At 40.4% G+C, this 288,358-nt stretch overlaps 4 protein-coding genes and 1 long non-coding RNA gene across 6 annotated transcripts; 2 read left to right on the top strand and 3 right to left on the bottom strand.

Annotated features, from left to right (window-relative positions):
• Positions 1-49,700: 49,700 nt before the first annotated feature.
• On the bottom strand, positions 49,701-129,212 carry mst1r (macrophage stimulating 1 receptor). The gene is made up of 21 exons (XM_062970108.1): positions 129,145-129,212; positions 123,802-125,113; positions 99,589-99,777; positions 98,168-98,293; positions 95,486-95,656; positions 93,785-93,963; positions 89,476-89,650; positions 87,524-87,669; positions 86,389-86,550; positions 85,792-85,885; positions 84,722-84,949; positions 76,341-76,487; positions 73,881-74,034; positions 72,836-72,928; positions 71,655-71,855; positions 59,826-59,906; positions 58,520-58,701; positions 54,234-54,343; positions 53,122-53,287; positions 52,302-52,438; positions 49,701-50,360 (listed from the first exon to the last, which is right to left on the bottom strand). The coding sequence occupies exons 2-21, from the start codon at positions 125,002-125,004 to the stop codon at positions 50,132-50,134; spliced, it is 4,173 nt and encodes a 1,390-aa protein (XP_062826178.1). The 5' UTR covers positions 125,005-125,113; positions 129,145-129,212; the 3' UTR covers positions 49,701-50,131.
• A 17,355-nt stretch (positions 129,213-146,567) lies between these two features.
• mon1a (MON1 homolog A, secretory trafficking associated) lies at positions 146,568-162,358 on the bottom strand. The gene is made up of 6 exons (XM_003217554.3): positions 162,121-162,358; positions 154,838-154,983; positions 152,192-152,659; positions 149,066-149,831; positions 148,091-148,238; positions 146,568-147,224 (listed from the first exon to the last, which is right to left on the bottom strand). Exons 2-6 carry the CDS (start codon positions 154,962-154,964, stop codon positions 147,084-147,086), a joined length of 1,650 nt encoding a protein of 549 aa, XP_003217602.2. The 5' UTR covers positions 154,965-154,983; positions 162,121-162,358; the 3' UTR covers positions 146,568-147,083.
• Positions 162,359-171,541: 9,183 nt separating this feature from the next.
• On the top strand, positions 171,542-246,451 carry rbm6 (RNA binding motif protein 6). 2 transcript variants are annotated; one of them, XR_010002668.1, is made up of 22 exons: positions 171,542-171,678; positions 183,162-183,257; positions 184,421-185,741; positions 186,148-186,237; positions 186,917-186,986; positions 196,552-196,625; positions 230,912-230,986; positions 233,762-233,822; positions 234,784-235,077; positions 235,288-235,448; positions 237,013-237,110; positions 237,678-237,714; positions 238,531-238,588; positions 238,845-238,936; positions 239,024-239,179; positions 240,504-240,593; positions 240,927-241,214; positions 242,542-242,616; positions 243,187-243,284; positions 244,091-244,217; positions 244,939-245,023; positions 246,190-246,326. XR_010002668.1 is itself a non-coding variant. In XM_003217610.4 (21 exons), exons 2-21 carry the CDS (start codon positions 183,214-183,216, stop codon positions 246,313-246,315), a joined length of 3,435 nt encoding a protein of 1,144 aa, XP_003217658.2. In that variant the 5' UTR covers positions 171,542-171,678; positions 183,162-183,213; the 3' UTR covers positions 246,316-246,451. The 2 variants fall into 2 exon arrangements, 1 of the variants encoding a protein (XP_003217658.2); XM_003217610.4 differs by lacking the exon at positions 244,939-245,023 and having other exon boundaries at positions 246,190-246,451.
• On the bottom strand, positions 244,374-251,317 carry LOC134296099 (uncharacterized). Its single transcript, XR_010002669.1, has 2 exons — positions 250,296-251,317; positions 244,374-244,471 (listed from the first exon to the last, which is right to left on the bottom strand). It is a non-coding gene; the product is annotated as an uncharacterized LOC134296099 (long non-coding RNA).
• Positions 251,295-272,077, top strand: rbm5 (RNA binding motif protein 5). The gene is made up of 25 exons (XM_003217611.4): positions 251,295-251,449; positions 252,512-252,570; positions 254,520-254,730; positions 255,182-255,343; positions 256,694-256,763; positions 257,216-257,289; positions 259,324-259,407; positions 260,766-260,826; positions 260,964-261,029; positions 261,746-261,906; positions 262,286-262,383; positions 262,662-262,749; positions 262,884-262,961; positions 263,200-263,263; positions 263,722-263,810; positions 264,024-264,102; positions 264,530-264,621; positions 265,112-265,273; positions 266,435-266,581; positions 267,365-267,436; positions 268,836-269,015; positions 269,336-269,410; positions 269,586-269,683; positions 269,771-269,900; positions 271,474-272,077. Exons 2-25 carry the CDS (start codon positions 252,554-252,556, stop codon positions 271,597-271,599), a joined length of 2,484 nt encoding a protein of 827 aa, XP_003217659.1. The 5' UTR covers positions 251,295-251,449; positions 252,512-252,553; the 3' UTR covers positions 271,600-272,077.
• The last annotated feature ends 16,281 nt before the right edge of the window (positions 272,078-288,358 follow it).

Raw genomic sequence — 288,358 nt, 5'->3', positions numbered from 1 at the left:
ACATAAAAGATAATTAATAATGAAACACCATGAAAGCCATGGGTTACTTCTTTGGACACTTGGATGCTTTTTATTAAAGCACTTTTAGGAAAGATGAGGCTCATATTCTAATCTTCCTAATTCCACATCTGTAATAGAACATTAAGACTAGGGCATGTTGGCTCACAGAGTGATTGTGTCTATGAATTATTCTACCAAATTAACTAGTTGTCTGTGCTTACTCCAAAGCAGTGATTCCTGAACTATAGAGCTCCAGATGTTTTGGACTTCAACTTCCAGAAATCTCAGCCACTTTGCCCAATGATCAGGAATTCTGGGAACTGAAGTTGAAAACATTTGGAAGATCAGACTTTGGGAGACACTGTTAGAAAATAGCAAAGCAATATCACATAATTCAGGGATGAAAACTGTGGTCCCTCTGACTAATCCCTAGCATTCCTCACTATTTACTTATGCTGGCTAGGGGACTGTAAAGAACGGCATCTAGAGAGTTAGACAATTTCCACTCTGATCTAATCTGACCGAGCAAGAGACAAGCTGTCTTTCTGCCTCTTCTTTCCCTCTCTCCAGAATCCTTACTAATTTCAAGCAGCTAGTATTTCATAGCTGCCCCCTCCTGAGTCCAGTGCCCGCCTCATATGCGCACACAGCAATGGCCCAGGTGGAAATCAGGTTCTAACAAGGAGCTTCCTGTGGCTATTCTTTTAAAACAAGACATCAAACATTGTTATTCTTGGCCTTCACTTCCCTGGGTTTTTATCTCCACTATATCTCACCTAATTTAGGAGAACTGCTGTGTTGGAGGCGGGAGAGATTTCTTTGGAATCCAAATTTGCTTCTGAATTGGTTCAGACTTGCTGCGTTGCTTCACTACACTTGCAGTGTACACAAGGCCAATGAATAAGATAAACATTCAGTTTTACCTTTCTTGCTCATGACTGAAAATGCATATTTCCATATTGAGATATGGTCTGGAGAAAATATATGCCATAACTGAGTAGTAGAGTACATATTGGGCATGCATAGTAGCTTCCATGACTAAGAATCCACTCCGGGGTTTATTCTGAAGATTAGAGGACCTATCCCTGTGTCCAAAGTACTTCATCTTTGCCTCTAATATCCTTCCCTCCAGTGAGCAGCTGGGCATTATTTCCTGGAGAATTGACTGGTTGGATCTTCTTGCAGTCCAAGGGACTCTCGGAATTTTCCTCCAACATCACAGTTCAAAAGCATCTATCTTCCTTTGCTCAGCCTTCCTTATGGTCCAGCTCTCACATCCATAGGTTACTACAGGGAATATCATTGTTTTAACTATGTAGACCTTCATTGCCAGTGTGATGTCTCTGCTCTTCACTATTTTATCGAGGTTGGTCATTGCTCTCTGCCCAAGAAGTAAACGTCTTCTGATTTCCTGGCTGCAGTCTGCATCTGCAGTGGTCTTCGTGCCTAGAAATACAAAGTCTGTCACTGCCTCCATGTTTTCTCCTTCTATTTGCCAGTTATCAGGGAAATAGGCGGTCTATAAATAAAGTTATTGCTGCTGCTGCTGCTGCTGCTGCTGCTGCTGTTGTTGTTGTTGTTGTTGTTGTTGTTGTTGTTGTTGTTGCTGTTTCCAGTTGCTATATCAGGCAGCAGGAGCAACTCTGTGCTGGGGGAGGTAATTGCTTCATTGACTCAAATTAATGGCAACCTGTGGCCTTCCAGATTTTGCTGAACTACAGTTCCCATAATTTCTAAGCACTGGTTAGCGTCTGGAGGACCACAGGCTGAAGGACTTTCCAGGAAGCAGAGCAAATTTCTCTTCAGACCATACTACTCATTAAGCACTGGTTTGGGGACACTTCTTTGCAGTAGAGTACAGGAACCTGTCCTAAATGGAGCCAATTTATTTACCCAATCTAGCCCCATATTGCTTGCTTTGACTGGCAACAAAATAGGCAGGAATATCTCCTACCTGATTTTTGCTGCCTGATGTCTTTAATGGGAGATTTCAGCTGTTGGGCTTTCTCTGTACAAGAGTGTATCCTTCTTTCCCAATGAGTTATGCCCCCCCCCCCAAATATGAATATAGCAACTGCTAGGTAACTTTGCTGACATGTTTTGGTACAGGGCTCTCCTAAGATTGATGGGCCCTGGGGTTGCCTGTTTAATAGTGTTGAATTCTAATCTGTGGCTCATCCCCATGTTGAATGCATGGGTTAAATCCAGAGACACTTCTGATATGATTTGACACCGACACCCGGCAGCCCTAGCTGGCATAGACAATAATTAGAGAAGGGGGAAGCCAGGCTCCATCAACATTTGGAGGGCTTCAAGTTCCCCTTGCCTATGTTAAATTTGCTCTTTATTTGCCCAGAGCTGGTTCATTGTGGTATCCTTTATGTCTCAGACATTTCCTTCCTTGGTGAAAACTCTAGCTTTCTCCTTTCTCCAGCAGAGTTATCTAGATGGGCAGTAATACTCTTTCAAGATGTTTCAAAAAGAAATACCAGAAATATGTACACCGAAATCCTACATCAAGGAAGCAAAGTGACACTCATGCTGTTAGTGATTTATGCATAAATCACTAACAGCCTGCTAACTATCCATGTACTTGTGCAAAACTTTGTGGCCATTCAGCAATGTCATCCATGTAAAATGCTACAGTTTTTCTAGACATTTTCCTATAGAGGGTCCAACCCTGAGTTGGATAGACACAATCCAGTTTGTCTCCTACATGATTTCTGGCGGACTTTTTAGGCAGCAATGATGAACTTATTCAGACTGTAGAAAGGAACTTTTTTTTTGCCAATGATTCTATATGCATACTTACCATGGGGAAAACACTATTGAATGTAATGGGACTTACTTCCGAGTAGACATATAGTTAAATGGCATTCTCTCCGCTCATGTTTCTTTTCCAATCTTGGTGGAATTGAAAAAAAGGTAGATGTGGAACTCAGAAATCCACTTGGAGTTCTTTAGAGATGCTGGGTCACCATTCTTGAATCCTGAATGGTGTTACTTTATGTTACATTGCTGAATGGTCACAGAAATTCATTCAACATACTAGAGCCTTAATGTTCCAAATCTTGGTTTATTCATCTAATTTTTCCTTTAGGCATTTTCAGTACTTAGCAAATGTGAAGCCCTCTGAGGGGCAAATTAAAAGAGCAAGTATGCCCAGCAGGTACCCCTCACTCCCAAGCAAACTTTGCTTTTCTGTCAGAGTGCTTCTTAGTCAAAGATCACCTCTCTAATTCCTCTTGCATTAGGACACAATTTTAAAAAGAACGGATTCAGACATTTTGAAATGACTATGAGTTAGTTTGAGTCAAAGAAATGAATTGGAAATAAAGCCTATAGGAATGTTTCATGTAAGGTCTGATGAGACAGTCTTGCTGACCACAGTCTTTACCACAATTCCTGAGCATGTCAGTGCTGCCTGTACAAGGATTAAGCCCGATGCTGCTTACACTGCTTTCTCAGTCCAAAATCATATGTACATTTAGGTTCAATAGTAAGACATAGCAGGATGGATATTCAGGCTACAAAAAGGTTAAAATAATGTAAAATAGAACTTAAAACTTATCTCATGGGAAAAGAGTAGCGTTTGGGAAGCTTACTCTCTGGGACTGTCATTCCCAGAATATTTAGCCATCAGGGAATCCTGGAAGCAGTAGTCCAAAAGGTAACATTTTCAAGCTCAAGGAAATAGAAGGTGGCAAAGTAAACAGAATGAGATTGGAGGGGGAGGGGGCATCACAAAATCAAGGGGTCATTAGAGGGAATGTGGATTCTGTTCAGTTAACATGTTCCTCCTCCTAAGAAAGTACATGCCTTGACAATGAGACTTATAAACTAATGTTTATCTGCTAATGATCAATTGCAAGAAACAGAAAGAACCTGCTAGATACAAATTGCATAAGTGAAGAACCTTGTGCATGATAGTAAACAGATGTCTTCCACCACTTGAAGGAACAGCTTTACTAAATGCCTGCAAAGAATATTGATTAGTTTGATCTTGAGATCAAGGTTATTCCATTATAAAGGTCCATCTCATATTTTTACTGAGAATTTAATAAGTTCAGTTTGTTTTGTAGGATGTTATAAATTTCTTAGCTGACTTTCAAATCTGTAATCTTCCCAGTAGTATTAGTAACAGAAGTAGTAACAATTAAGAAAGCCAAGGTCTAAGTCTGCAAGACCCGCACAGAACAATTGGCTCTCATTCATGGGGTTAACATAAGTCAAAGTTGACTTAAAGACAGTTCACAAGAAATAAAAGAAACACTATGAAATGATACCAGTTATAATAAAATATGTTTAGGGCTACAGGCAAAGTAACTGTAACCCCCTTTTTTTTTTACTGGGAACACAATTCTGGGGACATAGGAGTAACTCAGGGAGATCCACGACTTTTTCACATTGGCTGCTGGAATTGTCATGAATCGTGGTGAATCAGGTGGTGCCTGGTGGGGAGCATTGGGAACCCACTGCCCCACACTCCACATTGTCTGATTTATCCCAAACCCCATTCTGTGGAAGGAAGCGTCCACTGTCCAACTTCCCCCTGTTGATCCCTATTCAACACAAGAAGCCTCTTGTGTTGCCATCCTTTCTATTTACGCCAAGGAGCCCTGCCAGAAATAGCTCTACATTGTTAGATGGGAACCGGCAGGCTCCATGGGGCAAAAGGAGAGGAACCAGTGAATCCTGCCAATTTTATACTTGTTTGATGAGGTTGAAAGTCTCAGATTCTCTCCCCCCCCCCCCCCCAACACACACACATACCAAGCCCAGTCCAGCTGCCATTGAGATTTCTGCGGAAATCTTCTTCCGAACTCAGACCTTCCAGACACATGAAGGGGCAAAAGGCACATACCAAGGGTGTGGCAGTAGGAAGGAAGAGAGGAAACTACTATTTAGTCACATTTTCCTTGCCCTACAGCTTCACCTATGCCTGTGTAATGGGAAATTACTGTCAGTAAAATTGGGATTAGTGGGGTGGCAGGGAATCAGATTTGCAGAGAATGTACACCCTACCAGGTTAGCAGAGCTTTGGGTGGAATAGAGTATTCAAGATCCAAGCACTATGTCTGTGGGCACCTTGCCCATAGAATTACTTCCAAACAGAATTTAATAGGAGATATTTTGGTTTAGAGGGGCCCCTGGTGGCATAGTGTGTTAAAGCTGCTGAACTTGTGGACCAAAAGGTCCCAGGTTCAAATCCCGGGAGTGGAATGAGTGCCCGCTGTTAACCCCAGCTCCTGCCAATCTAGCAGTTCGAAAACATGCAAATGTGAGTAGATCAATAGGTACCGCTCCGGTGGCAAGGTAACGGCACTCCAGGCAGTCATGCCGGCCACATGGCCTTGGAGGTGTCTATGGACAACGCTGGCTCTTCGGCTTAGAAATGAAGATGAGCACCAACCCCCAGAGTCGGTCACGACTGGACTTAATGTCAAGGGAAACCTTTACCTTTACTATTTTGGTTTAGATGTTTACAGAGCTAGGGAAAGTCACTTTTTAGACAACTATTCTCAAAATCCCTACCCCCAAGCCATCAAGGCCAGACCCGTCTTGCTGCAGCATTCAAGGTAGCCTTAAAAAAAGAAACTTTTCCAAATTGTCTTCCAGTTATTTAGAAAACACCTTCTTGCATTCCAGGGCATTAGGCTGTAGTTGGTTTGGCAATAGGGATGTCCAGACCAGCTGTCATACAATATGTTTAGTTTGACTTTGTTGACATTTTTGTAGCTACAGTCCTGGGATCTGCTGATTAGATGCTTCTTGCAGTGAGAAGTGGGATTCAATTGCTTCTATATATCCAATTATATGGGGTTATATCTCTGGGGTGAAAATTCTTACCTCTGAGGTGTGCCAGATTCAACTCATCCCTGTGGAAGTTGGTGACTCAGTGGGATGGTGACTATGTTCTGAATTTCAGTCTGAACTTCTAACATTTCTCTCAGATCTAAAAGCAGGGTGAGATGGGAACTCTACCCAGGCCGATCCTACATATCTAACCTTTGGGAGTCCCATTACTCATGTTTGCCCTTTGATGCCAGGATCCCTCTCTGGATCTAGTGATCAGGCTTCAAGATGAGCTTTATACTGGACATGTGACTGCACTGATTATTGGGTTCTGTGTGGCAAAGCATGGCCAGTTCTTTCTTTTAGTTCTTACCAATATGTGCCAATTTTTATGTGTTGAAAATGCTGGAGGATGTGAAGCTTTGAAAGCCTAGCAACAGTTAGATACAATTATAGAAAATAAAACCAGAAAGGATTTCTTTATTTCTTTATTTACCTTATTTATATCCTGCCTTTCTCTACCCCAAGGGGGACTCAAGGCAGCTTAAAAACAACACATACAGTGCCTTAAGACATAAAGCATAAATATAAAATTGAATTTAAAAATTAGTACATCATAGCATAATTAAAATACTTTTCAATGTTAAAACACATTATCCAAAAACAAGGTCTAATTAACTCCCTTCTCTTTTAGTTTTCCTGTCCATGGAACCATGCTCAGTATTTTCTTAAACTTCCTGAAGTCAGCTCTCCTAAAGTCTAGAATGCATGTTTGACTTCTCTTAGTCTCACCCTTCCTTTGTATCACAAACTCCAGGAGCACATGGTCACTCTCACTTAAGGGTCCCACCACTTCCACTGCACTGACCAGATCTTCCGTGTTGGTTAGGATCAGATCCAGAATACCTGATACCCTTGTTGTCTCTTCTACCTTCTGCACAATAAAATTGCAAGGCAAGTGAGGAATTTGTTGGACTATGTACTCTTGGCAATGTTTTGTTTTCCAACAAATATCAGAGTAGTTGAAATTCTCCATACTGCTATATCTCTTATTTCTGCATGTTTGGTCATCTGGTAAAAAAAAAAAGGCTCCATCTAGTTCTTCTTGTTTGGCTTGGAGGTATGTAGTAAACCCAACCACATATTTTCAATCCTTGTTCCCTTAATTCTTATTCAGATGCTTTCAACCAGGTTTCCAGGATTGAAGTCTTGCATCTCTTCACAGGTGTTAATATTTTTGACATATAATGCTACTCCACCCCCTCGCCTGTTTGGTCTATTTCCCTGAAATAGGTTATATACCTCCATTGCTACATTCCAATTATAGGATTCATCCTACCAGGTTTCAGTTATGCCTATTACATTGTATCTGTTTTGCCATGCTAAGAGTTTCAGCTCATCTTGTTTATTTCCCATGCTCTGAACACAGGACATCTAAGACATCTAAGACCATGGGATATTCCCCTTAGGTGTTTGTTTGAGATTATTGTCCCCTCGCTGTTTGGTATTTGTTGTGTTTGTCCAACCTTCTCTTTAGCCTTTGTCTGTTCACTCCAGGCCTTGATAAACTACTGTTCCCAAGGATAATGTCACCCTCCCAACATTCTTCACAATTGGCTATACTGCATGGGGATTCTAAAAATTGCAATCAAACATGTCATTCAATGTTAGGTAAAGGTAAAGGTTTCCCCTGCCGTTAAGTCCAGTCGTGTCCAACTCTAGGGGTTGGTGCTCATCTCCATTTCTAAGCCGAAGAGCCGGCGTTGTCCATGCAGTCATGTGGCCGGCATGACTGCATGGAGCGCCGTTACCTTCCCGCCGGAGCGGTACCTATTGATCTACTCACATTTGCATGTTTTCAAACTGCTAGGTTGGCAGGAGCTGGGGCTAACAGCAGGCGCTCATTCCGCTCCCGGGATTGGAACCTGGGACCTTTTGGTCCACAAGTTCAGCAGCTCAGCGCTTTAACACACTGTGCTACCAGGGGCCCCCATTCAATGTTAGACCATGCAAAATATAATAAACCAAGAACTGCTGTGTGGCTAGAATCAACCTCAAATATTGCACATGTGAGTGACATGGGTCTATAGCAGTGGTTGTCAACCTGTGGATCCCCAGGTGTTTTGGCCTACCACTCCCAGAAATCCCAGCCAGTTTACCAGCTGTTAGGATTTCTGGAAGTTGAAGGCCAAAACATTTGGGGACCCACAGGTTGAGAACCACTAGTCTAGAGGAATGGGTATAATTTTCATGCAAGCTTGAACCTCAGCTTTGCTCATCTCACTCTGCCTTTCAGATTTTACAAAATGCAGGGACCCGGATCTGTAAAACCATTATCCCACTAAACTCATTAACTTTCTCTTGTCATGGCTGCAATGAATAATGCAATAGGCCTCTTATGAAAAATGCACACTGAGAACTTTACAATTAAAAAGCTATAAGTGTTTAAAAGCTTCAGAATGGGCAAGAGTGGTCACCCTCCATCAATATTCCAGCCCCATTATATGAGTTATGTAAAGGTTTTGGTTTGCAAAACGGTCCTATTTCCGATCCTTGACGTTGTCACACCAATTATGAGCAAGGCTGTATCACAAAGAAACATCTGTCAGCATTTATCTGGGATGAGAACAAAAGTCAAAGCTAGACAACAACACAACCTGCTCTTGACATTAGGGTGCCAACAGCTGGCATAACAGATCCCATCCACATCCCTAATTTCTAGCAATGCTGGTTGGATAATTCTTAAAGTTACCTTAAAACATAGCTTTCCTAAGTTCTGTTTCCATGTGTGCGATGGTGGCTCCAATGCCATTTTTTGTTTTTCTATGCCTTCGGGTCCTTTTGACTCTATGGTGGACCTCTCATTGAATGGTGAATCCACATCCGATTTATCCAACATTTTAAAAATGTAACTATCAAAGGTGTTGAACTCTATCCCAAAAAGAGATTTATCCCCTTTATAGTTTGAACTAAAATTTGAGGCATACTCACTGGCCTTCTGACATATGCTTGTGTGTGTGTCTGTGTGTGCATGTGCATTGAGAGCACACTTACAGGCATATGCATATGTATGGGTGGGATATCATCTCCTATTACAGAATAGAAACGACATGAAAGTTTTATTTTATGCTTTTTTCCCAGCTTGTTCTTCAGACAACAAAGCCCCGAAAGCAGCCTGCAAATGTCAGAAATGAGTCAGCCACTGCTTACAGTTGCAAAGACACCCTGGAAGAGGGCTGGAGAGAAGGGAGGAGGAAAACAGCAGCTCCTGGAACTTCTTGGTTCTAAGGTTCAGCAGGTAATATGCTCAGCAGGCTGTTTCTAGATGTACGATGGTGGGGCTGCCAAGTGTTTGCTCTTTCTCATGTGGCTGCAGGAATTGCAGTTGGCAGCAGGAGGGAAGGAGGCTTCCAGCTGGAGCTGAATCCAGGCACCATGGGGGGCAACTGAGTGCCCCTTCTCCCTCTGATAGCCCCAACAATGGCATTCAAGCCTTTAAAGGCCAGATTCTGGAGGAGGAGGTAGGGGAGGTGCTGAAATACTATAGAGATGCAGAAAAGCTTTTCTTTTCTTTCTTTTTTCCCTTTTTTTGATCTGCACTTTTTCAGAGTGCAAATACTCTGGAATGGAGAATGCCGTTCCTTTGGTTGCATCTAAAGTGGTCTGGAAGCACGTGTGTGTGTGTGTGTGTGTGTGTGTGTGTGTGTGTGTGTGTATGTGTGTAGAAGTAGTGGAGACCTGGATCAGCTATGTATTTTAATCCACACCCATATTATTTTGGAGAAAACATGTAAAGATCATGTAGTCCAGGCTGCTGCAAGAAATCCACAACTAGACCATCCCTGACAGGTAACCATCTAACTTCTCTTTAGGAAAGAAAAGTCAGCCACATACCAAGATAATCTGTTTTCCTGTTGAACCAGGAACCTTTTCCTTATATATAGCTGAAACCAAATTTACACACACACACACATTCCTCTGCTGTTTTTTTTTTTTAAACAAATACCTAGAACAATGGTGAGCAACACAAAATTATGGGATTATGGAGAGGATCATAGTAGGGAACATTCTGCTTGAGCTGAAGGCATGGGAAATGAAATTTGAATAGATAGTCTCTTTTTTAAAAGCAGTCTTATGTATTGTATAGTGTCTCACAGATGGTAGCATTTCTCACAAATGTTCCACAAAGTGCTGAAAAGCTACGTTGCTCTGCTAAATCTGTGTAAGTGTCACATCCATTAAAATCTGAAATGGGCCTGCATTAAAACCTGCCTCATGTCCATCGCTCTTCAGCTCCATTTCCTTTCTCTGGCATTTTTGCTAGACATTCTACATAAAAGAGAGGTATGAGAAACTAGAAAAAGGATTTGATAGCTCGCACCAGCTCAGGCTGCCATTGCCAGCTGAGAGTGGGCTTGGACCAACACCTTCTGAATCACTTCCTTTGTTTTCCCCAGGCTCATTCCCCAAACCTACTCAGCATCCTGCCAGCTCCATCCTCCAACCTCACCAAAGCTTCCTAGACTGCAGTCCTTCCAAATCACACTCTGTATTTGTTCTCAGTGGTGAGGGAATGCTTGCCTGATTGTTATGTTCTTCCTGTTTGTGTACGTAGTATCTTGAGTCTGCAAAACTCAGAGCTCATCAGGAGGTGCTCAGTAAGGACCTAATCAGACAGGCCGGGGGAAAGTTGGGGAAAGTGGAGGGAACCATTCTCCGTTCCCTACTATCTTTTCCTACCTTCCGAAGTGGCCTCTCATCCCATATAATTTCCAATCGTTTTTCATTGTTTCCCCATTTCTTTCTCATGTTCTCCTTCCCATGTTTCAAAGGCACTCTGGGCTCTGTTTCCCTATGCTGCTGAAATGGAGCCTCATGGAGTCCCACCAGAAGTTGCCTTTCATGATGTGAGGGACTCGCAGGACTCTGTTTTGGCAGCATGAAGAAACAGGGACAAGACATAGAGAAGACTGTATCTGATGAGACCATAAGTCTCTTGTGTATGGACACCTGTGCTCTCTCTGCAGGTTTTCAGTGGTAGAAAAATTCCTAACATGACCAGTTTGCCAGTGCAGGCAATGGGAAAGCAGGTGCTTCATGAATTCAACTCCCTTCTGTATAGGTGCCCGTCCCACCGATCTCAAGAACTATCCCTTAATGTAGAATGTTGTAGAGCTTTAAAAAATGACCTGTGAAGACAACAGATGTGGGGAAAGATGACATGGCCCCAGTAAGAATGTTGTCCTTCCAAATTAAATCTTTTTCCAGTCCCCCAAATTCTAGTTTTGTCAGAAGTGAATTTCTGAAAATCACTGGTACCTAGAACATTTATACTTGTTGGATTCAAATCCCCTTGGTCATTTTGCTGGCACCATTTCTTTGGATGTCTATGATGCATTTTAAATGTGCTCAGCTGAAGTTGTAAGTTGCTACAATGCTAGAAAATTGGGAGCTGAAGGAATATTTCATTGTGGGTAGAATTCTTATGTGGTGGAATGTCCCCATTTTGTCTCCTTTCCCCCACACCTACACCCCGTTGGAGGCTACAAATCCCAGAATCCTCAGCTAATCAAAATATCAACCATGCTGGCTGGAATATTCTGGTAGTAGTAGTCCAAAAAACTGACTTTGTGGAGGTGTAGTCTATAGAATGAAAATGACTTTGGAAAAGATATCATTATGTACCAGCAGCTCTCAGAAGGTGCCTCAGAAATATTCCAAGCTCTTTTCTTGTATTTTCAGCTTTAGAATACTGCCTTCATGGTTTAAAACAATGAAAGCAACAATAGATATTTAAATTGCAACATGGTGACTATATTCTACCCTGTTTGCTCAGTAAAAAATGCTGAATTTCACGTGTTTGGGCTAATGACTGCAGAAACTGTCAGAAATCATTTTTACATGTTTGGATTGAAATTAACTTGCATTGTTAAAATTATGCTCTAAATGAAATAACTTTATATATCTGAACATTCTGGTAATGCTTACAGTTACACCCATCTCTGTGGTGGGCCTTTAAAGTTTACAATGACAACCCTTTTCATCTACTTAATTGTACTCTCCCCCTTCCTGCCCCAGCACAACAACATTTTTGGCACAGAACCCTCTGTTTTGCTTTTGGCAGAGATTGTAACCCACTATTGGAGAGCAGACTGTCTGGAGCTGTCTGCTGAGCAGTTATTAATGCCAGGTATTGATCTGCAGTTTCAGAAAAGGACTACGTTAGCCAGGACTGGAAGAAAAAGAAACCACCAGATCAAATGGCTAAAAAAGTCCAGATTAATGCCTCCCTCATTATGGACAACACTTTTCTTGTAAAGAAGCCTTGGCTCACAAGGTTTAGTCATATGTCTTCCACTGCCATGTAGAAATCTTTTGAATGAAAGACCATAATCCCAAGAGTCAAAGATTAACAGAATTGTGAAGGGTCCAAGTCCCTGACAGTACAAGCATTTATATTTAAAGCATCCCTGATGGGTAGACACTAAACCTCTATTTGGAAAGAAAAAGAAAGAAATTTCCCCATTTTCTGAGATAGTTCATTTCACTGTCAAACAGTTCTCACTGTCAAGAGGGACTCCCTAATGTTTCTCCTTGTAATTTGAACCTGTAATCTAGAGCAGCAGAAAATAAACACACTCCATCATCCCTGTGATAGAATCATAGAATCATAGAATAGTAGAGTTGGAAGAGACCACATGGGCCATCTAGTCCAACCCCCTGCTAAGAAGCAGGAAATCGCATTCAAAGCACCCCCGACAGATGGCCATCCAGCCTCTGCTTAAAAGCCTCCAAGGAAGGAGCCTCCACCACGGCCCCGGGGAGAGAGTTCCACTGTCGAACAGCTCTCACAGTGAGGAAGTTCTTCCTGATGTTCAGGTGGAATCTTCTTTCCTGTAGTTTGAAGCCATTGTTCCGTGTCCTAGTCTGCAGGGCAGCAGAAAACAAGCTTGCTCCCTCCTCCCTATGACTTCCCCTCACATATTTGTACATGGCTATCATGTCTCCTCTCAGCCTTCTCTTCTGCAGGCTAAACATGCCCAGCTCTTTAAGCCGCTCCTCATAGGGCTTGTTCTCCAGACCCTTAATCATTTTAGTCGCCCTCCTCTGGACGCTTTCCAGCTTGTCAACATCTCCCTTCAACTGTGGTGCCCAAAATTGGACACAGTATTCCAGGTGTGGTCTGACCAAGGCAGAATAGAGGGGGAGCATAACTTCCCTGGATCTAGACGCTATTCCCCTATTGATGCAGGCCAGAATCCCATTGGCTTTTTTAGCAGCCGCATCACATTGTTGGCTCATGTTTAACTTGTTGTCCACGAGGACTCCAAGGTCTTTTTCGCACACACTGCTGTCAAGCCAGGCGTCCCCCTTTCTGTATCTTTGATTTCCATTTTTTCTGCCGAAGTGAAGTATCTTGCATTTGTCCCTGTTGAACTTCATTTTGTTAGTTTTGGCCCATCTCTCTAGTCTGTCAAGATCGTTTTGAATTCTGCTCCTGTCTTCTGGAGTGTTAGCTATCCCTCCCAGTTTTGTGTCGTCTGCAAACTTGATGATCGTGCCTTCTAACCCTTTGTCTAAGTCGTTAATAAAGATGTTGAACAGAACCGGGCCCAGGACGGAGCCCTGCGGCACTCCACTTGTCACTTCTTTCCATGATGAAGACGACGCATTGGTGAGCACTCTTTGGGTTCGTTCGCTTAGCCAATTACAGATCCACCTAACCGTAGTTTTGTCTAGCCCACATTTTACTAGTTTGTTTGCCAGAAGGTCGTGGGGGACTTTGTCGAAGGCCTTACTGAAATCCAGGTACGCTACATCCACAGCATTCCCTGTATCGACCCAACTCGTAACTCTATCGAAAAAAGAGATCAGATTAGTCTGGCATGACTTGTTTTTGGTAAATCCGTGTTGACTATTAGCAATGACCGCATTTGTTTCTAAGTGTTCGCAGACCACTTCCTTAATGATCTTTTCCAGAATTTTGCCTGGTATTGATGTGAGGCTGACCGGACGGTAATTGTTTGGGTCGTTCTTTTTTCCCTTCTTGAAGATAGGGACCACATTCGCCCTCCTCCAATCTGCTGGGACTTCTCTCGTTCTCCAAGAACTCTCGAAGATAATTGCCAGTGGTTCTGAAATAACTTCCGCTAGTTCCTTCAGTACTCTTGGGTGTAGCTGATCTGGCCCTGGGGACTTGAATTCGTTTAGAGAGGCCAAGTGTTCCTGGACAACTTGTTTCCCTATTTGGGGTTGGATTTCCCCCAATCCTTCGTCCATTCCGTGTTGCTGAGGTTGAAGATGGCTTTCTTTTTCTGAGAAGACTGAGGCAAAGAAGGCATTAAGTAGTTCTGCCTTTTCCCTGTCCCCTGTCGCCATCACCCCATCTTCTCCTTGCAATGGCCCTATCGCCTCCTTTTTCTTCCTTTTTCTACCAACGTAAGCAAAAAAGCCTTTTTTGTTGTTTTTTATGTCCCTGGCAAGCCTGAGCTCATTTTGCGCTTTAGCCTTGCGAACCTTTTCCCTACAGGTGTTGGCTATACGTTTGAATTCTTCTTTGGTGACTTCTCCCCTTTTCCACTTCTTGTGCATGTCACTTTTGAGCTTTAGCTCAGTTAGAAGTTCTTTGGACATCCATTCTGGCTTCTTTGCACTTGTCTTATTTTTCTTCTTTGTTGGCACTGTTTGCATTTGCGCCTTGAGTATTTCACTTTTGAAAAACTCCCATCCATCCTTAACTCCCTTGTTTTTTAATATCGGCGTCCATGGAATGCCGCTCAGTAATTCCTTCATTTTTTGGAAGTCAGCTCTCTTAAAGTCCAGAAAGCGTGTTTGACTTGTCTTAGTTTCAGCATTCCTTTGTATTGCAAACTGCAGGAGCACATGGTCACTTGCCCCTAAGGATCCAACCACTTCAACTGTATTGATCAGGTCTTCCACATTTGTTAAGATTAGATCAAGAGTTGCTGATCCCCTTGTTGCCTCTTCTACCTTCTGGACCATAAAATTATCTGCAAGGCAAGTGAGGAATTTGTTGGACTTTGTACTCTTGGCTGAGTTTGTTTTCCAGCAGATATCGGGATAATTGAAATCGCCCATGACTACTATATCTCTTCTTTGTGCCTGTTTGGTCAGCTGTTGACAGAAGGCTTCATCAAGTCCTTCGTCCTGACTCGGAGGTCTGTAGTAGACACCCACGACAAGATCTTTTTGAGTCCCGGTTCCCTTGATTCTTATCCAGATGCTTTCAAGCTGGTTTCCCGGATTACAGTCTTGCATTTCTTCTGCAACGTAACTGTTTTTGACATATAAAGCTACTCCCCCTCCTCTCCCCTTTGTTCTATTTCTGTGAAAGAGGTTATAGCCCTCAATGGTTAAATTCCAGTGATGGGAGTCATCCCACCAGGTTTCAGTGATGCCTATGACATCGTATGTGTGGTGCTGTGCTAGGAGTTGGAGTTCGTCTTGCTTATTTCCCATGCTCTGAGCATTAGTGTAAAGACATGTAAGCCCCTGTGACCTCCCCTCGAACTGTTTATTTGGGATTATTGTGCTCTCTGTACTTGGTCCTTGCTGTGTTTGTGCAGCCCTCCGTTTAGCCTTTCGGCGGTTCCCTGTGGTCGTGGGTAATATAGTGTTCGCCAGGCTGTTGTTCCCCTCCCCCAGTGGATCTAGTTTAAAGTGCGCCTGATGAGGTTTGTGAGTCTGTGTGCAAAAAGATGATTGTAGTTCATTGTTGGCTTTGACCTATGAGGACCCTAAGAATGAAAGACTTCCAAAACCCTTAACATCCATGCTGATTTCCTACAGATTCAGGGCTGTGGTTTTCTTGATTGAATCCATGTATCTGGAAGGCAGTCTCTCTATTCTTCTACCGCCTTCTTCTTTATTTACCCCTTTTCAATGAGTCATGTCTTCGAATTGTACATCCGAAGTATGTAGCCTCAGTTTAATCCATTGATTTACTCGGGGACCCATTTGCCTTTTTTGCTTCTCTTTTAACAATGTAGTAATGCTCAAAGTGCTGGTTTCTGATGATTGCCTGAAATTTGTCTCCTTCGTTAGCAAGACAAGCCTGTGGAAACCTTGCACTGCATTTCAACTAGGGTAAATGAGGCACTGCCTTTGGAAACTGGAGAAAGAGGTTTGTACTTCTCTTTGGAGGAACCCATAGGTGAAAGCACAAGGGAGAAGAACAATGACAGCTCTCCACTCCACCACTGTGCTTCCCCTCTTGTATCATCTTTACCCTCAGGCTAGTTCCCAGGCAAACCACCCTTTAAGAACACAGCTAAGGTTGTTCCATGATGTATTTATCATAAGCAAAATGCTGTTCACTGAGGCTACAGATGCAGTTTCTCCAAAGAGTGATAGAGAAGGAACTTGTCCAACTGACTCTTTGCGATAGATCTTCATTAATTACTGCAGTATCGTTAAAAACACAGGCAGACACTATATGGGAGAAATATTAAGTTTGAAAATAAAAGTTTTTTTATATTTCTTTGATTACATATTTTATATATAGTACTAGCTTGGGAACCCGGCGGTGCCTGGGTCATTTGAGAAAGGCATTGTTTGCCTGTGTTCCAAGTGTAGTCTAGATTAAGTGTCAGCTGGATTCTGTGGGTGCGGGTGAACTACAACTTCCATATGAAAGTCCCATCGCCCATGGTCTATCTCTCTCCGCACCAGGATGTAGATTAGGTCATGGGTGGTCTATGTGTCAAGTTTGGTACTGATTCGTCATTGGTGGGAGTTGCAGTGCTCTGAGGAAGTGAGTCAAGGTACTTCAAGTCCCATTATCCTTGGTCTCTCCTCCCCCAAACTGCACCAGGATGTAAAGTGGGTCATGGGTGCTCTATGTGTCAAGTTTGATACTGATTCATCATTGGTGGGAATTGCAGTGCTCTGAGGAAGCGAGTGAAGGTACTGCAAGTCCTTCACTCACTTCCATGGACCTCCTCCATGGTCCATCCTCTTCCAAACTGCACTAGGATGTAGAATGAGTCATGGGGGCTCTGTGTGCCAAGTTTGGTCTTGATCAGTAATTGGTGGGGTTCGCAGTACTCTCAGGAAGTCAGTGAAGATATTGCAAGTCCCATCATCCATAGTCCAAACTCTTCCAAACTGCATTGGGATGTAGAGTTGGTCATGAGGGCTCTGTGTGCCAAGTTTGGGCTTGATCAGTCATTGGTGGGGGTCGCAATGGTCTCTGGAAGGGAGTGAAGGTATTTCAATTCCTATCATCGTCCTCCAAACTGTACCAGGTATAGAGTGGGCCATGGGTGCTCTGGGTGCCAAGCTGCCACATACACACATGTAAACATTCACTTTTATTATATACTAGCTTGGGGACCCGGCAATGCTCGGGTTATTTGAAAAAGGCATTATTTGTCTTTGAATATTACCGTATTTCCCCGAAAATAAGACAGTGTCTTATATTAATTTTTTCTCCCAAAGATGTGCTAGGTCTTATTTTTAGGGGATGTCTTATTTTTCCATGAAGAAGAATTCACATTTATTGTTGAACAAAAAATGAACATTTATTATATACTGTACAGTACTTGTCATCACAAACCAGCATAACCAGACAAACTGTGAATCATATCAAGAATTTCTTGTTACTACCAATATTTCCATGTACAACAATCTATGGTACGTGCATTTACCGATCCTGCATGCTCTGGTGTTCTGTTCGATGGGCATGCTTCAAAACAAAAACTTTGCTAGGTCTTACTTTCGGGGGAGGCCTTATATTTAGCAATTCAGCAAACCTCTACTAGGTCTTATTTTCTGGGGATGTCTTATTTTAGGGGAAACAGGGTATGTATTCTGTTTGGAGTGGGTGAACTACAATTCCCAGAATCATGGGTCAATCCTCCCCAAACCCTGCAGTATTCAAAGTTAGCCATTTTGGGTCTGTGTACCAAGTGTGGTCCAGATCTGTCGTTGGCTGGTCATCGCCTGGCTGCAGTGCCATCTGAATGGGGGTGAACTACTACAACTCCCAGATTCCCAGGGCAATTGTCCCGAAACATCTGTCAGTATCTACAGTAGGCTATGCTGAGTCTGTGTGCCAAGTGTGGTCCAGATCCGTCGTTCAGTGGTCTTTGGATACAGGTGAACTACAACTCCCAAAATCAAGGCCCATTCCCACAAACCCCTGTAGTATGTTCAGTTGGTCACGGGGCTTTTCTGTGCGAAGTTATGTCCTGGTCCATTGTCGGTGGGGGTCACTGTTTCTCTGAATGCAGGTGAATTATATGTCCCTTTTTCCCAAACTTGTCCACTATGTTATGCAGATAGATTTGAAAGGGAAGGGCAGTAGGTGGGGTCATGTAAATTTCACACCAATGGAGAAACCTGGGGTGTCTGCATAAGGAAGAATACAATAGCCCTTCTGCTGAGAGTAGTGGAGATTGAAAACTGGCTGAGTTATAAATATGAAGTTACCAGAGCTTATGTGTGGATACGTTACTTCAAGCACTATTGTTTTCAGAGTCAACTTGCTCACTGGGGGGATTCCAGACATTGTAACATTTCCAAATTCTGCATTCTACTAATGATTGAAAAGAACTGGGACATGGGGCATTCTAAATGTTGTTGGACTCCAGGTCATATGTGTTTCTGGAAGACAGGGTCCTGTGTGGTCCCTGAAGTCCCCCAAAATAGTTCTGAATGCTGAAAAACATTATTTGGGTTCCCCCCCGCCCCCTAATGGCTGTTTCTGGGGTGTCCACTTGAAATACCCTTGTAAATAATTGGAAAATATCAAGAATTGATTTCTAGTTAGCCCAAGCATTGTTTCCAGTAGCCACTGGGAGCAATGGTTGCAGCTTTCCAGGCACCTAGCAGAGCCAAGTAGGGCAACCAACATACCAACCTCTGAGTTCATGCCTGCTCCTGCTTTATATACCATTTACGCATTGGGTTCTGGGATGAAATTTGTCAAGTTCTTCTCCCTGCCCCTGCAAGCTTTCATAACTCTAAATAGAGCATGTAGTTTATGAACTGGAAAAGAACCTCATTCTTTTCCATTGTCAGTAAACTGCCAAAATATTTTTAGGTATCATGGATGAATAATCAAGAAAACAATGACCATGACTTTCTCATTTATAATCATTTCACATAGCTAATTAAAAAGCATTAAACACTGACACACAACCCACTAAATCTGAAGTTGCCATTTTTAAAAATAAATTAAGGTTAATAAGTATATGTCTGAACATTCAATAGGGACATTTATTTTTCTCAAAAAATTGGACAAGTTTAAATTCATGATATAGCACCCTTGCCCGACTGGGTTCACTGTTCTACAATGCCCTTTCACATTCATGGGCATACATGCTTTTAAGAGCTCTTTGTTATTATCATTGTTGCTCTCATGTGCCTTCAAGACTTTTCTAACTTATGGAGGAAAAGTTTATCAAAGGGTTTTCTAAGACTGAAAGTATGACTTGCCCAAAATCACCCAGTGGGTTTCCATGGCCAAGTGGGGATTTGAACCTAATCAACACTCAAATTAGTATGCCTTCTTTTGGCTTCCTTAAGAGCTCTAGAACTCCCTAAGAGCTCTCATACGCCTTCCCAAGTCCCCTCAACTAGAAAAATTGTTTGTCTGCAAAGATAAAATGTGAGAAAAAGAGAACAATCTTCCATCATATAGACTTAAGTCGTATCTTCCACTTCACCAGTTCCACATGATTAGACCAATGAACTCTAGAAAGCTTAAGACCTATTATTTAAATTCAGAAAAAGCTGCATGGGACCTTTAATCTGTGGGAAGCTCCCAGCCATTAGAGTCTGTCGTCTTCTCAGGACAAATTAGCTGTGAGGACTGCTTGCCACCCTAGATTGCCTTCTCTGTCACATATGTTTTACTCATACACTGGTCACCAATCATGCCTGGGCTATCAGCTTCTTTCTTCTACATTTTCTCCCTGGTTGTTCTGATAGTAATGGCTCCTGAAGGGGATATTTAATCATATCTGAGTCCTTCTCTCCCCCCCCCCCCCGCCCAAAGTGACTTGGCTTTGTCCCCAACCAAGAGAAACTTATACTACTCACTTCCTCATATGCAGCACCATGCTTGGCCTCTCATCACTGGAGATGTAGCTGTATCACTTCCACAACAGCTGAGCAGGGGAAGATCAGCTTTATCTTGAGACATCAACCTCCATCTTGGTGCCCATGGTAGGCTCAAACAGAGTGCTCTCATAGCTTCTTCAGCAGCATCCATGATAGTGATGAGCTCAACATGACAGGGGTGTGGTTACAGAGCTCTCTATGGATGCAAAAATCTGTGGATGCTTAAGTCCCATTATATACAATGGCACAGTAAAATGGCATGTGAGACTATGTGTGTGTGTGTGTGTGTGTGTGTGTGTGTGTGTGTGTGTTGACGAGAGCTTAAGTGCTGGAAAGAATTTGAGTATCTCAAATGATGGCTATAGCAGCTTCTGCCTGCACATCAGTTTAGTGTTTAACATGAAGCAGACTCCAGGTTTAGTTTCTGTATTTTTTATCTTAGTATTTGTAGTGAGTCTGGTTGAATCAGTGGTTATGGAAAATCAGCTATATAATGTCTCTGACCAGCCACATGAACCCAGGTGCTGATTACATTGAAGTTAGTGGCTATAAAATGCCCTTTAAGACATCTATATGTATTCCTAATCCTTCCCCGTGCCCTGTGCCCTGTGCCCTGTGAGCCCTTTCCATGCATACAAGCACATGTCTTTCTGTGGACATATGCATGTATGCATGGAAAAGGCTCAGATCAGTGTTCAGAGCCAATGTGATCCATAGTGCTTAGAGAAAAATGCTTTGCAGAAAGGCATTTCTATAGATGGAGTCAACAATATATATCCTACAGGCATGTGACAAGAATTGTCAGTTTTGTCTTACAGATATGGGTTGACCACAACTTGTGAGAGAACATAAATCCAATTGGAAGAGGCAGAGCATCTTTTTGATCTCTTATCTGATTATTCCTATAGTATATGTATATGTATATATATAGCTCTAGAGGAAGGGAATAAAATCTTGGAACTGTTGCTGGGAATTGCCAAAGAATTGTCTTTGATAGCATACATGTTGTTTGCTATTTCCCACTCCCATACTAGAGCTTTAGATATTGTTATATGATGTCTATTTTTATATTGTTTTCTTGCCTTGTCGGCATTTTTGAAAACAATGATCAGTTGTAAGTCTTTCCGGAGCATGGAAGAGATAAAAACTGGGGGGGGGGGCACTCAATGGAATGCTTGGGGGGAGCAGGTTTTCCTTTCAGGACCATGGACAAAGCTTATGGGGCTCAGCTGCTTTTCTCTGCCAGTTCTGAGGCTCAAAGAGAGCTGTTTGGATCTCTCAGGCCTTGACCCCTGAGCTTGAGAAATGGGGAAAGGGAGGGGAGAGCATTTCTTTCCCTTTGAAAATGCCTGATCAACCCCCCCTGAGGGATTTTATTTCTCTCTTTTGCTATCAGAATAGCAGAGTGTTCTTTCTGCTTCTGTCTACTCAATAGCACCAACTTCAGTTATCCTTTTGTCCATATTTTGACAGATGTGGGCCCTCACAATTTTTGTGTTATAGTATTTTCTTATTATGCTGAGTCCTTTCTTTGGTCAAATCACCACTGATGATTAAATGTTAGTCATTAAAACCCTGGTTCCTTGCTCAGCTTGTTTTCCACTCCTACGCTCCACCCACATCTGCCATGAGTGAAAAGTATGCTGCGTTCAGCCAGTACTCTTTCCTCTTCTTCCATATTTTCTCTCCATGCTCCTTGACTCACAACTGTCATGAACTGTTGGAAGTTAGCTTGCCTAGCCTCTCATTTTCTAGATTTAGGGAAGGGATAAGGCTTGTTTAAATGGTCACCATCATCTTCAGTGTTCCCTTACAGCTCCCTTTGGCATTCAGCAAGTGCACAGGTGGCATATCCACTTTGCTTATATCAGAACTGTGATTTCCCCCTGGTTTTCCTTCAACCTCTTTCACATCCATTCAGCATTTCATTATAGATGTAATCCTACTTTTGTAATTCAACAATGATTTATGCCAGCTTTGGGAATTTATTACATCTATGAAGCCATGTAGAAACATACAATAGGCAAAAGAAGAGCTTGAAAAGTAAAACCAGATAATACCAGGTGGGAATGTGTGTGAATCTAGGAGAAATAATAATTGTAGTTTCATCTCTGTGTGTATGTGTGCATGTTTTGTTAGTATTATTTTGACACAAATGTAACCTGAAAAACCGTTCATGTTGGCATCACAATTACTGTGAAAGCTTGTGTTACCTATACTCCTTACAGGAGGCTACCCACTGGTTATTGGGGTCCCTTGTATGTAACTTAGACAGCTGGCTTTGCAGAATGAATAACGATGGAAGCATACCACAAAATACAAAATGAGGAACACATGTTTTCAAAATACCCTCCAGAAAAGTGTGCTGTGAAATGCAAAATGCCTCCAAAGAAATGCAGGTTTTAAAAAATGCATGCTGAGAAAATACACATAAATAAATACACAAATTGAAAAATAGATGTTTGCAAAATGCGTATTGAGAAATACTAAGTGGAAAGTACAAAATGTATGCTGAGAAATTGACATTTCAAGACAATCTAGTGTAAGGCGGGAGGGGGGGCACTCTTCAGAATTAAGAATTGAAACAGGACCAAGAAAGGAGCCAAGATATGTATACCTAACGTGAGATTGGAGTTGCCTTTCCATGTCCAAAGGCATATTACACTGCCAGCTGAACCGTTTTGAAAATGGGGCAGGGGCCTGGTGAATTGACACCAAGCTTTATTCCAGACTATACAGGAATGATTTAAGGTGCTAAAACCTATCCTTTAAATTGGGTCAACATCTTGGATAGATCCTTGAACATCTGGAAGAGGTTTATTCTAAGTTTCTTTTCATTCTGGAGTTGGATGCTAAGCACAATGATAGATTTCTGATAATCCCATTTGAGTCATGTGGCAATGCCATCCTGGTTCAAATGGTTGGATCTTTGCCTGATTCCCCAATTAAATTGGATTGGGTGTGCACACTGAAATCATGATGTGTCTCATTTTGAAGAAAAAAAATAAGGCGAGGTAGCTTACCACATGTGCCATACTTCCATTTGCTGACACTTTTTCTGACACTTGTGTAAATTAAAGGGTTTACCATGTAGCCTCTGGATGGCAGGAAGTTTGAGCCCATCTATTGTTGACTAAGCTGACCTCTGCTGCTCATAACAAAGGTAAACAGAAGTGGCTCCTACAAAAGGGAGAACATTCCTTAGCTAGATGGAGCCCAAGAATTGTGCAGAGCTTGGGAAAGTTACTTTGGTGACTACAAGTCCCAGAATTCTCCAGGCAGTCATGACCATGTTGGCAGGGGGGTTACAAGAATGATGTCCCAAATAATAATGATAAAACAAAAACAACTTTACTAAGATTGGAAGTTGTCCCTACTAGAGCAACAGCTGAAAAAGCACCAGATCATTGGATCAGGCAGTGAGATAACCAATTCAGATCATTGACATCCAAGATTAATTTGTGTAATTAAAACTGAGAGACAGCTATTATAAAGTTGAGGGGTGTGCAGTGCTGGGGTGGTGGACAGGAAAGAGAGAAGATGGCATGGTGGCTGTGTTCTGTAATTACAACGTGGGGATGATTTCTCCAAGGACTAAAAATTAAAATCCACCTCTCATTTGGAGCTGCCGCACACAGATCAGTTGCATCTTCAGTACACAACTTCTGTCTCTCCCTTATGTTTGAAAGCCTTGTTGCAATGTACTGCTATTTGGAGTCATGGGTTTTCCAGTTGCTTCATTGTGTTGCTGGATGTCTGTCACCCTCTGATCTGATCTGAAAGCAGCTGCTTTTGTTACTGATCAGTGGTACAGTATGTCACGTAGATTAGCCTGGGCAGAAGTTTGGGAAAGAACTATTTTTAAATATGCAATTGGTATAAAGTTGCCATTGCTGGGTAACTGGGATGGTGACTGGTGATGGGAGCTGGGGGTTGAATTGATATTTGAATCAGCCTAGCTTGAGAAACTGAGAGAATGGCCCATGAGAAAGCATTTAGTTAACAACTGGATCTACAGTGTGCTTTCTATTCCATTCTTAATCTCATAAAAGAAAGACTCTGCCTCTCATAAGGAAAATATGAGCAAGAAAGACTAAAGAATACAAAAAGTAGGCACAGAGATTCCTAGATATAAGGAAGGAATGACACACAGGCAGACTTCATTGCATATTATACAAGACGAAATCATTTAGCACTTTGAAACCCCCGTGGATTGTTTGCACTTGTTATCTTTCTGAGTGTGGATGATTCTGGCAGAGCTTAGAAACATTTTTTTTGGATGACAACTCCCCAAATTCCACAGCAGCATGGCTTTGGGCTTACTGGCCAGTAGACTCTGCAGAAGTAACCTTTCTAACCTCTGGATTCTGGAATCATGCTATCTGGATGTGTCTTCCCACTTCCAGGAACACTAGGAAATTCAAGGACCAGTCTCCATAGCAGTGCTGGGACTACAACTCCCATAATTCCTGCCAACTGGTCATTGGGAAAGGTTGTATTACAGGAACTATTTCCTTGTGAGGACTCAGCATCAGAGATGTATGGCACTGTGAACCACATTTCTAAACTAGGTAAGGAGACATGGAGAAGCACTGAAACATTCAGTGTTATCCGCAACAGGGAATTGACTTTTCCAAACCCTTTAAGTTCTTGACATTACTATTTATTGAAGGAGTAAACAAATTAATACCCCCTTACTCCCAGTACTGAATACAAAGCTGCTTATAACAAATGAAGACAAAGTACAGCTAAGAATTTTATCAGTACCATTTTTTTTAACAATTCTGTTTGAAAGCACAAAGTTAAGATAAAGATAAAAGCCCAGCACACCTTATTAGAAGACTCTTCTGTTACATGAGTTTAAGAGTCAGAGGCCTGCCTAAATAAAGAGTGCATTGCCTCCCAGCAAAAAGAGAGTAGTGGGGGGCCAACCAAACCTTCTGTGGGAGGGAGTTCCTCCAACACTTCCCCCAATGAGCTGCAAAATGAAAACTTTTTTCACATCAGTTACTTCAGCCATACCCAAACACATCCCTTGATCCCTGTGCTCTCAGCTGCCAGCCTGAAGACAAGTTTCAGGTCTCTTAAATGCAAGCCCCTACATAGCTTAAGGTAAAGGTAAAGGTTTCCCCCTGACATTCAGTCTAGTTGTGTCTGACTCTGGGGGTTGGTGCTCATCTCCATTTCTAAGCTGAAGAGCCAGCATTGTCCGTAGACACCTCCAAGGTCATGTGGCTGGCATGACTGCATGGAGCGCCATTACCTTCCTGCTGGAGCGGTACCTATTGATCTACTCACATTTGCATGTTTTAGAACTGCTAGATTGGCAGAAGCTGGTGCTAACAGTTGGAGCTCACCTCGCTACCTGGATAGACAACATAGTAGCACTTCTCCAGATTTCTGGAGAAGCCAAAAATTCAAGCAGTGCAGCCTTCCAGGTTTCCAAGTGTACCCACCTCTGCCTTAAACCTTGTGCCAAAATTTGCCAGTGGTTTAGCAATATTTTTTCCAAATTGCTTCTGAGGGGCTGCCCAATTTCATGTCCATAGTTAATAGTAATGTTGGCTTCTTTCTAAAGGCTAAAGTTTGGAGTTGTGGCAACTGAGCAATACTTGCTTTCAGGACATTCCTGCTTTTTAGAGTTCGAGGTTTGTACTTCAGCCATTGGTTGCAAGGTCGAGAGTCTGAGGGCAAAAATGCCAAATCCAGGATGGAATGGAGAAGCTCTGTGAAGAAAACCTGTCATTTGGTTTAAATCAAATTCAAAACTATATCTCTGATAATTCATAAAGAAGTGTTTCCTGTGTTCCTCTTTTTATGGGGTGAAGTGCAAGCAGCCACTCAACTGAGCAGGGATTTGAACCTAAGCCTCTGTTGTTCAAATCATACATTATCATTATAGAACACTGCCCTATCAGTGAGCATTGGCTCATGTTTGAGGACTCTTACACATTATATAACTATAACAATTTGACACCACTTTAACCACCATCCTATGGAATCCTAGGATCAGTAGTTTGGTGAGGTAGTTGGTCCAAAGATCGGCAGCCAGGTTACTAACTGGAGCACCGTTCAGGGAGAGAACTATTCTCATGCTGCAGCAGCTCCACTGGCTGCCGGTCTGTTTCTGGGCTAAACACAGAGTGCTAGTTCTTACCTTTAAAGCTCTAAATGGCTCAGGTCCAGATTATTTGATGAACCTCATCTTCCACTATGGACCAACTCAGACACTGTGGTCATCGGAGGAGGCCCTGCTCTCAGTCCCACCCCTGTCCCAAGCACGACTGGTGGGAACGAGAGAAAAGGCTTTCTCTGTGGCTGCCTCCCACCATTGGAACTCTTTTCCTAAGGAGTTAAAGATGGCCCCTTCCTCCCCGCCTTCAAGAAACAGCTGAAGACATAACTTTGCTGATTGGCTTACGACGAGGAGGAGGAGGAAGAGATGGTAATACTACCATTATACCTCAGATTAATAGTTACCATCCATATCCATTCCTTGTTCACCCCACCAGCTCAATAGACATCTTGAGCAATGATCAATCTATTTACCCCCAAGGAACTGGGAATGCTTCTGTTTTATGTTTGATGTTTTGTTTTATGTCTGATATAACATGTTGTGTTTTTGATTTAATTTTAGTTGTTAAGACATAATTTGTTTTTATATGTTGGATTGTCAATTATTATGGGTTTATTGTTGATGTGTTCGGGCATTGAATGTTTGCCTTTTGTGTTTGGAATCCACCCTGAGTCCATCCGGAGAGACAGGGCGGAATAAAAAAAGGTCTATTGTTATTTATTATTAGTTAGAATTCTGTGCCAGAGAGCTCTAGTAGCTCCCCATCCTATAAATCCCAGAATTCCACATGATGCTTTCATGGTAGTTAAAAGTGGGATCAAATTGCTATAACTGTGCATTATGAAAGAGACTTGAGATAGTGTGTGAACAATTTCTCTCCTCTTATGAAGGAATTATGCTTGTGTAGGCTCCAGTGACCAAACTTTTATGGATTCTGATCTAAATCACCTATTCACGCAGTTTGAGCCTTTCCCCATCTGGCACAGAAGGTGCTCCAAGGAATGCATTTACCAGAACAGGAAACAATGGCCTAGGCCCTCAAAAATGGAAGCTTGGAGAGCACCATTATTTTTACCTCTCGCCCTTCTGCTTTATGAGTTAACAGCAGTGGGTCTCTTCATAAAATCTGAGTCAGCCACTTGAACTTGAAAATGGAGTTACGAAGAATGCTTTCATTCTCTACTGTAGAGAGAGGGAGAAGATTAGGTGAAAAGAGAGCTCTTGTGGGGAATAAAAGAAGGCAAATTTGTAGGTGCTTTCTTTCAACTCTCATGATGCCCAACTGTGCTGGGAGATAATTCCAAAACTTGGTGTCACAACAGATGATTGCATTAAGAATTTTATACATTTTTTGATGGAATTAATACATTGGTGAGTCTGAAGCATCCATCTGCAGAGGTGGCTCATTGTGTGTCTTCATGATACCCTAATCTTGCCTCCTTTAAATCAATGTCCACTGGGAGGGAGGATACTACCAGAAAGGGCAGGATAAGGATCAAGGCAGTGCTGAATGCCTTCTTATTCTTCCTGGATTAAGTAAGCATAACAGCACCAAAATTGAACAGATACACAGGAATATCAGTGCAGATACACAGGAATATCTCCCTCTTTCATTCTGAGGGAAAATAAGCAGTCTGCCAGGCACAGTATTGCTAATGCAGACTCTTTTTTTTCAACTTCAACTTTTTTCCAACTTTTGCTAGCACCTCTGCTCTACTTTAGGCAGTGGCATGATCAACACATTTACTACCAAAGTTTGCTGCTCCAAAAGTGTCATTTAATATGTTTGGACAGTCACAAACACTGAGACACAACTGCTTACTGGGACATTTGCCTTTGTACCTGCATACTAATTATTTTCTTGGCTCCAGATTACTATTTGCCAAACGATTACTCTTTTTTCAAAGTTTAATTATCAGATTTCACATGAAGCATGCAGATCAAGTATGTAAAGGGACCATTTAAGTCTGAGCACAGGATTAGTGTGTAATTGGAACAATAAACAACCGTCCATAGCTGCAAAAGTTATTTTGAACTCCTAGAATCCCTAATCATTGGTCTCTCTGCTTGGGGATCATTGGAGTTGTAGTATAAACAGTATACTTCTGAGTCCAGGCTCTCTTGTGTCCTCTACATTCATACCAAAATTATCGAGAGAATATTTTTCTTTAAGGCACACAGAAACAGCTGGTCTCTTAGCGACATTATAGATGTACGAGTCTAAGGCTAATTCTGCAGTAGCAACTTTAAACAATTTCAACCATTTTCCACTGTCCAACATAGCAGATGTTTCTTGACTTCATTTGCCTTGACAGGAGGCTTCAGTTCAAGCCCATAAGGCTGCCCCTCACTTCCCCATCCCCTGATCAAAATGCTATGTGCCTGCAGCCTTTCTTCCTGATCATGTCAGATAAACCTATGAGCCTTTTTGTAGATGAAATTCTTCCTTGTAAGGAGGAGAGCAGGGATACTTCTTCACTCAGAGAAAGTCTATAGGATTCATTGCCATAAAATGTGGGGATGACTATTTGCTTAGATGACTTTAGAACAGTGGCAGCAGGTGGTTTTAGTACCAATGGGTCATGTTGGAATCCACCCTGAGTCCCTTTGGGGAGATAGGTCAGTGTACAAATAAAGTTTATTATTGTTATTTCTCAGTATTTAAGCAGCTACTTGGGGCGCTAAGCCCCATTCCTAAAATAAATTCAGCACCTTGGAGAGGTCCTTTGATATAAGGATTATACACTGTATAAGACAGGCTTGGGCAAACTTCGGCCCTCCAGGTGTTTTGGACTTCAACTCCCACAATTCCTAACAGCCGGTAGGCTGTTAGGAATTGTGGGAATTGGAGTCCAAAACACCTGGAGGGCCAAAGTTTGCCCATACCTGATATAAGGAAAGCTCCATAGACAAATAGATCCAGGGAGGAGGAGGAGGAGGAGGAGGAGTGTGTCTAGTCATTGACCAAGCGATCTATGCAAACATTCCTTGTGCAAAACTAGTTTGAAACTGATGACCTCAGGGGGAAAAAACACTGAAAGGTTATTGCTTGTGGACTTCTAATCAGCATGATTCCACTTTTACTGGAATGGCCCTGCCCTATGGCATCTTGGGATTTGCAGTTTTGGATTCTTAGTCAGAGAACTCTAGGGCTTCACCAAGCTACAAAACTCAGGATCCCATTGGGTGCAGCCACAGGAATTAAAGTGGAATCCTAGTGCTATGATTATATTGTTTTAAAGGCGTCCTGATCAAAACATGCTGAGGCTCTAAGCTGTGTCAAATTTTAGAGACATTAGCAAAGCAAATGTGACTTGCTCTAACAGTCATGTAAAATTAGATTTTTTTGTGTCTACACGCCCCATATAATTTGAGGCTCTGATTCATAGTGTACTTAGTTGAAATGTAAATCTGGCACTGGGTACAGCTGCAGGCTAGCATAGAGCTCTTGCTCTACTAAAATGTTGCTCCTCAGGGTCCAAGTTTATCATGGATTATCATTGATGTCGGAGGAGTTTTTTCTCCTTTTACTTGCCATATTGTGAGGGACGGGGAGGTTGGAATGGAGGAGGGGGGTATTTAAGGGCTGGACCATCCACACTTCTCATCCTGGTCCTGATCTGAGGGTCAGATATAGATAATAAAAATATAAGGCCTCTTAAACTCCACAATACATATTTAATGTAATAGTATTTGTTTAAAGCTGACTAGACTTTGGCTGCCTTTGAGTAGGATCAGCATGGGTGAAGGATGAGTAAAAAAATGGCATGGCCAACACACCATCACGGATTTCAATAAAGCAGAGAAGCAACCATTTGGATACTCAGGAAAGTACCTCGTATTACTTTGAGATCTTGCAGATAACCCAACCCCAGAGACTAGGCCAGGAGTCGGACTTTCTAGTCTTGAAATGGGTCAGTGGACACATCTAGAACTGTCATTCTCCAGTGGCTCTTGGACCTACAATGAAGAAGTTCGGAGTAGCTAATATATTATCCTGCATCATTGGGATATGTGGCCTCAGAAGACAAACCAAGCACATTTATCCATTACTAAGCAGAACCTTAAAAAGGATGGCCAGTGCAATGCATTTTCCCCATCTGGTACACAGCCTGACTAAGATATCAAAAGATATATAACAGTAAATTAAAGCTTTCAGTGTTCAGACTCTAATGTGCTGGATAGATAATAGATAGATAGACAGATCAATTGATCGATCGATTGATCGATCAATCGATAGATAGATAAAGGTAAAGGTTTCCCCCTGACGTTAAGTCCAGTCTTGACCGACTCTGACCGGTGCTCATCTTGACTGGTGCTCATCTCCATTTCTAAGCTGAAGAGCTGGCGTTGTCTGTAGACACCTCCAAGGTCATGTGGCCAGCATGACTGCATGGAGTGCAGTTACCTTCCCGCCGGAGCAGTATCTATTGATCTACTCACATTTGCATGTTTTTGAACTGCTAGGTTGACAGGAGCTGGGGTTAACAGCGGGCACTCATTCCACTCCCGGGATTTGAACCTGGGACCTTTTGGTCCGCAAGTTCAGCAGCTCAGCGCTTTAACACACTGTGCCAGATAGATAGATAGATAGATAGATAGATAGATAGATAGATAGATAGATAGATATTCCCAGAAAGCATTATTCTCAGTTTTCCTGGACAAATTCCCACACTTAACATCCAAGTAACGTAATGTTAATACTAGGGATGTCAGATGCATGTGCCAATAGAAGATGCATGGCACCGTCTTCAAGCTGATGGCTGTGCTGAGCATTTTGGATGATCCGAAGAAGAGAGTTTTTCCTTTACCTGCCACTTCCTTCACTTCAGCTCTCTCACACACATTCTGCTTTATGATTATTCTTGATTTTGCCTTGCAGCGAAAGACAGAGATTTGTCATAGTAATGGCTAAAATTAATGCACCATTGATTTGGAATCTGTCATCCATATGAAAGTAATTGTTTCCACTGGGTTTATTGTTTCTATTGGCAAATTCCCATCTTAAAATTATGTTCCATTACAAGAGTGCAGATGGTACAAGAGAGCAAGTTGTACAGCCTAAGGTCCACATGGGAACTGTTTCAGTGTCCAGTGTGATCATTGGCTGACTCCCTGGCTCCTCCAAAGGCCCCAGCTCTCCCTAATTCTTTTGTCCAAAAAATTTCTGGTAAAAATTGCATTTTAGGTTTACGACATTTGTTTGTTATTAACTGTTGTCAAATCAACTGAATTATAGTAACCCTGTGAAGAAGAGACCTCCAGGTCACCCTGTCCTCAATTGTCCTGCTCAGATTCTGCAGACTCAGGACTATGGCATCTCTGATTGTGTCTATCCACCTGGAACAGAGTCTTCCTCTTCTTTTACAGTCCTTTATCTTAACAAGCATTATTGTTTTTATTAGTAATCATGTCTTCTCATGTTATTTCCAAAGCATTGTTGTCTTAATTTAATCATCTTGGCTTCTAGGAAGAATTCACACTGATTTGATCTTGTTGTTGTGTGTCTTCAAGTCATTTCTGATTTATTACAACCCTATGGCAACCCAATTATTTATTTTGCTAAGATTTGTTCAGAAGGGGTATCCCTTTGCCTTCCTCTGAGGGTGGCAGAATGTGACTTGCCCAAGGTCACACAGTGGGATTCCATGGCTGAACGGGAATTCAAACCCTGCTCTCTAGAGTCCACTGTCTCTCACTGAATGTTTTGACTCAAGTCCAGTTACATCTTTGCCACAGTGCTACTTGTAGTTGTCCTCTGCTGCAGCGCACTAGCTTGCTGAGTGCCTTCTTCCGTGGGCATGACATCTTCTCACACTATCTCTTGTTCCATTTTGGATGGTCTCATCATAGGGTTTTCATGGGAAAAGATATTCAAAAGGAGGTTTACCAATGTTCCCTTCCACACCATCCTAACAAGTATTACTTATGGTGCCACTGCCATTGTCTCTAAGAGATCCTCTGCCAGTGTCACCTCCAACTGCTTTTGCTGCCAGGTTACTGTTTGTCATATCATTTCTGCCTCCCCAACAAAGGTCCCTACTAGTGACACTGCTACCATCAGCCTAGCCTCTTGCCCATTGGTTCTCAACCTTATGTTGTGGGGATCCCCCCCCCCAACCATAACATTATTTTTGTTGCAAATTCAAAACTGTGAATTTGCATCTGTTATGAATTATAATGTAAATATCTAATATGCAGGATGAATTTTCATTCACTGGACCAAATTTGGCACAAATACCCGATACACCCACATTTGAATACTGGTAGGTTTGGGAGGGGGGGATTGGTTTTGTCATTTGGGAGTTGCTGGGATTTATAGTTAACCTATAGTTAACCCAACTACTGCTGGGATTTATAGTTAACCCCTTGAACCCCATCAATGATAGAATTGGCCAAATTGGGCTTTTGGTGGGAGGATTCGCCGTCTGTTTCCATAAAGGAAAATAAGGACAGGCAAAGAGATATTTAGCCTTCTCTGCCAAAGGGGTTCCTAAGACCATCAGAAATATTTGTTTTCTGATGGTCTTTGGTGACCCCTCTGACACCCCTTTGTGACCCCCCCAGGGGTCCCAACCTCCAGGTTGAGAAACACTGCTCTTGCCTCACAACAGCAAATAATCTCCCCACCATGGAAGGTAAAATTGTAAAATATTGTTTTGGGGGCTCTCCATCCCAAAATTACTACTGCACCCCAGCACTGATCTGAGAGATAACCAGAAGTTATGATACATTATTCTTCAGTCACTCCAAATGGCAGCCCTCTGAAGTTCTGGAAGAGCTGAGAATGAGGCTATGAAGTGCTATGGGTTCTTGATCACAGCCACCCCTACTCTATACATTAAGGACAGTGCTTCCCAAAATGGAAGCAGTCTATTATAGTGCTCTCCTGCACCACAGGATGGACAAGTCTTGCCATCCCAGTCAGAAAATAAATTATGGTGCAAGGCAGCTCCAACTTGTAGGCTGCCCCAGAAAGCCAATGCTTCTGTGCAGTCATCCTAGATGCCTACATTTTCCTCTATTAACCTCTACTTAGCAGCAGGAAGGAGCAGCAGTTAATTGCAGCTCTACTTCCTCTTTTCACATAGCTGCCTTACCGCCTTTTGTTTTTGCATTTGCTTCAAAATGAACAGTTGCAGCACTGTAGTGTTGTTTTTCCAGTTCCCTGGGCAGTGACAGCAGCTTCATAGAACAAATCCAGTTAGCACAACACCATGGGCGATAGGCGTGTTTCTCCCTTCTTCTGTTCTATGTGCCTGCTTGTTTAAAGCCTCACAGTCCTCTTCCAAGTGTGTAATCAGTAATTTCTGTATTTCTTTCCTCCTTAATGAGATTATTAAAACAAGTTGCAGCTCACTGCCAGCAAAAGAACTGCCTTCCCTTTAGCACAAAAAACAAAACAAAACAAAACAAAAAAACGCCACAGCCTTCAGTTCAAGTGAAAACCCTTTCTACCACCAAGTCTCTGTCCAAATCGATTTCCAAGGAAGCTTTGCCAATTCCACTCCTGCTTCTATTCTGTCCTCACAGCAGAAAGTCATTAGAAAGCAGAAATCTTGGCTTAACATTTTTATATTATCTCTCTGAAATTTGAGATCTGGATCTCTTATCTTGCCTATAGAACCTACATGAGAAATAGATTTCACTATACATTTGGATGTTTTAACCTACTCCCATTAGCAACAATTGAGTTCCTCCTCCCTATTCCAGGCATCCTTCATGCAAGTGAGAACCGTGGTTGGAAATGGGTTGCAAGAGCCCACAAATGCACTGCTAAGGCAAAGAAAGACCTTTGTTCTATTGCTGGTCCTGGCTTCAATAGATAAATTCAATTAATGGGACCAATTTACACATTGAAGTAGCTGTTCAGCAACTGAGAAATTGCCAGTGGTTTCAGGCATACCTAAATGCCAGTGCACACCTGTACATGAACATGCGCGCACGCACACACACACACACACAGATGAACATCCACCTGGTTAGCATGGATGCAAAAGGAAGTGTGAAAATGATGTGCTGAGCCTCAGCAACTTCATATGGCAAAAGAAATCAGGGAAAATACGTGTGTGCATAAACATGGACATAACCTTTGATTAAAACATGGTAATATGCTTGATTCAGTTAATTAGCCCAGTGCTTTCCTAGCTGTGTACCTCTTTATCGTCTGCTCCATTTGGTAGTAGACTCAGAGGGTTTTGAAATGTCAAGCTTAGCCATTCTGGATGTGTATTCACATCATTTACAATCTGCAGCATGTTATGTCTGTGACAAATTTCCTCCCCCAGTTAGCCATCATGGAAATCTTCCATGGATAAGTACCAGGATCCCAGTCAGTTTCTTGGCTGCCTTCTTCCCCATTCCTGGTTCCAAATGGATGGGAGTACATTTGTCTGAATGCTAGGACTGATGTCTCAAATAGAACGTGCATGTCCATGTGAACCTGAGCTTGAGAAGCCATCTTAATCTGGGATGGGTGGGAGGCAGATGTTGTTGGATTGTAATGCCTATCAACCTCTGTGCTGTTTAGTGCTGATGCATACGGCAGCCCAACAACATCTGCAAGGCTACAGAGTACTCAACCGCTCTCTAGAGTCTGAAGGGTTGTGTCCATATTTTCCTGGGATTAAATCCTACTGAGGTCTGTTGGCCTTAAATTATGGTGAGACATCTTTAGGATTCCATTTTAAAGCTGCAGTTGATGGCTGCTATGATACTGGAGCAGGGAAACCAGGTTTTAGACTGAACTTTAAAGGGCTATTCCTGGTGCTTGGGTTCCACAGTTTCTTTAGAGAATGGACTAAAACTTGGATTAGACTTGCCAGCCCAACATGGGAACTGGCTGCTAGTGCCTGCATGTGTACTTTAGAAGAGATTAAGATTCTAAAAGCCTGTAGTCTCAGAGGTAATTATAGCAGCCCATCCCTCCTCTGACCTATTTTGCAATGTTATACCTGCAATAGCAATAGTGAAAACTGACTTTGGATTACAACTCCCAGGATCCACCACCATGCCTGGCCACCTTGACTAGGGATGTTGGAAATTAGTCCAAAAACAAACTTTTCAAGTGCTATGTATTTGTTTATCAAAGAGGTGGTGTATGTTGTAAAGTAACATGGCCGTGCATCCTGTCCAAAACTGACTACATGCTCTTAAGGCAACTCAGTTTGCAATGGGTTCACATCCCTCATTTTGACAAAGTAGGAAAGGATTTTTTCCAACACAGGTTTTCCCATTATAACTGCTGCTATTGTGAAATTGGTCAAAACTATAGATGATGGCTGGTGCCTCTTAGCTCATGCAGAGAACATGTCCTTGAAGCATTCAGAATATAGACAGTATGCAGAGTATGCAGAAAATGGATAGCAAAAGAAATGAATAAGGATCTGTGGAAGAAACTGTGCCTGAACCACATCTGCAGCCAGTTCAGTGTGAAGTTGTCTAAGTCCACAAAGATGTTAGTCACAGAATTAGAGAAAGAGGCTGTCACTTTAGGTAGGTAAAGAATGAACGATAGGCTTCTGATAATAACCCAAGTGCTCTGACAGACATCAAAGAAACTCTGAGGCCTAGTACAGTTGGATTAACAGAATCCCTAGGTGTCAACTAATCCATTCCCTTGATTGTGCAGGATTCTACAAGATATCAAACTCTGTTTAAGGGAAGTAAAAAAATGTGCTACCTAGGTAAGGTAAAGGTAAAGGTAGAGGTTTCCCCCTGACATTAAATCTAGTCGGGGTTGGTGCTCATCTCCATTACTAAGCCGAAGAGCCGGTGTTGCCTGTAGACACCTCCTAGGCCATGTGGCCAGCATGATTGCATGGAGCGCCATTACCTTCCCACCGGAGCGGTACCTATTGATCTACTCACATTGCATGTTTTCAAACTGCTAAGTTGGCAGAAGCTGGGGCTAACAGCAGGTGCTCACCCCACTCCCCAGATTCGAACCTGCGACCTTTCGGTCCGCAAGTTCAGCAGCTCAGCGCTTTAACACGCTTTAACATGCTGCGCCACCTAGAGGCTTCTCAAAATGGGAATGGCTCAGGTCTGATTAGAATAATTCCTGTGCTTCTTACAGATGATAGAATACGCTTTCCATAGTGCTTGGTGACAGCAGTGCAGGCTATATATGGATTTTAATTAATTATATTGCCATGTTTAATCGAATCTAATGCTCATATTTTTTACCAAATGACGTCAAAATTGGGGTGCGCATTAGATTCATGTCATACAGTACTGTTAGTGCTGAGCCAAAGTGCTTCAGGAATTGCACCTGGAGCTCCTCTCTGAGGAATGTCGTCTCTAATTAAATGGCCAGGGCCCAATGCCATGCAATCCTGGGATTTGTAGTTTGGTGAGGCACCAGCATTCTTTGGCAGAGAAGGCTCAAAAACCTTGTCAAACTACAGCCCCCAGGATTCCATAGCATTGAACCAAGGCAATTAAAGTGGATTCATTCTACAGCAGAGATGCACCAAAGCTTTTCTTTTCCATCGCTGGAAGCTTTGGTGTTCTAACAGAATTGTTTATAATGAAAGAATTCTAAGCAGTCAGAAACTTTTATTGGTCAAATTACAAAGAGTATACTTTTGGCCACTGTGCAGCAAATACTTTTTTTGTTTTTTTTGTTTTCAAGGTTTTGAAAATTGAAGTGTGCATTAGATTCAATGGTGCATTAGATTAGAGTAAATACGGGTAGTTAAAGCCAAAGTCTGCTGAGGTGCCTAGGGTTCCCACTGTAGTGATGCCAAATTTCAGGTTTCTAGTCTTTATGGTTTTGGAACTAACGTACAGAGAAACATGCACACATAAATCTATTATTATAAAAACAGTAGTACAGGAAGTTCCTGAGTTACAAACATCTGACTTACAAATGACTGATAGTTACAAACATGGGTGAGACAACAGGAAGTGAGAGAAATCTACCCCTTGGAAGGGAAATTCACCCCTAAAAGAGTTATCATGGGGAAAATGCGTCTCCACTGAAGTTTTATCACCAATCCTTGTTTCCACACATTTTTTTTCCAAAATCCAATGATCGAAGGGACTAAAGTGAGATCAAATCTTCTGAACAGGGGCACAGACAGCAAACTAACACCACACATTTATTAGCCCTTCCCTGTGCTATCCAAAGCTAAACAATATATTTGGAGTTACACTTAAAAATGTACTTGTTCCAACTTGCATAGAAATTCAATTTAAGAACAAACCTACAGAACCTATCTTGTTCGTAACTTGGGGACTGCCTGTATACTGAAATTCTTCTCCTAATTTCACTGTTCTGGTTGCGGACTGTGAAGTTGAGGGGCGAGTTGATTTTGAACTTCCTGCCAGCAGCATTTGCATCTCTGGCTGCTACTCCATGTGTTCTCCTCTAGGCTTTCTACTCCAAAAATACTGAGAGTAAGACATTGATTATTACATCTTCTGTGAAGGAAGCATCAGAAAAAAGTGGTGCAAAATAATGGGGAGCATGTATGCCCCTCTGGCAGAAATGCATGCGCGCACGCACACAATGGGGTTACAGTTTCTGAATCCCACCTCCCAAACCCAAGGAATGAGTTGATAAAACCTCTGAAGACATATTTATGTATATGTATATATAACCTCAAGTTGCTTGTCAACTTATGGTGACTCAGTGAAGTTCACAGGATTTTTAAAGGCAAGGAATACTAAGAGATGGTTTTGCCAGTTTCTTCCTCTGGACTGTAATCCATGGCACCTGGTATTGCTTGGCAGTCTCCCATTTTAGGACCTCATTATATTGGCCACCAGAATAATCACAGATTGTGGCAAATCCAGCAGTGCCCATCAGGGGATGTGGGGAACCCATCACCTCACGCCCCGCATTGCCCAACTTACCCGAAACCCCATCCCACAGCGGGATATGTCCACAGCCCAGCTTCCTCCCATTGCTGCTGCTGAAACTCCGGTTCCACTGTAGTTTAGCCACAGAGACACCCTGGATGTAACCGTACATCATGGGATGGAAGCCAGAGGGCTCTGTGGCTAAATTACAGTGGAATCAGCATATGCCATTGAAAAAAGCCCCATCTGATGAGGTCGTTAGTAGCAATCAAGGCTCACCCAGCTTAGCTTGTCTGAGAATTAACCTCACTAAACTCAAGAATTATTTCTGCATAGATATGTATGGAATTGTACTATACATGTGCCACAAACACAGGTATACATATAAGTTTATGGGATTGTATTATACTGTATAAACCATTAGATGTCACCGGATATCTGGTCCTGTCTTCAGAGAATTGCATCTTTGAGACAGGACCTATCAGTGCAACCTCCTCAGCAAGGAGATCAGCTGATTGATTGCAAAGGGTCTAACTGAGCACTCTTACCAATCCTGTCATGAGGAAGGTCAGCTGGAGATCCTTGGACCAGCCAAGGCTGGAACAGGGTTGAGCAAGTCAATAGTCCCTTCATGGTTGTCAATTTGTTTTTCAAAATTTTGGGCCCTCTTGGTGTACCTGAGCTCCAGTTGATCCAATGAAGACATGCAAGGGTGAAGACAGGAACAAAAAAAATTATTTGCTGATAGCCAAAGTGGATGCCAGATTACAAAGTGTAATCCCAAATCTGACATGCTTCACAGTCACAAGCATGGACATTTATAGACATTTCACAGATACTGTATTTGGAAAAGCGGAAAACAGGGATGCTTGGTGCGGTTTCAGGATCTACAATCCCATTGGTTAAAGGAATCATCTTTTCCTGGACACTGATTGGCTGAAAGTTTAATGCCCTGTGAATCTTGGCTGTTGATTGGTGGAGAGATTTGGGGGGGAATTTCAATAAAGTGCTATTGGCTGAATCTGAAGCTGTTTGCCACCTGGTACATCCACTCTCTCTGCAGAAGGAGGGTTGGGAAAGGATTGCAGGTTGTGCCATGTGGGCAATGATACTTAATGGACTTATGCCTTGGGATATCAGTCTAGTAGCAATCTATGATTAGGGACCAATGGGTCTTAATGGGTCTGACGGTTGGGACAAAAGGGTGAGAAGGTGGATTGGTGAGTTTATGGGTGCTGCCAGGCAGGGGGTCTTTGTGAGATAAGGAGATTGGTTGATGGTCGATCCCTGTTTATTGTGAAAGGAACAAGTCGAGAATGTGTGGAGTTTGGAGAACTTAGGGGAAGAATGGTCTTTCTCAGTTTTCCAGGAATTTAAGAGTGCAGCCAGGGGACCTCTCCAGATCATCCACTTGAACCCCAATTGGGGTTCCATTTGCTGTGGGGTTTTTTTATAACACTTATATAAAATGGCAAAAGCATAGCTTGCTTTTTGGATTTTTAAAAAAATATTTACAATCTGTAAATAGTGGAAGCCATGGCTGTACAATCCATGGATATGGAGGACCAAGTGTATGTGCTTTGTAGTAATTACAGTCTTTGTCTCCTTATAGGAAAGATATTTGTAATTTGTTATCCTATGTTCCTGTAGTTACAAGAGAATGCAGATTTCCTTGTTGGTGAATTTAAAATTGGGGTGCTGACCTCTCCAGGGGGCTCTGATCCCACATGAGGAGATGTGCTACAGGATTTAGAAACTGCCAACCGTGCTCAGATATTTTTATCTCTCTTTTTCAGATGCTCTGTATTTCTATTTAAGCATTTCTAGTTTATAGTTATAAGAGTTCAGGCATCTCTTCTTGAGATTAAAACATTGCCGTCTCAGGCATAATGCGGGCACTCAAATGCTTCAGTATATATCCAAATCCTGTTTTATGACATCGTGAAAACCACCCAAATGTGTGTTACTGACACATCGTATTTCATTTCCAGAACCTCACTCCCTTGTTGCTTTGAAAGATCAGTTTGAATAATGTCTTTTCATCTTGTTCCTGGGTTAACCAGGCAATGACTCATAGGTTACCTGGCAACTTCTCCTGGAGGCTAGTGAACTTTGCATGATGCCAAGGCTAGTTTCGGAGTGTATGAATAATAAAATGACCATTGAATCCTCACTCCCTTTCTCTCCCACTCTGCCACCCCATGAAATGACAAGTATGTTTTAATCAAAACATTTGAAAAGAAGCAATTCACTGCAGTTTTTCCTTTTGTACCGTGTTCTCTTTCAGCTCTGTTGGTACCTATCAGCTCACTGTTACCGTGGTGACTAAGACCCTACAACCTTGATTTCTTGCTAAGTACCTCAGCACTGATCGCTAAATTTTACCATCATTTTACATGTGAACACTGCCGTCTTTCGAAATGTATGAGCTGACATCAGCTGCGCAGTGGGAGCTCAAATTCCTGTGGGTATTTCTGAAATGCAAGGCTACTGTTGGTCTGCTTCTTAGATGTTGACCAAAATGAGTTGTTTTATTCCAGGTGGAAACAAGCTGCGGTACCTTCCCACCAAGAACATATACATTTTGGCCTCAAGGGCTGCTTTGCTACATTTTCTATTTGTGTAGCCGGTGTACTGCAATATTTTCTCTCTGTAATTTTCAAAAGTATCTCCCCAGGTTTCTGCAAACTTTCATCCAGTAGCATGAAATAAACAAAAATATCTGCTGAGATCCATAAACAGGAGAAAGGTGTTTCGTGCTAAGGACAATGTTGCATTCAAACCCAGGAAGAGTAAGGAAATAAGTGATGCTGGACTTAACAAAGCCCACAGTTTAAATAATCCAACATCTGCACATATAATCTGCATACCTTTCAATATATTGGGAAGTAACAGCCTGTAATGAAAGGACCAAGGCAGTGACATTTCCGACCCATCCTCTATTTGGATATCAGCCAGCATGACAACGCCTTAAGAAACAGCTTTCTAAGATCCACAGAGATACTCGCAGGAACACCTCAGCAAGCGGAAGTCCAAAAGTGGCAGGCTAAAACCCAGGACCTCAAGCCATGGCTGATACTGGCTGAGAAACTCCCCCTTGGGCACATAGAAGACTGGAACTTGGAAGGCTCTGAACAGACTGTGCTCTGGCACCATGAGATGCAGAACAAATTTTAGGAAATGGGGCTGCAAAGTGGAGTCCATGACATGCGAATATGGAGAAGAGCAAACCCCAGACCACTTACTGCAATGCAGCCTGAACCCTGCCACATGCACAATGGAGGACCTTCTCACAGTGACACCAGAGGCACTCCAAATGGCCAGCTTCTGGTCAAAGGAAATATAGTATAATGCCAAGTTTTTAACTTTATTATAGTGTTTTAAATACATGATAACTGTATCGTCAATTCACTTCTGACACGATAAATAAATAAATATATCATAGATGAAAACTGGGGCACACATGGTTGGGACATGTCAGAATGTGATCAAAAGAATGTGACCAGAGAAGAACATGAAGAATTACTGTTTTAAGGAGAGAAAACCTAGAATTCATGTTCTGAATCGAGGAAAGCATGAATAAAAAACAAACAAACTTAAATGAACCTGTTGTGAAGCTCTCCTCTCCCCCTGCCAAGATAATGGAGTACAAAGCACTTCTTTGCACTTTGAACTCAGTTTGCAGCAACTGAAGTAAGCCAAGGACAAAAGAGTAAAGTGGGATGAGGGGAGACAAACTGGAACAGTTTCAAATTGGCTGTGAAAATGGGACAGCAGAGGGCTAACTGGGACCATCCCAGCCAAACTGGGACGGTTGGAGGGTATGAATCTGTGGACTGACACATTATAAAACAGAAGGCCATATTAACTTTTTGACACTCTGGCATAATGACTGGAAGCAAATGTCTGAACTGCTCCTAGATTTTCTCATCCCCGTACGCTGTGTTGAGGGAGGCTGTTCCTATTCTCTTGGCCAAAAAGTCTGAATGGGTGAGTCAAGCATGCCCAAGCAGGTTCAGGTCTCTGCCTCCAGGGCTTCCAGCCATAAGCACTTGGTAAAGGGAAGAAACCATAAGTACTTGGTAAAAGGAAGCTTTCTTCACTCTTCCAGTATCTTAGGCTTAGAATTTTTTGGCCTAGAAGAAGACAAGCATATGAGGATTCCTGGAATGGTTGTCTAAAACAGTAACTACTCTCATCTCTGTTGAGATTGTTCAGCTAAGGGTCATCATTGCCCATGCCTTCTCTCCCACCCCGCCACCCCCGCCCCAAATTCCAGTTGCCTACTAGTTGTGCTCAGTTTAACTCAGATTTTGCTTGCACAGGGATGACCCTAATAAATGTCTATCTTCCCAATCTATTTTAATGTAAAATATGTGACAATTGACTCTTAAAACCAAAAACCAATGATAGTAGGGAGATAGTAAATGTCACTGTGATTGCAGAGTCACTAGTAAATGTTATACTGTAATATCTGCTGAGTGATATCAGGATCAGACCTTTATTTCCTTACCAGCTCTGTCCCTTATTAGCTGAACTCCAATGTGGCAGGTTGTAGATCTCCACTATACTTTTTATCTCTCCTCCAGCCTGAGGCCAAATGCATTACTCCAGCAATGGTGGAAGAGAGCTATAGGAGTTGGAAAACTGTACAGCTATTGAAAAGTGTGCTGAGGTAGACTTGCTTGAAGTAAAAAACTATATATGCTCATTCATACGTATAATGAATGAGAATATATAAGCACAATGATAGACCCTATGATAAAAGAAAGGGGTGGGACTCCAGCATCATATATATGTCTGTTGTTGAACTATACGTCCCAGCATTCCTTCTCATTGCTTATGTTGGCTAAATCTAGTGGGAGTGGCCATCCCACAATATCTAGAGAAGTACAATTCCTGTACCTGGACTTTGGAAGTAAACAGTTACTCTTACCAAACATAGCTTCTTTAGAAAGTGGCCATTTTCAAATTTGTCTTGCAAAGTTCCAACCTATTGCTTCCGTTGACTTGAGTTTGTGCTACAGATTGTAATAAACAAAGAAATGCCGCTACCGTCAGCAAGGTTTGGGTTGAAGTATGAGACTATTCTGTCAAATTACTCTGAGTTCCAGGCATGTTTCCATCAATAACATTATAATCATACTAAACAGTATCCTGGGTCCATGTTTTCACTCTCTATTCTGACAGCTAGAGGCAAAATTTGAAGAGCCATCTTTTGGAAATGGAAATTCCATCCATATCTCAGAGATGACTGAAATCCTATAGCAATTCCAGAAGGTTCCAGTAAAGAAAGGCCTTTTAAAACCTGATCAGAAAGTACTTTTCTGAAAACATTTGGTACATTTATAGCAACATGTCATATTTGGGTTTGTACTTCCTTTCCCAGTGTGGACTATGCTGTCTTCCATAAATTCTGTGGTTTCTTCTCAGAGTGCCAGCTGAACCAGTGCGTCAACATCCTCCTTCCAGTTAACATGCCTGAGCCTCAAAGGTAGAATAGCCTTTTGGGCTGATAATAATAATAATAATAATAATAATAATAATAATAATAATAATAATAATAATAACAACTTTATTTGTATATCCCACCCCATCTCCCCAGAGGGACTCGGAGCGGCTTACATGGGGCCATGCCCGACAACAATACAATAACAGCAATAAAACAATAAAACAAGATCGGCAATAAAACAATGTCGCATCAATAAAAACATAACATCAATAGAGAAGTTCTCTTAGAGAACTTCAGGGACCTTCCACAATCTTCCTATATACCTGGCTTCTCTGCAGGTGTCATTTTTCCTATTGTTCCTCAGTAGGGTTAATGTAAGAGGGTATCTGCTAGGGCCCACACTTTGCTTGCCTTCTACCACCATTCCCTTTAGCATCATTCCTATACTTCGCCAGTACCCCTTTTAGTACTTACATCTCCTGGTAGCAGGGGAAGGAAGCAGTCTATGCATTTCTGCAGTTGCCAAACAGTCAACTGGACTGCCAGCTGAATTCTCCTCCAACCCTAATTATAAAATAGTGGTTTTCCCCACATGTCACTTAAGCAGGCTTTCAAATGGTGCAAACCGAGGGGCATGGATATCCTCTACAGAACTGCTCTCTGTGGATTTGTGTGACAGTGGTGCTCCCAGCACCACTACCTAGATGGCTAGCTCTCTTGGGCCAGCCCTGTGTGCCTTAACAGCAAAAGAGAAAGCCTCCTAGCCCTGGTTGCACTTAACAGACAGATGCTGAGCAGGGAAGAGGCAGCATTTAAGGTTCTTATTAGCAATAAGCTTGAGTTAGTCAAGCTGAAGAAGCAGGAACATAAGGAACGATTTACTGCTGTTAGAAAGCTTTTAAATAGGGTGTTAGTGCTTTGAGAAGTGTCTGCTGGCTTCCTGTAAACTAGAGCAGCAACTAACTACGAACAGTCAGTCAAACTCTATTGGGGAGAAGCTGGGTGGGGGAAGAAATTGTCGCTAGATTTAAATGCAGCCTCTGAGAGAGGAGGGGAAGATTAGACATTTGATGTGGTGCCAAGACCTACTTCAGGAGACTGATGGTCATCTATGAATAAATAATGACCTCTTTCCAGCTACAGTGACACAATGTGTGGAGTTCACAACAGGATTATTATCTCTGCACTTCTAAAGTCTGGACTGAGCTGGAAAGAGGCCACTTCAAGACAGCTTTTCAAACATTCTGTGGGAAATTAACTTTAAGACATGGACTTATCAACACCATTCCTCACCCCTCCACCACAACCTCCACAGACAAGCACAAGGGATGCTTCTTTTTTGGAAATCTTCTATGTACTTGACAGAGAGAGAAAAAAGAGGAAATGTGCAACCTTCCTGTGATAAAGAAGGATGAATTCATGTGATATTAAGGGAATATGACACAAGAGTATTTAGGTCGTCATACCTTCAGGGAGTGTTCTTAGGGTGGCAGGGTGAGGGAGTACTAGTGTGGCATCATTTCCTGGTCCAGAACCAATGTACATTCATAGTAGTGTATCCAGATGGTACAACAAACACAATAAGGGTCTGAGGATGAAGCTGCATAAGAGCACAGAGATAACACCGGGAACACTATTTTGATCTTTCACTGAAGGCATAAGTGGGATGTAAAAGGAAGACCCCAGACTGTCCAAGGTGGAGCCCAAGCATTCCAAGTCCAGAAGTGCTCCATACAGGCCCTGGGTGTGGCCACACACACCATCCCAAACCCATGAGAGCAGTGGGTGGGAGTTTTGTCAATTCAGCTGGGTTGAGACCACATTGGCCCTGCTGGACTTTCAATTTATCATTCTCCCAAACAGCCACAGAGCTCTCCCCCCCCCCCCCCCCAAATCTTCCTGGCCATTGTGATACATTGCCAATTGTCACTAGTTTAGGAAAGGAGAGTTATATCATAGCGTATTCAAGACTAATTTATAGATTTTATTCATCTCATGGTGGAAGGCAGTAACATACAGTATACCCATATTCTTGCTTGGTGAGTAGCTCAAGGGATCCCCAAGCTAAAGCCTGTGGGCCAAATGTGGCCCTCCGAGGTCAATTACCCAGCCCCCGCCCTAAACAGACTTAGGGTTGCCCTGTGTCTGAAAGGACTTGACAGCACACAACAGCAACCCTAATTAACTTTGACTATCTCATCAGGCAAAAGCAGGCCCATACTTCACATTGAAATACTGGTAAGTTTATGCTGGTTAAAACTGTTCATTTTATTTCATATATTTTTGTCCTACAAATAAGGTATGTTTAGTGTGCTTAGGAATTCATTTGTGTTTATTCAAACTATAGTCCATCCCCCCAACACTCTGAAGGACTCCGAACCAGCCCTCTGCTTAAAATTTTTTAGGATTCCTGGTTTAACCCCTTTCTTTACACATGCAGTATCTTTAATCTTACTAATAAATGCGAATCTGGTTTCCAGATAGGCAGAATTCATTGGTTTACATCTTAGGACTAATAGAGTAGCTGCTTGACAGATCTACATCAATTTCTTTGATTGTTCATAGCCAATGTCATGGTTTGTTTTATTATGTATTCGATTACTCTTTGATCCCACCCCACAAAAATCTAACCACTTAAAAACTCATGGCATTAATTTTGTTCTCTATCAGTGTATTTTAGGACATGGATTGAAATCCATGAATGCACCCATTAAAATAAAGTCTCAAATATGTTGCTAAACTCCTTTTCTTTCCATTTTTCTTTTTATAGTTATCTAAAGAGAGATAGTTTTATAGTTATCTAAAGAGAGAATTACCAGCACATACTTGTGATTACTCTGCATATCAAACATTAGTTAGGCAGCAGTGGAAAAAAGTAGCTATTCCTTGGGTTTGTTCAATTTTGTGTGGTTTTCTTCCTCCAGCTCCATTCTTCCTGCACTTCTAATACATGTTTTAATATTTATCTTTTATAGAAATACATTTAATATGCGTATTTATAGAATCTTTACAGTTTTTATGTGTTTTAACTATGTTGTAACCTCAGGCCACGAGGAGAGGGGTAAGAAATAATAATAATAATCATCATCATCATCATCATCATCATCATCATCATCATCTTCAGTACTTTTAGTGGAGCCCCCCAGTGGCATAGCCTTGTGACTTGAAGGTTGGGTTGCTGACCTGAAGGCTGCCAGGTTCAAATCCAACCCGGGGAGAGCGCGGATGAGCTCCCTCTATCAGCTCCAGCTCCATGCGGAGACATGAGAGAAGCCTCCCATAAGGATGGTAAAAACATCAAAAACAAAAAACATCCAGGCATCCCCTGGGCAACGTCCTTGCAGACGGCCAATTCTGTCACACCAGAAGCGACTTGCAGTTTCTCAAGTCGCTCCTGACACGAAAAAAAAATACTTTTAGTAATTCAGAAAGAGGAATCTTGGGCTCCAAAGATAATGTCTTCCACCTGAACACCCTTTTCTCCAAAATCCACTAGGAAAGGCAGAAAGGACTTTGCACCTCCATAGCAGAAGTGTTTATTTTCCATGTTTCAGGACTGATTTCGGGCTGACTTTACTGTTAGGTAGAGTAAGGTAGCCACTTGAGGCAACAGATTTCAGATGTCATGAAAGGGCAGCAGATTATTAAGATACACACACACACACACACACTTTTGCTGGCAGGACTGTGGAGAGGTGTCTGTGGAATTTCCCTCCACACATGCCAATCATGCTACACATGGTTGGCTTTAAGTACTATCCCCCCTCGATTTGAGTGTATGGCTGAGATACCATTGCCATTCCATGTCCTATGCAAAAAGTCTTGATCTGGCCATAACCTGAGCTGTCCTGGCTTTACAAATAAAAGGCAAAAGCACAAGGGAGATGTGGAAGCATCAACAAGAAAGAATTTCTCAAATGAATTGAGAATTTGATACAGAGACAATTTTTCTTGCAATGGGGCCTCATCCATCTGTTCTCTCTAGGGCACTTCCTTGAATTCCTCCATCATTGCTTCTGAAAAATGTATCACATAGTTCTGCACCGTAGCCAAGGATTTTTTTTTCTTTTTGGAAACAAGGCAATTTTAAAAAAACATTTTGCCACATTAAATGTTAGGAAGACAGAATCTGCATGCTCCTACTGTGGTGACCAAGCCCTATGGTAGAACAGATTGATTCAATTCTGGCCCTGGGAATGAATAGAGATAATTTAGCTCAAACACACTTTGATGTTCAAATATGTTTTCATTTTATTTTGTCCCTTTTCACATCACTTCTGATTTTTTAAAATATTCATAGCAGTAGTGTGCTAGTGGGTGATATCATGGGCTCATTCATACTATGCAACTGTAGCACTATGGCTCCACTTTAACTGCTGTGGCTTCATTCTGTGACATTCAGAATGTAGTTTAGGGAGGCACTAGAAGGCCTTTGAACCAGGTGGTTTTGTTTGGTTTATTGCTTGTTTTTACTTTTCTATGTTGTTATTTACATATTTTTTGAATTGTAATAGGGTTTTATCACTTTATATTTGTACACTGTGTATGTTATTTTTATGGATGAATTGAGATTTTTATTAGTTCAGATGCCTTAGAGAACTTTGTGAGCTGACTCAACAAAGGTCTTAAGTTTCCCTGCTTACAAATATTGTTAGGCTGCAATTCCCATCATTCACAATTAGTATGGTAAGTGGTGGGAGCCAATAAAATTGTAATTCAACATTACCTAAAGGACAAAAGTCTACGCAGGCTTAGAGACATTTATGGCAAAAGAAAAATGCTGGAGAGTACAATGCTGCTGACCATGCTGGGAAGGGGAAAAGACGGATCATTTTGGCTAACTGCATCTAATATTTGTTGCTGTTATTTATTTCCATTCTGTTCTATTAAGCCATTCTCAATGTTAGGATCAGGACCAGGTATAAGTTTCATGATGAGATTCTTAACATTCTTTATTTAAAATATTATCTCTCTTCCACTAAAATAGGGAGTCATTATGGTTAACAACATCAACTGAAATTCTGCATTGACAGTGGTAGCTAGGATGTGCTTTGTTGTTGCAGGTACTCCTGAGAATGTGCTCCATGAAAACATTTTCCTCCTAAACCAGGCAGCACTCCAGTTGCAGGTCCAAGGTGCTGCAGATGAAGCATTAGGAAAAATGGCAGCACTACTCTGCTCCTTCAAGGGATTTGAGACAGGGAGTTAAAAAGACCTCATCCCTAGGTCCTGTTTTTTCAGTATGTCCTGCAAATGGGATAGTGCTACAGTCATAGTTTCCCAATGCTATAATCTACTGTGCCTTGGAAATCTTTCACTTGGGGCACTGCCTGGCTTAAGAGGAAGGTTTGGGGGGGGGGGCATGTTTGTTTGTTAGTGACCACATATGTGAATCCAAGACCTACTGGGTGGTAAGTCAGGCTTTTGATTGCATAAATATTGAACACAATGACAGTTCCCCTCCCAAAAGTAAATTTTGTTTCTAAAATCAAATCAAATTAATTAATAAAAGACACAGCATCCCCAGGTAGGTGGACCAACTTCTAGAGACAACCTAGTCTCTCTTGTCGGAGTGTTTAAGAGCCTGGAATGAAGAAAGTAATTTATTATGTTCCCAGATATAGCTCTTCAGGAGGAGTATTAAACATTTACAAATTTGTATGGGAAAGTGCAATCTTTCAAACAGAGACACTTCCCAAGCAATCTAGCATAAAACTGGAAGAGACTATCTCAAATCTCATCCAATTTGGTGTCCAGGTTGGTGTGTTTAAGTCCATTTACTAATATAGTATTCAGCAGAAGTAACTTTAGCTCATCTAAAGCCTGCCTTTATCAACAAGACTACTCGGGATTTCTGAAATTGGAGACACTTTGAGGGTAGTCAACACCTTGTTGCATTCCCTTTTCCATGTCTCCCTTTTCCTTCTTACATTATAATGGCTGTTTCCTATTTATTTACAGCATTTACAGCATTTATATTCCACCCTTCTCACCCCGAAGGGGACTCAGGGCAGATCACATTACACATATAGGCAAACATTCAATGCCTTTTAACATAGAACAAAGACAAACATAGGCTCCGAGCGGTCTCGAACTCATGACCTCCTGGTCAGAGTGATTCATTGCAGTTAGTTGCAGCTGGCTTGCTCTCCCTCCTGCGCCACAGCCCGGGCCTATCTTAGTTTAACTTTCTGCCTCTTTTTGGAAAACATCAGTCCTGTCAGCAAGTCATAACAAAATAAAAACTGTACTTTTTTTAAAAAAATCACTTAAAACAGGTAATGCTGTGTACAATAGAGGATGACAGCCATATCTTCCCTCCATCTTTCCAATAAGTGGGGTGGCCTTTGTTCTTATTCATTCTTGAAGTCATTCCTCCAAACGTTTGGTCCCTCTCCCTGGCAATCTTTTGTGATTCGCTCCAAATGTGATGAGGCTACAAAGGAGTCCGCTGTACAAAAAAGTATGTGATACGAGCAGTACATTAATCCATTTATTCTGTTATATACAGATTCAACCACAGGCTGAGACATTAAATTATTTTATAAAACCAAGGTCAGCACACAAACTGCCATGTGTTCTGAATATGTCTCTTTCTCTAAAGATCGAGGGGACCTGCCCCACCTTTTACAGGAGGGATGGGCTTATCTCTGCTTTTTCTCGATTCCCAGCCCACATCCTTAGTCCAAGTAAAGTGAAGACTATGAAGAAATAAATGTCACAGAAGGGCTCTGAGTCCCTGATCACAGTTTCATTCAGAATGTAGGTGAGATTAGAAAGGCAACTTTAAGGTCTGACCAGAGTTAGAGTCAAGAAGACACTTGAGTCTCAGGAGGAAGCCACATGTAGCATGTGCCTCCACAATGTTATGCTCCACTCAGTAATGTGCTTCCTGGGAAGAGACTCCTCACTCAGGCAACTGCTATGTCCTCTTCTTCGCTCAACCCACTGGAATCCAGTTCACAGCTGATTAAAGGGGGGAAAGGATGGCCTTGATCAAGGTTGACATAGGTGACATTGAGGTTGATGTAATGGTCTCCCTTTAGGCAGGCTAGAATGTGTTCCACTTCTTCAATCAAGATAGTGAAGGTTGGCCGCTCCTCGGGACTTGGGGTCCAGCAATTCAGCATTATGCTGTAGCTACACAGAACAAAGAAATAGTTGCATTAGAAAAATATAAGGAAGGACAGGGAGAATATCAGTCCATAAATTCTAGCACCAGATATTAAAGATGGTGCAGTATTTTGGCATTCCCTAGCCAGTTAGATGTAGTGGTTTGAGTGTTGGACTATGACTCTGGAGGCCAAGGTTCGAACTCCCATTCAGCCATGGAAATCCACTGGGTTACCATTTCTAGACTTGGAGAAAGGCAATGGCAACCCCCTTTGAACAAATCATGCCAAGAAAACCCTGTGATGATTTGATTTTAGGGTTGACATAAGCTGAAAATGACTTCTTGGACATTTCCAGGTTAACTAATGGAATAATCTCTTTCCAAGTGCTATGCATCTCTGTTTTTGTCCCCACCCCCCATTTTCATTTTCCTAAACTCCCTGACCCACAGGCAATTGTCAATTTTTATATACCTTTTGCATGGTGTTTCCAAGGTTTTTTAAAATGCAAGTATATCAAATGGGCTTGACAAAGGAGAACAAAAACACAGGGCCTTTATACACTTCACAGTTATAGCATTAATACCAATCTAATTAACGTGTTTCCACCCAATGGAATTCTGTGATATTCATTTTAGGGAGGGTCATTGAGAATTCTCAAAGATCTCTAGTGCTTCCTCAAACCAGGAATGCCAGGTTTCCATTTGAGGTGGCTTTCAGAGTTGAAGGGAAAAGATAGAACTATAATTGGGTAGTGGGGGGTTGGACTAGATGGCCCTTGAGGTCTCTTCCAACTCTACTATTCTATGATTCTATGAAAGGGTTCAGTATTTGGAACAGATCATAGAGTATTTGGAAAAACAGCCCAAATAACTGATGTGAAAGACTGTAATATGGAATGCAAGGAGAGTAACAAAGAATTCAGCCCAGTTAGTCATAAAAAATCCAAGAAATGCTGTGCCTGACTCTATAGTGCATTTTTGTGGGCTTTAAAGGGAGAAGGGCCCTTCCAGACAGGCCCTATATCCCAGGATCTGATCCCAGGTATTCTTTTATCCCAGATTATCTGGCAATGCAGACTCATATAATCCAGTTTAAAGCAGAAAACCTGGGATCAGATATAGGGCCTGCCTAGAAGGACCCTAAAGAAATGGACTCCATTCATTTTAACAAAATGTCTAGGCTTTTTTAGTTAACATATGTTTACAGGTAATTTACTCTTTCTCTTGCCAACACTTAATCATCGGTTAGATAAAACCCATCAAATCAAACCAAACCTTGAGACCAAAATTTCCAGAGGGACCTTATCTAGAGGATCTTGTCAACTGGTGACCACAATCGCCACCTCCCTATGCAAGTGCAACCTTCAGACTTTATATGGCCTCCAAGGTTGTTTAGGAGTCCTCTGCATCCCCCTAAATGTCTAAAAAGTGGAGCTTTTCCAAAAAAAAAAAAAAAAGCCCACTGTACCCACTGTGAAGAATGAGGACATCCGAAGCAAAAAGTAAAACAATCTTAAAGAAGTAATGGCTGCAGAAAAGCCTGAACAAACAAGGCTAATGACAAGGCTAATGAATTTTTAAAAACCAGAGTAATCTGCTGTGTCTTCCATATTTTCATTTTCTAAATTCACCTATATATTCGCTGTCTCTCATTTGTTGCCTTTCATCTTTCATGTTATGCTTTTTCTGAATCAGTAGTCTGCATTCTGCTCTTTTAAAAAAGTCTCTGATTTGTGGGTATCTTGCATATACACAGTTAAAGATCAAATGTAGATCCTCACATCTTTCAGGCATGTGACACAGGAAACTTGCCTGTATAATCTATTTTTTCCTGACAAACTCTTATCTCCTCTTTGGGGGAGACCAGCTGGAGCCCATTACAACATTGCTATCACTCCATGTGGCTCAAAGAGCTAAGTAGCCCATCCTTTCCTAAAACAACATTTTGAAGGGTCATATATACTCACAGAGAATCTGGACAGTATTCAGGCTGGGGCAACCTCCTTCCTTTCAACAAGTAGAGGGTCATGTCATATGGATCAACTTCAGGGTAGGGAGACGCCCCTCGTGTCATCAGCTCCCACATAAGGACCCCAAAAGACCACTGGGAAGAAAAGCAGAATGCACTGTTGGAAAACATGTACAGCAGAGTCACTGGTGACAATCAGCTCCACAAATGGGGTGCAAACTGGGTAAGCATAGTCAAAATAAGAGCCTGAAACAACTGGATTGTCCATTCTCCAACTTCCAACAAGCAATTGCATCCCCTCTGGAACAGATTGTGATGGATTTTTCCCATATGTTTTGCCTTTTAAAACTAGAAATCAAATAGCAAAACTTCTGATTCCCCCCCCCCCCATTCTACTTCAACCCATTTCTCTCTTGTAAATCTTTTAAACTGAGAGTAAAATTTTATTTGCTTGTTTTTGCTCTTAATATGAGGGCAGATACCCTTTTTCCTAAATGAGTGCCAGCCCAGTTCCTAGAAAACTCAAGAAAATGTAACTGGTGCTTCCTGATGGCTCTTCCTTTCACCCTGCTATAGAGCAGAGGTTGAAGAATGTGTGGCTCTTAAACTGTTATGGGATTGCAGATCTTATGAGCCCTAGCAAGCATAGCTAATGGTGAGGGATCATGCAAGTTGCAGTTCTCTGTATCTGGACACCCACAGATTTCCTCATCCCTGTTATAGAGATTACACAAGCAGAATGGAAAATGCTATCCAAAAGCTTCTAGCTGCTTGTTTCCCATATTCATGCACCACCCATTGCCTTTGCTTGGACTTACTACATCAGATTTTGTGGTAAACTTTTGGGTCTGCAAGCTCTCCAGAGCCATCCACTTCACAGGGAGCTTTGCTCGGCGATGTTGCTTGATGCTGTAATATTCCTTATCAAAAACATCTCTGGCTAGGCCAAAGTCTGCCACCTTTACTGTGTAGGTCTCGTCCAGCCTGGAAAGCACAGGGAAGAAAGGGATGGATGTTAGGAGAAACATAGCGGCCATATGTACTACATTCCTTTTGAGATGAAAGCCTCATTTAGCATTTCAAACTGTTGTAGAAAAACTTGCTTACAGAAATTCAAGGCCCACAAATACTTAGTGGTTTTTCATATAGCTTCTGGAAGAGATACTTCCATAATGTGTTAACCGCAGGAGAAACTTGAGTATGGAACTATCATTGCAAGAAGTCTTTCTTCACCTAATTAATACAAATGTACAGCGCTGGGGGTCATACTATGTGTTACATTAAATACATAGGATGTAACTAGCTAAAGATTGCCTTAGTTTTAATCTAAAGTAAGCATTTGTGGCCTTGATCCAAATCAAAACCTGCATGTGCAAGTAGGTGAAGTTTATTTTTTCTATAAACTAATTTCTACTTTAAAATGTTTTTCTCAATCAATTGACAACAATGCTTGGTAAAGTGGGAGACAGCAGGAAGAGAGAGAGACCATGTTACAGATGAATTGATTCCACCAAGTTAGTCACAGACCTGAGTTAGCAAGGTCTGAGCAGTGCTGTTGACTATGGACTTCATGCCATTTAACAGCAACATGAAGTTCAGACCAGTGGCTATGCATCAGGTGAGAAGTTTAACTGGCTAATACTGATATTAGACTTGCTAGGGAAGTATGGATGGGCTTTGCAAACAGATCAGAGTTTTTAACCAAGGTTAAGTGCAAGAGGAAAAAGAGAAAGGCCAAGTGACACCACAGAGGGAGTTCAGTATGAAAAAGAATCTTGTGTCACCTTTGAGATTTACGGAGAGAAATAAGTTGGCAACATAAGGTTTTGTAGACTAAGTGTACTGAAATACTGGAACTAAATCTCACACAGAGATGCATGCCTACCTCCACACACCACAGAGTTCTGTGAACACACACAATAATACTTACATACAATTTCTAGCAGCAAGGTCTCTGTGTACAAACTTATTCTGGGCCAAATATTCCATTCCTTGAGCTACTTGCAGTCCAAAGCCTATTAAATCCTTCACAGTAGGGTTCTGGAGGTTAAAAAAAGTAAATGCTTAGGAAAAATAAAACAAGTTCTCCATCTGACTCAGAAGTTTATTCTCCTTGCAAGGTCTTGAGCCACTCCTCTGTAGCTGTGTCAAGTCAGCACAAATGAAGCTGATTTCAAAGCTGCTTAATACAAGACAAACCTTCAACCCAGATCTCATGTTCAGACACAAAACTGAGTATACTGTATCCTTATGCAAAGAGATACTGTAGCACCTTAGAGATTGAGAGAATGAGCTTGGTTATATAAGGGCTTATCTACATAGCCAAGCAACCCATACTCACAGTGAATGGACTGCTGGCAGTCTTCATGATGCACAGAGGCTTCCTGTGGGTACCCCAGGGTATTTTTTTAGCTTTGCTTTAGGCAAACTTAGGGAATAATGCACATTTTGCTTGAAACTCTAGACTATCACAGGGCTTCGGGGCAGTCTAGACAGCTAAATTAGGTCCAGTTTGGCCCAAACCCAGTTCAAATGCACACAGTTGTCATCACCCCTTATCTGTTCTGAGTGATGCAGGAAAAAGGGAATGGTTCATACCCATGTTGCCACTGCTCCTTACTGGTCACTGAGTTATTTCGGAGAACTTGGCTCTCACAGTCTCATCTCTGATGCCAGAATAGGATGCATGCGCAACCAGCAAAGAGCTTCATGCTGGTTGTATGAGTGCCCCATTGATATCAGTAGAGGTCACTGCAGCAGCCAGGTGCTTGGATGGAGCTCTGTGGGCAGCTAGAACCAGCAGTGACAACTGGACAGCCCAGTAGGGCTGATGCAGTTCCAGCTCATCTGGATAATGACCACGTACTGGATCAGAGGCTAACTTGTTCAGTGTAGATGACTCCTAAGTTTATGTCTCTAGATTCATGGCTTGAAGTGCTCCAGAAAAGACCTTTATAATCAGATTGTGTATGTGAATAGCCAGAGAAATGCAAAACCTGTGGCTATGGTCATTCAGGGACAAGTATATGCTGTAGGTATACTCTCCTTCATGGTGAACACATTAATCTATAAATATAAACATGCTGCACGATCTTTTCCCCAATTATTGAGTTCCTCCTGCTGAGGGCATGTGGGAAAGCAGACACTTACTCATAACCTAACTAGGTATGCATATAAAGCCATATACAGCATTGATGCCCATGTAGGAATTCAGTCTTGTGTGAAGCTTCCCTTTCACAGTTCCAGTCATGTCTTATATATATATGTATGGCTGTACAGCCACCTAGTGGGTAGATGTTCTCACTGCCTATCTGTCCATGTTGTCTCACATGTTTCTCCAGCAACATTTATACAAGGTGTACATTCAGGAGATGCTGAAAGCATAGGGGGGCCTTGCTACTATTTCATTACATCTTCAAAAAGTCACATGCTTCTCTGCAGTGGGTGTAAAGGAAAGATGAAAATAACCTCCATGTTACATCCCTCCCCCACTGTAAACATTTTTTAAAACTTGGCATGAGAATTTGGAGCAATTAATTGACTATGAAAGGTGCAAGCAAGGAAGGAGTTTTGTTGCTTATCACTTATGACATTACAGAATGCATTCAAATAGTGCCTGAGATATGTACAAAATGGCATTCCACCCTGTGTTTTTAACAGCGATGAATGAGCTGTCTGAGTGTGAACGGCAGAGTGGGGTTGATGAAGAAATCTTCCTTTTACCAAGGTGCAACTACTATAAACATGTTCCACTCCTAAAACTGCAGCTAACGTGAGGCAAAGCATATGGATGTCAAAGTAAACATTGTTCATTAAGTGCTTTTCTGTGAAAGTTTCCCTCTGTGCCTCTATCCCAGAAGCCTTGATAAGTGACTACACGCTGGAAAAAATTTCAAGCCTTGGCTTAGATTCACATTGAAATTCCAGTCACTGCATATAATCATTCATTAGAAGAGGTCATTGCCTGAGGATTCGCTTTCAAATTCTTTGAGACGGCAGCAAGACATTGCAAAGACTACAGACTCAGACAAGATGGCAGTGGTATGAAGTGTCCGTATCAATCTCATCTTAAAACCTTTCTTAGGAATAAGTTGTACACGCCAAAGGACATGTTGTATATTTTGCAACATTCCACATATTCTAGAATTACAGAAAATACTCCCAGTAAGAAATTTCCAGGAAACAATGCTATGTGCATGCACAATGAAATAGACACATTCAGTTCTTGCATCTCTGATTGTCTACATGAAGATTTCGTGCCATGGCCTGCATAAACATGCTGTGCCTTTAAATTACAATACTATAGGGCAGCAAGGATAGCTCTTAAAACAAAAAGTATCAAGATCCTGATGGTCAGTTTCAGATAGCCATACAACCCAGAAAATCAAGACAGATAATCCACAAAATCTGCTTTGAACTGGGTTATTTGAGTCCACACTGCCATATAATCCTGTTCAATGTGGATTTTATACAGCTCTGTGGAAGGGGCCTTGGTTAGAGATGCAGAACTCTATCTCTTCAGATTATTTTGGCCTTTAACTCCCAGCAGCCCCAGTTAGCATATCCTATGATAATGGATTATGCAACATACCTAGGCCTGCCAAAGCAGCTCAAGGCAGAGGCCCAATTTTTCCACCTGCAAAGACTCATGTCTCCCCATATTTACTTCTTCCTCAAAGTTTTCAAGATATATTTGAAAACTACTGAACCTAATGGGAGAATTATCTCCCCTCAAAACTGGTATCTAGTTTTGTTGTTCATATTCATATACAATACACAAACATGTTTAAGTCAACTCTCAGACAACACCTAAACATCAGAAGAAGCTCTGTTGACTATCTGCCTCATCACACTAGAGCAGTGGTTCTCAACCTGTGAATCCCCAGGTGTTTTGGCCTACAACTCTCAGAAATCCCAGCCAGTTTACCAGCTGTTAGGATTTCTGGGAGTTGAAGGCCAAAACATCTGGGGACCCACAGGTTGAGAACCACTGCACTAGAGCATGAATCCACTTTAAATCTGGTTTCTGCCTCCTGCAGAATTCTGGGGTTTGTAGTTTGATGAGGACCAGGACCTGTCTGGCTGAGCTGTTTAAAAACCCCTCCCTAAAGTAGATTGAAAGTGGATTCAAGCTCTAGTGTGATGAGGTCCTATGACAGAATGAAAATGATCAGCTAGGCCTGGGGGATTAAAGTTAAAGAAAACTACAAAGCTGCAAGAACCAGAGGTCCTCCTGAGTATATGAGATAAGAGTTCTGTGTGAGTGAGGGCAAAAGGCTGCACAACATCTTTCTGAACAGCCACAAAAGTATTGATTTTTCTTCATCCACCACTATGCCACTGATCTGATCTTTGCAAACAGCTATGCTGCATATGCTGAAAGGAGGAGAGCCAGCCACTTTAAAGTGACCCTAGTGAAGTTTTATGCTTGCACTGCTAAAGTGTTTATTCCGCACTGAACAGGATGGGAGGGAGATGAAACTGAGTTGTGTGCCTCGGTGGCAGCAGATGCATCAGCCACCAGCTCACATTCCTATTTCTTAAGAAACATTGGAGTCAGCAAAAACACCCCCCCCCCCCCCAAAAAAAAAAAAGTACCCACACACAAACCAACTTCTGCTGTTGGGGCCCTGGAGCTTCCACACCCTGCTGCTGCAGCAGAAACTGCTGCAAATAAGATAGTTTGTATGTATGAAATGCTTGGAAGAAGCCAGCAAAAATGCTTTAGCTAGCAGATCTTGCTTCCTGCAGGACGGAGTTCATCACTTTTTTTGCCCTCCACACCCAGAAAAAAAGCTTCACTGCCTATCACAGAGTCACAAACACAGAGCAAGAGAGCTGTGCATACTGATTAAACAAAAATGCTGTAATATGTGTGAGTATACCACGGTGAGTAACAAAGCCAAAGAAAAACCAGACCATAACTGAAAATGAGGAAAGAAACATAAATAATCTATTTTCTGTACCCAGTACTAGAGAAAATATGATCCTCCAGATGTAAATGAATTGCAGTTCCCATCCACCTTTACCCAGGGGTGAGGCATGATGTGAATACCATCTGGAGGACTTGAGCTTGCAAAATCTCTGCTGCTATTCAGAGAAGAGGTGGACCAAAGATAGGTTTGGGTTCAGGAAGTCACTTGATTGACACAGAGACAATTGCCATTTAGAGGCATGAGCCCTAAATGTTGATCTGAGATGGAAGGCAATACTCACCCTTTCCCCAGAACGGATAAAATGTCGCAGATCTCCATGCTTCATATATGGCAGCACCACGCGAGGGAGTCCTTCCCTAGGAAGGGAAATCCCAATGAGATGGAGGACATGGGGGTGATGGAAACTTTTCATCAGAATCCCCTCTTTCAAAAACTCTTCCACTTCATCCAAATCAGTGATGCCTGGGGTGGAGGATCAGAAAAGAGACAGTGTAAAGACACTGAAAAACATACCATATTCTTGCCACCTCACAAGTGCCAAACCACCATAAAACTATTAGGAAGTTGTTACTGGAATGTACAAGGATTCAATGAAGCACAGAGGCATTAACATGAAACCTTGATATTGGAAATAGCTTATTGGAAGTTCTCATAAGACAGACAAGAAGGAAAATCCTAATCCCAAAACCCTAAAGAAGTCATGGACTACCACAGTTAGAAAACAGAGATGCAGAGATGGATCAAGTTGGTACCTGTGTGTCTCTTCTTTCTAAACCCCAAGCAATGCTTGGTTCCTAACAGGAAAGCATGCCAGTCAACAAAGGGATCTCACTCAAAGACTGCAAAGCCCCGAGGAAAGCCCGTATGGGCTTATGTCTCACTTCAGATGAATAAGATACAAGAACATATCTACTTTTTCTATCTATCTCTATTCTGACTTTCTCCAGGGCAAGACCAAAGGCTATTTACAAGGGCAGTTAATTGAAAATATTTACAATAAAAAATTAAGAACAATTAAAATAATTCCATTATATGCTTTCCATAACTGGCACTGGTCAGCATTCTAGCCACAGCATTTTGAACATGCCAAAGTTTGGAAAATCCAAAATGAACCCGATGTAGAATGTGTTACATTAGTCCAAATGGGATGCAATCAGCAGAAAGATTTGGTGTCTTAATGAATGGCATGGCTGGTGCACAAGCTTTATTATTATTAATATATTCCTTTATTTATACCCCACTTTATCTCCCCAAAGAGGACTTGAAGTGGTTTGACATAAAAGCATTAATATACAATTTAAAATATACAAATATACAAACATTAAAACAGAATTAAACACAAAGAGCATTAAAAAATCACAGTTAAAAACTATGCAAATGCACTGATGAAACCTGGGCATCCTGGGCCTGAGCTGACTCCAGAAGGAAGCTCAAACTGGGAGCCTGAGATCCAGCCCAGGGGGAGTCCTGCTCCCTGATCCACCTTTCGGCTGACTAGCAGTACCTCTGTCTTGTCTGGATTAACTATCAATCTAAATTTGGACATTATATATACACAAATAAATAAATAGATGAAGGTTACTCACGGTTGAGAGATTTAACAGCACAGCGTATCTCTCTCCAAGATGAATCTATGTATGTTCCATGATAAACACGTCCAAAATGCCCTGGGTAGGGACAGAAATAACAAGCTTTTTCTACACACATGTGCGAGTATGGAAATCAGCACATGCTGCACAATTTACTCCCTTGAGCTTTTGCAACAAGTTGCAATTGAGAGGCTTTGAATGCAGCATGATGAGAGAGAGATACTCAGCATTTCATTCTGGAAGTATTTTGGCATAAAAAGTAGTAATATTGTAAAGGGAATAAAGCCCGAGTGTCAAGTTTACCAGGCCAACAACCATTTTAAATGCTATTATATTTGAACAGATATGTCTGAAGGGCAGTTTAATGTAACTACAAAGCCTGTACTTTCAGCTCTTCAAACAAGAGTCGGTCTAATAAAGCTTCATTTCTTTTTCTGCTTTCCTTCCTTCTGCAGGAACAAAATGGCAACTCCAAACCATCATCAAGGTAATAATTAGCAGGCCCCATATTATGTGTTTGTTTATTAGTTACCTGCAGGAAGAACATAAAAGCTGGTGCAAACATTATAAGAAACCTTTCCTTCCTGTTTTTCTCTCCTGCCTTTGACATGGTTGGTTTGAATGTATAGGGATTTTTTTTAAAAAAAACTAAGGAACTTTGATATACCCATGTACGACTTCAGCAAACAATACACTTATGATAGAGACAATGAAGACATATCCCTTCTCTCAAAAGTTCTGGTCTTTTGTAAAATCACACATATTCTGGATCCTCACAGCAACTAAACAAGCTGGAATTCCAGGTTTTAATCCTGCCACATTATGCTCCCACTCAAGACATTATTATTATTATTATTATTATTATTATTATTATTATTATTATTATTATTATTATTATTATTGATGTTGTTGTTGCTGCTGTTATTATTATTGATATTTATATTGCTTTTTCTCTGTAAGAAGACTCACATTTAAAATTGTAACAATATATGAATCAAACCCTAACACATATAAACATTAAAATAAATTTAAACATAGAAATATTAAGAATATATAGTAAAAACCAATAAAACCATTAAACAAATCTATTAAACTACACAAAACACAGCACTCTATGTGCAACAATCACTGCCAATATAAAAAATTCTATGGAACTAAGATATTACATAGAACCAGGCAATTGGTTCCTGCCTGGAATTTGGGCACCACAATTTAAGGGAAATAGTGGTAGGCTGGAATATGTCAGTAGGCTGGAGCTTTGAGGAGAAGGGCGACTAAAATGATCAAGGGTCTGGAGAACAAGCCCTATGAGGAGTGAGTTAAAGATCTGGGCATGTTTAGCCTGCAGAAGAGAAGGCTGAGAGGAGACATGATAGCCATGTATAAATATGTGAGGAGAAGTCATAGGGAGGAGGGAGCAAGCTTGTTTTCTGCTGCCCTGGAGACTAGGACACGGAACAATGGCTTCAAACTACAGGAAAGGAGATTCCACCTGAACATTAGGAAGCACTTCCTCACTGTGAGGGCTGTTCGGCAGTGGAACTCTCTGCCCCAGAGTATGGTGGAAGCTCCTTCTTTGGAGCCTTTTAAACAGAGGCTGGATGGCCATCTGTCGGGGGTGCTTTGAATGCAATTTTCTTGCTTCTTGGCAGGGGCTTGGACTGTTACGGTTATATGGCAGCATAAAAAGGCAAGGAGAGATCTGAAAATAGTACAGAAATAATCAGGAAGCGAAGAAATTGCACTATCAGGGTTATTTTAATATCATCAAGGTACACAAAAAAATTGCACTGAGAAAGTGGTTTCTGGGAAAGGGGTACAATATGCTCTCTATTCTGAAACAATGTGATATTTATGCTTTTTACATAAAAGGAAAGGCTAGGGTACTGGTATATTAAAATTTGGTATGAGCCAGAATAGCTGCTGCAACTGCATTGTTCTATTGTATTTGAAAGGTTAAGGGAATGAGAAATCATAAAAGGGAAAGAATTCTGTGTTCCCTTGTATGACAGAGTAATGAAGAGATAAGCAATACCACATAATGGTGTAGTTAGGAGATACATGGTGAACAATTTTTGCTGTTTCAATAATTCAAAGTCAGATATTTAGATAGACTAAATATTAAGTACTAGTAGAGTCTCTGTTAAAAAACTATTTCAGATACACTGTGATAGATTTGTTCTTTATTTAATTCTTCCTCAGCTGCTAGGAGAATAAGAGGAAATGATAAAATTCCAGAAAGCAGAGATGGCATTCACCCAGGGATGCAACTGTTCCTTTACCTCCAGCATATTTCCCCCTAAATTGTCAACACCAGCACTCAGTAGCTGGCATCCTATTCACAGTACATACAAATGTATCCGTATTTACTCAAGTCTAGTGTGCCATCAGTTTTTGGTTGATGCAGAGCTGCAATGATTAAAACCCTTAGAGTCTTGGCTCTTTCATGGCCTTCCTGTAGCTCCTGGGAAGTAGAGAGGATCAAAGGAGTCAGGTGTTCCTCTGATCCAGCCCCAGTCTCCACCAGCCATGGAATGGTCATTCGGGAGGACCATTGCCACAAAACCATGAGAGCGGTGAGTGGGAAACTGTAGTGGAGTTCCACTTGTGGAATTCTTACACTGTGCTGGGCAACATGGGGATTTGGCCTCCAAGTGGCAATAAACAAGTACTGCCCCTCTAAAAACGTCTGATCTCACGGGGTTTTCAACATTTAGACAGCTTTAAAATGTTCTTGTTCACTAGCTATAACTAAATCTTCAGCTAGAGGTATTTATCCTGCTGACACAGAGATAAAAATGTTGTGGCTGATAGGAGAAATAATACCAAAAGAAATCCTTTTGAGAGGCTTAAGAAAGGAATGGTTTATTTTAAGGAAAGCCAGCTGGAACTGACTCTAGTGTGGATTGCTCCAAAAGGCACTAGAATGAAGACAAAGAGCTGTCCTCCTTTATTTATCCATTTTCAGGATACAGACAAAGAACATACAGTAGAATCTCGCTTATCCAACCTTTGCTTATCCAACATTCTGTATTATCCAACGCAATCTGCCTTTCAATAGTCAATGTTTTTGCAGTCAATGTTTTCAATACATTGTGATGTTTTGGTGCTAAATTCGTAAATACAGTAATTACTTCATAACATTACCATGTATTGAACTGCTTTTTCTGTCAATTTGTTGTAAAACATGATGTTTTGGTGCTTAATTTGTAAAATCATAACGTAATTTGACGTTTAGTAGGCTTTTCCTTAATCCCTTCTTATTATCCAACATTTTTGCTTATCCAACGTTCTGCTGGCCCATTTATGTTGGATAAGTGAGACTCTATTGTACTTCTACATATGTATCATCATCACTACATCACTTTACATGTCATAAAAAGCTCATTTTACCTTTTCTACATACATGGGGCATATACATGCATGTCTCAGCATTTTCCTATCTGAGGCACTCTGAAAGCAGCTTGCAGCAAGTTAGAGATAACTAGGGTTCAGCTACAGAGATCAATCAAGGGGTCTATTTTGACCTGTTAGGGGAGAGAAGTCCTCTCTCCTCCCATTAGCCATATCAGAGACCTTTTCACACTGAAATGTATAGATAACGGGCCGTCCTTCTCCTCCCTGTTCTTCAGCTTGTGCATCCCTAAGAATCTAACACAGAGAGAGACTGATTTTTCTATATTTCAGGGCTTCTAATGGGCATATATATGTGTGAATATCTATATTTTCCAATTCCCTATCAAAAGCTGTTAAATGACAGTGCAGTCCACAAACAATGCATTTTTGAAAAAAAGGGAGCTTCTTTGAGAGATGTGGTGATGCTGATCCAAAGCAATTTATTAACATTAATATGCCACTAAGAGTAAATAAGATGTTTCTATTGTTAATGAAGTATTCTTTATCAAAGAAAAGTCTATGGAATTCAAGTTATTGACATAAGTTGACAGGCGACCAAAAGTCACACACACACCCATTCGTTGTTAAACAAAGAATTAGAACAAATGTAATCACACTGTGGAGACACTGTGTTCAATTCACTGATAGAAATGTTGATAATAAAATTATGTACAAATTCCACAGTATGTTCCAAAGCTAACTACTACTAATCTTTGCCATTTGAATGGATGCAGAAAACAAAGAAACAGTGTCCAGTACTCTTAACCTTTTGTTAGATACACTCACCATACTTTAATGGTTAGAATGTAGACATGAGGGAAGAACTGCACAATGTTTTTTCTTATTAAAACCAGCTAACTGGGACCTGGTAATAATTTCCAAAGATAAAACATGCTTTTGCTGCCTTGAGTCCCCTCGGGTGAGAAAGGTGGGGTAAAAATGTTGTAAATAAATTTTGTACAGCAGAACAGAAAACAATTTATTCTGCATCTATTCAAAACAAATCAAGCAGATAAAAAGAAGAAACAATTTTAAACCACAAAATTATGACTGCTGATAGATCTTTTGAGACACCTAAATGAATTACCAAGGTTTCCATTTTCGGATAGGAGTAGACAAACAGAAGTTGTTGTATTATAAGGTTACTGAGTGTGACCCGTATCAATTTTTAATCTTCTACAGTATTGTGGCTGCTTTGAACAAACTAGGGAGCCCCATCTCCCTAGTTTGTGGATTAACCCATTTGGTAATTAATGTCCCTCCTTATACCCCTTGGTTTTCTCAAATTTCTCCTTCCTCCCTCCAGCTAGAATCAGCATTAAACCTGAGGTGTTGAAAGTAAGTTAAGGAGCATTATGTTTCAACAAAGTGCCAACAATCACCTATCATGCCTAGAACCTGAATGCTCAAAACATCCCAAACTGGCTCCTTTGTGTATCTAAAAAAGGCCTACGGATATGAACTATAAATTTCCCATTCAACATTCAACTCAGTCACAAGCCCACCAGTTGGCTTTTGGAAGTTATTACCTTCTAGTCCTAATTTCACAAGACTCATTATCCAGAGAAGAGAAGGATATCACATACAAATTATCATTAGAATAGAACAGAGAGAATTTCAACACACTCCATGTTTAAACCTCAGTCTGTGATCACTACAATCCTGCTCAAGGAACTATTTGGCTCCTGGAGAAATACATCTTGGACTAAACAAGATAAGTGCTAATTCACTCAGGCTAGTATTATTGCTCCTGCTCACATTCTTTTCCAACCTTGTGCTTATTCACAAAAATCAAGTAAAAAAACTTCCAACATCTTCTCACTGTTCTTCTCAAACAAAGAGGCCATGGGGAATTCCACTGAGCAGAGCTACTGTCACGACCCAGGCTGCAGAGCACCAATAACCATACACAGAGGCCAGAATCTATCTAATATCTTTATTAAGGAAATATATAAAGTTAATAAAAGCAAGTGTATGAAATAGTCCAGAAGTAGACCTTTCAGGAAAGGTCAAAATTAGTCCAAAGAAACAATGTCCAATATGAAATATTAAGGTCCAAAGTTGTAATCCAATAACCGAAACACTCACTTTGCCAGGCAAAGTGAGGGGAGATGACAATGTCCTTTAGTCCATGAAACTTGAGCGAGGCTAGGGAGTAACTTGAACAAGGCTTGATACAAGGCAACAAGGAACGAGGAGCAAGAACAAGATCCGTGGAATTACTTGGCAAAATCCGGAAAACAAGGCAAGGCTGAGTCCTGGAAAACAAGACAAGGTCCGTGGAGGTAAACAAGGCTGGAAACGGGAACTAAGGCTTGGAAACGGGAGCGAAGGCTTGGAATCAGGAACAAGGCTTGAAACAGGAACGAGGCTTGGAAACGGAGCGCGCTGTCCACACACAACTTACTCCAGTAGCTGACGAATTGACTCCGCAAGGTCCCTTTGTGGGCAAAACACCTAAATAGGGTCTAGTTTTCCCACCAAAGAGCAGTTCTCTGGGGAACCAGAAACGAAAGCTAAACTCTGAGTCCAGATGCATGACTCCTTAAAGTTTCCCATGGAAAGCAGGCTTAATCAGCTGAATTCTTAGCAGCTATCCTAGCACTCCTGCGAGACGCTGCTTGAACTCCCCTCTGTTGTTTACAAAACTCGTGGCGAGAAAACACAGGAGATTTAGGCTCAGGGCTTGTTTGACAGACTTCTGGAAGACAAATCTCTTGCAGGTGCAAGGTTCCCAAATCTGGCTGGGAAGGTTCCAATTCTGACTGAGACGGTGAAAAACCCAAGTTCTCCTCTTCATCTGGTACTACAGTACCAGAGACGGGACTACATGGCCCATGACTCATCACACTATCCCCCTCCTCAAGCCCCCTCTCAAACTGGGACTCTCTCCCCGAGGCGCGAGGCCGCGGCTTGGCGGGATAGGTCTGATGGAAGTGGCGGGTTAGATCAGGAGCATGGACTGTGGAAGCGTCTTCCCAAGAGCGTTTCTCGGGGCCAAAACCCACCCAGTCAATGAGATATTGTAGGCGGCGGCGGTGAAAGCGAGAGTCCAAAATGTCCTGAACCTCAAACTCCTCCTCCCCATTCATCAAAACAGGAGGGGGGGGCGGCCGGTCTGTATCAGGGCGCACACCATCCGCCGGAAGGAGCAGGGAGCGGTGAAACACTGGATGAATGCGCATTGAGCGCGGAAGTTGGAGTTTGAAAGTCACGGGGTTAAGTTGTGCCACCACTGGATAGGGGCCAATGAAACGGGCATCTAACTTCCGGCAAGGGCGATGGGAGGGCAAAAAGCGAGTGGACAGAAGAACCCGGTCTCCTACCTTGATTTCGGGGCCCGGCTGGCGATGTTTGTCCGCGTGACGTTTATAGTCCTCCTTGGCTTGGTCTAGTTGCTGGAGCAAGAGTTGTTGCACCGCTGTGAGTTCCTGCAGCCAGTCCTCTGCTGCGGGAACTTCTGAGGTTTCAATGACAGGGGGAAAGAAACGTGGATGGAAGCCGTAGTTTGCAAAGAACGGGGTTTCTTTAGTAGAAGCCTGGACCCCATTGTTGTAGGCAAACTCTGACAGCGATAACAGGGAAGCCCAATTGTCCTGCTGGTAGTTTACATAACAGCGAAGGTATTGTTCTAAAGTGGCATTGGTGCGCTCAGTTTGCCCATCCGTTTGGGGATGATGAGCCGAAGATAAACGAGAGTCTATGCCCAATAGTTTTTGTAGTGCTTTCCAGAAACGAGAGGTGAATTGGGACCCACGGTCTGTGACCAAACTCTTGGGCAATCCATGCAATCTGAAAACATGTTGGAGGAATAGATCTGCAGTCTCTTTGGCCGTGGGAAGGCCATCACAGGGAATGAAATGGGCTAACTTGGTGAAAAGGTCCACCACCACTAGAATCGTGGTGAATCCACAGGAAGGTGGTAGATCAGTGATAAAATCCGCAGAGATTATTTCCCATGGGTGGGATGGTGTAGGGAGGGGATGCAGAAGCCCTGAGGGCTTTTCTCTTCTTGTCTTGGAGCGCTGGCATACTGGGCAGGTGTTGACATATTTTTCCACATCCTTGCGGATCTTGGGCCACCAGAAATCTCTTAGGATCAAATGCATGGTTTTAAATAGCCCGAAATGCCCTGCTGGCTTGCAGTCATGACACAGACGAAGTGCTTTTTCCCTGCCCGGTCCTGGGGGGATGTAAACATGATTTCTATAGCAAAGTAGCCCATCCTTAAGCGAAAAGGGAAAATGTAATCCTTGGCGAAGTTGGTCCTGTGCCCAGGCATCTGCTTGCTGACTAGCCCTGATTTCCTGAGCAGAAAGGGGTCCTGGAGTAGGGGAAGTTGATTCAATGGGAGTGGATTTGGTGTTTCCCACTGTGAGCGTGGCAAAGTTCTCGGGTTGTAGCAGCTGGGACTCAAAGGTCTCCTTGCGCCCTGCAGCGTATTCCGGTTTCCGTGACAGAGCATCTGCTTGCTTGGTCTGGGCTGGGGTTACATAATGAATTTGGAAGTTAAAACGTTCAAAGAATAAAGCCCAGCGTTGTTGCCTCTGATTTAGCTTGCGGGCAGTTCTTAGATGCTCTAGATTCCGATGATCAGTATGGACTTCAATGGGAAATTTGGCCCCTTCTAACCAATGTCTCCAAGTTTCAAAGGCTGCCTTTATGGCCAATAGTTCCTTTTCCCAAATGGTGTAATTTCTCTCTGGTGCGGTCAATTGACGGGAATAAAAGGCACAAGGATGAAGATGATCTCCCACTGGTTGTAGGAGTACAGCCCCAATTGCCACATCGGAGGCGTCCGCCTGCACGATAAAAGGGGTTTCAGGGTCTGGATGCTGAAGGATTGGCTGGGACGTGAATAATTTCTTTAGTTGTTGGAACCCTTTCTCTGCTTGATCTGTCCAGCGGAAAGGCTGTTTCCCACGGATGCAGCTGGTGATTGGGTCAGACCAGCGGGCAAAGTCTGGAATGAACTTGCGGTAGTAGTTCGCGAACCCCAAGAATCGTTGCACCTCTTTCTTGTTGGTTGGCGCCCGCCATTCCAATACTGCTGAAACCTTTGCCGGGTCCATGGAGAGCCCTAGTGGTGAGACGCGGTACCCCAGAAAATCTACCTCTTGTAGATCAAAAGCGCATTTTTCCAGCTTGGCATAAAGTCCATGATCCCGCAATCGTTGTAACATCATTCTGACGTGGTTCTCATGTTCTGATTGTGATCTAGAAAACACCAAAAAATCGTCCAGGTAGATGATCAAGAACCGATCTAGATAATCCTGAAAGATGTCATTGACAAAATGCTGGAACGTTGCGGGAGCTCCACATAATCCATAATTCATAACTCGGGACTCGAATAATCCGAATTTAGTCTGGAAGGCAGTCTTCCACTCGTCCCCTTCTCTGATGCGAACTAGATTATAAGCCCCCCGAAGATCCAGCTTGGTGTAGACCTTGGCTCCTCGAAGTCGGTCTAGTAGGTCCGAGATCAAGGGCAGGGGATAGCTGTTCCGCTTAGTGATATTGTTCAATGCTCTATAGTCCACCACCAAGCGTAAGTCCCCTGACTTCTTTTTTACAAACATCACTGGGGAAGCGGCTGGGGATTGAGAGGGTCTGATGAATCCCTTGCGAAGGTTTGACTCTATGAACTCCCTGAGAGCTTCTTGCTCCGGTTCAGTCAGGGAGTAGAGATGTCCTCGCGGGATCGGGGCCCCCTCCACCAAGTCAATGGCACAGTCATAAGGTCTATGTGGGGGTAATCTCTCGGCTTCTTTTTCATTGAATACATCCCAATATTCTGAGTACTTCTTGGGCAAGGTGATAATGGGTTCAGTGTCTGTGGCATGGCAGACCTTGGCTACAAGGCAATGGTTTTGGCAATATTTTGAAGCAAACTGCAGTTCTCTGTTGGACCAGGAGATGCTTGGGTCGTGAAGTGTCAGCCATGGAATTCCCAAAATCACAGGGAAATGGGGAACCTCGGTAACAAAGAAGGAAATCTCTTCCATATGTTCCCTTATCCACATTCTGGTGGGTTCCGACCACTGGCTTACGGGACCCGTCTTGAGGGGGCGGCCATCGATGGCTTGCACCACACGGGCATTCTTGAAGTCATGGTATTGTAATCCCAGAGAGTCGGCATACTCTCTATCAATGAAATTGTTTGTGGCTCCTGAGTCTATCATGGCATGGACCATGACGGGCCCTTTTTTTGCTGACCACAAGGTGACCACTAGAAGAAATAGGACCCCGGTTGGCGGCTCTTGAGTGGGTTTTTTGACCGGGTTGGCGAGCCTCTCTACGCCCGGTCGCTGGCTTCCCCCGCCGGCTGTGCGCCAGCCGCCTCAGACGCCTTCGTCTCCGTGGAGGACGCCGCCGCCAGACAGGCGGCGGGCTTCCCTTTGGCTGGGCACTCTCTGGCGAAGTGGCCCCCGTTTCCGCAGTACCAACAGAGATTTAGGCGTTGGCGGCGGGCCTTCTCGGCGGCATCTAGTCTGGGACGCACATTGCCCAACTGCATCGGCACCTCCTCGCTCCCTCTGGGGTATGGGGCTGGTGGCGGGGGTCTCCATACTGGACGCGGCTGGACGCCGGCGGGAGCGGGAGGTTTCACCCCAGCTCTACCGCTCTGGCCTCGGACCCATTGTTTTCTGTTGGCAAGCATGACTTCAGCTCGTAAACATTGATCAATGAGTGCTTCAAGAGAATGGGGAGGATCCACCTTGGAGATTTCTTCCAGCATCTCAATGTTGAGACCCTCCCGAAATTGTCCTCTGAGGGCTATATCATTCCAGCCGGTGTTGTGGGCCAGCACTCGGAACTCGGCTATGTACTGGGACATGGGTCTGTCCCCTTGGGAGAGGCGCCGGAGTTTGTGGCCGGCTGCCTCCAAATTGTCCTCGATTCCCCAGGTCGCCTTAAGGTGGTCCAAGAAATGTTGCGCCGACCTTAGATGTGGGGAGACTTGGTCGAACAGTGCTGTCGCCCAGTTGGCCGCTGGCCCGTCCAAGAGACTGTAAATCCACGCCACCTTGATGTCTTCTTGGGGAAACTCGGCAGCACGGGCCTCTAGATAAGCCTGGCATTGGCGACGGAAAACATGAACCTTAGAAGCTTCTCCAGAAAACTTGGTTGGCAATGCCAGGGCCGGAAGACGGATTCCGCGTTCCTTCAATCCCTTTATTTCTCCCTCCTGCGCATTGAGCTTATCGCGGATGCGGTCCACTTCGTCCTTGTCGATGGTGTAGCTAAGTGGCTGGCCACCCGGCACGGTTCCGGTAGACATTCTGGCCTAGGTTAATTGGTGCTTAGGGTGGCGGAGTCAAACTGTCACGACCCAGGCTGCAGAGCACCAATAACCATACACAGAGGCCAGAATCTATCTAATATCTTTATTAAGGAAATATATAAAGTTAATAAAAGCAAGTGTATGAAATAGTCCAGAAGTAGACCTTTCAGGAAAGGTCAAAATTAGTCCAAAGAAACAATGTCCAATATGAAATATTAAGGTCCAAAGTTGTAATCCAATAACCGAAACACTCACTTTGCCAGGCAAAGTGAGGGGAGATGACAATGTCCTTTAGTCCATGAAACTTGAGCGAGGCTAGGGAGTAACTTGAACAAGGCTTGATACAAGGCAACAAGGAACGAGGAGCAAGAACAAGATCCGTGGAATTACTTGGCAAAATCCGGAAAACAAGGCAAGGCTGAGTCCTGGAAAACAAGGCAAGGTCCGTGGAGGTAAACAAGGCTGGAAACGGGAACTAAGGCTTGGAAACGGGAGCGAAGGCTTGGAATCAGGAACAAGGCTTGAAACAGGAACGAGGCTTGGAAACGGAGCGCGCTGTCCACACACAACTTACTCCAGTAGCTGACGAATTGACTCCGCAAGGTCCCTTTGTGGGCAAAACACCTAAATAGGGTCTAGTTTTCCCACCAAAGAGCAGTTCTCTGGGGAACCAGAAACGAAAGCTAAACTCTGAGTCCAGATGCATGACTCCTTAAAGTTTCCCATGGAAAGCAGGCTTAATCAGCTGAATTCTTAGCAGCTATCCTAGCACTCCTGCGAGACGCTGCTTGAACTCCCCTCTGTTGTTTACAAAACTCGTGGCGAGAAAACACAGGAGATTTAGGCTCAGGGCTTGTTTGACAGACTTCTGGAAGACAAATCTCTTGCAGGTGCAAGGTTCCCAAATCTGGCTGGGAAGGTTCCAATTCTGACTGAGACGGTGAAAAACCCAAGTTCTCCTCTTCATCTGGTACTACAGTACCAGAGACGGGACTACATGGCCCATGACTCATCACAGCTACCACTTGCACTACTTAATATGCCTCAATGAAACTCATAAACCAATAAGGAACAATAGGAAATAGTCAAAGAAACACTTAGCAGAGAAAAAACATATAATGTATACAAGAGACACTGGTGCTCACCTTTGCCAATGATCTGGTCCTGATGCATGACCAACCGCTCTTCTGGGATAAGAACATCCTTTACCTCTTCCAAAAGCTCTGGCCGAAAATTTTTAATGGAGTAAGAAGGCACTCGCATGAAGGGCACAAAAGAACCATCACTGCTCCCTGTGTAAGAGACACTTCCAAAACGTGCATCTGGGGAGGCTCTATGTGGGGACTCTGTTTAGATAATGCCATCCAGGAATAATGGAGAGAACAATAAAACTAGAGGTCAGCAAAATCTAGCCCAAATCAAAATATTTATTGCCGTTGGTCATAGCCTTTTGAATAGCAAAGTCGATTCCTTGCTTAATTTCATTGTTTCTGGAAAACTTATAATCTGCATGTTTTAATAGAGCACCATAGGTTCCTCCCATCAAGGCAGACAAAGGAACTCAGAGAGGATGACAATCATTAGGCTAGATATGAGCAGCACGTTGCCCATTTTCACATATTTCTAATCATGGCAGCAATACAAGGGCATGCTCTATGGGCACTTTGCTCCTAGCCTCAGTTATGTTGTCTGCTTTAAAACAATTCTCACAACTTTACAACAGAAATTATTATTTCAGAAAGCTATTTGTTTCAACAGTCACTACAGTGACCCAGATTGTGCCTCTGAATGTATATTTATATGGATGTTTTAACTCAATTTAATTATAATTATTATTATTGTTGCACTGTAATGGTTTTTATATATTCTGTTTATATTGGTTGTAAGCCGCCCTGAGTCCCCCCTCGGGGGTGAGAAGGGCGGGATAGAAATGTTGCGATAAATAAATACAGTAATAGCAAGTTCAGCAACAGCGGGGTGTGTGGCCTCCAGTGGGTACAAGGGAATAACGGTGCCTCCTGATCTTTCCCCATTTGCCCTTTCTTCTAATGGACAATGAAGGCATCAGGTGCTTCAGTGAAGTGATTCTGTGGTTTCTAGAAACATGGCATGGATTGTTTTAGAAGTAAAATTGGTTCCATAAATATTGGCACAAATCCAAAACACAATTGGTAGTGCAGAGCCAAAGACACCACTACCCATGCTGAGCACATCCCTTGTTGGAAGTCCTAGACCAGGGCAATGGCTGGCACAGCTGTGTGTTTCATTTCATAGGATTCCACCAGAATACTAGTGGTAATTAATAGTATTTTAAAGGCATCTTTACCAGCAGCATCCATACAGCCAATGTTGATAGGAAGAAGAGGAATGCTTGGTGTGCCCCTGTTGAGGCTTGAAAGTCTTTCCAAATTCTCAGTTCCTGCCAAAACAAATAGGCACCAATCAAATAGCATCTTGCAATTTACTAGCTGTGTTTTTTTTTCTGTTGCCTTCTTTTTTCCACCATAATCACATGACAAACCTAGGTACTAAGACAGATTTTCTACAAACCAATATCCAGGTCACGGTTCACAGTTAGATGCCAATCAGTGCTCACCTGGAGTGAACAAAAGCCTTGAGATTTTGAAGAAGTTTGTCCTGGACTTTTTGGAATTGTGAAAAATATTCATATAATGTACTTGCTATCCTTGCTTACTTTTCATGAATTTCTGGGACTAACTGCAACTTTTTCAAACTCTTGCAGATTGGGGGCGGGGGGGGGGGGGTTCTATCCAGGGAGAGTTTCTGGTGCAAGAGGAGTAATTTCCCCATCTGTTCCTTCAATACTTCTGAGTGGTCTCATTGAATGAGGATGTGATCTTTGCCACAGATATTTTCCTCTAAGCTTCCTTCTTTCATTACATTTCCAGTTACCAAGTTGAACATTTCCATTGTGCTGTGCTGCATTCACAGTATGATCTTTTTTTCTTTCTTCCCTTGACTTTCAAAACATATAGTGCTAAAGTGCATGGTACTTTACCTCTATGACACTTCTATACTATTTTTTTTTTTTTAAAAACCCAAATGTGCTGGTTAGAGAATGGAAATATTGTGGGAAGAACATGGAAAGATGTGTTCATGAAAGGGAAGGAATCCTCACCTACATTGCAGTTAACCAGATCTGACGCAGGGTATGACTGTATACAGGCATGGGAACAGCCATTCTATGGTGCCACAAGGTGTGAGTCCAGAAACAGAATATTCCAACATTAACCAGATCTGTTGGCCTATTTGAATGAACTCAGTTCTTTCATTAAAATAGTGGAGAAATGTGCACAAATGAATATCATTACTTCTCTGACAGAAAAAAATGATGACAAGCTTATAGTTACCTGTCTTCTTCTGCTGGATATATTTCATGAGCAGAAATGCAATGAGGCAGAGGAATAGGATGGCTGAAATAATCCCAAAGATAACAGCAACTGTGGAGAAGGAAGAGACGACCATCACAATGCCTAGGTCTGTGCAGTTTCCATTGACACAAATCTAGAAAAACCAAAAGATTGGTTGGAAGTAGTTTTTATTTTATTTTGTGTCAAAAGCATTACATAAATAAATAGGAAGCAGATTATCATTCATGATAGAACATGACACCCAGTGGCCAAGGAGGAGCCAATGGCCAGCAACCCAGTCACAGGTCAGAAATGGCAAGATTGTCTTGTCAACACTCTAAACTATAGACACTAGTGAACTTATGCTCCTGTAGGAAACAGGCTGCCAGGCAGACAGGGGTCATGCAGCCACTTGTAAAGCAACTGCATTGGTTGCCTAAAGCTTCTGGTCCCTCTAGGCATGGGTGCCTTGTATGGATGCACTTGGCAATATATTATGTCTGTTGTGCTAACAAAGTTCATCTTGTCTGATCAATTTTATCCCCAAATAGTAACAGAATAGAAGCAGTATGGATCAAGAGAATGGGGTTAGAGATCATGGCAAAGGTTGGTATAGTATGAATGGGTTCCTAAGTTGGTAAGTTCAACACAAATAGCCCACTTATATACAAAAAAGGTTGGTATAGGACTCCATCATTGCACAGGAATTGTTTATGTTGTAATTCTCAGTGGCAATAAAAGCATTAAATGACTCTTTCTCAACACCAGTAGATGATGAATAAAAGCCAGGAGCGAGTCACAGAGCTACACAATCTATTTATGCCTCTAAAGCAGAAGTATTTGTCTCCTCCTTCAGGTGGAATTTGATATATACTCAAAATTCTGTAATGGGCAACCAGACAAAAATTGTCTTTAAGAGACACTGGCAGAGACTGATTCAGCAAAGGCACCTGAAGTCACATTAGGTGTTTGCCCATATAATCTGTCATCTGGGATGTGGGTAGTGAAGTGTTGCCAAGCTCGACACTGTAATGGGTTTCAGCTGAAGTTATACTTCCATAGTGTTGTAATTGACTACCAAGTGCATGTTTTCAGCCCCTAGTGTTTCCATCTCACTTGTCCGCATCCTCACACTCACATCTTTGGGTCATGTAAAGGAAGTACAGTAGATTCTCACTTATCCAACACTTGCTTATCCATCGTTCTGGATTATCCAACACATTTTTGTAGTCAATGTTTTCAATACATTGTGATATTTTGGTGCTAAATTCATAAATACAGTAATTACTACACAGCATTACTGCGTATAGAACTACTTTTTCTGTCAAATTTGTTGTATAACATGATGTTTTGGTGCTTAATTTGTAAAATCATAACCTAATTTGATATTTAATAGGCTTTTCCTTAATCCCTCCTTATTATCCAACATATTCGCTTATCCAACATTCTGCCGGCCCGTTTATGTTAGATCAGTGAGACTCTACTGTAATGAAAGGACTTTCAAAAGCCCCTAGCTAATTTCAGGCTAGAATATTACTTTCCCAATGATAAATAATTTTAACTATCAGTGCCAAAAAAGCCAGGGACATTGCCCAATGTACTGCAATTAAAATTCACTTTGACTTCTTTGGTCCGGAAACAACAGGCAATTCTTCTTTTTCCTTTTTAACAACTTTCATTAAAGGTAAAAATCAAGTCTTTTCTGAGTTTACAAGTGGATAAGAACATCAGACATCATAATGGTGTTCATCAGATTTATTCCAAAATGACGTGGATGAAATCTCTACATGACGTGCTTTAAGGGAATTTCCCCCTTAGTGCCTCATCTATTCCCTTCACTCCTTCCAGAACATGCACTAATGGATGTGAGGGGAACCTTTTTCAGCACGAGGGCCAAATTCAATTTCAGAGAAGTATTCAGGGATTGCATTCCAGTAGTGGGTGTTGTAAAAGCCAATGAGATAGCCCAAAACTCCCAGCATATTTGAATGAAATGTTCTTACTACCGGACATTAAGCAAACAGTCTCAGAATTTGAGTTATTTGGAATGGAAAAAATGTGTAATGAAAGTGGGGAAATCACCAAATTTGGTACCATGGGAAAGAAGCATAGCTTTGCAATGGATTAGGACCCTAAGAAATCCAGATTAAATCCCAGGGTCATTCTCTTCTACAGAATGGCATATGCATGTAGGAAAGACAGACCTGTAACATTATCTGGACAAATGTAAATACCATCCACTGGACAGAAGGTTTCTGACATGTCAGGTTGCCCAATGACAGAAGCCAAACCATGGACCAATGGAAAGAGAGGAAGGACAGGCAGAACAAACAAAATGGGAGTAAATGCCAGGCAAAAACAAGGAGCATGTTGCATGAAGAAGGGCAATCCTGAGGAGGCAGGGAAGAGGATGAATGGTCATCATGACATCAGAAGTATTTAGGAAAACTCTTGATATACCTGTGCTGGCACACCTTCCGGAGGGATGACAAGATTTTTGGGGATTCGGCATGTGACCTCATTTTTCAGCACACTGGGGTAGCAATCTGTGTTAGCCACTGTCATAGAGATTGGCATGCAACCTGCCAGAGCATCCAGTCCTATGTGCTGTACAAATATATTTTTGAAATACAAACATAACTTGATTAAGAGAAACAATAATCTTTGTCCTGTCATCAACATTATTCCTAGATGACTTGGCTAACACTCAACTTACTCTATTAGTTCTTACTTACGGTAATCCTGCTCTGAAAACATATGCCTTTGGGACCTTCCATATAATCCAGAATATCAAGGCAGAAAATCTCACAATGTCTGCTTTGAATTGGGTTATCTGAGTCCATGCTGCCATATATTCCAGTTCAAAGCAGAAAATGTGGGATTTTATTCAACTGTGTGGAAGGGGCCCTTGTCTCTCAAGAAAGTACTCTATACCTGGTAACATCCTAAGTCCTAATTCCCATCTGCTTTCCTCGAGATGAAGACATCTCTCATGACAATCTCTTCCCTTCAGTATAGGCACACCTCTGTCAGCAAGGCCTTTGAACAAAGAAGCTTCTTTTTCCAAAGTATTTTTTACACCTACTGAACCTTCTCTTTTCTTTATTGTCCTCTATTGCTGGATGGTTTTAGCAACATTGGTACTAAGAGAAACACAGATCTTCAACTTTGGATTGCAGCACAGTATCTGCAGCAAACAATGCAGGTAAAGCTTAAACAGGAAAGAGATGAGATTCTGCTCTGTGAATGCCTGCCTGCAACAGAAAAGGCAAACAGTAGATGTCTCCAAAATTCAATACTGAGGGATTACCAAAAAAAGAAGAGGAGAAGGAGGAGAGAATCATATAAGCCTGTCTCAGCAGCTCTCCTAGTATGTTGATAAAGTAGAGATCTAGAAGTTTGACTGACAACATGGAAATTGTCAAAGACAGAACGCCACAAGATAAAAGATAACAAAGTTTATTGGAATTACAGAACCAAAAATGCCCGTAAAAGACAAGGGCTAGGCAAACACTGGCCTTAAAAGTAAAAAGAGACAAGAAAAACGTTCAAAAGATAAACCGGATTAAACCGGAGTTTAATCCGGGTTAAATCAAAACAGCTTGCTTCAGCCTGGGAATAAACAAACAGAAGCTGGTGAACAAAAAGTTCAAAGGAATGCAACTAATTGGCAGCAGATGCTTCTCTGCTGCCAAGAGCTATGTTTGAGTAACTTAGAGGTTACTCCTCCACACAGCAGGCAATTTCCCGATACAAACACAGCAGACGAGGGCAGAAGCAGTCAGCGAAGTCCCAATCCGTTCCGAAGGTCGTAAGGCAGATGCAGACGTTTGTAGTTCACCAGTTCCAACGATAGACACAGGTAGGAGAATCCGAGGCCGTAGTCAGTCAGTCCGTAAGTCCAGAGTAAGCAGATGGCGTCCGTCAAGAAGACGACGGAAGGTCAAAGCTATTAAGATTAAGCAGAGGTTGCACAACAAAACCCCACACAATTCCTCCCGCCGTCTGAGCCCAATGTCCAGGATAACTTACGTAGTTAGCAAACGAATCACACCCGTCTTCAGGAAAACTTCCCACACAGATCCCAAGCGTTCGTCCAGATTACCTTGCCCAACGCAATTTGCTATTGCTCCCAAACCCCATTTTATGCCAGTTACAAGTCCTCATCGCTATCAGCTGTTCTCCTTAGCCCGGGCGTTTCCTCATCACTTTCCTCATCAGAACTGGAACACCTTTGACTACGCCCCACAGCATCCCCAGCTGTGGATCCCGTCCCATCCCTCCAGCTTGTCCACGGGTCTAATCCTGAAGGTCCCCAATCGCCTTCCATACTATCATTGCCAGTGGCACCCAAATCCTTCCTTACACGAGTCCATTCCATGTCATCCTCTTCCGAGCTAACCATCTCTTCCTCCATTCTCTCAGTAAACCCCTCAAAAGAATCCTCGTCAGATGGTTCTGCAAAGATATCTCGCAGCCGCTTCCTTTCTCGCTCCTCGAGAGTATCTGACTCTCGAGGAGTCTTACGCCCACGTCTCCCAGTAGTAGAGCCATGAGGCTCAACCATAACACTATCCCCTCTCACAAAGGCCTCCTCCTCCGAAGGCGAAGAGACGGCAGTGATGTCCTCAGCTATAGCACCACCACGACTGGAGGTATCTAACTTTAACAGAGAACGATGGAAAACTGGATGGATTTTAAAAGTAGAAGGTAAACGCAAACGAAATGCTACGGAAGAAATCTTTTTAACAATAGGAAAGGGTCCCAAATACCATGGCGCAAACTTTCCGCCAGCCTGTTTAATGTACTTAGAAGATAACCACACTAAATCCCCTTCTTCCAACTCTTCCCCTGCCTGCCTATGACGGTCGGCCTGAGTCTTTTGCGTTGCCTTGGCTTCCAATAGTAAACGACGGGCAACATCATGCAACGCAGCCATTTCAGAGGAACGGTACACCGGGTCAGAGGAAACCACATTGGTTGACGGCGCCACACCTCCCGCGGATGAAAACCATAAGTCAGTTCAAATGGAGTATGCTGACTAGACGTGTGCACAGCGTTGTTATAGGCGAACTCAGCCACCGGTAGCCATTTTACCCAAGCAGTGGGTTGATCTAAACAAAAACAACGTAAATATTGCTCCAACAACCCATTAACCCTTTCCGATTGACCATCCGTTTGTGGATGAAACGCTGAGGAGACGTTCAATTTAGTACCTAAACACTCATGGAAGTGTCTCCAAAAGCGTGACACAAATTGTGGAGCCCTATCAGAAATAATCACCTCAGGAGCTCCGTGCAAACGATAAATGTGTTTGGTAAACAATAAAGCCAATGTAGGGGCCGCCGGAATGGTCGAACAAGGAATAAAATGAGCCAGTTTAGAAAATAAATCCACCACCACCCAAATACATGTGTAACCCCCAGACTTCGGCAAATCAGAAATGAAATCCATGGAAATAATTTGCCATGGTCTCTCAGGAACAGGCAAAGACGACAACAACCCTCTAGGGTGCCCAACAGGCGTCTTACTCTGCTGGCAAACAGCGCAGCTATCACAAAAGCGAAGAATGTCTTGCCACATCTTTGGCCACCAGTAGTTCCTGGTGATGAGCTGCACGGTCTTAAATCTGCCAAAATGCCCAGCCATGGGTTCGTCATGGTGGGCTCTAATAACCTCCAACCTGAGTGCCCCCACCGGTACATAGACCTGTCCCCTGTGTACCAATACTCCATTCTGATCTTGCAAGTGAGGCAGTATTGTACGATTCCCTGCTGACAACAGCATGAGTTGCTCTTGAGTCCAAACATCTTCTTTCTGAGCCTCTATGATTTGATCATGTAACCCGATCTCATTTTCCACAACACATAAAGAGGCAGTAGGCAAAATGGTCTGGCACACTACCTGCTCATTAGTCTTAAACTCAGGCTTGCGGGACAATGCATCGGCCCACAAGTTTGCCTTCCCTTCCACGAATTGAACTTTGAAATTAAACCTGGAGAAAAACAAAGCCCATCGGATTTGACGTTGGTTTAACTTCTTGGCCGTTTGCAAATGTTCCAAATTCTTGTGATCAGACCTGACCACGATTTGGTGCTGCGCCCCCTCTAGCCAGTGCCGCCACACCTCAAACGCCACCTTGATCGCCAATAATTCTTTCTCCCATATGGTATAGTTTTGCTCAAATGGTGTTAGTTGCCGAGAGTAAAATCCACAGGGACGCAAAGTCCCTGATGAATCTCTTTGAGACAATACAGCCCCCAACGCGTAGCTAGAAGCGTCTGCTTCTACTACGAACGGTTTGTCCACATCTGGATGTATTAGTATGTTGTCTGCCTGAAAGCTAGACTTTAATTGTAAAAACGCATCGTGAGCTTCCCGCCCCCACACAAATGGCTGTTTCTTACGCAGGAGCTGCGTTAAAGGTACCGTGAGTTTGGCAAAGTTTGGGATAAACTCCCGGTAATAATTAGCGAATCCTAAGAACCTCTGAACATCTTTCTTAGTCTTGAGCTCTTGCCATGAGTTGACTGCGTCAACTTTATGTGGATCCATTTTGAGTTCCCTTCCTGAAACTACATGACCTAGGAACTCAACTTCAGGTACATGAAAAACGCATTTAGAAGCCTTAGCGAAAAGCCCATTAGCCCGCAGACGATGTAGTACCTGCTTAACATGCTGACGATGTTCTCTTTCATCCTTAGAAAAAATTAAGATATCATCCAAATAAATCACCACAAATTGGTCAATTAAGTCTCTAAATACATCGTTTATGAACCTCTGGAAGACCGCAGGCGCATTGCAAAGTCCGAAAGGCATTACACGGAACTCGTGGCATCCGAAACACGTGTTAAATGCCATCTTCCATTCATCACCTTCCCGTATTCTAATCAAGTTATACGCCCCCCGCAGGTCAAGCTTGGTAAAGACCTTAGCCCCTTGCACCCTCGATAGTAATTCCGAGATTAAAGGTAGCGGGTACCTATCCCGAATGGTGTGTTTGTTAAGGACCCGGTAATCACAAACCAACCTGAGGTCCCCTGTCTTTTTGGCAACAAAGAACACAGGAGCAGCAGTTGGAGAGCTAGATGGGCGAATAAACCCCTTAGCTAAGTTCTCATCGAGGAACTCTCTTAAAGCTTGCCTTTCTGGTACTGTCAAGGCGTACAACCTTCCTGCTGGCAATTTTGCACCTTCCGCTAGTCTAATGGCGCAATCGTATGGTCTATGCGGCGGTAGCTTATCCGCTTCCTTTTTACAGAATACGTCTGAGAATTCCCCATACTCAGCAGGCACTCCCTCCATATCAGGCTGAGTAGGGTTTAGAGTAAAACATTCCTGCCTCCTAAAAGTTATCTTACGCGTCACCCAGTCCACTTGTGGATTTACTAAAGCTAGCCAATCCATTCCCAGGATCACATCGTATCTGGGTAAGCTCGTAATATCCCAAACAAACGTTCCCGTTACTCCCTGTACTTCCCACATTATTTCTGAGGTCTCATGGTTGACCACCCCAGTCTCCAATAGTCTCCCATCCGCTCCTTCCACCCATACGTCGCATGCTTTACGCACTACAGGAATGCCATGCTTCCTAGTAAATTCAATATCCACATATGAGACCGTAACCCCTGAGTCCAGCAGTGCCAAAGTAGAAACAAGTTCTTTTCCCCCAACAGATAACGAAATGGGTACAAAGACATGTTTTTTCCCCTCAGTTGACTGCTTTAAAAGCCCTAATGCGTTGGACTCACGTCGCACTAGGGGTGGCCTTTTCCCGAAAGCTGGGAAGGTTTTACATTACAATTTCTGGCGAAATGCCCAGCATTTCCACAATACAAACACAACCCCAGTTGTCTCCTACGGTTCTTTTCTGCTATAGACAGTTTTTTAAACACCCCGAGTTCCATAGGCTCGTCCCCCTTTACCACAGGTGCCTTAGATTCAAACATAGGTGGCGCACACATTGCTCTAGATTGTTTACGGGACTCGAATCTGGCGTCCAAACGCAACACTTTAGATATTAAGGCATCCCAATTTTCTGCCGGCTCCAAGCGTGCCAATTCGTCCTGGAGGTAATCATTTAAACCAGCAGTAAACAAAAGCATAAATGCATTTTCCCCCCAGTCTAACTGATGACGGTACGAATTAAACTTATTTAAATAATCCAAAACAGTCCCCTTTCCCTGTTTCAACCGATACAGAGCCCAACTAGCATTCTCCGTACGGAGGGGATCCCCAAAAGTGTCAGTTAGTAGTTTTTTGAAATCACTCAAATTGTCCTTGACTGGGTCATTTCCCAAAATCAAATTAGTGGCCCATTGTCCTGCAGGACCAGTCAACAAACTCAAAATAAATGCCACCTTGCTAGTGTCCGTAGGAAAAGCTTGTGCACTAAGCTGGGAAAAATAAAGTTCAATTTGTGCCAAAAAAGTTGGCAGTTTGCTCCTAGACCCATCAAAGCGTTCGGGAGTCATAACATGTCCTTTAGCTGGCTGTGCTGCTTGCGCAGCGTAAAAAGCAGCCTGTAATTGATCAAAACGAGCCTTTAACTACTCCATCGTCTTCTTGACGTAATTAACTTCTACGGAAAAACTTTTTTTTTTTAAGGCGTTGGGCAATCTGTCAAAGACAGAACGCCACAAGATAAAAGATAACAAAGTTTATTGGAATTACAGAACCAAAAATGCCCGTAAAAGACAAGGGCTAGGCAAACACTGGCCTTAAAAGTAAAAAGAGACAAGAAAAACGTTCAAAAGATAAACCGGATTAAACCGGAGTTTAATCCGGGTTAAATCAAAACAGCTTGCTTCAGCCTGGGAATAAACAAACAGAAGCTGGTGAACAAAAAGTTCAAAGGAATGCAACTAATTGGCAGCAGATGCTTCTCTGCTGCCAAGAGCTATGTTTGAGTAACTTAGAGGTTACTCCTCCACACAGCAGGCAATTTCCCGATACAAACACAGCAGACGAGGGCAGAAGCAGTCAGCGAAGTCCCAATCCGTTCCGAAGGTCGTAAGGCAGATGCAGACGTTTGTAGTTCACCAGTTCCAACGATAGACACAGGTAGGAGAATCCGAGGCCGTAGTCAGTCAGTCCGTAAGTCCAGAGTAAGCAGATGGCGTCCGTCAAGAAGACGACGGAAGGTCAAAGCTATTAAGATTAAGCAGAGGTTGCACAACAAAACCCCACACAATTCCTCCCGCCGTCTGAGCCCAATGTCCAGGATAACTTACGTAGTCAGCAAACGAATCACACCCGTCTTCAGGAAAACTTCCCACACAGATCCCAAGCGTTCGTCCAGATTACCTTGCCCAACGCAATTTGCTATTGCTCCCAAACCCCATTTTATGCCAGTTACAAGTCCTCATCGCTATCAGCTGTTCTCCTTAGCCCGGGCGTTTCCTCATCACTTTCCTCATCAGAACTGGAACACCTTTGACTACGCCCCACAGCATCCCCAGCTGTGGATCCCGTCCCATCCCTCCAGCTTGTCCACGGGTCTAATCCTGAAGGTCCCCAATCGCCTTCCATACTATCATTGCCAGTGGCACCCAAATCCTCCCTTACACGAGTCCATTCCATGTCATCCTCTTCCGAGCTAACCATCTCTTCCTCCATTCTCTCAGTAAACCCCTCAAAAGAATCCTCGTCAGATGGTTCTGCAAAGATATCTCGCAGCCGCTTCCTTTCTCGCTCCTCGAGAGTATCTGACTCTCGAGGAGTCTTACGCCCACGTCTCCCAGTAGTAGAGCCATGAGGCTCAACCATAACAGAAATGATAGAGAAAAAAATATTTCTGGTTTCATTTTGGAAGAAGCTTTCTAGTGGTCTCTAGTAGATTCAAAATGTTTTGGTTCATTACTTATGCAAAGTTTGCCTGGCCTGATCAGATTACTTCATTTCAAATATATTGTTAGTACTGGATAAAAAATGTATTGAAGCACTGTGTGATGTAGCACCCTCTCTTTATTCTCCCCATGTTATTTTATCCTTGGGTACCAAATTTTCTGTTAAAGAAGCCATGCCCCGGAACACATTTTCTTCATAAACTCAGGTACACCTGTATTTATATCAAGCTATAAACCTTTACAAAAACATTGATGTGCCTTGTCATTTTATTTAATGGGACTTTCCCCAATATACATCACTGGCTTTTTGGCAGCTATTCATCATGATACTGTTAACTGGCATCAAAGGGTATAAATATCAGCTGATGAAAATACTGTACACAGGAACAGCAAAATATTTAAGATGCTTATGCACACTGAAAACGCGGAATAAGCTTCAGTGAGCAGAGATTAACACCTGAGCAGGCTCCTTACCCCACTTTGCTTTCAGAATTATTGGCAAAAAAAACCCACCGTATTTTCTGTGTTTGTTGATTCAGGAATACATCCTGCTCCATCTAGTGAAGTTTACTCTTAAATAAGCATATAAAGGACAGCACACTGAGCTATCTGACAGTATGTCCGCTCAGGTCTTAGAAGTTACCTTTTCATTCTACCAGTGGCTGGAATTTCCAGCAAGAATGTCCAGATAAACCTACCCACCATTTGTTTGTGTGCATGTGTCTTTGATTTGCCTGTTGACATATGGCAGCCCCACGAGTTTCATAGCATTTTCTTACGCAAGGAATATTCAGAGTGGCTGTGTTAGTTCCTTCTTCTGAAATATAGCCTACAGAATTCCTTAGTGATCTCCCATTCAAGTACTAACTAGACCCTGCTTAGCTTCCAGGATGAGATGGGATTTATGTCTGAATCACAATTAGCTCTTTTCCTCATATTACAGTACACTCCTACAAAAGAGCTAACATTGGGGCAGGGAAATACATTACTTACATGAATCTCAATCTCATCTTCCCCTTGACTGAGTATGTACCATTTATTTTCATGTTCGAAGGGGTAGATAACTGGCCTGGGGTAGTAGAGGATGCCAGAATGCTTGTACCCAGGAACTCCATCCATCAAGATGTTTAGCTCTCCAAGTGTAGTCTCTGCTTTGTTTTCAAATCGATAGGCAGGAGTTTGGCACACCAGTTTTTCTGCAGACAGGTGGCCCTCACATACCTGAAGACATCACAGTAGAAAAAAACAAATGGGTGAATCAAAGAAAAACTTAATTTCACTTGAAGTCATCATTGGTCTGTTCACTATCAGAGTACTAAGTTATTAAAGTAAGTGAGACTAATGGGAAGACATGCAAGGAGGATGTAAGGAAGAAACTGGGGGCTTGGGGCATGTGGGGAAGACTGCTTACTACAGGAATGTAATGCCATTTTAGCTTTGAAAACTGTGCCTGTGTCAGCTGGGGTCCACATGAATGAATACATGAACACAAAGAGAATGAGAGCTTGCAGTGCTTTCCAACTTTCCAACAACCCTAGAAATGAGAGAACAGCACTCCTTTGATCAGCTGGGCTGCTGGGAAATTGTGTGGGGTCCTGCAGCTCTAGAGGTGACATCAGGAGGGGCTGGAAACCATCTTGTGCACCCCAAGTTATGCATCCTGTGAGAAGCATTGTTTGTTCTATATCTAAAGCTTATTAGTATAATTGGTTTCCCTAACCTAACTATTTAAGCATGCTGGAAAGAAAAAACAAAAATAGTGAAAGATAGCCAAGAAAAATAAGAAATACACATTGCATTTTTTAAAAAACATGTTATTATGAAGGTGAGAATCAAGCACAATAAGTATATATTTTCAGGTGTAGCTTGGCATTCGTGTGGGCTTATGGAAAAGTATGGAAAATATCAATTTGTTAGTTTTAAATGCATATCATAATGTTAAATAGCATGTTTATTCACACAGAAGACCTACAGCACACAATTAAACTCTCTGCCTAATAAATATGTTTAGGGTTACACATGCAAACATATTGTGCCTGCTTATCTCCATGAGGAATACTCACTTTAGCCGTGGTTTTCATTTTTGCAGTCACAAATTGTACTTTTGTACTATACACTGAATCCAAATTGGTGCCAGATATGAAAAGATTTGATCCCCTGCAAAAAAAAAAACCCCACCAGAAAACTATAAAATGAAGGCAGACAAAGAATTCCATAACAAGAGATTCTGCAGGCATATACTGTTGATGCAGAAAGGTAGATAAAACTAGTAGAAGTCCACAAAAGCTACCAACATGCAGGAATGCCAGATACCTTACAAATAAACTAGCTGCAGTCTTATGCAAAAGAGTCTCACACCGAACCCATGGTACTTATTTCTAAGTACTGAGTTCTTAAAGACATCTCCCTTATTTGGTTAAATGGGATTCTTGTAGTATAAGCCCACATAAGTTTTCGAAGAAGTAAATCTTCCACTATGTGCAGAGATTATTCCTCCCACGTAAATGAGAATAGTATTGCAGTTTAATGGCTAAGAACCTTAGAAACAAAGTTATGAATAATATATTACATGACATATGTCACTGCCGAATACAGCAGAGATTGCAAAGGGATATGCAATGGAATGTATGATGTAATTATGAATGAAAAAGCTGACTCACTCATAGCTGCAGTTGGGGGAGACATTGCGTATCTGGGGGTTTTCTCTATAACGGAAGTGCTGTGGAGAAACAAACTGTTCTTCATCAATTATTACAGTCACGGAAGCATTGGTTAGGTGGCTCACGGAAGGGGTGGTGCAGATGATGTCTTTCTCTCTCTGGCTAGGAAAAAGAAGATAAATGTGACTGGTTGGCAGTATACACTGTCTGCATGCCAGCAGAAGTTTCATACAACATATTATGTATGTTCAGTCCAAGGGATTTTAGGGTCTCACCATCTAGAATGACTGATTTAACACAGTACATGACCTGTAGTTCTGACCTAGTTTAGGAGAAGCACTGCAATTGCTTGGGGAGATACGTTTTCTGATCATATCTAGTCTGCATGGACTTCTCCATGGAGAAGACATGTTCTTTTTAAACTAAGTAAATGGGTAACTTGCTCCTAGACAATTCTTCCTTTTTAAGAGACATGTTAAGATGAAGGGTTAAAGATGGAATATTTATTTCACAGATTATAGACAGAAAGTATTTGCTAAAGAGTTACCATGATCTTCCTCATATGCCTTTACTAAAAAAAAGCATGGCCCATTCAGAATAAAATATGATAGCAGAATGGTATGAATGGACACTTCCCCAAAACAATAGTCAGCTCCATTCCTTTCACTTACTGTAACTCACCAGGAAAGTATGAGACATAAAAGTGGCAGTCACAGTTTTGCAGATGAAATAACACAGGAAAGCATTATCTGTTGCACTATCAGAGGTTAGAATAATATTTTTGTACTTTAAAAATGGATGGCTACTTTTAGGCAGTGGAAAAATCCAGCTCAGTTAGATGACTTGCTTCCTTTTCGGAGACACAGCTATAGAGCAGAAGTCCCCATTTATTTCTGATATATTACAAACCATCCCCATTGATGTCTTGTTCATCCATTTGCTTCCCAACTGATAATTAAACTGTTAAAATTAGGCATATTTAGCTGCTATGATTGTGACTACTCAGAAGGCTGCCAAATATGAATCAAGCAATTGTCTAAATCTGATTGGAACACAGCTCCTTTCCAACAGGCTTTGAACCCAATTCCCCACCTGACAAGTCAACCCGAGGTTCCAGGTTCAGTGCTTAGCATACCTTTCTCTGCTCACCAAGGGACAATCTAGGCCATTCATCAAAACTTTCCTTGTGCCTCCCACCAGGAGATTTTCTCCTTTGATAGCGATCTCTGTTCCTCCAGCCAATGGACCATAAGCAGGGTGAATGGAAGTTATTTTTGGCAGCTGTTGATTGTAAAGAGAACAAACTTTAAACTCATTGAGTCAAGGTCAAATGGTAATGAATTCAATCTGTGTTAAAGGAACATTAGATAAACTATTACAGCAAATCCTGACTACAAATGCAGAAGCAACACAGATCTCTTTCTGGATAGTTATCAGCCTGGTATAGGTTCATAGATTTGCATCCTGACATCTTGGAAGATCTTAGTATTTACAGCTCTAGAATTATTTCTAGCCCTTACATTCTCTGAAGGAAATTAAACCTCACACTTGAAAGTAAAGTTGTACAGTATAACATTAAGAAGAGTAACTTTTCAAACCTGTAGAAATATTGCAATCCAAATATGCTATATTCAGGACCAGCAACATGTTTCACTGCACATTTCTTAATTCCAGAGCTACTGTTAAAAGAATAGATGAAATATCTGGTAAGGTCTCAAGCAAAGATCTTTCTGAAATCTGCTTCAGGTGGTTCATTCAGCAGATAAACCTTTATTCGAATGTATGAATGCAAAATATGTGATCAACAACTGGCCTGTGTAGTCTTTGTGCCAAAGAATTCTGACCTAGCAGATGAGATACTGCATGTCTTTTCAGCAGGGAAGGGAAAACAGTGTCCCTCCAGAAGCCCCTGGGATCCAAGCCATAGCAACTGAACAGGAATGCAAGGATCCAAAACACAATGATGTCTGGAGTATCAACTTTTCCCACTCCAGCCTTACAGTATTAGTTACCTACAGTTCTTGTTAAATGCCATAGAGTCAACTTTGACTTACAGTGAACCTATGAATGAGATACTGCCAAATCACAGCCGTGCTCAGGTCCTGTAGACTTGTGGACTGAAACTGCCTTATATGCTAGTGTAGATGAAACCTGAGGAAAGAGGCTAATCTGTTGGAAGCAGAATCATTGGTAGGGTCTCCCATGTCAGAGAGACTTTTGCTGAGGAGCCAGGCTAAAAGTGCCAAACAGCTACTGGGCAGCAGCCAAAGTAGCAGATAATCTAGAGGAGGATCTCTCAAAGACAACAGCAGTGGCACCACAGCTAACACTGGTAGTACTGCACAGAAGGAAGCACAGCAAACCTCATTCACTGTGCCTCTTTTAAATGAAAAACCTAAGATGAAACAAGACATAATGTCAGAAGATGTAACTCCAGGCCAGATGGCATTCAACAACCTATTAAGACAGAACAGAGAACAACTACAAGCAGTGCTGTGATTAAGATTACAGGGAACATCCATCAATATTATCATAATCCAAGGTTATGCTCGAAGTGTAAGCAGAAGAAGAAGAAATTGAAAGGTTCTATGCTTGAGCCCAGGAAAAAATTGATAACACACCAAAACAAGATATCTTGTTAATCATAGCTGACTGGAATGCAAAAGCAGGAAACAGAGCAGAATCACAGACTGTGGCCTAGGATCAAGAAATGAAGCAGGACAGAGATTGAATGAGTTTTCTGAGATCACCAGTCTGTTCATCGCAAACAAATTCTTCAAGCAACCAAAAAAGTGACTGTATGCATGAACACAATCCGATATCTGATTTAGAAATCAGATAGATTAAATAATTGGAAGCAGAAGATGGAAAAGTTCTGGCTCTTATCAACAGATCTATCCAGTTCCCAATGTTTTGGGATGGAATAATCCTGCCCTCTATATGCTGTTAGACTGCAGCTCCTGCTAGCCCTATCTAACACAGCCAGTGGAGAGGAATATGGAAATTGGTAGTCAAGAACATCTGGAGACCCAAATGTTGTCCACTATACACAATTATCAGTGAATTAGTTGTGGCCAAAAAACTCACCATAAATACAAAGCCAGTGAGTACTGAAGTGCCATTGATATAAAATTGAGGAACTTTCTTCTCAGCAATGGTGAGCGTAACCTCTTGTGGCTCCTGCAGCTTCTCTTTCCCTTTTGGTGATAAAGTGCAGACAATAGCCTCAACAAAATCCTTCCTCTGTGGCACTTGACTGTACCTTGAAAGCAGAAAGGATAAGAAAGTGAGATGTGCTCCAAAGGACATGAACACTGAATACATTTTAACCACACAACATGATTTTGTATTCTAAACAATTCATCTGTGTACTGTTAAGCTCTTGGATCAATGCATTGTAGCTAGCTGGGAGAAATAATTACAAGGCACATGACCTTCTATTCCCAGCAAGCCTCAGGAGCAGGAGGTTTGTCTAAGGCCAGCGGACAAGAAAGGATATGTGCCTTTTGATTCTTCCTTGCAGCTATGCAAGCTTTAAAAGGTTGCTTATGTTTTGGGAACATTTTGATAGTAAGAAAATGATTGATATGGAATGCTATTATCGCTTTATTTGTCATAAGCTCATTCTTCTCTGACTTCCAAGGAAATCAGAAAGGTACTCATAAAGTAATCAATATACTGGTGAGATTCTAAACATTGAGCTTTAAAAACAATGTCATCGGATAGGATGTTGCTTGGATTTAGAAAAACAATGGATTTTAGCAACAAGATTACTGAATACAACTGGAGTGGCTGGATCACTTCTGAATGATTCATTGGAAAACAGGTTTGGCTACAGTAAGACACAAACAGTGTAAATTCTATTATTTCTTTCTACACATCTTTTCTGTTCCATATGACATAAAATATTGCTACTTAATGCCACATCAGTGACTGGGGAATGCTGCAGATCCTATAGAAGTTAGTTATCTCTTGATTAGACAACTGCAATGAACTCTACATGGGGCTGCCCTTGAAAGGTGTTGTGAAGCTGCAATTAGGGCAAAATGCAGCAGCCAGACTTTTTCTGGTTTGCATTTCGAGAGCATACCACATTGGCTCTGCAAGATCTGCACTGGTTTCCAATTTACTCCCAATGCAAGGTGCTGGTGTTGAGCTGCAACACCCTAAATGATATCTGAAAGACTGCCTTCTTCCATATGAGCCTGACAGAAATTTGAAATCTTTCTGAGGAGACCTTGTTGCGTATCCCAAATCTTGGAAAGTTATGTTCATAGGTACCAAGGTAGGGCTGCAACTATGGCACCTCCAACCCAAGGAAGTTAGGCTAGCTCCATTTCTTTTAAGTTTTCAGGAAGCAACAAAAACTGTGCTGTTCCTTGAGATATTCAGTGCTTAAAAGTGCTGCTTTAACTGTTTCAAAAGATGATTCGAGGATCTGTTTTAGATTACTTTTAGGGTTTTTAAAAACATTATTTTGTGAAATATTTCTATTTTTGTATTGTCTTAATTCTTTTGGAGTTTTTGTTTTATTTTTAGAGCCAGGATGTAGTAGCAGTTTGAACATTGGGCCATGACTCTGGAGATCAGGGTGCAATTTGTTGCTTGGCCATGGAAACCCACTGAGCAACCTTGGGCAAGTCACATACTCTCAGCCTTTGAAAACTGTTATGGGGTTGCCTTAGGACTTCATCACATCTATCCACTTTAAATCCAGTTGCTGCCTCCTGCAGAATTCTGAGATTTGTAGTTTAATGAGGCCCAGGACCTGTGTGGTTGAACAAGTTAAAAGCCCCTCCCTAAACTACAAACCCCAGAATTCTGCAGGAGGAAGAATTCTAGTGTGATGAGGTTCTTAGAGTCATCATAAGTCAGAAACGATTTGAAAGCAAACAACAACAACAACATCTGTTGTTTTTAATTATTCCATGCCTTAGAAACCCTTGAGAAATGGGGGGTGATTCAGAAATACTTTAAATAAATAAAATCAAACAAATTCCTGCAAGGTGTTTCTTTCTTCCAAGGTTATGTCCTTTCTCATTCATTTATTCCTTTCAAGGAAAGAGCTGCCAGACATCAGGCCTAGTTGGTTGGTTTGTTTGTTTTTTAAACTCTGATCAGAGTTCAGTAGATGACTGTCTGTCTGAGACAGGTCATGGAGGTAAAACACCGTGCTTTAGAGAAGAGCAGACATTGCTGTTTCACTTCTGCTGTGGGAAAGCTGCCAATGTGTACATTGTGACACACAGAAATGTCTCCTCTCCTGATTTCAACATAAAGAGTGTAAGACTGCTCCTATGTTGCAAAATAATGACATCATCAGGGCACTTCACAAGAAATAATTATCAGAAGGAATTCTAGAAAATTATATATTTTAACCATAAGCACCAAATTTTGGGCTATTTTCATCAAAATGAGGAAATCAGATTCTACATATTCTACAGGTTACATGCATACACTAATGTGGTGTGCATGTTTCTTCTTTTTTGTACAATTCTAGTTTTTACTATTTTTGTAAGGGGCTGGAGAGAAAATAGTGTGAAATATTTTGCAAGAGAAAAGGACACAAACTTTGGAGCTACTGTATATGGCAAATAAGGGGAACCAGTGCCACAGCCATGGAAGCAATTTCTTCATTGACATGCGAACACCGCTGCAAACATGAACACTAGGAAAGTTTTATTTAAGTACTTAGCAATTCAGGATTCTGTATAAAATATAGAATTTCACATTAGACAATGGAACTACACTCTTTAGTACACTCCTGTTGTTCCTGAGAGTTCCAGATAAATACATTTTAAAACAGCAATGTTTTATTTATATTATAATTTCTGCTTAATGGTGCTTGGAAAGCTGTCAAGAAAATACAACACATCAAAAAAGCCATTTAAGATGAGTAGCACAAAAATCACCCACAAAGAAACTCAAATCTAGGGGTGAAAGAAGCAAGACTATCCTCCAAAGCTTCAACACAGCTATATTTTTATAGTCATTATGTGGCTGATGCTATCTTCCTTCATGGAGACACCAGAAGAAACCATCACGAGACAAAGGATGTTGGCCTTGTGTTTAGAATTCATAGAATCCTAGAGTTGGAAGAGACCCCAAGAGTCATTGAAGTCAATCCCCGCTGTGCAGGAACGCATAGGCCCCATCTACACTGCATATAATGCTATTTCAAACTGCATCATATTGCACTGTAGATGGGGCCAAAAAATACAAAACACTCCTTAGAGATCTTTATGAACTAAAACAAAGCATAAGCTGGGAAGCACTCACTGAGAGCACTATGCTGTTGTCAGTAAGGACTTGATAAGTTCTTCAGCACTTCCCTGACACACATCACTGGTGGCCATTACTGAAGGACAACACCAAACAGCACCAGCCTTTTGGTGCTAAAGAAGTATCATGGAACAGGCTGGAACAAATGGAAACTATCCCACTTTTCCTACAAATAAATGTTTTTCAGACTTGGATTCTGATTTGTAGAGCAAATCTGGAAAATAAACCTCCTGGAGGAGAAGAAATATTAAATGTGTTCATAACCAGGATAGGAAACTATCAAAACCTAGCAAAACACGCTGCCTCTCTAGCTGGGCTAAGTTCATCCCCATCAAATCCCTTGAATTAGAATTAAATATGTTTTTTTAAAAAAAATCTTACTTAGAACACATCTCTCACCTCAACTTCTTATTTACTTTGACTGTTAGATTTCTAAAGGCATCTTCTGGGGGAAAGGAGGTGAAACTGTTGTGAGAAGTGTTTTGAGTTTTTAAAAAACTGAAAAGAAATGAGGTGATTTGAGAAAATTGCTAAATTTTCTCAAATCAGTATCCTGGAATGATATATGACAGACAGACCGCACATTGCTGACACCTGGTTTATGGTCTTAGCCTTTGTTTTTGAAGGCTCAAGGTGGCTTAAAACCTAAAAACTGTCTATGCTTCAAAATTAAATCAGAATAATATTCATCTAATTTTAACACCACTTTTCTGCTTGACTATGACATACACACCCACGGTAACACAAAGATGCTTAGGTATTTTAACTGAATTTTTAATACCAATGATATTTATTTTTTTAATGTTTGTATATTTGTAGATTTTAAATTGCATGGAAATGCTTTTAATGTAAGCTTCTTTGAGTCTTCTGGAGGAGAGAAAAAGCAGGGTATAAATAAACATAGTCATCATCATTATCCAGGTGGCAAATCTATCCTTACAAGACATCCTTAAATGAAGAACAATAACTGAAAATTCTCTCTACTCTCCTAAGAAGACAAATATACAAATGGCTATTCTCTATGCATCTATGCATAAAAATAAATACAGGAATAAGAAAATGAATTGGAGAGAAGAAAGGAGAGACTGTAGATTCTTTGATTTCCAGTTGTTACCTGTTTGCCAAGCTCTCTTCAAACAGCACAGCGCACGTCCTTTGACCCACTGTAACCCTGTAGTCAGTGGGCTTTACCTGTGGAATATCAGTGCCAGAAAAATATGGACGTGACTGAAATCCCATCCCACAGAGAGTCACCTTTGTGCTGCCGGAAGGTGGGGCATTCCTAGGATGAAACTGTAAGAACAGAAGATATACAAACCATTATTTTTTTATCATCACAAGTAAACTGAATCGCTCTATCATTTCCTCCTGAATGACTGAAGTCCTGAATATAAGTGAAAGCCAGTTATTACTCCCAAACAGTGAAGCAGGCATACTTGTATGCAGAATGAAAACATACAGGTGGACGAGAAGTTATTTCGCCCATCCTTCTGACTATTGCAGAAGGAAGGGAGGAAGGAGGGAAAACAGAAAGAAAACATCTTAAATTATGATGCAATTCACTTCAGGAAAAGACACTATTATTACTAGATACAGATTTTGAAAAGTGCATACTCTATTATGACTAAAAGTTAATTATTGCTTATATCATAGCTAACCACAATTGTTTTACATTCATTATTTACATGTTCATTACAATTATTCCACATGTGACTTGGGGAGCTGGCTTCTATTATAGTATCATTACAAATAGCAATAAACAATGACGAGGAGGTCGATCAGACAGAGTGGAACGGACTTGCCTGAGGCCACCCAGTTCTCAGGTGAGTAGGAAGCCCAAATCAATATGGGCATCGTATTGTTTGTATCTTGAACTGTTTATAGGAGGCTTGACTATATAAATGATTCCAAAAGCCACAGGTAAAACTTTCCATTTTCACACTCTTGAAGTATTTCCTAATAAAGGTAACATGGAAATGCAGATTTGGAATTTTTCTCTCATGGACCAACACAGTTGCCTTTGCTGTTTATAAATACACTTAGAAGAACTTATAAATGAAGGAAGCATTTGAGTCCATGGATTTTTAACAGGTTTCCCTTCAGTTACTATTTTAGTTAAAAATGTACAACGGGAAAGTAATTTGAAATTTAAATTATGGAAATCAACTTCTTTACTAAAGTGTTTGTGGCTTCCTTTCAAAGTCAAAGTAATTTAGCCCACTGGCTCCTTTTGATTATTCAAAGCTTACATTGCCAATCATTATCATCTTAGGGTTAGTGATGTCAGAAAACCAAAAGCTAGACTGCCCTGGGCAAGTGAAGGGGTGGCATCTTGGCAATGAAGTAACTCTCTATGGATATCAGGAAAACATTCTAAAAATTCAAGAGATATGAAGACTATCCAGTCCTAAAAGAACCACTCGACACTAATAATCTGCTGTATAGAAAGTCAAAACCAAGACACAACATATTTTATAACTGGAAATTCTTTAGTCTTGCTTAAGAATAATTTTCAGAGCTCTCTTCACACTATACAATTATTGTGTTTATAATTCCATTTTAACACTATTCCAACCTACAGAATTGTGGGAATTATAATTCTCTGCCAGAAATGTAGTGCACATTGAATAAAAAAATCCCAGGAGTTTACAAAATGCAGTCATGGCAGTTAAAGCACAATCATAGCACTTTAACAGTGTAGTGTTAAAGGGTGTGAGTGAAATATAGTCAGTAATTCCAAATGACTGAAGTGTGAATGTCTAATATAAAGATAGTCTTAAATTGTACGAGGCCTTAAACTGTATGAGTTGCGTACATCTGTGAGGACTGGAGGGCAGCTCTCCTTGTCCCAGTTCTCCTTGCACTCTTCCCGACGGGTGCATGAACTTCGACACCAGCCACACTGCATAAAACGTGGTGCCTTCAGGCAGCGGAGGCAAGTCAGGAAATGGTGGCAACCTGGACCAATCTTGCTTATCTGGAAAACCTGAAAGATGCACAAGGAACGTTCAGACTTGTAATGTGAGTGAGAGCTACTGTTTTTGCCAACTTATTTACTAATTTATTTAAAATATTTTCATATCACTTTTTGATCATATTCTTATGGTGATTTACAGGAGAATCAAAGCAATGAAAGTATTAATAACATTTCTATCAAAATAGGATATCTCGTTAATGGGGCAGGCTTAGTTGCCATCTGTCATGGGTTTTGAACTCTAAGGCAATAAAAGTATGCAGCCTTATAATGTTCTGGTCTTAATAAAGAGTCTTCATCAGACCCTGAGCTCTGCTTTACAGTTAGCTTTCCAGAATAGGGATTTTCTACAAATCCTAGAATTGTTAAAGATTTGGCAAACCTGTAAGAGACTGGGATAGCAATCAATGTTCAATTGTTGAATATTCTAGGAGTAACTATCAACGGCCACAGATAATCCGTTTCAAGCTGGATCTCCACTGCCATATAATGGAGTTTGAACTGTGTTATATGGTATGGGTAAACTCATATAATTCAATTCAGTGCAATTCAAAGTGGATCTAGAGCAGGTATGCGCAAACCCAGTCCCGGGGGGCCAGATGCAACCCCTTGGGCTCTTTTCCCAGGCCCTCTTCTCTCTCACCATCCTATCTTTCATTTCTTCCTCCTTCCATTCTTCCCTTCCCTCCTTATCTCCCTCTTTCTCCCTCCCTCCTTCCTTCCCTTCCACCCTTTCATCCTTCCTTCCATCATTCCTTCCTCCTTCCCTCTCTCCCTTTCGTCTTTCCTTCCTCCTCCCTTCCCTCCCTCCATTCCCTTCCACCCTTCCTTCCTTCCATCCTTCTCCCTCCCTCCCTCCCTTCTCTTTTTCCTTCCTCCTTTAATTGGTAAAAAGATGGTTGAGAGGGAACAAGTTTTTCAAGATTTAAAAGGGTGTCCCATTGAGGAGGGGGGAAACTGACTTTCTGCTGCTCTAGAGACCAGGACAGACGGGAGCTGTGATTTCAAGTGGCAGGGAAAGAGATTTGACTGAAAAGATTAGGAAGAACTTCCTAGAGAATGGCATAGGCTGCCTGGGTGTGTGGTGGAGTCTCCTCTGAGGGGTTTTCCACAGAGGCTGTCTATCGGGGGTGCTTTGATTGTGCCTTCCTGCATGGCAGTGGGTTGGACTCAGAGCCGGTCCAATAATGAGGCGAATTAAGCGGTCGCTTCGGGCGCAAAACATACGGGGGCACAGTCGAGACTGCTTTTTTCTGTTGATTTGTTGTAAAACATGATGTTTTGGTGCTTAATTTGTAAAATCTTAATGTCATTTGATGTTTAATAGGCTTTTCCTTAATCCCTCCTTATTATCCAACATTTTCGCTTATCCAACGCTTTTATTTTTCAGTGATTGGTTTGGGGGGGGGGGTGCCAAAATTCTGTTCGCCTACACTTGAAAAATACTTAGGGCCGGCTCTGGGACTGGATGGTCTTTGGGGGTTTCTTCCAGCTCTAGGATTCCAGAATTCTATATCAGGAGTTGGCAATACGGGGTCTCATGGATACACTTTTTCTCTCTCTTCTACCATCTCATCCTGACCAAGGCCAACCTCTTTGGGATCTAAACGTTTCACATCTTTCCTCCACTTTCTTCTTCCAAAAGAAAAGGGGAAGCTGCCTCTCAGCTTTCTCCCTGCTCCCATCTCAACTGGATCAGCTTCTCTTCCTATACACCCCTTTTTGTGTAAAGGCTGAGCCTCCAAGGGTAGAGGTGTGTAAGTACTGGTGTGTTGCTGAGACAAAGACAGAGAGTGAAAGTGAGAGGTGGGTGTGACAGGAGGGAAAAGCTCTCTTCCTCTCTGGGCAGCCAGTCCTCCTGGCAGGGAGGGAAATTGGGGAGAACCCCCTCCCTCCTGGACCACCTACTCTGCTCCGGCCCGCCATGCAGCCCCCAAGTTAGAAAGTTTGCCCATGCCTGGTCTACAGTATAATATAGTGATTTGAGTGTTAAACTAGTTCATTGTGAGACAAGGGTTCAAATGCCATCAACCATGAAAACCCAGTGAGGGAAAACTAGGCAAGTCACACACTCACAGCCTCAAGAAAAAGAAAAAGCAACCCTTTCTGAACTAATTCTGCCAAGGAAACACTGAGATAGGTTCACCTTCAAGATACCATAAGTCAGAACAAGAGTAAGTTAGAAACATTAAGGATGTGTATCATCCAAAGGCAAGTGGTAGATTAGTTTAATATTCTCCCACAAATTCTCTATGGTTGAAAAATGTATCTGAAGAAATCCTTTTAGCCAAACTTTCACTGTAATTAATTCATTTTCTGCATGTAAGTCTTTTCAAATCAAGTGTGCATGTTTAGCTCCAACAATATGTTGATTTTGTATCCTACTGAGACATTGGGTAAAAAAGCTCATCATTTTGTTCCAGAAAAAAAGGTTTTGGAATAACCTATCTTTTTTCCAGAAATGGGAGTCTCAGGCCAGATGACATTTTCTATAGTCAGGTGTAAGTGCTTCATGTTTCTTACCTTATTTCCTGCTGCAAACAACAAAGAGTCGTGAAGTTTGCTAACCTCCCTCAAAATTGGTAATTTCTCCCCCAAAGAGAAGTTGGCCACTCTGATTGTGTAAACACTGGATCCCTGAAGCACTACCTGGAAACACAAACAGATGTTTTGATTATAGTAAGGAGAGTAAAAAGGAACTTATTTACTAATTTGGCAAACACAACCGTCTGCTGGGACTACCAATAAAGCCAGATAATTGTAACTCCATATGTTCATGATCAGCTCTGAACACTGAGAAGTACCATCAGATGCTGAAACAAATCCTGTATATACTTGAGTATAAGCCTTGTTTTTCAGCTCTTTTTTTAGGACTAAAAAAGCCCCCCTTGGCTTATACTCAGGTGAGGATCCTGATTGGCTTATATTTGGGTCAGTTTATACTCGAGAATATATGGTACATTTATTATTTTTCTCTATTATTATTGGTATTATTACATTTATTATTTTACTCTATTATTATTACATTTATTATTGTACTCTATTATTGTTGCTACTATTACATTTATTGTACTCTATTTTTATTATTATTATTAGTACATTTATTATTTCACTCTGATATTATTATTACATTTATTATTCTACTCTATTTATTATTACATGTATTATTTTCCTGGATTTATTATTATTATTACATGTATTATTTTACTCTATTATTATTAAAAGGATACATAAGCACATTTACATTGAAGAAGATGAGAATAATGATTTAATTAGAGTTAGACAGTCTTATCTTAAATTAGAGCTTGATGTAAATATTCAAAAACATTTAACCTACTGATGCCTCAATTAATGTAATTTTATTGGTATCTATTTTTATTTCTGAAATTTACCACCCTCGGCTTATACTTGAGTCAATGATTTCCCAGTTTTTTTTGTGGTAAAATTTGATGCCTCGGCTTATATTCGGGTCGGCTTATATTCGAGTATATACGGTACCTTTGAATTGAGTAGCAAGGATCTATGCCCCACATTTTCACTGGCTAATAGTCCAACATCTCCAGTATAACCCATAATAGCAGCAATGAATTCTAGCAAAGAAAATCCTCTTACAAACTTTGGTAGCATTCTGAATGGCTCAAAAGTGAACAAGAAAATCTGGGGTTGTATTTTGTGATGATACTGGAAATTACTTATCTGCGTCCCAAATCCTCTCAATGAATTAGAACTGGCAATATGTCTTCCAGGAAGCATACAGAATATGAATATATAAACCTTAGTAAGTGTTAACTAAGTTTAAGTATTTGCTTTCCAGTCATATAACACAAAAATGTATTTAACACTTTTGTGATAGCTCATAGAACAAGAGGTTCACCATAATATCAGCACACCAAATAGATGGGCATATAGATATAGCAGTATTGAAAGTCTTGAGTTTAAGTGACCTGCAATATACGTCCTTCTGATGTGCCGAGGTGAGCCACAGTCATGTCATCTATTACTGTTACATAGATAGATGTCAGTAACACATCAGACATATGTCCGTTGAAAAGGTCCAATCTGAAGCTATCTGTAGCAATATAGGTGGGCTTCCTCTGGCAGCTGGTGTCCACCACTGCAGCTGAATAGTTGACCTGGTATAACAAAAAACAGAAGTACTTTTAGATAACTGAGAATGTAAGACATAATAATAATAATAATAATAATAATAATAATAATAATAATAATAATAATAATAATAATATCTTGGTCTGCACTTGAAAACAATCAGCACTGACAAAATCACTATCTGTTGGTCTGAATAGGTGGCTACATCAGCTGACGCTCTTCCTTCTACATCGCAATTAAAGGTGCAAGAGTACATCTGTAATATGTGCTAATTTTAGTTAAACCAAGGGTCCTGATAGATGGACCTAGAGCACCTTATGACCTGTACCACCAACAGGGAGAGTTCCTTTGCTTGACCTCTGCCGTGTTTCAATGCCACACATCTAATGATCAGAGCCTGTAGTAATCCTTTGTCAGGTTAGCCATGTCAGTTGATCTGGAGAACTAACAAAAGCCTAGCTGATCTTAAACAGGCACTGCTTCACATTCATTTCTCAGTCTGAGCAATCTTCTTTGTGAGAGAAGTTGCCAAATAGACTTCAGTCTTACCTATTTGTGTGTGAATTTGAGTGAAAAGGTATCAGTCCTACAAACAAATGAACAAGAGTAGCAGTAGAAATGAGATATGATAATTATATGACTCACTGCTTGCCCCCACTTGGACTTGAAATGCGCCTGAATGTATATTTATATGTATAACTATGTAGGTTTTTTAATGTAAGCTCTAAATTTTAATGTAAGTTTTAATTTAAATGGATTTTTAAACGTGATATAAATTGTTTTGATGTATATGTTCATGTTGTAAGCTGCCCTGAGTCCCCTGAGGGGTGAGAAGGGCGGGGTAGAAATGATGTAATAAATAAATAAATAAATAAACTTAGTTCATAGTCTGGCCTAATTACAGTACCCACCTCAGCCTTTGGAATATTGTCCACCTGATCTGGCACTTGATGACTGGAATTGTTTACTTCTAATTCTGCAAGGTCCTTACACTGAGCTGAACACAAAATATCTGTTCTTCCTCTGCCAAGACTACAAAGTATAAGACAGAGATTTATCAAATCCCATCATTTACTTCCAGAAGCTTTGCCAGGAAAAAGCTCACGGTTGCTTTGGATGCCAAATAAAAAACTAGCTCCTTTACTAGCAGCCTATATGATATTTACCTTTTCGCTATTACAGTCACCCCTCGACATTTGTGGTTTTAACTGTTGCAGATTTGATTATTCACAGATTTGATCAAAATGTTATTTGGTCAGCTTCCAGTGGAAGTTAACAACAGAGTAATGCTGGAAGTCCTAGAAATTCCTAGAAAAGTGTTATCTCAGGTTTAAAAAAAAGTGATTTATTTGTGGTTTTTCATTTTCATGAAGACCTTAACCTCGATGAATGTGGAGGGCTGGCTGTAATTCGTTTACCAAGCACTACCCCCAATACTACTATCCTCCAAACCCAAATCACCACAACAGAAGTCTTGTATATTATAATACATGTTACATATATGGCTGAACTTGGTTAAATATCATTACAAAATCACAATAATAGGCCAAATATAAAACATTTCAGTGGCAAAACACTCCTATCATTGTGGCATCTCTGTGGATGGCTGTGTTGTCATTTTGTTATTCTGGTAACAAATAAACAGTGTCACTTGAAATGCCCTAGGGCATTATCGTCCAATGTATGCAGCTTAGTTCACATACAAAAGAGACTACTCCTGAATAACATTTGTGATTTCTAGCACACAAATAACCAAAGGGTGTTTGTTTAGATTCAGTTAGAGCCTGGAAAACTTTTAAGGAGCAAGAACAATTGCTGCAGAAGAGAGCAGTCAATTACTGTAAACACAGCAAGCTTAAGGACACAAAAATTATGCAAGGTTCTGTTGTGAAATGGAAAAGACAGCTGGGATTTCAATTAACTCTAAATCAGATTAATGAGACAGAAGCAGAAACCAAAGCAAAAGGAAATGTAACCATACTAATGACAACCACAGAAAAAGCAAGAGGCATAGTCATTTGAGAGAAGAAAAGTAAGAGATTAGCTTAATAGAAATCACAGTAATGCAAAACCCATGTAGCCCACTTTTACTAAAAGAAAAAAAACCTAAATAGGATATTTTACAATGTTACTGAACAACAAAACTTGCAGCAGTGTCATACAAAATATCTAATCCAGAGATAATCAGAAACCATGGTTTCTTGCTACGTGGCTGAACTATGGCAAGCCTCCACTCATAGAATCATAGAATAATAGAGCTAGAAGAGACCACATGGGCCATCTAGTCCAACCCCCCTGTCATGCAGGACAAGCACAATCAAAGTACCCCTGGCCATTCAGCCTCTGTTTAAAAGCCTCCAAAGAAGAAGTCTCCGCCACACTTTGAGGCAGAAAGTTCCACTGTTAAACAGCTTTCACGGTCAGGAAGTTCTTCCTAATATTCAGGTGGAATCTCCTTTCCTGTAATTTGAATCTATTGCTCTGAGTCCTAGTTTTCAGGGCAGCAGAAAACAAGCCTCCTTCCTCTTCCTTATGTCATGCTTTCATATATTTATACATGATTATCATGTCTCCTCTCAACCTTCCTTTCTGCAAGCTAAACATCCCCAACCCTTTAAGGTGCTCCTCATAGGACATGGTCTCCAGACCTTTGATCATTTTAGTCACCCTCCTCTGGACACCTTTCAGTTTTTCAATATCTCTTTTGAACTGTGGTGCCCAGAATTGGACACAGTATTCCAGGTGAAGTCTAACTAAAGCAGAATACCAACGGTATCATCGCTTCCCTTAATCTACTATACTACTTTTGATGCAGGCCAAAATCCCATTGGCTTTTTAGCTGCTGCATCACAGATGGTTCATGTTCATCTTGTTTTCCACAAAGACTCCAATATCTTTCTTACATGTACTTTTGTCGAGCCAGGTGTCACCCTTTCTGTATTGTGCATTTTCATTTTTTCTGTCTAAGTGAAGTGTACTACGTTTTTCCTTGTTGAAACTCACTCTTTGCTCATCCTTTTTCATGTACACATATAGACAATAGACTTTGAACCTGAACTTTGATTTTTACTTCTAAATAACCATTGTTTTTTTTAATCCTCCTAGACTTCAGATATTGTGGAACCGGGTTTATTGTTTCAAATTGGAAGTTAAAGTTTTCAAACTCTGAGAAGGTTCAGAAATGCGTGGGCCTCATGCATAGTGCAATTAATTAAATAATAATTTCTCAATGCTAATCAAGATTGCTAATTGCTTCACCATTGCTTCAAACAGACAAGGATCCTTTCTACCACCCTGGACATTCCACAGATATTTCCAACAGACCTCTGAACAAATCTCTAGGGATGCTTGCCACAGATGCAGGCAAAATGTCAGGAGAGAATGCTTCTGGAATATGGCCATACAGCCTGAAAAACTCACAGCCATTCAATTAATTAACTTATTAACCATGGCTTTCTTTATTTTTTGTAATAACTATTTTTAATATTTTGTTGAATAAATAATTATTAATAATATATATATTAAATAACCATGGCTTTCTATTATGCTTCGATTGGGCCAGAAACCAAGCATATCAATAGTCATGGTTTTCTCCCAAGATCTGCAGTTCTGTGTGCAGCTCTTCACGTTTCTAGTTTTTTTGTTTTTTCTGTGTCAGGAGCAACTTGAGTCGCTTCTGGAGTGAGAGAATTGGCCGTCTGCAAGGACATTGCCCAGGGGACGCCCAGATGTATTTGATGTTTTTACCATCCTTGTGGGAGGCTTCTCTCATGTCCCCGCATGGAGCTGGAGCTGATAGAGGGAGCTCATCCGCACTCTCCCTGGGTGGATTCGAACCTGGCAGCTTTCAGGTCAGCAACCCAACCTTCAAGTCACTTAGTCCACTACACCATCTGGGGGCTAGTTGATTCATGCTCATGCCATTAATTTCATAGGGTTTTCTTAGGCAAGGAGTACTCAGAGGAGTTTTTTCAGTTCATTCCTCTGAAATATAGTTTACGGCACCAGAAATTCTTTGGCTATATCCCATCCAAGTATGAGGTGTTGAATGAAAAGTAATGCCTCCACCTTCATTACTTGGGCTTAGGATGGGAATATTTTAATAAATCAAATGCAGAAATAATCCTTAGAATGTGCTCTTTAACTACCACTATTCACTTTTCCACACAATCACCAGACAATTGGATACATTTCTGCCAATGATGAACAAGTTTTCTGAAGCCATCATGGAAGAAGTCGACACTCTGTTTCCGCAACCAGCGTCTCACAGTACTCATCATGCACAGATCTTCCAATAGCCAAGCAAAGCAATAATGCGATCCACACGTTCTTGTGAAATGCCGATTATCCTTGAAATTTCTCTCTGAGTGATATGACGATCGTCCTGAATCAATCTGTCAACCTTTTGCTTGTGAAACTCTGTGGTTGCTGTCACAGGATTTCCAGCTCTTTGTTTGTCACCCAAGTCAGATGTTCCCACCTCAATATATTTAAACTTACTTGGCCAATGACGCATAGTACTCACATTAACACAATCACCATAAACAGCTTGCATTCTCTGATGAATCTCCTTTGGGGTGACACTTTCTGCTGACAAGAATTCAATGACTGCACGTTGCTTAAGTCTCATTGATTGACCGTCTGCAAAGGGTTCCATACTTCACACTTTAACAACACAACCTTTCAATGCTAAGGCTTCCCGCCAAATGGAACTGTAGAGGAGAGTCTACTGAACAAGCCAGTACCTGCCGCATACCAGTACTGCCATCTGTTGAGGAGTTACGAAGGTGGAGGCATTACTTTTCATTCAACCCTGCTTAGCTTTCAAGAGCAGATGGGATCTAGTGCTTTTTCAGTGTTTACGTCTTGCACATGCATTTATGTATATACACCATGAAATCAAATATCAGATTGCTTTCACTAAACATCAGCATTGTTTAGCTGTATGCTGAAAATGAAGCTGTTTTTTAATCAAAATTTCTCTTCGAAACATGAAAACATAACAATTCTTACCTATATTGTGGAAGAAGCAATTTTAAGAAGAAATTCTCATAATATGCCTTATTCTTGTTCAGACTTTTCAATAAACCTATGTGGACAGGGTTAAATCACCCTAAGAAAACAACACTGAAAAAACCACAGAAAACTGTGTGAATAATCTGACATTCTAACAAGGTCGCCAAGGGGTATAATTATAGGATGAAGTAGTTTGTAAAAACCTCAGTTTGAGTGAATGGGTTTCTCAGAGGGTAATAAGTATTCTCAGCTAGAGATCATTTCACAGAGAGGCTACCCACTCCTGCTCCCAGGGAAGCTAGCTTCCTTAAACCAATTACAGTCTGCCTTGTAGCGTTCTGTCAGTTACAATTCTCTGCTGACTCAAGGCCTCGCCTTTCTACACCCTGGAATGTACCTGGGCTTTCCTCTCCCATTTGCTATTCTCCCTTCTATAGATCAATGAGTTGGAACTGTCTGAGACCTATAAATCAAAATATGATCCAAAAATCTGACTCTTGCTCCATCAGACCAACATGTTATAAGAGAGGGCAGACTTGTTCTCTCTTGTCCCCATGGAATTCTTTTAAATCCACTAATATGAAGTAAGATTTTGTCCCTAGAGATGCTGATGACAAGAGAACTTCAGAAAGGAGAAATGTTGGCATCCCTGGGTGATGATTTAGAGCAGTGGTTCTCAAAGTGTGCTCTGCAGAGCTCTTGGATCTCTGCAAAGCATATTTATTTATTTATTTATTTATTTGTTGCGACATTTGTATCCCACCCTTCTCACCCAAAAGGGGACTCAGGGTGGCTTACAATAAAATACACGTATATAAAAATATAAAATACAATACAAATCAATTAAAATAGTTAACTAATTAATTATAGCAGCATTCATAAAATACAATACTAAATAGCAGATAGGCGCAATCAGACTGAGGGGTTCTGCAATTTCCTCCTCCCTCTCCGAGCTTTCCCTCCTCTTTCCTGCTCTTCCCCCTCCCACCACCTCCCATTGCCCCACTTGACTCCAAATCCTTTCTACCTCACACTGAGATCCTTCCCTCCTCACCTTTCTTGCTTCCAAAACCCTATTTCCCTCCCCACCACTCAGGGGGTGCTTTTCCTGCATGACAGAAGGGAATTGAATAGAATGGCTCCTTGGGTTTCTGCTATTATTGTTGTTGTTATTGTTATTGTTATTATTATTATTTTAAAGGCTGGGTGGCCATCTGTTGGGGATGCTTTGATTGTGCTTTTCCTGCATGGCAGAAGGGGGTTGGACTGGATGGCCCCTGGGGTTGCTCCTATCATCATCATCATCATCATCATCATCATCATCATCACAAAGGCTGGATGACTATCCGTTGGGAGTGCTTTGATTGTGCTTTTTCTGCGTGGCAGAAGTGGATTGGACTGGATAGCCCCTGGGATCTTCCACTGAAATACTGTTAAAATTGTTCTTCATTTTAAATATTGTATTGTTCTTTCTTTCCTTTTGTTTTGCACTACAAATAAGGCATATGCAGTGTGCACAGGAATTTGTTCATGTTTTTTTCAGTAAGCTCACACACTTTCTATCCATCTGCTACCGGCCTGTCCTGTCTGTCAAATTTTAAAACACAATGCATCAAAAGGTTTTCCCATGCCTGATAGATAGATAGATAGATAGATAGATAGATAGATAGATAGATAGATAGATGAACATTTTATTGATTAGCCCTTAGGCCATATCAAAGTACCAAGCCAAACAACCAGGCTCGGAAAGACCTGGTTACATTCTATACAAATATTAAATAAAACACTTGTAACAATACAATACATAAATATAATAAAACTGAGTGTGTACATTATATGTCACCCCTACAGTTTACCCCAATCAGCCCCACATATGTGGATCTCAATCGTATTGTTTTGCTCAAGTACAGAGCCATTTTATATGTTATTTTTTTATCTTGACTGCACATAAAGTACGTTGTTCTGATGTGCGATTCCCAGTGTATTGTCCGTTTGATATATGGACCAAGAAACAAAGCTCTCACCTTCTGATACAATTTACAGTCAAATAATATATGTGCTAAATGCTCAATTTCAGGTGCTCCACAGATACAGAATCGTTCGTTATAACAAGGGATGTTGTTAAATCTCCCATATCTAACCATTGTATCAAGCTGATCAAATCTAGCTCGAGTAAATACCTCCCTAAAGTGTTTTGGCATTTGAATTTTTAGATAGTTGGCAGTTTGGAAGGTACATTTATATTGGCTCAGCCATTTTAGGTTGGTGACAGATAGATAGATAGATATAATATATAAACATTTATTGGGGCTCCACAAGAAAATTTTGCTTCCACAAGGACTCCATGGCTGAAAAGGTTTGGGAATCACTGATTTAGAGCCTAGATGTCAAACTTATGTCCCTTCAGATGTTTCATAAGCCAACTCCCAGAAGCCCTAGCCAGGTTGTTCGATAGCCAGAGCTGAAGTCCAAAACACCTGGAGGTCACACATTTGACACCACTGATAGAGGAAATAACAAAGTGGGGAATACTAAATATTGCTTCTGCTCTATTAGATTAGTTTAGTATCACTCATGCTATACATTACATGCAGCGACATGTGGAGTTTTACTTCTCAAAAGTGCAGTTTAAAATAATGGATGTCAGCAGAATGGAATGGGGAGAGGCAGGAGCCGTGTCATAGAGGAGGCGTTACTTAAATTTCAGACACAAAACTGAATAATCCAGATACCTCTTCTCGCTCTCCATTCTAATTTAAGACAGAAATACATAGTCCTCTTCCCAAAATACACTACTTTCTGTACTTCTTCACCTGCTACCTGCTGTGTCTGTGTTACACCATGGTCTCTAAACCTTGTGGCTTCCTCTTTTTCAACTCCATGTTGCCTTTCCCTGTGTGTCCTTTAATACAGCAGTCTACAGACAGGGACTTTTCCCAATCCTACCTGGAAATATGTCAGGAAGTGAAGCTGCCACCTTTTACCTGAAAAGCACGTGATCGGGCCCTCCCTACTTTTATCAGAACAGTGCATAGTATCATAAATGTCTACAGAGCTTTTTTTTCCCGTCCTTTTTCTAGTAATCCTCAACTGTGACCTTCACTGTCATAAGCAAACAGTGGAGGCAATGACATTTTAATTTCCCCTAGTTTGGCCTCTTGGAAAGCTGAGCTGCTGGTTTTTATTATGTTTCTTTTCATATTTTATTTTAATTTTGTGGTTGTTTTGTTGTGAGCTGACACCCATTTCTGTGTAGAAAGGCAGAAAAGGATCAAAATAATTGAGCAAACAGTCAAAACAGTATTTTCATTCTGATTCTAAGATCTCTGGGGCTGTTAAAGACAATCTAGTCCATAGTCAGGGACTGGCAAATTGTTTTGGGAGATTACATCTCCCGGGTCCTCCACCCAGAATGACTACTTGCTATGCTAGCTGAGTTTGAATTAAAAAATAACCTTTCCAAGCTCTAGCCTCTGAAGTATAATGTGAAGGCAGAACTGTATATGTTCTAGCACAAACTACATCTTCAATCTCATCTGTCATTTTGTCAAGAAGTCCCAAAGGCAGAAGAGATCATCATAGTTGGAAGGGACCTCATCAGCCATCAGATCCAACCTCCCATTCAAGACAGAATTTCCAGCCAGAGTGTTCCAGAGAAGGAAACCCCACCATCCCTCTAGGCCAGTGTTTCTCAAACCATGCTCCAGGTGTTTTGGACTTCAGCTCCCAGAAGTCCCAGTCAGTTTACCAGCTGTTAGAAATTGTGGGAGCTGAAGTCCAAAACATCTGGAGGAACACAGTTTGAAAAACTCTGCTTAGGCAATTGGATCCTGCTTTTCCTGTCAACAGGTTCTTTTTAAGGTTCTGAAATCTACTCTCCTGTAACTTCAAATCAGTAGACTTGGTCTTACTCTTTGGGGCAGCAGAGAACAGGCCTACCCCTCCTCTCTTGACAGCTTTTGAGGTATTTAAAGAGTGTGACCAACAGACCCCCTCCATCTTCTCCTTATCTTCTTTGTCTGTGTTAAAATCTTCCCATTTAGTACTATTTTCATCTTTAGTTATACCTGTGATTCTCAACAGCTGGCAAACTGGCTGGGATTTCTGAGAGTTGTAGGCCAAAACACCTTGGGACCAACATGTCGAGAACCACTGAGTTATATGTTATTTATACCATGCCTTTCTTTTAAAAACCATAAAGGTGCTTTCCTTAGAAAAATATAAAACAAACATTTTTAAATGTCAGTGCTATTAAAAAGCTACAAGAAAAAGCTGGTTTCCTCTCCATGTATTGATCATGCCCTGGTATACCTTTTTGCAAAGGCCTTTGAGACTGAGGACTTGTCTACACTGGCCCTATACTCTGGGGTCAACCAGAAGTCACTCCTGGACATCAAGGATTTCTGACTAGTGACAAGGATGACAGTCCAGGTAAGGATGAATACGCAACTAGGGTTGAATCAGATTTGGCCCCACTGGACAATCTGGACTCTACTTCTGTCACTGCTAAAGTTCAGACTGGATCTACACTGCCCTATAATTCAGTTTCCAAATGTAGATTGACTACACTGAACTGGATTATAGGACAGTGTAGACTGATATATTCCAGTTCAATGCAGTTAATCCACATTCTGAAACTTGATTATAGGGCAGTGTAGATCCAGCCTCAGATGAAGAGTGGCCAAACAGCTCCACAGAATCGATGGCTGGACCGGAGCAAGTCTGCTCCATCCCAGCCCCAGATTATGGGTGCAGATGAGCCCTGACTCTCAGCACAGGTTCAAATTCTACACCCAGTCTGAAGATTACAGTAACACAGTGTGTGTGGCAACTCTCAGATTAGTCAACTAGTTCACTATGATGCTTTGGCAGGGTAAAAGTTTCCATTGCTACTGTTCTTTAACAAGATCTTATGTAGAAATGGCTGAAGTTTTTTTTAAAACCATCGTAAGTGCTTCTGAACATAAGGTTGGGAGAAGTATTATCATTATAATTTCACAATAATCTGATTCATTCATTCTTATCTAAGTCTGATGTTTTGCGGCAAGTTTGTCTTGAAAAAAGAGACTGAAATGTGAAAAGTGAAATGACATCAGGTATGTTGTAAGAAGTCCTGGGTAGGTAACCATTTTCATCAGCAGGAAGGGGTCAAGACATTAAGATGTCAATGAATGCATTCTTACAGTTACATATTAAAAGGAAATGTTAAAGTTCACTACTGCTCATAAGAAACTGGAGCACAAAAATAGCGAATTCAAATCCCCTCACATCTTATTTCACTCTGGCAAATAAATGTCAAAGTCTGAACACTACCCAATATATTTAGAGCTATATTTGACCTTGTGCTCTTGAATAGTTCACAATGAATAGTTAACTACACAGTTTCCAAGATTTGTATGAAAGAAAAACAAAAACACACAGAATATGTTTCAAAATACAGAACACTATGAGGGAGTTTAAAACTTTCATGTTCCAAATTAAAGCTAAACTAAAAGCCAGGCCTTGAAGCTGGCAAGGCCATTAATGCTAATCAAGGTGATTAATTACAACATTCACACTGGCCTCCAACAGACAAGAGCTCTTTCTCCCACCCTGGACCTTCCACAGATATATAAACCTCCCTTGCTTAGTTTCCAGTATACTTCACAATCTCTGAGGATGCCTGCCATAGATGTAGGTGAAACGTCAGGAGAGAATGCTTCTGGAACATAGCCATATAGCCCGGAAAACTCACAACAACCCAATTCCCTTAGGTTTTTAATGTACTTTGGTCATATCATGAAAAGTATTGCTCTGGGCGTGGCCCCATGTTAGCCGCCCCGAGTCCCCGTTGGGGAGATGGTGGCGGGGTATAAATAAAGTTTTATTATTATATTATTAAAAGACACCAGAAGTGACTTGCAATTTCTCAAGTCACTCCTGACATGAAAAAAAAATTAGAAGACATGACTGAAAAAGACGATAATGCTGGGTAAGATAAAGGTCAGCCAGAAGAAAAGGAAGGTGGATACAGATGGAGACACTCAATCAAGGAAGATGCAGCTATGAGTCTGCAAGCCTGAACAAGGTGACTGATGATAGGGGGACATGGAGATCTTTAATCCATAAGATTGCCTTAAGTCAACAACAATGGAAAGCTATGGGAGTGAGAGAAGGAAGAGTGTATGGTGTAAGCAGTGGAATACAAGAAACAAGGATGAACACATTGCAAATGTGCAAGGAGAGGTGAGAAAAACATGGGAAAAATGGGAGAGTAGGCACTGGGCAGTGCCAAGAGCAGAGCACAATAAACAAGGAGGAAATGCATTGTGAGGGCATGAGGAAAGGAGAGAAAGGGAGTAGGAGTAACAGGCCAGGAAGTAGTGTGAGATGCTGGGTGCAAGAAGCGTGGGAGGGATGCATGGCAAGGTCATAGGGAGAGTAGGAGAGTAGGAGAAATGAGAGAACAGGTGGTGTTAATGGCAGAGATGGGGGGGGGTGAATTGGGGTGGGGGGAGGAATATTTTAAAAATTGACCTGATGAGAATATTACACTATGCTAATACTGTTGTTCTTCTGTTTGCAGTTCACCAGGAGTGTACATACTTATTTTATAGGATTTCCAATTAATTCCTACAGCAACCTCATAAGGTAGGTTTGCTAAGGTAGTAAGTAGCTCAAATGCACACTGGTAAATTCCATGACCAAGCAGAGAACTTGGGTTTTCCTGTTTCAAATCTCGGAGCAGTTGTGATTATAAATGATTGGTCGAAGCATTAAAACCAGTGGAAGAAAAATGCAACAATGTGCCTATTTTACAAAATTAGAATTACAATAATTTGCATAACAATATTCAAATTAGATCACGAGATTTGAAAAAATGGAATATGGCAACTGTAGTGACTTTGTCCTATTTCCTCCTACCTGACCTGTTTTAGCCCTGTTTCAAAATCATAGGTAACAATATCAGACTACAGATGCCTAAAGAAAATTCATATCAAAGTGTAGATAGGATAAAATTTTAGAAATGCACTATATTATTCCATGTTTAGAAATACTCGATAAATATATATTTTTAAAAAGAAATGCACTATTAGATTCAAAAACCCATTACTCTTGAGTGTGCAAACCTATTAATTTGAATGGCAACTATACAGGACATCATCACTGACATGAAAAGGATATAGAATATAATGTTTTTTAAGAGGCTACCTATGCTAGGTACAATGGATGAAGAAGTCAATTTGTTGTTTATGTTTCTTTGTGAGTAAAAAAATATGTTCAGGCAATGAGTCCAAGCAAAATACCTGCTAATCTGGCAAAGGCATCAGTATTTGTGCAGTATTTCTAAATTGACTGAAATTACAGCTTCTGGTCACTAAGCCTTTAAGTAAACTCTCACTTTCTACCCTAAATGACCCAGTTCAGGTTATTTGTACTGTGCCAGAATGGTTTTTTACTTTCAGAAATCCTGAAACTCAAGCTAAGGATTACATCCTGTAGCCGCCTTGTCAACAAAAAAGTTCAACTGTTTCAAAAAGTAGATTGCAGCATCACATTACATCATATGTAGGATAATAAAGTATCCTTTGAAGAAGTCTCTGCTATTTTTTTTAACTCAATGACCTTCATTTTTACAGACATGTCTAGTATGAATTGTAGTTTGCAATATGGGTTGCTTCCCATGGAAACACATTCTAGAACACAGATAAAGAAATAGCCACAGATGCCACCATGACAGTTAGGAGTCCAAACAATGATGTCTAGGCACTTGCCTCTTGCCTCCTCCCATGTACTTTTCATGACACAGTACACAGGGAGAAAAGGGCAGAACAGGCACAAGAAAGAAAGCAGATGGAGCAAGCTGGATGTATGAGGCCATGCTAAATCCAGAGAACTAAATCATGCCCCTGCTAAGGTATAGGTCTCCTTTTCTACAGTGTAGGACACCCCTTTGCATAACAACTGTTGCATATTCATGAAAGGGATCTACCAACGTTAAATATCAAATGAAAAGGATAGGCATCAGTGGCCAATCACCATTTCAAAAAGTGCCACTTGAAGTAATGCTTGCCTCGTAAAGTTGCATCAGCTGAGGAAAAAATGTCAATGCTATAATACCTTGCAAATGTGTGAGAACTAACTGTGGTTCCATTCCTGAATATTTTATGTGGAGGAACATTAGCTGAAACCAATGCATCTATTACATTTGGTAACTTGGTCAGATGTAAGGCCAAGTACTTAAAGGAGGTTGCCCTATTTAATGTAAATGATAAGACTCTGTGTACATTCAGTTCAGGCCACCTCTTTTCTGAAAAATGTTAAGGTTTCAGACAAAAACATGACAGTGTCAAATTCTGAGGCCTATTTGACAGTCCATCCTGTTTCTTGATAGCACCAGGGGGATTGTGTTCTCAATTGATCAAAAAATAGGAAAACAAACATTATCCATTGATATGGATACTTTTCTGATTCTCTTAGATGGGAGTATCTCTTTGGGTCAGGCTTATGCAAAGTGCTATTGATGGTATCATTTTAAACAAGTATCACCCATCAAATTAGTAGACCCACCTGCCTTAGAAGTGAGCAAAGAAAATGCATACAGAAATGGTGAACAAACCTATACCTACAGATTCTCTCCACAGTTGAAAATACTGTATATTAAACACAGAATTAGGAAATAAGGACAGATGCAAATTCTTTAACATAGTAGCAATGAGATGTAGAAATATTACATTCTCAAAGTAATGTAACAAGTGGGAATAGAAGGGGATTTGTAACTCTTTCTTGCTACTTTTTAAAATGTTGCTTTTTATTGTTAACAAGGGAAGCCTGACTTGGCCACGGTGGTCCACACTCTTGTTACATCCCAAATAGACAATTGCATTGCACTCTATGTGGGGTTGCCTTTGAAGACTGCTCAGAAGCTTCAACTGGTCCAGCGGGTGGCAGCCAGGCTCCCTTGTTACACCAGCTCCACTGGCTGCCAGTTTGCTACCGAGCACAATTCAAAGTGCTGACTTTAGCCTATAAAGCCCTAAACAGTTCCGGCCCAGTTTACCTTTCTGAACGTATCTCCCCCTATGAGCCACTTCGGAGGTTAAGATCATTTGGGGAGGCCCTGCTTTCAGTCCTGCCTGCTTCGCAAGCATGGCTGGCGGGGACGAGAGACAGGGCCTTCTCAGTGGTGGCCCCTCAGCTGTGGAATTCCCTCCCCGGCGAGGTTAGATCAGCCCTCTCCGTTTTAGCCTTCAGAAGGAAAGTAAAAACTTGGCCCTGGGATCAGGCTTTCTGTGATTAGTACGGTGCAATAATAGACTTGGAATTATGGTTAATTGATGACAAAACAGCTTTGGACTATGATTTTCGGATATGATTTTAATATTGAATGTAATGTTTTAAATGTTTAATATGTATTAATTTTAAATTTAATTGATTTTAAGTCTCTGATTGTATGTATTTTAAGGCACCTAATGGTTGCCATATATGAGCCGCCTTGAGTCCCCTTTGGGGTAGAGAAAGGTGGGGTAGAAATAAGGTAAATAAATAAGGAGCTGCTGGGTGGGGGCTTTGCTGTGAAATACATACTGGACTGTTTTTGAAAAATATGTGATTCAGCAGAAATTGTAAAAGAGTTAACTTTGTTTTAGGGACTGTTCACATGATCAGAAAATCTGCCCAAAGGTCCCTAAATCATGTGCCCTCAGCATGCATAAATGCACAGGCTTTTATTCTATACATGTGGACTCTTTCACAAATGATGGTGCCTTGCAGTGGGGAAGGAATGTCAGTGTTGAATCCTACTTCCTCTCTACTAAGGATGTGAAAAATGCTATGTTGCCTTCATTGCATTTCTCCATATGATGGCTGCACTCCCATTCCACTTTTATTTATATCTGATTACATAATTCAAATGCATTTTCTAATAGAAATGGAGAAGTTAGCTACATCGCGGAAGGATAAATCACTAGACACATTCTTAGAAGAAGGGATACATTTCTATCAATATATATCTGAGGAAGAAAAAAGGGCTTTACGTAAATGTTTAGAGATATAAACTGTTGGTGTAGTCATTTGCCAATGTACAAATAAAACAAAGAGAAGAAAATAAGGTGAAAGAAAAAATGTTAAAAGGAAAGCAAGAAATATTCTTTTAAAATGAATACATGTACATCCATATATGTATTTTAGATTTACATTTACTTGGAAAAGAGAGATATGTTGATGAGAGAAGTTCTGCAGCTAGTTGTGTAAATGTTGTTCAAGTATGCTTATGTATGTATATATATATTATTGTTTTCTTTGTTTTAATATTAAAAATTGAATTTAAAAAATTGGGGGGGGGGGGAAGCTAGAACACATTCAGAGAAGAATGACTAAATTGGTAAAAGGTCTGGAAGCCAAGCCTTATGAGGAGCAGCTTAGGTTGCTGAGCATGTTTAGCCTGGAGAAGGAAAGGTTAAGAGGGGGCATGGTAGCTATGTTTAAATATTTGAAAGGATATCATATTGAAGGTAGAGCCCGTTAGTTTTCTGCTGCTCCAGAGGGCACAGAGCAATGGGAAAAGTGATTCCACCTAAACATTAGAAGAACTTCCTGGTGCTAAGAGCTGTTCAATAGTAGAACTCTCTGCCTCAGATTGTGGTGGAGTCTCCTCTGGAGATTTACGGCTAAATGACCATCTGTCAGGAGTGCCTTGATTGTGCATTCCTGCATGGCAGGAGATTAGATTGGATGGCCTTTGTGATCTCTTCCAACTCTACCCAGCATAGTTAAGGAATATTGAAAGCTGTGAGCTACAGTCCAACAATGTATGGAAGGGATCTAAGGGAAGGCCCATTTGCTACAGGTAAAAGTGCTGATTGCCTGCTGGGCAACTGGGATATTTTGAGAACTGTACATCCAATTATTTAGAAATGCCCATTTTAATACATAGCATTGTGACACAAAGACTTTGCACTTAATGTTTAAGGTTGCAGTATAGACTGGACTATATATGTAGCTTAGTTTTTTGGGTGCAGCACACAGGGATTTTACTCTCATGCTGTTCAGGAAAAAACCTGAACTGGAGGTGAGTAAGGCTTCTTGCATAATCCTCAGACTACAACCACAAAATTACACAGCCAGGGAAATCCATTCGTCTTGGCAACAAGTTTGTTTTGGTTGTGTAGACATTGTGAGATAGGAAGAGGTGTGCATTCCTCAGGTTTTTCCTAGCCAAGTTCTGACTTGAACACTCTAGCTAATGCTAATTCTATTCACAGAATATGCATCTCGAAATACATTTATTTCAGTTACAAAGTATTAACTTAAAAAATATATCACTGTCTTAGAACTATGTTTTATATTGGATTTCACTAGAGCTGCAGTCTTTGTTTAGTGTAATTTATGAGATTAAATCACTCCAAGAGTTAACGGATGACTTGCTGGGGGGCTTTTTAACTGCGGAAACTTTCTTCGGCTATTTTGACTTCGCTGTGTAATCTCAAAAGACCATGAAAAAGTATCATAGGTTCACCTTTTCCTCAGTAGGTGAGTTTGTTTGATAAATTATTCAGAAACCTCTAACAAACAGAATATATTGGTTCTGTCAGTTAAAGATTTTTGAATAATTAATCCAAAAAGGGTTATTTATTTGAGAAAAAAACAATACCTCACTGGTCATGGTAACATGCAGAACAGGGGACACTAGAAGGGCCCTAAATGTGAGCATGACTATAAGAATCAACAAAAAAAATAACTAATTAAAATCAATTAAGTTATCAATTAAGTTGTAATGGTATAAAAAGGGGGAAACCTATTATTTTATCATTGTTTTCTCTGTATATTGTGCTTTTTATTATTTTATTTATTTATATGCTACCTTGGAGCCCATGATGGTGCAGCTGGTTAAATTGCTGAGCTGCTGAACTTGCTGACTGAAAGGTTGGCAGTTCAAATCCAGGGAGCAGGGTGAGCTCCCACTGTTAGCCCCGGTTTCTGCCAACCTAGCAGTTTGAAAACATGCAAATGTGAGAAGATCAATAGGTACCACTCTGGTGGGAAGGTAATGGCACTTCATGCCGGCCACATGACTTTGGAGTTGTCTACGGACAATGCTGGCTCTTTGGCTTAGAAACGAAGATGAGGACCAACTAGACTTAATGCTAGAGGAAAACCTTTACCTTTAACTACCTTGAGGCTTAAAGTTAAATCCGTGCAGCTAAAACATACAAAAGTTAAAACACAGATTGAATCGAATTAAAAGCCATTTTAAAAAAAAAATCACAAAACAGCAAATTTTTAAAAAGTCTTTTCCCCCATGTGAAGTTCATTCCCAAAGACCTGTACTAATAAAAAAAATGTCTTTGCTTGACTCTGGAAGGTCATCATGGAGAGTGCCAGTCTATTTTCTGTGTGCAATTCCACAATTTGGAAGCCACTGTCAGGAAGACTCTTCTCTGTGTTTCCACGGAATGGGATGGAAAGAAGAGCCTTCTCTAAAGATCTTATGACATGCATAGACACACAGGGAAGAATGTGGCTCTTCACATGATCAGACCCAAACCATATAGAGGTTTATAGATTGTAACACACATACTGAACTCTGTCCTGAAACAGATTGTTTGTGGCACAGTTTCAACAAAGGAGTTGTATGCTACCTGTCCCACATACGATATGAAGACTCCACATATGTCCCATGAAGTTAAACTCTGATGTTTGTAACTCAAGACTTTTTGCTGTGGTACATTTGGGAATTTAGTAGAAAAGTTTAAAAAAATAATAATCATGGACGGCATTTTAGCTTGATTTTCCTAAGGCACCTAGCAATATAAACTTAGTAGTTACTGGTAATTCCCCCCTTTCGATATAAACTTTTTTTCTTATTAAGATTAATTAAATACATTAACTATTTTCCACTGCTTCTCTGTGGGATGTATAAACCTTCAAATACTGTATTGTTACAAACTGCAGCTACTTTAAATTGAGAAACACAAAATCAGTTCCAGAGAATTATTTAAATGGTTAGAAAATACTGTCTCACACAAGCTTTTCAGTCCTGTAATGCAACAAGTAATAATGCACTTTGAAGAAACCTGCCCCAAGAGGACTGTGATGTTTCTTCTCAATGCTTGAATCTGCTCTGTTTCCATGCCACCCAGGAGAACATGATGTAATGAAACTACTAGCAACTAAAGTATAAAGATAATAGGCATATTACAAACAGAGTTCAAGCAGGAATGCTGCAGTCTTAAAGATCAGAAAAAACTGGCAGCTGCAAACAGCTGGTTACGGCCTCTGACATGCCTTTTATTGCTTTTATTTGCAAAAGTTATGTATACGTGTCTAATACCCGGTCTTCAGAATGTAACTTCTCTAAATACATATGGAATTCTAGATTTCAGTCCTGGCTGTGGCATTCATTTTCTTTCCCCCTGATGGTAGGAGCCTGATCCACAGAAGTTTGTTTATCTCTGTTAATGCTCTGATGAGTTTTATTTGAAAGCATTAAAATAAAATCCAAAACTATAAAAGTTTACAGTATTTGCAGCAATAAAACCAAAAGCTATTTTAATAGCCCTAGCTTTCATCCACTTCCTTCCCTTACAAGAAGAATGCAAAATTATACTTCTCAGTAATAGCAATTTAACATAATGCTGGTTGCCATGATTCAATCCTGAGAATTGGTGAGATTTGTAGTTTTCTATGAACTTCCTGTTACTAAAAGGAGAAAACTTGTCGTTCAAATGTCATAGGGACAAGAGTATTGCCAGAACCATTTCTCATGTGCATTCGCGCTGCCACTCCTAGACACTTAGTGACAAAACAAAAACTGCACACATTCAGCAGCACTGAAGAACAACACGGTAAGTGCTAAAGACAAAATCCATATAGGTATAATATCTTTTGATAGATTTTGTTAATTTGGATTTTTGAATTGCCAACCTTTGTTTTCAGTACAATACAAAGACAACTGTTGCCTTCTGAATTCCCTTCTGAATCTTCTGTTCAATCCAGAGAACACAGACCAGTTGTACATTCCCACTCCATCCCAGTTGAAAGGCTTGGCAAGGCAGAGGCAGATTTGATCTTCCAACCGCCTACACCTCAAAATGGGTGTGGGCCTGGATCTCAGTCACCACCACTGACAAAAGTGTTGTTTAACCACTAGATTAGTAATCTTTTACCGACAAAACCCAGTTTTACAAATATGGTGTGATAAAATTCCTTGCCAGCATTCAGTAAGTGTCTTCCATGAAGAAACTCCTTTCTTGATGTTTTGAACCGTATGCCTTTGGTGCTGAATTTGAAGAATGCTTTATAAAATATCTTTCTTCATGGCAGACTTTCCACATGAGATAGTTAATACAATTATTTAAGACATCTATATCCAGCCTTTCCTCTAATGCAAAGCAGCATTTATAGTGCTTCTTTCCATTTTTATCCTTACAACAATCTTGAAAGGTAGGCTGGGCTAAAGATAATCACAGAGTCAAGAGTGATCTACATAGCTCAGTGGGTTTACCCTGGATTGCCCCAGTTTTGTTCAACTTTCAATAGTCTGTTTTCTTTCATTATCTCCAGTTTGACAGTGTTACTTTGTTGTACATGTATGTGTGTTTAACAATAACTCACATTTTTGAAAACCAGAATAAAATATATTGGATATATTGAATAAATAAATATATCCACTAACACAAAAGCCTCATAGAATCATAGAATAGTAGAGTTGGAAGAGACCTCCTGGGCCATCTAGTCCAACCCCCCACTAAGAAGCAGGGAATCGCATTCAAAGCACCCCCGACAGATGGCCATCCAGCCTCTGCTTAAAAGCCTCCAAAGAAGGAGCCTCCACCACAGTCCGGGGGAGAGAGTTCCACTGTCGAACAGCCCTCACAGTGAGGAAGTTCTTCCTGATGTTTAGGTGGAATCTCCTTTCCTGTAGTTTGAAGCCATTGTTCCGTGTCCTAGTCTGCAGGGCAGCAGAAAATAAGCTTGCTCCCTCCTCCCTATGACTTCCCTTCATGTACTTGTACATGGCTATCATGTCTCCTCTCAGCCTTCTCTTCTGCAGGCTCTTTAAGCCGCTCCTCATAGAGCTTGTTCTCCAGACCCTTAATCATTTTAGTCGCCCTCCTCTGGACGCTTTCCAGCTTGTCAACATCTCACTTCAACTGCGGTGCCCAAAATTGGACACAGTATTCCAGGTGTGGTCTGACCAAGGCAGAATAGAGGGGGAGCATGACTTCCCTGGATCTAGACGCTATTCCCCTATTGATGCTACTCATTTTTTGTTTCAAAAGCAGCATGTTTATTCAAGTCAACTCTGATTTCTGGGAACACTATTTTAGGATTCTCTTGGCAACATTAGTTCAAGGGAGGTTGCCACTGCCTTTCTCTGAGATTGAGAGTGTGATTTGCCCAAAGTTACTCAGTGTGTTTCCATGATTGAGGTGGAGATTCAAACCAACACTCTAATCAGGCTGATTATCTGGGTCTCCCCACAGTGTGAAATCCTAGGTTACAATAGCAAATAGGTATGAAACAACTGCACCATTGAAGAAAGGCAGAAAAATGTTGGTCCTACAAATATTATGGATGCCAGCTCCCGGAAAAGGAAAGGCAGTGTAGAATGTATAGTCCAAAACATGTGGATGGGCAAAAAGTTCCCTATCCCAATGCTATAGAATAGTTGAGCCAATGGTTTTAGAGTTGGCTTATGATCGAAAGGTCCCAGGTTCAAACCCCGGGAGCAGCGTGAGCGGCCGTTGTTAGCTCCAGCTTCTGCCAACCTAGCAGTTCGAAAACATGCCAATGTGAGTAGATCAATAGGTACTGCTCCGGCGGGAATGTAACGGCGCTCCATGCAGTCATGCCGGCCACATGACCTTGGAGGTGTCTACGGACAACGCCAGCTCTTCGCCTTAGAAGTGGAGATGAGCACCAACCCCCAGAGTCAGACATGACTGGACTTAACGTCAGGGGAAAACCTTTACCTTACTTTATGACTCTGTAGACCAAGGTTCAAATCCCTTCTCTGCCATGGAAACCCACTGGCTGATTTTGAGCCAGAAACATTCTCTCAGCCTCAGAAGAAGGCAAAGGCAAACCCCTTTACACAAATCTTTCCCCCCAAAAATGTCATGATAGGGTCACTTTAGTATCAACGTAAGTTGTAAATGACTTGAAAGCACACAATAAAAAGTGAAGTTGATATAAACTAAGATTATTTCACAGTTTTAGGAACAATGAATTTGTTATACTGGCCACAATGTAAGAACATGATGATTATTATAAAAATCTTGATGTATAAAGTCTTACTTGCCAGAAAAATTAACACAGAGGTGGGAAGAATGTGAACCTTCAAATGCTCTTGGCTGATACGGTTTAACCCAGCTGCCTGAACTGTCTGATTTTCTTTAGGGCATGGGCACGGGGATTTCATGATGGGTGCCTGCACTTCAAATTCTGCCACTATATTCCTGCTGCATTTACCAATGCAAGAGCCTTCTTGTCCCAGCATTCATATTTTACATAGTTTTCTGGAAATGAATGATAATAGTAAAGATATGAAATATTAAATTCAATAACTTCCAGGTGTCACAGCAAAAAAAGGGGAGGAGGGGGTTGTGACTTCTTAAACACTAAGAGATTCACTGCAGCACAGACTATTTCATTGCATAATTTCTGTTTGCTGCTTGAAATATTTTATGGAAAATCTGCATGTTAAGCAAGATTCTTATTAATAGTTAAAATATATTTTGGATTTCTAGGAAATAGTGGGTGTACATGCAACCATCAGCTGCAATCCTGATGTAGTTCATTCTTCCAAAGCCACAAACTAATATACTTTACTTTCAACATGAGAATTTGGCAGCAAATGGAAACCTAGGGTCAGACTCTCTCCTTCTTTTAATGTGTAGGCACCCTTCCTTTGTGTCCTGATGCCATCCAGTTGTGCACTTGGTTCCCCTTCATGTGCCTCTAACTACCGCTATCTGCCATTGATCAGGGTACAATATGAAGAGACTAGCGAATCTACTTGGGGTCTTGGGCTATTTTATGGATAGGTCTCAGACTCCTCTGATGTTTATAACCAGGGGTCCCCAAAGTTTTTAAACAGGGGGCCAGTTCATGATCCTTCGGACCATTGGAGGGCCAGACTATAGTTGGCCACTGAGCTATAAATAGCAACAACAACAACAACAACAAATAGGAGGGTTGGAAGAGACCCTTTGGGCCATTGAGTCCAATCCCCCTTTGCCTTTGTGCACCGAAAGCACAAGCAAAGCACCCCTGACAGATGGCCACCCAGAATCAATGTTAATAATAATAATAATAATAATAATAATAATAATAATAATAAAAAAGAGGGTTGGAAGAGACCTCTTGGGCCATTGAGTCCAACCCCCTTCTGCCTCTGTGCACCATAAGCACAAGCAAAGCATCCCTGACAGATGGCCACCCAGCCTCAATGCTAATAATAATAATAATAATAATAATAATAATAATAATAATAATAAGGGTTGTAAGAGAAGAAGAGACCCCTTGGGTCATTTAGCCCAACCCCCTTCTGCCCTTGTGCCGTAGGGGCCAGATAAATGGCTTCAATGGGCTGCATCCGGCCCCCGGGCCTTAGTTTGGGGACCCCTGTTAATAACACTATATCACCTCAGCCCTGGGGCTTGAAGTGAGAAAAGGGAGAGAGCAGTGGTGAGGAAGGTCTCTTTGAGTTGAATGTAGATCAAGTTTATCTCAGTTAGTGAGTGTACTTTGGTGGCAAAAGTGCTGGGCTTGTACCCAGGTTCGATAACTAGCTTCATCTGGTTGTAGCCTATTGCCAGCCAGCTCCGAATTGGCTTCACCTGATGCCCGTGTCAACGAATTTATTCCCCCAGAGACTTAAGCCTGGGGAGAAAACACCCAACAACCAACTCAGGCTATTAGGGTAGTACAGTAGTTGTACCCCACTGTAGTTGATCTGCTTAACAAAATAAACATGGAGTTGATGTTATGTAAACGAAGGAGAAACAAGAAACAGCAGGGTTTATGGTATATTGAAGACATCCATGTCTTCTTTCAGCAAAGAAGACTGTGCTCCCACCCTTGCTGTGGGGCTTCAACTTCTCTCACAATCAGCCAGCCTGGTCAATAATCAGGGAAGAAAGGGTTGTAGTTCAACAATAGTTGGAGGCCACTGTTAACTCAGGCCCTTTGGGAGAGATATAGACCACATGGAGGAAGAAACCCCTGGTGAGTTCAGTAGTGAAGAGCAAAATAGCCTTTAGTCTCTGCTTGACTCTCTTGGGTTCTGGGGCAATGTTTCCCCATGTTGCACTGAGGGGCTTTCACACTGCACAATTGCAGCTCTTCTTCAATTTTAACTGCTATAGCAATATCCTATAGAATCCTAAAGTTTGTAGTTTAGGGATGGTTACTTAGAAACCTCTCCACAAGAGAGTTTGAATTCCTCATGAGATGACAAATCCCAGGATGTAGTCATGGCCATTAGAATGGAATGATAGTGCTAAAGCTAAATAGTGTAAAAGGATCCCACATCTCCAGCAGGAGCTGACCCTCCATGAGTTATACATTGCCTAATGAAAAGCTAGTTCCTTCTTCAGGACTAAGTACAAGAGCTCTTTTTGAACCCATCATTGTGTGTCATTTGTCTTGAATATTTTTTCCTTGTGATTGTATAACTTTTAAAAATCCCTACACCAACAAGCATCCTGACTGACAGTTCAAAAAATCTGGAATGAGCTCCTGAAATGCTGGACTATGTTTCAAATGCCCAGAAAATCTATGTCTAGTCTACCATTGCTTTTGCTTGTAAAGTCTGCTGGTACAAATGGTCAATGAACAGGACTAATATGATCTTGGTTCACGATTACTTAATTTCTCATTTTTAAAATTAACAATGAATTCAATCCTATGAACATTTAATAGATTAAAGCATATCTATAAGGGATTAAAATAATGACATGAACCAACACGAAGAAGCAATGCTGAGCTTACACACAACTGTATCCCTCAACACAAGATGACAGAAAGTGTTTGCTGTAGGGACTTACGTTATGTGGACAGTACTCCGTATCCTGGTAAAACGATAGGCCTCGAAAGATCTTGTCATGGAAACTTGAACTGCAGCATTTTGTCATTCCACGGTCAATAGCTTCATTGATCTTGCTCACAGGAAAAGCACAAACTGCTGAGTACTTCTGGGGCACCGGGCTTTCTGCCTGGCTTTCAGCAAACACACCAAAAAGAACCAGTTCTGAGTCACTAATAGTAAGCTCATCAGCCAGCTTTGAGCCAGGTTGGGTAGCATGGGCTGCCTGCAATACATTAAAATTTACCTCCCTGTTGTTTACTTCAAGGCTCCTCTTTCGCTTATGTCGAAAGCGGCACTCCAAATTCAACTCACGGTAATTGCGTACTTCACTCTCTTTACTGTTGAGCCGTGTTATCCTAGTGTGGTACACTCTGGAGTTGAGATTTTCTCTTTGGATGGTTAGGAAATATACATAGTCCTCATTGTTAAAGGAATACACATAGTCAATGGGGTACGTGTCTTGATACTCAGGCAGCACAGTTAAAGAGTGGAAAAGATGGTCGAATCCATCCTGTGTACTCTTCAGTCTCCGTATAGATACTGATTTAGGGCTATAGGTCTCTGCAATACTCACGTTGATAGTAGATGCAATGTAAAAGTACGCAGAAGACTGATCAACAACTATGACTCTTGTTCCTAAGGGACTGGCCACACAATCTGGACATTCAGAAGGTTTGTTAAACTTAGCTGAATATAAGCATGAAGTTTTTTTAATTGAAGCAATGCTGCCCACTGTCTCAATGCTATGCAGGAAGCAGATCCCATGTTGCGAACTCCCACAACTGTAAAGCCAAGGTTCAAAAGGATCCAGCACCAACACTTTGTTATCTGTGTCTTCATAATCCATTGGTCCCTTCACTGGGCACAGGGCACAGATTGTACAATTGGGACTTCCCCAGGGACCAGTTACTACGGCAGAGAGGATTTTCATCTCAGAATTCAATATGTAGATCTTGTTCCGAAGTGCAACAAAGATAGCATTAGCAGGCTCATAGCTTACTATGTTCTGGATGGGACTCTCTGCGATGAATGTAGGAAAGTTGTATTTCACTGAATAATTACTAGTCAGGTTATAAGAAATATATGGGCATTTCCAAGAGTCCCCACTGATTTTTATGGGCAGCAACCCCAACAAGAGGCTAAACAGAAATGATGCCCTCATACTAGAGTAGGAAACAATAATAAGAGTCCCAAGTTCCAGATGCTACCTGAGTTCTTCAGTTCTGTGAGGATCTGTAACCCCGTTGGTATAAGCTGTCATTGCATTAGAGCTGAAAACGACAGAAAACACAAATGAATAATGTGGCAGTGATGTTTAAAAGGATGATACTTACATTTAAACAGTGCTGAGCATTTGGTAGAATAGGTACATTTTAATTGCGAAAATGATACAATGAATAAAGGCTCAGATTAGTTCCAAATACCTGCCTACATAGAGCTTTATTTTAAAGATCTCATATTTCTAAGATTTATCATATCAGTGCATTATTTTTGTGGATGTAAAGTAGCACAAGGTTCAGAAAGTACTGCAAAGTGCCTGTAAGAGAACACACAGGAAATAGCACTGCTGAAGAGATAATCGTAGTCGGAAGGGACCTCATCAGCCATCAGATCCAACCTCCCATTCAAGGCAGGATTTTCAGCCAGGGTGTCCCAGAGAAGGAGATCCCACCATCCCTTTAAGACAGTGTTTCTCAAATTGTGCTCCAGGTATTTTGGACTTCAGCTCCCAGTAATCCCAGCCAGTTTACCAGCTGTTAGGAATTGTGGGAGCTGAAGTCCAAAACACCTGGAGAAATAGAATTTGAGAAACACTGGTCTAGGGCTTCTGTGAGGACCCTTCTACACTGCCATATAATCTACATTATCAAATCAGATACATTATCAAATTCACATTATCTGCTTTTAACTGAATTTTCTGAGTCTAGAATGCCATCTAATCCAAATCAAATAATCTGGATTTTATGGCAGTGTAGAAGGGGCCTGAGTTGCATCCAAAAATGTATGAGGGGCAAAACAATTCTCAGCACTGTTACAGATAACTTTATACTTTAGATTGCTGCTAAAACACTACATTGGAAGAAGAGGAGGCCTAATTTTCCATGATAAATAGTATCATCCAGTTGACAGGATGATACTATTTTTGCTAAGTAAATGGAAAAAGCAAAAGAAACAGCACATGCTAATTGCACTAATTGGACAAAGGAAGAGACTTTAGTTTGTCTGGGCAACTAATGAACGCTCTGGCTCCTTGCAATAGTCTATGCAAATTGTTGCTGGGAGTAAACAATACAAAGAATGACATGCAGAGAAAGCACAATGTGTGCAGGATTGATGCAGGAATGGGGTGTGGCATCTTATTGCTTAGATTTACATGCATCATATTAATCCTAATTCTATTTTAGTGAATGATTGCAAAATGGATAAAACCAAAACTCAGGGCAGCTTCTCCCTGGGAAAAATACAAATAAATATGCTCATGCCTGAGTGTAGATGAAGGGTGCTGTTTTGTGTGCACCTTTCCAAGTTAACAAAATTATTTTGGAAGTTTTACCACAGTTTCCTTTAATTGGCTTCTTCTAAATTATATTTCTATTGCCACTAAATCAGATAATCAAGGGGGCATGTTTTGTGTGCTCCTTTCTAAGTTAATAAAATGTTATTTCAGAAGTTTTACCACAGCTTCCTCTAATTGACTTATTCTAAATGATATTTCTATTGCCACTAAATCAGATAATCAAGGGCTCTTGTTTTGTGTTCCATAGTCATGTGAAATCTTATCCTGCTCATGTCATGGCTCTTCAGGGCCACAGTATCTGCTTAGTAATGTTCAGAATAAAGGGGAAGGGGAGCAGCATACATGCAAGTTATTCCCCATGCCCTGATAAATGCATGTTTTTGCGCATATGTGCAGGCATGAGAGAAAGGTATCAACTGGTAGTTTAAAGGGAACTGGTGTTCACAAAAATAATACATTTCATAGCCCACATCATTGTGAAAGACATATGAAAATTAAAAGAAAACACTTTCTTTGTCTGCAAAAATTATATGAAACAGCAGAGTGGTTTATGTCCAAAACTTATCCAGTGTCAAATGTATTTTTCCTATGCCCACAACTGAAATATTAGGTCAATATTAATTAGAAAACAAGCTAATTTTGAACCATTTCTCTTCCATTTTCTGTCTTGAATTAACAAATGATATGATAAGCGATCATTAAAATGATAATTCTGAGTCATGACTTAAAACATATGTACTCGTATTGTATACATGCCGGAAGGGCAACTGTGCAAATGTGTGTTCTTTGGTGTGCCTGGTAAGTAAAAATGGAACACCCAGATATATTTTAAAAGTGCCTCTGGTCATATTTCAATTAACTCCAAGGCCCAAATCCAGAGTAGAACCAGTGACTCGATGGGGATTATTTAAATATATATGAACCACATTCCAAATGATTAAATGAGTCAACTCTAAATTGGGCGCAAGGGTATCCTATGCAAGTTCATTCAGAAGTGCCAAGCAATTTAGTGGGATTAATTCAGCAAGCATAGACCTATGGCCAATATCACCAAGGAGTTTATCCAGCACATAACTGGAACATCATAGGGAATAAAAGAGGGAATAGGTTTACAGACTATACCACAGTAAATCAAGATTTGCAAAAGGGTTTTACAGCAGCTGGAAAACCACAACTAGTCCAAGTTCCTTCAGAAGTATACAATCGTTATACATGTGACTTCGGCCTCACCTTTCAGCTGTGTTCAAGGGAGTGCACATGAATATCAATTTCCTGCCATAAAATCATAAATCCAACCAAATGACACTACAAGATCTGAACAGCAGCAGTTTACTACAAATGTTGGGAATACAGAATTCCAAGAGGTCCTGGGAGAAGCTTTCTTTTTCAATCGTCCCAAGGGCAACTACCAGAACTCCACTATACTTTTACACTGAGGGTGTAATGCAGGAGTCTGAGTGTTGGGTGAGAACTTTGGGAGGGCAGGGTTCAAATCCCAGCTCAGCTAGAGGTGACCTTGGGCAAGTCCCTCCTTCTCGGCCTCAGAGGAAGGCAAGGGGAACACATCTGAACAAATCCTGCCAAGAAAACGCAAGGCGAGGGTCACCATGAGTTGGGATTAACTTGAAGGCACAGAAGCACAGGTTTTACACTTGCGAGTGCAACCTTCTAAAAGACTGCATGTTTCAAAGGGGATTTCCAAGGCAAAGGTGAGGCAATGCTCTGCTCTGAAGGGCACGATTCCACCCATTTCTGGGAGCAACTTTGGCATTTTAAATAGACTTTGTGCTCTTTACAAATCATAGAATCCTAGAGTTGGATAAGACTCCAAGGGTCATCCAGTCCAACCACATTCTACCATGCAGGAAAACACAACCGAAGTATTTAAAAAAACCCTCGAAAATCAGGACAGTAAATAAAAGACACCACTCAGAAAACAAAATAATTCCAGACATGAATCAATCAGGGCCAGGTAACACCTCCCAACAAAGGCAGTAAGCAGCCAGAACTTGAAGCTGAAAGGCTATTCAATTCTAATCAAGGTGGCCAATTGCAACATTCACACCTGACTCAAAGAGACAAGAGTTCTTTCTCCCACCTTGGGCCTTACACAGATATATAAACCCCACGTGACTAGTTTCCAACACCTCACAACCCATGAAGATGCCTGCCATAAATGTGGGCGAAATGTCAGGAAGGAATGCTTCTGGAACATGGCCATACAGCTGGAAAGATTCACAGCAACACAACCAAAGCACTCCTGATAGATAGCCATCCAGCCTCTGTTTAAAAACTTTCAGAGAGAGACAACATATTCTATTAGCAAATAGCTCTTACTATCAAGAGATTTTCCCTAATATTTGGATGGAACCTCCTTTCCTTCCATTTGAATCCATTGCTCCATAGTCTCCAGAGCAGCAGAAAACAAGCCTGAGGCACTCGCTAACCAGGCATGGGCAAACTTTGGTGCTCCAGGTGTTTTGGACTTCAACTCCCACCATTCCTAACAGCCTACCGGCTGTTAGGAATGGTGGGAGTTGAAGTCCAAAACACCAGGAGCACCAAAGTTTGCCCATGCCTGCGCTAGGCTCAGGGCGGACCTGTGGGACCATGAGAGCGCCAGCGCTCTTGGGCTTCAGAGAAGGCGCAAGTCCTTGTAAAAGTAGGGCTCCGGCGATACCGTCGCTTTGAGCCAGGGCGGCTCGGGTGGCGCCGAACTGCACCCAGGCCACAGTGTGGACGCGCCCTCAGAGCCTCGGCTGGGACCCCAACCCCCAGACTCACCCGCCGCGGCCGTCCTGAAGGGCGCTCTCCGCCGCGCCACCTGCCCAGCAGGAAAGGAGAGGAGAGGAAGGGGGACGGGGCGAAGAAGCCGGCGGGCGGGGACCGGGCAGAGGCCCCTCCTCCCCCTCCTCCTCCTCCTCCTCCTCCACAAGAGCAGCCTTTGCTGTGCCCCGTCCTCTCCCTCCAGCCCTGGAGAATCCCACTCCTGGAGCTCTTGCTCCGTGCAGTTAGGAGAGCCCTTCCCCTACGCCTTTCGCCGCCCAAACTGGCCGTCATGGAGACCTAGCTCAGAGTGAGACGCTACTTACATTTTTACAAGCTTGGAAACCCCTTCGCAAACTTTTTTTTGGGAGGGAGGGAATATGAAGATAAAATACAGTAGAGACTCACTTATCCAACATAAACATGGGCCGGCAGAACGTTGGATAAGCGAATATGTTGGATAAGAAGGAAGGATTAAGGAAAAGCCTATTAAACATCAAATTAGGTTATGATTTTACAAATTAATTACCAAAACATCATGTTTTACAACAAATTTGAGAGAAAAAGTAGTTCAATACGCAGTAATGCTATGTAGTAATTACTTTATTTATTTATTTATAGTATTTATATTCCGCATTTCTCACCCCGAAGGGGACTCAGGGCAGATGACATTACACATATAAGGCAAACATTCAATGCCTTAACATAGAACAAAGACAAAGACAAACGCAGGCTCCGAGCTGGCCTCGAACTCATGACCTCTTGGTCAGAGTGATTTGTTGCAGCTGGCTGCAGATGGCTGCTCACTAGCCTGCGCCACAGGGTACGAATTTAGCACAGGCTACAGATTTAGCACCAAAATATCACAATGTATTGAAAACCATCACTATATAAACATTGACTACTAAAATGCAGACTGCATTGGATAATCCAGAATGTTGGATAAGTGAATGTTGGATAAATGAGACTCTACTGTAATGAGTGTGGGCAGGGCCATAGCCAGAAAAAAAAATCCGGGGGTCGAGAGGAGGGTTTGAAACTTTTTTTTAGCGAATCATGAATAACGCGAAATAATTTAGAAGTCAGGCTCCATCGATAAACTTCAATGGACACTCAAGACAGATACACTTCAGTGGACACTCATGGGAATTTGGTTAATCAGTTAAAATTCATGAGTAAACAAATTTTTTTAAATACCTGAAAAAAATTGGAGGGGGGGGGGTTGAACCCCTAACCCTCCTCCCTTGGCTACAGCCCTAAGTGTGGGTTTTGCAGGTTAGTATGAATGGTTATATCAGGCATGGGGATTTGGTTAATCAGTTAAAATTCATGAGTAAACCAGATTTATTTTAAAAAAAATTTGGGGGGGGAGTGAACACCTACCCCCCTCCCTGGCTACAGCCTTGTGAACGTATATCCCGCTATGAACCATCACAAAAATTAAGGTCCTCTTGGGAGGCCCTGCTCTTGGTCCAACCTTCATTACAGGTGTGGTTGGTGGGGACAAGAGGCAGGGCGTTCTCAGTGGTGGCCCCTTGGCTGTGGAACTTACCTCCTCAGTGATATTCGATCAGCTCCTTCCCTTCTAGCCTCCAGAAAGAAAGTTAAAACATGGCTATGGGGCCAAGCTTTTGGAGAATAACTGCAGTGCTATAAATGAACGTAGAATCTGTGCAATGACAACTGGGATGGCCCCGGATTATGATTTTGGATTATGTGATTTTAATAATGGATGTAATTGTTTTTAGATGTTTTAATTATCCGGTTTTTAATGCAGAATTTTTAGCAACTGTATGTTATTTTAAGGCATTGAATTGTTGCCGATATGTGAGGCCACTCTGAGTCCCCCTCGGTGTTGAGAAGGGTGGGGTACAAATATGGTAAATAAATAATAAATAAAACACCTGGGGGATCGAAGTTTGCCCTTGCCTGGATTACACTATGTAACATGATTTTTGTTCCTGGGTTATAAATGTCATTTCTTAATTGGTTCTATCATAAAACCATGGAACAAGCTTATTAACCTGCAAAAACTATTTTTGCGAGACATTCTGCAGCAAGCACATTTTGCTATAGTTTTTCAATGAATATCACATTCAGTCTCAACCAATTCAACTTAGTTTGTGGCAGCCACAAAAACGAAATTTCTGAAGTATAGCAACTACTTTCAAAGTAAGTGCCACACAATTAAATAGGAAATAATACTTTCAAACCAGGAACAGATTTTTTTGTTCAAGTGTTGTTACATTATCTGAAGAGATTGTAGCCTATAAGGGAGCCGGATACACTTCTGTGTTGCTCCCAGTGTGGCATCCTGGTTTGAGCTCTGGAGACTAAGGGGTGTGCCTCCACTGTGGAATGAATGCAGTTTGAGTCCATCTAAACTGCCATGGCATCATGGAATTTGTAGTTTGGAGAGGAGCACACTTCGGTAGGGGAGGCTGCATACCTTGCTCTTTGAAGAGATCTTGCCAAGGAAACCCCGTGACAGGTTTGCCTCAAGGACTGGATGGATCTAAACTGACATATAACTCAGTTTCAGAAAGCAGATGAATGGCATTGAACTGGATTATGTGAGTCTACATTACCAGATAATTGCCATAGATCGGAAACAATTTGGAAGCACACAACAATGGTATTGGGTTGTTGTGAGTTTTCCAGGCTGTATGGCCATGTTTCAGAAGCATTCTCTCCTGATATTTCACCCACATCTATGGCAGGCATCGTCAGAGGTTGTGAGGTCTGTTGGAAACTAGGCAAGTGTGGTTTATATCTCTGTGAAATGTCCAGAATGGGAGAGTGAACTCTTGTCTGTTTAAGGCAAGTGTGAATGTTGCAATTAAACACCTTGATTAGCATTGAATCACCTTGCAGCTTCAAAGCCTGGCTGCTTCCTGCTTGGGGGAATCCTTTGTTAGGAGATGTTAACTGGCCCTGATGGTTTCTTATCTGGAATACCCCTGTTTTCAGAGTGTTGTTCTTTATTTACTGTCCTGATTTTAGAATGTTTAAATACTGGTAGCCAGATTTTGTTCATTTCCATGATTTCCTCCTTTCTGTTGAAATTGTTCACATGCTTGTGGATTTCCATGGCTTCTCAGCCATAGCAGAGCACTTGATGAACCAACCTGGACACAGCATATTATTTGCGAACACAGAAATGCTGGACCACTCTAACAACCACTTTAACAACTACACAGAGAAGCCATTGAAATCCACAAGCAGGTGGACAATTTCAACAGTAAGGAGGAAACCACAAAAATGATCAAAATCTGGCTACCAGTATTAAAAAAACTCTAAAATTGGTGACAGGACACATGCAACATTGGGGGGGGGGTATTTTCTCCCACTCCTTCCTCTCTGTGAGGAACAGCTGGCTTTCTGGAAACACATCCGCCTTAAACTGGCTTGATATGTGTTGAATGCATGAGGCTGGGCTTGCTACAAAATCCCCTGAAGTTTTTCCTTTCTCCTTTTTATGTTGAACTCCTTCTTTGACACCAATTCTTAAAGTGTTGTGGGAAAGCTGGGAATGAATTTTTCATAGGGAAGCAGATTCCTGGGTGAGAATGTGCTCAAAGGCATTCTTATTTCATCATCCTCATTCCTGATTTCCCAGGCTGCCTTCTGAAACTATGCTTTGCTCATGAATTCCTCTCAAATAAACATCTATAAAATGGTAATCCAACAAACACATGGCCTCTTCTTTCCCGGCCACTGTCTCAAACCCGGCTGCTGCAATAAATAAATGGAGGTGAACATGCTGGGAGGAAGGAGCAGGAATGAAAACCAGATCTGATAACCTGGCAATCCACCCACCCAGAGCCTGAGGAAATTGGAGGAGTGGATGGGGTTAAACCATGTGTCCCCACCCTCCCTTTCTCTAGCCAGGCACAGCTTGTCTCGGCATTGCGTAAAGGGTTGTAATATGAGCTGCAGAGTCATATCCAGTGTGGTGAAAAAAAGTTTTTTCTTTGTTTCCTGCATCTACCACAATTTGTATGGGCAAAGCCGTCATGTTAGAAAGGGAAACGTGTCTGAAAGGGAGACACGAGGAAGAGTAGTTAAGGCATTTCCTGGCAGGCCTGCTGCACACGTGCTTACAAACAATGCACATTCTCTCTCAGACAAAGGGAGATAATACAAGAGTAGTAACCAATGTCAAATTACTGGGGCCTGCATATAGTTTACAGTTAAAGGAGATACTGGCTTTATTTTTTTTTTCCACTGGAAATGGTCTCCGTGTCAGTCCTGGCAAGCTGCTTTAGCTCCTATAAAGTCCTGGCTGCTTACTGCTTCCTCATATTTTATGAGGTAATAATTGTACTTGCTTTGGCCACACCACGGCTAGTATAAGTCAGTGGCTCATATCCGCTGACTGTGTGGAAGCAAATATTACTCACACTTCATTTTTGGATTCGTTTTAGGGGTTTAGGGGTGTTGCAACCAAGAAAGAGGCCTGCAAAGCCTGGACATCCTGTGAGCTGAAAAAATGGGCCACAAAAAACACGGGGTTTTCCTCTGCTTAGCTGGAGTTGAGAAGAGACCACAAAAACTTGTTGGTATAGTCTTGAGGGTGGAATACATAGTCATGCAAAGAGCACAATAACACATTAGTAATTCATTTTGTCTAGGTGTGGAACACCGGTAGTTTTCCTAAAGATAGCTCAGCACCTGGGAAGTCCTCATGAAAGTTTATTTCTGAACTGGTGTTGCCTAGTCATGAAATAACAGGTTGCTAATTAGGATTGTAAAGAAAAAAGAAAGCCTTACAATTTTAAAGGTCATCATGTATTTTCTTGATTTTTATTGTGTTACAGCAATACCTCACACAACTATGTTGATATTTCATTGTTTTTGGTAACTGCCAGTCAAGGTAGCTTTGAATTATGAGGACCCCATGAATGATAGACCCCCCAGGTCACCCTGTCACCAACAACCCTGCTCAGGTCTTGCAGACTCAGGGTTGTATCTTCCTTGGTAGAGTGTATTTGTCTGTAATGTGGTCTTCTTTTCTTAGTGCTGTCCACCTTGCCAAGCATTACTGTCTTTTCTAGTGAGTCATACCTTCTCATGGCATGTGCAAAGGACACCAGCCTCAAAATTAGTTCCTGTATTCAAGATATCAAAGCATCCAAAAAGTCCAAAAGAGAAAACAACAATACAACAGATAAAATACTAAATTCTAAGGCAGTGGTTCTCAACCTGGGGGTCTGGACTCCTTGGAGGGTCACAAAGGGGTGTCAAAATGCATCATCAAAGATCATCAGACCTCTGAGGTCAGTCCCGTCAAAAGCACATCAGTATTCAAAGTTTGGCATGTTGGATATGTGTGGCAAGTTTACTACGGTAGTTCCATCACCAGTTTGGTACAGAGTACTCTCTGAGTGTTGGTGAACTCCAATTCACAGAATTCAACCCCGCCTAACCCCCCCCCCCCCCCAGTATTCAGTGTTGGCCATGTATGTAGTGTGTCAAGTTTGGTGCAGATCCATTGTGGACTGGGTTCAAAGTGCTCTTTGATTGTAGGATAACTATAAATCCCAGCAACTACCACTCCTAAATGACAAAATCAATCCCTCCCAACCCCACCAGTATTTAAATTTTGGCATATAAGGTATTTGTGCCAAATATGGTCCAAATCCATCGTTGTTTGGGTTCACAGTGCTCTCTGGATGGAGGTGGACTACATCTCCTCTAAATCACTGTCAATTCCTCCCAGATCTTTACAGTATTTTCTGTTGGTCAAGGGGGTTCTGGGTGGGAAGTTTGGCCCAATTCTATTGTTGGTGCGGTTCAAGGGGCTCTTTGATAGTAGGTGAACTATAAACCCCAGCAACTAATATTCAGAAAAGTCAAGGTCTATTTTCCCCAAACTACACCAGTGTTTACATTTGGGCATATTGGGTATTCGTGCCAAGTTTGGTCCAGATCCATCATTGTTTGAGTCCATAGTGCTCTCTAGATTTAGGTGAACTACAACTCCAAAACTCAAGATCAACGCCCACCAAACCCTTCCAATATTTTCTGTTGGTCATGGGAGTTCTGTGTGCTAAGTTTGGTTCAATTCCATCATTGGTGGAGTTCAGAATGCTCTTTGATTGTAAGTTAACTATAAATCCCAGCAACCACAACTCCCAAATGACAAAATCAATCCCCACCAACCTCACTAGTATTCAAATTTGGGCGTATCGGATATTTGTGTCAAATTTGGTCCAGTGAATGAAAATACATCCTGCATATCAGATATTTACATTACGGTTCATAAAAGTAACAAAATTACAGTTATGAAGTAACAATGAAAATCATTTTATGGTTGGGAGTCACTACAACATGAGGAACTGTATTAAGGGGTCACGGCATTAGGAAGGTTGAGAACCACCGTTCTAGGTAGAGAGGAGAAGTTTTGACTAGTGCTTAAAGGAAAGGAAAGAATCTGCCAGAGATGTCTTTGTGAGATAGAATTTCATACTCAGGCTACAAAATCATCACCTCTTTGGGGTCAAATCACAACTCAATTGCAGGCAGTAGACACAATTGATATGCTCAATGATTCAGTTAATATTTTCAAAATACATCTGATATTAACAAACCAACATACAGAAGACTTGAAGCTCTGTCATAAAATTACCTGGTTATGGTACTACCCCTCCTTAAAATGCATGGAACATTTTAATTTTATTTCTTATCTTATTAAATGTTTATTGCCTCTCTGACCACAAGGCCAATGCAATCATGACCCATCTGGATAATGGCAGGATTCACTAGATACATGCTGGATCTGGGGCTGCTCTGGGTCAGATTTACACCAGACCTGCCTGGTGTAGAAAAGTCCATAGTTCTCTCAACGTTGTGTTGTCAAAGGCTTTCAGGACTGGAAACACTGGGTTTCTGTGAGTTTTCCAGGCTGTATGGCCATGTTCCAGAAGCATTCTCTCCTGACGTTTTGCCCACATCTATGGCAGGCATCTTCAGAGGTTGAGGGGTCTGTTGGAAACTAGGCAAGTGCAGTTTATTTATCTGTGGATATATCTCCCAACATTGTTAGGCTAGAAAGGGTACCTTGTCCTTAGCCAATGGAGAAAAGGCATACAAGAGAATAAGGCCCCAAACAGTGTAAAAGATAGATAAGGTGAAAATCATACTGATCCAATGACTGATATGCTAAAAAGTGTAACTTGTCCATGTAGAGAAAATGTGTGCCACCGATAAGAGCAGAACATATAATGCGAAAAGTTGCAAGAAGCTGCAAGAGGCAAGGACAGTTCCACTAAATCATCGTGGCTATGCCTGGCAGATCTGGAACAAAGAGGAACAAGGTGAGATAAGGAACTGCTAGTGTAGAACACACATCATATAAAAGAATTTGGAAAATGTCTGGCATGTTGGACACCATCAAATCTACCTGTATATTAGTTGACCTCCCCTTGCCCATAGCTAGACCTAGCCATTTAGCTGATGGGCTGATGTGTGACTGTGAATATGTATGTAGAACTATTTCTTGCTAGAACTTTAAAAGCCACTCCCCAAACAAAAATCTGGGCAATACTTTTTTCTATTGGCTATGCTGACAGTATTTGTAAGTAAACTACAAATAGTTGGGTGGCTAATTATTCGTAATTTACTTACAAATACTATCAGATCTAGCCAGCATAGCCAATAGTAAGTTTTATTCATTGCTTAGAACATAGGTCTTTCACATATAAGGCAAGCAAATAAATACACAAAAACTAGATTATTAAATACAATATAAAATACACCATTAAAATCCTATATAGATCATTAAAATGCTACATATATCACTGTTGAGATACGACCTTAAAATACTAGATAGTGCATGGACTAGCACCTGCATAACTAAAAACAAAGTAAAACCAAGTAAACAACATAGTAAACAGCCCGAAAGACATACAACAACATAGTAAACAAATAGCCAACAGAGAAAAGTATTTCCCAGATGTTTGCTTGGGGAGTGGTTTTTAAAGTTCTAGCAAGAAATAGTTCTATATACATATGCTTGTCATATGCTTGAGAGCATAGAAACGTTTTAAGGTACTTTTTAAAAACGAATAAGGAGGGGGTCATTTTCATCTCCTTGGGGAGGGCATCCCAATAATGGGGTCGACCATCGAAAAGGCCTCCTCTCTCGTTCCCACCAGCCATGCTTGGGACCTGGGTGGGATTGAGAGTAGGGCCTCTTCGGCTGATCAAAGAACCTGGGCAGGCTTGTACATGGAGATGCAGTTTTCTAGATAGCCTGGGCCTGAACCATTTAGGGCTTTATAGGTAATAACCAGCACTTTGTATTTAGCCCAGAAGCGAACAGCAGCCAATGGAGCTGCCGTAACATGGGAGTTGTCTGCTCTCTGAACAGTGCTCCAGTTCATAGTCTGGCTGCCAATCTCGGATTAGTTGAAGCTTCCAAAATATTTTCAAAGGCAGCTCCATGTAGAGAGTGTTACAGTAGTCTGAACAGGATGTAACTGAAACACGGACTACCAGATTGTACTACAGACTACAGTAGTGGCCCCTCAACTCTGGAACTCTCTTCCCACGGAGATCAAACTGGCACCGTCGTTGTCCACCTTCCGTAAGGATTTTAAAATGTGGATATTTGAGTGAATAGTCCTGCCAGTTATGCAGCTTGTTTATAATTTCTTATTGCACTTTAGCTCTACCACATACCTTTTTAGATTTCCAGTATCTTGATGAGACCGTTCCTCTTGCCCTATCCTTGATTGTCCCTGTATTTCCCACAAATCCTGCTTAGAGTCTTGCACTAGTCACCCTCCGCATATGCTGTACTTGTGGCCAGGTTTTTAAAGTAATTGTTGTATTTTATGTATTTTATGCTGTTTTTATATTTATTTTGTTTATATTGTTTTAATTCATGTACTATGTTTTAACCTATGTTACTGTTGGGCTCGTCCCCATGTGAGCCACCCCGAGTCCCTTCGGGGAGATGGTGGTAGGATAAAGTTATTATAATTATTAATTGTTGTTGTTGTTATTAAATACTCAACAATCAGCCATGAATGTCATATCCAGTGAAGTGTACTTATTTTTGTTGTTAATCTCTATCTCGCTGACTTTAATTTCAAAGTCACCCTGTTATCAATAGCCTTGTTCAGGGCTGGGCATTCAAATCCATATATACTAGGAAAACTCTGACTTTATTTTTATTTTTTAAATTTAATTTTTAACATAAACAATCTAATTTATAATCAGAGTAATATATATTGTAAAAAAGAAATAGAAAAAAAGAAAGAGGAGGAGAAAAGAAGAAGAAAAAGACATGCAATAAACAATTGGTAGGTATCCACTAGAGTTTGGTTCCAGAACTCCTGTGGATATCCAAATCCACGGATGCTCAAGTCCCATTATATTATGTATAAAATGTAACAAAACAGTGTCTCTTATATAAAATGGCAAGATCAAGATTTTGCTTTTAAGATTTTGGAACGCCCTCCCCAGGGAGGTTAGACTATCCCCCGGCTATCCATTTTCCGGAAGGAACTGAAAACCTGGCTATTCAAACAGGCGTTTGAAAATGGGTAATGTCATTCAACGGTTGGAGATATGAGGTAAATCTAAAATTGGATCTTACTGTTCCTTTTCACTTCAACAATGGCTGGGATTTTTTTTAATGTAATTTTTAAATGCTGCTTTATTATTAACTGTTGATTTAATTTAAATATCATTTACAGTCAAGACTTCGATAGCAAAGCCCTATTAGTTGTACAGTCTGCACTCTGTTTTGGATATTGGATATATTTATGTGTGTTGTTGTCAAGATTATTTGTATAATAAAATATTTGTGAGGTGCTCTGAGTCCCCTCATGGTGATGGGACAGGATACAAATAAAGTTTTATTATTATTATTATTATTATTATTATTATTATTATTATTATTATTTTCTTTGGATGGTTGAATTCATGGAAACAGAATCCATGGATACAGAGTGCTGACTGTACAACTAACAAGTCTTGACTGTAAATGAACGAATAGTAAAAAAAAAAAATCAGATCCATTACACGATCAACATAAAGCTCATTTTCTCTAAGCTCTATGACTGCATTTCTCTTATCTTGATTAAATCTATCACTGTGTTGTATATAAGCAAAGCAATTAAGATTTTTTGCTTTCCTTAAGAATCATCTCTCAAGATTTAAACTTCAAAAGAGATCATTATAAAGCAACCAAGGCAGCAAATATTATCTGAGGAAAAATCTCTACTTACACCAAATTTACAAGACGGTCTTTTTAATACAATGATTTTTAAATTCAACATGAACCTTGACTTTATCATACCAGAGATTTCCATACCAACTAAATCTTAAATTATAGCTGTCACATCTTTATACCTTCAACCACACAAAACAAAAGGCCTTGAGATTAGGGACGCCAAGTCTGTCCCTTTCCATAGCATTGTACAGTGTTTTAATTTCTTTCCGGATTTCTTTGTTTTCCAGACCTATCTTTTCTTCTATTGCACAAAAGGTGTTGCATTTATTATAACAAGGGTCACTTGAAAGGGAAATAGCAGCTTTGACCATTCATTTGCCTTTATTATTTTACCCAAAGCAATAAATGCAAATTTCCATATTTTTCTAAGAGATTTTTAATTTCTTTCCTGGCTTTTTCATAATTGTTTTGAAATAATAAATTATTTTTCTTCGCTGTCCCAAATACCTCACCCCACTTTAAAATGTGAAAGAGCAGTTACTTCATTGTCCTCTTCTGAAGCACATTTTAGTCAGCAATTTTCTTTTGTCATAATTCACTTTAAACATGAAGCATATCTCAAATGCTTTAATTTCTTCCAGAAGAACCTTTATTAAATTAATTGGGCTTTGTGACGTTATCAACAAATCATCTGCAAAAATTCCCACCTTGCACTTTTCTTTTGTTTACTCTCACCCATTGAGTCTATCGTCTTGTCTGATAAAATAAACAGTAAAACTGAGAAGGGACACCCTTTTTGGCTCCCTTTTGTATTCCAATTTATCGAATTGCATTTTCATTTACAAGATCTGGGCCTTTTGAACTGAGTAGATTGTCTTCATTGCCGGAAAAAAAATTTTCATCAAAATCTATTATCCCCAATACTTGAAATAAGTAATTCCAGGAAATATTATCAAACATGTTATCTGCATCTAAAAAAACCATCAAAGAGCCTTTTGTCATTATGAACAAAAATAAAGCAAAAATAACAGTTCTTACATTATTCCTTCATTTTTTTTGTGAGGGGAGGGATAGCTGCTGTAGATACCTCATAGATATACAGAGAGATATGTTTTTGCTATCTTTTTGCATATATCTTACAGTCATTATTTAGTAACGAAGTTGATTTATAATTCTTTCTTAATGTCTCATCTGTATTTCCTTTATGAATTACTATATTATAAGCATTTCTTCAAGAATCTGACATCTGCTCTTCTTATAATAACTCATCAGGAAATGTAACTTTGAATTACCATGAAGTAAACTGAAGAAATTCATTTGTTATGAATATTCACTTTGGATCTTTTTGTAAAAATCATGTTTATTATCACTGCTCTGCCCCATGTGAAAGCTCTTTCACAAATCCAGCCCTTTGCTGCCATCATGTGGCTGCTGTGTATCCAGACCGAGTCCAGATGTCAAACGCTGTTCTCCTTCTTGTGCTGAATCCAATTTTCCTTTGTCTATCATTTTCTTCTCTGATGATCTCTCTCTTCCTTCCTGTCCCCCAGAACACCCTCATACAACTGCTCATTCTTTTCTGTTGCCCCAGAAGGTAGAACGAAGTCTAATGGCTTGAAGTTACAGAGATTTCAATTGAACATTAGAAAGACATGGTTCGGCAATGAAAGCAATCATCTAGAGCAGGGGTTCTCAAACTTTTCCAGCCTCAGAGACCTTATTGAAGCAAAAGTTTCTCATAGAGCCCCAAGAAATGTTTATATATTATATTATATTCACTATATTATATTATAATAAATGTATATATATATCAGGCATGGGCAAACTTTTTGACCAGCATAAACTTAACAGTATTCAGTGGAAGACCCCAGGGGCTACCCAGTGCAATCCATGCAGAAAAAGCACAATCAATGCAACCCCAACAGATGGCCATCCAGCCTTTGTAATAATAATAATAATAATAATAATAATAATAATAATAATAATTCTCAAAAGAAAGCTCAATGGAGGCAACACCATCAAGGCCATAAACACCTAGACCATACCTGTCATAAGATATACTGCTGGCATTATAAATTGGACACAGGCGGAACTGGACAATTTGGACAGAAAAACAAGAAAACTCATGACCATTCATCATTCACTGCACCCTCGCAGTGATGTTGACCGGCTCTATCTGCCTAGAAGATCAGGGGGCAGAGGACTCTTACAAGTAAAACAAGCAGTCAAAGAAGAAGAACATGCCCTGGCAGAATATGTAAAGCAAAGTGAAGAACCTGCTTTGATTGAAGTCAAAAATCAGAAACTTTTCAAAACACAACAGACAAAAAACCAGTACAAGAAAACTGCACTACAAACTAGAGCTGATAGCTGGCACAACAAAACACTGCATGGAAAGTTCCTTGACAAAATTGAAGGAAAAGCTGATAAGGAGAAGACCTGGCTCTGGCTCACGAATGGGACCCTGAAGAAGGAGACAGAAGGCCTAATCCTTGCAGCCCAGGAGCAAGCCATCAGAACAAATGCAATTAAGGCCAAGATCGAAAAATCAGCTGATGACCCAAAATGCAGACTGTGCAAGGAAGTTGACGAAACCATTGATCATATCCTCAGCTGCTGTAAGAAAATTGCACAGACAGACTACAAACAGAGGCACAACTGTGTGGCCCAAATGATCTATTGGAACTTATGCCTCAAGTACCACCTGCCAGCAGCAAAGAACTGGTGGGATCACAAACCAGCAAAGGTCGTGGAAAATGAACACGCAAAAATACTGTGGGACTTCCAAATCCAGACTGACAAAGTTCTGGAACACAACACACCAGACATCACAGTTGTGGAAAAGAACAAGGTTTGGATCATTGATGTTGCCATCCCAGGTGACAGTCACATTGATGAAAAACAACAGGAAAAACTCAGCCGCTATCAGGACCTCAAGATTGAACTTCAAAGACTCTAGCAGAAACCAGTGCAGGTGGTCCCGGTGGTGATGGGCACACTGCGTGCCGTGCCGAAAGATCTCAGCCGGCATTTGGAAACAATAGACATTGACAAAATTACGATCTGCCAACTGCAAAAGGCCACCCTGCTGGGATCTGCACGCATCATCCAAAAATACATCACACAGTCCTAGACACTTGGGAAGTGTTCGACTTGTGGTTTTGTGAAAGGAAATCCAGCATATCTATCTTGTTTGCTGTGTCATACAACGTCGTTGTGTCAATAATAACAATAGCAACAGCAACCCTAGGGGCCATCCAGTTCAAACCTTTTCTGCCGTGCAGGAAAAGCACAGTGGTAGGTATGAAAAAGGCAAGGGGGAAAGGATCTGGGTAGTGAGGGAAGTGAAGAAAAAAGGCTTTTGAGAGTGAGGGAAGCAAGGAAATGGCTTTTGGTGGCAAAGGAGGTGGGGGTGGGAGAAGCAAGAAAGAAGGAGGAAAAGATTGGAGGGGGAGAAAGAGAGAAGTGCTGAGTCCCTCGGTATGCTTCGCAGAGCACACTTTGAGAACCGCTGGTCTAGAGAAGTAATGCAATCTCCTTCTTTGGACCGCTTTACAAATAAGCTGAACAACCACCTGCTGGGAATAATTTAGCTGGAGATCCTGAATGAAGCAGGGAGTTAGACTCAATAACCCATGAGCTCCTTCCAACCGATTTTTTAAGCCTGGACATCTGTTTCCTCAAAGCTGATAATTTCGGTTAAACTGGCAAGAAAAGACAACATGTTAAGAGGAATGAGAAAAGGAAAGATGCCCTTTATAACACTATGGGGCATAACAGCACAGTAATGTGGTGCCTTCCCCACCCCTGTGGAATAGAGTAGTAGTTTAAAGCAGATAGTTTGACATCTAGAAAAATGGGAAGAAATGGGCTATCTGTTGAGAAAGAAATAGGCTATCTGTTCTCAAAAGATTTACTAGATTTATAGAAACACTTTGAAAAGTTTTAGGAACAGTCAAGGATTTTTTAAACCTAGGGAATAATAGATATTTAGGCAGTACTACTTTAGTGAGGCCTCAGGAATAGATAAAATTATTAACAAATTAAGAATGAATTGGAGGCACTGTGTTGCTGTGGTTCCAGTCATACCTTGAAGGCAGATTTCAGATTATGGTGCTTGGGGATAGCTGCTCCTAAAAAAACCCTGTTATATGGCATCCCACAGGAGGCCATTCTGTTTCCAATGCTTTTAAATATTTACATGAAACTGTTGGGAGGGATCATCTGTAGGCATGGGGTGGGGTGCTATCAGTATGCTGATGACATCCAAATGTATTTCTCCATGCCTTCAAAACCAGCCTCAGCTAAGGACAGTGTGTCTCCTCTGAATGAATGTCTGCAGGAGGTAATGGGCTGGATGAGGAAAACAAATTAAAATTGAATCCATCAAATATACTTTGATTATGCTTTTCATGCATGGCAGGGGGTTGGACTAGGTGGCCCATGTGTTCTCTTCCAACTCTATTATTCTATGATTCTAAGGGTCCTAACCTAGGGATGGAGATGTGTCAACCAGTTCTGGATGGGATTACACTCACCCTGAAAGACTGTGTTTGTAGTTTAGGAATGCTCCTACATCCGTCTCTCCAAATGTCAGCCCAGATAGATGCAATGGTCAGGAGTGCTTACTACCAGCTCCAGCTGATAGACCAGCGGGGTCCCTTCCTAGATTCAGAGGACCTAAAATGGTAGTGCATGCATTGGGATCCTCAAGGTTGGACGTCTGTAATGCTTTACATTGAGCTTTACATTGCTTTACATTGAGCTACCTCCGTACCAAGTTTGGAAACTTCAATTAGTTCAAAACACAACAGTCAGAGGTATATCCAGTTACAGGTATATCCAGGAGTGAGCATATTACATGTATACTACAGTCACTCCACTGGTTGCCAATTACTTTCTGGGCAAAGTACAAGATGTTGGTTTTGACCTTTAAAGCCCTACATGGTTTGGGTTTAGGCTACCTACTGGATCGCCTTCTCCCTGGACACTTAGATCATCTGGGGGATGGCTACTCCAAACAGCCAGAACCCGACTGGCAACTGTCACCAAGAGGACTTTTCCATCGGCTGACCCAGGACTGTGGAATGACCTGCCAGAAGAGCTCCGACAGGTATATCAGCTGTTGGAATTTAAGGGACAATTGAAGATCTATCTCTTTCAGCAGGGCTAACCAGTAAATTTTAAACTACTCATGCTTTGGGTTTACTGTATTTTAATCTTGTTCTGTATATTCATAAAAATAATTTTATATATATATTTCACACGTTGTTTTATAATTATGTGTTTTTAACTGTGTTGTGCCCCGCCTCAAGGAGAGGTGGGTACGAAAAGTTACCTTTTTGGACTATAGTTCCAAGAAAGTCCCAGCAGCTATGGTCAGTTGATATATTAAATGAGGGCTTTTCAAGTTCTACAAAAGCCCAGATGCAGTATTGTATCTCTAAGTTTTGAAGTATTTTGGTGTGTCTTATGTTGTTGCATTGTTTTTAATTCATGGATTGTGTTTTAACCTATGTTGTTGCTGGGCTCGTCCCCATGTGAGCTGCCCCAAGTCCCTCCGGCGAGATGGAGGTGGGATATAAAAATAAATAAATAAATAAATATTAATTTATTATTTTCCCAAGGACCCCTTGCATTTCTGTATATGTCTATAAGTGCAGAGAGCGGGGGGATTGATGTTCTTCTAACAGTAACTCACAGACTGTTTGCACAACCAGCACACATGACACAAATGTACTGTGCAATTGTCACCCTATGGGTTTCCCTGGCTAAGTGGGGATTCAAATCCTGGAGGCTTGGTCCAATACTCAAACCACTGTACTACACTGAAATAATAACATGGGGAAAATTCAGGCCTCTGTAGTTCAGGCATTCCTCACAGCCTACTTCAGCAGGAAATAACAGAAATGCAGCAGGGACAATGAAAATGGCAGAAACACTCCTCCTCTTTACAGAAGAATGTCTTTTACTTGCTGTTTGTTGTAGTTGCTACTATGTATCCTTTTAAAATAAAGTATTTCCTGAATCAAACAGATATTGGATGGTCAAAGGAGCAGCAATCTTGCTGCTTTCATGCCATCTTTAACTACATCTGGTTTGTTCACTTTGTTGCTACTCCTTTTAGGAATATTTGAAGTTAAAATGGCACTTGGCTGATGCCTAGACTAAGCTGGCTGCTTACAAAGCACTTTCTTTTTCCTCCAATTCTGGAAGCAATATCCAGGGAGGAAGAGGAGACAAGTGTTGCTAGACTTACTACTAGGCACCAGCATTTTTATAAAAAGCAGTTCAGTCAGATGGCAGAGAATGTGTACCCTGAAAGACTCTTAGCTGGGGACCAATCAGACTCAGCACAAGCTGAAGTGTAAGAAGAAAATAGGAGAAAGGGCAGTGGCTGAGAAACTATTGAGAAGCATGTGGTAGGAGAAGGAAAATACATGACTAAAACCTCATACTTTGAGCTTCTGGAAGAACAAATTGTCTGAAACAGGGAATCAAGGCCATAATACCTGCAGAATTAATGGCTGTTCTTCATCTGAAGTAAGTCCAGCTATCAAACTCTCTGCTACAAAGAAATAGCTGTAGCAAATAATTAAGCTATTATCAAATCAGATATTAAATGTAAACATACAAATGCCAGCTGATTATGTCAAACTGCCACCATTCTGGGACAGATACTACATCTATGAATTTCTCTATTATTGCCTTAGTTATTTTCAATTCCCTGTAAGGAAGATTTGAGGGTATAAGTTTAAGGTACCCAGATGCCCCAAGTAAAAATGTGTTCTCCATATTGTTATATAGAATGAATGACACAATCAAATTGGAAAAGTGAAAAGAAACATACGCTAAAACCAATAGGTAGAAGTTAATTTTTGTTATTTCTCCCCAAATGAATAGTTCAGTTTTGGAGAGAGGGGAGTAAAAGACACTTACTGCAAACCTCGCTATCCCCAATTCACTCAACAAAGTTGCAGAGCTCAATTCAGAGTCCATCCAAGATGAGCACCCAGGAGACCTGGACCAGAAAACATTATCCATTGACTGAATAGAAAGGAAGATAACTAGACCATGGAGGTGAGGCCAGCATTTTTTTAAAGGTAGTCTAAAAAATGAAGTTTGGAAATGGTAGAAGGGACACTACGATGAAGAACTTTTAAGATAAGCTAGTATATCCCTGTGTTTCTTCCAGTAGCAGTAGTCTTCATGTTTTAAGTCTAGTGCAAAACAAAATACAAAGCTTCTCCTCAGATGTGGGCAGAAGGTTCTCCCATCCCCACTACTTCTCTTCTTTATTCATGGCTGTGGGGGTAATCTACTTGGAAAAAGAGAGAGAAATACAGAAGAATTTCCCATGTTTTGCATATACAATCCTCACCCCTGGACTTGAGGCAGCAGTACTCTGTAGATCTCATGGCTGCTTTCTTTTCTTTTAACAAAAGTTTAACTGAAAAGGCCTCTCATGCTTCTAAGGCACATGGGGGTCATTACAGTTTTGGAAGAAGGAAATGAGAATGAAATGAGCCATTCACTTCCACAATCCTGAATAACATGTCAAAAACTGCCCTCAACAGTCCTGAGAGGTGGAGGTGGAGTGCTTTTTCATTCCAACAAGTTGAGACTAAGGAGGCACATTAGAGCCCCTGAGTATGTCATGTTCCCATCCTTTTATTTGGTCCTGCCAGAGGTGCGAAGACATTCTTTTGCGACTTCACTAGCGCTGCGAAGGAGCTCCATAAATTTGAATTGGAGAGGACAAGTCAAGTGGTCAGTAAGTCTGTGGTGATAATATAAAGAGCTGGTCCTCTTCCTTGCGGATCCATTTCATAAGTTTATTGACAGCAGTGAGAGCTGTTGCTTTGGTTCCCAGGGGGCTGAAGCATACATAGAGCTCAAATGCACTTGTCACCTAGAGAAAGGAAATGTAAAACTGCATTATGGCATGCCATCAAAGCAAAGAAGCCCCTCAAGTGTTTTTATTGATATGTTCAGAACAAGTAACCTTCACTTCAACTTGTACATAAAGACCTGTTGCCATATTGGTTATAAAGAATGGTTTGTAATATTTTGAACGGTTCCATCTGTAGCTGAGGGGAAGGGGAAGCTATGAAAGATTTTGGGAAGAATACTGATGCAAAATCCAGTGCTTGTAAAATGCTAGTGGGGTTTAGAGTTTAGACCTTGCAGACTTTTTAAGCAATAGAACTTTTAAAAACCATACTAATTGGAGTTGCTGAAATATTCCTTCAGTAAATAGATTACAAACAAACATTACGAGTTTGTTGGTTACAATACATGCTAATTTAGCTTTTGCTCTTTTGATGAATAGCAAATCTGTATAATGAAGGGGTGCACATATCAGACAATAAAGTTACATATCCAGATATTGCTGGCCTTGAGGTACCAATTGGTTATTGGTTATCGGTTGTTGTTGAGTTTATACTTTTATGATTTTTATATGTTTTTATGTATTAATTCATTGTAATTGAATGTAACGTATGTTGTTGTATTTTATTGTGGCATCACTGGGCTTGGTCTCCATGTAAGCCACTCCAAGTCCCTTCGGGGAGATGGGGTGGGATATAAGAATAAAGTTATCATTATTACTATAATATCTTAACATTATTAGCTATGCTAACTGGGGCTGATTGGAAATAAACTCTGAAACAAATGAATGGCAAAAACTTCCTCTTTAGGAGCTCCTATTCCTGCTTTTACTACAAATTCTTTAGAAACTACAGCTGAATCACAGCACTGATGAAGTGGGACTCTCACCCAAGCAAGGAGATTTTCATTTGATCCAGTGTAATAGATGTTATGCAGAGGACGGGAGGAATTATGGGCCCGGCTGTGTAAATACTGATATAGTCCCAGAAGTCTCTCCTTTTCCTCCTCAGTAATATAGGGAACATCAATCTCTGGGCTGGAAAAAAGAATTTGGTTAGAGTTTCTTATTATAAAAGATATGAAAGAGGAACAGCTGCTTCTCATGGGACAAACATTTATCTGTGGCAGAAGGTAGAACAAAAGATCCTGCTCAATGCTCTCCATATTTCAGATGAGCTATATTTGAAATAGAACATCTAATTAGTACAGCTACAATTTCATTTATAATGGACAATATTAGGTGTCACTAGGGATCAGGGAACTGGACTGGAGACTCCCAAGAGATCTAAAATGCATTTCTGTTGCACAATCAGATGTGCTATATTGGTGCCATGGAAATGGCCCTTTAACTGGAACTGCAAAGTGTTCTTGTTATTTAGAACACCCGATTTCCATTATTTATACCAGAAAATGTTACTAGACTGGAAAGATCCTCTTAATAAGTACATTTCACTGCCAGATGCTAGAAACAGCATTTCAATAATCTATCATTTTATGCCTAATCATTTAAAAAGCCTAAACTGCTATTATTTTTGCAAGCTCAGAATAGTGGCTAATGGATATTCAATCCCTTGAGAGTATTTTGGACTCCAAACTGCTGAAACAGTGGAAAACCAAAGAGCAATGTTTAGCCCAATTGTCCAAATAGATGGAGCTAACTTTCTTTGCCAGCTGTATCACCCGTAGGATAGGCAACAACTTATCATATGATCTCTGGTACAAAAACTCAAAAGTATCTTGACCCTCCATGGCTAAAAGAAGGACGCCATCCTGACTGATATGGACTACTTTGAACAAAGAGCAGTAAAACTACCCTTGCTCTCAGCAAAGCAACCATAAAAGTTGCCCAGGAGAAACTCTTACCTGGTGAAGAGCCCTGAGCTCTTGGATTTGTAGATGAAGTGCCGGAGTTCTGGGATTCCTACTTGGGAAGCACTGTAGAAAGGTGTGTGCAGTGCCTCCAAGAGAGCATGATAAACACCACGCTTTTTCAGATGCTCTTGGAATTTGCGCTTACAGTCTGACACGGTAAAAAAGTCCTCACGGTCTGTGGAGATCAGGACCAAGCACAAGTCTGTGTTTTGTTCCAAGTATGAAATGTGGGCATGGAAGAAACCACTGGAATTGAACTTGGGCAGGCAGATGGGTGTCCAGGCCTCTCCTTCTCTAAAAGAAGAGGAGGAGCTGATGAGGTTAAAGAGTAAGTGGAGGTCAATTGGGTGTAGGAATTGATCCTTTTTTCTCACTAGAGACACCAGCTGGTTCTTGGACAGCAGGATGGCAAACACTAGACTCTTGGCTTTGGCTTGCTGGAGGCAAGAACTCACTGCATCCCTGATTCCCGCAGGCATAGGTAAGCAACGGGCAGCTCCCATCAGAAAGCTGGGGTCCCTGGCCATTAGGTCTATCAAGTTGTTTGTGATTCGCTCTGAGCCTGCCAGCAGTCTCCTGAGATCATAGTTCTGCTTCTGTTGGAAGATGCGGTTGAGCTGGGTCCATGTCAGAAGACTGACAATCTGGTAGTAAATATAAAGGAGCTCCTGAGCAATTTCTTGCTCGGATTGTCTTGTTTTAGCCACAGCGACCAGCACCAGCGGACTTCTGCGCACAAACACCACCTTATAGCCATCTGCCAAAAAGGCAAGGGTAGAGGTAGAGGGGGAAAAAAGGTAAACACCTGTCAGTACCTTTCAATTATTGTGTCAAGTCCCTATCAGGAAGCATGATAGCTGTTTTGGGTTAGAATGTGTGGCCCACCAGATATTGTTTGACTGAAGCTCCTAGCAAACCTAGTTCTTGGGATAACAGTCTGAAGTGAAATTTTAAAAAGAAAGTGGAGGCTTCTAAGAGGGGCTATTCCCTCCCTTTCTTGCCAGACCAGGTTCAGAGGAGTGTGTGTAGGCATTGAAGGCCACAAAAATAACCCTGGGGATTGCATTTGTCCACTCCTGCCCTATCTGGTGAAAAGGCTTCCTTGCTATGTAACAGGTCTGTGAATGCAAGGTCCTTAATTGAAGTTTATTTTGGTAACTATCATGTTGAAGCTCTTTAGAGAACTGGCTGCAACAAAACGAGTGAGATAGAGAGATGCTGGTGGAAAATTTGGAGTGAGTCTAACCAATCTCCAGTTCGAACCTATTTGAAAACCTATGCCAGAAGCACCTCAAGGTGAGTCTGACCAAACTCCTGGTAGAACCTATTTTAAATCCTATGCCAGTGATGCCAAACCTTTTAGAAAGGGAGCGCCCAAACCAGGGTGGGGGTGAGGAGTGAGTTGGGCACTTGGGGATGGCGGGAGGGCAGCAGGTGAACGGCAAATGGGCAAAGGGGGCGGCAGGTGACGGGTGAGCAAGGGGTTTGGGCAAGCAGACGAGTGAGTGAGTGAGGGGGGGGGGGTAGTGGGGAGGGGGAACGACAGCTTATGTGCCAGGAGAGAGGGTGCTGTGTGACCCATCTGACACACGTGCCATGGGTTTGCCACCACTGGCCTATGCTATGGCATTGTGGATAGCATTGCATCTGCAAAGAGCCATCCCGAGGAACTGTTTCAAGTAATCTTTTACAACCTAATCTACAAGACAGCTGAGAACAATCCATTGCAAAGGATTTAGAAAATATTTTGCAGTTAAAATCACTCATATTCATTTCAGCTTAGGCAAGGTCTGACACATCTAAATCTGGCCTTTATGTGAATAGTTTTCTATTTGTGCAGTTCAAAGTAGTGGATAGGAGTGATTAGAGCTACCACCTGGATCTTTTCCCTTCCTAGTTTAATATACTGTATATGCCACAGGAGGAGTGGGTAAAATAGTGGATAAGATAGCTTGTCTAGATCAGGTGTGCACAACAGTCTGGGGGTCAGATGTGGCCCTCACAAGGATTTGGTGCGGCCTGCAGAGGCTCTGAGCCTCATCCTTAGAGACGGAGGTCACATACAGTGCTACAGCAGAATAGCAATTGGAACCTGTCATTCCCCCTTTCAAGTGTTTTACCTTGACACATTTCCTTTCTGTATGCGCCAAAGTTAACAAACTAAACTGTGACAAAGAGGACAACACAGATAGATCCAGCTGGGGTGCTGGAAGTGCTGATCTTGCTTGGAAATGCAGCCTGTGGAGGCTGTTGACTCAAGTTGGAGTAGTGGGGAGTGGGGATGCAATTTTAAGGGGTACCAGGCTTTTATTTAACGATGTTGTAATCTTGGTTTATGTTCAAATTTAACATTAGATTCGTCTTTATAGAGGGAGGAGGCGCCAGAAAAGGCTATAAAAACCTATTTGTAGCCCAAAAAGGTTTAGCCTGTTTAATTTTCACCCTTTACTACCACCAAGTAATGCAGGCCTGTTGTAGGTCCATTTTAGTCTGCTTTCTAGCCTGGTTATAGATGGAGACAGGTTTGGAAGACTTGGTTGATCGTCTGCTCTGATTTGGACAATAGGAATATCTCTGTTGGTTCTGCTGGACCTCTTGCAGACTTTCAGCACTATCAACCATTGTAGCCTTTCAGGCTGGAGATACTTTTACAATGGTTCTGTTCTTTGATGGAAAAGCTTAAAACGTTCTGGGGAGATTCCTGTTTAACTCCTTGATCATTGACCTGTGGGGTCTATCAGGGTCCAGGTTTCCTTCCCATGCTATTTAATGAGACACTTGGAAATTTCTAGGAGAGATTTTCCAGAGTTTTGAGATCAAGGTGCTTATGATACTTGACTTTATCTCTCCTTCCTCCTTAACTGCAAGGTTTATGTGCTAAACTAGCGTCTGCTCTCAGACGGTATAGAAATGAATAATCAACAACAAAACAAAAGTAACTCCAATAATGATATCAATAATATTAATGTAAGAGGTTCTGGGAAATATTACTTGTTATCTATAATTCTCAGAATCCCCAAGCCTACAAGTCTACTAGGGAATTCTGAGAGTTGGTCTCTATAAGTAAGTTTCCTAAGCTCTCGGTATATTTTGAGAAGAAAATGTGATATTGAATACCTGCATGAATAGACCTGATAGCATTCTTCTCTGCTTCTAAGAAGGACACTAGAGCCATCATCACTCCCATGGTGCTGGATAGGGCCTCCTCAGACCCATAGCGGGAGTACACTGGCTTCCCTGCCTCGCTTAGAACAAACACGTGCTTCTGGTGCATTCGCCAGGCCTCCATGGTTACATCTTCCTCCTCCTCTCCAGACAGGACTGAATCTCGGCGTGAGGCCTGTGGTGAGAGGTCCAGCTTATCCTCTTCATTCTGCCTTATCTCTTCTTCCAGATCCAGTGCTATACCAGTGAGTTGTGTGCTTAACTCACTGAAATCCTTGCTAATCTCTTCCATCTTTGTCAGCTCATCTTGAGCCCCTTCAGTCTGATATGGGCTCCGGGGAATGACATCCTGATTATCTGCGCCAGTCAGGTCCTCATAGGATTTGGCATGAACAAACATGGCTCCCTCCTGGCCTGCTCCTTATAAATGATACCAGAACAATTAGTTAGTTATTCATCCTCAGAAGACAGGCACAGCAAAGGAAGCAGGCTCTGAAATGTACAAAGAGCACATATAATGACACAAGAAAACCAAGGTTATCCTCAACTTCATGCCTGGGTATCGGTATCAGTGCTGCTGGAGAACAAGGTGAATGAATGGAGATAATCTATTTTGATAAATGCACCATACTACTATATAGGATTACCCTTTACAATTAGACCTCAACTTTTGCAAGATTTAGAGGCACAGATTCCTTGTGGAAATGGAAAAACACAACTATAGCCTGCTATTTTTTTGACCTGAAATAGCACCTCTCCAGGCATTTCTAGTTCCTCCATCACAATTCTACGGTCAAGTTATGATCGAGATTGGACGACCTAGAAATACCTAGAGAGAAAAACATTTCAGGTGCATATAAGGCAGCAGAAGTAATCCGCAAATAATTAATTCTGTTACTACTTAGCCCGCAAATGTGCATTTTAATAATATGAAAATAAGCCATAATGAATATCGGGCTCTTGAAAACACTCTCGTTCTATAGGTTTTTGTACCATAAAGAAACCCTAAGTGCCTTGAATTGTAAAATTATGAAAACTCTACCACGAAATACATGATATTGTGATTCTTCTTCATGTATTTAAAATTAATTATAAATTGTTTGTACTAAAGAAAAGCGTATGCATTCTTCTGATATATTTGTAACTTCTCACACAACAGCTTGGTTCTTATAGCAGTCTAATGAATAAAGACCAACACACTTAATTTTGAGAAATGATTGGAAGAAGAACTCAATTATTTACGGGTTAAGATTATTTCCAGGAATATGGCATGAGGAGAAGGAATGATTATCATTGTTCAAAGCAGAATTTGTTCTCTGGAATAATGATAGATGGAACTGGGTTGCATGGCAATCAAAGGGGAGCCTTAGCTGCTTCTATAAGTCAGACAAGATGTCTGTATCAGGATGGTCCACCAGAGTTTCAGAATAAACTCTCAATTGTAAAAGAATCAAACTTGATGGCTAGGGCTTCTGAACACTGAAGCCCCAAACATTGTGAAGCGAGCAGTTTCCTTACCTCCATCTATGTCCTGCTTTGTATCATCCTTTGCCCCACTGAAATGCAGAAGTTGTCAGTTTCTGTGGCTTCCATTTCCTTTGCCCAATGGAATGTTACATATACAACGGCTGGCATAAGGTGTTGGTTTTGTGGTTTGGAAATGGTAGCTACAGCACAGTTCATATACTCTGAGTTTCTTCAGAATAATACAAAATTTTGCTTTCACTCCAGCCTGATAACCATGATATTTGGCTATGCTTTAATATATACTGGAGAGGATCAGAGATATATAGGAAGCCAGGTATAAGAATCATAGCAAATTATTATCTTATATAATCAGTTGAAAAAGTACCAGAAGTGTCTCATTTTAAACAAAAGTAGTTCAACCATATACACAAAAAAGGAGAATAATAAGGAGTCATTCTCTATACTAATTATTTTATAACGGCTACCACAAGGTTATTCCATGTAGAAAACATTACACCAGCATGATCAATTCCTTGTGTTTTTCTGGAAATAACTTTTCCTAGGTAAAGGTAAAGGTTTCCCCTGATGTTAAGTCCAGTAGTATCTGACTCTGGGGTTGGTGCTCATCTCCATTTCTAAGCCGAAGAGCCAGCGTTGTCTGTAGACACCTCCAAGGTCATGTGGCCAGCATGATTGCATGGAGCACTGTTACCTTCCCACTAGAGTGGTACCTATTGATCTACTCACATTTGCATGTTTTCAAACTGCTAGGTTGGCAGAAGCTGGGGCTAACAGCAGGCGCTCACTCTGCTCCCCAGATTAACTTTTCCTACTTTAGGCCAAATAAAGAGTATTTCGGCCCTCCCAAAGAACAGAAATCCCATTATTCCCTTATCATTAGCCATGCTGGCTAGGGCTGGTGGGAGTTACAGCTGAACAATTTCTAGAGGACCATATGTTGCTCATCCTGCTCCAAATCATCACATGAGCTGGAGACCATCCTGCTTACTGATATTCCACTGAAAGGGTACAGGTAATGAGGCAGAAGGTCTCTGTATCAACTATAAATAAGTAAGTGTTGATAATAAAATTACATACAAAATACTAGAATTACTTTCAGCTCAAACCTACCTGGCTCTGTTCCCTGAGCCAATCCTGGTGTAGGACTTTCTGATCTCTCTGCATGTTGTCTGTCTGGTGGGACTAATGATCCATTGGGCACATCTTCATTTTTCTGTTTGTAAACATCAGCAGCCATCACAAGATACTAGAGGAACCTGCAATCAACAAAGCAGTAGTCAAATAAACCAATTAATGGTCTTTATTGTCCCAACATAGTGCAGAACAGCTTAGCCTGAGTGAGAAGGCAAATGGGTCTGAGCGGCTTCTTCTTCTTCTGTTTATTTATACCCCTCTTTATCTCTCCTGAAGGAGACTCAAAGCTGCTTACATTAAAATTATGACTACACAATTTAAAATATACAAATATGCATCATATTTATATAATGGCAACATTTCCGTATTCAGTATCCCATAGTTACCATGGGAAATTGATACACAAAGGACCCTTGCTACTGTTTTTAATATTTTTGAACTGTGGCTGATTGAATCTGTGGTGCAGAACCTATGGATACAGAGGGACAACCATATTGCAAATTTCCTTCCTGTAATGCCTTACCATCTCTCTGTAAGGAAATGTAAGTTACTAATCTTTTCTCTTTCTAAATGCAGAAGTGAGGCTAGGTCTCTTTCACACTACACAGGTAGTATGTAACTGTATACCATTTTGATGTTGCTTTGGAGTTTGGTGAGGTAAAACTATCAACCCTAGGATTCCATAAAATGGAATTATGGCTCTTGAAGTGGTATTAAAGCACTTTGGACCAGGATACTATGTTGGTTCAGTTATGTAAATATCTGCCAGCAGAGTTACATATACAACCCCTACAGTGAATACCAACATAGCACAATGTATGTGGATCAATGGTCGGTGCACATGGCTGATCACTCTTTGTGCAGCTACAATGCACAATACGCAAAAGCAATGCATAGAGGCAGTCAGATTCACATACTACCTTACATACAGTGGGCCTTTGGTATCCTCTGGGGTTTGTTTCCAGAATTCCATTAAAGTTACCAAAATGTGTGGATCCTCAAGTCCCATTATATACAGTGGCACAGTAAATCAGTTTCCCTTACATAAAATGGCAAAATGCAACTTTGATATTTGGATTTTTTTAAAAAATTCAAAGCCATGGATGGTGGAATTCATGAATACAGAATCTGTGGACACGGAGGCCAACTATACTTTAATGCCATAGCTATACAGTACTTTTATCACTGTCAGCTGGATACAATCATTGAACATTGTCAGGAAAAAACCCACCTTACAAGTATAGTGCAACTTACACCTGCGGTTGTCAGTAACAGGATGCTAGCCACAATGCAGAAGAAACTTAAAATATATGTATTACATGCAAATTATATCCAGAAGGCATCTGCCTCTGATTGTCAAAAATGAAATGACAAACACGGGCAAGACATTTTCAATTATGAGCTGAGAAAGATACATTACAGAAAGTCCAAAAGCAATACATGCAGGGTTCTTTTATTTGCCTTTAGGTTTCAAGACTATGGAAGCATATGATATCCTTATGAAATAATGCAGCTACGATATTTCTACAGTTACTGAGCATCTGTGTTTCTGAGATCTTACTTTAAGTTGCATGATTTTTAGTTTTAAAACAATTTAAAAACAAAATTAACAAAATTGATTGCTCTGAAAACATTTCTCCTATGCTCTATCACAAAAGTTAATATTTTGATAAATCGTATACACTGTAGAATTGTCTTCCCCAAAGATACAAAAACAAGCATAAGAATAGAAAAACATTTTAAATAGCATTAATTTTAAAAAGTTGAAATTAGATTGGTAGTTGTAGTTTGTGTCTATTTACAGTTTTATATGTCATAATCTGTCTTGATTATGAGTCCAAAACCTTTGTGATGGTATGATTTAAGCATTTCAGCAAGCTCACACTACAATCTTGTGCACATTTATATAAGAGTAAATCTCATAAAACAACAGCTGTAACTCCTTTCAGTAAACATGCTTTGGCTCAATTGCAGAAAAATAATTAGCAAAATACATAGAAATTGAAAAATTTACAATTATATTGGTTTTTAATAGAAATAATTATTCTCACCAATACTTAGCAAGGTTCAAAAATATGTGGAGACGGAAATCCAGGGCTAATTTTATACTTGGTAATTGCTATATCTGTGCTAAGCTGTTCTGTTTCCTTGTTCTTTGGCTTCTCCCTAGTATTTCATCAACTTTTCTTCCTACCTCACAACCGAATCACAGTTTTTCACACTTGTTTTATGGTTTCATCTCCTCTTGCGTCTCCATACAACACTGAAAATTTATGTAATTTTATATGGCTTTCTTCAGGAAAAAGTACCATTTAATTCAATGGACATGTTAATGCTTAAGTAAGCATGTACAGATTCAGGCTTCAGCTTGTTTCAAACTCCTAGACCTGAGAACCAATAGCATCAGCCAGAGCTCTAACCTAAATTCTGAGATTCTGATTGGCTGATAGGAACAAAAACCTAAATTCAAATACGCCATTGAGATCTTGAAATTTAACCATTTCTCAGTCAGTCCTGCAAGGATTTTCAAGGTTTCTTTCAAAAACTAAAATTTCCTAATTTGTAGATAAGGTGTTCTGTGGCCCTGTTTTAATTATGTGTAATCATTTTTAAAACAAATTCAGTTTTACAAAGCAGCAAGATTGAGGATACAATTATTTCTGTGTTTCCTCTACTTACTTGTGACTTATGGTGACCGTAAGATGACCCTAGCTAGCTTACACAATACTTAACTGGCGGCTGCAGCAGCAAAGGTGTGCCACCTTCCCTGCAGCGTTCTCCTGTTCTAGGGATTCCAGAGTAGTCTCTCTAAACAACAACCATTCTTTGAATGTCCTGAGTCATGAGCAAGCAATTTGCTGACATAAGATATGGTCAGGAGAGAACAACTAGCATATTTAACAGTGTATATAATCAAGACATCAATTATCTTGCTCAGTTACTGGTGCTCTCTTGGTCGATCAGTAAACCCCTGGATTAAATCCAAGTAGACTAAATCCACTCAGTCAGCAGACATATAAGATCTATAAATGGCGAGTTACCAGGTTCCCATTGATTCAGTGGGTATGTCCTAACTGAGATTAACAATTTAGGTACAGTAACCAGCTATTAGTAAAGGAATAGCTGACACTGTATAATGGTTTGAAAAATATTTTGTGGAAGAAGTCTGTATGTTTTTAGTCCATGTTTTAATTGTCTTTTAGAAAACTCTAGGTTTTACCTAAGTATGTTATTAACAAAGGGGCTCCTGAATGAGACATTTTAGATCCATTGCAGTTTGGTTTCAGGTCCTGTTATGGATCAATTTTGGTTGCCTTAGTTGACCTACACCATGAGCTCAGGTGGCAGGATGTGTCCTTATTGACTCTGTGGGAGCTTGCTGTGGCTTTTGCTTCTTTATATAAATATTTTATTTATATCCTGTTTTTATTACCAAAACAGAACCCAAGGTTGCTTTCAACACACTTTCAACATCATTGGCCCCAATGCCCTATCCTTCACTGGCCCCATTTCTTTCAGGAGGGCTCAGTCCTAGTGATTGTGCTGGCAGACTACCACTAAATCCATGGCCCTTGGCCGGGGAGGGGGTCCCTCATGGTTGGTTTTCCCTCCCCATATTCTATTTGGAATCTATGTGAAACCATTAGGAAAAGCTGTCTGGGTTTTGCAGTGGAGGGGTGGGGGTGTGGACTGGTGTCATCGGTATGCAGATGAGGTCCAACTCTATTTAGTCCATTGACACTGTTTTGGTTCTAAACCATGATGTATGAGGAACTGCACAAGGAGCTGGATATATGTAGCCTTGAGAAGGGATTATTAAGAGGGGACATGGCAGCCATGGTTTAAATATTTGAAAGGATGCTATATTGAAAATGGAGTCAGCTTATTTCCTGCTGCTCCAGAGACTACAACATGGACCAACGGATTCAAATTACAGGAAAAGAGATTCCACCTAAACATTGGGAATGACTTCTGGATGGAATGAGCCACTGGTGGGTAGTCTTGTGCCCTCTGATCATCTGAGGCACCCTCAGCAGACTACTAACCAAGGAAATCCTACATATTATCAATGTGTCCAATTTTGGGCACCGCAGTTGAAGGGAGATGTTGACAAGCTGGAAAGCGTCCAGAGGAGGGTGGCTAAAATGATCAAAGGTCTGGAGAACAAGCCCTATGAGGAGAGGCTTAAAGAACTGGGCATGTTTAGCCTGCAGAAGAGAAGACTAAGAGGAGACATGATAGCCATGTACAAATATGTGAGGGGAAGTCATAGGGAGGAGGGAGCAAGCTTGTTTTCTGCTGCCCTAGAGACTAGGACGCAGAACAATGGCTTCAAACTACAGGAAAGGAGATTCCACCTGAACATCAGGAAGAACTTCCTCACTGTGAGGGCTGTTCAGCAGTGGAACTCTCTGAACACTGTGGTGGAGGCTCCTTCCTTGGAGGCGTTTAAGCAGAGGCTGGATGGCCATCTATCGGGGGTGCTTTGAATGCGATTTCCTGCTTCTTGACAGGGGATTGGACTAGATGGCCCATGAGGTCTCTTCCAACTCTACTATTCTATGATTCTATGTGGACCTGCATTTACTGCATTTATATACTGCTTTTCTCACCCCTGGGTGGACCTTTATTATATTGTATTACAGTTCTTCTTTTTAGGTGCCTTTCCATGGCCCTGAAGAAATCACTTGCTAATCTAAGATTCAATAAACTGAAATTAGCCAAGCCTTTACTTCAAGTCTCATTTTTAAGGCCACAGAACACCTTATCTACAAATTAGGAAATTTCAGCAGGACTTTTCTTATCCTGTTGCAATTCACATTTAAGTATTTATTTGTTTGGTTAGTTATTATTAGTTCACATTGATGTCTATTTTATGTATCATTTGATTATGTATTTAGTTCATTTGTTATTATGGCATTGAATGTTTGCCACCTTTTGTCTGGAAACTGTCTTGAGTCCCATTGGGGGAGATAGGGTGGGTTACAAATAAAGTTGTTGTTGTTGTTGTTATTTCATAAATTGCTCTTTCCTTGGTTCATTAGCATATCTTTTGTGTTGGGATTTAGGAGGAATTTCACTGTTCTTTTTAAGTCCTTGTGTAATACTGCTGTACCAAAGCAGGGCTTCTGAAACTATTTCCACTCATGACCCAGTTCCACTCAAGAAATGTTTATGTGACCCCAGATACATATAAAATAAATATAAAAATCAAACATTTACTGATAACAAACCAGCATTTACAAGGTTTGTGATTTTTTAATGAAGTAAGCTGAAACATTTTCTGCAGAGTTTACTGTAAACACTCCATGCTGTTGCGAACAGATTAATATAAATGGGTAGCATTCAGAAACCTCTTACTGTTGCCAATTTTTGGGACCCCAACTGGGATCAATAGTTTAAGAAGCAGCGTACCAAAGAGCTTGCTACTATGCATGTTTACACAGGGGTCAATCCCACAGATTCCAAGAAGCAGTACTTCCAGGTAGATGTAAATAAAGTGATCTCTATATGAGGTTGGAAAACTCTGTTTTATTGTTTCCAGCTTCTTCACCACCATGGAACAATACAGAAATATAGCTTGTCTTACTGCAGGGCTTGGGAAAACAAATTTTGTGGTCTACAACTTTCATAACCCCACAGACAGAATGGCTATCCAAAAACGGGAACATTTCCAAACTCAGTTTCCAAATGACACCCCCTTTGATTTTGTAACATAAAAGGCAACGTTGAAGGACAAACCTGAAGACAGAAAACAAAGGTCCCCCCAAAACTGTCTCCAGTTGCCTTTGATTTACATTCATTTTCATTTAAATCCTCTCTTCCTGACTTTAAAGCAGGCTCTCCAACATTTCACAGATGAAAATTGGGACATGTGTATCCAAACAAGATCACAGTGTATCAAGATGGCAAAACTGACTAATGAGGGTGAACACATAAGTCAGGAGAGGTTGTAGCTTTTGCCTGAGCCTCTTGGGAAGGGCAAGATTCCACCCTTCTTCTCATCTCCCTTTATTGGGTTAATGGGGTGAAAAATTGTTTGCTCTTTGAAATTTTGCAGCAAATGCGTAAGCTGTAAATAAAGGGATGGGTGCTGGAGAAGAAAATAGAAACTGGGACATTTTAAAAGCAGCTGAAAAAGTGGGAGGGCAGGTTAATAGACTCAGTCTGTACCAAACTGGGACAGTTGGAAGGTATTAAACAGACCAGTCTGGGAGCAGTGGTAGAGAGAGAATCTTCCTCCCCATCCAGATTCTGCTATTAATAAAGACAAATCACATCCCAACTGTGATTCAGTACACTTATTTACTTCTTTGAAACTGAATGGCCACCATGCTCTCCTAAGGACTTCAACCTGGCAGACCTGGGTTCAGCTTTTACCCTTGGTACAGACTTAGCAAGCTACCTTTCATTTAAATGTACTATATAATGCAATGATGGGTATTTCTAGCAACACTATAAATGCAAATAAGGTTGCAAAGTGCTTTGCTACTGATGAAGCATAGGATAAATATTTTTTAAAATACAGGACTAATGCTTGTCCCAGTCTGGCTAATGCTTGCTGGAGTAAATTGTTCTGAAGACAAATCGTTCAATATGTTTCCCTAAAACACTTCTGCCATTTTACAGTATCTAATCCTTATTAATGACGAGGACCCAGGCTAGCAGATTATTCAAACAGCTACTTTATCTACCTTGATTGTGCCTGGACTATCTTTCTATCAAACACATACTTCCAATTCTGGCTAGCTCTACATACATCCGACTTGGTGTCCTACAGACAATAGAAGCTTGTGCTTTCATTGTTGTAAGTCGCTCTGAGTCCCCTCAGGGAGATGGGGCAGGGTATAAAGTTTATTATTATTATTATTATTATTATTATTATTATTATTATTATTATTATTTTTAAAAACTCCCCTTTAAGATGCCTAAAAAATCTTAATTGATTTTTTAGCAGAGTAAAAACTCCCAGAGTATCTTGATTGTTCAAGCCATTTTCTAAATTCTGGTTTATGTTTATTGTCTTTGGTAACATAGTACAATGATTCACTAAACTGAATTGCTTGGGAAATTATGTGTGCCTGCATTTCTGTGTCCTGACTTCACAGCAGAGTAGCGGTTGCGTCCTGTCCTACAAACAACATTGAAAACATGTCAAATTAAAGAAAGTAATCAAGAGGCCCATCCTGTGCCTGTTTCTTCCTGTTCGCTCTTACAGCCCCAGCTAGCAAAAGCAGCCGCACACAAAGGGTACTTACAGCTTTGACAGGAACAGGGGGAGAGCACAGCGTCAGTTGTGATGTGTGCCTGTTTCTGCTGTTGCTGGTGTTGCCTAAGCAGAAAGGGAAGAGCCTGAGACTCCAAGGGGAGAGGAGGGAGGATTTGGCTGCTGCTCCTCTAGCCTTAGCTCCAAATGTCACTGCAGCCCTGGACACCCAGCCAGCTGATTCTGTCCTTGCCGATAGCGGCCAGGAGTACTGTGCACTACCTACTTCTCAGAGGTCACTTTTGACGTGCCACAACTCCCAGTGCATCTTGGGGATCGTAGTCCAGGAATGCAGCTTAGTCTTTGGGTGGATGAAGGAGGAGATTCATAATTGACGGAAAGGAATCAGAGTTAATTCACATCTTCCAACACTGGGGGGTGCATCTCCACTGTAGAATGTATGCAGTTTGGCACCACTTTAACTGCCATGAATCAATGCTATGGAATTCTTGGAGTTACAACTTGGTGAGGCACCAGCAGTATTTGGCAAATAAAGCTACAGACCAGGCATGGGCAAACTTTGGCCCTCCAGGTGTTTTGGAATTCAACTCCCACAATTTCGGAATTGTGGGACTTGAAGTCCAAAACACCTGGAGGGCTGAAGTTTACCCATGCCTGCTACAGACCTTGCAATGCTATGGAATCCTGGCAGCTGTCATCTGTGCCTCGCCAGCACTACTTGGCAGAGAAGGATACAGACAGAGGACAGCTCCCAGGACTCCAAGGCATTGAGCCATGACAGTTCAAGTGCATCAATTCTGGGAGTGAAACTTTGTGTCATCCCAGAAAAAAACCTATTCTCTGTTTGATGATTATTATAGTACAGTAACATCTTTTTTTAAAAGTGTCTTGAGCCATATACATAGGTTATATCACTAATTCCTACTACAGCTACTCACCCATTGTGATTGTGGATGAGGGAGGCAGTCTGTTTTCAGGCTATTAAAACCGGAAAAATTGTATGTTCTGAAGTTTTCAATAATATACAACCTATTTTTAAATGTTAGATACAAAACCATCAAATTATTAGCAGCATAGTTTCCTGTGAGGAAGTTTCATGGGGTATTACTACCAGAGCTTAGGACAATTATTTTGATCTACAGCTCCCAGAATTCAAGACCCCGTGTAAACATTAGTTATTTTAGCTGGTGAATTGTGGGAGATATAGTCCAAAACAGGAACTATTTATTTATTTATTTTTGCATTTCTATACAGTTCTTCTCACCCCTGGGGGGACTCAGGGCTGTGTACAACATGGCAAAATGGCAAAAATTCAATGCCGAACTTATATATAAAAGCAATGCATAACATAACTAAATCAATAACATATAAATATGAATTAAAACCATTAAAAACTATTCCAGGATCTGGAAATTATGCAAAAAGTATTTCCAAGGAAGTGTTTCTTGTAGATTTTTATGCTGACCCAGTGGAGCTTTTTTCTATACTGCACATTTCAGGATTTCTTAATCAGATGTTGACATTCTTCAACAGATAAGCCATACAAAGCCTCAGTGTACCCTCTCAAAACTTCAACACTAAGCTCTTTAATACTATGATCCTATTTTTGGAAGCATCTAAGATTATAAAACGTTTAATTCTGTTTTTCCAAACAAATATTAGCAGGACAAATAAATAAGCAGGGAAAATTATATTCAGGAACAAAGTGCTACTCTTTGGGAAAACTGCACCCATACAGGTTATTTCATCAATGATGTTTTTTTTTCTGGAGTAAACTTTATTGCTTGCTTTAGCAAACATTGACAGGAGAGTTCTGTAAGTACTGTACTTCAATTTTCAAAGAGCTAACTGAAAACTGCTAACAAATATGCTCCAACTTGTTCAATTGGGCCGTATTTCCAATTTAAATGTTAGAGCATACAATTAGAATCGGAGGAAATTTATTTCATGAATGCATACACATGAAATGGAAGCACCAGGTTATTCTGGGATTCACTGCTGTTTACAGAACAAAAAGAGATAAAAATACAGTACAAACCATATATAGCTAAAAATATAGCAACAATTAAGTTTATAATAACAGCAGCAGGAGCAACAACAATTTATTTCTTACTCGTCTCTCCTTATGGTTCGAGGCAGCTTACAATATCACTAAAAACAAATAATCTTCTAAAACATTATATATATATATATATATATATATATATATATATATATATTCTACAAAATACAGAATGTCTCTTATCTGTGGTTCTCAAACTGGGGTCCCCAGATGTTTTTGGTCTTCATCTCCCAGTAATCCTAACATCTGGTAAACTGGCTGGGATTTCTGGGAGTTGTAGGCCAAAACATCTGGGGACTCCAGGTTGAGAACCACTGATTTAGAGACAAGGTTTTATACATTTGACAGCTATTCAAATCTCCCCTGATAGGCTGAAATAAGAGCCGGTTTGGATCTGCACTCTGATTGGCCAGTATTCTGATGAGGTTGTTGCCTCTAGGTGGGGAGGAGACCACGGGGATTAGGAGGGCCAATCAGCTGTGAAAGGCATCCCCAATGGGAGAGGGTGAGCTCTGGAAGATCCATGTCCATGTTTGGGGAAGGTTAATGAGTTTCCAAGTGGTTTAATTGACCAGTTCCAGGTAATGGGAAATGTCTTGGAAAAACAAAGACGAGGGGTCCCAGGAACAAAAGGTGATGATCTCTTTAATAAAGCCTTGGATTTGGAATAAAGGAGTTTGCAAATGTACATATTCCAAGCTTCTGTTTTCAGAGTCAGCAATCTCTCAGCCCAAGTGGAATACTTGACTGAACAAACTTTGGCTGGCTTTGTCAGATGAGGCACAGAAACTGTATATCATTCCACATATGCACACAATTGATTTTGATTATCACCTTTGCCAGGGATAGCTGGAGGGATCTTGATGCCCAGCCTCTTCTGTTCCAGGAAAGGTGCGAAGTGAAGATCTCGGAGGCTCGTCTTGTTATGGTTTGGCACAAATCGCATATATTATACACACACATATAGGAATAGAAATAGCATTAAAGGATACAAGGTAGGCAGGAAGTTGAGACAAAGGATACATTTTATTAAGGTTTTGAAACAATTTAGCTTTCGGGTGGGCGTTGCTGCTGGTTTGCTGCTGGTATCCTTCTTCCCTGTAATTGTAGAAGAATAAAGATTTTTTTAAGGGATAAAAATTATATTTTTATTCTGATGCCCTTGGGAAGCTACAAACCATTGGGAGAGGGTATCATGTTTTGCAACATTGGGGTAGCCAATGAAAAGGTCCTCAGGGTGACAGTTGCCAGTTGAGTTCTGGTAGGCTGGAATAGCTGCCCCCACCCAAGTAGAGCTGGGAAGGCCTGGAAAAAAAAAAAACAAAACAGAAAAATTGGGGAAAAACACTTTCCCCCCAATTTCCCTGCCAGTTTTCCTGTTCACCTCCCCCCCTATTTTTCCACCCGCCCCCATTTTTCCAGTTTTTTCTAAGCCTTCACATTTTTATCACAGAAGACCTAAGTGTTTGTGGCAGACTGTACTGGAGAAGGTAATCCTGTAGTAACTTGGATCCAAACCATACAGGGCTTTCAGTATCAAAACCAACAGCTTGTACTTTGTCCGGAAACTAATTGGCATCCAGTGGAGTGACTTCAGTATAGGAATATGTTCACTTCTGGATGTTCCTGTAACCAATCTGGTTGCCATATTTTGAACCAACTGGAGTTTCTGAACTTGGTACAAAGTTAGTCCAATGTAAAGCGCATTGCAGAAGTCCAACCTTGAGCTTGCCAGTGCATGGTCCTCGAAATCTAGGAAGGGTGGGCAGCTGGCATATCAGCAGAAGCTAGTAGTAGGTACTCCTGACCATCGCATCTACCTGGCCTGACAGTTGGAGAGAGGGATCCAGGAGCACTCCCTAGCTGTGAACACAGTCTTTCAGGAGGAGTGTAACCCCATGCAGAACTGCTTGACACACCTCTATCCCCAGATTAGGACCCTTGATGGCAAGCACCTCTCTTTTGACTGAATTAAGATTCAATCCCCCCCTTCCTCCAGCCCATTACCTCCTCCAGGCATTCATTCAGAGGAGACACAGTATCCTTAGCTGAGACTGTTTTTGAAGACACAGAGAAATACATTTTGGTGTCATCAGCATACTGATAACACCCTGCCCCATGCCTCTGGATGATCTCTCCAAGCGGTTTCATGTAACTGTTAAAAGAACATTGGGAATAGAATGGCACCTTGTGGGATACCATGTAACAGCTCTTTTTTTTTTTTGAGGAACGGTTATCCCCAAACACTACCATCTGGAATCTGCTTGAGAGGTATGATTGGAACCACTGCAGCATAGTGTCCCCGATTCACAGTCCCTCCAGGTGTTCCAGAACCAGAAGGATATCACTGTCAATGGGAAGTCTAGAAACACCAATAGGGACACACAGCCCTTGTCATTGTTAAGATGGAGATAATCCACTAAGGCGGTCATAGCAGTCTCAACTCCGTATCCTGCTCTGAAGCCAGTTTGAAATGGGTGAAGGAAGTGTTGCCATCCAAGATTGTCTGGAATTGGAGGGCAACTGCCTTCTCAATCACCCTGTCAAGGACAGAACGCCACAAGATAAGATATAACAAAGTTTATTGGAGTTACAGAACCAAAAATGCCCGTAAAAGACAAGGGCTAGGCAAACATTGGCCTTAAAAGTAAAAAGACACAAGGAAAACGTTCAAAAGATAAACCGGATTAAACCGGAGTTTAATCCAGGTTAAACCAAAAAAGCTTACTTCAGCCTGGGACTAAAACAAACAAAAGCTGGTGAACAAAAGGTTCAAAGGAATACAAAAAACTGGCAGCAGATGCTTCTCTGCTGCCAAAAGCTATGTTTGAGTAACTAAGAGGTTACTCCTCCACACAGCAAGCAATTTCCAGATACAAACGCAGCATTCAAGGGCAGAAGCGGTCAGCGAAGTTCCAATCCGGTCCGAAGGTCGTAAGGCAGGTACAGACGTTTGTAGTTCACCAGGTCCAACGATAATCACAGGAAGGAGAGTCCGAGGCCGTAGTCAGTCAGTCAGTCAGTCAGTCCAGAATAAACAGATGGCGTCCGTCAAGAAGACGACGGAGGTCCAAGCTATTAAGATTAAGCACAGGTTGCACAACAAAAGCCCACACAGTTCCTCCCGCCGTCTATGCCCAGTGTCCTTGGTAACTTACGTAGTCAGCAAACGAATCACACCCGTCTTCAGGAATTTCCCACACAGAGCCCAAGCGTTCGTCCAGATTACCTTGCCCAACGCAATTAGCCATTGCTTCCAAACCCCATTTTATGCCAGTTTACAGCTCCTCATCACTATCAGCTGTTACCCTAATTCCAGGCGTTTCCTCATCACTTTCCTCATCAGAACTGAAACACCTTTGACTACGCCCCACAGCATCCCCAGCTGTGGATCCCGTCCCATCCCTCCAGCTTGTCCACGGGTCTAATCCTGAAGGTCCCCAATCGCCTTCCATACTATCATTGCCAGTGGCACCCAAATCCTCCCTCACACGAGTCCATTCCATGTCATCCTCCTCTGAGCTAACCATCTCTTCCTCCATTCTCTCAGTAAAACCCTCAAAGGAATCCTCGTCAGATGGTTCTGCAAATAAGTCCCGCAGCCGCTTCCTTTCTCGCTCCTCGAGAGTATCTGACTCCCGAGGAGTCTTACGACCACGTCTCCCAGTATCGGAGCCATAAGGCTCAACCATAACACACCCTGTCCAAAAAAGGAAGATTAGACACTGGTCTCTGACTGTCAACAGAATTAAAATAGTATGAAAACAAAAATAAATTAAAAATAGTACAGCACTGAAACTGGAAAAAACTATTATCTAAAACAACCACTTGTCAAACACTTACCAGAACAGAAAAGTCTTCATTCAAGGGCAGAAAGATAGAAGAAAAAGGGTTGGAACCAAGGATTTGTATGATCCACCACTGGAAGATCCAGGGTCCATTTACACTGTGGACTTAATGCAGTTTTATATAACTTGAACTGCCCTTTTCCAATGCTATGGGAATTCTGGGAGTTCCAGTCTGACAAGGTATTTTAGCTTTCCCTGCCAAGAAGAGCTTGCTGCCTCGCCAAACTAAAAATCCAAGAATTTCATTGCATTGAGCCACTGAGCAGTTAACGGGACATCGAACTGCATTAATTCTACAGTGTAGATCAGGGGTCCTCAAACTTTTAAAGCAGAGGGCCGGTCCACAATCCTTCAGGCTGTGGAGGGGCCGAATTATCATTTGAAAAAAAAAACGAACAAATTCCTATGCACACTGCACATGTCTTATTTGTAGTGCAAAACAACAACAACAATGAAAAAACAATACAATATTTAAAAATAAAAATAATTGTAACCAACATAAACCTATCAGGATTTCAATGGGAAGTGTGGGCCTGCTTCTGGCCAATGAGATAGTCAAGTTAATTAGGACTGTTGTTGTTGTGCCTTCAAGTCATTTCAGACTTTGGCCGAGCCTAAGTCTAAAATTATTTATTTATTCATTTACTACATTTATTTATTACATTTATATCCCGCCCTTCTCACCCCGAAGGAGACTCAGAGCAGCTGTATGTACATACAATGTATTATATTATTAGCATAGCACAATATTAGCATTATATATTACTATATTGAACTATACCACTATACTGTAATATTATATGTAATATATAACATATAATTAATATTATATGGTATTATTATTAGTATTATATTGTATAACATTATAATATCAATATTATATGTATATACAATATAGTATTTTATTGAAAATGACATAAAAATATTATAAAACTGAGGGCGGGGGCCAGGTAAATGACCTTGGAGGGCCGCATCCGGCCCCCGGGCCTTAGTTTGGGGACCACTGGTGTAGATGCCTCTTGGGTCACGTTTGTTATTTTTGATAAAAGTACATAGAGATAAATACTGCACTTAGGCTTTTGGTGTGAGAGAATTGGCCGTCTACAAAGACGTTGCCTGGGGACGCATGGATGTGTTGGCTGAGAGGCTTCTCTCATGTCCCCGTAACTTAGAGCTGACAGATAGGAGCTCACCCTGTCTCGCAGATTTGAACCGGCAACCTTCAGGTCAGGAACCCAAACTTCAGGTTTAAATGAAAAAGTGTAGCATCATAGAATCCCCTTTGGAGGAGATCCCACGGGCCATTCAGTCCAATTCCAATCTGCCATGCAGAAACAGACAATGAAAGCACTCCTGACATGTGGCCAGGCACCTCCAGAAAAGGAGACTCCACCTTGCTCTGAAACTGCTTCTATTTGGTGTAACTGATAGATATGATAGTTGTCTTTTATAAGTACAATAGGATAGATCTGGGGCAAAGGTTAGGAGGCTGAAGGAGAGATAGTCACTTAGGCAAACGGCAGGTCAAAGGTGGGGCTGAGGCTGCAAAGATTGTGTGGGTGAGCCTCCAAGTTGCTTGTAGATGTATGTCAAATCTTGAATTTAATGAGATTTTCTTGGGCTAGGAATCCTGAGGTCGGTTTGGCAGTCCCTTTCTCTGAGCTGTCATATAATCCAGTTTCATTACATGGCAGTGTGAATTCAGCCTGAAATGTAGCCCTGCAGCGCCTGCTCCTCCTTGGCAGCTGCATGCAGGGTTCCTCCACCCCCCTCCCCAGCCAAAACCCCTCACAAAAGATTTGCCCCACATTGCGGTGGAGGATTAACCTATTTTTAAATGCTCCCAGCCAGCAGAAATTTAAATAAGGGTCCTTTGATCCTGAAACACTCCACCCTCCCAGCCCACTGTTTACTGTTCATCGTTTTTTTTGTGGCTTGTTCCCCCCCTTTTTATGTTATTTGCTGGACTGCTTGTGACAAGCATATAAATGCTATATATCAGGGGTCCCCAAACTTTTTAAACTGGGGGCCAGTTCACGATCCTTCGGACAGTTGGAGGGCCGGTCTATAGTTGGCCACCAAGCAATAATAATAATAATAATAATAATAATAATAATAATAATAATAATAATAATAATAATAATAGGGTTGGAAGAGACCCTTTGGGCCATTGAGTCCAATCCCCTTCTGTCTTTGGGCACCAAAAGCACAAGCAAAGCACCCCTGACAAATGGCCTCCCAGCCTCAATGTTAATAATAATAATAATAATAATAATTGTGCAGTTTTCTGGCATTGTATATTTCTGTGATTGTTCATTTTGGGTCCTAGACACTTGGGAAGTGTTCGACTTGTGATTTTGTGATATGAAATCCAGCATATCTATCTTGTTTGCTGTGTCATAATAAAATAGTAATAATAATAATAATAATAATAATAATAATAATAGTTGGAAGAGAAGAAGAGAACCCTTGGGTCATTTAGCCCAACCCCCTTCTGCCTTTGTGCCGTGGGGGCCGGATAAATGGCTTTGATGGGCCGCATGTGGCCTCCGGGCCTTAGTTTGGGGACCCCTGCTATATATTATTCCCACCTGCACACAAGCTAATAAAATGCTCAACTAAAAGAGAAACCGCAGAAACCTTTGGTTTATGGGACCATCACATTTTAAATGACAAAAAAACCTTACACACATTTTCCATTCAAAAGCCATGTAAAAAAACTGTCAAAAAGAAACAACAGTTTTGTCCTGCATCAGAATAAGGAGGCCACGAATATGTCTTTTTGACAGCAATATCCCCATTGGGTTGCTGTGAGTTTTCCGGGCTGTATGGCCATGTTCCAGAAGCATCCTCTCCTGACATTTCGCCCACAGAGGTTGTAAGATATACTGGAAACTAGGTCAGTGAGGTTTATATATCTGTGGAAGGTCCAGGGTGGGAGAAAAAACTCTTGTCTGTTGGTGGCAAGTGTGAATGTTGCATTTGATCATATTGATTAGCATTGAAAAGCCACGCAGCTTCAAAGCCTGGCTGATTCCTTCCTGGGGGAATCCTTTGTTGGGAGCTCTGATTGATTCACGTCTGGAATTCCCCTATTTTCAGACTGTTGCTCTTTATTTACTGTTTCAAAACAATCAGGGCCAGCTAACATATCCCAACAAAGGACTGGCCCAGGCAGGAATTAGCCAGGCCTTGAAGCTGCTTTAGTGATTAATTGTAACATTCATACTTGCCTCCAACAGGCAAGAGTTCTTTCTCCCATCCTGAACCTTTCACAGATATATATACCTCATAACATCTGAGGAGGTCGGCCACAGATGTGGGCGAAACGTCAGGAGAGAATACTTCTCGAATATGGCCTTACAGTCCGGAAAACTCACAGCAACCCAGTAATCCTGGCCATGAAAGCCTTCAACAGCACAATTTCCCCATTGTCTGCTTTGGGCAGTTCCCACTTCCGCTTGCGAGATGGGAGGAAGGGGAAAAAGACCCGGATGAGAAGCTTGCCCACTATAGTGCCTTTGGGATGGGGACGCCCTAGCCGTTGCGACTCTATAGCTTGCGGGAGGGGCCGGCACGTCACGTGGTTAAATCCACCGGAACTTCCGCTGTCTTCTCGGATCGGCGCCGCGGCTTCGCAGGAGGCCTGTGGCGGCCGTTCCCCGCCTGACCGACTCTGGTAAGTGGCTATTATTGACGTGATGGTTATTATGCTCCTTTCTGCGGGCGCGGAGGGCTCTCTCTGTCATGTCGGGCACGCAGGGCCCTCCCTCTCGGTTCCGGCGTGGAGGAAAAGGCTGTTTGGCCCGCTTAAGGGGCGGCGAGGCGGGAAAGGCGCTCTGGGCCTTTGGGGCCTCATCGGCTTGTGGCGCTTGCGCTTCCCTTACCTCCTGGGCCGAGACCCTTGATAGCTCCTGTTTTCTTCCTGAGGCGACGGGTGACGTCCACAAACGCAACCAGAGGGAGGCGGGCGGAGGGAAGGGAGGAAGGAAGGGGAGGTAATATGCAGGTCATACTGTCATTCCCGTCTTCCACTGGAGAAAGAGAAGTGTCATCGAAATAATTAAGTCTGTCATTCGAAGGCCTTTCTCTAGCTCAGTGGTTCCCAACCGTTGGGTCTCCAGGTGTTTTGGACTTCAGCTCTCATGCTTCCCAACAGCAGGGATTTCTGGGAGTTGAAGTCCAAAACACCTGGAGGCCCAAAGGTTGGGAACCACTGCTCTAGCCGCTGCCTTTTAGCATTTCTTTACTCAAAGGCCTTTAGTGTCAGTCTCACTATGGAGATCTGCCATGACCTATGCAGCTGAGCGCTACAGACGAACTACATCAGGCATGGACAAACTTCGGCCCTCCCTGCAGGTGTTTTAGGCAGTTAGGAATTGTGGGAGTTGAAGTCCAAAACACCTGGAGGGAGGGCTGAAGTTTGCCCATGCCTGTTAACTACATGTAATATACTGCCGTTGTGAAATGTACTACATTAAAATTGGATCCATTGTTTTGAAACACCTGTGATGCCTTTTCCCCGAGTTTCTTTCACATGTTGATTATCCCTTTCCCGGAATGCTTGGGACTAGAACCGTTTTGGATTTCGGATTTTTACTATATCATGGAATTTAAAGTGCACTGCTTATTAATGTTCATTTATTTATTTATTTATGTTTACCATACTTTTATCTTACTTTTCTCAATCCCGAAGGGGACTCAAGGCAGCTTTACAAAGGCAACAATTCAATGTTGCACGTATACATACACCAATAAATAAACAAAATATTAAAACCAACCAATTAAAACATATTAAAATTTTGTGAGCCACATTGCGTTTCAATCAAGACATACACATGGAATATAAATATTCTTATTATAAGGCTCAACATGAAATTCATTGGTGTTTCATAGACAGGGAGCTGGCCATGTTTAGCTTGGAGAAAAAAGGGCTGAGAGGGAACATCATTGCCATGTTTTAATATTTGAAAGGATGGCAAGTTGAGGAGGAGGCAAGCTTGTTTTCTGCTTTTCTGGTGACTAGGACATGGACCTGTGGATTCAAACTAGACCTAAACATTGGATAGAACTTTGGATAGGCTGTTTGGTTGTGCATTTAAGTAAATCAGATCTAATTTGCCAAATACAGTAGAGTCTCGCTTATCCAATGTAAACGGGCCGACAGAACGTTGGATAAGCGAATATGTTGGATAATAAGGAGAGATTAAGGAAAAGCCTATTAAACATCAAATTAGGTTATGATTTTACAAATTAAGCACCAGAACATCATGTTATACAACAAATTTTACAGAAAAAGTAGTTCAATACACAGTAATGCTATGTAGTAATTACTGTATTTACGAATTTAGCACCAAAATATCATGATATATTGAAAACATTGACTACAAAAATGCGTTGGATAATCCAGAACGTTGGATAAGCGAATGTTGGATAAGTGAGACTCTACTGTAGTTTGTTTTTAGGTTGAATGTTTTTATGTTGAATGTTTTTTATATTTTGGAACGATATTTTAAAATGTAAGTCGCTCGGAGCACTCTGGTGGAGAGCGACTAATTAAGAAATAAAGTGAATAAATAAATGAATAAAAGTGAACTTCCTGATAGTAAGAGCTTTATGGCAATGGAATAAGCTGTTGCCTGGGAGTCTGGTGGGATCTCCTTCTCTGGAGGTTTTTAAGAAGAGGCTGGATGGCCATCTGTTGGAGGTGCTTTGATTATGTGTTTCTGCATGGCAGAAAGGGGATGGATGGGCTTTCTGGTCTCTTCCAACTCAGTGATTCTATGAAGGTAATTTTCTACAATGTTTTAATAATGTTGTGCATGAAACTGTTGTGTACATTGAACTATTAGAAAGTAAAGATGTGTCACTCTCTTAGCCACCCATATGGAGAATTTGGTGGTATTTTTGAATTAAGGGATGCTGAACCTGTATTGTTAAATTTCATCAGAACCCATACTGCAGATAAGAATTTGAAACAAAGATATACTCTTTCAATTCCACCCCCCAAAAAATCTATATAGCCGGAAAATAGTATTTCAGTCGAAGTAAATGCTTCAAAAGTCAATAAAACCATATGGTCATAATAAATCTGTGATACTTAGTCCAGAGATGGGGAAAGTGTGATCCTTTACTCAATTAAGATTGGTCCAATAAACTGACAGTTTGTTTATGCTATAGATAGAACTTGATAATGTTTATCCTTCACTTGTCTTATAGAATAGACTGTCTTTTCTATTATGATTTCTATCGCAACCCTTCTATGGGTAATTGTAAACATAGTGTAAGTTTCCCTTCAACTTCTTTATGTTTTTATGGATTTTAACTGAGTTGTTAATACCATTTATATTTAATTCTGTTTGTATATTTTTAGATTTTAAATATTGAAATGCTTTTAATATAAGCTGCAAAGAGTTTCCTTGTGGAGAGAAAACCTGGATATAAGTACACATAATAATAATAATGATAATAGCATTATAACCATAAAGATTTAGCGTAGCTGTTTTAATATTTTTATTAATACTTTTCATAATTTAATAAATTAACATGTAAATAATAATAATAATAATAATAATAATAAAAAAAACTTTATTTATATACCACTCTATCTCCTCGAGAGGACTCAGCGTGGTTTCCAACATGTGTGCAAACAGTCACTTGTCAAAACAACATACAACAACTTGAACACAGCAGACATAATAAACAACATCATAACAAGGCAAAACAGTTCAGATTAAAATAGTTCTGTGTCAGAGTTTTAGAGGAGAAGACCAGAAATTGTCTGGGTTCCTTGGCAATCCAGACAGGCATCCTTAGCACATATTTTACCAACATAACTTAGAGTCCCTTACCATATAGTTGTCATAGTCCAGAGTTTACCATAGCAAAGTCCAGTATTTACCACCAAAACAGTACTTTACCAATATAGCTTAGTGTACTTCACCATTGTTCTGTACTTTACCATTTTAGTTTTGTATTATATCTATAGCCAAGTATTTACCAACAACGTAGTCCAGTATTCTACCTTCAATAGCCGAGTATTTTACCTCATATTATTCAAATATAGTCAAGTATTTATTATCAGTGTGACTAAGTTCAACCAACAAACTTTGTCTTTGTAATATATTATTTTGATTCGCCTTTCAAGAACCCTGACTGAAGTTAACTTTGCCTTTTGTTTCCAGTAAACTTATTTGGTTAACTTTATCCTGCCTCAAGAGTCTTTATTTTAAAGAACTGAAGTACATCAGAGGGTATACCAATAGCCACCGGGTATAGCCAGACACTAGTTTTCCTTTTAACCCCGGCGTGCCATCACAATACTAATTTAATAAAAATAGAGAAGATATCACATTAACAGGCAGAATAAGACACATACTTCAACAATGATGACTCATTAATTTTATTATACCTATTTTATACATTAATATAAACCTATTTGTAGATGTATATACTCAGAATACTGAGTATTCTGTATATTTTTTCTAATTGTAAAATTGTGTGTTGTTTTTAAAATTGTTGCAAAAAACCTCAGAATCAAACAGTATTTATTCACTTAGTTACTTTCTCAACATTTCTAATGACATAAGAGAAGATGGAACAAGGCAGCTCTTTACCAGAAGGTACCATAAATACTCATATGCATGTCAACCTCATGTATAAGTTGAGAGCAGGTTTTGGTGCCAAAATTAAGGTTTGTGATATGACCTATGGTAAGTCAAGTGCCATTCTACTGAGAGCTGAAAGCACCAGTTCCACCTCAGGAGATTTTCAATGGGCAGAATATTTGGAGCACTTAGTCCTTTAATTACCATAGCCCCTCAACGATACTGAATTTTAAAGGTAGTGACAAACCCTTTAAGTAGGGTAGCGATACCATCAGGAACCAATGTAGAATAGTCCCACCGTATTGGAGTAGTATGATCATAATAGCAATCCCCTACATCAGTTGCAGTTTCTAAACTTTCTTTGAGGACAACACCCTATTGCACAGGGATCATTGACAGCAATTTCAGCAAAATGCTATGGGATTTTTTTTAATTGTCAGTTCAAATTGGTTGTCTCTTGCAGTAATAATTGAGTTCAAGGATCAAACCAGCATTGACCAAATGTGTTGACTTATGAAATCAAAAAGCTTCATGCTTTCTAGAGGAAGAGTAGAATATAAGTAAAATAAGCATCAAATGGCCTCATTTATTACTTTTGGAGATTAAAAGCATGGATCTAGAAGTGTTGTTACACTTTCAGATACTGCAGTAAAAGAAAATGGGCTTTTTAGCCTCACCTGTTGTTTTCCTTAATTTGCTCTCCTTGTGTTTTAAATTTTTTTATATATATAAATGGTATATTCTGAATTTGTGGTTGTATTTTTGGCAATTTTGGTGATGTGTTTAGTCATACCGATTTTGTGCTGGTTAAGAAACGTTTGCACTGGAAGGGTTAAGTGTATATTATTACAGTGCATTAAAATTTGTCAGAAAATTCCATTTCACTTCCAGACAGGCCCTATATCCTAGGATCTCATCCCAAGTTTTCTGCTTTAAACTGGATTATATGAGTCCTCACTGCCAGATAATCTGGGATATACAAAAAACCTGGGATCAGATCCTGGGATATAGGGCTTTTCTGGAAGGACCCCCAGTCTTTCTGTCACTGAAATATTTTTGCTTGAGTACTGTGAGCTTAAGGGCAAATTTGGAATATCCTCAAATTTAAATACCCTTTTATCTGTATTGGTATTTCTAATGTCTGTCTTTTTATTCATATACAAAGATTATCCTGTTTGTAATTTTTATATGCCACAAACATGACTAGAAAGAAGAGGCACAGAATTCATCCTAGATGAACACAAAGAGGAGGTTGTGTATGTCATGTCCTTGGGACTCTTGTTTTGGCAGACTGCTGCACTTCTAAGGCCCAACTCTGCTGCTTAACATAGCTTTGAAAGCTAATCCTTTATAAATTACAAGAGCAGAAAATAAAGCTATTATACTAAAAAAAAACCCTGTTTTTTCTTTGGCCTGACAAAAATATTTGGATCCCACCTTCTACAAAGAGCAGTAGTTCCCAAACCTTTCCCCTTCTCGTACCCCTTGGTTAGGCTTTTAATTTATGAGAACCCCCTTATAAACCCATCCATCCCTCCAAGCAAAAAAGTTTGGTTTTATAAGTTTTTGTTCTGAGGTTAGCTAAATGATCAAATGACTCAAATTAACTTAATCACCTTTATAGGCTTTTATTTTTTACAATTTACAATTTATTTGATTTTTTAAATAACGGCAGCCTAACATAAAAACAGGCCTGCTGCGAGTTGCTGTTTTTCTAGGCAGCAATGAGCAGCGGGCCTCTCCAAGCTGGGTGCTTGCTGGAAGGGACGAGATGCGACCAACGCAGACTTTTCCCTCCTGGTAAGCACCAGGCGCTTGGAGAGGCTCCCTGCATGTTGCTGTCTAGAAAATAGCTGTTTTTCTAGGCAGCTGGGTGCTTTGCAGGAGGGAAAAGTCTCCTCCCTGCCAAGCACCGGGCTTGGAGCCTTGCTGTCTAGAAAAACAGTGTTTTTCTAGGCAGCAATGGGGCTCTTGAAGCCCGGTGCTTGGGGAGGGAAAAGTCTCCTCCCTCCCTGCCAAGCACCTGGCTTGGAGCGTGGAGAGGTTTGGATAACAGGGTCCCCCTATTATCCAACAGTTTTGGTTATCTGACTTTCGGCCCGCCTGTTTATGTCGGATAACTGGAACTCTACTGTAAGTTTGAAAATAAGTAAACAGCTTGTAGTTACCTTCAGTAATGCATGGAGATGAAAAGCAATACTCTTGTTCTTCAGTTAGTGTAAACGTGTGTTCTCTCCTTTTTCATAAGGTTCTTTCTCTGAGTAGAATAATAATAATAATAATCATCATCATCATCCATCATCATCATCTTGGGCTCCTACAACCAAGGCAGCCCCAAAGAAAATCGACTGGAAAACCAAAGTGGAAGGTCAGGCTAGAGTTGAAAATCAAGAAACTTAGATCAGATGCAAGTAACCTGAAAAATATGAAAGAGAGGAAACTGAAGAATGACAAAATCAAGCAATACCTGATCCGAAAGTACTGGCTGAACACCGGAAAAATTGAAGAAGCTTTGGAAATCGTGAAAGAACAAATTACAGCAACAGCCAGAAAAATTGAAAGGTATGAAGCCAGAATCATCCAGTACAGACAAAATCAACTGTTTCAATCAGACCAAAGACGGTTCTACCAGAGTCTGAACCAAACAACAGACACAGTAATCATAAAGCCAGAGAAAACTGCAACAACAAAGTTCTGGAAAGAACTTTGGGAAAATAATAAAAACTACAACAAAAACGCTGGGTGGATAAAGGAGTTTGAAGGAAAATTCTCACAGAACAAAATGGAACTGATGGAAATAACAACTGAAATGATCAGCAAACGAGTGCAAAAAGTCAAGAACTGGACATCGCCTGGTAGTGATCAACTTCATGGATTTTGGCTCAAACATCTGATTAGTTTACATGGAAAAATGGTCCAACAATTCAATGAGATGCTGCAGAAAGGAAGTATCAGTGAATGGCTAACAACTGGAAGAACATACCTGATACAAAAGGATCCAGCAAAAGGAGCAGCACCAGGAAACTACAGGCCAATAACATGTCTGCCCACTATGTTTAAACTACTGACTGACATCATAGCTGACAGAATTCAAGACTATCTTGAAGAAAAAAACATCCTGCCAGATGAACAGAAAGGCAACAAACGGAAAAGCAGGGGCACAAAAGACCAGTTATTGATTGACAAAATGATTCTGGAGAACTGTAAGAGCCGAAAAGCTAATCTTCACATGACGTGGATTGACTACAAAAAGGCCTTTGACTCACTCCCACACAGCTGGATCATCAAGTGCCTGGACGCCATCGGGATTTGTAAAACCGTTGGCACCTTCATTGAAAACATGATGGAGCACTGGAAAACTGAACTGTTTGTTGGAAATGAAAGCTATGGATTTGTCAACATCAGGAGAGGAATTTTCCAGGGAGATTCATTGTCCCCTCTGCTTTTCATTATTGCCATGATCCCTCTGTCAACAATCTTACAAAAAACAAATCTCGACTATCAAACATCTAAGAATTCTCACAAAATTTCACATTTGATGTACATGGATGACCTGAAGCTATATGGGAAAATGCAAACTGAAATCCAGTCTCTGACCAACACTGTCCGAATTTTTAGCACTGATATCAACATGGAGTTTGGTTTGGACAAATGTTCGACAGTGGCATTGAAGAAGGGAAAAATCATTGAAAGTGAGGGCATAAATATGCCCAATGACCAAACAATAAAGTGTCACCAGCCAGAGGCCTATAAATATATGGGCATACTACAGCTGGACAACATCAAGCATGAACATGTGAAAACTGTGGTCAGCAAAGAATACACACAAAGGGTCAGAAAAATTCTCAAAAGCAAGCTCAATGGAGGCAATACCATCAAGGCCATAAACACCTGGGCCATACCTGTCATAAGATATACTGCTGGCATTATAAATTGGACACAGGTGGAACTGGACAATTTGGACAGAAAAACAAGAAAACTCATGACCATTCATCATTCCCTGCACCCTCGCAGTGATGTTGACCGGCTATATCTGCCTAGAAGATCAGGGGGCAGAGGACTCTTACAAGTAAAACAAGCAGTCAAAGAAGAAGAACATGCCCTGGCAGAATATGTCAAGCAAAGTGAAGAACCTGCTTTGATTGAAGTCAAAAATCAGAAACTCCTCAAAACACAGCAGATAAAAAACCAGTACAAGAAAACCGCACTACAAACTAGAGCTGACAGCTGGCACAACAAAACACTGCATGGAAAGTTCCTTGACAAAATTGAAGGAAAAGCTGATAAGGAGAAGACCTGGCTCTGGCTCACGAATGGGACCCTGAAGAAGGAGACAGAAGGCCTGATCCTTGCAGCCCAGGAGCAAGCCATCAGAACAAATGCAATTAAAGCCAAGATTGAAAAATCAGCTGATGACCCAAAATGCAGACTGTGCAAGGAAACCGACGAAACCATTGAGCATATCCTCAGCTGCTGTAAGAAAATCGCACAGACAGACTACAAACAGAGGCACAACTATGTGGCCCAAATGATTCATTGGAACTTATGCCTCAAGTACCACCTCCCAGCAGCAAAGAACTGGTGGGATCACAAACCTGCAAAAGTATTGGAAAATGAGCACGCAAAGATACTGTGGGACTTCCAAATCCAGACTGACAAAGTTCTGGAACACAACACACCAGACATCACAGTTGTGGAAAAGAACAAGGTTTGGATCATTGATGTTGCCATCCCAGGTGACAGTCGCATAGATGAAAAACAACAGGAAAAACTCAGCTGCTATCAGGACCTCAAGATTGAACTTCAAAGACTCTGGCAGAAACCAGTGCAGGTGGTCCCGGTGGTGATGGGCACACTAGGTGCCGTGCCAAAAGATCTCAGCCGGCACTTGGAAACAATAGACATTGACAAAATCACCATCTGCCAACTGCAAAAGGCCACCCTACTGGGATCTGCACACATCATCAGAAAATACATCACACAGTCCTAGACACTTGGGAAGTGTTCGACTTGTGGTTTTGCGAAACGAAATCCAGCATATCTATCTTGTTTGCTGTGCCATACAACGTCGTTGTGTTGATAATAATAAACTTTATTTATACCCCGCCTTTCTCCTGTGGCACTCAAGGAGATTGAGAAGTTTGAGAAGTGCAATACTAAAGTTTTTAAAAAAATAAATAGTAACAGTTTGATAAAACAGAATTAAAATACAATAAATAAACTTAAAATGGTCTTTAAAACTCATAGCCCCCCCCCCCCCAATCGCAACCAACCTCCTCCAAAGCATGCCCCTTATCCTTCCCCAAATGTCTGTCGGCAGAAGAATGTCTTGACCTGACTGCGGAAGGACAGCAGAGATGGGCCATCCTGGTCTCCCTTGGGAGGGAGTTTTACAGTCTGGGAGCAGCCTCTCCTGTGTTCCCACCAAGTGTGCTTTAGCGGTTGATGGGACCGAGAGAAGGCCCTCCCCATTAGATCGTAGATGTCTCCCAAGTTCATAGAAAGAGATACGGCTCCTCAGATAACCTGGGCCAAAGCAATATAGGGCATTGTAGGTCAAAACGAGCACTTCGAATTGTGCTGAGATGCGTGTTGCCAGCCAGTGGAGCTGTTGCAACAGAAGAGTTGTACACTCTCTGTAGCCAGACCGAGTTAGCAGTCTGGCTGCTGCTCTTTGGACCAACTGAAGTTTCTGAGCACTTTTCAAAGGCAGCCCCATGTAGAGTTCTTTACAGTAGTCCAACCGGGATGTAACCAAGGCATGGACCACCATGTCCAGATCTGACTTCTCCAGGAATGGACACAGTTGCTGCACTAGCTTTACTGTGCAAAAGCGCTTCTGGTCACTGCTGACACCTGGGCCTTCAGGTTCAGAGCCGAATCCAGAAGTACTCCCAAACTGCAAACCTGCATTTTCATGGGAGTGTGACCCCATCTAACACAGGCCGAGTCCCTCTTCCCAGATCTGACCAGAAGCACCTCTGACTTGTCTGGATTAAGTTTAAGAGCAAGTTAATATACAGAACATTCAGGGCTGGATTAATCATTAAGCAAAATAAGCATGTGCTTAGGGCATCAAGAGAAATAGGGCACCACAGAAATTTTCCATTGCTGGATTTACCACAGACCATATGGTGCAAAACTGCAATTGGTGCAACTGAATCTGGTTCCACAAAAAGGATGCAACTGAACCAGGTTCTTACAATAAAAGACTTTGTAGTTAGAAAAAAGGGGAAGACTTTTCAAATTAAATAAAGTGGAATTATTTAAAAATAAACAGTATTTTCCGTCTCACTGTAAGTAAAAAGTAAAATTTTATTATTGTTTATATTTGAATAATATATATACAGTAGAGTCTTGCTTATCCAAGCTAAACAGGCCGGCAGAAACTTGGATAAGCGAATATCTTGGATAATAAGGAGGGATTACAGGAAAGCCTGCCGAAGGAGCCAGCAAGTGAGCGGGTGAACAGGGAGGGCTGCAAAGGCCCTCCCCGTTCACCTGCTTGCTGGCTCGGCTCCTTCGTTAGGCAGGGCGCCGGTGCTGCTGGCGCCTGGCCTGCCAAAGGAGCCAGCGAGCGAGCGGGTGAACGGGGAGGGCCGCAAAGGCCTTCCCTGTTCACCCGCTCACTGGCTTGGTTCCTTCGCCACGCCGGGGCCAGCAGCACCAGCACCCGCTGTGGCAAAGGAGCCATCAAGCGGGCGGGTGAATGGGGAGGGCCTTTGCGGCCCTCCTCCTTCACTCGCCTGCCCTCCGTGGCTTGGCTCCTTTGCCACGCCGGGGCTGGCGAAGGAGCCAGCCAGCAAGTCCGCCCTCCGTCCGTCGCTCACTCATCTGGCTGGGTTCCGGCAGCACCGGGATCTGCCGGGGTGAGTGGGGGGAGGAATTTGGCTCGGATAGCCCGTACGCTTCGATGAGCGGCGTTCAAACGAGCTGGACTTTACTGTATGTGGGGACAAGAAAATCTTTTATGTCTTAATCCAAGCCTGAAATCTAAAATCTTAATCCAAGACTGAGAGCATTTGGGGAAATCTTTCCCCCAAGTTTAATTTTTCAGATATGCAATGAAAACAACATGTAGTACTTGTTTTTTTAATATCACAGCATTTGCCCTAGAAACCTTGCTTGATATTTTAGGTTTACCTATTTAGATTTCATAGAAACTGCTTAAAATTAATTTTTCTAAGTGTGCATTTATCTAAAAACTAAAATAGTTCACAATTCAAAAATCCATGCATATGATCAAGTTGTTTTTGCATTTTGAGGTATTGAAAATAACAGTTCAGAAATACTGCTTTGTGTATACCAACCTTCTAGTGAAACCTACATCTCTGAATATGTTGTAAGGTTATGCTAAACAGTATTTTATTTCCTCTGTTGCAGAATGGCCTTTTGCTACGCTTATGAATAATACCTTATGGGATTCAAACTGGCTAAGATCTTTTAACAGTAGAAATTTGTAGTGCTTGTTGTCTTAAAGGATGAGGCCTAAAGGACGCTGCCTAACACTGGCACATAGAGTTTAATTAAAATGTGTTGTATTTTTATCTCACAGATTCTGCAGTTAAGCAGCAGAAAGAACAGTGTGGTTGTCAGTCATATACAAAATGTGGGGAAATCCTCGACCAGCTAACAGAATTGGTCCTTTCCGGTAAGTAATTTAATGTGAGATCATACATATGCCACATATGCAAGTTGACAAATCTATTGTATTTCTAATAGCTTGATAAGGATAACACCAAAGATATTTGGCAATTATAGTTGTGCATCAGTTTGGGGAATAAAACAGTGGCCTGAATAATTCTTTGGTTCGGGGTGACCTAAGTAGAATGCAGAAGAGGACCCATTAAGAACCATTTTTTGTTCCATATGTCTTTGAATTATTCACTAAAAGTTATATACCAGTTTATAAACTTGAAAACATAAAGCACACAACAACAGAAAGAGGTTTTTGGAGGAGAACATTGTACAGAATGTTTATGTGTCAGGAATGGGATGCTGTGGACACAGTACAGTTTCCATCTCAATGTTTTTGCTAAATACTAAATTACTTAGGAGTTATTGTTTTAAGCTCTCTTCTCATATTTTGAACACAGATGTTATTGGTTGAAATATTTTTTAGAATATTGCAGTCTCCACTTCATAGAACAATATAAATCAGTAGCAATTCAAAATTTTGTGACTGACTTAAAAACAAATATTGAATTTGAACAATCTTATCATTCCCATACTCATGTTCTTCACAATAAATAAGTTTCAAATGCACTGAGAGTAAAGCAGGTAATGTAATAATACTTCCTCCACCTATGACTGGTAATTGTATTTTTGACATAGGATAATATAGTCTAGAAATAGTTGTCATACCTGGGAATGATACATGAAGTATCAGATGAGCAATAACAGGAGAACCAAAGCGAAGCCCTTTTTAAGATAGTAGTAAAAGCTGATTTGATGTCTAACCACTGAACCATTGATTGAAGAAGAATGAAAGTCAAATGTGGTGACGTTTTAGAAACAACTCTCTAAAGGTTCCAGGTTGCATATACTATGAAACAATATGTATTGCTGCCTTCATTAACTCATTGCTATTTCAGGTATTCCATGTTGATTTCTTCTGGGAATTATGGTGAAATGAAAGTGCGCAAGTTTACTTATCACATCTGTCGTACACTACCTGCTCTTATGCTACCAAACACCACTATCTTCTGCGGATCTAACTGTTGAACAGCTGTGTAAAAAAATTAGAGAAGACATGCTGATGTTTTCTGATTTCAAACTCGGACATTATGAATAACACTGTCTTTATTTCTACAGTGGGAGCCAAGAAGAAAGATTTGCTCCCGGGTGGAACAGGGATTACTCTCCTCCTCCTCCCATTGATAGTCTTGCTCAAGAAAGACACTCTGGCAACTTCTCTGGCAGAGAATCACTTCCTTTTGATATCCAGGGAGTCCCAGGCATCCTCAATCCTCAGTTTGCCAACAGAGAGGAACCTGCTTTCAGCTTTGGAGGTAGAGATGGACCACGTAGTGACTTCAGAGGTGGGGAGGGCCATTTACATGATTTTGGAGGCAGAGATTACCCACCTTCTGACTTCCAGAACAGAGATGAGTCACATTTGGACTTCAGAGGCAGGGTGCCACTCCTTCCAGACTTCAGAGGCAGAGAGATGTATCCAGGAGATTTCCAGGATAGGGAAGGGCAGTCAGTGGATTATACTGGAGGAGACATTCCCCCAATGGATTTCAGGAACAGAGAGGCATTCCGTACAAACTACAGGGATAGGGAGGCTCATACTATGAACTACAGGGGCAGAGATGATGCCGCCACAGAATTTCGTGCAAGGGGAACATTTGATTTAGATTTCAGAAATAGAGATGGATCTCATTCACACTTTAGGGGAAGAGATATGTCTGAACAGGAGTATAGGGGTAGAGAGCAGCCATATTCAGATTTTAGAAAAAGAGATACTCCTGATCTAGACGTAAGAGGTATGGGTACAGCAGACTTAGACTTCAGAGACAGAGATGTACCACATCCAAATTTCAGAAACAGGCCAAAACCCCAGGTTGATCAGGATTTTAGGGGTAGAGATATTCCACCATCTCTGGAATTTGTAGATAGGGAAACTCCCTCGGCAGAAGGAATTATTCTTGACTACCAGCATTGTCAGTCTACAGGGCCTCTGAAAGAAAGAGAATGCAATAGAGAGGAGCCTGTTCTTGCTGTTAGAGAGAGGTCTTCCATGGCTATGCAGAATGAGGAATTTCCACAGTCAGAGCCAAGAGCCAGAGAAGAAAAAACTGAAGGGCAAAATCTTGAGAGTAAATCATCAGCAGAGTTCCAAAATAGCTGTGGTCCTCTTCCTGCTCTTCAGGACCAAGATAACCCTTCTCAGGCCTTTGTTTGCAATCAAGAGCTCTCTTTGGCTGAACATCTAGTGTCTGAATCATCTGGACTTGGAGTGAAGGAAAAGAGTGAACTGGACTTCCTTGGGAGGCAGGATACAGACTACAGAGGCATTGAGTACAGAGATGTAGATCATCGATTGCCAGGAGGCCAGCTTTTTGAGTATGAACATGGCAAGACTTTTGCAGAAGGAAAATCTTGTAAAGCTTCTCAGCCAGATCTTCAGGTATGTGACTTACTGAAGAAACCTCTTAGAGTTCATAGCAGTAAGCATGTTCATGAGGTCTTTTGAGGGAGATGGTATCTGCTGTTAACTCTTATATGTTCCCTTAGTGTGTTGAGTAGTTTAGATATTTTAGAGTGATGTTATATAGAGATCAGTAGCCTCCAAACATTTTCAAATCAACATTTCCTGTTTTTTATCAACAGTTAATGATTTTAAGAAGTTATACAGTTTATTTGTAAGGATGTTGTCTTGAGTATCTTTGAATTAATGATTTACGAAGGTAATTACTGGTATTCATAGTAAATCATTTTTTTAATGAATGGACACACCTCTGATTTAAGCTTTACATTGTACCTTTCTTCTTTTTCATGACTTTTTAAAAGTTCTTCTGCATTTTTTTTTCAAGGACCAGGATTACAGAACCTGTCCCAAAGATGTAAAGCCAAGCAAGCTGATTCGACTAGAAAGAGTGCCTGAAACAGCCACAAAAGATGATGTAAGTAGTATTTTGTCCTATCCCCTCCCTTGTTAAATTAGTAATAATTAGGATTTGTTGTTTCTACTACATTATTAAACAGGTTAAGTATCACTTATCCAGAATTCCAGAGTTGTCCACATTGATGGCTAGCATGTTTTTGATGGTTAAATGTACCCAAAGATTATTTAATGCACAATTAAAAAAATATTGCATAAACCTGTCTTCAGGCTATGTGTATATGTTGAATTTGAAACAAATGAATTCTGTATTTGGGTTTTATCTCCCAAGATATCTCATTGTGTACAAATACTGTATTTTCTCTCATAATAGTAGCCACCACATAATAGTCACATCCCCATTGTGGTGGTGGCAGAATTGGTATTTTTACTGTTGCTCACAAAATTCATTTGCCTGTGTGCCTGTGCCTTTTCTAGCTATGAGACTTTACTCTGCTGGCACCAAGTGAAGCTCAGCATAATAGTCACCACTGCATAATAGTCACACCCCACTTTTTCTTCGACTATTACATGATGAAATAGGGTGTGCAAATGCAGGTATTCCAATATTTAAACCCCCCCCCCCCCCAAGCATTTCAGAAAAGGGATACTTAACCTGTATTTGCATTTGGGCCAGAGAGAATAGTCATTCTGTGTTGCATTGTCAGTTTATAACGTATGTTTTGGTTTTGCTTCTGTAGATTCTCAATGCTTTCCAAGCAACTGCCGGATTCCCCACGAAGAACTTGAGATTAAAAGATTATACTACAGGTGAGGTTTTTCAGTGTATATTTCCATTGTGTGGGTTTGCCTGAAAGGTTCTAAAACAGGTCTGTTTGTCATTCAGTTATGGCTTTCTTGCTTATATCCTAATTTATATACAGTAGAGTCTCACTTAGCCAACATAAACGGGCCGGCAGAACGTTGGATAAGCGAATATGTTGGATAATGAGGGATTAAGGAAAAGCCTATTAAACATCAAATTAGGTTATGATTTTACAAATTAAGCACCAAAACATCATGTTATACAACAAATTTGACAGAAAAAGTAGTTCAATACGCAGTAATGCTATGTAGTAATTACTGTATTTACAAATTTAGCACCAAAATATCACGATGTATTGAAAACATTGACTACAAAAATGCGTTGGATAATCCAGAGTGTTGGATAAGTGAGACTCTACTGTACTTTGGCATCACCTAGTCTCCTTGATCTCTCAGATTTATCAGACACAGGCTTAGCAAATAGACAGTAAATCATCTGTACCTCTTTTATGCTATTCATGATACATCTATGAAGGCTGTAAAACACAGCTCTTCTGAAAGAAACATTTAAGAACAGATAGCATTTTCTCCCCAACAGGCCTTCTTTATTATGTTCTTTCATTGAGGCAAACTTTGTCTAAATAGGTGTTAAGAGTTTCCATGGTATCACTAAAAGATGCATCTCTTTTCAGTATCATCTACTCTTGTTCACTCAATTTGACTGAGTTACAAACTTTATATATTAAGGATGTAGTTCTTGTTTCAGAGGATAATTTGTTTACAGCATCCTGGCTTAACTTCACATGTTCCTGACTGGCATCCAGATGAATTCTATGTAGCAGTAATTTTTAGTTTTCTATGTGGGTGGAAATAAAGTATACAAAGTTAGGCAGGTAATGTGGAAAATTCAAGGTGACTGCTCCAGAAGGGGAAGTTCTATAGGAGGAAAATGGAGAGGTGCTTTGGAAATCTATGATTTTCCAGTGACACAAATCTCTATATAGATTTAGAATCTGAAATACCTAAATATTTTGTGTAGCCTGTTAATGTGTGTTTCATCACTGTTACTCCTTGTTTCCTAGGAAGCTAAGATTCATTGGTGTCCAGTAGCTTGCTTACATAGCTGCAGTCTGAATGTGGTCACTGGGCATATTCACACCAGTTTTTTTTCTTTTCAGAAGCTATCCTCACAGTACTCCTCAACACACAGCTTTCAATATTCCTGTGTTTGGAATCAGTTTGGGGAGTTGGTATAAGAGCAATTTAAAAGGGACCTTGAAGTAATTCTGATGTTTTGGGCTGTCCCATTAATGTTATTACTTTTCTAGTAAATAATGGGGCTGTTCAGATGCAACACCAAATTATGATTTAGAGTTCTGAGCATAAAACTTATGCTCATGAAAACTCTTTCCCCCTTGCATGTGGAAATCAGACATATTCAATCACAATTTATGACAAAGTATAAGTGTGTTGTTGAGTTCAGACCCTGGAAAATATTTTGTGGAAACCATATTTGTCTAGAATCTAGCATTGTAAATTACAGTAAACAATGATCTGCAGTGTTGGGACATGGCTGGCTGAAAATCATGGTCAGAAGTTTCTAATAGCTGGATATGTGGTGATGAGAAAAAATGCAAGTCCACGACTCTTGTAATATCAAATATTTTCAGTGCTGTCTGAATAGCTTCAGTGAGCATGTTCTGTTGGATGAAAAACCATGTTTATGAGACAGATCATAAGTTTATTTTATTTCATTTTTGTTTTAAGTTATTCTTCATATGATGTCTATATGTCTCAGTGGCCACTAAGTAGTCCTATGTGATATTTTCTAAGTGGGGTGCAAATCTGAAGAAAATTCCATATATGTTTCTTGAATGAAACATGATCTTGCTCAAATGTAAAACTGGTATGACAGAAACAGCTACACACCCATAGTAATTCATTTAAATATTTAAATGATGTTCAGTATCCAGATGTTTTCTAGTTATTGATACATTCCAACCGAAAGAGTGTGTGATTTCACCCTTCCTGCTTCAACTCCACCGTGTGCCCTCAAACCTAGTTTTGTAGGGCTTAGAAAATCCTCCAGGGCCAGTAAAATAGTAAGGAATAACTAAAGTGTTTCAGGTACATAAAGTTTCTTATTTTTATGATGTCACAGAATTTGTCTTTACAACTAAATGAAATAGAAATGAAATCTTGGAGAATGATGCTTGATGCTTTAGAGAAATGTTTGGAAGTAAAATTGGAAATGAATAGATATGTAAACATTAATACAGTGGTCCCTCCAGGGTTGAGTAATTTTGTCATTTCGGCACAGCAAAACACATTTCAGAGGAGGTTTATATACTGTATTTCACTGCATAATAGTCACAATCCCGCCTTTCCCCTCTTCAAAAAGGGAGGTGTGAGTATTATTAGACCTCTCATTGGTGCATGGGCGAGTGGACCTACAGGGCCTTCTTCAGCTGCCAGCAAGTCCTGTAGCCTCTCTCAGCTGGTAGCAGCCAAAAGAAGCCTCCTAGCTTGTCCCGATAGGTGCGCAGGTGGGTGAAGGCTCACCCGCTCGCTGAGAGAAGCCTACTACTTCTCGCACTTTCACCTGTCTGCATGCCTGCCTCTCAGTGGTATGGAGGCTGTTCCAAGGGGTAGGCACACAGATGAGGGTCTGACGATTGTGCAGGGAATACAAAAAGACCAAAATGGGGATCTCATAAAGGGTGCTACAACTATTATGTGATGGCGACTATTATGTAATGAAATATGTGTATATATAAAAATAGTAAGGAAACAAAGCAGATCTTGAGAGAAATTTCATCCAAATACTTAGCTATCAAGAAGAAAATACTGCTGTATATCCACTTAATGAAAAAACAAGCACATTTATAATTTTCTGTGCATACAAAAACTGTTACCAGTGCACATATGTGTGCTGGTGATTAAATGTGCCAAAATGCCACAAATTTTTCAGTTATGTATATCCCAAGGGTCTTCACTAAATGAAGGTCTCTCTTGAACCTAAAATGTGGCACAATTGTCCCCACAGGCTCTAGAAAGTATAGGGGCATTCTTAATAAAATTAACAATTGGAAATATGGGGAAGGGGGGTGGATTGCAGGATCTTATGGGCCACAAATGGCCTTGTAGGCTGCGTGTTCCCATCCCTGCTGTATTGTGTTGCAGAAAATGCTAGCTTATGTCATTGGCTTGACACCCCTGAATAAAAGAGCCAGTTGTTTGTGTTACCTGCAATTAGAGGAAAGTTTATATAGTTGGCTGATATTCAAATATTTTGTCTCTGCATGCAAGGAAAATAGTTTACATACGTTTATCCCTGATGTGGGAGAAAATAGCTATTTCTATTTAGTTTCCTTTTGAGATAGAATACATTCTTATGTTTTTAAAAACAACTGTGTGCTTAAATACACTTGTCTGAAGCTTGTTGCTGCTCTTTGTCATGATGCATGAACAATGATTTAGCTTGACATCTAAACATGAACCTAAGCTGGATAAACCCAATAAACCATGGTTAACACTGATGTAGCTAAGCCTTTGATAAACAAATCACCTTGGACCCAGAACAGAATGCTACAGTAGACCTTCCTTCTTAAAGAGAAGCATATAAATGAAGATCCTACTCAGATCTTCATGCAAGATGTAATGCCAGAATGTGCAAATAGTACTTTCTGTCTGTAATTTGCAATCTATCTATACTTTTAGTTAAATATGTTTAATTGCAGAAGAGGTCTGTCAGATTGGGCAAAAAGTCAGTTTCTTGTAGGGGCCAACCACATTGTTTTTTCTAGTATGCACAGAATGGGGATTAGAATCATACAGGCCTCCAGATATTGCTTGGCTGTAACTCTCAGTTTCCCTCACAAATAATCAGGCTAACTAGAGCTGCTTGAATATGTGACTCAACAGCATGAAAAGGGATGCATCGTCCCACTTCTAGCACAGAGGCATAGTCCACAAGCAGAACATGGGAATAATAGTTATCCCTTGCCCCCCTCCCCCCATAATGCATGTTGTATCCAGAGACATGTTGATTCTTATATGGGAGGTAATATCCACCATAAGTGGTTGCTGCAGTAGGTTTGTTCACTGTTAATTGATCATTCCCCCTGCTAAAGTCAACTTAGGTTGATGGCTGTCATATTCTGTAGTAGTGAATTCCATGGTTTGATTATGACCTGCAGTTAAGAGATACAATATATACTCATGAATAAGTTGACAGTAGGTTTGTGGCCCAAAAGTTTGAATGATACGATTTGTGGATAAGTTGAAGGTCATTCTGCAAAAAGGGGAAAGCACCAATGCTACTTTGGGGAACCAGCTGCTATTTCTCTTTCTGGGCATTTAAAAAGACAAGAAGTGATGCCATGGCAGAGAGAGTAGAGAGACTAAATTCTTCCTTTAGGTTAAAAGTGTCAAATCTGTGGCCCTCCAGATATTTGGGCCTCCAACTCTCAGAAGCCCTAGCCAGTATCTCCAGTGGCCAGGAATTCTGAGAGTCAAAGTCCAAAACACCCAGAGGACCACAAGTTTTAGGTTCCTCAGGGACATACTAAACTCTTGCTTTTTGCCACTCAATATAGAAAAGGAGATGGTTCCTCATTTTGAGTTAAGGTACAGTACAGGCAGTCCCTGAGTTACAAACATCCGACTTACAAACGACTCATAGTTGAGAAAGAGGAGGAGACAACAGGAAATGAGAGAAATCTACTCCCTAGGAAGGGGAATTCACTTCTGAAAGAGTTATCATGGGGAAAAGCTGTCTCCGCTGAAGCTTTCTCTGCAATCCTTGTATCTGAAGAGGAGCACAGACAGCAAAACAAACACCACAGGGGTGTTGATACTTCCTTATGCTATCTCTCCCCCCCTCGCTATATATGGCTATAGTTACACTTTACAAATTTATTTGTTCTGGCTTACATACAAATTTACTTAAGAACAAACTTACAGAACCTATCTTGTTCATAATTTGGGGACTGTTTGTACTTACATTGGCACTTGGATAAGTTGATTCAGGTTTTGGGGGTTGATTTTTTTGACTGAAATGGTTACATAATATATAGTGTATTTTCTTTTTTTGCTAACTTTCATTTAGCTGCGTAACTGTGAGCACAGTCATTGAGTTGATGACAAAAGATCTTCACATAATACATCACTTTATATTCATGTGTCAAGCGTGTCTTCTTTTTTTGATGGCCCACTGCACCCTAGATGTCTTATCTCATATTTGAATAGTAAAGATTCATTCATAATGAGTTAGTACACATGTATTTTGTAAAATTTAGTTTTGCTACTGTCTTGTACTAAAAATGAAGTAAAACAATACAGCTGCTTTGCAGTTTCTTAGGCAAAAGAGCTGCTTCTTGATAACTTATTTTGCCAGCAGGAGAAACGGGGGCTCACAGTATGAACAGTTTGATTTGTAGATAGTTAGTCACTTAATCTACAAGATATCTTGATCAAATTTATGACAAGCATATATGCAGATGATTCTCTAGTTCCATGGTTTCTTGTGGTTTTCAGCTTGGCTATAACAATTACGTGGAAGATGGGGTTCTGAGAAAGGGAAAGCTCCAGCAATTCTCACACTACTAGCAGAACATAGAATCACAGAATAGTAGAGTTGGAATAGACCTCATGGGCCATCCAGTCCAACCCCCTGCCAAGAAGCAGGAAATCGCATTCAAAGCACCCCCGACAGATGGCCATCCAGCCTCTGCTTAAAAGCCTCCAAGGAAGGAGCCTCCACCACAGCCCGGGGGGAGAGAGTTCCACTGTCGAACAGCCCTCACAGTGAGGAAGTTCTTCCTGATGTTCAGGTGGAATCTCCTTTCCTGTAGTTTGAAGCCATTGTTCCATGTCCTAGTCTGCAGGGCAGCAGAAAACAAGCTTGCTCCCTCCTCCCTATGACTTCCCTTCACGTATTTGTACATGGCTATCATGTCTCCTCTCAGCCTTCTCTTCTGCAGGCTAAACATGCCAAGCTCTTTAAGCTTCTCCTCATAGGGCTTGTTCTCCAGACCCTTAATCATTTTAGTCGCCCTCCTCTGGACGCTTTCCAGCTTGTCAACATCTCCCTTCAACTGCGGTGCCCAAAATTGGACACAGTATTCCAGGTGTGGTCTGACCAAGGCAGAATAGCGGGGGAGCATGACTTCCCTGGATCTAGACGCTATTCCCCTATTGATGCAGGACAGAATCCCGTTGGCTTTTTTAGCTGCTGCATCACATTGTTGGCTCATGTTTAACTTGTTGTCCACGAGGACTCCAAGGTCTTTTTCGCACACACTGCTGTCAAGCCAGGCGTCCCCCATTCTGTATCTTTGATTTCCATTTTTTCTCCCGAAATGAAGTATCTTGCATTTGTCCCTGTTGAACTTCATTTTGTTAGTTTCGGCCCATCTCTCTAGTCTGTCAAGATCATTTTGAATTCTGCTCCTGTCTTCTGGAGTGTTGGCTATCCCTCCCAGTTTTGTGTCGTCTGCAAACTTGATGATCGTGCCTTCTAACCCTTTGTCTAAGTCAGGGGTCCCCAAACTAAGGCCCGGGGGCCAGATGCGGCCCTCCGAGGTCATTTACCTGGCCCCCGCCTTCAGTTTTATAATATAATATATTGTATATACATATAATATTGATAATAATATTATAATGTAATACAATATAACACTAATAATAATACCATATAATAATATTAATTATATATGCTATATTACATATAATATTACTGATAATATTACAGTATAGTGGTATAGTTCAATAAAGTAATATATAATGCTAATATTGTGCTATGCTAATAATATAATATATTGTATGTACATATAATTTGTAAGCCACTCTGAGTCCTCTTTGGGATGAGAATGGTGTAATACAAATGTAGTAAATAAATGCAGGAAATAAATAAATAATAAATAAATACATTTTAGACTTAGGCTCGCCCAAAGTTTGAAATGACTTGAAGGCACACAACAACAACAACAACCCTAATTAACTTGACTATCTCATTGGCCAGAAGCAAGAGTACACTTCCCATTGAAATCCTGATAAATGTATGTTGGTTAAAATTATTTTTATTTTTAAATATTGTATTGTTTTTACGTTGTTGTTGTTGTTGTTGTTGTTGTTTAATCGTTAATAAAGATGTTGAACAGAACTGGGCCCAGGACAGAACCCTGCGGCACTCCACTTGTCACTTCTTTCCATGATGAAGACGATGCATTGGTGAGCACCCTTTGGGTTCGTTCACTTAGCCAATTACAGATCCACCTAACCGTAGTTTTGTCTAGCCCACATTTTACTAGTTTATTTGCCAGAAGGTCGTGGGGGACTTTGTCGAAGGCCTTACTGAAATCCAGGTAGGCTACATCCACAGCATTCCCTGTATCGACCCAACTCGTAACTCTATCGAAAAAAGAGATCAGATTAGTCTGGCATGACTTGTTTTTTGTAAATCCGTGTTGACTATTAGCAATGACCGCATTTGTTTCTAAGTGTTCGCAGACCACTTCCTTAATGATCTTTTCCAGAATCTTGCCTGGTATCGATGTGAGGTTGACCGGACGGTAATTGTTTGGGTCGTTCTTTTTTCCCTTCTTGAAGATAGGGACCACATTCGCTCTCCTCCAATCTGCTGGGACTTCTCCCGTTCTCCAAGAACTCTCGAAGATAATTGCTAGTGGTTCTGAAATAACTTCCGCTAATTCCTTCAATACTCTTGGATGTAGCTGATCTGGCCCTGGGGACTTGAATTCGTTTAGAGAGGCCAGGTGTTCCTGGACAACTTGTTTCCCTATTTGGGGTTGGATTTCCCCCAATCTTTCGTCCATTCCATGTTGCTGAGGTTGAAGATGGCTTTCTTTTTGTGAGAAGACCGAGGCAAAGAAGGCATTGAGCAGTTCTGCCTTTTCCCTGTCCCCTGTCGCCATCACCCCATCTTCTCCTTGCAGAGGCCCTATCGCCTCCTTTTTCTTCCTTTTTCTACCAACGTAAGCAAAAAAGCCTTTCTTGTTGTTTTTTATGTCCCTGGCAAGCCTGAGCTCATTTTGCGCTTTAGCCTTGTGAACCTTTTCCCTACATCAGATTGGAAATATTATAGAAACTAGCAGCTTGGTGCCATTTCGGCTGTAAACAAGTAGTTACATCTCATAATAGTTTTGACATTACATTTTGCATTTCCTTCAGTAGCTACTAATCAAAAGTAGGGATGAAGTCACTAGTATCTACCATTTGATGATGCACCAGTATGGGTATCTATCTCTATTCGTTATAGAGAGATAAAGAGTTGTTTCCTTTGTGTTATCTGGCCCAATACATCAGCTATGTAGCTATACTGATATTATGCACAGGCATAATTTAAAACAAATTATTACTGCTGTGTTGGTAGTTATCTCTCATTATAGATAAATGATCAGTGAGATATATACTTAGATGGTTGTTTGCTTGCTTGTTTTACAAATATGAACATGTATGTGGGATTCATCAGATATAGCACCTACTTGGTTTTGTAGAGTTGTTGTGAAAGGCCATCTGTTGCAATCAGGACAGTTCATAATGCTAATGCTTGCGTTTGCTGTGTAAAGATTGGAAGTATCTGAATAAATAAAGCACTCAATATACACATGGTTCTTTTCCATTTTGTTATATGTTATAGCGATGCAAAATAATTCTTATAGTTTCAGTCATAGAAATTATAGATGTTTCTCCGTGCTTAAGGTGGCACATGTTGAGCTGAGTAAACTTTGTTTTTAATCTAAGTGGTTATAAATCCTTAATAACTTCAAAGTTGAGGATGTTTTTATGTGCCCCACTCATCTAAATTTCAGGCAGATGGGTGCCTTTCTTCTTGAAATACTTTTCATCGGAAGCAAATATTTTTTCTAAGTGTGGGTAATGAATGCTCCTTTTAGTGAATAAATATAAATGACTTCAAGAATGGTTTGCCCCTTTAATTTGGACTGGTTTTAAAGAAGGGATTAATAGCTTTGTACAATTCTCCTATAAATATTTGTGTCTTTGAACCGCACTAACTCTGTTTATGTATCAAAAGGGATAAAGGTTGATTTTTTATATTATGCAATATCCTTGAAATGAAAGACATTTCCAGAATTTAATGCTGTTCCAACTACTGCTGAAAAGTTAATAATGAACTAAGAAAGTTCTTCTGTTTCTTAACACAAAAATATTGTTCTTGTTAGCAGATGCATATCTTTAAAAAAAACATGGTTTTTAATAAGTTGAACACTGGAATGATTAGTGTTTCCTCGATTCTGTGCAAATACACCTATCACAATGTTGATCTTTTTAAAAATGGAAATCCAAATCACGCAGTGTGCTAGATTCATAAGAACTAAACAGGATTGTTCATTTCTTGCCAGGTACCATCAAACCAAAGCTTCATTTGGACCTGAATTTTAAATAATATCAGCTGTTGCTTTTATCTTGTTTTGTGGGAAGCGTGGTGGGGTGGTAGCTGGGTGTATGCTGAGGGGAAATAGGGTACTGAAAATATGGCTTTCTGGCACTAACGCAAATCCCGTCTGTATTTAAATGCTGTCCCCAGGTTACAACTATGGCTATATCTGCGTGGAGTTTTCCCTCTTGGAGGAGGCCATCGCCTGCATGGAAGCCAACCAGGTTGCTTTACACTTCGGTCGAAAATGCTGCTAGAAGAATCTTTTTGTGGGGAGGGGGGACACCTAGCAACTTTTTTGAAATGGAGGTCACAGGAAGGATTTTTTATTTTAAAATGTACAGCATGGAAGTTTAATATGCTGATGTTTCAGAGAATTCTGGAGAGGCTTAAGCTTAATATTTCATGGAAAGAGTATAGTTTTGGAAGAATCTCTCCCCTTGAGTTGTACACACTTGCAGGCATGGTAGCTTCTCAGTGCAGTGGTGAAGAATAGCGTTTTCAGTTCTGGAGATTGTCCTTGTGTGTTAAGGTGTATCGTGGTTTTCAGATACCAGGAACTGGTAACCTCAAATATTTCACTTTCTTCACTTTGTTTAGTAAACCGAATCTATACTTTCTCTAGGCAAAATGATGATATATTTGAAAACACACATATGCACATATGATTGTGCAGGCTAGACCCCTGGTATGCAGCTCTGAATGAAAGAAAGTGTGCATGTGCCTCATTTATCCCTGGTGGGTATTATGGGGCGTTGCCTGCTTCCTTTGATATTCATTTTGCACTTTAGGCGTGATGGAGCTGCTTAAGAAAGGTCTGGCCAGTTTTTGCTGCACCTGGTTAATTTGATTTCCTAAGAAATGTTGTTCTCGTTAATAATGAATTATAGTGTGGACTAGATTTTTTTAAAGTAAAATTATAATAAAAAATATGGAAAAATAAATCAGCCAATCTTGCATAATCTATTTGAGTTATAATTTCAACAATTTGGCTATTGTCAGTTCTAAAGAAAAAAATCCCACAGATTATATGAGCTAGAAATATAATTTCAGTATCCCTTACTGGAAGACCAAAATTCTCCAAAATCGACTACATAGGTGACTAAAATAATAACACCCTTGTTTTATTAGGTTCATTTGTACACAAACTTGGTTTCATGAACAAAATTGTTAAAAGACCATTCTGACTAGCTTTCTCAATCAGTGTAATTACACTAGTCAGATAAATGTTCATCACCTTTAAATATATGATGAATCCCTGAAGGAAAAAAAACCAAAACCATTTTATTCTAGAAGCACTAGTACAGTATTCTGGGGGGGAAAAACCCAAGACTATCCCCCCGGTTTAAACTCTAATTTTCAGTGTTCTGTAGATTCTCAAAATCATGGCTGAATGGGAATCAAGTAGTCAGATAAGAATGCCTTTGATCAATAACAGCTTCATTCTGGGCTATAGCAAATTCTTTCCATCCTTTCCTCTCTTTTGCATTAATTTTAACAAATAGCCCATTCCACTCAGAAGATAAAATAAATACAAAATTGGATTCACTTATCATCTTAAAAACATTGAGTAATAATGATGAAAAGCTCTTCTCTAATTTAAAACCTTTTCAGGTAGAAAGGCCTTGGAATGCTTTATAAAGAAACTAGCTGTGCCCGGCCACGCGTTGCTGTGGCGAAGAATGGTGGTATGGGAAATAAAGTATTGAGGAATTGGTGGTAGTTAAGGTAAAGGGTAAACGTTTTTCTCGGACATTAAGCCCAGTCATGTATGATTCTGGGGGTTGGTGCTCATCTCCATTTCTAAGCCGAAGAACCGTCGTTGTCCGTAGACTCCTCCAAGGTCATGTGGGATGACTGCATGGAGCGGCGTTACCTTCCCACCGGAGCAGTACCTATTGATGCACTCACATTTACATGTTTTTGAACTTCTGGGTTGGCAGAAGCTGGGGCTAACAGTGGGGGCTCTGTCAGTTCCCCCAATTCAAACCTGCGGCCTTTCGGTCCAGAAGTTCAGCAGCTCAGCGCTTTAACATGCTGTGCCATCAGGGGACATTATTTCCTAAAGGTTGTGAATATGCAATATTTCTGATTGTTTTTTTTTTTTTGTCTGTTGGAGGCAAGTATGAATGCTGCAATTAGGAAAAATGATTAGGATGTAATGGCCTTGCAGATTTAAAGCCTAGCTGTTTCCTCCCTGAGTGATTTGTTTGTTGGGAGGTGTTAGCTGGCCCTGATTGTTTCCTGTCTGGAATTACCTTGTTTTCAGAGTGGTGTTGTTTGCGATAGTTTATATGCTTCTACTGTCTGTGGCCCTGAGAAAACATTGGCCAGACTTTGATGATGGGAATCCTTTGTTGGGAGGTGTTAGCTGGCCCTGATTGTTTTCTGTGTGGAATTCCCCTATTTTCAGAGTGTTGTTCTTTATTTAGTGTTCTGATTTTAGAGATTGTATTGTTCTGTTTTATTATACCACATTAATTTTTTTATATTCTGATTTTAGTGTTTTTGAATACTTGGAGCCAGATTGTATTCATTTTCACGGTTGACCGCAACATAATAATAATAATAATAATAATAATAATAATAATAATAATAGTAAGGATAGTAATGATAGTAATAATAAGGACTTTGGTAATACATAGTGCTTCACTGCCTTCTCAGCTTCCTTTCTGGAAGAATCCTTTCTTGGGAGGTGTTAGCTGGTCCTGATTGTTTCCTTTGTGGAATTTCCAATTTCCTTGCTTTATTTACTTTCTTTATTTCTTTATTTCTTTATTACTGTCCTGGTTTTAGAGATTATATTGTTCTGCGTTATTCTATCCTAGAAATTATTTCATATCAAAGTAGAATCTCACTTATCCAACATTCGCTTATACAATGTCCTGGATTATCCAACACAGTCTGCCTTTTCATAATCAATGTTTTTGTAGTCAGTGTTTCAAATTCATTGTGATATTTTACTGGTAAATTTGTAAATACAGTACAGTAGAGTCTCACTTATCCAACATAAGTGGGCTGGCAAAATGTTGGATAACCGAATATGTTGGATAATAAGGAGGCGTTAAGGAAAAGCCTATTAAATATCAAATTAGGTTATGATTTTACAAATGAAACACCAAAACATCATGTTAGACAACAAATTTGGCAGAAAAAGTAGTTCAATACGCAGTAATGCTATGTAGTAATTACTGTATTTATGAATTTAGCACCAAAATATCACGATATATTGAAAACATTGACTACAAAAATCTGTTGGATAATCCAGAACGTTGGATAAGCGAGTGTTGGATAAGTGAGACTCTACTGTAATTACTACATAGCATTACTGCGCATGGAACTACCTTTTCTGTCAAATTTGTTGTATAATATGATGTTTTGGTGCTTAATTTGTATAACGATTACCTAATTTGATGTTTAATCAGCTTTTCCTGAATCCCTTCTTATTATCCAATATATTTACTTATCCTGCCGGCCTGTTTATGTTGGATAAGTGAGAGTATATTTCTAATCTTATATTATCTGCTCAGAACTGGATTATATGAGGCCCTTTCTTCACAGTTGTATAAAATGCACACTGAAGTGGATTATATGGCAGTGTGGAGTCAAGATAATCCAGTGCAAAGCAGATAATATAAGATTATAAATGGGTTATATAGCTGTGTGGAAGGACCTTGAGTCTACACTGCCATATAATCCAGTGCAAATTAGATAATCTGTGGAAGAAGCCTAAGTGAGGCCTAAATTTGCCTGTCCCCTAACTGAAACCTGGCTGTCCCTTGGTTGCTAGGCAACGAAGTGGGCAGAGATTAGCCCTCTAAACTGGCAGCAATTGGATAAAAACAATTATTGCTCTCCCTCTAATTAGGACTTTATTTTTCTTTTCTTTTTGTTGTATCAACCTAGAGGCGTGGATGATGGGTTGTGTTGTCAAATTTCGAGGTTGGAGGGCCTGTAGTTTTGTTGTTTTGTGAATTGCCCTGATGCCATCACTCTTTTATATATATAGACTTAGGCTTGAGAGAGAGCTGTGAGCTTCCAACATCTCTGTAAATACAAGAGCAGTGGGGTTTTCATTTTCCATATTACATACACTGTTTAAAAGTGAGAAACCACCCAACAGAAGTCACAGTAGCTTCAGTCCAACACCCCCTCAGCACAGTGTTGTGCAGCACATGTTAGTGACTAAGTGATGTTGTAGAATGCAAAATGTGCAGCACTAATGTCTCCATGTACAATCACAGTATGCAACTTCCATCACTGAGCAGAATAACACTGTTGCGATGTGATGAAATATTTGCCATGCATACCTAATGAGACATATGCCACTAATAGGATGCTAAATACTGTCCACTTTTGTATTTAGTAGTGCCATATTCAAAAACATTTTACTTAATAGACTCACCAGCAGAGATTTGTTTTAAAAATTCAACTCTTCATAGCCTTCAGAGCTTATTTTTCCTTTTCTCTGTCATTTACACTATATCAGTTTAGCCTTATTTCCAGTAGTTTAGCAATTAGTTCGGTGTCAAGTAGAGGGTTTGGGTCACTGAAGCAATGCTATCAAAGTGAGGAAAAGGAATAGGGAAATATTTTTTGCTTTTTAAAGATAACTGAGTTGAATAGCTTAAGCTACCTATTACAAAATAAATTACTTTAACAGAAATATAATTAGCTTACATTTCTGTTCCTGTGAGTAATAGTTCAGAGAGGCATAAAAATGGGTGGTGATTAAAATTCCAAATACAACTTAAGGAAGTACTGCAGTGTGTGACCAGGCTGGCCTTCAGTCTGTCAGTGATGGCAATATGTGTGCATTTTGGATATTGGGAGAAGAAATTCTCTTAGATAGCATTGTTTTAAAGACTCCCTCCTCTTCCTTTCTAGCTGGCAAGGGGGAAGTGTGCACTATTTTGGCCCTCTGCACTTTTGTAGCCAAAACAGTTAAAATGTCCTGTGATGTTTACAGAACTGACTTAAAATACAGTTCATTAATAAACAGACTTGAAATTTATCTAGTGTGTGGCCAAATTAGTGAAGCCATTAAAGCAATAAGAGTTAGGCCTACTAATTTTGAAATACCTTAGATTAGCAGTGTCAAACTCATTTTCGTCAAGGGTCACATCAGTCTTATGGTTGCCTTTTGAATCCATGAATGCAGAATCTGTGGATACAGAGAGCCAACTATAATTTTTTTACATACTGGTTAGTGCACTTGTGGCTCTGAGGTTGGGGAAAGGTTAAATGATATTTTAAAGTCAGGCATTATATACACAAGCTTTGTATAAAATTTAAACTCTACCATCCTGGCTAAACAGAACGAACTGCAGTCTTCCATGTGTTGCTGTATCCCAATTCCTATCAGGTGTAGTCCTAAAGTTGAATGACAAGGAATACGTCAATTGTTGACCAGCATTTGCAGGGCAACGTAAAATGACATGGCAGGCCGAATTTTGCTTGTGGGACTTGCATTTGACACATGTGCCTTGGATAATCATAATCATTGTCTTCAGAGGAATATATTTGTAAATTTAGGAACTTGGGTCATACTATAGTATCGCCATTCATCAGAGGGTAGAGAAATTCAGTCCAACAAATGGATTGACGTTTGTGCCTTTACAGTACAATATGCCTTCTGATATACTGAATTTATTAACTTCACCCTCTGTGGGCTTTGAAAGGGTTTGAAACTATATCTTGATCACTTTTGATATCACTTTCCTCTACTAATGTGGTTACTGTTGTAACTAAGAATGAGACTGCTTCTAGCTCTCTTATTAAGAGGAGGTGTAGAAGTAATACGTTGATCATTTTTCTGGTTAATTGCTTTCATGCGCTAAATAAATTATCACATTTGTATCATGAAACCAATATGACAATCATACTGTGATTTCTAAAGCTAGAGGATTTCTAAATTTCTAAAACAAGTGCAAAGTCGGAATCTGGTGCAGTTTTTCACAGGATAACTAATTGCACAAAATATAGCAAACGTGGTCTTGTTTTTTGCCCTACCATTTGAGCTGCAAATACAGGACAACTATGCCATAAGTTTTATCTCTGCAAATTGTACTGACTAGAGCTGAGTGTACATTTTTTTCTCTTTTCCTAGTAGTCTTTCATTTTTGGGAGACATTCGTTCTCAATATATTATATTCCATTGCATGATAGTTGCACTCCCCCCTTTTTTATGTGTGTGTGGGGGGGAAGGATTATGTGACTATTATGCAGGGAAAAATGGGTGTTCGTTGTCGGGCGAGAGCAAAGGGTCTCCATAGCTCTCCCTGGCAAGCACATGGGCAGGTAAAGACTCACCTGTCTGTGCTCCTGTCGGACAGAACTTGGCCCTTCTCGGCTGGCAGCAGCTGAGAGAAAGCTCCTAGTTCTCACGCCTTCACCCACCCGCATGCCTGTTTCTTGGAGCTACGGGGGCTGCTCCAAAGGGCAGGCATTCAGGTAGGGGTGTGAATATTGTGCAAGGAATAGAAAAATACTTAAAATGCCCCCCCCCAAAAAAAGGAGTGTGTGACTATTATGCAATGGTGACTATTATGCGATGAAATACAAGGAAAAACCTGCACTAACATACAACATCTCTATCAGGATGCTTATGAGCTTTCATTTTGGTAATCTGATTGGAAATAAGGGACACAAATAAGCTAACAGAATTTTTTATTTTATATGTTGATTTGCAGCTTAGATGGCCTAAAGCAGTGGTCCTCAAGCCATGGGTCCACAGATGTTTTGGCCTTCAACTCCCAGAAATCGTAACCGCTGGTAAATTGGCTGGGATTTCTGGGAGTTGTAGGCCAAAACACTTGGGGACCCACAGGTTAGGAATCACTGGTCTAAAAGTTCTGGCCTCAGAACTTTCAATATGGTACAGTAGATTATACTGATTTAACACTTGCATATTTCTCAGAAATGGAGATAACTAGTGACTGATTAAAAATGAAGGATGTTCCTAATATGCAATGACAGATACAGTGTGATATGGCACGTATGATGTAATTCCAATGATTTCATTGCCACAATAAATCAAGGTGTAGACCTGTTACTGGAATATGTTGCAGGGCTGTTTCATTAATTTGAATTATGGAATCTATTTCGTTTTGGCAATAATTTTTATACACAGGAAATAAAAGTACTTAGAAATTTTAGTGCATTGTTCCTTTGAAGTAGCTGTCTTTTTCTTACCATGTTATACCGTAGGTTGTAGTTAAGTCATTAGGATTTGTTAGAGGTCTTTCAGGGAGAAACATTGAGCAACATTGAACTGGATGGTCCTTGCGGTGTCTTCCAACTCTATAATTCTATGAAATGTAAATAGAGTTCTTAGTCTACAAAAGAGATTTGCTTCTTGTTGTCTGTCAACCTATTTAGAGCATTGAGAGAAAGATGGTTGAAGCTCTTGTTTCTGAGACAGAAGATGTTGCAGCCAGTAAACTTTGCTATGAAATATTTGTTAATTGTTATCATAATAAGATCCTTTAGTGCAGTGGTTCCCAAACTTATTTGGCCTACCGCCCCCTTTCCAGAAAAAAATATTACTCAGCGCCCCCTGGAAATTATTTTTTAATTTTTTTAATAGCAATTAAACAGAAAGATAATGCATATGGCAAATGCATCTGTGGCCATCACTGCCCCCCTGGATCACTGCAGCGCCCACCAGGGGGCGGTAGCGCCCACTTTGGGAATTACTGCTTTAGTGGAACAAAAAAATGGCTTTTCAATTTTGTTGTCATGTAGTGGTGCATAGTACTTAAAGTACTTGGTCCACTGGGAGATAGTTTTCTTGAAGAAAGGTGTTAACTTGCATTAGATTAGGAGGCATGAAGATGTGATGGTGTGGTGTCTTGTTTATGTGACCTTAGTTTATGGCAGGAGTAATTGGGAGCTATGCTAGTCCAGCTGCCTTTTCTGTCATTGTATAAGAAAGTAACAAGTACTTTGATTTTGCCACCTGGTTGCAGCACCTTGGTGCCACTGCACACTCAATTGACCATGGTGGTGTTCTGGGAGAATTCCCTTACCTGATTTTTCTCTCAATCTCAACAGACATACGTTAACAGAACTTTTATGATCCTTTTGCTTCAAATGCAATCTTAACCTGTATGAGGAACTTCTGAAGCTGCTGTTCTTATCAATGCTCTTATTACTTCTTATGTCTGTAGTGTTGTTGTTGTTGTTGTTGTTGTGTATTCTGTTACACAAAAAGGAAACATTTAACAAGGAAGTAACCAGTACAGTGTTACAGAATAAGAAAACATTCAAAAGAAGAAGGCTTGTGAAAGAAAAAAGAAGTCAAAGCCATGATTGAAATTCTTAGGCAACTGTTTAACTTGTTGTATGAGGTCACCATCTTTTTCCAATAAAAATGCACCTCTCATGAACACTTGAAGTTTGGGCTTGATCATGTATTGGACACTTCGTGTCATGTGGCTCATTGGAATTGGTCAGCGTTTTGAAGCTATTTTTGCACAAATTGCAGGATTTCTGAGTACAGTACACGTTTATTTTCAAACATTACTCCTCATATTGCATATGGAAACCACACAAATATTCTGTTTCTTATCATTGTTTGAATATAAAGATCTACCATAATATATTTCTTAGATGTATCAGAGAACACATTGCATTTATGCACAGAACTGTTCCTAACATGTGATTATTAATTGCTTTATTTAGTGAGTGGGAAATACAAATAAATTCATTTTTGCAGCTATGAGAATTTTGTTTATAAGGCAAATTACAGATGTATTGCACAGAGCAGGAAAATTCCAGATACTCCTAACAAAATGAATTTCAACATAGAGAAATGTATGGTATTATACTTAGGCAGTAAAAAGGAAATGCACAGATATAGGGTGGGCGACACCTGATTTGAAAACAGTAAAAGTAAACAAACAAATAGAAAGATGTGAAAGTGTCTTCATAGACCACAAGCTAAACACGAATTAACAATGTGGTCCAGCATCTTAAAAAGCCAGTGTGATTCTAGTCTGCATCAATGGGGATATAGTGTTTAGATTTAGGAAGTCATAATCCTACCTTATTCTGCTTTGTACAGACCTCACTCAAAATACCAAGTCCAGTTCTGGGAATTGCAATTCAAGAAAGATGTTGACAAGCTGGAATGTGTCTAGAGAAGTGCGACCAAAATGGTAATAGGTTTGGAAATCAAGCCCTGTTAGAAATGGCTGAGGGAGCTGGTATGTTTAGCTTGGAGAAGAGAAACCTCAGAGAGGACATGATAGCAATGTTTAAATATTTGAAAGGATGCCACATTTTGTTTTCAGCTGCTCTTTGTAAATTGCTTCCTGAAAATTGTGCAGTTTACTCAGCAAACTATGTAACTTGTGTAAAAAAGCTACCGTTCTCATCATTGTGCACAGTGGCATAGGAGGGGGTTATTTTGTTATTTTAATTATCCTTTTTTGAATTGGAAAAACAGACTCACCATCGTCAGTATATATTGAAAATTACTTTGGCATTATAGGAAGCATTTTGGTGTTTGTTTTCAAATTGTTAAGGTTAGCTTCATACAACAATAATTACTGGTAGTTTTTTTTCAAAACATAAATATATCTCATTATTTCTGCATAAATCTTTAGTGGAATAAAAAAATTACTTTGCTCATTTATTGTAGAGTAGTATATAACTCTTAAAGTGATTTGCTCTTGGTGCACTGGGAGACAATTTCCTTGAAGAAAGACTTTAGTTTGTATTAAATTAGCAGGCAGTTCCTGTCTGGGAGCCAGTTGTACTTCTGCCTCTTTAATGAGTGGAAACAGAACCTTCCCTGATCTACCTCATAGAAAAGACAGTGAAAAGAGTGGGAGAAAGAACAGGAAGGTGCTGATGGATCTTTTCTTGTTGATGCGTTACTTTCATTGAGTTCAGCTGTAATTTCCAGATAGTATGTTAAGTTATTGGTTTGCCATTATCTACAATCTATTTTATTTGTTCCTCTTACATTACAGAATCTCGACTAGAGCGCACATCTCATACTATTTCCATTGATTACTTATTGGTTCAAGTTGGTGATATTTAGTAAAGCTCTTAAAGACTTTGGTGAATAAAAAACATTTTTTTCAGTACGGATCTATCTCAGTATAAAAATCAGCAGGAGAGTTGTTTCACTATGTTCTGTTGTGAAAGAGAGCTTCCGTTCTAACTGGCCCTAAACCAGGTGTGGGCAATTTCAGGTAACATAGGGCCATACTGATGTATTACTGTTCTTCTGGATTTGGTATTACATTGTTGATTTCCCAAGTTGTGTTTATTTTTAAGTTTGTTGGTTTTTATAGTAGAATGCCTGACCCTATCAACAAGGCCTGTACTCCCTCTACTCACTTGGCTTTTAAAAAGTATGAAACCTTTTTTCTTGATTGAGTAGGTTTTACGTACTCATGTTACAAAGATGAATAATAATAATTGGATTTAGAAATATGGAGAAGATGAAGATGCGTGTAGGCTGGGCATGTATTTTATCTCCTTCGGGAGAGATAAAGTGGGGAATAATGATAATGATGTAACCTTCACATATTTTTACATAAATCTGTAAAAAAAAAAAGAACTAAGAGATCTAAAAGGAGGTCCTTTGACCTCAACAATGGTATGTTGGGAAAAACGGCAAGGCAAACTTCCAGTAAATAAAATAGACATGCTCCCAATAGGGATCCATAAAGAATAGAAAACCTCAGTTATATCAGAACATGTTAAAGAAATGGGAACAACATGGCATAACAATGATTGGGGACTTATTGAAACCCGACGGAACAGTAATACAATGGGAGGAGTTAAAAGATAAGTACGGGCATGGAAATTGGCTACTATGGAGAGGGTTGTCTAAAAAGTTAAAAGAATGGAAGAGTAAGGAAACCACAGAAACAAATCTTGACAAAATAATAAATCGGAATGTAGAGAAGGAGAAAGGAACTGTGTGATTCATATACAAAATAATCATGGGAAAACAATACAAATACAAAAATAAACTGATCGAAGCCTGGAAGGAGGAACTAAATTGCAGGGAGAGAGAAACAGACAATTGGATAATATCAATTAATAAAATAAAACATTTAAAGATTAAGGAAATTCAGTGGAAAGAGGAGAAATCATGTAAAACTGGGTACAGGATGATGAAGAAAACCATAAACACCAAAGCAGCTTAATGGGCAAAATTCATTGCGGCAGGCTGTAACTCAACGTTATAACTTGCAAATCTTGTAAGAGATGCCCTGGAAAGGGCTTGGTTAACGTAGAAATCATATCCTTTAGTTTCACTTACTTTTGAGAACCTTAGCCTGATTGTTATGTAATAAGATTAATGAGACTTTTAATTGCAGTCGATTTATTTTGATTGTGTTTACACTATAGAACAGCTGGAGAAACCAAGGAAAATGATTATATGCTTGACTTTACTGAGGTATAAATATTCAGTAGTATCCCTGTTCCTTTACATTTACAATAAATGACAATATAAAAATTGACTAAAGGCAAACTAAAGGCTTCTTCCAAAATGTAACTGGGGTGATCTTTTTATCTGCCAGCCCTCATTATTCTCGTAATTTCCATTTTGATGGCTAAATGCATGAATCTATGCTTTTTTAGTATGCTGGGTATAACTGGTGGGCAGGTCTCTAGTCTCCCTTCTCTCTGTTTTGTTATTCACACATTCTAAGCCATCTTGAATCCCATCTTGGGAGAAAGGCAGGATATGAATTTAACAAATAAGCAAACAAGGGTTTTTGAAGGCAGCTGCTGTTTATAACGGGATAGGTAGGGTTAAGTGGTGACACAGAGCTATAGTAGGATCAGCTAGATAAGAATCCCATTCTAATCCAGTTCAAGCTTAAATGCATCATTTATAGCAGGCATATTTCTGCAATAGCACTATGTTTCTCCAGGCCTCCTCCATTATCTTCCTCCATGGTGCTGCTGCTAAAATGATCCAGGGAGGAAGACAGAAGACAGGGAGGAAAAGAGGGAATTGGAGTGTCCTTGGTATCTCCTGGGGTTTGCTTCCAGGACCCCTTGTGGATACCAAAATCTGTTGAGTGTGCAAGTTCCATTACATAAAATGATATAGTAAAATGGTGTTCCTTATATAAAATAGTAAAATCTAGGTTTATTTTTTGGGATTTAAAAATATTTTCAAGCTGTGAATTGTTGAATTTGTGGATATGGAGAGCCAAATGTACTTTCAGAGATTTTGTTAACTGAAGTATGCCTGCACTTTTTGATACCATACATGTTAGTTGGAAAAGCCCAATTTATTCATATACTATTGCCTTTTGTAATTTAGCACACCCATTCCAGCTCTATCAGCATTTTATTCCAGAGGAACACTATAATTACTACATTTTATAAATGCAAGGATTTGGACAGGAAAAACCTTCAATTCAATATTAAATCATTTTGGTTTTTGTATAGTCAAGCTTTGTGTGGTTGTTACTAAAAGCATAAATGATGAAAACTTGCTTTGGCATTGGAAGGAATTTTGGCTGATTTTGCATACTGCTTTGTATCAAAATTTTGAGGGGAAAGTGATCTAGGTGTCTCTCTCAATTTATGGGCCCACATTTAGCATTGTATTCAATCCCTCCCTTCCAGCATTTGTAGAGAAGTTATACTGAGAGTAGCTACAGTTGCTCATCTGTAATTACTCAGTTTTACTTGCCATGTGTGGTGAGACTCTTCCAAGGTAGTGGGCATTTTGAATATCTAATTGATTCTTCAAAATGTGGACGAGATGGCCTAGTTGAAAGTTTGATTCAGTAGAAATGTGTGGTGTGCAGATTGGTCCAGGGAAACAACTAAATTCTATTGTTGTAAAACTTACTCTGATGGTGCATTATTTTTCAAGTGGCTATTTGGCTTTTGAGCAGTTCAGTGGAGCTCTTTTCTCCATTTTAATCATTCCAGAAAGTTAGGTAAAATCAGATATGGCTCAGAGTAGCAGAATTCTTTAATTGGTCAGCTAAGCAGGGAGAAGATGGTTGTCCATGGTGAAGATGAAAACAATTCAAGTGTTTTGGGAAAGAGTTACCAAATTGCTGTCTAGCTGTTATAATATCATGTGTTAGAGACTTAAGTCACTTCAAAGGAATATCAACTTTTTGAAGATATCCTTGGTTTTAGAGATAAGTTTGTGCATTAACGCGGAGTGGATTACTGCTAATAGTGGTACTAAGAAATAGGTATCTTCTTACATCTTGTTAGAAAACAAATTACCTTACAAATTTTATAGTAAAAATCCCTCTAAATAAATGATAAAACACTAATCACAGGTGATGCCGACAGGCTGCAAGGAAGCAACTTGTTTTCTTGGTCTCTTTCTTCAGCTGGTTGTCCAAGGAGGAGGTCCAATTCGATCTCAAGTAAAATATATTATTAATGTATCTCTTAGGTAGGGGAGTTTTCTATCTTGTTTAAATGAAGCAGTGGTGTGACCATTTCTTTAAAAGCCCTCTCTGGACCCCTTCCACATTAATAAATATAGACCAGTATAGAATCTTTTCTGGGTAAAGTGATTAGTTGCTTTCCAACTCCAGTCAGTCTTGGATGATATACTTTTCCTAGACTCCTTGCAAACTGTCTTCAGAGCAGAATATGGAATGTTGTTGTTGTTATTATTATTATTATTATTATTATTATTATTAATACTCCGCTTTATCTCTCCCGAAGGGGCTTAATATAAAAACATTAGCATAGAATTTAAAATACACAAATATTCAAACATTAAAACAGAATTAAATATAAACAGTATTAAAAATTCACAGTTAAAAACCATTAAAACATATTCAAAGTTCCCAAAAACAGCATCCCCTGAATTGATCTTAAAAACCTTCTTCTTTAAAAACCTGTCTGAATAAAAAGGTTTAGCCTGCTGCCAGAAGGACAGAAGGGAAGGGGCCATTCTGGCTTCCCTGGCCAGAGAATCCCAGAGTCGAGGGGCAGCCACTAGGGAAGGCCTGCTCTCTCGTTCCCACCAACTGAGCTTGAGATGATGGTAAGACTGAGAGATGGGTCTTTCTTGAAGCTCTCAGGGCCCGAGCAGGTTCATATAAGGGAATGCATTCAGCCAAATAGCCTGAGACTGCTATGGTCAACTTGGTAAATAATCTTTACCTCAGCATTGACGAGAGTGTGTCCCTGCTAGTGTTTTGGACTTCTTAACAGTGTTCAGTACTATTGACCACTGTGTCCTTCTGGAACGTCATAGGGATTTGAGAATCACAGGCAGATTCCAGATGTTGGAAGTGCTTCTCAAAAACAGCTGTTTTAGGGCATTGCACAAGATGCCATTCTATCTCTAATGCTGTTTAACACCTACCTGAAAACACTGGGAGAGATCATCTGGATGCATGGGCAGGTTGCTATCAGTATGCTGGTGACACCCAAATATATTCCTTCATATCTTTAGGAATAGTATTAGTTAAGGATAGTGTGTCTCATCTGAATGTATGCCTGGAGCAGGTAAAAAAACAAACTCAAATTGATAGAGGTTCTAACCTGAGATTGGAGTTGTATCAACCAATCTTAGATGGGGTTATATTCCCCCGAGAGACTGTATTCACAGCTTGGAAATGCTCCTGGGTCTGTCTCCAAACCTGAGCTCAGGTAGATTTGACTGTCAAGAATGCTTATTATGTTTTTATCTATTGTTATGTTTTTATTTATTGTATTTTAATGGCCCCCCCGGTGGCACAGTGTGTTAAAGTGCTGAGCTGCTGAACTTGTGGACCAAAAGGTCGCAGGTTCAAATCTGGGGAGTGGAATGAGCGTCCGCTGTTAGCCCCAGCTTCTGCCAAACTAGCAGTTCAAAAACATGCAAATGTGAGTAGATCAATAGGTACCGCTCCAGCGGGAAGGTAACTGCGCTCCATGCAGTCATGCCAGCCACATGACCTTGGAAGTGTCTACGGACAACGCCGGCTCTTCGGCTTAGCATTGGAAATGAGTACCAACCCCCAGAGTCGGACACAACTAGACTTAACATCAGGGGAAACCTTTACCTTTACCCTTACTATTTTACTGCTATTGGGACTGGACTTGGACAGAGGTGGGTAACAAATTATTGTTGTTTTTGTTATTATTAAAGGCCAAAATATATCATTTCATGGGTTAGATATAAGTATTATATGAAAACTTCAGATAACAAGAAAGTTGTTTATGCTGTGGTACCATTGGGAGCTAGCAGATCTCATTCATGTCACTGCTGTTCCCAGTGATGAAAAAAAACATACTGTGGAAGACATCCCTAGAGTTTGTCCTCCAGAGCATCAAATCTCAAGTGACTAACTCAATAAAACACAGTGTTGATTTTCTGTACTAGAGGTAGGCACAGTGTGGCCTATAGGCTGCATGGGGACCCCAGGACTGCTTTTGTGGTCTCTAGAGCCTCCCAAGGGTCTCACACACTTATGTGGTCTAGAATGTCCCCAGATGTATCCTAGAAAGAGTAGAGATGTCCCTTAGGCACTGCAAGGATCAAAAATAATGTTTTGATTCCCAGATGCTCCAAATCTCCATTAAGAAGCCTGGGACACATTTCCATCATGTTTTGCAGTCCCTGGGCCCATTTAAGCACAGGAAATGTCATTTTGGATCCTAAAATATTGGGGAAATATTTCCTAGATATATTTGGGAGCAAAAAAACCACACATATTTTAAATTGGTTTTTTTTTCAGGATCAAGTGCCTTTTTCTAAAGGCAGCCAGAAGGCTAACACAGCCCTCCAGCCTTCCACAGTTGCCCATTCTTGATCTATCTATACTTTTTATCATGCAGATTAATTGAATTGTGTAATAATTGGGGCCTTGAGGTAGGTGCTTCACCTAGGGAGAGCCTGGTGAGGTTGGACGAAAATTAAATTTAGACAAAACAGAGGTGCTAAATATTAAAAGTTCTAACCTTGACATCCTAGCTTAAGAAATCTATATCTTGAGTAGAATAGGGAAATGTTAGCTAGACATGTCTGGGAAGTTAGATTTTTAAAAAAAATCTTGGCTGAATATGACAGTTGCCTTAAGTCTGAAACACCTTGAAGGCACAATCAACAATTATAACTAACTTGACTATCTCATCAGCCAAAAGAGTCTGTGTTAGTTAAAATTGTTCTTAATTTTAAATATTGTATTGCTCTTTCGTGGTTTTTTGCACTACGAATAAGAGATGTGCAGTGTTCGTAGGAATTCATTTATGTGTTTTTCAAACTAACCCCCCCCCCCCCCCCCCACAGTCTGAGGGACTGTGAACCAGCTCTCTGCTTAGAATGATTAACGACCCCTGATTTAGGCTGTTCTTGTAACTTTGCAATTACTCATTAAATAAGCCTAAAGGAAAGATGTTCTAGGATCAAGAAATGAAACAGGAGACTTGTTGACTGAATTTTGCAAATCCAACCCTTTATTCATCATAAACACATTACTTACTTACTTAGACGATTCCTCGTAGGCTGAGGATGATGGTCCTTCCCATTCTGGTGTCTTGGGGATGTGTCCGTAGGTGGCTGAAGAAACCAATTTTTGATCCGCATGTTGGCTTGACGTGCCTTCCTCTTGGCCCGTTTTTCCCTTAAGCCCTCCATTTGTGTCTCTTCGAACACCGCAGCACTCCTAGTCACAGCTTACCTCCAGTTAGTGCTCTCAAGGGCCAGAGCTTTCCTGTTCTCAGTGTCTATGCCACAGTTTTTAAGGTTGGCTTCAAGCCCATCTTTAAATCTCTTTTCCTGTCCACTATCTTTCCGTTTTCCATTCTTGAGTTGGGAGTATAGTAATTGCTTTGGGAGACGGTGATTGGGCATTTGGACAACTTGACCAGTCCAGCAGAGTTGATGGCGTAGGAGCATCGCTTCAATGCTGGTGGTCTTTGCTTCTTCTAGCACGTTGACATTTGTCCACCTGTCTTCCTGAGAGATTTGTAGGATTTTTCTGAGGCAACGCTGATGGAATCGCTCCAGGAGTTGAGTGTGATGTCTGTAGACAATCCACGTTTTGCATGCTTATAGCAGGGTTGGGAGGACAATGGCTTTATAAATGTGCACCTTGGTATGTCCCGATCATCAAACACTCTCTGCTTCATTCGGAAAAATGCTGTACTCGCAAAGCTCAGGCGGTGTTGGACTTCAGTGTCAATGTTGACTTTTGTGGAGAGGTGGCTGCCAAGGTAGTGGAAATGGTCAACATTTTCTAATGTTACACCATTAATCTGTATTTCTGGCCTTGCAGAGGGATTGGTTGGAGCCTGTTGGAAGAGCACTTTCGTTTTCTTGATGTTCAGTGAGAGGCCAAGCTTCTCGTATGCTTCTGCAAAGGTGTTTAGAGTGGCTTGTAGGTCTTCTTCTGAGTGCACACAGACTACGTTGTCATCGGCATATTGGTGTTCTATAACAGATGTTGTGACCTTGGTTTTGGCTTTCAGTCTGCTGAGGTTAAATAGCTTGCCATCTATCTGATAGATGATTTCCACCCCAGTGGGAAGCTTCTCATCAACAAGGTGAAGTATCATAGCGATGAAGCTGGAAAATAGGATTGGGGCAATAACACATCCCTGTTTGACACCTGATTCCACCTTAGATGGGTCGCTTTGGGAGCCATTGCTGTCCAAGACTGTTACCATCATGTCATCATGGAGGAGCCACAGGATGTTTACAAATTTGTCAGGGCACCTGATTTTTTGGAGGATGGTCCAGAGAGCACTGGGATTTACTTTGTCGAAAGCCTTTGCAAGGTCAACGAATACCATGTACAGAGGTTGATTTTGTTTCCTGCATTTTTTTTTGGAGCTGTTGTGCAGTGAAGATCATGTTCACTGTTCCTCTGGAGGGGCGGAAGCCATTCTGGGATTCTGGAAGGGTATCTTCTGAGATAGGAAGAGGACGGTTTGCAAGGATTCTTGCGAGGATTTTTACAGCGGAGGTTAGGAGGGAGATACCACAGTTGTTTCCGCAGTCTGTTCTATCCCCTTTCTTGAAAAGGGTGATGATGGTGGCATCCTTGAAATCTGCTGGGATTGTGAGAGGGCCTCTTCGGCCACATTGGAGCTGCGATTCAGCAGGTTCTGGTAGTGCTCTTTTCAACAAAGTGCAATTGATCTTTTGTCCTTCAGAAGTTTGGTTCCATCTGATGAGCGTAGAGGGTGTATGCCATGGATTCTTGGTCCATGGATGATCTTTGCGGCTTTAATTTGTTTTTAAAATGCATACTTTGATGTTTCAACTGTTGATTTTATAATATTATATGATTGTATTGGGCTTGCCCTCGTGTGAGCCACTCCGAATCCCCATTAGGGAGATGGAGGCGGCATACAAAAATAAAATTATTATTATTATATTATTCCTTTTGTTATCAATTAACTGTTGGATCTCTTTGTCATTATCATCAAACCAGTCTTGATGTTTCTTAGTTTGATATCCAATGGTTTCTTCGCAGGCTGTGATGATGGAGGTCTTCAGTTTGTTCCAATGTTCCTCAACATTTTCTGGGTGTTCTGTGGGTAGATGATCTTTGAGTGTTGTTTGGAGAAGGGCTCGTTTGGAGGGCTCCTGAATGGCTTGGGTGTTCATTTTGCGCTTTGTTTTTCTTCCTTGGAGTCTGCGTTTGAGGGCGATCTTGATATCCATTGTGGATCGGATTAACCTGTTGTCTGTCCAGCAGTCATCAGCACTTGTCATGGCTCTTGTGAGAAACATATCGCGGCGGTTTCTGGCACATGTAATTACATAGTCCAAGAGGTGCCAATTCTTTGACCAGGGGTGCTTCCATGATATCTTGAGCTTGTTTTTCTGGCGGAAGAGTGTGTTGATGATGACAAGGTTGTGTTCTCTGCATTAGGTGAGAAGCAGTTGCCATTCGAGTTGCTGTTTCCAACACTGTCTTTTCCTATGGTCCCTGGCCACAGGTCGGAGTCTCGTCCAACTCTTGTATTAAAATCCCCCAGGAGGATGATTTTGTCCTCCTCAGGTATCTCCGATAGGACGATGTCCAGCTGACAATAATTTTTTCCTTGATGTTGTCGTCAGCATCTAGTGTTGGTGCATAGGCACTTATGATGGTTGCCTGTTGGTTTCTGGCAAGGTTAATTCAGAGGGTTGAGAGTTGTTCGTTAATGCCAATGGGTGCTTCAGTCAGGTGCTTCATTAGATCATTTCTGATAGCAAAGCCAACTCAGTGTATTTTTCATTCTTCTTCAGGCAGTCCCTTCCAGAAGAAGGTGTAGCCTCCTTTTTCTTCCTTCAGCTGTCCCTCTCCTGCTCTCTGGGTCTCCTGAAGCGCTGCTTTGTGAATGTTAAAGCGTCCTAGTTTCCTTGCAATCATAGCAGTCCTATGTTCGGGGCATTCACTGTCAGTGTTGTCCAACAGTGTCCATATGTTCCATGTCCTAAAGTTCATTTTTCTTTTTTGGCCGCAGGGTGGTGACCCCTCTGGACGCAGCAGTCCAGTCGGGGATAAGAAAGGCAGACTATGTTTAGGGAACCTTTTCTAACCCCTTCCCCATGTGAGGTGAGCAGAGCGGATCCTAAAAAGAGCTGCTTAGTCATGGATACAGCTGCTGGACTACTCAACTGCCTCGGACCTTGAGGTAGAACGACTGAATCCATATCCACTGCCCATATGCCATTCTGTGAGTAGGGGCTTCCAGATTTCACAGTCCTGCCCCTGTCGCCACTCGCTGATCGCCATGGGACTTTTGTTGGTTTGCTTTTATTTTTCTTGGAAGATTCGTGTGCGTGATTTTTTTTAATGTGTGGAGGTCGGTGCATGGCTGATCAACACACAGTCTTCACAGAGTGCGGTCCCAGCCAGTGGCATGATTAACATGATGACAGTGGCTTCTCAGTCTATTGCAGCCTTCTTCCGCCTTCACAGCCGTTTTAACATGTACCATGTTATCCTCCGCCTGCTTCGTCGTTGAGGTCTTAGGGTCTTCGGATTGTTCTTGGTCTGGATCCTCCCTTGTGGCCCCTTCCTGGGAGTGCATCACTCCAGTGGTTGTGCCTGCAGGTTCATTGGAACACACAAGCCCCCTTACTATGACAAGGTGACAATCAATTGAGGGGGATAAACACATTATTCAAGTGCCCAAAGAATTGACGTGCATATGGACATCATGTGATGGCCAATATAGAAATAAATTAAGTTACATAATTGGAAACAGAAGACAGAGAAGCTCCATTCTCTCTGCAAAAACAAGACCGAAAAGCAGTTTGTAGCATAGACTATAAATTGCTAATATGAAAAATTAGAGTAAAACTAAAGAAGAACACTACATAAACCAGGATGCCAAAATATAACCTGAAGAACATCCCCAGAGAATCGAAAAATATTGTAAGAATAGATTTTCACTGTTAAGCATAATTGATCAGAAGACTTCTCGACTGAAGCTAGGAATATTGTTGGGGAGGACAGCAAAAAGACATTATCCAAAGAGAAGTCTCAATGAAACTCTTCAAGAAGTTAATGACAGATGAGAAACAAAAGTAAAAGGTAATAAATAGAGTTGTTCATGACTTGTGCATAAGAACAAGGAAAACTATTATAATGCAGAAAAATAGAATGCAACATTTAAAAAAGGAAGAACAAGGGACCTCTTCCAGAAGATATGACAAATCAAAGGGAAAATTAAACCAAGAGTGGGGATGCTCTTATGGTCAGATGGAGAGCACATTACTTGAAGTAGAAGATAGTGGAAACAATACAAGGAAGAACTATATAAAAGAGATGAAAGGGTGGTAGAGTCATTCGAGGAAGAACCATATAAAGAATTCCAGAGCATTTGGCAAAATAAATCCCCAAGAACAGATGGCATACCAATAAAAATGTGTCAGGTTAGAGAGATAGAATCTACTCTAGTTCTAACTAAAATCAGTCAAGAAACAAGACAATTGCCCATAGACTGGAAATGCTTAATACACATTCCTATCCCCAAGAAAGGGAACATAACAGGATCATTGTTAGTTTTTCATATGTGAAAAGTTATGCTCAAAATTCTGCAACAACGATTTTAGAAATCATGTATGCAGTGAGAAATGCCTGATGTCGAAGCAGGGTTCAGAAAAGAAAACTGCACTAGGGTTCATATTACAAACATTTATTAGGTAATGAAAGGTATGAAAGGTTTTCAAAAATCCAACCTGTTATTTATAGATTGCAGCGAAGCCATTTATTGTATAGATCATGAAAAACTATGGATCACTCTTAAAGAAATGGGAGTGCCGAAATATTTTAACTGTCCTGATGCATAAACTGTACTCGGGACAACAGGCCTGTATAGGACAGAATGCAGAGAAACGGAATTGTTTCCAATTGGCATAATGATTGAAAAAGTCTGCATTATACCACCATATCTGTTTAATTTGCACATTGAATGTAAAATATGTAAAGCTGAAGTGCAAAGATAGGTTTATAGTTGGATTTTTGGAAACAAAAATAATGACCATTGATGATTTACAAAATGTTAAGGTACATGATCAAGACATAGAAATAGTTCAGGATTCCCATACCTCAATTCAGACATTAATTAGAATGGAGCATGTAGTCAAGACATCATAAGAAGACTTGAAAAAGACTTCAAAGAGCATTTATAAAGAAACTAAAGAAGGCTCTGATTGTCAAGATGTGCCATTCAATACTAAATTTGAATTGTCTATGGCATTGTATTTCCCATGTCTATGTACTGTGAAACTGGATAGTGGAAAAAACTGATAAGAAGAAAATTCATTAATTCAAACTGTCGCTTTGCAGAGGAGTTCCGCAAATGTTATAGATGGCTAAAAAGACAAATAAATGTGTCTGGTCCAGGTCTAGCCTGAACTCTCCCTAGAAGCCAAAATTATTAAACTGAGGCTGTTGTGCTTTGACCATATCATGAGAATACGTGACTCATTAGAAAACACATTCATATTTACTAAGGTAGAAAGCAGCATGAAAAGAGGATAACACATTCCATATGTTCAGTCAAGGTAAGCACCGCCTTGAGTCTATTAATGATAAATGACTTGGATTCTCTCATTCACAGGGTCACCATAAGTCAAAGTTGACTTGTTAGCAATTAACAGCAACATTCCATATAACATCTAACCTCCATACTAGTGACATACCTGTTGCTGGCTCCTCTCTTGAATAGGGATATTTATTTAGCCATTTGAGTCTTGGTCCACAAATATTTAGGCTGTGACATGCTGTATAGATCCCGAGTGTATGTTTCCTTGGGCAGAGCCTTGGGACAAGGGGAGGGAATAAATGTGAAACTAATCACATTAATTCACAAATGTTAGAAAGTAATGCCAGTGGTTAGCTGTAGAAATCTTCCATAATATAGGCAACAATTTTAAGTGACTCATAACTTCATGTTTTTATATTTTTAGTCAAAACAGAAGGAGGCTGCTCTTTCATGAAGATATAAATGTCTATTGGGGAAATGACAAGGAAACATTAGAATAGTTAAATATAATTATATTATATAAGTTATAATAAAGTATAACTGGATACAAAATGTGGAGTTGGTCTGCTGAACTCTGAACATAATTGAGATGATGGCAGCTGAAATTCCACAGTGACAAATGGTCTTAGCTTTTATACAGTAAAGAACATCATTATGGTTCAGTGTATTCCCAAAGCCTTTGTTTGGGGTATTCACTCGGGTGAGTAGTCTTCTGCTGATGGAAGCATTATCACAAGGTCTAAGAATTGTTAGAAACTACCCGAGCTGCTATGTGAAGGACTTAAAAGTTATTATTGCCCTTCTGGTGGCATTCTTGGCAATGATGGTAGTAAAATCTACCATAATATTACTAATAACTAATACCTTGTATTAGTTAACACAGATAATACTTTATGGATTGTTTGAATTTTATATATATGTATGTATAGAATGAAAGAGAGAAATCTCTCTCTATATATATATGTGTGTGTGTGTGTTTGAATTCTTCAAAATAATAAAGCATTATCTGTAGATATGCACAATCATTCATAGCCGAGTGTGATTGTCTTCCAAGTGTTGGAGGTAAGTCCATAAATGACTATAGAGACTGATTCTGGATCTACATGGTCTGTCACAATGAGGACATAAGTTTGCAGGTGGAAAGCTGTCCCGACAAGGGCTCTCTTGATGTGCCTTCCTCTTGACACGTTTCTCCCTTTTGTCCTCTATTTGTGCCTCTTCAAAATCTGTAGCACTATTGGTAACAACTGACCTCTAGTTACAATGCTCAAGGACCAGGACTTCCCAGGATTTGGTGTTTATTCCATACTTTTTAAAGGTTAACTTTACACCCCTCTTTAAGTCTCTTTTGCTGTCCACCAACATTCTGTTTTCCATTCTTGAACTGAGAATATAGTATTTATTTATTTATTTACAATACTTTTACCCTGCCTTTCTCACCCCAGAGGGGACTGCTTTGGGAGATGCCTCTTCAATATATTGCTTAGAATTCATTGCCCCAATTTTTGAGAAGTACATGAGTATCCCTTAACTGGTATTTCAAAATCCAAAATACTCCCAAATTGTTCACATGGGTAGCTGCGTTAGTGACATCTTTGCTTTTTGATAGTTTGGTGTACATAAACATTGTTTCATGCACAAATTTATTTCAAATGTTGTGTATAAAATTATCTTCTGGCTGTGTATAAAAGCTATGTCATAAATGAATTTTGTGTTTAGACTTGGGTCCCATTGCCAAAGTATCTTTTTATATATGTTTAGGATGTGTCAAAAGTAATGAAGGAGTTTCAGTATTTAATAACGCCTTTGTTTTTTACAGTAACATAGTATCAAATACAGTATACAGTATTTCACTGCATAATAGTTACACTTCTATTTTTTTTAAGAAAAAAGGGGTGTGTGACTATTATGCGATGAAATATTATATATAGAAAATTTACCTTGCATGTGAAAACTTTTTAAAAAATCTATAAAGAAAAATAAAGAAAATAATTTTCAATACATTATTAAAACATTCATCCTCTTCATGACGTTTTTCCCACCCTAAGAAAACATAAGTACATATTCTAAAAATTTGAAAAAAAATGTAACATTATTTTGGGTAAGGTATACCACTATGACCTACCACGTAATTTAAGATCTTCAGGGGAGGTCCTGCTCTTGGTCCCACCAGCCTCACAGGTACGGCTGGTGGGGATGAGAGATAGGGCCTTCTCAGTGGTGGCTCCTCAGCTGTGGAACTCCCTCCCTAGTGACATCCGACAGGCTCCATCCCTTTTGAGTTTTAGAAAGAAAGTGATAACCTGGCTATGCGAGCAAGTGTTCAAAGAATAAGTTTTTTTGGCTTTGACTCGGTCTGGACTAAGGTTTATGTACAAGGTTCTGTGGATGAATGGCTCAAGTATTTTGTATTGTTTTAAATCTGTTTTTAACTGCTTATGTTTTATTCTTTTGTATTGTTGTGTATTGGCATCAAATTCTGCCAGTTTTGTAAGCCACCCTGAGTCCCTTCGGGTGAGAAGGGCAGGATAGAAATGATGGAAATAAATAAATACCCAACCTGTATCTGTGTTTGTAAAATTATCATGTTAGATACAGATTACAAATTCTTTTCAAGACTCCCAGGGTCCTGTGAGGGAATGGAAAACTCTTGGGAGTTTAAAATATAAAATAAATTAATAGTTTCTTGAAAATTTTGATAAATCTCAACCACATTTGTATAAAATTTGCATCAGCTAAAGTGTAACCACATGTTTACCATTATGGGGCCTCAACATATATTAAATTCTCAGTTAAATGTGGACTTGAAATTTAAGCATTACTGAAATATTTCAGTTATATGTTTAAGAGGAGTGGTTATATGTCTTCAAGTTAACCCCCGTGTATGATGTACCTATCATAGGGTTTTCTTGGCGAGATTTATTCAAAGGTGTCTTGCCATGGTCTTCATTTGAAGGTCACCTAATGGGTTTCCATGGCTGAGGGGGGATTTGAATCTGGTTTCCTGTAATACTACTCAAATTACTACTTCATGCTAACTTTTCCATGTTTAAGAGTAATAATGTGCATATTTAATAAAAAGTCTATAAATAGGAGTTGGGGATGAAAAGAAAACCTTTTATTAGCAAATAGCCACAGACTAAGTTGCTGAGAGGAAGTGTTTGATATGGATTTTCTGTGCTAGCTCAGTGATAATCTCAGCTGCTGTTCCTAGATACATAATAGAAAGCAGGTTTTTGTGACGTGTGTATGTAATGTGTGTAGGCATGCCTACAAGTTAATTTTTGGGAACTTTATGAAATTTCACAAGATTTTCTAGGCAAGAAATATTCAGAGATGGTTTTGCCATTTGTTTCTTCTGAAATATAACCTAGAACCTGGGTATTGTTGGCAGTCTTCTACTCAAGTACTAACCAGGGCTGATCGTGTTTAACTTGCAACATCAGGTGGGATTTGGTGCCTTTGAGGTACTTAAGCCTCTGTGACATGGCTTAATTCTTAATCCGAGCCCAATTACATGTGAAGGTTATGTGCCATCAGGAACCATATCCAGAACCATGCTATTTTTAAAAATTATTGTATGCTATTTTTTCCATGAACTTCCTCAACATATTTGCTGTAATGAAGGGGCAAACCAACTTCCTAATGACATTTCAGAATATAAACAATTTAAGTAAAAACATGGTGATTTTCCTTTTTATGAAGTACAGCTAAAGCATTTTCTGCAGAGACCACTGTAATCATGCACAACAGATATGTGTAAATGTCTAAAATAGCTAACAGGTGATGTTCAGAAAACTTTTACTGTTGTCGAATATTCCGTGATGCCAACATTGAGCTAAAGGGACCCCATTTTGGGTCACAACCCACTGTTTAAGACGGAACACTCTGGAAAACCTGTTCCAGTTGCTTTATGATGATGATGATGATGATGATGATTATTATTATTATTATGTTAATGTTTATTTATATTCTGCTTTTTCTCTCCATAAGAAGATTCAAAGTGGCTAACATTAAAAGCATTACAATACAATTTAAAATACATAAATATACAAATATTAAACAGTATTAAACATCATTAATATTATAAACAATTCAGATTAAATCCCCAAAAACATTTTTTAAAACGAAAAAATCCACAACAGTCCCTAACATCTGAACAACCTTCTTTACAATAGCATGGGGGACAAACCAGCCAGTGATATGAATGTTGATATGTTCCAAATCCAAGATGCAGGGTTAGAACAGTGATCAAAGCAAATTGATTCCCTCCTAAGACCATATAGCCGTGGCTGCTATAGGTGACAGAGCACCAGGGTTAAGCTGCCTGGTGTGTCTGCCTGCTGAACCCCGTCACATGGGGAGGGCAGGGCCAAAGGTTTTAAAAGCCTTGTCTGCCCTCCTTTGGCTATCTTTCTCCTGTTTATGAGGCTGGATCAGGGGAGCTGCTGCTTTGCTCCATAGGATCTGTAGCCATGATCTGTGCTGATCCTTTTTACCTGGTTTGTTTTGCAAAAGTTGACACAGGTATGAAGGTGAACTGCTAAATGGGCAGAACTGCAAGAGCTGGGAGGCAGGTTGCTATTTTTGAACCAGGCCTTGCCTGTCTTACTGAATAATCGAGTTCTAATTACTATGCCTTTGCCTCTCAGACATTTACCCTACAAATCAAATCAAAATCAAATCAGTTGATTTGATTGAGTCATTTACCCTACAATTTGAGCTGTTTCTGCCCATGGTGATTTTGGCATAAATTTCTCAGCAGGTCATATGGGGGACATCCAGCTTATGGGCTATATAAGGCCCACAGAATCATTTGATCTGGCCCGGTGTGGGCGAGGATGCCTGCCCCAGTCCATTGAACCCATTGCTCCGAATAGTAGTCTCCAGGACTCATAACAATGGATTTAAATTACAATAAAGGAGATTTTATATTATGGGAATTTATTTGAAAAGAGGAAGATAATTGCTGCTGAGTTATATTTCAAAATATTTCTGTGTATCATCTTTTTCTGGCAATGGAAAAGAAAACTAATAAGAAGTTTTTTTCCTTTATGGTTGAATAAAGGTGTTTAGAAATAAGTATATGTCAAGCTGAGGATGGGCAGGAAATAAGGGGAGTAAATAAAAAGAGTATTAAATGCATGATCAAATGAAATACTAAATGCCTGATACACTTTGAGTAATGGTCCTTACACTATACTGATAGGGATGCTTAAGCTTTTAGTCTTTGATAGAAAAATAGAACATTATTTTTAACATACACATCGAAAAACTATTTGCCCATGGGGTGTTTCTTGTGATTATAAGAAATTGGTGAACTGATTGATAGAGTTGTTGATTCTTCAACATTTGTGGTATCCAAGATCAATGCAACATAGATCACAAAGCCTCTATTAAAAATAGTTTTAAACAAAGAAAATCTTAATGCTGGCAACTGAAATCTGGTAAGTAGTAATTATAATTATTAATCATGTAACTTAAAAACATTGAATCAGTAATTTGGCAATATTATAATGTTAATACTTTTGTATTTCAGGAGGTGAGATGTTTCCAGATTGGAACCCAGCTTCTACTTAGGAATGCCTGGAAGGCAGAAGAGCTATGATCTTTAGTCTGAGAAATTGAACTGCAACATCAGTTTTAAAAACATGTGTAAAGAATACGGTCAATAGAAGAAATTAGAATGTTACTGTTGTTAATTTAAGATTAGTCTTGATAGATGGAAATGTTTCACACAATTTAAAATGACCAGTAAAATTGTTATAAAAACAGATGCTCCTTGGTTTTTATTTCACTTGGAATTGAATGGAAAATAATAGCAATGAAAAACTGAGTAATGAAATTTGAATGAAGTTGTTCGTTTTAAACAAATAGTAAGCTTATAGTTTATACACAAGCAAAACATTTGGTTTGTTATATTTTTCATTGACATTTCAGTGGTATCATTGTAGAATGCCATTTAAGATATAGGTTATAAATATTTCTAGGAAGCTGAAAAAGAAAGTGTACATGACATCTGGTAGGGAAGGTTGAAAAATCTGTCTTGTCACTTTCAATAACATCAGAAAACTCTAGGTCACTATCAGTGGTTCTTCTAATGAATACTTTTTTCAAAAAACAAATTAGGATTTGTTTGCATAGGTCTTAATACTGTGAAAGAGTTGCAAGAACAGGCATTCAGTGAGTAGTTGAGGGTTTTAACATTCCTGCAGATTTTATGAAAAGAAAAACTCAGAGGCCATGCCAGCTTTGTTTAGCTGCTAAACTTTGGCATATCTTATGACATTGCTAATGGTTCACACTCCAAGAAATGCTTCCTTTACACATTCATTGTTCATGATAGACATTTGCTGGAAAGTTGTTCTATGTATTTATTTTGTTCTAGCAAACTACTAACTGTAGGTCTCTTGAGCAGCACACAGTGTTTAAAAAATAAAATACAATCATAATACAATGACTAAGAAACTAATTGTTGCCTGAGCAGTTGTGATGCCAGATACCATCTTGTAATACAGAATGTCCATGTTATTGAAAACATGGGGAGTAGGGAAGAAGCATCACACAGCACATGTTTAAACTGTAAATCACTGCCCAAGATGTCAGCCTGGATGGCTTTAAAAGGAGATTGTTTAAACTGGGGAATATGAAATGGTTGAGTGTAGCTCACATACTTTTGATAGAGTTCCCTTTTGAGCAAATGAGTGGCCACTTTGAGACTACAAAAGAATTTGGTCTAATGCAAAAGATGTGAAACTGATGAGACAACATGGAGGGATAAAAAAAATCATACAAGATATCTTTCATAAAACCAACCTGAGTAACTTACAACATTAAACAGAATGCAACCATTTTTCTCCTGAACAAAAATTAATATCTGAAAGAGACTCAGAGGCCTTTCGCAGTTGCAGTTCGGGATATAGAGAAAGTATTGGCAATCAGAGAATTCAGATTTCTTTCAGAAGTTGATACTTTGAGATTTTGCTACACACAGAGAGAAGAGCCCTACTTTTAAAATATCTGACATTCTGCAGATGTATATAAAGTTTTTAAAGCCCAGCACTTTTAATATAAGAGAATCTGTTTTAGATCTTCATTATTGTCTCATGCTCCTTGTTGCCCTCCCCACCTGCTATATTCACATTCCACCCTTTATCTTCAACTTCTTGGCTAAAGTACTAGGAAAAAATGTACACTTACTTGGAAAATAGCCTGCTGGGTTTTGTGCAGCCTCTTGGAGTACAAATGGTCAGGGCTCCACTATGAGTTTGGGGTCATGTAATAAGAGGTTCTATGAGGAAGCTTATCCATTTTGTTTCATTTTTTTTGGGAACTGATTCTTTGTCTGTTTTTGAGCTATTCTTGCAGGTTTGTGGTAGACAAACAAATAGATGGAAAACAAATGACAAAACAAAGTGTAGTTTTACCTCAGCTCCTCCCTCCTCCATACCCTGTCAAACCTAACTGTTGACTTCTCCACTGGCTGATAATTTAGCCGTATGATACCAGCATCTCTGAAGAAATAAATAGGCACAGTCTTGGTGAGGTTTCTTCTAAATGTAGAAGAACTGAAGAAATCAGTATAGCAATTAAAACTCTTAGGGCTCAAGGGAGTGTATTTAAAGGAGAAGAATAAAGTTCTGGTGAAAAGGTAAATATTAAAACATTGCCTTCAAGACAGTTAAAACAAAGCCAAAATGCTGTAATAGTAATAATAATATTAGCATCTTCAATCTTAATTTCTATAATATTTAGAAATTATTATAGTAACCGATTGCTACTTATTTGCTATCAAGTCTATTCCAATTTATGGTGCCTCTATCGGTGACACCTCCAATTGATCACTTGCCAGTAATATTTTCTAAATGGTTGTCACTTTTGAAAATGAACTTTATAACATTATACTGTTGTCGTATTCTAGTACTCAATATATTTGTTCAGAAGATCAATTAAGATGGATTTTAATAAAGGCCAATGGGTTATAGTGTTTTTTTATGATGCTCTTACATTAAATGCCTGTGTAATCTCTTTGCACTCATTAATTTCATTGTAGTATCCGATTTGATGCACACAGTTTTGTATATGTTGTCAAACAAACTAGGAGAAGTATTTAATAAAAGTTGTAAATAAATGAAATAAGTATCACCCTACAGAATAATTAGACCTGACCAACTACTGTCCGGCAATTAGATCTTTCAGGAGGAGGCAGAAAGTTGTACATCCAATTCCTTGTATGAAAATGACTGAGTTAAAGATCCATAAACTAAGTAAATGCTGTTTTTAGAGCATGTAAGATCAAAATTCAGTTTCCAGAAATTGGGTATAACCTTCTATGCAAATTGCCTGTTGCCTGTAGGATGTTGTTGCGCTTCCCCACTTCTATCAGCCCTAAATACCTTTTGAAAAACCCCTCCAGAAGATTAGAGGGAATCTTCCCAAAAGTGCAACAGTGTCTTTTATAGCTGCAGTAGAAGAAGAGAGTCATCTAGTATGGGACAGAGTTTTTTCACTATTTCTGCATGTTTCCACATCTCTAAGACTAACCTGTATTATTCAGTAGAGTTGATATGTGTGTGTCTGGGTGGCAGGGGATGGGGGTACAGAGAAGAAAGAGAAAGATCAATGGTGAAAATTCCTTCTCTGCTCACACACAGTTGCATATTTTACATCTGTCCGCTCCAGAAGAGAAGTTGAAATCTAGCTTGCATGTTTCTAACTTTTTTAAAAAAATGTAAGAACAATCAATATCAAAAAGAAATAATACTGCATTCACAAAGCTGTTTTATAATACTGTAAAACTATGTTACATTAAGTAAAGTTTGTCTCTATTTGTTTTTCATTACTGTGTTTTAATACTAATATCAAGTAAATACAGAATGTATGGTATGGTATAATATGGAGTATTCAATTAGGCCTGTTTTAATAGAAACTCCCAAACAACCAGGAACTATATTTATCCGTCATCTACAAACCCCATTGGTGTCAGTTAACAGATTTAGCATTACAGTGTACCCTCACTTATCATGGGAGTTAGGTTCCAGGACCACTCACAATAAGTGAAAATCTGTGAAGTAGGGACACTATATTTATTTTAATATGTATACATTATTTTAGTGGTTATATACTATTTTAAGTCTTTATCAACGAATCGTGTGTTGATAAATCGCCTCCTCCTCCTCCCATTGCCGCTTGGACTCCTTTTCTCTCCCTTTGGCTTCTCCTTCCTCTCTTCCTTAGGCTGTAAATTGTAATTATTTATGATTTATAATAGTCTTGTAGAGTTTATTGAAAAACAGTGAAACAGCAAATCTGCAAAAAGTGAACCACAAAGTAGAGAGGGAACACTACATATTATGTATTATGTTGAGGCCATTTCTGCTGGCAGTCCTTTTAATATGTCAACAAAAAATACTACAAGGATTGTTTCTTTATACTTTTTTTCAGAATTCTTGCCAAATTTATTTGCTGTTGAAGCTTTCCTAGATGTTTTAGGCAACAGATAATATATTTGTAACAAGCCATTTCCAGACTATAAAATGTTTTGGAAAACTGTTCCCAGGGAAAAGAGGGAGGGAGAAAGAAAGAGGGGAAGCAACATAAAACGGGATACAGGATAAGGTAGAAAATAAAATGAGTATTTTTGAGAACCTCAGACAGACAGCTATGTATAAGATTAATAGGATTTTGAGTGATAATAGAGTAGCTAGAGAAATCAAAGGAAACTCTTACATGCTTGATCATACTGAGGTATAAATATTCAATAGTATTTCTGTACCCTCATATTAGGTAAGGATAAGTTCATGGGTGAGAATGGGGAGGTGGCAGGATTGGGGGAAAAAACTGGCATTTTGATTGTTTATTGATTTCGTGTCAAAAGCATTGTACAACAAATACATTTCAAATAATGGAAATTAAAAAAAGAAGAAATCACAAGCAACTAAATAGTTTTGGACCAAAAGCGGGCAACAGCAACCGCATTGTCTGTAGCTTTAAACAACTCCTCCTCCGTGCATGAGGCAGGGCATTGTGGGCAAGCATACATATGCGGAGTTGTTTGTTCAGCTCCACAGTCACACAAGGTGGAGGATTCCTCCAGGTAGTGCCACCTTGCCAAGTTGTCTTTTGATCTGCCCACTCCACTTCTGAGTCTGTTCAGGGACTTCCAAGTTGCCCATTCTTGGTTTGCCCCTGGAGGAAGACCCTCTTGGGGGGCCATCCAGTTAGAATTGCCAGGTTTAGCTGCCCAGAGGGACACTTGCTGTTGCTGGAGGAACATCAAGAGGAGTGGTGGTTCTCATGAAGCCCTTCCTTGACTTGAGTCTGGTGGGAGGAGGCTGATAGTCATGCAGTGGATGGCTTTCACAATGTTCGACCTTTTTTCTCTCACCGTTAGCAGCAACTTCCCGTCGCACGTCAGGAGGGGCAATGCCAGCTAACTTGTAGAGTTTATCAACAGGTGTAGGTTTAAGGCATCCTGTGATGATTCTGCATGTTTCATTCAGTGCTATGTCCACCTGCTTTGCATGGGCAGACTTGTGCCAAACAGGACAGGCATACTCTGCAGTTGAGAAAGACAAGGCCAGGGCTGATGTTCTTATTACTTGTGGGTCTGCACCCCATGCGCTGTCAGTCAGTTTCCGCAGGATGTTATTGCGTGCAGCTACTTTGTGCTTGGTGTTCATGCAGTGTTTCCTATATGTTAGTGTTCGGTCTAAGGTGACACCAAGGTATTTAGGATGGAAACAGTGTTCGAGCTCTTGGCCTTCCCAAGTAACTTTCAGTTTCCTATTGGCTTCGCGGTTACGTAGGTGGAAAGCACACACTTGTGTCTTGGCAGGGTTAGGCTTCAGGTGGTTCTCTTTGTAGTAGCTGGAGAGATCTTTCAAGGCATTGGTGAGTTGCTTTTCAACTGTTTCAAAATCTTTTGCTTGTGTTGTAAGGCCAAGGTCATCAGCATATATAAAGCTCTTTGTGAGTGGTGGTTGTGGCTGATCGTTCGTGAAGATATTAAATAAGGTTGGTGCAAGAACGCTGCCTTGGGGTAAACCATTCTTTTGCCTCCTCCATCTGCTTTTCTGGCCCTGAAACTCCACATAGAAGCTGCGGTTTTCTAAGAGGGTCTGGACAGTTTTTGTAAAAAGTCCCGGGTGATATGGTAGACTTTATGCAGCATTTTTCTATGTTGCACTATGTCATAGGCTGCCGTAAGGTCCACAAAGACTGTTCCCGTAATGCAGCCTTTTGATTGTGGAATATCAAGGTTGTATGTCTATGTGTGTGTACATGTGTGTATATATTCCACAGTAAAAAAGTTAAAGGAAAAGTTTATGTCAACACCTGATGACACCTAATTGTATTGATAATGATGAAATGCAAAGAGAGGCAGTATCTTACATTGTACCAGCTATCTTTTTAGTAAATAAAAGAATCGCAGATTAACTCAGTATTACATCCTCTGCATAGGCTAACAAATTTTAGTGCTCTGCATTTCCTGTGTTGATTCTAGCTTGTGAGTCAGTTTGGTTGCACTGTAAAATGAAGCATTAATTAGAGTCTAAGGGCCTTTCCACACTGCCATATAATCCAGAATATCAAGACAGAAAATCCCACAATATCTGCTTTGAACTGGGTTATCTGGATCTACATTGCCACATATTCCAGTTCAAAGCAGATAATGTGGGATTTTATACAGCTGTGTAGAAGGGGCCCAAGTCTTGCTTACATGCCAGAAAAAGTAGTTTGTTAGAAGAAATGTAGCTAGATAAAAACATTTTCTTTCAAATATTCCTGTTAGCCAAGAAGTATCGCACCCTGCCTCTGCTTTCACAAGAGATATGGATCTGGGAAAACAGTACAGTTCACACATCCCTTTTTTAAAATTGGAAGACATGTATCAGTTGTTTTTCTTTACACATGACATTAAAATAGATTTATTTCAAATGTCACAACTGATTTGTGTTCAGTCTGGAAACCAAACATATCTTGTCAGTAAGATAATTTGAGGGTTATCATAATGTTACAACTTAAGGTCTTCCAACATACATTTTAAATTTAATGTCATAAAATATCCATGCAGTTGGTTGCATTTGCAAACAAAATTAGGATAAGTGGTACAATTATATCCTAGTTTATTACTCACAATGTGATTTTATTTCACCAGTGTTTTAGTGGTGCATCAACCAGTAATGCTTGAGGGTTAGCGTGTACGCGTCTTTGCTATTAAACATGTTTTGTCTTAGGCCCAGTCTAAGCTAGTGCTCACTTTGATTCTTTTCCCTTTGTTCAATTTACCCCCTAAAGCACATTGCTAGTTGCATTTTCATGCATTTTTGCCATAGCAGAAAAATCCGCATTTGACCTCTGTTTTGCAGTGAGTTTCTGGGGTTTTTGGCCTGTGGACCAGTAGCAATATAGAGCTAATGTATCTGGAGCGCAGTTGTCATGTTGCCTTTATTTTTCATCAATATTTCAGGTGTTTAAAGCAGCCACAGCTTGTCCTCTTATTTTCTGTGATGATTAACATGTTAATTCTCCCCACCCTCCCTCTCTGACCTTTTTCCATCAGGGAATTCTCATGATTGGTGATAAAGAAGTGACTCTGGAATACTGCCAGGCCCCAGAATTTTGGATGTGCAAGCAGGTGAGTGTGTGGAAAGAGCAATGTGGTTTGTTGCAAACATTTCTTATGGCCTGTTGCTTTCTGAGGGAGAAATCTTGAGCCAATAAGAATTGTGGAGGGATATACACACCTTTTTGTAGTAGAAAAATATCTCTCTCTGTGTAAAATATGTGTTTTATTTCAATATAGATTCTCCTTTTGCCCACAACCTGGTGTCAGGGCTAGGTCATTGGTAGGAGGAATGCATGCATATAACTGGAAAGTTCTTCATGGAGGGGGACTATTGAATTCATGGAGGGGGACTATTTTTTGGTCAAAGGCCTCATTACCTTAGGGGTAATCTGATAGTGGTCAGTGAAACTGAAGCCATGGGTATTTCTGCCATCACCTTCTTTCTTCTTTGCCATTTTCCCATGTTGTAGGTTGCTGTAGATGAGTTTTGAAAATTGGCCAAGGGTTACATGTTACCTACCTTTGTTGCAGAACAGATTCTTTCTGAATCACAGTCCAGTACTAAAATCCCAGATGTATTTCTTAAAATTTGGAATGGGAAGTAGGGTCTTTGATGTGTGTGTGTTTTTCAATCTTCTCCATTTCTATAGATCTTGAATTCTTCATGTGAAAAAGTAAAAACAAAGACTTACTGAAGGTCTCCAAGAGAGGCAGAGTTGGGTGAAGCATCAACAACCTCCCCGCTCTTGAAAATCCTACCAAAACTTTGGAAGTTGCAACCAGAAGTCACTTCCATTTGTGATTTTCAGTACATTTGGGGATGAAAGCTACATTATACTTTCAACCATGGGAGCAAAACTGTCCCCCATTGCAGTTGTCTTTTTAAAAAGATATCTCTACTAAAACATAATGGGGAGCCAATGTGGTGAAGTGGTTTGAATGTTAGGCCTCTGGGAGACAGGGTTTGAATCCCTGACTTAGCCATGGACTTTCGCAAATCACTCTTCCTCAGCCTCAAAGGAAGGCAATGGCAAGCCACTCAAGTAGATCTTGTTCAGAAACTCCCCCATAGGGTTGCTATAGATCAGAGTTGACTTGAAGGCACATAACAGCAACAGATGAAAAAAAGACTTCATAGCACTTCAGAATGTTTTGCAAAGTAACAACTTCTGTAAATAATGAATAATTGTGTTCTGCTTTATTGTCAACACTAATTTTGTCTTTGCTTTGAGCAGTATTGATATGTACACTGGGTTGAAGTCTCTGGGGCCCTATGTCATGGCTGAAGCAGAGCTCCCCTCATTTCTTATATCGCCTAAGTCAGGTGGGACTTCGAGTCCAACTGCACCTGGAGAGCCACTTTCCCATTCACTACTTTATTGTTGTTTAGTTTTCATTTTTCTTCATTGTTGTTATGATTGTCATCATCATTGTTTTTTGATTAATAAATAGCCAGAGCAGCATTAAAGCAAAAAAGCAACAATTGCATCAGGAAACACTGTTAGTTCAACCATTTTCATCAGAGGTTTTTATCCCAGTGACTTACATAGCCCGTGAACGACCATATTTCATCGCACAATCGTTGCCATTGCATGATAGTCGCACACCTTTTTGGGGAAGGTATTTTGCCTTTTCCCATGTAATAGTTGCACCCTTAGTTCACTCACCTGGGTGAATGAATTAAGGATATGACTGCTGTTTTGGCTCTATGGGGCTTGACTCAGCTGGGAGTACAGGACAGACAGGCAAGGGAGGGGCTACAAGTGCTCACTAGCCTCTCCCTTCTAAGCTTCTCCAGCTACAGAGAAACTTAGGAGAGGCTAGTGAGCACTTATAGCTTAGAAGAGAGAGGGGGGGGGCTCGCTGGCTTCTTCCCTCTGTGCTATAGAGTTTCTGTATCTTGGAGGGGAGAGGCGGGCAGACGGGTGAACTTGCCCACCCGTCCGTCCTTCCCTTCTGTAACTATTGTTTGAGGGCCCAGCCATGCAGGTACCTAGCTGCGCCCCCGCATGGGCTTTTTCACTGTGTAATCGTCGCTGCCACATAATAGTCTCACCACCTCCCCCCCCCCCCAAAAAAAGGGGAAAAATGCTACTATTATGCAATGAGATATGATATAACACCTTTGAGATGTTGCTTCTTCCAGTTTAGACCTTTCAGTAGTTGCACTCTGCCTACAACTCAAAGCGAAATTCTGTGAGAAGACACATTTTTTCTGCCAACCTACACCTCCAGTAGTGTGTAGCAGAAATGCAAGAATGTACAATGTAACATAGAGTGCTTTCCTCTTCCCTCCCCAACTCTTACTATTTTAGCTGCCATTTCTAGAGATTGTAGGAATGTTAATTGCAAATAATATTTTTCAGTTAGATAAGGGTTGGGGAATGTGAGTTCTGTGTACTACATTGCTCTTGGAACTCCTTCCTATTTTTTCTAGCCAAAATCACTACTTTTTAAAGCAAAGAAGACACCCTGCTTCCTTCCCTTCCAAACTTGCTTAAAAGTGTACTTCAGTATTGCCCTCCTGACTCTAACCATAGATGGGAAATGCACTTTCAGTCTCTGCAAATAGGAGGTGTAACCATTGCAGTTCGGTTCCTCAGAGCTTCAGAGAAGTTTGAAATGGGGTGGCCTGGTTCTCTGGGATTGGGTGCGGGCCCATGCCTGAACTAGACATTGCAGTGTAGGTAGACAGAACTTTTACATCTTGCTATAATATGTATTTTGAACCTCAGTAAAGCTATATATTTTGTTTACCAGAATTTGTGGATATAAATGTTCAATTGGCTTAGAGGGACTTAGTGTAAGCATCTTTTTCTTATATTATATCTTTTTGCATTGCAGTGTAAAATACCCAATGTAGCTTATCGTTCCCACTGCAATGTCTGCAAACTGCCAAAAACTGGTGAGATTTCTTTTGTTACAATGTTTAGATGGAATTTTATGCACAAGTAGTAGTGTGAATTGTAAATGAATTTAAAAAATTGGGTGCTTATATTAGTATATATTCCAATATAATTAGGTTATGTACTATGCTTTGCTCTAATGAAGAAAGCTCATGCAAAATAGGAAAAGAATACAGGTTGCAACATTTACTTTTGGGGGCTCCAACTCTCAGAATTTTTCAGTCAATCTGTCCAATGACCATACTTCTGGCGGAGTGGAAATTGTAGTCCCAAAAAGTTCTAAAAACAGTTGGGCAGAGGCTGTCCTTCAGTTTGCCTTACCCTTTCAGTTCGTGGAAAAGAATTGTGTTGAAAAACCTTTTTATACTGTATTGATATGAGTATTGTTCCCAAAGAGATGGTGGTGGAATAATAATAATAATAATAGTAATAATAATAATAATTTTATTTTTGTATGCCGCCTCCATCTCCCCATGGGGACTCGGAGCGGCTCACACGGGGGCAAGCCCAATACAATCATATAATATCATAAAATCAACAGTTGAGACATCAAAAAATGCATTTAAAAACAAATTAAACAAGTCATGATTTAAAATAGACATAATTAAAATATTAAACAATAATCCAAGGCATTAAAACGTCCAATATAGGACAACAGTCTGGGCGAGAGTCAAAACTGATGAAGGGAGTGTCTATTACAGAATAGAACATACATTAAATAGAAAGTAAATGATACAGATGTATGAGTAACCAACTCCAAATAAATATGTAACTTGTGGCATTATTTCGTGTTTAGATGGAATCTCATATTATTTCTGTGATCTAGCACTTTCCTCATTCATGTAAATGTAAAACTATTGTGTTCCGATGACAAATCTGTTTAAATACATGTCATCCAGGTCTATTACTGGATGGGTTATTAAATGCTGGAATGGCTTATTTAATGTTATGTTTTTCTAGGAATTGAAGGAAAAATTTACAAGGACAAAGAAAATGTACTTGAGAAACCAAAACCAGAGGAAGAGTCTCTTGAGGAGCCCATTCCCTCAGAGGAACCAGTTCTTCAAAAAGCTGCTCCTGAACAGCTATGCCAGCCTCCATGCTGTGAGCCCAAGAAGAAGGATGAAAATAGGGAGCAGTACCCTTCGCAGGGAAGGAGAAAGGACTCTGACATGTACCCACCTCGAAAAGAAAATCAAGACTATGGTTCAAGAAAGACCATGGAGACCAAGCATCAAGATGATGAGAGTAAAAGTAAGTGGATTATACTTCCTTTTCACGTGGATTCTTGGACTTCAGTAATTTGCATACAAATTTTAAATTACAGTGATGGTCTAGCATTCTCTTTTCTGTTAATCAGTTATATCACCGAGTCACCTTCATGTCATCCAGACCTATAAAAGATTAAGTACATTTATCCCCCTGAAGTAACCTATCTTTGTTTCCTTGTGGAAATTTTCACAGCCCTTATGTTGAAACGCATCCCTCGCTTCACTCCACCAGAAGTGATTGTGGGGCTTCTGGCACCCTATGTCCGTCTCTCTACGTCAAGTGTGCGGGTGATGAAGAACAAAACAGGCCGGATGGGCTATACCTACGGCTTCATTGAACTGGACTCACATGCTGTATGTTATCTTTCTCCCCTTATCAACATCATCCTTCTGCCCAGTGTGGTGTTAAGTGTAATAGAATTCATGCTATTGGCTCTTTATGTAATGGTTGCCATTTTGGTTTCTTTTGGTTTACTAGTTTCATTATTTTTAAATTATGCTGTCTCAAAGGCTGAAATGCTGCTCTAAATTGTGTTTGGTTTTTCTAACTTCCTTTTTATACAGCTAGCAAACAGTGGCTTCTTTGCACTTAGTCCTACCACATGGCATAGCATTATGAGTATGAACCTGTGTCAGCTCCAAGTTTGCATATTCTTAGCAGTAAGAATATTATTTTAGATTTAATTGGAATTTAATTTTATGTCCAAAACCACCTATGCTCTGATTAGTCTTTACACTGTACTAAAATGAGTGAGCTTCGTAAAGCACAGCTTGAAGTTAATTGGTTTTAGTCATTCAGAAGTATTAACCACTGCTTGTTTTATTGTGGAAGTGGATGCCTGGCCACAAGTTCCCATTGCTGCAGTGGTTATCCTCTGCCCAGCATAATAATAGTCATGATATTTATATCTAAATTTGTATATCAGATAGTCATTTGATAAGTAGTGTATTCTATTGTGATTTAAGATTGTGTAGATTGGTCATTCACACTAGAATTTTAACAAGGAAACCATAAGAACCTGATGTGTCTGGCCACATTATTCTAGGATAATATTGATGAACATATGTCAGACTGAGGACACAATCCAGTTCTTAACCATTTGGAATAACTCAGGCACGACTCAAAATTGTAATAAGGTGCAATACTCCTATTCTAAAGAAGCTCAGTGTGCCAGAAGGTAAATGATCTCCAGAAATCTAAGCATGTGATTTCTGAGTATACTTTACTTTCTCATACTCCGTTATGCTTAATATTTTTTCCTTTTTCTGCTACCATAAACAGCTTGAATTTATTTTGGGTATAGGTTAAGTAACTGAGATGGGCTTGTTAATATTAGTGTTTTCTACAGTTTACAGAAATATTTCTCCTCTAATTCTTTTTTAAAAACTGTATGTTGAACTTCTTCAGTTAGTAAAAGCTAGGTCATCAATGTAGTTGTTTTCAGAGGTGCTTAATGGCTCAGATGTCTACACTTGAGTTAATGCAGTTTGACACCACTTTTAGTGCCATGGCTCAATGCTGTGGAATTATGGGAATTGTACTTTGGTGAGAAGCTTACATTATTCGCCAGAGAAGGCAAACTTTGACACTCCAGGTGTTTTGCAGTTCAACCCTGCAGTAAACCAGTTTACCAGCTGTTAGGAATTCTGGGAGTTGAAGTCCAAAACACCTGGAGGGCCGACATTTGCCCATGCTTGCTATAGACCATGTAAAGCCACAACTCTCATGACTCTGTAGCATTTAAAATATTGTCGATCTGCATTACTTCTGTAGTTTGATGAACCCAACAATGATAAAACTCATTAGTTCTACTTGGAGAAGCAGTGGGATTTGCTTTGACTTGAGAAGTATGTGACACCTTGCTTCATGTATCAAATTAGTTTCCTTTTCATCATAAATTGATTCTTCTCTTCTTAGGAGGCACACCGTTTAGTGAAGCTTTTACAAGATCTTGATCCCCCAATCAGTATTGATGGCCGTGCAGTGGATGTTAACCTAGCCACAGGAAAAAGGAGGTAATGGTTTTCTCTGTAAGCTATTTGCTTCTTAGGGTTCTGTGCTACGTTTTACAGGAGATATCAACATATGCAGATAGATGAGATTTGGGGCACTTCATATTTGACAAAAATGGTGGTAGGGCTGTATGAAGCTGCATCTCCTTGATAGCTATCTGCAGTACTGAATTCAGCCCATAGTTCTTTCTTTCACATACTAATTGTTTATGATATCTTGCCCCCAGTTTGTTTTTGTGGGCTACATTTAGTCAACACAGACAGCAGCAAAGTGGATAGCAAATAAGCTACAAAGGTAATTGTAATATCATGTTTTTCATCAAAGAGCTGTGTCTACCCTTTCCAACAGGAGCTTTACAGATTTTGGAATTTTCTTTGCCTTCAGGTTAAGAATATCCTAGTATATTGTATTTTTTTTTTTTTGGTTTCTTGATGGCCAGTTGGCCTCATACTATTGTAAAACAAAATGACACTTGCTATATTTGCAACACATTCATAACCTTTTGTTAATTCATATTATTAACTGTGATTAACTCTTATTAATTCAGGTCTGTCTTATTTCCTTTCTAGAAATGAATATGGAGACCAGGGAGACCGCTTTGGCCAGGTACACTTGTAGTGTAATCTGTGATGACACTCAAGGTAGTTAGCAATTTTCTTTCAGCTATGCTGAGATTGAACAACATAATAGTTATACATATACATTTTAGTTGGCATTCTTAAACATTTCACAAAAGTCTCTGAATACTGAGTTCTGTTTTCTTTCTGTTGATGTAGCTGCAGAGTGTAAACAGAAAAAGATTCAAACATGACTCTGGATAATATCAATGGGAAAATCTTATTGAAGTCATAGCAGGCAGTGGTGAAGTTTGCATTATTACTGAATTAATATTTATTTTAAATATTAATTATATTTAATATAAATATTTGTGATGATTTCATAATTCTTTCCAACTTATTTTGCATTTAAAGTGTAAAGAATAAATTGTGTGTGCCTAGGCTCATGGGCATAAGGACTCTCATGGGAAGTAGAAAACTGGAGGAGAGAGGCACTGGGAAACAAAACCATGCCAAAACAGGGAATGTGTCCCTTGATATATGAACTGCCAAGCTTTCTTTTCCTTCCCATATCTCTTCATAATGGTTAATTTATCTTGCTTGGAGGAGAGATCCCACTCTTCCATATGAGCTGTAAAACGGTACTCTTGTCATACACATTTGGCCTGAATGAGAACAGTTTGGTGTAAATGCACGAGTATCTGTTGGCTTTCTGGAACTGTGCCTAAAGCTTACAGAAATAGGTTTGTACTCTGTACATGCTATATTAACACCATGTGAATTACCTTGGAATGCTTGTGGTATGGAAATGTTCAGCAAATATTGTGTCTCCAAGCTTGTATTTTCTGATGTGTTTGTATTTTAGGGCAAGCGGGATAGAAATGACAGGAGAGGCTCTGATTCACAGAAACGGCGATCAGATTGTAAGACACTTATTTTTTCAACATTTATTATTTGCTCTTTGTAGTTACTAATTATGATAAGTCACTCTTCTATTTAAAATATGTATTTTATAGAATTATTGATGATTTGAATCAAAATAAAAAGCTCACAAACATGCCTTGATTTTAAAATGACTAAGCCTTAAAACAATTAGAGAAGTTCAAGCTAGTCTTAGCTTAAGTTGTCTGTCTTCTGTGAAGAAGCAAATAATATCTCTCCTTACTTATTTCTCTTTAGCTTCTTCAGATGTGTCCACATTCATTTATGACCCAGACACTGGAAACTATTTTGATCCCATTTCAGGGGTATATTATGACCCCAATACTCAGGTAAGAGTATGTGCATGTGTCCGCATGTTGCCATTTGTTTACCAGGAATCTTTTACATGGATATGTTTGTTGAATGTCTCCATACAGAGAGAAATACCTATGGGCCGAGAAGCATCTGCATCACCACCACCTCCACGTAGTGGAAGGAGACGTAAGAGCAGGGAAAGGTCAAATGAAAGAGAGGAGACCTACAGCAGAGATAACAGAGAGAGAAGAGAGAGACACCGAAAGAAAACAGCCAAGGTATGAATCTGTGTCATAAAATCACTGTTATGGATCTCATGACCTACAGAGGCTAAACCTGTTGAGAGAACTGAGAAATCATGCTAATTTAGCTAAAGTCTGTCTGTGAAACTAGATTAGTTGAAAAATCTTCAAGAAATGCATAGGGTAGTGTTGCGCCTCCGTAAAGACTTTCACTGTTTATCCCTATTTAAGCCCTTTTTAGTTAGCATTTCGTGTAGTTTTTTTTTGGGGGGGGGGGTTAGTCTAGATAGATTATTTCCCTTTAAGCCACCCCCCTCCCTGCCCCTTTAAGAATCCTCCCAAGGGTGGAGTCTCAGGCAAAACCTTTCTTGTTATTTGAAGAACCAGCCATTTTACAAGTGGAAGGTGAGGAGAGACGAGGGCCAGGAAGGTCCACAAAATAGTATGTCCAGATGGAGTTATGTTGGAATCAAGTCAGAGACATTTCACGCTAAAGTAAAAGTTAGTTCAAGTCAAGCATTACTCCAAAGACAGACAGATACCAACAAGAGAAGAAACAGCAGAGAAGTTAATACAGAGCCTCTCTCTCAAGAACTTTAACTCCCTTCCGAGAACTGTGCCAGTTAGACCCGGGAGGAGAAAGGGTTTGAAGTCTTTTTTAGTTATTAAATCTTGTTGACTGTTTGTCTAAGTGTCCTCCATCTGTTCCATGTGCAACCAGTTCATCTTCCAAGCAGTTTGATGGTGTGGGGCAGAACAGGACTTTTCTTAAACAATAAATAATCCAGTTTTATTTACAGTTATAATAATTCTGAGACTCTTACTTACTTACACTTACAAGTTATTATCTCAAATGACTCAAACTCACTTCTTCCTGTTAAACAACCTGGATAAATTGCAGAATTATCCTGTTTCATCTCTTTTGAAAATGTAAACAGGCCACCGACATCTGATAATGTTTATATGCATCTGCAATGACATGATTATAAAAACAGAATTGCAATTGGACAAGATTTAAGTAATCCAACTCTTATTTTTAATATCTGATGAAAACACCGACTAAATTATAAGGTGGAAACCAGCTTAAAGGAAAATCATAAAGAGCGGCATTTTGAAATACTTTTTCCAACACCAGAGTGTAAGTGAATAGGTCATAATGAGCACCTCTTGGACGTTTTGGGAGTCTGATTGCTTAGCCACTACACAGTCACATCTTGTCATCACATCTTGTCATTTTGAGAGTAAAAAGTATAAAGGGGACACTTTGGAAAGGGAGAGGAAAAGGTAATGATAAAGAATATTTGAGCTGTAAAGCATTGTGGGAGTTACTAAGATTTGATTTTCATTCTTGCTTTTTCAGAATGAGCCCCAAGAAGAGAGGCTTCCTGCAGAAGATGTCTTTAAAAAGCCACTGCCTCCAATACTGAAGAAAGAAGAAAGTACCCCTCCAGTAAGAAAACCTTATTTGGCATTTATTTACTAAAAAGTTTTTCTTTCCCAGGTTCAGGGTTCCCCCCTCCCCTCAAGTAATCTTAACCACGCTGAAGCATATCTAGTGCGAACAACAGTAAAGAATAATAATTCTGAGCTGAGTGTGTAAGAGAAAATATTCTCTCCCTTTCTGTTGACATTTGCACTGAACAACTCCTGGGTAGTTTCTGCAGAGCTCAAGCTGAGCCTTAGGTGGTTTCTAAGGATTCCTCCATAAACTACATCACATCTGGTTAACTGAAAAGCTTTCATGATTACATGCAAGTTGTACTCCTTTTTCTTTTTTCAACAGCCAAAGGTAGTGAATCCTCTCATAGGACTCCTAGGGGAGTATGGTGGCGACAGTGACAATGAAGAGGAGGAAGAGGAAGAGGAGGCAGAAGAGCCAATACAGGCACAGCCTCAGCCACATCCACAGCCTCCACGGATGCCAGTGCAACAAGAGGAACGGACTCAAAGGACTGAAAATGATGAACATAAGCTGACTGACTGGAATAAGTTAGCTTGTTTGCTGTGTCGGAGGCAGTTTCCAAATAAGGAAGTGCTAATGAAGCATCAACAGCTTTCCAATCTTCACAAAGTAAGAAGGGGAACCATCCAGGGAGAGTCTGCTTAATTCATCTCTTGACTGGCAGGAATATTATAAATAACATGAGAAATGAGAAAGTTTCATGGTAAGGTGTTCCTCAGATCTGGGCCTTTGGCCATTCTACTTACAGATTGTGGACACAACATACCAAGGTACCCCATTGAATTTAATTGCAGAATGATAGGAGTACACGTTTTCCATAGTACCCTCTTCAATTATCATCATATGTGAGAGATTAGATGAAAATTAAAGATTGTGAGAAGAGGACAGGTTCATTCCCATCCATGTTAGTGAGTAATTTCAGTATTTTTCTTGTAGTTGCAACAATCCAGTGGTCTACGCAAAAACTACAATGCTAATTAATAAGTCTCCTTAAATGCTGGGAATCCTTATTTTCCTTTTTCGAGAAAAAGAATAAACAGCAATGCTACTTTTTTGCAGTAAAGTGTTAGGGAATGGTGAGGCACAAACAGAGCCTCTGTTGATTACCTTAGATTTCAGATAGGCTTTTCTGGAAGGATGCAGTCTTCATATATCCAGGGGTCTAAAGTGTTTAGGTCTTTATAGGTCATGAGCAAAGATTTGAATTGGGCTTGGGAGCGAATTAAAAGCCAGTGAAGTTGTTGTTAAATTGGTGTTATGTGGTATTTAAAATGAACACCTGGTGATAACAATATTGCTGCCCTGTTTTGCTGTAAGTGTAGCGCATGGACACTTTTCAAGGACAGCCCATGTACAGTGTGATTAAAATGTGCCATATTGTAGCAGATTTTTGTTTTGCTTTATCAGGCATAGTTTCAGGTTACCATTAAAGAAATAAATAGAAAGTACCTTATTGAAGGAATCATGGAGCTGTATCATTTCTCCTTTTCTTGCCAATGTAAACATTTGCAGAATGGGGATATTAAAAATTACTGAGGAGAGGATGGTGCATGTGAGCTTATCCTACTTTGTTAAAATGAAAGACTCAAAAACGGAATTCAGCTAATATCATCAAAACATTTCCAGTGGAAATAGCAAGTTAATAAACATTGGAAGTACAGAGGCACATGTTTGCAACAGAATAAGATGTATTAAATGCTTTTTGAACAAACCAGAACTTAGCCTGACATTAAAAGAGGACACTCACATGTTTAGTCTCTCTAGGGATTGCATGTATTTACTGCAGAAATTCTGTTTCTAGTGGAGGTGTACCAAGCATGCAATGTGTACTTACATTGTCTTTAATGCGTTTTTTTAATGCTAGAAGAACTATTTTTTCATTTAAAATATTGAGGCAACTCAGAAGTGATTTGTTTGTTTTACTTAATTCTTACAGCAAAACTTAGAAATACATCGGAAGATAAAACGATCAGAGCAAGAGCTGGCATATTTGGAAAGACGAGAGCGAGAGGTGACTGGGGTTTGGGTGCCTGCTTTTTATGGTTTTGGATTGTTGGGGCATTGCTGAAAGAAGGGTCCTGATATATAAACAAAACATGGCCCACGAGGTCTCTTCCAGCTCTATGATTTTATTATTCTGTGATTCTGAGATTCTATGAGATGCTTTCACTATGTTTATGGAAGAATATACTGTGTACTTAAGTCTAAAAATATTTCATCAAAAAGTTAACCTTAAAAAAGCTCTACTTTTTCCACTGCAATGCCACCTCTGCCCCTTTGAATGCTTGGGCAAGGAGTAAGTGGCAGCAGCCAAGGGTGGCTGGCCCTCTGAGATGGCATTGAGGCTTTTCCTTCCATGAAATGAACCTCGACTTCTCCATGGGATGTATTAAAATCCATAAGTTTGGCCCCAATCTTATACATGAGTATATATGATAAATGACAAAGTGTTCTGCTTGGAAGCCCTCTGATACTAAATTATTAATAATTATTTTGATTATGTTTCGGGGCCATAGCAGGGTGTGTATGTGTGGCGGCTCAGAGATGCCATCTTTACTAACTTTGTTTTCTAATGATAAAGGGAAAGTTTAAAGAAAAGGGAAGTGACCGAAGAGAGAAATTTGAGGAACGGGATTCACCAGAGAGAAAGCGGCCAAGGCCCTTCAAGAATTCTGATAGGTAATGGCATGTGTCCAAAGTACCATCACAACTTATTGTGAGTTCTGTAAATAAGAAATGAAGCAGATTTTTGTTGTGCTTGCCTTTTTTAAACCATGTATATAATGCTTTACATCAGCGGTGGTAATTGTGTGGTAATTGCCCACAGTCTGCATCAGATTCTCAAGGTTTTTCTGCATCCCCCTAAAGTCAACTTTTTCTCTGTCCAGAAATGGACAATCTTGCTTCCAGAGGAAACATTTTCTATTTAATGCTATTTCAGAGAACTCCCACATCTTTTGTGGCTCAAAATAGCATTGTTTAAAAACCTAAGTGACCAAAACTTCTGTTTTTGTCAAAAGTGTTAGGCATGTCTTGCAGAATTTGGGGTAGGGTGGAAAGCGGAGTGTGGCTTGCAGATCTTCTGTAGTTGGACACCCCTCCTTTAGAACAATCAGACCACCTTGCATATATTTCCTGTACCCTTTACAACAATGTACAGTGGGTCCTTGCTTCCAGAATCCCCCATAGATAGCAAAATCCCAGGATGCTCAAGTCCTATTATATGCAGTGGCATAGTAAAATTTAGTTTCTCCTATACGACGGTAGAATCTTAGATTTTTCCCTCACTTTCATCATGCAAATATCAAAGCATTATTGTCACATACGTCTGGTACAATGGAAAGATATAATTTATAGGAATGTATATTGAAGCCCAAAATTTCAGTTTTGTCTGTGAAATGTGTCGCTGCTTATACGGTTAATTATTCAGCTCTTCACGTTATTGAAAATACTTCCATGTTAATATTTCTTAAATTTCTTTACAGTGGTTATAAACCTGCTACTGGAAAAATGGAGAACAGTAACAAAGGAAGCCGTATGATGCAGGCCATGGGCTGGAAAGAAGGCTCCGGTTTGGGGCGCAACGAACAGGGAATGACTTCACCAGTGGAGGTATAACTCCTGTTTTTCCATAGACGCATAAGCAGTATGTCTGCATGAACCTACATTTTGTTTGAGACATTTATTAATAGTACTGTGCCCTTGTGAAGAATTCTGGTTTTCTGTGGTTCTTAAATCACTAGAATAATTAGTGGAATGAAGCAAAGAAACTGTGCTGTTCTTTATTTTGAAGGAGGGTTTGCGTAGCTATGTTTGGAATGTTAAACCACAAGTCTTTTTCATCATGACGAATCCTCCATCTGAAACTGAATAGAGTTAAATATTCAGTTGTAATATCTTTGATGGGGAAGAAAGTAACTGGTTAGAGACCCGTGCTCAAATAATTGTCATCAGTGGCTGTATTGGGTTCTGTTCTAGGCTGATTACTTTTCAACGTTTTTTTGGCTAACATATTGGAAGATAGGAAGAGAGCTCAGGGGGACCTAGATAAACATAAGAATGTAATTAAATAAAATAGATAAAATAGGCTTTAATGAAATAAAATAGATACAAATGCAAAAACCAACTGCACACATGCAGGGTGGGGCATACATGACTCAGCAGTATTTGTAGATTATTATTGATCATACGTTTTAGTGTGCATTAATGGAAGCACTGTTTCCAAGTCAAGGGAAGCAGTAGTTCCACTATATTCTGCATTGGCCACACTTCATCTGGATTACTGCATTCATTTCTGAGTTTCTCATTTGAGCATTTTCCTGCTTCTTGGCAGGGGGTTGGACTGGATGGCCTATGAGGTCTTTTCCAACTCTATGTTTTATAAGCAAATTGGAGCAGATTCAGAGAAGGACAACAAGGTAAGAGGTATGAAGAGCAAAACATGAAGTCTGGAAAGAGTTCAACCTAATAAAAAGATGGAGGCAGTGGCATGATTGCTCTCTTTAAATGCCTTAAGGATGACCACAGAGAAAAGACAAGCTTGTTCTCTGCTGCCCCAGAGGATAGCAGCAGGTTTAATGGCTCCAAGTTACAGGAGAGTATTTATTAACTTCATTTATATCCTGCCGTTCTCACCCCGAAGGGGACTCAGGGTGGCTCACAACAAAAGGCACAATTTGATGCCTCATATACGTACATGAAATAAAACCAACCATATAAATTAAAACCAATATTCAAAACATATCAGTCATAAAACATATTAAAACCACACGATCCAAAGGAATATTCCAGAGTAGGTTTTTTTAATTGTGGCTCTGGCTGGGCACTATTAGGGCACATTGGATAGCTGGGATTGGGATTCAGAAAGAAAACCCCCGAAGTGAAATCAGTATGATACCACTTTGTACAGCTGTAAATGCTTAACACAGTTTTCAAGAGTGTCAGATAAAAGCAGTTGGTTTTGAAAGATGTATTAATTTTGTGTTACTCCTATTCAAAGAAATTAAGTTCTAGCAAAAATATATTTTGCTTACATGTGGAATCATAGAATCATAGAGTTGGAAGTGACCTCACGGGCCATCCAGTCCAACCCTCTGCTAAGAAGCAGGAAAATAACTTTCAAAGCACCCCCGACAGATGGCCATCCAGCCTCTGCTTAAAAGCCTCCAAAGAAGGAGCCTCCACCACACTCTGGGGCAGTGTTCAACTGCTGAATAGTTCTCACAGTTAGAAGGTTTTTCCTAATGTTCAGGTTGAATCTCCTTTCCTGGAGTTTGAAGCCATTGTTCCGCGTCCTAGTCTCCAGAGCAGCAGAAAACAACCTTGCTCCTGCCTCCCTATAACTTCCCCTCACGTATTTGTACATGGCTATTATGTCTCCTCTCAGCCTTCTCTTGTGCAGGCTAAACATGCCCAGCTCCTCAGAGGGCTTGGTCTCCAGACCCTTGATCATTTTTGTCGCCCTCCTCTGGACACATAATATACAGGGTTTCTCTTACTGTCAAAGAAATGTAAAGCTGGTGAAATGTTCTATGTAGAAATACTTGTGAATTACTTTTCAAAATATTGTCCAATTTTATTCCAGCCAGAAAATCGGAAGCGGGGGGCTGGCCTAGGAACCCAAGGGAGGCCCAACAGAAGGCAGTCTAATGAAACATACCGGGACGCCGTACGGAGAGTCATGTTTGCTCGCTACAAAGAACTTGAATAAATGTGGAAAAGATCCTCACTGCAACCAACGCAACCTGTACCCTTTGGCCCATCTTTGTGTCTGTTGTTTTTTGAATCAATGTTCTTTTGCTGCTGAAGTGTTTTTGTTTGTTTTTGGAATAAAAAAATTAAAGATGCCTGGTCTTTTATTTCATCCTTCCTTGATTTTTGAGCTAAATCTCAATACAGATATCACATAGTTTCTATTCAATTCCTATCAATAATTACTATATATTAACATGTTTATGCAGTCTCTATAGCAGACATGGGCAAACATCGGCCCTCCAGGTGTTTATACTTTTCTCACAATTCCTAACCGGAATTGTGGGAGTTAGAAGTACAAAACACCTGGAGGGCCGACGTTTGGCCATGCCTGCTTTATAGTGTACTAAATGCTCATTGAATACATCTGGGTCATGTTATATTTTACTTAATCTAAAGTGTTATCAAACTGCATCCATCTGACAGCATTTTCCTCACAAAACTTGGTGGAAAATGAAACCCAGAAATCAATTGCTGGTTTGCCTGACCTATACATGTGGCATATAAGTAGTGCTTGGTGACATGTACAAAAAGGAAAGCTGCGGCATTTTGATGCATTTTCTGTAGTTCTACCTCATTTGGCTGGTTAAGTGATATTTTGGCCTTGCTCTGTTTTTGGCTGAAAAAAAGGAAATGCTAGGGTTTCCCCACCATGTTGTAGGGAACGTGCAGGAGCCGACCAGCATAATGTATGTGAATGACCAACTTTGGGCATAACATAATCCAGCTGTGGGATGGACAAAAGGCAAATCTGATCAGAAGTATGGTGGGTAACAACCTTTTTTTTCCAATGCAGTTAGACTCCACTCCTTATGTTGGAGAAAGAACATGGGTGTCTCCAGAATCATAGCTTGAGCAAGGTCCTGCTGAAAATTATCACCTATATATATATGGAGCCCCCAGTGGTGCAATGGGTCAAACCCTTGTGCCGGCAGGACTGCTGACCAAAAAGGTTGGTAGTTCGAATCTAGGGAGTGGGGGTGAGCTCCCATCTGTCAGCTCCAGTTTCCCATGTGGGGATATGAGAGAAGCCTCCCACAGGATGGTAAAACATCCGGGCGTCTCCCTGGGCAACGTCCTTGCAGATAGCCAATTCTCTCACAGCAGAAGTGACTTGCATTTCTCAAAAACCTCCCTCTAAAGTCTATGTATCTTTATTGGCTTGTACCACAAAGGCTCCTACATGGCTTGATGGACTTGGATCAAATGTGGCACACATACCCTTCATTATCCAATGTATAAGAATTGAGAGGTTTTAACTTTAAAAGCCAGCTCTTTTTGGGCCTGGAACTGTGAAAAATATTGTTTGTGGCTTGGTGAAGTGGCCTTGGATGTCACTGGCCAAGAAAGGGAGTGGCTTGGCTGTTATGTGATGTGTGTAAGGGAGGAAGAAAGGGAAAGGAAAAGATATGAGGGAGGAAAGAAGAAAGGGAAGGCAGAGAATGTAAGGGAAAGGATGTAAGGGAGAGAAGGAAAAAGGGATGAAAGAAAAAGAAGGAAGAGTGGAAAAGGGACAAGAGAATATGACAGAACTAGAGGAAGGCAAAAAAGCCACAAAACGCCGGCCTACATTGCCAGATTGTTGTCATGGAGACATAGGGTGGTAGGCCTCAATACTGGAGAAGGGATAAAGCAAAGGGTTTGTAATAATGTTTTTTTAAAAAAAACTCTTACCTGTCCCCATATGATGGGGGAGCGGGAGTATAACAGATTAAATTGTAACACATCAAAAAACATTACATCAGTTGGAAACAACATCGGTGTAAAATACAGTGAGACTGGCTCAAGAAAGGTTGTGGCAAATGATTTGCACAGGAAACATCGTTTTGAAGGAAACTTGAATCCTGCTTGGATTTCAAAATACCAAACGCAATTAAGAGACAAAGCTCCATGAGCACATAGGACTCAGGCATGGGCACGCTTGGGCTTTACTTCCAGATGTTTTGGACTGCAACTTCCACCATTCCGAACAGCTTCAGGCCCCTTCCTTTCCCCCCTCAGCCGCTTAAGCGGCAGGCATGGGCCAACTTGGGCCTTCCCTCCAGGTGTTTTGACTGCAACTCCCACCATTCCGAACAGCCTTAGGTCCAGAGTTGTTGTGCATTTTCCGGGCTGTATGGCCATGTTCCAGAAATATTCTCTCCTGACGTTTCTCCCATATCTACGACAGGCATCCTCAGAGGTTGTGCGGTATATGGAGACACTAAGCAAGGACGGCCCCTTCCTTTTCCCCCTCAGCCGCTTAAGCATCAGCATCTCCTCCTCCTCCTCCTCGGTTAAGCGGCTGCGGGGGAAAAGGATGGGGCCTGAGGCTGTTCGGAACAGTGGGAGTTAGAGTCCAAAACACCTGGAGGGAAGGCCCAAGTTTGCTCATGCCTGCCAGAGGCGGTATACGGAGCAGTCTTGGGCACTCCCGTGATCAGCAGTTAATGAGGCCCGGTCTCCTAGGTGCGACTGCATCTGGGCCTTTAATGAAGGGCCGTGCGGCTCCGTCCCGCTTCCTTTTCCGCCCGCCATTTTGAGAGGGAAAGGAGGCCGTCTCCTCCCCGCTCCATTTCGGGCGAGGGCGCCGCTCCACCCTCCGTCCATTTCATCTAGCTTCCGATCACCGAGATAGACAAAATGGAAGGGGAGCGGCGCCCATGGGCAACCCACTCGGGAGAGAAAGCCGAGGCGAAGGAGGCACAGGCCCGCCCTCTCTCCGTTTCGCGGGGGAAGCCGAGGGGGGCTTCTACGCTGTGGGATGGGTGCAGTTTGATACCTCTTTCATTGCCACGGCTCAATGCTTTGGAATCCTGGGAGTTGTAGGTTGGTGAGGAACAGAAGCTCAGGGTGTTGTCCAAGGCTTTCATGGCCGGAATGACTGGGTTGCTGCGATTTTTCCGGGCTGTATGGCCATGTTGAGGAGCCCCGGTGGCGAAGTGCATTAAAGCACTGAGCTGCTGAACTTGCAGACCGAAAGGTCCCAGGTTCAAATTCCTGGAGCGGCTTGAGCGCCCGCTGTTAGCTCCAGCTTCTGCCAACCTAGCAGTTCGAAAACATGCCAATGTGAGTAGATCAATAGGTACCGCTCCGGCGGGAAGGTAACGGCGCTCCATGCAGTCATGCCGGCCACATGACCTTGGAGGTGTCTATGGACAATGCCGGTTTTTCGGCTTAGAAATGGAGATGAGCACCAACCCCCAGAGTCAGACATGACTGGACTTAACGTCAGGGGAAACCTTTACCTTTATTATGGCCGTGTTCTAGAAACATTCTCTCCTAACGTTTTGCCTGCATCTATGGCAGTCCTCCTCAGAGGTTGTGAGTTCTGTTGAAAACTAAGTAGGCGAGGTTTATATATCTGTGGAAGGTCCGGGGTGGGAGAAAGAACTCTTGCCTGTTGGAGGCAAGTGCCAATGTTGCAATTAATCACCTTGATTAGCTTTGAAATCCACAAGCATGTGGACAATTTCAACAGAAAAGAGGAAACTGAAAATGAACAAAATCTGGCTATCAGTATTTTAAGAAAACCTCTAATATCAGGACAGTAAATAAAGAACACTCAGAAAACGGGAATTCCAGACAAGAAACAATCAGGGACAGCTAACACCTCCCAACAAAGTATTCCTCCAGGCAGGAAACAGCGAGGCTTTGAAGCTGCCAGGTTTTTCAATGCTAATCAAGGTGATCAATTGCAATACTGTATTATTCACACTTGCCTCCAACAGACAAGAGTTCTTTCTCCCACCCTGGACCTTTCACAGATATAGAAACCTCAGTTGCTTCTGGAACATGGCCATACAGCCCGAAAAACTCACAGCAATCCAAAAGGCTCAGGACTAAAGCTCCCAGGATTCCATAGCATCAAGCCGTACTTAGGCGATCCCTCGCAGTTCGAGGATGGTAGTCCTCCGTCTCCGCTATCTTGGGGATGGATCCGTAGATGGCTGAAGAGACCTGTTCTTGATCTGCATGTTCTCCCGCAGAGAGGACATCAGTTTCCAGGTGGAAGGTGGTCCCGGTCAGGGTTGGCTTGACGGGTCTTCCTCTTGGCACGTTTCTCCCTTAAGCCCTCCATTCGTGCCTCTTCGAACTCCGCAGCACTCGTAGCTCTCAAAGTGGTGTCATCCATTCAATAGTGCGGATGCAGCCTGTGGGGCTCAGTGTGGGGTAAAGTCACAGGATCTGGAGCCACAACTTTATTGGCAGTGTTGTGTTTTTGACCGCTTCCAGAATATGCGGGAAACTCATAAAATGGCTGAGGCACAGTATTTGTGATCTCCCCCCCCCCCCCGCGCAAATGTCTGTCGCAGCGTCAAAAAAAGGACAAAGGGAAGTACAGGGAAAAGGTGTGTCTTGTTCTCTTTGCTCTTCATGAGGTGATGAAGGATTCCTCGCCCCATTTAATATGCGATTCTGTGACATCCGCCGGTTTCGTGAAATGGCCGTGGGATAGGCAGCGAAGGGAAGCCCTTAAGATGGTGGGCCGCCCAGCAAGGGCTCTCCGGCTGGAGCAGGCCCGTTCCCTCAAAAGGCCTCGGAGCTGGTGAAAGGAAAAGACCTTGCTCATAATCACAGCAACGACGATGATAGTAATAGGTAAGGAGTTTCTCCCTAGGGCAAACTGTCCTAATTGATGTACTTTGAACATAATTCAAAAGAGCATGCGAGGTGCGACGATGGGAATGAGTGTTGAAACCCCTCCTCAGCCATGGAAACCTGCACGAGCACGTCGCATTCTCTCAGCCTCAGAGGAAGGCACCCACCCCCTTCCCTCTCCCCCGAACACCATCATTCGGGAAGGGCTAGAAGCCGCACAATGACCCACTCTCCTCTCCGTTTGCCATAAAAACTACACCGCCCAGCATGCACTGCGACGCTGAAGGAAGATGACGGGAGGAGGGCCTATTGCTAGCCTGGAATCGTCTAGGAGGGCGGGGTGGGGGTGTGTGTGCCCGCATGCGCGCGCAGGTGGCCGCGCTGAGGATTGTGGGTAGAAGACAGCCAGCTCTCTCCCGGCGCCATTTTGTAGTGGGCTAGAGAAGCTGTGGCGGTTGTCGTTGCTGCTACTGCTGCTGCGGCGCTAGCAGGAGGGCCCTTTCCCCCTCGCGGTAAGGAATAGATCCTAGCTTTGCCTCATAGCAGGAACATGGTTTAAGTTAGATCACGGAGGGGAAGTCATTTGACAAATTGAGGTTCATATTGGGTTTTACAGCCCCTTACGGAAAGTGTGTGTGTGTGTGTGATGGGGGAGATGTGGGGCCCTCTCTTTGAAGGTAGCCGCCACTTGTCTGCTGAGAGGGGGAGGGAAGGGCTTGCCCTTTATCATTTCAATTCGGTCTCTTTCTGCTTCACCTTAGATTTAGGGTCCCTTGAATATCTACCGCTCGCATAGACTTATTTTGTAGTTATTCCAGCGAAAACGACTCGATCGCATGATCGGTGGTTGCGGGTGCGGCTGCTGGCATTGTCCCCGCCTCCGCTGCAGAGCATCGGCCGCCATTACGCGCCCCTTCACAGACGGCCTCCTCCCAGGGAGGCTGCCGTTGCCCTTGGTTCATTTATATCGAGTTTCCTGGCGAGAACATTGTTCTGGGTTGCATTACAGAAGACGCTGCCAGCGTAGTTACTCAGGCTGTCATTCTTGATAGGTATATATAAAGTTAATATGGTGCGGATGTGTTTCGGTGGAAAGCGGCGCGAATAGAACATTGAAGGTTATTTTTAGCTGTAAATATGCTGCTGGGGGAGTTTTGGTGGTGATCAGCATGCATTTTCGCAGTGGTCTTTTTAAAAAGTATTTCATTTATTATTATTTATTTACTGCATTTATACCCTGCCCTTCTCACCCCGAAGAGGACTCAGGGTGTCTCACAAAGAACAATTCGATGCCAATCGTACAAAGATATAATAATAATAACTTTATTTTTATACCCCGCCAACCATTTCAAAGGGACTCAAGGCAGCTTACAACCAGACCAAGCCTAGAACATACAACAGAATTCACCAGCTAAAAACACAGTTAAAAGATAATAACATATAACAATCCAATTATAAACAACATATACTTTAAAATTACATAATTAAAACATCAGTCTTAAAACAATAATTTAAAAATTTAAAAATCACACAATCCAAGGCCTTTAAGTCACTGGATATTTTTTAACTCCTAGATTCACACCTCGGCATACTTGAAAAAAAAAGGAAGAGGAGCCATGGGTTCAGACAAACGGTATGTATTGTTGAAGGTGTGGGTGTGTTATGTCACAGTGGCTGCAGCTCTGGAAATGTGGGTAGATGGGTTGATCGTCGAGGTGGTTTAATCGTGAACATTAGTTTGTGCTAAAGAGCCCCTTTAGAAAGATGACTGAAGGAAAGTGGTTTAATGCTGGATAGGGTCTTCTTTCTTTCTTATTTATTTATTATTATATTTATTTACCATACTTCTTTCTCACATTTCTCAACCCCAGAGGGGACTCAAGGTGCCCTTACAACAGGCTGCAATTTGATGCCACACACACACATATAAAAAAGACAATTACAATTAAAACCAACAATTAAAACATGAATTATTAAAACATCAATTAAAATCATGCCATCCAAAACGTAATTCAGGGCTGTTCCATTTGTCCTTTCTTGCAGAGGAGGAACCCTGGACAGTGAAGGAAATCTTATACTGTACTTTGCCTGGTTACTTAGAGCTCCTGAGATGGCACTAAATGGCAAAGCTAACGTTTAGATGAGACGAAGGAGTAAAATATTTTAATTGGCCAGTTAAATAAATAAAATTGGTTTATGAAATAGTTGGGCTATAAGACACTCATCTTTACAACAAAAATATTTGTGTATTTTAATGTTTTAATTGTATGTGGTTTATTGTGAACAGCATTTGTGCTATAGACAGTCTCAGAAACCTAAGGTGCCAGAAACCACCCCACCCCTTTAGGATGATGGCTGAAGGAAAGTGGTTTAAGGGTCTCCTTTCTTGGGGAGGAGGAACCCTGGCCAGTGAAGGAACCTTATACCTAATGAAACCTCTTTCTTTTGCCTGATCACTTGGAACTGCAGAGATGGCACCAAAGGGCGGAGCTAGGGTTTTGATGGGATGAAGGAACAAAAAATATTGTATATTTTAAATGGCCAGTTGAATAAAATTGGTTTATAAAATAGTTGAACTATAAGACAACACTCATCATTAAAACAAAAAATTGTGTGCTTTAAAATTTCTATTCACATGTATCTTGAATTAAACGAAAAGATAGTACAGATAGTTAAGAATCAATCAATTCTTGGTTGTTCAAAAATCTACAAGTATAGGGAAAATGTACACAATTTATAAATAGCTTACAGCTAGTTAGGTTACTGAAGTAAATTATGAATATACCATGTCTGATCATTCCAGTCATTTCTGAAAAGTATTTCCTGGTTTTTGCAAAACATAACATTGCTTCACCTCAATCTTATATTTCCAATTTTAAGGAAAGAAATATTACTCTTTACAGAATTTTTTTTTTGCATTTTTGTAGCTGGTAAAAAATTAATCATCTGACTAATATTTGTTATCCATTCCACAGTGCAGTCTTATACTATGGATTGAGTGGGCTTACTGCTTAATACATTCAGGATTGCAGATCTCAGATTATTTGAGGATTTTATCCATTGTGATTTGTTCAATGTAAAACAAAATCCGTTGCATGTAGTCTTGCATGGGATCTGCAGTTTATATCAGTCAAATGATAGATTAACATTCACTTTTGAGGAGTTAAATATTACTAGTGTAATTTCATTTTTTATATTTATTGCATTTAAAATTAAAATGTCACTAGCCTTTTCCACCCAGAGTGTACCTATGTAAGCAACTTTTAAAAATGATTTATAGGATTTCCACAAAATCAATAATGTACCATGCTGATTTGAAATTTCTCTTAGCCGTAGTAATATCTGTGCTGTAATGTCGACACTACATATGATATGGAAAGGACTTCTTACAAGGGATCCTTTGCGAACATTATTTTATCTAAATAAAAATTTGTATTACAGTTCTGCTGTGCATTTGCTGTATAATACAAATCATCCCTTTGTACTATGGTTTTGTGCTATATAATACTGGGGTTTGCAAACTGGAAACTGATGGAATCCTGCAATCTTCAAGCTGTTTGTCTTTTCAAATACTTTGTGTAGTGTGAGCAGAACTGAACGGAGTGGAAGGTATGGCTCAATCATAGATAGAGATGATCGTGATGACCGGGATTCTAGAAGCAGACGGCGAGAATCTGATTATAAAAGAACGAGTGAGGAGCGCAGAAATGATAGATATGATGACTACAGAGATTATGATAGTCGAGATTATGATGGCAGAGATTACGATGGCAGAGATTATGACAGTCCTGAGGTGAGCAAAATGTCATTTGGATGCTTTACAATAACATAGGAAATGTAAACATTTATCTATTGTTACCTATATTTTCAGTGGCATTTGTTGTATAGAAGTACAGTCTGAAGTTATACTTTATTTGATAACAGAATGGTTAGAGAATTTATTTTCAAATTTATTATTTATTTTTTAAATTTTTTAATTTACTTAGTTTTATATCCCGCCCTCTCTCCCTCACCAAGGGACACAGAGCAGCTAACATACAGTACAAATCTCATCTTCCTAAAAAAAATAGAAAGGAGTTGCAGAAAATTGAAGCCATACTCATAAAATTAAAACTTTGTGGTAACTGGGAAATGATTAAATTTGTTATGTGTGGATTTAACACTATTCAGTATTTCTTATTTTTTATACATCAACTGCTTATCTTGTGATGCCATAATTATTAAACTGCCTGCTCGTTTGGCAGAGGGAACGTGAACGTGAGCGACGTAATAGTGATAAATCGGAAGATGGGTATCATTCTGATGGAGACTATGGAGAACATGACTATAGAAATGACATTAATGATGAGAAAGAAAGCAAGACCATCATGTTGCGTGGCCTGCCCATTACTGTTACAGATTATGATGTGAGTAACTTTATTCTTGATTTGACATTTTTAAATTGTATTAGAGAATTTAGGAGTTGTGTCCTTAAATTGCAATGATATTTTTAAAAGTTTCTACATAGCAATTTTCTGAATACTTTGTACTCCTCCTCCCAATATTGCTACAAATTTCCACAGCTTGAGTCTATATGTCCTATTACTATGAGTTGCAGTTTCCTTTGCTAGGTTTTTTTGGACTGGATATGAATGAAAGTGGGTGGAGATGATGAATCTGTCCCCAACCCCTAGATTTGGAAATAATATCTTTGTACAACTTTTCATATTACTACAGTTCTTTCTGATTACTTCTGAAGATTCAGATGTGTAAAATGCTTAAATATAGGTAGCCAGTAAGACATGGTTGGGAGTCATACATCTCTGTAACTGTTGGTTGCAACTCACAGCATTCCTTTTAATTTACTTGACTCTGGCTGATTGGAGTCCAGCAACTTCTTTGAGATTAAGCGATTCTCACCCTCTTGTGTAGACTTCAAATCTCGGGTGAATAATTATAGAAGTCAATAGCCCAGGCATGGGCAAGCCTTGGCCCTCCAGGTGTTTTGGATTTCAACTCCCACATGTATAATAGGCTATACAGCCTATTATAGCCCCTCACTATACCTTGAAGGACCACAGCCTCTACAGCAGCTGTTCCTCCAACTCCTATTAGTAATTTCATTATTTTTATCTCCAGATGCCTTCTAAGAGACATTCTCGCATCTTATGTATTCTGCTATAGTTGTTTATACCAGTTACATTATATTCATGAGTAAGAAATGGGAAGGAAAGGCATTTCTACACCTGAAGATTAAAATGTCCCTAGTTACCTTTCATTTTATCAAAATTCTGTTGCTCTTTTGTAAACTACCTTTCCTATTTGAATTAAAACAGTTTTTAGTTACTTTTTTGAGGCATGATTAATTCTGTTAACTATAATGCCTTATTTCAGAAGTAATTGTCACAAAATTTTCTAAGTGGTCAGATTAGTGGTAGCATTAATCTGAATACTTAATAATTTACTATATAAGTAATTATTTGGTGTATTTTGCAAATGGTTATGGGAAATGTTAAAATCTGAATGTGAGAATGGAAAAAATTAAATTGGCTTAGATTAGATCCTTTTCTACCATGCAACATGTCCAGCTTTCTTAGAGAATCCTAATTTGCTTTTTTTTTATGAGTCTTGGATTCCTAAAATATTCTTCTTCTTTTGAAGTATAAGAATTGTTAGTTAAAATGTATGTTTTATGTTGAAAAGCATGTTTTATTTCAAGTAGTCTTGCTATGTTATATTTTTGAATGCTAATAGTATTTTGTTAAACATGCATATAGATTCGAGACATCATTGAATCCTGTGAAGGCCCTCGGCCTGCAGATGTGAGACTGATGAAGAGAAAGACAGGTGAGCACATTGATCTGATCTTTTTGTGTTAGTTTCCTCTTCCCCAGGCTTAAAATATATTCCAAAATTGCCCTCACCTGCAAGTACAAAGCAAAAAAGAAAGGTTTGCCATGGGTAAGGAATTCGGCCTTTTGAAAGGTCATAGATAGTGGAAGAAGCCTTCATTTTTATGTATGTTAAGAGCTCTCGGTAAGTACTGTAAAAATGACATTTAAATTTTAGTAATCCATTGCATGGTTAACTTTGAACATGGATCTCGCTCAGGTGGAATATATCCTGTTAAGGCAACTTGGTTTCCTTGCCATGGCAAAACAAGAAGCAAATTCAGAGTTGACGTCGCATTTATAAAACTGCTTTGTCATGAAGTAATGAAGCAGTTGGAGAGAGATTCACCTGTTTTAAAGGAACTGACTAACACAAGTATCCCGTCTATATCTGAATGCTGTCTCTAGGTGTAAGCCGTGGTTTCGCCTTCGTGGAGTTTTATCACTTTCAAGATGCTACCAGCTGGATGGAAGCCAATCAGGTTGCTTCACTCACAAAGTCTAGATTATTCCTGAAAACGGAACAAGTCTGTACAGTTTTTAAAAAGGAATAAATAAAAAGCTGAAGGAGTGGTTTGTCCCAAAACCGTGACTTTCTAAATACGAAATGCTTTGTATATATTAAAATTTTTAATGAGCTACATAGTCCTAGATACGCAGTAGATTTTGCTAAACCATCTCTTATAGAATGAACAAAATCTCTGTTAGCATATCATTTAACCTTATTGATATTTAGTCTTTATGTTCATAAGCTTACATATTGAACAGACTTTTATGACTGTTGCAATGATTTTGGACATATAATTTATACCAGCCCTACTTATGAAGATTCCATTTGTGAAACTTGCAGCTGCAATTTTCTAGTAACATATTTTTCTAGTATTACTTTATAGAAAATTATATGAATGGCAACTAATGGGTTGTATGTGTAAAGTATAAGTAACAAAATAATAAGCTAAATTCGTTTCTTTTCTGCATATTTGCAGTTAATTGATATGCTTTTTCTATCATCAATCATAGCAAAACTACTTTTCTACTAAATTACTATAAAATAATACCCATGCAGCTGAAGGAGATACTAAAAGTCTAAAAATTTATAGTACCAAACAGTATTCTTGTTTGAGAACAAGATTGAAGAAAACCCCATCTTTTATGGTATTCTATCATTTTCTGTTATGAGATGCTGCAAAATAGTCTTTCTCGAGGTTATATCATGGGCAAGTGCCTCAGCAGTTAAGCAAAAATAAATAATCTTGTGGACATTTGCTGAATTTCATACTCTAGCAAACATGGATGATAAACATTTGTGTTTCTAAACTCAGTAAACTGCAATCACAATTTTAATGTATACAAAGCTTAGCTCGGTTTTCATTTTACTTGAATCCGTCTCTGGCCCACTCCAAAATAACCATCCTCTAGTTTTAGGAAAACAGTAGTTGAGTCTCCCTAGTGGCCCTATTGCTGTTAATTGTCAGACAAACAGGATCTATTATAAATATGCCAACATCTTTTGTTTGTGTGCATGACCCAGTTTGTTCTGGGCCTTTGAACCTCCCCCTCATTATCCTAATCCAACAAATAAAGGATGAAATCAGTTCTGCCAGACCAGCTATGGCTCTGAATGCTTTTTATATTGGAATTCGTTCTCTCAAAATACATTCTCACCTAAACTTAGATTTGGTCCTTGTAAGTTCAACATACACAATCCCTGGGCATGTTTAAAAGGTGCATCTCTCTGAATGAAGAATAATAAAAGACTTGCAGAAGATAGAATGGATTTGGGATTCTGAATACATAGGAATCAGTAAAGTTTAAAGTTCAGAAACTTGGCTTCTTTTTATAGATTTAAACAGCTATTTTTATTAAAATTGTAATTTTGAATGGGCACTGGAAGCAAAATGAACTTGTTACTCTATTGATGAAACAAGTAACAGACTAGTTGTTTGAAGAAAGCTACTTCCTGAGGAAAACCTATTTGTATTAACACAAGTTTTCATACAAACTTGAATTTATCAAAAATACTCAACTTGTGTTCAGTTTATAATTGTAATTCAGTATCTAAGATACATAACAAAGTTCTTTGGAAAGGAATTAGTGTACTTTCAAGGGGTATTTCATGATAAAAGTAACTGAAAGTAATCTATATGTTTTGAAGTTCTAAAACTAGGTGGTTGGGAAGAAGTGAAGCAGTCACTTGACATTGTTTTAAAGAGCAGTGTGTTACTATGTCATTAGGACTCGGTCTCCTTTGAGACACTTCCTGGTTCCATGACAGCGCTTAGTTTTGGCAGCCTCATCAACACTCCCTGATTCCGTTTACATCCCATTTTCTTGCTGCCCATGTCCTCCTGCAGGATTGGATGGGCAGAGTGTAGGAGGCGGTGGTTGGTTCTCTACGTCATCCCCATGTGTTGTCCATTCAGTTCACGAGCACTGAATCCTCCGAAGTGTGCTCTGCCATGGGAAAACGGACACCTGCTGTGATACTGGAATAACTAAATGTGCTTTTTTTGCAGAAAAAACTGGTGATTCAAGGAAAGCAAATTGCAATGCATTACAGCAATCCCAGGCCTAAATTTGAAGATTGGCTCTGCAACAAGGTAAGGGGGTGTTTCTGCGAAGGGGCTGTTTTATTTGTTCCATCCTTATTAGTTATACTCTAGGAAGTGAATACTTTCCCATTTTCTACTCATGTGATGCTAGTGGTATTGATATATTATAAGAAATGTGAGTAAAACGTAGTCTAACAACTGGAAAATGCAAGTCAGCAAGAAGTACAGTTTGAATATCACTTACCTTAAACAATTGGGAACAGAAGTCTTTTGGATTTTGGATTATGTTTAATTGCATATACATACACAATGTGACATCCACACTGACCACATAAGTCACATTGAAACTGCTTCCAGGATTTCCTATGTAATCAGTTGTACAGCGAAAGTGGTTTTGCTGTTCAAATAATTTCATAGGAAAATTCTGGATCCAGTTTGAGGCCCAGATGGTGCTTACAAACCCAGAGTATCCATGCACATTTAGGGCATTCTTTTGTGTGCTTTCGTGGATGTTGGTTGTCACTACTGCAGTTTGAAGCTAGTTTTGAACTGCAAGAAATGGTTAGTGTAAATGAGGCCTTGAAGATGCGATCCAAATTTAAACAAAACATTCCTTTATATTTCATACAAACCTTAAACAAATGTGATAATAGGTTTATACAATATTTTAAATAACTCTTTGCAAGAAACAAAGTTTGTGTACATTAAATAAGTGGAAGGCAACGTGCCACTATCTCAGCCACTCATGTGGACAATTTTGGATTTTGAAGTATTTGGTATATTTGCATTCCAGATAAGGGATGCTCAGCCTGTACCCCACTTGCTTAGAATATTGTAAATAATAATAATTACAAAAATGTGTAGTAATATAATAAGTAAGAAGTATGAAGTTGATGTGGTATTTGTAAATTAGAATTTCTGCCTTGATTAGAAGTGGAAATTGGCCAAGGCATAATCTGGTATTGAAGTACTTCAGCCAGTTGTAGCAAGATTTACAGACATAGATTATAATTTTCTTGGTAATACATCATAGCATAATGGTGTTACCAGCATAAATACTTCACTTGGTACTGAACAAGGCTGTACAGTACCTCCTTGTTTGGGGTCATCTGCGTAGTAATCAGCCATAGGTTTCACATCCATGAAATTCTAGTGTCATAGGATTTCAGATACTGTATTCAGATATTTTTCTCCAATGTGGATTCAGTAATTCTTCAGGATTGTAGTTGAAAGTTGAACAGGCAATACTGAGGATGTTGAGAACATAATAGTCTCCTAAAACTTGCTCAGAAGTTCCACTTGTGTCTAATCTAAATGGCTTTAAAACTGGTATAGGCGCAGTGTCTCTTAGAGTATGTTTCATCAGGTGAATAATCTAAAATGTAATTGGTTTGTTTGCTTGTTAGTGCTGCCTTTACAACTTCAGAAGGCGACTAAAATGCTTCCGTTGTGGAGCAGATAAGTTTGGTAAGTTCTGTTTGTATAAGTTACATTTAAAGAGAAACATTTCTGTTGTGGTTAAATCCTGCATGCAGTTTTTTTGGCATGGTAGATTCATCGTGATGTAATAACTTAAAACTTATTTTCCTGGTTTTGTAATGAAGATTCAGAGCAAGAGGTACCACCTGGAGGACCAGAAGCTGTTCAGTCTGTGGACTACTACTGTGATAGTAAGTAAGGTGTCTACTTTTTGCTCTGGTATTGATTGGCTAAGATTACATCCATCATCTTCTCTGTAGAAGTCCTTGTGTATTGGTTCACCATTAGTATTCGGACAATTTATTGGATGTATTTTTTTAGCTAGGTGTACTGGTAAGCTTAGTCTCCATCCTAATAATTGTTAGTTCTTTCATTCTGAAGTAGTTATTTTCTGACTGATCCCTCTTGCGGCACACATCCCCCTGCCCTTCATCTACCTGATTAGGGAAGTGGAAAAGTGGTCATCTTCATGTTTCATTTCCTAGTACTGTGGTATTTTTTTAGCATTGAGTAGAAGGGATCTTTCTTTCTCTTTCTCACAAGGAACTCCAGATATATTTTTCAAAATGGACATACTTTTATTCATAGCCTTATTCCTCAGTATCTGCTCCCCTGCAACTACATCTTGTTGGCATTTATATTTTCTGCTCTCTTGTCACTCACATGCAAAGCAAATTTTGCCCTCTAGTTAATTTTCTTGGAGTAATAGCGAAAAATGTAATGAAAGGTATAGTCAAGTGATTAATTTAAACTGGCTGTTGGTTTAAAATGGTGTATTGTGATAATGGATGTAACACATGCATGACTGGGTCATATAGGTTAAAATTGATCATGGTTTTTGTGTGGACTGTGTTCAGTTATAGGGCCATAGAAAGCAGTGTGTAATGAAATCTCTTCCCTCCTCTAGCTCTCATTCTCAGAAATATAGCTCCTCACACAGTAGTGGAATCCATCATGACCGCTCTGTCACCATATGCTTCACTAGCAGTTAATAACATCCGGCTTATTAAAGACAAACAGACCCAGCAGAATAGAGGCTTTGCTTTTGTACAGTTGTCTTCAGCAATGGTAAGGAAGTGTTTGTTTGTATTAAATTGAGTCTTTATTTATTAGGGGTGGGGAGAAATCTTAATTCTTAGAAGTATTGCAGTATAACACTCAATGCACCTTTTTGAGAGAAGGCGTTGCAGACTTCCTGTGAAATATCTTACTGATAGGTTACAAACTGAAGTTAGCTCAGAATAGTCACTTTCTCCCAATAGACACAGTTATAAAATATGAAGCCCCCTGGTTCTCAGCTTGGCTAAACATGTGCATGTCACGTGATGGCCTTTGTGTTAGTTTTTTTTACATCTTTACTTTGTATTTATAATTTATTCTGGGTAGTAGCTTTGTATTTTTGTGTTCAAGTTTTGTTCAATAAAAAACTTTCTTTTCCTTTATTTAGGATGCATCTCAGCTGCTGCAGATTTTGCAGAATCTTCAACCACCTTTGAAAATTGATGGTAAAACAATCGGTGTGGATTTTGCAAAGAGTGCTAGGAAGTGAGTTGTCATTTTATCAAATCCTCTGTTGAGTGGCATAGAATTACAAGTTTGCATACTCTGTTATAGTATGAAATGTTGGTGTTTATGGAGTGAACCAGGGACAGTGTTTTAGCTGTGATAACTAGAATTTTGGGAAAAATGTCAAATAAATTCAATCGCATGATCAAAGGATTATACCTATTCTGAGCTGGTACTGCCGCTTGGTTGTATCTAAAATGCAGATGTGTTTTGTAGATTCCTGTAATATGCAATTATGCTTAATTCCTTTTTTGCAGGGATTTGTTACTCCCAGATGGCAATCGAGTAAGTGCTTTCTCTGTTGCTAGTACCGCCATTGCTGCCGCCCAGTGGTCATCCACTCAGGTAGGAAATCTGTCTTGATTACTAGTGACAGGCAAGGTTATTAACAGCCTTTTCAGTCACCATTTGAACAGACTTTGTGTATGTTTTGTTTATGTGTGTCTGTTTTGAATGCTTAATATATTTTTTATTTATAGCCTCAGAGTGGAGAAGGTGGCTCAGTTGATTTCAATTACCTTCAACTAGGTCAGGATGGCTACAGCCAGTATAATCAGGTGAGTGAGAATGGTATTTTAAAAAACAATTTTGATCCTAAGACAAAAGAATGGAAGAGCAATTTTGTTCCTCACACACTAGATCTGTTGTTTAGAAGAGACCCATGACTAGCCAGATTAGCTTTTCAGGAGTTTCATCCAGTTTGGGAGGGAGAGTGTTAACATCTAAGACAGTTTTCATTCAATCATCATTGCTCAGTGGTAACTTTGGGCTGCATTCTTTGCATAATGTTCACAGGATTATCAGCAATTTTACCAGAATCAAGCAGGAGCAGTCGACACAGACACAGCTACAATATCAGGTAATAGTTTTTGTAAGAGTTTAAGTTGTACTTACACAGTGAGCCCTCGGTATCCACTGGAGTTTGGTTCCAGGTCCCCTGTTGTCCCATAATATATTGTGGTGTAGTAAAGTGGCATCCCTTTGTAAAATCGCAACTCAGGTGAGAGCCAGAGAGCCTGAGGATTTGTGAAATGGCGGGAGGCTACAGCAGGGCATGCCCATACTTCAGCATAGTGTTCAGTTCATGGGAAAATCTAATTTAATTTTTTGGATTGGGCCCTAAATATTATTGAGCCATGGTTAGTTAGATCTGTGGCTGTAGAGCTCCTAGATATGGAGAACTGACTGTATGGCTAATGATCTGCTTAAAATTCTCTGAATGAGACAGAAATATCTGTAAATAGAATATTGAAGTTTAATTCTAGGTTTTGAAAAATGTTTTTATGCAATGCCTAATGAACTTTTGTGTGTTGGCAGGTGCTCCAGTGACAACTGCTACTACAGCAGCTGTGGTTTCCCAGAGTCCCCAGTTATATAGTCAGCAGGCAAACTCACCTGATTCACCGGTAATTACCAAATGTCTTTATTGCATAAAGATTTCAGCTCAGAGTAGTTCTTGTATATTTACATAATAGTCTGGAAACAATTAACAAAAGATGCTTAGTGGCAGTAGACAGGCCTGCATTAATGTGTGTTCTGATATGTACTGTAATATATTTGGCAGAAAACTTCAGATGCTTTGGAAATCCTGTTTTCTTAATTGTGGTTTTCTTTTCCAGACACAGGCATCACAGCCTAGCACAAGCACACAAGTGCCATCAACTTCTCCAACTGGTGTAGTCCCTGGTACCAAATATGGTAAATGTTTACCAACTAAATGGCAGCTGAGTGGAAATGTTTAGTTTCAGATCAACATGTTTTATCTACTACAATATTGTTCTGAAGGAAATTACTCCCCAAACCCCTTTAACTGGTCAACAGAATGAATAGCTAACATACCAGAGATGTCAAAAACAGCAAGATAGAAGATATGTGCAAACACCTGTATATAAGCTGATGTTATAACTGTTCGAAGCACTGCATGACTGTTGTTGGAAGCAAAAGTCTTCACTAGATGCTGTGTTCCACAAATCCAGCTCTGTCCCACAAATACAGCCTTCTCCACAAATGAATGTTATTAGACTGGGAAAATAATTTTGACTAGACAGTAGCCAGTGATAAAGTTTTTTTTAACAATCGTTATGGTTTAAGCGCCTTAGTAATATCTCACACTTGTTCTTTGCAGCCGTTCCAGATACTTCTACATATCAGTATGATGAATCATCTGGTTTCTATTATGATCCTGTGACAGGGCTGTATTATGATCCAAATTCCCAGGTAATTCCCTACGTTGTCTTCATGAACTCAAAATACCTGGAGTTTTAAAGGCTCTATGCTGAGTCTTGCAAGTCCTATTTTGGAGACAGAATGCCATTCAGAACTTGCTGATTAACTGGAAAGGCTAGTCCATGTTTGACAGAAACCATGTCTTGGTCAGTGCCTAGCAGTAAGATACTATTGGGATAGATGGCCCAGTGATCTGACTGGATGTTCATTTACAATATTGGTATTTTTATGTTCCTTTGTGGTGTTCAAAGTTGCCATGTAGTCTTTTGATTAGTTCATCTGTACCATTGTCTGTGGGATAATCTAAAGCAGCCCTGGCACAAAATGGACTCTGCAGCAGAGGGTTTTCCCTTAGTGACATTAACATATTTGCTTGGTAGCATAATCCAAAAAATGATCCCATAATTTGTTCTTAGTTTGAAAATAATGGTAGCTCTTTTTAAAATTTGGCAGAAGTGTGACATTCTTTTTTTTTTCTTAGTACTACTACAATTCACTGACACAACAGTATCTTTACTGGGATGGTGAGAAGGAAACTTACATGCCTGCAGCAGAGGGCACTTCATACCAGCAAACTAATGCCCCACCTAGCAAAGAAGGGAAGGAGAAGAAAGAGAAGCCCAAGAGTAAAACTGCTCAACAGGTGATATTTGAAATAACAACTTCTGTTGATTAGATCAAAGCCTGTATGATTGAAATAAAGGATACACTGTTACTGATAAATAAGAATTTCATAGTAAACTGAGTAATGTAAAATACTTGACATTGCAGGCAGGTATGTACAATATGCACATTAGAGAAGCAAGGGCATTCTAGAAAGAATCTTGGTAATCCAAGCCCCGGTGAACTGAGGCTCTGGATTATCCGAGAGGCCGCTGGCCCCCCTCCCAAAGGAGCCCTCACCCCTTGGAAGGAACCCATGAGTGCAGCTGCCTAGCAGCGCTCGTGGGCTGCTTCCCAAGGGGCGAGGGCTCGGCCCAGGGAAGCATGCCACGTGGGCCGCTTCCTCCGGGCTCTCCCTCTCTCGCGAGAAGAGGAAGAGGCAGGGTGCTTCCCTCTCCTCTCGCGAGAAGAGAGGGAGAGCCTCTCCTCGCGAGAAGGAGTTCCTGAGGAGAGGTAGAGGCAGGAGGAAGCGGGCTGCGATCACTGCTGCAGCAGCAGCGATCGTGGCCTGCTTTCCTGGGCCCAAGTGCCGAGTGGAGGGAGTTTTCTCGCTCTGCTAGGCGCCTGGGCCTACAATCTGGGTTATCCGGGTAACCCGAGTTGGGGTCCGCCCACTTAAATCAGATAACCAAGGTTCTACTGTAGTTGTGTGTTCAAAGATGTCATTGTATACTGAAATCTCTAGCTCAGTAATGTTGCTCGTGGAGCAATAGAAAAGTGTTAGCCAGCTTTTTTAGTAGTTCACAACACTCTGAAAATCAAACTGATTTCTGAGATACCTTTAAGGTGAACAGATTTCTAATATCCTCTGCTTCAACATATAGCCCATGGAAAAAAACTCATGCAATTATAAATGTGCTAGGTTTTGAGATGCCACAAAGCTCCACATTGGTTCTGCTGCAACAGACTAACTTGGCTACCCTTTGAAAGTATCCCCTTGAGAGTTCTAAGGAGTTTCAGAGATTAGTGTTTTCACACTGTACAGTACTTGACTTAGAGAATTTTACTTCTGATATAACTTAAGTCCATAGGAGTAAACTGGAATGGAAAGATGGATGAGGCAGAAATGGCATTATGCACTGATAATTATGTTTTATTTGTTGTATATACACAGTCTAAATTGAATCATTTTTCCAATTAGATTGCTAAAGACATGGAGCGTTGGGCTAAGAGCCTAAACAAACAGAAGGAGAACTTCAAGAATAGCTTTCAGCCTCTGAATGCAAGGGAGGAAGAAAGAAGAGAATCTGCAGCAGCAGATGCTGGTTTTGCTCTGTTTGAGAAAAAGGTAAGAGTGTTTGGCTTAGTAGCATTTGATGTACTTCAGTTAACAAAGTAGATGTGTCCCTGGGCCTTACTCCTTTAATAGAAATGTTGGTGTAAGAGTCAGAAAAAACACTGAAACAAATAGGGATACATTCCTATGCCACAAAAAAGAAGAGCACTCAAGCAAACTTTTTTTTCTAAAATTAACAACAGGAATTTGTAAAATGAAACTGACAGGTCAGGTCAGCCTTACATAAGTAAACAAAAGTGTTTTACATCTAATGGAAACCACTTGAAATCTGCTTCCAAATAGCATTCGCGTATATTTTTTCACCAGATTTTCCTTTCATATCTAGATAGATTTATGCTGTTTTAATAAAAATATTGTGGATTGCTGATAAGGCAGGCTTATCTATTTGCCTTCCTTTGTGTTTTATACATGCTTAGTAGAAGATTATGGAAGGAGCTGTTTATTTTCTCTGTTGTAGGCAGGTGTGTGCAACCATAGTGGGATTTCCATAGAGTAAAAACATGTGTTTTTTTCATCTTGGGTTTTGTTGCATTGTTTGCTTCAGATATGCTGCTGCAATTTGACGCTCAAAATCTGTGTTTCTTCAGCACTTCTTCACCATGCTTCTAATGCTAATGCTGTTAAACACCTTATAGTTACACAAGAGGATAAAGCTGGTCAGGCATAAAAACACTTTATAAAAAGGAGCTTTTTAGTTGGAGCATTTGTTAACAGGAACATGTACAAAGGATTTTGTGTGCCGTCTTTTAATTCATATCTTCGTTCTTTTTCAAGGGCACCTTGTCTGAGAGACAGCAGATAATGACAGAAGTAATAAAGAATGGTGATGATGATAATCCACTGAAAGTGAGCATATAGAAATCTTAAGTGACCTTTGCAATACCTGCCTTGTGAACCCCGTTTCAATGAGCATAAGTTATGCACACGCTTGCATTGTCATCATTAATGACCTGCAAATGTTAAACCAATCTTCTGTTAACAATTTGAACAATGACAGGTTATCATGATTTGTGCCAGATCTAAAGGACTAGACCAGGGCTTCTTAAACTTTTCCCACTTGTGGCCCCTTTACACCTGAGAAATGTTTGTGTGACCCAGATACATAGAACAGGCATAAAAATAAAACATTTACTGAAAATAAATCAGCATTTGCAAGGTGTGCTAAATAGGATGTTTTTCCTTTTTGTGGAGTTCAGCCGAATCATTTTCTGTAGAGTCCACTGCAAACACTGCACATAGTTGTTAACTGATTTGTGAAAATGGGTGGTGTTTCGGTTGCCAGTTTTTTTGTGACCCCAACTTTGAACTAAGGCTCATTTGGAGTCAGGACAAATGAAAATAGAAAGATCTATACTAGAAAATAGTATAGATCTTCAAAAATGAAAAAAAAATTAAATGGGAAGGGATCTTTTTGGCCCTTTCATTTCTGAGTTTGGTAAAATCGGGGTGGGGTGGGGAGCCATCAGTTCCAGAGTCTAAGTTAAATTTCTCACTTTGTGAGAAATGCAGGTTAGAAATTCACTATATAAAAAAACTAATGAGATGGCAAGTTGTGGCTCTCAATAGGATACTGTTTAAAGGGCATCTCTTCTCTCAAAATGAAATTCAGACGTCCCTTCACATTTGCTGGGATTAAGAGACAATGGACCCTTGTCAAACTGAAAATCCCTAAATTATAAAAAAAATGCTATTTGTTTTCCTTGGGAAAATACCTGTTTGATAATTTCTAGATGTAGCATGATTCTGTGGTCAATTTCCACTGGAAGCTGATCATAGAATCATATTGGAAGACCTAGAGATTTCTAGAGATTCTTAGATAGATGTTCTCTAGAAATCTCCAGGTCTTCCAGCATGACTGGAGGAAGTTGTCTATAGAGTCACACTTGAGGACCTAGAGAGAATATTTTAAATCTTACCTAGAAAAGTCAAAACCACAAATGTGGAGGGATGACTGTATCGCTTATATGTGATAGTTGAGCTAGTTCCGTGTGTGGAACATTTTGATGCAATTCTCGTTTTATTGCGTGTTCAGGAGAGCCAGTTTAATGCATTGGTCCCATTTTCACGCTTATTTAGCAAATAATAATGGTGTTCTTTGAAGTGTCTAAAATACACATGAAGTGTCTGAGAAGTGTCTCAAAAATATAATCCTCTACCATCACTAGATTTTAATGCAATAAAAATAGTTCTCTGCTGCTGTTATATATCAGTAATACATTTACTTCTGGTTTTGTTTTTCTTCTAGCGTGGATTGGTGGCTGCTTACAGCGGAGACAGCGATAACGAGGAGGATTTTTTGGAAAGATTGGAGAGTGAAGAAGAAAAGTTAACAGATTGGAAAAAGCTGGCCTGTTTGTTATGTAGAAGGCAGTTTCCAAATAAAGACGCTTTGGTTAGACACCAGCAACTCTCTGATTTGCATAAGGTAGCCACCTGCTTCAAATTAGTAAAATATAGTTCAGAATGTTTACAATTGCTGCCTGGAGTCGTTGTCTTTTGAGAGCAGAACAGCAAGGACAGCTTTGTCAGAAGGAAAAGTTATCCCCTTTAAATGAGCAAAATAGCAATGAGCCTCTGGACTATCAGTTTTCATGGCTCATAAAAATGAATTTGATTTAAAATTTGGCATTTTTCTTTTAGAAACAAAGTGTAAATTATTTGTAATCATAGAAGATACATTAGATGAGCTTGCCACATTGATTGGTCAAGATGTTTCATTTTGTCCCATTTTCCTCCCTTATAAAGCAAAACATGGATATCTACCGGAGATCTAGACTATCAGAGCAAGAACTTGAAGCCTTGGAAATGCGTGAAAGAGAGGTTAGTGGCATGAGAATGAAATCGTAGATACATAGTCCCCAAGTACAGATTTTAAGGGCATCCTTAGTCATCATATCTGATTAACTCCTCCCTCTCTTTTGCATGATGGTGATTGTAGCACATTTTTGAGGTTGATCCTGAGTTCAAAATTTAGTAAGCATTGATCTCATTTCAGATGAAATACAGAGACAGAGCAGCTGAAAGGCGTGAGAAGTATGGCATCCCAGAGCCACCTGAGCCAAAGCGGAAGAAAGTGTTTGATGCAGGCACTGTGTATGTACTTGAGAAGAGTATGCAGTTGCTGTTAGAACAACATTTCTCCCATTTGCATTAGCTTAACCTTATGTTGCTTTCCTGTAGGAATTATGAGCAGCCCACTAAAGATGGCATTGACCACAGCAATATCGGCAACAAAATGCTTCAGGCCATGGGGTGGAGGGAAGGCTCCGGATTAGGAAGGAAATGCCAAGGCATCACGGCCCCCATTGAGGTAGGCATTGATACATGTTGAGAACAAAATACATTTTCTGAGCGACATGGAGCTGGTGCAGGGAATCAAAGCCCAAGATGCTATTGTTGTTTTGATCATAGTCTCCATTCCCTTCATTGACAGGTTTTGCATTTCTCTATCTTGCTAGCCAGTCATGTTTTACCTTCACTTTGAACCTATTCACAGATTTAGAATAGATCCCTATGGAGGGAGAGCTGAAAAACAGACCAAAGAGGCAGAAAATCAATAAGTTGGGAGTAGCTTCATAGTTTCACTTCCAATAAAGAAGGCAAACTGCATAGGAAATTACAACTGAGGTGAAGCAGCAGATTAGGAGTCAAGACATTAATTACAATATAGTCAGAGAAGCACTCAGTTCTTCCCTATGCAGTTTGCTTCCTTTCAGGTGACTAATGCCCAGCGAGTCAGTTACTAGGACAGCTTAGTAACAGAGTATGAGCAGGGAATGCAGTAAACCAAAAAATCCACTCCTTATTTTAAAAGCAGAATGAAGTGAAACAAGTGCTGCAGGAAGCACTTCCAATAGTAACGTAATTGCTGTAATTCAGTGAATGCTAATTTAACAAAATAATGTAATCGTTTGAATTTATGAGTTGTTAAAATGAATAGGGAAGCTAGTTCTCAAGTTTAATAGGTTCAGTGGCCAATTATTTCCAAATCTTAAATGTAATGGGAAGTGGAAGTAAGGAAGTAGAGAAAAAGATCCAGTCACAATACACCAGAAAGGGAAGCTCGTGACAGACAAGGAGAGGAGAATAACAGGATAGAATAAAGGGTGAAGGGAGTGGAGTCAGCAGTCAAAACAGACAGCCTTGATCTTTAAACCCCTGCATGGACATGAAAGGAATAGCCCATGGATGAATGGATTGTTCTTCCTGCCATCCAAGAATAAACTTTAATGGTAAATACCTCGTTCTGTGCTTAATTTAAAGATTTCAGAATTTTATTTTGCTGATTGACAGAGAACCAACATCTAGAAAGAACGATTGCCAGTTTAATTCTCCCACGATCATTGGAGATAAAACTTAAATAGAAGATTTCTGGCTTTTTTATGTCAACGTGACACAGTTTTTCACTTCCATGAAAGGAGTATGGAATTCTGGTTCTTAAAAGTGGATGGACTCTGGTACCCATCAACCCGTAACAAGTGGTCTATTGAATCGGTGTTTTGTAACCTTCACCTGATGCTGGACTATATTTCCAGTGGTTGATACCTCTGTCTTCTGCAAGAGATTCTTTATTCTCAATTAGAAAAATGCCAGTGTGCAAATTCTAGGAGTACATTTGAAAGTGGGCTGTCCAAGCTGGGTGTCATTTCGGCTTACTGATTTTTCAGAAACACCAGCATAATAATACGATTTATATTTGGAAAGAAATATTCAGAATATCTGTTAGAAATTAACACACCTGACAAGTGTTTTATAGGGGTAGTTCTAGTGTGTTTACATTTAAGCCTTCACACGGAGGCCTGATGTGTGCATGAAGCCACTGAATACTGCGAATGTGTCTGTTCAAGGTTTAAATCTAATAGAATATCTGCTTCCCATTGCAGGCTCAAGTAAGAATGAGGGGTGCTGGACTAGGAGCGAAAGGGAGCTCTTACGGTGCCTCCACAGCAGACTCATACAAAGATGCAGTACGGAAAGCTATGTTTGCCAGATTTACTGAAATGGAATGAGATCCATCTACCTTGCAAAGATAAAAAGTGGGGAATATCATCTGTCCCTCGGACTGACTGTTAAATATTTTATGACCCCAAAGAAAAGTTATGGATTGGGGTAACCCTTCTGTTCCAGGTTTTCCTTTTCTTCCAGTGTAATTCTTCCATTGGTGGATCGTAGGATGCAAAACACCCCAGTTTCTTCATGTTCGAAGAACCATAATCAGATAAAGGGAGGGTACTGTCTGTACATTTTTGTATATAGTGTAAATTAAATGTGTTGTGTCATATATTTGAGTAGTCTAAAAGCCACTTCTGTCCTGTGGAACATTTGGAAGTGTTATGACCTGACACTGCTACTTTATATTGTTTTTCTCATTTGTGGCAAAAAGTTCATGTACATTTTGTAAGATAAGTATTTGTATAGAATTTTTCAAAACTTTGATTCTAGATGCCAGGCTTCTTTGAGCAGGAAATAAAACCTAAACCAACATTGCTTTTTTGTGGAAGAATGAGTTTGTAAAGCAGAATAAATGACTAGAGTCAAACTGTTTAACTTTGCATTCACAGTACTCTAAGGTATAATTCATTTTGTTTTCATATATGGGTTTTAAACATTGGAGTATTTAAATACAAATACGTGTGGAAATTGCAAGTTCCCACATGGCCAGAAAGCCATCTTTCAAAATTAAACCTTGTTTTGTGCTAATTGATATTTTTGCTGTAGTTTTAGAGTAGTTGCTCACTTCACCAGAACTTGTTCTTTTCAGTTCTGTCATCTGAAAATTATAAAGAGTTCATTTTTAGCATCTTAATTATTTTGCCAGGGAAAGATAGGTAGCCTATAATCAGCTTTATATTAGGGTGACTTGTCCAATTTACTAGATTGATTTTTCTATTTATTCCCACATCTCTACTTTTTCCTCACTGGCTGGATCTTGTTATAATTGCCTGGTTCACAAACATGCCCTTTTATACTCTTGATATACTAGACGGCTATACAAATTAAATTACCACAATAAGCTCTCTTCACTCAAATTTTAATTTCTTGGTTTATAACTTTAGACCTTAAGTAACCATCCTAAAATGGTATGATACAAAGCTTATAATCTGTAGCCAGTGGGGTGTATTTTTTACAATTAAGTTACATTGTTTATCCAGTCTGACTTGTGATCTTGAATGTCAGCATGTTACATCAGCTGGATATCTATTGGGAACAGCATTTTAGTCAAAATAGGAATTCTGGGAAATAACAAGGGGTCCACAGTGAGGTGTGTGCATCTTTGAATTACTTGTTGGCCCTGAAGACGGGGGACTTTTTATTGAAGTTCTTGCCTTGGAAGTTAAGCAGGAGGATCTGGTTAGTACTTTGATAGGAAATGACCAATGAACTCAAGGTGCTGTAGGATGTATTTCAGCAGATGAAGCTGACAAAAATATTTGAGTATTCTTTTCCTAAGATACTAAATTCATGAGACCTCTTTTAAGGTATCAAGTGATCTGAAGGCCACAACTGGTTGCAGAGAGTTTGTAAACTATTTTTATCCTTTAGGAGAAAATATTTTAAAAAGCAAGGTATTCATATGTGCACCTACAGTCCCACCATTAGAGCGAAATTGCATCTGATTATTAATATGCTAGGGAAGGGGAATAGGTTTCATCCAGGTGTCTATTTACTTTTTACGATTAGAATTTTCCTCAATTTTAAGAATGTCTGAAACAATCTCCCCACATAACCATAAGGTTGTCCCTAGCTTCTGCGGTTTGAAGAGGTTGAATCCATACAGTTGGGAGTCCTCATTGGCTAGATTGAAAGAGGTAACCCTCCAGATGACCCATCTTTTCTTGCGGGTCTGTTTTTAACTGTTGCTCGTTTTTTTTTTCTAAATTCTGACTTTGGTGTTTTTTGAATTTTACCTGGTTATTAACTGGTGCCTGCCTAGAATTTTTCCAATGAAATGAGGGGTAGAAAATCTACATTTATTGCCAGGTGGCTCACTTTTGAATCCTTGTTAGGCTAAATGAAGGTAAGTGGCCTATCCTGAGCCTTAGAAAAGGAAGTCTGTTTGTGGAAATATGTAAGAGTTCTGTCAAAGAGGCAAGGATCTGCTGTTATCTGTTGTCACCACCTCTGCTACATAAGTCAAATATTACACCCTACTAGATATTTCCTAGTCTTGACTTAAAATCTGCATTAGGTACAGAGTTCGTGTCCTAGGTGCACTGTGAATCCCAACCTTACACCCCCCCTCCCCCAATATCAACCATAAACTAGGCAGACAGAAGGTAGTTAGGTGGAGCTGTCAAGCAGGGTGCTGAAGGATCTAGCTCTCTTGAGTGATGCAACAAGCAGAACCAGCCCTCCACCAATGCTACAGAACTAAGTTCCTCAGTGAAGTGGGTTTTGGATGCCTTTGCAATTATTGAAATGCTGTGACAATTGTGTAAAGTACCAGTTACAAGTTCATGAACCTAATTTTCTGTAGCTGTTGAACAGAATAATAGCCTTTGTCTTTACAATTCAAATCATGATGCAATATGCAGATGTTTACCTTGTCGGAAAGCAGTTGCCAAGAAATATGGAGAACGCATAGCCTCTAAGTCAGGCCTGCACAACCTGTGGTCCAGGTCTTGGACTTCAGCTTCCAGAATTCCTGACTATTGGAAAAGTTGACCAGGTCTTCTGGGAATTGGAGTTTCAAACACCTGGAGGGCCACAGGTTGTGCAGGCCTGTTCTAGGTTCGGCTGAACTGCAATGCCCATTGCCCTTTAGATATATGATGGTTATGGATCAATGGCTGCAGTCCAAAAGCAGCTTGCCTTGAAAACCACAGATGTGGGGAAGTAAAGCCTTGAATCCAAGGCCTTGCAGAATGATTTGCTGCAACCTTGATGTGCGTTGTATTACAACCTGGAAATTGATTTAATTAGCACTTCACATAGGACTAATATTTTTTTTTTGTATGGCAGTTATAAAGTGTACATCAATCACAGCTACATCACTACTTGCTAACCCTTTGTCTGGTTTGTGTGTATGTTTTACTATGGTAAATGAGCATAAACATACAAAAGCCAGAAACCTGTATAGCCCTGCATGTGCTGGTTCCCTACATTCCATCCTAAGTATATTCTTTCCTTGTAGAGCCAAGGAGAGAAGGCAGGGAGGAACCAACCTTTTTGCTTAATAACAACACTAACCAGGAGCACAAATCCCAATTTGTCCTATCACAACCACTTTGTTAGCTCTGACCTTTTTCCTATGACAGATTAGGAGTTATGCTACTTTTTGCCCAAGTGCACAAGGGAAGCCAGAGAGCAATAGGGTACCTGCTCTGCTGCTGATCCATGGCTGGAAGAGAGGCCAGAATTGCATCCAGAAGTCAACAGCTGCCCCTGTACACACAGTGTAAAGGTGTCTAAGGGAGTGTACAATATCCCATGCAATATCCAGTTACAGTATTCTGGCTAATAGGTTCATTAGATTTTCCACTGAACCTCAGTCCTTGGCCCTTGATGCAGCTGCCTTTATTTTGGGAGGAAGGAACTGTCATGAAGCTGCTGTGGTGGAGGCTCCTTTGGAGGCTTTTAAACAGGCTGGATGGCCATCTGTCGGGGTGCTTTGAATGCGATTTTCCTGCTTGGCAGGGGGTTGGATTGGATGGCCCACAACGTCTCTTCCAACTCTTTGATTCTATGATTTTATGAGTGTTCCTTGATTCCAAAAAACCCTATGAAGTTCATGGGATTACCATAAGGCACATCCACAGGAATCTAGATAATTGATTCTTAAACTATCTGATAAGGACCAGCTATATTTTTCCTCCGTGCTTCATGGACTGGCAACATAGTTGAGCTCTTTTCAGCTACATCTGTTTCTTTCATGGAAAATTGCTCTGGATTGGAGCCAATGACTTAGATCAGCACTGACCTAATGGCAATGCTTCCACTAGATGGCAGTAGAGCTCCAAGAATATGCTAGTTCACCTCATTGGCTCCCCATCTGGAGAGCCAATGAGGCTATTCGCTAATGTAAATTCGCTATTCGCTAATGTAAATATTTCCTTGTTAGTGGGGATTGCCTCTGATCGCGTTTGCACACAATTACTGGATCATTACCAAGAAATAATCTTTCCATTTATTGCAGTAAGCAATATTCACCTGATTAAGGCAATTCTTTCCATTTCATTGACGTTTTCCAATACATTTTTAAAAAATTGTGTCAGAAGCGATTTCAGAACATACTAAAAGTTGCTTCTGGTGTGAAAATTGGCTGTCAACAGAGACGTTGCCCAGGGGATGCCCGGATGTGTTACCATCCTGCTGGGAGTCTTCTCTCATGTTCCCGCAAGCTAGAGCTGACTGACGAGCTCACCCTGTCTCGTGGATTTGAACCAGCAACCTTCAGGTCAGCAGTCCAGCTGACACAGGCATATAGCTGGGGGGGGGGGCTTGAGGGGCTTCAGCCCCCCCCCCCCAAATTCTCAGGGTGGTCCGCGAGAAGGCCTTACATTTATTATTTAAACTGCTATGTTTATTCATATCATGATCTGATCACCATGCTCAATATATCGCATATGCATGGGGGTATTGGGATAACGATACAAAAGGTTTGCTAGGGTAGAACCTCTCCTGCTCAGACTCAGCCCCCCCCCCCCCCCGAACCAAAATCCCAGCCCCTCCCGAAACAAAATCCTGGCTACGGGCCTGCGCTGACACAAGGGTTTGAACCCATTGCACCACCACAACTCTGTTTTCTGGCCCAGCTAAAGTATTTCCTGGTCACTACAGCTCCCAGAGGAACTTGGCCATGTGACTTCGTTCTTTGCTGCCCACACTGCTTACACCATCAGATTAAACCTGGGAACCTTTTAATCACATTTATTGGTTAATTTTCAAATGCACTTACTTGTGAAAAGAAAACCCCCTCAAAGAGCTCTCTTTCTCAAATGTGCAGAGAGTCTTAGTGGTTTGAATGTTGGACTAGGGCCCCATCTACACTGCCATATCATGCTGTTTCATAATGCAGTTTAACTGCATTGAACTGCATGATTTAGCTGTGTAGGCTCAGCTATGCATTACATAGCAGTGTAGATGGGGCCTTGGAGACAAGAATTCAAATACATACTCAGCCATGGAAACCCACCAGGTGGTCCTGGACAAGTTATAAACACTCAGCATCAGAGAAAAGCAAAGGAAATCTGAACTAATTTAGTCTCAAATCCCCAATACTGTACCACATTCAGTGGTAAATCAGAGTTAATTTAATGATATATAAGAAATCTCTGAATGTCTAGAAGCCTGATCTGTGGGTTGGGGATTCATAGAATCATAGAATCATAGAATAGTAGAGTTGGAAGAGACCACATGGGCCATCCAGTCCAACCCCCTGCTAAGAAGCAGGAAATCGCATTCAAAGCACCCCCCGACAGATGGCCATCCAGCCTCTGCTTAAAAGCCTCCAAAGAAGGAGCCTCCACCACGGCCCGGGGGAGAGAGTTCCACTGCCGAACAGCCCTCACCGTGAGGAAGTTCTTCCTGATGTTCAGGTGGAATCTCCTTTCCTGTAGTTTGAAGCCATTGTTCCGTGTCCTAGTCTGCAGGGCAGCAGAAAACAAGCTTGCTCCCTCCTCCCTATGACTTCCCTTCACGTATTTGTACATGGCTATCATGTCTCCTCTCAGCCTTCTCTTCTGCAGGCTAAACATGCCCAGCTCTTTAAGCCGCTCCTCATAGGGCTTGTTCTCCAGACCCTTAATCATTTTAGTCGCCCTCCTCTGGACGCTTTCCAGCTTGTCAACATCTCCCTGGTGAGTTATAGTTCCAAATAGTAGCTTGTCAAACTTAGAGACTTCGCAACACAATTAATTCAAATATAAATGATTACAGAATTTATCATTGGTGACTGGAAGCCTTGAAGTTTCCCCAAAAACCTTAGTGAGAGGTTAGAAGTCCCACTCAGGTTGGTTTGCTCAGTTTCCCTTTACTGCCATATCATATAGATACTTTTGTCTAGTTTTTAGTGATATGTTAACGCAGGTAGAATACAGAGAAGGGATTCCCCGAAATGCAAAGGCAAGAGCCCTCTATAAACCTAGAATAGTCAATTTTCCAATGTAGCTCATTCTTTGAGTAAATAAATTCAATGTATGAGTATCAACGATGGAGTGGACCTATAGGGAATACATATGAGTGGCTAGAAACACTTGTACAGGATAAAAATTACAAAGTATAGTAAAAGCATTAAAGACGGGAGCATGTATACTCACATCAACTCTCCTACAAGGGTGCTCTGGAACTTGTTTGATTCCTTAGACAAGCACAGGAGAAGTAGGCAGAACTCACTCTATATAGAGAGAATTAAAATTAAAAAAAGGTTTTCCATACCTTCATAAACTACCACCTGAGGAAGACTAAACAGTTGAAACCGGTCATGGATGGTTACAAATCTTGGATTTGTTTAAAACATTGGTTTCAAAAAGGATGTACTAACTTGGGCATATAGGTTTGGATTTACAATTAGTGATTTACACAGTCCTCCATGTGGAACATGAACTCTGGTTGTCATTGGACTCACAGACCCTTAATATAAGAGTTCTGCTTTCTATGAATGTATGTGTGTTTGTAACACATTGATTATATTTTGGTTTAGAGATGTGTATTTTGAAGCATTTAGTATATTTTGAATCTCTGTGATCCTTGTCTGTAAATTGAATGTTCTATGACTATAGCATATATAGGAAATACTGTCTTATAGTTCATATTATTAGATTACATTTCTGGTTATAGTGGCATCTTGCCTTTAACACAGGTAGAGTAATGATAACCGCAGCAGCAGTGGCTGTCATCACTAATCTCTTCCACCAAATCTTTCTACAAAACACTCCTGTTTAACCTTCACTCTGCTTCAGCAATTAATGCAAAGCTCAGGTAATGGCGATTACATGCTTTTGTTACATGACTGTCTCTTACTCGATTTTCAATTTAGGCTCCTTGGGGTCCAGGCCTGTCAGTTTTACTTATTTTTTCCATAGGCCACAAAGGGGTATCATCTGAGGAAATCCCTTCCTCCATTCTCCATATGTTAAGGATAAGAGCCCTAATGTGAAATATAACATCATTTTTCTGTCGGAAACAACTTGTGAGATAAAACCCAGCAGCTCAATACACTTTGTCCTTTGTGCTCCTGTCTTATATTTTGTGATGCCACAGCTAAGTTTACTTACCAAAGTACTCTCTAGCTTTTTATTTTATGAAGGAGATTGTATTTATTGCTGCTGTGACCCTATTGTGGGGTTTTATCAGCAGCATTTGTTCCAAATGTGTTGCCTTTGCATTCTTCCTCTACGGCTATTGACATTTTCTAGGAGAATATAAACGGACCTTGACTGGATAGGTGATGATGATATTTGAGTAATATTTTCACCTCCAGCTAAATACTGTTTTTAACTCAGAGTCTTTCAAAAAATGAACAGAGCCATGAATAAATTTGATCCCAATCTTTACCCTATCTATATGGCAGGGTGTACTGTATTACAGAGTTGTGGTTTCATGCAAACAAAGCCCTGGCTTTTGAAAACAAGTCAGAGAGTCAAATGTTTGACTGGAGTACTCTGCTACCTAAATGACTGAGGAACATTTCCTTATGCTACTCCTTTGTAGTGTCCTCAGACTGCCTTATAGGTCTCAGTTCTGTGGCCCATTTATAAAGAATGGAACCGTGCAATGACTTCTTTGTCTATAATAGTCCATAAGTTACAAATTGAAATGCCCACTATGCTTGCTGATGCCTTAACAATAGAGGCACCAAAACTTTTAATCCTGGCCATTTAAAGATTAGCTGGAGGTAATTTTAGACTCTCTGTGAGGGTTTCTCTAAAACAGTGAGATGTAGACTTCAGAACTGCAAGATCCATGTTTTTACTAGAAAGGTCTCAACCACCTAATCCAGCCAGCCACAAAATTATGGAGGGAAGACTCTATTCAGAATATTAAACAACACTTCTGACCAAGAGATTCTGAGAGTTGTGGTAAAAAAAAAAGTGACTCCTTTAAATTTTCAACCCAGGAAGTTTGGCCCCATAAGGTTATAAAAGGCATCTGCCAATGTTTCCTCCCAAAATGATGCTCTAAGCCAATAGTTCTCAATCTGTGGGTCCCCAAGTGTTTTAACCTACAACTCCCAGAAACCCTAGCCAGTTTACCACTTGTTAGGATTTCTGAGAGTTGAAGGCCAAAACATCTGGGGACCCACAGGTTGAGAACCACTTCTCTAAGCCTTTGAAAAGATCCTCCATCGGTCAGGCAATGCAGTGGACCATTACAGTCACACCCCAGAACTTGGAGCATTGTCCCATTATAATTTGTTTACACTAACACAGAGTAATCTGTATTGCATTAACAATTGGTTGCATTTGCACTAAAAAAAAACATTAAAAACCCAATGCACGGATTAAGTTAATATTGAAAAGAGGATGTTTATTTTAATCAAATTGGCTAGAATCCTTTATGACAGTTTCACACTCAACTGTTTCATATTAATGAGCTTTATGTAGAACATCATGTAAAGGTTATATAGGGACCACAAATGTCTCCCAATTTCCACTTACCATGAAGCAGCCACTGCAATTGATGGGAATCTCTTTTCTTGTCATTGGGTAGCAGCTGACTGATGTTACTGACCTCTCACATGGATGATGCCTGACATTAAAAGGAATTGCAAAAAGGACTCTATTTCTGTTTGTAGCACTGGAAATTGCTCACAGGAGGAAGTGGAAACACCAGTAAGCTGCTTCTCAAGTGACCAGTGACAAATCCTTATCAACTGCATCAGAGCGGCTCAGAGAGGCTGGAGACCAGGATTAGCTATGGAGCACTATGACTACATGCCCATAAATTCTGTCCATGAATTCTAACTTGCCATTTAAATTGTATTGAGAATTACTTAACAAGCGGTATTATGCTTTTTAAAAAAATGTCAGCTATGTTTACAATATAAGAGGGATGCTTATTACACTTAAATCATAAATCTAATCTGACATTTAAATTTATATTGTATCGCTTTATCAAAAGCTTACCAGAATAATGTAAAAAAACTCCATCAATGATTCCAGTCTTTTACCAATCTCATCCATATTTCCAGCTCCTTTACTAGACATAGTCCTTTGTTTAGTAATGGGGTGAGCAAAGTACCAGGTGGTCAGGATATATGTGGCCCCAGGCCCCACTTTTATAGCCCCTGAAGTTCCTCCCCCCACCAATGGTTTTCAGCATTTTTTGTTAAGTTTTATCTGAAAAATGTACAGAAATTCCCCCAAACATGTGAAAATATGCAGAAATGCTTGCACGCACACAACCCACCCCAAATCCTCCACTGCACCAAAGCTTTCCTCCGAGGAGAGGTATTTGAGATTGCTGCATGGTGGGCAATCCTTGGAGAGGTAACTGGGCAAATTGGGCCCTCCGTGCAGTTGCCCACCCCTGGTTTAGCAGTAAAGAAGGGACAGCAGCTCAGCATTCTTCACCAGCTGAAGCTTCCAAACTATGTTCAAGAGTGGAACAGCCCAGTTTAGCATACATGACAGAGTTGTCAGTCCAAGGCACTATAAAAGGATGAGTGATGTTGGCAGGATCCCTTCTTTCCAGAAAAGAATGGAGCTGGCATATCAGATGCAATGGCTGATAGCCACTTCCAACCTTCTCTTTCAAATACCAAGGCTTCAAAAAAACAAAAACAAAATATAAACCCAATGCAAAACTCAAAAACCAGGGAACAGGCTCTAGAGCTGTATTTTAGCTGTCCCAGAAAAAAAAATGCCATTTTTTATTATTGTTATGTTTAATATTAACATCTATTCAGTGTCGTGACAAATAAGTGTATATGCACATATGTATGCTACTTTCTTTTAAGGCCCCTATGATTCATGAAAGGTAAAGAATGACTGCTTGATTATACAACTCTTTGTCAGATGCAGCTGCTTACTGACAAAATGTTTGACTTTCTGCCATATATTACGATAGCTTCATGCTGTAGATCTAGCTAGGCTGGCATTCTGTTAGTGACATATGCAGGTATCTTAGGGCAGTGGTTCTCAACCTGAAGTCCCCAGGGTTTGATTGTTAAGGAGGTTGGTATTTTCTTCTACCCACCACATCAACTAAATCCTCCACCTTGGACTCACTTTTCAGCTGCTGCAGCTCCTTCGTGGTCATTCACTGGCTCTAAGTTTCCTGTCCCAATTCAAAGTGCAGGTTATGACCTATAAAGCCTTGAACAGTTCAGGTCCTGCTTATCTTCGAGATCACATCTCCCCCTATGAACCAACGCGGGCTCTGAGATCTGCTGGGAAGGTCCTCTTCTTGCTCCCAACACTGTCACAAGCGCGGTTGTTGGGGACGAGAGAGAGGGCCTTCTCAGTGGTGGCCCCCTGGCTTTGGAACTCCCTCCCTCAGGAAATTAGACAGGCTCCACCATTGGCCACCTTTTGTAAGGACCTGAAAACCTAGTTATTGCAGCTTGCTTTTGACAAAGCCTAGTCCCTAGTCACAAATGCCCAGTCCCTAGGTTCAACAAGATTATGCTTCTCTTCATTTTATCCAATACTCAGCCCTATCTATGCTGCTTGCACTACCCCATGCCTTACCTTATATATCTTGATCACGCTCATTGTACTACGGCAATTGGTTTCGCAGAACATTGTTTATGTGACTGTTTGACATTCTTACGTTTTATTGAAATTGTGTTTAATTGCTTTTTTATTCTTGTTTTTATTTTACCTATGTTTTTATTTTGATGGATCGTTTGTATTTGTATCTGTGGGCATTGTCCTTTATGTAAGCTGCCCCAAGTCCCACTTGGGAAATGGTGACAGCGTATAAGAATAAAGTTATTATTATTATTATAAGTGGGATTGAAAACACATCTGGCTATGTCACTGTAGCCAGATGTAAACTGATGATATCATCCACTGAGACCTCTGTAGGATCCTAGCAGATCTCAGTGGATGATGTCTTTAGTTCACATCTGGGACATAGCGAGATGTTTTTCTGATCCATCATGGTGTCCACCAGCCAATGAATGCTGGGGCTGCAGCAACAAACAATGAGTCAGGATGATAATGAAGGGAGAACTGTAACATAGCTTCAACTGCAGAAATGTTGTGTTATACAGGATCTCAGCCTTAGTATCCTATGCTCATTGTCAAACTAAGCTTAGCACCTCAATAAAGGAGTCTTCTGATTTGGTTGATAACTGACACATCCATAGTAACACATGAAATAATGTACATGAATTAAATACTCTTAAAATAATTCACAGTGATGCCCCAAATTACTCAATTATGTCAAACTTGTTTCCGCCCTGGAAAAAAATATGACTGGCCACACATCTTTGCAGTGTAGAAATCAATCAGTAAACATGCTATAACATGAAAGAAAGGGAAATATTTGTCATTGACTTCAAGAAAACATTTGACTTCATCTGGCATCAAGGCTTGTTCCTTAAACTGCTATAAAACGGAGTTAGAGGCAAAAACATATGACCTCACTAATTCTGTGTATAGATCCATCAAATGCAAGATATGAACTGGAAACAAACAAATTAGAGACATCAAACAAGCAAGGTGTAAACCAGAGAAACATTCTCAGCCCAAGCTTCTATAAGAAATACATCATAATTTTCTAGCTATATTGAGCCATCCATTAAAGTCTTGAGAGTTTGTTTATATATAGATCACAAGATTATGTCTTAACATACAAAGGAGAAATTACTATGATGTTACCACCCCTGTTGCAATTGTGTAGGACGTGGGCCCTGCTCATAACTCTAGGGAAAATGAGGAATGATTTCTCAAACAGAAGCCCCATATCCAAAGCTCAGCAAAGTAAGGTTACACTACAAAGGAATGGAGATTGAACACTTCTTAAATTATACATACCTGGACCTCATAATTAATGCATTAGGGAGGTATCAGAGCCCTGGAGAAGAAATCCAAGTGGTTTGTTTTGTGGCTTTGTTTTTACACAACAGCAGATATAACAAGGATTAGAATAATCCATTTCTATGTATGGTTTTGAAAGGTATTGAAAGGCGGACTGTGAAGAAAGCTGGCAGGAAGAAAAAAACTCAGTTGAAATGTGGTAATGGATCAGAGTCCTATGGATACGATGGACACCAAAAAATACCAATAAAATGAATGCTTAAGCAAATCATCTCAACTCTCCTTAGACTAAACTGAATATATTCCGCTTTCAACATATCATGAGGAGATGTGACTAACTGGCAAAGATTATTATGTTTGGGAAAGCAAAAGGCAGTAGGAAATGAGGGAGACCATGCTATAAGTGAATTGCTTCAGTCAAGGAAACCACAACCTAAGTTTTCCAGTCCTGAGCAGGGTTTCTATTATTATTATTATTATTATTATTATTATTATTATTATTATTATTATTATTTCTATCTGCTTTTATCCTGTGGGTGGGATTCAAAAGCAGCTTACAACATATAAAATTCATATAAATACATCTGACCACAATGCATAATCAGTTAAAACATCATATCCCAATATAAAACCCAATTAACATACCAAATAAAACAATTTAAAAACTTACAACAAGCACCATTTAAAGATATCCATAACTTCCACCACTGAAGTTATTTGCCAAATATTATCAAAATATTTATCAGACTGGTAGTGCCTATTATCATTTGTCTGGGAAGGCCTGGCTCCACCAAGAGAAGGGCCTCTCCTGAGGATCTCAGGGTTTGAGTGGGTTGGTAGAAGGAGATACGGTCCCTCAAGTAAGCTTGGCCCGAACCGTGTAGGGCTGTGTAGGCTAAAGCCAGCACCTTCAATTGCGTCCGGAAATAAACCAGAACCCAGTGTAGCAGCTTCAGGAGCAGAGTAGTTCTTTCTCTATATTCCATTCCTGTCAGCAGCTGACCTTTGAACCAGTTGAAGTTTCTGAACGCTCTTTTGGGGCAGCCCCAAGTAGAGCATGTTACAGTAATCTAGCCTGGATGTGACTAAGGCGTGTACTACCATGGCCAGATCAAGCTTTTCAAGGTTAAGATGGACTGTTTCATTTTTCTCATTCATAGGGTTGCTGCAAGTTGAAGATGATGAAGGTTGTATGCCCCACCTGTTTTTCTGGTCCCAGAACATCACCATCAACCTCCCCATCTAATGTTTTGATTGCAAACATAGGAAACCATGCTCTTGGACATCTTCATTGCTAGAGCAAGGTGGCCATTTCTCTTCCCTATCTCCTAAACATGCTGAGGGTTTCTGAGCCCCTTGTGTCTTCTAAACATTTATTTCCACAATTGACTAGGTGCTAGGACTGTCATTGTGCTTGCAATTTGCCATGCATCACAGAGATTGCTTTTTTGAAAGGGGAAGGCTCCTATTTTTCCAAGGAAGGTGTTTTTGAGAGCAGGGACAAGTGACATCCAATCTGGGAGCTTCCATATGCTCATCATGGAATTTTTGATTCAGGCCAGTTTTTGTGAAATCTGGCCATCAATTTTCAGATGAGTTAGAGTTTAATTGGGAGAAGTTCTGCTAAATGGTCCTTGGGATATTATTTGAATAGAGCACTGTGTCTTACTAGCAGAGCACAATCTTGAAAAACCATATCTTCCCATATGAGTCTGCCCAAACTCTACTGCTTTCATGGACGTGTTTGATGAGAAGACGGGAAAAACCTTCTTCAGGGCTGCTCACAGACTTTGCAATTCGCTTCCAGGACAGTTCCTTCTTTACTGTCTCTTTTAACCATGTATATTTCTGTCTTGGTAAGCAGTCTGGGGGAAAAAATGAGGTATAAATAAAGGGATGGGTGAAGAAAATATCAGGATCAAAGTTTGGCAACTCCAACTACAATGATCAGTTAGCAAGATTGAGAAGATTCTTTCTTAAGAGCTTTGAAAAGACACATTCAAGCTCAATTACATTGGGATAGAACATCACTCTAGCTCCGGCCCATGTGAGTTTCATATTAATTCAATTGTTATTCAATTTAATTAGCACACCATATTGCAATTTTTAAAAGCATGAAATGTAACATATTCATTTTGTAAACAAAGTTCTCTAATAATATGTACTTTAGTATATTTTTCTAATATTGCCAGTTTTTGTTTGTAATATTTAGGAAGTGTAGATAATTGAATTCCAATTCTAATGAGTTTGTACACTTAAGGGTATGGATTAAATAAAATCCCCCTTCTCTCCCCTTGGGCAAGAACAGATGGATCAATGCTGTGTCTCAGCATAAAGCAGTTTCATATGTTCACCATTTTGCAACTTAACATGGATTAACTCAAAGGTCTCAAGATTTTGAGGTGGATCCAGACTTAATCATATGCAGACTAGACCAATTAAAATCAATGGGATTAATGTCAGTCTTGATTTATATAAGCCTGTGGAGGGGGACTCACCTGAAGTCTCCCTTTGGCTGTTCCCAGCTCCCTGGTCTCAGAAGGGAATGAAACTCAACTGCTGACCTCAGTTAAAGCCTCTACAGCAGTGGTTCTCAACCTAACAGCTGGTAAACTAGCTGGGATTTCTGGGAGTTGTAGGCCAAAACACCTGGGGACCCACAGGTTGAGAATCACTGCTCTATGGAAAGGAAGAAGCAAGAGGCCAACAAAAGATTCCTGATGGGGCTCTGAGGAGGAGGAGGACCTGGGCAGTGGAAGGGGCAAGACAGTGGAAGAGGTGCAGGCTTATGTTTTGGAGCTAAGTTGCAAGGGAATGAAGGGTTGCCAGCTAGAACTTGTAACAGTTGATTTGAGATCATTCCTGGTTTCCAGAGTTAGGATAACATACCAAAGAGAACTGTAAGCACTGGCAGAGATAAGATCTAGAAAAAAAAGAAAAGAAAGCCAGGCAACTTAGTAGGCTAAAGAAAGGTCTAGGGGTGACTGCTGCCATGCACCCTTTTTGCCTTCTCAGACACATTTTCATATTTGGTTTATTTGTATTTTGCTTGTTCCTTGGGACTCTTACATTTTTCAAAGTATCCCCTGTTGGGCCCCTCGCTTTACAACCACCTACTACTATCATACTGAGATCCTTATTGAATCCTTAACAGTGTACCATAGAAGCTCATTCTGCAGCAACCTTTATTGGTGAATTATTGTTAAGTGCCTACCTGAGAATTCTCCAAACCTAACATAAACATTCTTCTCCCTCTGTGAGCGACTTTGTTGAAAGGGCATGTAAGCTGTGATTGGTTAAATTGTTGGGTTTCCTCTTCCATTGAGGCAATGGCTTCTGTGACAAAGCTCCACGGATTTCAATTGGTCTAACTCTAAGATTAAATCCGAACTGCACACATTTTATTGATTGCAACTCCAACACAGGGAAGAATCTGAGTGAGGGGGAAGAAGACAGAATGCCAGTTGGACTGATCTTGTCTCCACTTTGGAAAAAAAGTGTGAATATCTTCAGAATAGCCACTTCATTTTATGATTCTGGAATGGTCTCCACTTTGATGGAATGTGTGTCTCTGGATTGTCTCAGTCCACAAACAACCCACAACCTATATTTGTTTCTGGAGGTGGTTCCTCCATCATGGTGGAGATGTACACTCTACATTTCAGACATGAGACTGTGGAAGACATGCACACTCTGTCCCTGCAGAGTAACTTGGTGGAGATTGGAAGGCATGTGCACACATGTGTATGAACTGCTGCAGGCATGCTTCAGGAAGCTGCTATCAGGAAGCTTTTGGGCCAAGAGCACCTGCCCTGTCCCTCTGTTGACAGAGAGCCAGACACACAGTAAGTGCTTTGATCCTCTTGGTGATTGTTTCTAACTGGAGGGAAATAATTTCCCTGTGAGGATTTCCCAGCATGGAGATTTAGCTGGTCGATAAAATGCATTTCCTCATCTCACTCCCTCTTTAGGTCTATTGATCTGACTCAAAAATATCTTTCTTCTGGCAAGGGAAGATGACAAGGCAGACCTTGAACTTTCCTTCTTTAAAGTGAAGAAAGAAGATAGGGGAAATGAGGGGGGGGGGGGTTTGACTTCAGGGAGTTTTCCCCTCTTCAGTCAGGCTATGCCAATCCAAGTACCGGTATGATTCATTGCTGATATCTTTCCCCCCCGTTTTCTTTTCCATTACTGATTTCTAATATTAACCAGAGTTTGTTTGTTATAGACAAAAGTTATCAGCTCTTTTGTTGCCTAGATTTTTCACTGCTGGGTTTCATGGAATGAGTGCCGTATTTGTTCACACATTGTGCATTGGTACTGCTTTGATGCTTTAATGCTGTGTGGCCAACACACAGCATTAAAAATCGAATGGAGCTGAGATGGGCATCAACATAAAGCTGACTAAAGCACTTTGTCTTTTTTCATCAGAAGCTTTGACTTTGTTGCCCAAATAGGATTGATCTTAAATACACCAAATAAGCTTGGTCTCTGTATTTATGGACAGATGTGTATGTAAACTCTAACTAGCCACCACAACAAAGGGCAATTTTCTTCAATGTTATGGAATCCTGGAGTTTGTAGTTTGGCAAGGCACCAGCATTCTTGGACAGAGAATAGTAAAGACTTTGTAGAAGTTCAGTTCCCATGATTCTATGGCATTGAGCCTTGGCAGTTAAAGCAGTGTCAAACTGTATTCATTATATAGTGTAGATTCCCCTTTGTGTCTTTGTGTGACCATCCTGTATTCTTCTAAAGCAGTGATTCTCAAACTGTGGGTCCCCAGGTGTTTTGGTCTACAAGTCCCAGAAATTCCAGCCAGTTTACCAGCTGTTAGGAT

Source organism: Anolis carolinensis, chromosome 2, assembly GCF_035594765.1.
Source record: "Anolis carolinensis isolate JA03-04 chromosome 2, rAnoCar3.1.pri, whole genome shotgun sequence".
Taxonomy (NCBI): domain Eukaryota; kingdom Metazoa; phylum Chordata; class Lepidosauria; order Squamata; family Dactyloidae; genus Anolis; species Anolis carolinensis.
This window is presented reverse-complemented; position numbering and strand designations above follow the sequence as displayed.

Bases quoted from the DNA above. Each gene is read 5' to 3' on its own strand.
- mon1a (XM_003217554.3), bottom strand. From the start codon at position 154,964: ATGGCTGCTGATGTTTACAAACAGAAAAATGAAGATGTGCCCAATGGA. The intron at 152,660-154,837 runs GTAGGTTTGAGC...ATCATTTATAAG, and splicing joins GGCTCAGGGAACAGAGCCAG to GAGCAGGCCAGGAGGGAGCC. The intron at 147,225-148,090 runs GTGAGAGTCCCA...TCCTTTCTCTAG, and splicing joins ATGAAAATCTCCTTGCTTGG to GTGACAAGTGCATTTGAGCT.
- rbm6 (XM_003217610.4), top strand. From the start codon at position 183,214: ATGTGGGGAAATCCTCGACCAGCTAACAGAATTGGTCCTTTCCG. The intron at 235,078-235,287 runs GTAAGTGGATTA...AAATTTTCACAG, and splicing joins TCAAGATGATGAGAGTAAAA to CCCTTATGTTGAAACGCATC. The intron at 237,111-237,677 runs GTAATGGTTTTC...TTTCCTTTCTAG, and splicing joins CTAGCCACAGGAAAAAGGAG to AAATGAATATGGAGACCAGG.
- rbm5 (XM_003217611.4), top strand. The intron at 261,030-261,745 runs GTAAGTAAGGTG...TCCCTCCTCTAG, and splicing joins TGTGGACTACTACTGTGATA to CTCTCATTCTCAGAAATATA. The intron at 261,907-262,285 runs GTAAGGAAGTGT...TCCTTTATTTAG, and splicing joins TACAGTTGTCTTCAGCAATG to GATGCATCTCAGCTGCTGCA.
- mst1r (XM_062970108.1), bottom strand. From the start codon at position 125,004: ATGAGGGCATCATTTCTGTTTAGCCTCTTGTTGGGGTTGCTGCCCATA. The intron at 98,294-99,588 runs GTCACTTAAACT...TTGTGTTTCCAG, and splicing joins CAGAAGGACGTATATTGCAG to GTAGTGCTTCAGGGATCCAG. The intron at 76,488-84,721 runs GTAAGTAATGTA...ATATTTGTACAG, and splicing joins AAGATGAGATTGAGATTCAT to CACATAGGACTGGATGCTCT.